This window comes from Gossypium hirsutum, chromosome D07 (genome assembly GCF_007990345.1).
Source record: "Gossypium hirsutum isolate 1008001.06 chromosome D07, Gossypium_hirsutum_v2.1, whole genome shotgun sequence".
Lineage (NCBI taxonomy): Eukaryota > Viridiplantae > Streptophyta > Magnoliopsida > Malvales > Malvaceae > Gossypium > Gossypium hirsutum.
Window position 1 is genome coordinate 1,816,309 of NC_053443.1, and position 224,346 is coordinate 2,040,654.

Below are 224,346 nucleotides of genomic sequence, written 5' to 3' on the forward strand. Positions count from 1 at the left end.
TTGATCTGCTTATTGCCGTAGATTCTTCATTATCAATTTATCATCCCATAACCTAACAACGTTGCCGTTAATCGCCGTTAAATCCTGATAACGGTACCAACCCCTTTCCCCTTTTCTCACTCTGAAGACTCTTTCCCAACTCTCCCACCACTCCCCGCCGCAACTCCGTCCCCTCACCGTCATTTCGCCGTCGACGTCGTTACTCTCTCCGTCACAGTAAACGCTCAACTTGAACTTCTCTCCTTTAGTTGTCGACACTCTAATATCATCGCAAACTGACGGCGAACCACTGATCGTTCCCGTAACTACTGCTGGAGCCGAAACCAGAGCTGATGGAAAAAGGGTCGGCTTTGGGTCATCTCCGGCACGATCGATTGTGGACGTAGACCACGGTTTCAGGTTGGGTTTGGTAAAGGAACGTGACGAGGAGGCGACGCCGGCGGCTCTGATCCTCCAAAAAGTAATGGCAGCGGTGATAGCGGCGACCCACGTCCATACATTGTTAACAATGGTGAAAACCCCGAAACTTATACAGTTGAATGCTAAAGCTTCGAACCCAGAATCCAACAGCTGTTCCATCTTTCTTGGTTCGGTCCTGTTTTTGTTTGTGGATTGTAATGGAAAATCAATGTCGGGTCTATACATATATAGTGTGTGTGTATATACGTGGTTAGAATATGCCGTTAGTACTTGTATAAAAATTGAGATTTTAAAATTTTCATATTAAATCCTTCTACTTTTTTAAATTTAAAAATTATACCTCACTTTTGTAGTTTCTGATAAAATTTGTCTACTTAGCATATTTATTTTTCGTCAATATATTAAATTCATAAATTTTGACGGAAAATCCTTACGAATTTAATTAATGGATAGGGATTTTTAAATAAAAAGAGATAAACTACACTCAATGTCACTAAATTATTCATAAGTTTACGCTTTATCACTCAACTTCAAAAAGTTATAGAATAATTATTGAACTATTCGAAAGTTTTTATTCAAGTAACTGAGTTATTGAGATTTTTTTAAAGTCCAACTAGTGAGCTTGAAGCGATGATTCTACTGTTGATACGATGGTATAAGGATTAAATCCCATGTTTTTTAAAAGTATATGGACTAACAACAAATTTTAACTTATATATGTCATACGACATGGGTGAGGGGGAGAGAGGGGGGACGTGGCTGTGGGGTGACGGTAAGAGACGTGGCAATAGATAAATGGTCTGTTAAAGAATTCACTGCGTTACGCTTACCTTGCGTGCTTAATTGTAGGATTGGGAGATTAGCTGAATTTCGTGGGTAACTAACTATTTTGTTTAATAGTTTATATTTATATTTTTGGGTTTCTAGAAGCATTTCATGTCTTTAAGTTTTCATGTTATTATTGCTGAAAAAGAAATGAAGGATAGGTAAAAAAAAGAATTAATTTTATTTTTAATTACATTATTCTCAATTAAATTTAAAATTGATCTCGATCGAATTCTTAAATGAAGGACAAAATTCTCTCAAGTATATTTTCTCTATCGACAAAGTTCGAATTTAAAGTCTTGCTTAATAAGCGTCAAATGCTTTATTGCTCGATTCAGTAGGTGCATATAAGTTGAAAAAAAAAAGATAAGCAAAATGAGTTCCATATGATTCCAAGCATGGTTTTTGGAATTGAATCAGTGGTTGAACTAATTAGGTTATCAATTTTCAATTCGATTTCAATTAAATACATTATTCAAAAGTTTCTAAGAAATATAAATAAAAATCATAAAATTTGGTTCAACCAATTCAGATCCAACTGATTCATATCAATTCGTGGGTTAACAAGTTCTCTCCCTTGCTCAAGACTGGTGTACCGTACAAACTAGCCCATCCGGTCCAGTTTCATTTGTTTTATGAAAATTATATAATCAATTAATTATATAAACAATTCTAATCAGAACCAATTATTACAAGCACTTAATTAAATAATTCAACTCAACACGGCGAGATCTCGTTGGCATAATGGTTGAAAGTTGAAAATACAAATGTGTAGAATACAATTACTTACATTCATTCCGTCAAATGGATTAGTATTTGTTACATGATATTTGAGTTTTAAAATTTCCCAAGAGGGTCGCATATTAATTTATTCAATTTTATTTTTTTTAATTTATGAATAAACTATCTAGTTGCTCATCCAACATTTACGGCGTTTTCATTTTGGTCATAAAAAATTTATTGTAATTTCGTTGTTAGAGAAATTTATCATTTTAATAAAAGAAAAATCCTTACAATTTCATCGCCGCCGGAGGAATTTATCATTTTAATCACCTAAACATTAAATATATAACAATTGTTCATTGTGTATGCCACGTCATCAATTTATTTATTTTTACCATTTTTTGATCCGCCACAAATGATCATCTTCTTCCTTAAGCCTTCGTTTTCCCGACCAAACATAAAGATCCACCCTTGCATACATAACCAACTTAATTGACTAACTTATAATAACAACCAATCGTTCGATTTTAATTTAATTAACCTAACCAAATCAACTTAAATTTGACTAATTAAATCGGTTAATCGAATTTCCCCTTTTATTTGAAATAAACTAAAATAATATATATCATAAAATATAATAGACTTGATAATCAGCCAATTTAATCATTTAACCCTACTTTTATCTAGTTAAACTAGTATAATTGATCTAACCAATATCGAATAAATCAAAATTTTCAATTAAATCGATTTTAATCGACTTTTACTCACTTAACGTATGCCACACTCTCAACTTTACTTATAAAATCTAAACCCACCAATATTGTACCCCAAATGTTATTTCTTTGTAAAATGACTTATTTTTGAGATTTTTAATTTAAATTAAATTCATTTCTGAATTTTAAAATTTGATTTTAGGCCTCAGTTCTACTTTAGGATTTAAAAAATATATTTTTATTTTCTCAAACTATCAAAACACATTTAGCAATACTAATTCTTAAAAAAATAAAGATTAAAATTTTGAAAACAATATTATTAAAAGGGATAATTACGAACCTTGAATATGAACTATAAAACAAAAAAATAAATAAATAAATAAAGAAGATAAATCTCCAACATGGTGGGACTATTATCATGATCATCGTCAAAGTATGCTGTTATTTTCTCAGAAAACTGCAACGATAACTGAACTTTTATCATCAACATTGTTCTCAACAAAAAATGAAAAAAAAATTAATAGAAAATGTTTATATCTCAATGCTATTAGATTTTATATTTACAGTTACTCAGAACTCAATTCGAATCTCTAAGTACATATAATATATTTATATTCAAATATATATTATATCTAAGGACACAAATATTTTAGAAAAAAAAACGAATTATCCTATTAACATAGAGTATAGTTATGAATACCATGTATGTGTGTATATATTTATTTATATATATCAGCTATATTTCTTTGAATATATATAGTTACAAAAAAACGAATAATAGGTTGACTGGCATCTATTTACTCCATTAATGGAATTAGATAACGCCTCAAAAATATTCCTTGTGGAATTCAAATCTCGTTGACGTCAGGTGACTCAATTCCACTGACAGTTTCTTCAATTCTTTTGCCAACACTGGCATTCCACAGTAGAACACACCTGTAGTTTTTAACCATTACAATTTTTGTTAATCACCCCATTTCTCGAAAATCCATTCCGATCGATTCAAAATCAAATTTTAATCATAAATAGTAAATAGTTTTCTAACATGTTCAACCCTAACTCGAAAGGACTACAAGTAAAAGGCTACAAGTAAATTGAAATTACTTATACTTGAAATCAGGGTGAAGCTAGAAAATTATTTTAAGGGCTAAAGATGAATCATAAATTCCGGTAGGTTAAAGAGTAATTTTATTATTATACTAACTTGTAATTTCATAAATTTTGAAGGGGTCAAAAGGAAAATTTATCATTTTTGTGGCCAAGTGCTAAGACCATTATTTGCCCTTGTCTACGTCCTAACTCGAAGTGATTAGAATTCGAAATGATCTAACCTAAAAGACTAACTCTCACCCCGGAGGGAATGAGTAGACGAGAGCCTTGGCCACTAAAATGAGAAATTGTTGCTTTAGACCCAAAATTCATAAAATTTTAAATTAATATATTGTATAATTATTATTAGGTCCCTAAAGTGTTAAAATTTCGATTTAATCCTTTTCAAAATCAATATGAGCCAATACAAAAGTGAAGTTGCTTTTTAACTCTCGTACAAACATATAGATTAGGTTGAACTCATTAAATTTTTTTTTAACTTTACCCCTATCTCAAGCTTGAATGACATAAACTTAAAATTACTCCAACCCAAATTAATCCATATCAAAAGCTAGTCATATAAGCATGTTCTTGATTGAAATCAAAAGTCTTCAATCTTCTTTTCTTTCTTTCTTTTGATTCTAAGCTATTAATTCGATTAAACATGACAGCTGTGAGTTAAGCTGAAAAGTCGTAAGCATATATATATTCTTCATAAATTGGTTGCGTACAGCCTTTTGATGGCTTTATTTTTTAATGTTCACGTAGTAGGTTGAAATGAATGGGAGCCAATTATGAGCAGTCTCGTTGGCAGAATCTAAATCTCATTTCTCACTTTCAGATCCTTTTTAAAATATATATATGCCTCTTTGATTAATAATTTAATACTTTTTTTTATTTGGTTAGAAATGTATTTACCTACTGTGGCATGAGGATGTTTTGAAGCTATTTTTCTGAAGACTTCTTTCCAGTTGGGCCTTGCAAAATGAGTCCTTACCTGTGAAGCAAATCATTAAATATCCAAAAGGGTTAGAAAAAAACAATACTAATGGGATTTTTAAATGGCTGTTTGGTAGGTGAGAAAAGGATATGCTAAGAAAATTTTTTATATAGATGTTGACAATGAAGAGAATGACATGCTCTGCACATTTTCAGTCATCTACTCTCTTAATTACTAAAATCCATATTATATGAAGATTTCACATGATCTAACAACTGATAACATTAAATAAATGGTAATGGAAAATGACTTTTTTGGGAGTATGTTTATGATGTTTATCATTTTTTTAAGTTATCTAGGTAATGAGAACAGAAAAATCTTACTCTGGTTCCTGATAAGATGTCAACACCATGTTTAGCATGATTTAAAGCTTGGACCATTGTTATCAAGGTTGATCTTGCATCTCCTTCTTCATAAACACTTGTAAGGTAGTTGTGCAGCTCAATTTGACCCTGTTTTTCAAAGATTAAAAATAACAAGGATTAGGTCATTTATTTACTATTGGAAGCTTATTCAAATAATGGCAGATTATTTACTTTGTGATCCATTTCTGCAACTTCATCCATTACTCCTTTAAACCATTCAAAGGAACCTGATTCCCTTGTGACCCAATAGAAGTAAGCATTTCGAGTCCTCGGAGGTGACTTCTTTTTTCCGCCGATAGTCAAACTTGAATTCGCGGTGTAATTCGAAGATGCAAGACTGTTCCAACTATCATCTGATCTACTCATTTCTGTGGCTAAATCCTATACCATCAAATTCCCATTATGAAATGAAAAGTAAATGATTATAAAATTTATGCTGAAAATCGTCTTTTAGCAAGTGGCTTGAATGTATATACCATTTGATCTTCTGGTCTTGAATTGTTTAATAGATCTCTAAGGATGCTTATAAAAGGGGTAGCTCCAATTCCTAGTCCCACAAGGAGTAGAACATCATAGTTCCTGTAGTCTTGTGCTGGAGCCCCATATGGACCGTCGACGAGTAACTTAGGTTGGCTGCACCGATGAAGCATATTGCGTTAAATACTTGCCGGTTCCGTAGTGTAATTTGAATATAAGAAGTATATATTCTTACCAGTTATTATCAATGTATCCAGGGCCACCGAATCTCGCTCGGCCTATAACGAACGGTGAGTCGTTAACTTCGGTGAAAACTCGTTTAAGTTCCTTAGTCCAGTCTCCAACTGTTCTGATATGAACACTAAGATACTCATCTCCTGGTGCTGAAGTTATAGAAAATGGGTGCCTGCAAAAAAAAAAAAAACAAATGATGTTCCAAAACACAAGACACCCTAAATCGTAAACCCTAAACCCCAAAATCATACTTACCATTCAAATGGGGAGATTGATGGGCACTGAAGAAATATGTACTGCCCACTTTTGTACTTGAATCCTTGCGGTTTCGACATAACCATGCTGAAGACATCTCCTGGTAGTACAGAGACCTGTGCATTGAGCTCAAATGATTAAGAGTTTAGCTAAACAATAGAAGAGTAAAGAGAAGAATTTGATAAAATTACCTTGAATATCTTTACTGAATAATGTTCTGCTCTACATGCTCTTACAGTACGTTCTCCCATGTAAAGCAGCAATGGAACAGCTATGTACATCCATGTCTGCAAACACAAACATAATTAGTACGTAGCAAGTTGGTATGTTACTCTTTGTCATTGTCTGAAAATTTGGAGTTCTTACCGATCTCTGGTACCACTGGTGAGACAAATACAAGAATGTTCCATGGATAACCAGCAAAATGTAGACAAGGCCAAGAAGATGATGAGAATACCAGAAAGCATTGAAGCCTGTCAATCTATTGAAGGGTGCAGGGAATCTCAAGATGTTTCTTCGGAAGTGACTTGTTGCTAATATAAACGCAATGGCCATGAAAACCACCATAGCTATCCCCGTAATGCCTAGAATACCGATCAAAAGTTCCAGATATGTCGGTCGTTTGCCGTGACTAAAATCAGATGCTATGAGAGCAAATTTCTCAGGTGGAGCATTAGTTAAACGGATGAAATCACATGCCAAATGACTTCCACCATGAACCAACACTCCAATAGCTATTGCACATGCAATTGTCTGTAAATTAAGGGAGTAAAATCATTGAGGTTTACATTTTTGCAAACTCCATTTAAATAAAAGCCCTTTGTTTTTTGTTCTTACCTTGTGAAAATTAATGCTGTCATCAAAAGGTACAAAGGATCTTGCTTTAGTGGAACGAAGCCAAGTCAATGTGTTGCGACAAACCGGTAAAAGAATCAAAGCCATGTTGAGCTTGAGTGTCTCGGCAGACCCTTTGGCAGTACATAAGCAATACCCCATAACTTGAAATGCTGCCATGTTTTTGTATTGAATGAATTTCCAAACAAAAAGGGTAGCCATTGCCATAATCCAAAGCAACAAAACCCATCCCCTTCGCCAGTTTTCTAGTAGCAAGCACCGGAGTTTAAAGCACATTCTTCGGAACATGCTTTTGGGTCTAACGGAACTTAAGTTTTGACTCCAACCAACACTTGCTGTGCTAAGTGGTCTACTGTAGTTCATGTATGTATCCCTTTGCAGGAGTAACGTTTCCAATTGCCATAACTGAAATCAACCCAAATTGACATACAACATCCTATTTAATTCCCCCAAATAATTTTTGGGTTAAAATTTGATTTTGGTCCCTTTACTATTCTCAAATTTAAGATTTAATTCTTATATTTTGATTTATCATAATTTAATCTCTCTAATTATATAATATAATTAGTTAATCCAGGTAGTTTAGACTGCAACTATTCCAGCTACAATGCTGGTATGAACTTTTTCATAAAAACATCTCTTTCAACTCATAAAAAAAAAATCTATCTCACTATTTTAACCGGAATAGTTAATGATGCTTAACTGTTTGGACTAACTAATAATATTATATAAAATAATGTCAAATTAAAATATAGGGATTAAATTCTAAATTTGAGCATATTAGAAGGACCAAAATCATAATTTGACTTTTTTTTTAAAACAAGCAAAGCAATTTACCTCAATGTACCCAAAATTCTCAGGATCCAATTCTTCCATGATTAGTGATGCATACTCTTCAGCTTGTTCTTTTAGCTTGGAAAGCTTGTTGGCTGAAGCACTAAGCATTATAAGCTGCATTTTAAATATATATATATATATATATATATAATTTAAAAAAATCAGCAACAATAAAAAAGATAAATGACATTGCAATATTTAAGCCAAACTTGAAAGTAATTGCATTTTGGGCATTTTTACACAACTCCTAATTATTTGGTATATTTTTTATAATTCTACAATGGATAAAAATTACCATAAATATTGACTAATATTTAAAGAATAGAAAAAATAAATAAATGAGCAGACAATCATCTATAACTAATAATCATTTTATTACCTCTTGTACTTCTTCCCTTGTGACTCTTCCATCTTCATTGCTATCAGCCCTGCAAATTTATTTTCATCAAAATATAATTATGAAAGAGCAAAGTAAAAAAAAAAAAAAAATTAAAATAAACGCAGCATTTTAACTCTTGTCGAGTTCCCACAAAACATAGACCATAAAGCAACCTCGTCCAACTGGGCCATAAGCCGTCAGCTTTTTTATTCAGTGGGCAAGAAATCAAGTGCTTCACGTAACAACTTAAAATTACTGCTCTCAACCAATCAATTCAAAGATCAAAATCGTTTTTTGCCGATCAAAACTTTCGATCATCAGCGTTGTTTTTAGCGGCAAAAGATCGTTTAAAAAAAAGATAAAATAAAGAGAGAAAAAAAAACTAACATGTCGAAGAAAATCTGAAGACGCGCGTCGAAACTCTGATCTGAAATCTGTAACCAGAAATCATGAAGCTCCTCTTTTGTTATTTTCTCGATTCTTTGTCGTCTTCGTCTTGCTAATGCATCGAATATGCCTACTGCGAATTCCTTTGAATCCACCATACCTATGAAAAAAGAAAAAGAATTATTTTCTTCGTTGTCAAACAGAGTATTGGATGACAGAAGAAAATGAAGATTTTCTTAGTTGCCAAACAGAGTATCGGGGACTTGATAGTACGGACCTATACATTCTCCGAAATCTTCTCTAGCAAGCAAACCGTCTTTGGCTAACGACTCGAACCTCGACTCAACTCGTTTCCACATCTCCACCGCGTCATTTTCGCCGGTGTTTTTACTGATGAACCTCAGCCCTTTCAAAGCTCGTTCGGCGCTGGATTTCGTTCGTTGAAGCTTGGCTTTGATTCTCCTCTCATCGCGAGCCGTAATCCGACGGTCTTGAATCTGATCAACCTCCGCCGCCGAAGATGAAGCTCTCGATGACGATCCCGATTTCAACCACGCGAACTTCCTCCGGATCCTCGACGTCGCCGATAAGCTTCTCGCTAAAATCCCCGACGAACCGTTAACGGAACCACCTTCCTTTTCTTCTGCACCAACCTGTTGTGGAGTCGTACTCGGCGTTACGCTGCAAAACACAATGGAATCATTCTCGAGCTCAAGCGTAACTTCAACTAAGTCTTGCTGGTTATTCCTCTGTAAACCGCTGAGAAAAATAGGCAACATTGCTCCACCAACTCCATATTCATCTCCTGCAAGATCATCAAAGTCTTCCGGCAATTCAAATGAACGGCTATAATTAGAAAGCTTGGAACTACTCCCTCCGAACGAATGAAACGACGCCGGCGACTTCATTAATCAAAGGTACGTTCTCTTTCTTCTGAATTAAATTAAAATTGCTTTATTTTTTTTCTTCTGATTTTCTTTTATGGAGAAAAAAAAATTATTAATACAAAACAACAACAACAACAACAGAAACACTTCTCAACCGATCAGTTAACACGATTTCAACGCTTTTGGGGAGATTAATCGTGTGCTTATTGCAGAGTAGTTGAGGTTTTGCCAAACAAATTTTTTGAACAAAAAGTTATTCCCTCATTAATATGACAAATAATTAAAAAAAATTTAATTATATTTACTAGTCGGGTAGTGAGGAAGGAGAAGAAAAGAGACTTGGGTATATAATAACAAAGCGAAACGTAAACAAATAAAAATGAGTTCTATTTTTTATATTTAATTTTAATTTTAATTTTCTTTTCTTTTAAGGTGATGAGAGGTCAATGTGGAAGGTGAGAGTTTGGAATATATTTGGCTATTATTTTATGATCCAATTCTACCCTGTTTTTAGGAAGCGGCGGTCTGGGTTTTTTAAATGTTTTTCTGGTTACTATTATTTTAGTTTATGGGTTTGTGATTTTGGTTTCGCTTAATTATATTGGATTAAATTTAAATCGAGTCGGACATATAACGATTTGTAGAATTTTTTGAATTATTATTGTTTAAATTGGATTAGATTGATCAGTTGGATTAAGATACTATTTTAAATAGAAGGATTAAATTGATTGATTTGTAAATCGCTTTTAAAGTTTTATGAATTTTTAATACTTTATTTAATTAAACAAAACAAAATTGACTAGACCAGTTGAATCAATTTTGACCACCAGTTCGGTTTTGAAAACCTTGCTCCTAATGTAATTTTTTTTCATTTATAAGATCTGAATCCGAGATCTTACCTAGAAAAATCGAAATCATACCATTCAATCCAATAAATGTTAGTTGTCTTTATTTTATTTATTAAGGAAGAAAAAAAGTTTTATGAGTTAAAAAAAACATTTTTTGAATGTTATGGTTTAGATCACCATTTGGTTATTGGTGAAATGATTTTTTTTCATGGGGAGTAAATTGATAAACAAAGTAATATATAATTTTGTACAATGTCAATGGCGTGGGTGAAGTCAAAAAATCTTTTAGATGTTCAGGATTGAGTTATAAATTTTTTAAAAGGTTAAAATGTAATTTTATCATATATTACTTTATAATTCATAATTTTTAAGGGACTAAATAGAGTTTTCTTTTAATATTTCAGAGGATTAAAATACAATTTTACCATAAAAAAAAACTCATTTTGGCCTCTCGACGTAACCTTTGGTAAGTGAATTAGAGGATGACATTAATTTCTTTTAAAAACATCAGATACTATTAATATAAATATAATAATGGTAGAGAATTTTAGAAAAGTGAAAAATCATGTGAATATCTTTTTAGTTGTTCTAATTTAGATGCTCTTTGTAGAGAAATCATGCAAACTGGTATTATTATTATTATTATTATTATTATTATTAATGCATAAGTCAATGTTAATTATTAACGTATTATAATAACATTATAAATTATTAGATGGTTCAACTTATCTTAATCCATAATCATAGTAATATTGCAATCATTAACATTATCCCATGCTAATTAATCAAATAACTCTTTATATATATTTTCATATCTGGTTAAATCTTAGCTCGATTGATATGAATATTGTCGTCAATACAAAAAGATGTGAGTTTGAGTACGCTGAAGCGCATTATCCTCCTATCTATAGGTTAAGGAAGGAGGCTATAGGTAGTTTTTGGTATTATGTCAAAAAAATATAATAAGATTATTAAAAAGAATAATATGTTAAATCTATATATTTTTAAAAAATATATAAATACCAATTATTAGATCTTAAGGAAAAAAAACTAAAAGAATTTCTGTAAACCTAAAGTGAGAGCATACTGCTTTTTGGGTCTGCATGATGAAAAAACCAAACCATATAAACTATATAATTACAGCTGTTGATATAAAGGGAACAAATAAGATTTTAATAAATATAAAATAATCATAATCGATACAATAGTTGTCATGTTCGTGTTTCCCACTTTCTCAACTACATCAATCTAGAAAGAAAAAAAACAACTGCTTTTTAGTCTTTAATTTCTCCTTATTTTATCATCCATTTAATAATAAATAATGAAATATACGATCGGAAACTAACGATAATATCAATATCAATACTAGTTCAATCAGGGTTTAAAGTTAGTAGAGATTACAATATCTAAAACTACTCATAACCTTTAAATAGGAGGATAATGCGTTTGAGCGTATTCAAACCCACGTTCTCCTGTATTGGTATACCGATCGAACTAAGACTCGATCGGTAACAAAATTAGAAATTTAAATTCCCTACAAGCTTGAAAAACATAAAAGAATACACGGCATTGGCTATAAGTAGGTTTTGGTTTACCCCAAGGTAATTCCATTGTCAACTTTTTTTCCTTTTTGTTCTTCGTCTAATTCATAATTTAGAAAGAATAAAGTTGATAGAATTCTGCTCAACATCTCTGTTAAAAGACAAAAGGTAATTTTACTTGTTTCATTTTGACACTCCATTGTACATAAGTTTGACTTTTTCACCAAATTTCTTATATTTTTAGTATTGAGTTAGGCTCACCAAAAACACATCATCTACAAGAATATAAAATACAAAATAATTTATGGTAAATTTACATTTTAACTCTTCTAATATAAAAAAAATTCAATTTAATCCTTTCTGAAGTTTCTAACATGGCTTAGACTCGTTGGTTGAGTATTCATTAACACCTTTATAAGTACCAAACTTTAAGTATCACCAATAGTTTTATTTGATAACCGATAACGAGGGAACTGGCAAGAGCTTTAACCCCTTAAAGAAATTTTAATTTAGTCCCTTTAAAAATAATAAAATTATAAATTAATCTATGATAAAATTGTACTTAATCCTGTGTGAAAAAAATCAATTTAAACCCTTTAAAAATAATAAAATTACATTTTAATATTTCATAAATTTTATAATTCAATTATGATATCCTAAAAAGAAGTTGACTTCCCCCTCAATCTCACAACAATATTACATTCAAATCTATATAATATTTGTATAATAGCATTGGATTTTGTCATGAAGGGCATGAAGTATTGGGAAAAAATATTAACAAGTTTTGTCAGAAATTTGTAAATAAAAAAAAATTAGCATCAGCTTAGATTTATACATCTATATATACCATATTGATGTCTTTGTCTAAATTTGGTGTAACAAATAAAAATAAAAATAAAAATATATAATAAATAATATGCATTTCAAAATTATATTGGTAACTTTTTTTAAAATATATCTATTTAAAAATGGTCTAAATTTTTTTTCATTTCAATTTTTTCAATTATCCTATTTTTAAGGGATAAAACAACAATCAATCTATGAAATTGCTATTTTTTTTTCAATTTTGTCCCTAATTTGTTGTCCATATTAATCATGATATTTGACAACTTTTTCTTGATGGCGTGATGACTTGGCACACTGAGATTGTGCCGTATCATCACTTGAAAATTTAAAAAGCACATAAAAATTCTAATTTTTAAAAAATAATATTTTAGTTGATGACGTAGCATAATCTTAGAGTGCCAAGTCAACATTTATTAACAGAACCCAAATTCAAGGACCAAATTGATAAAAAAAATTTGACAAATCCCGAAACTAATGTAGACCCAAAAAAGTTCAATGACCAAAATGAAAAAAGTTATCAAATTCAGGGACTAAATGCCAATTTATCCGTTTTTATTTATTAAGAAATTGTTAATTTCATCCTCATTAAAAATGATGGCAGCCATCATTCTACTAACTATATAGATTTAAAAAGTTCGGATGAAGATGATGTAATAATATGTTTTTTCCTTCTTTAAAATAAAAACTATTGGATTGGAAGTTGGCAAAGAGCTGTCAACTTTTGTAAGCCATTTCTAGAAGGCAGGGATCATGCAAACATTTTGTAGTACATATTGAAAGTATAGGCATGTATGATTCGTGTACTTTTTAATGGCTACAACACAATTTGCTTGCTGCACCCACAATTCATATATTACACCAACTTTGCTTTCACTAAAGCATCATTCTTTCTTTTTCAAATTTGTAATCTTTTTCTTGAATTAATGGGTTGTTGTATTATGAGCATTCAATCAACCTTCTAACATGTAGTTGTTGCATATATATATATATATATATATTGGAACTTGATAGTATCGGATTTGAACATATATTATACACGGATTTAGGAATTGGATGTGGTCTTGGCCTTTCAGAAATAAGAAATTATCTATGTTTATGAAATCGCAAGTCTGTATAATGATAAAATTGTAATTTAATCTCTCAATATTTTATTATTTATTTATGATTCCCTAAAATAATTTTCTGACGTGACATTTACGTGAATATAAAAATATATATACACATTCATTTAAATGATGTGTTGGAAGTATAAGACATGATAATTCAAATAATATAAAAATAAGGTTAATTGTAGCATGCATTCTTAGATCATGGTTAAATTTTAATTTGGGTCTTAAGCTTCAAGACGTTTTAATTGATTCTTTAAAGTATAAATATTGTATCAGTCAATATTAGATTTAACATTTTGTATATCTAAAACACATGGATAGAATTTTAAACACGTATAACTCGGATCCGACATGTTAAAGATGTTCTATTTTATTTCACACGTTAGATTCAAATTGTCCATGCAATATATACAATATATATATTTAAAGCTTGGTCTACATATTTTTAAATATGCTCAATAACATATCTAAGCCAACATTTAACACCCAAACTGACGATTAAATTCACAAAAGGATCTAATTGATATAATATTAATACTTCAAAGATTCAATTAAAATATTTATTTATTCACTTTTTTTTTATATTTCATTTAGAATTGTTATGGTTTTCACTTTTACAAACCGTTACCCAACTACCCGACTAAGACCGACCCGATCCTCTTTACTCAAACAGTGACAGTCTGTATAGTTCACTTACGTGGGTCCGCGTGTGGAGGGTTTGCACATGGGGTGTTCGCATCATCATGCAAACGAACTCATTTCTAAAAATTACGTGTTAATCTTAGAATAGAGTACGTGTTGGTATGCATAGGGGCCTACCTAGAACGTCACGTTGAAGGGACCGTATCATATAAATAGAAAAATCAACCTCTTTGATACACAAACACACAAAAACAAGGTTTTTTTAGCATCTATAACTCCCATATATAGAATAAATAAATAGGGAGTTAAGTGGATTTTTTTTTTGTTCTAAAGGAGTTAAGTGAAAGGGAAATTAGATGTTGTCCACGTTCCAATCTATGTATAGTTAAATTTAAGAAAAAAAAAGGTCCAAAAACTTAAAATGTAGGTTAAGTTTAATTTCAATCTAGTACAAAAGGGTTTTCATGCAATTTAATTTGCTTTTATCATACATTAGTTGAGATGTAAAATTCATGTTTTCTCTCCTCCAAACCCTAAGAAAACTTTATAAATTAAATACAAAAATACTGCTACTATTTGAAGGGGGGAAGTCCCTATATTTTTGGGGGTGTGACAGAGACACAACATGCATTAATTGTGAATTTTGATGCATTAATTAGTAATTAATATTATGCAAATATACTAGCCTAAGTATTGATAATTAGTGTTGGTTTAAGAGGAGCAATCATTTACATTATTGCAGTATTTGCATGGATCAACATTAAACTATTTGTTTTAAAATTACAATAATAGGGTAAAACCCAAACAACAAACGTGACTAGCGCAATTCAAACTCAAGCCGCACTTGAGACGATGAAATGAGCATTTAAACTTTAATTAACATAGCTTTTGTTTACTTATTTATTTTCTTTGTACATTTAATGATTTGAGGGTGGGACATATGGATGTTAAGTTTTAAACTCAAATTACATTTAAGGTCATTAAATTATTAGTAAGTTTATGTTTTGGTTATTTAACTTTAAAAGTTATAAAATAGTCACTGAAGTATTTAAAATTTTTCATTTAACTCACTGGACTGTTAAAATCGTTGTGTGTGACATTCTCTGTTTATATAACCTACATTGAAAGCTCTCATTCTTGTTCTCTTCTATAGTTCAATTTTTTCATGAAACAACTTTGAATGCCACAAATCTGTGAACCAAATTCTAAATAGCTTTCTTCTCCAATCTCTGACACTGACCGTCAGATCAACTTGGATCTAAGGTATGTTCTTCTATTTATCAATGAATACTGATTCATTGTACCGATAGTCCAATCGTCGCTTGGAGCTTACTAGCCAAACTTTAAAAAAAAAACTTAACAATCCAATAACTTAAATAAAAACTTTCGAATAATTTAGTGACTTAAATGAGAATTTTAGAATAACTTAGTGACCATTTTGTAACCTTTTAAAGTTGAATGACCAGAACATAAATCTACTAATAGTTTAGTGACTTGGGTTAAGTTTGCCCTGTATATTAGTCGGCAAAAAAAAAGTAAGAATAATATTAAAAATAAAATTTTAACTAATATATTTTTGAAAAACAATAAGAAATTAATAATAAAGTAATAAAAAATTAGAAAGTTATTGATAAAATATACATGATAAAAATTATGCACAATGGGTTGGTGGAGAAAATTGTAAAGGAAGTGTGGGTAAACTATACTTAAGGTCACTAAACTACTACTAAGTTTATGGTTTGGTCACTCAATTTCAAAACATTACAAAATGTGAATGATTCGAAAGTTTTTATTTATGTCACTGGGCTATTAAGCTTTTCTTTTAATTGCCCGGCTAGCAAGCTCTAAACGGCGATCTGGCAATTGGTACGGTGGATCAATACCTATCAACGAGTAAAAGAAAATACCTTAGACCCAAGTCGATTTGATCATCGGTGTTAGAGATAAAAAAAAAGTTGTTTGCATCTTAGTTCGCAAATTCATGACGTTCAAAGTTGTTTCGTGAAAAAAATGAACTGTAGAAGAGAAGTGGAAAGAGAGTTTCCGATTGATGCTGGCGTTGTGAAAGAGAAGGCTATACGATATCAATTTTAACAACACAACGACTTAAATGAAAACTTTTGAATAATCCGGCAATCATTTCATAATTTTCTGAAGTTCAGTAACCAAAACAAAAACTTACTAATAGTTTAGCAATACAATTTACCCAAATTTATTTAGTTACAAATCAAAGATAGAAAATACAAGAACTTAGTTAAAAGAATAATTGGAGATATGTTTTAAGCATTTTAACTTAAATGTTAATATTGCACCTCATCGTTATAATGAATAATTGCGTGTCACATCCCTGTTTTGAATTGAAAATTACAGCCAAGTCAATATAAGCAACAAGTTGATTATCTTATCATTATAGCATTCCCTTTATTATGTAAAGGTGATATACATTATGTGAATAAATCCCCAATAGATTATCGCTTCAATTTTAGTTTTAATTTAATTGATACGGTTACTAATAATTAAAAAAACGTAAATTCGATCATCGAATTTTAATTTTTTTTTATATTTTCATTAACATTATTGATTTATTATATTATAGCCACTTAGTCAGTAACCTTAATCCCTTCCATGTAGATTAAATCGATATTTATAAATATTTTTCTCACATTTAGTTTCTTAATAAATTGTATATTAAATATACACCCAGATAAATATATTTTTATGTAAATATAAATTTAAAAACTATATTTTAATTTTAAATGGAATTATAGATAAAAATACGTTTAAGGAAAAAAAAATGATTAAGATACAAAAAAATTAAAAGGTGGCTTAAAATATCAAAATTTTGTATTAATCAATATAGTCCGAGAAAAGTCAATACTGGTTTAAATGAGCTAAAACACACCAGAACTATTAAGAGGTGCTAAAATTTTAATAGGAACTAAATTTAATTTGCTTAGAAAGAATTTAGAATCAAAACGATATCGGTACCAATACCAACTACCATGCATAGCACACATGTACTTTGTCGTTTAATATGGGGGAGAAAGAGCCTAGCAAGTTCCATACTGAAAGGTAAAACTCAACCAACTCCCATTGACTTTGTTCCCCATCCTGTATATATATTAAGAAAGTAAACAAAATTAAGTAGTTGTCTAAAGATAATTCTAGCTTCTCCACGAGCTGGAATATCTTTTTTATTAGGGATTAAGGTGTGTACAGGCCAATTTTGGGCCACCCCCAAAACCCAATAAACCAAATAAATAAAGTCCAAAGTACAAAACTAAAAGACTAACCCAACAGGCCCAAATCAACCTAGCCCACTAAACATTTTCCAAAAAAAAAGAGGAAACCCTAGCAGCTCCCCAAGTCTCCAGCCGTCGCACGCTAGGCCAACCATGGGCCACCTTGCGCACCACCACCACACCCCGCGCATGCCCTTCTCCTCCATGCGTCTGACACCACCCACACCTGACACACCTGTAATAGAGACAAAAACAACAGCATGCGAGGGATGGGGGAAAGAATAAACAGAAGAAGACAGGAAATGAATGGAGAAACATGCAAAACAAAAGCAAAACAAGCAGAGAGCAGTGAAAATCACATGTAATCGGCTATAAAAGCCGAAAGAGAATCAATGTAACAGGGGGGTTGGCTTCTTTTTTCGTTTTTGATATTCATTCAAATATATTCAAAGGGGGTCTTTTTTTCTTTTTTTTTCTTTTTCTTATTTTCGGCAGTTTAAAAACAAAGAAGCAGAGAATACAGATTAGTTTTCAGGAGCAACAATAGATCAGTATTGAATATTATCAAAACACCAAGATCAAAGGATTAAAAGCTTAAGAAACCTTAAGGTGATTTCTTTTTTTTTCTTTCTATTTTAAATTCGGTTTTAAGTTTTTTTAACCTATACATATATTAAAACATAAAAGAAAATACAAAAAATAAAAAATAAAAAAATATAAATTTTTACCTTTTCAGCCACCGCGTGCGGTGGCCGGCGCCGGCGAGCCTCCGGTGGCCGTCCGGTGACTGACCTCCTGGCCGTATTCCCCTTCCCCCTCCCTTCTCTCTCCCTTCTCTCTTCCCTCTCTTTTTTTTCTTTCCCTCTCCCCAAATGATTTTTTTGGTTAGTTTAGGCCTTATATAGCCTTCCAAAACGACGTCGTTTTGGGGGCTACACTTAAGCCCCAAAACGACGTCGTTTTGACCATGCCCGACCCATCCGACCCGACCCGCCAGGAGGATCAGCGTGTTTTGTTTGAATGGGTTATTTATGTGCGCGGTCCTTCCACTTTTTCAGGGTTTTGCAATTAAGTCATTTTTCTTATTTCCAATTTGGCCCCATAATTTCTCGCGCTTTTCGATTTAGTCCCCGCTAATGTGCTGCGTTTTAATGGAAAGGAATAATTGTTGTTTCGGTCCCCCTATGTTTTGTGCGCGCTCAAATGAGCCCTTTTCTCTTTATTTCCTTTCACATTTGCCCCAAAACTTTGTTATTAGTTCAATTTTAGTCCTTTTTTATTTGTTTTGTTTCTTTATTAAATATTACATTTTTTGTATTTCAATATTATTATTATTATTATTATTATTATTGTACATTAGTGTATATCTTCATGTATGTATATATATATGTAGTAATGTTTTATTACTTTATTTTAATATTTTTTATTATAATAGCTTTTGTATTTCAATATTATTATTATTTTATTATTATCATTAACATTACTATATATTCTTATTAGATGTATATATACATATATTACTGTTTTTAATGACTTTATTTTAATATCATTTTATTATATTTACTTTTTGTATTGTATTACATGGTTATTATTATATTTATTAGTGTATGCCTCTTACCTCCGTATATATTTTTAGTACGTATTAATAGTCAATTTTTTTATATATTATATGGATAGTTTATATGTAATATCATGTATATATTTTAATATTATCAGTTATATATCTTTATACTATATGATTTCTAATACTATTATTTATATATATATGTATAAGTATGTGTGTAGTGTACGAAATAGTTTTCTTATTATTATTATCATTTCTAAGGTATGTACGTATTGTATATGTTCTATATATGTTCTATATATTTTTAATATTACTAGTTATATATAGTTCTTATACATTTCCATGTACATATTTTTATACCATCTTATGTATATATTCATTGTTTCTATTTCGTGTTTAATTCTAGTATTGCGCTAAATGCCGTATAGATCTTTATCATTTTAATATTATTGTCACATTGGTTATTTGTTTCAATATATGCCTAGCCCTATCATTTATTTATTTTTATTTCATATCAATTTACTTTGCATTATTTCGAAAATCATATACTTGTTTTGCTAATTAATTTCAATAAACAAGGAAATGTACCGATTTAACATTAAGTCATCGAGTTCATCGCTATGTTGGGTGAACGTCAATTGACTCGTGTTAAAACGGCATACCCTTCTCAAAAACCGGAATAAACTAAAATTTCTCGTTTTTTTCGGATCATAACTAAACTTTACATTGAATTCACATTTTTGAAAATTAAGACAACATGTGTTTATGAGATACCAATTTTTGGGCATCGCGAGGGTGCTAATACCTTCCTCGCGCGTAACCGACTCCCGAACCCTAATTTTCCTCTAGCTTTTAACGTAGACCTAAATCCAGCCTTTCTTTTGTTTTAAAAAAAATGAATCTAATAGGTGTCCGATCACACCTAGGAAAAGGATCGGTGGCGACTCCCTCTTTATTTTAAAATCAAACTTCAGTTTCCAAACTTTTTCACTAGATCGCCACATTTAGCGACCCGAAACCAATTTTTACGTCGCTACAGCTGGCGACTCCGCTGGGGACCCTTTTTGAGAGACGAGTCGAATTAAACTCGCGTTGTCAAAATTTTCAAAGTTTCTTGTTCAAATTAACATTTAGTCGTGATCCTTAAATTTTTTGTTTTCAAAAAAATCATGCATTTGCATCGTGTTGTATATATTCTAACTTGTTTTATCAGGTTGTTTTTCAGCTTTAAATTTTTGCGATTTTAGTTTTGGTTTAGTTTTTCTAAATAAAACGTAAAGGTTTACAAGTTTCTCCCCACACACCGTGCACGTGCATTTTTGTTGCATAACATGAGCTCTATACCCGGGCTCCGTCCCTGTTAAGAGAAAGTAAACACTACGCCTTCGTGAGTTAACTCGTTCCTCCGCACAGGCTAGTGAATACTTTCGGGTTACATATGACTTATGCTTTCGTGAGTTAACTTGTCCCTCCGCATAGGCATAAGTAAATGTAATCCCTCGAATTGATCTCGTAAGCCTATGATGGGCCATGACCGAGGCTCTGTACTAATCTTAGTAGATGACAGTGCAGACGATTCGAGTACCCATCTAGAACCAAAACCGCATATAGTGAACCATACGAGCCATCCAACTAGAGCCATGCCGAACCTCCGCTCGTTTAGTAGTCACCAAAATAAGTACACGGGAAAAACACATTTTACCTTCTATTTCTTTTACATTTGTGCTTTCTAAACAAGGGAATCGAGTCCACTGGACCAAGTAGCTTAATTTGTTAGATTTTCCACAGTTTTTCTCTGTTCATATGTGTTATGCTAACCAAAGTTGTTTGTCTGTATTTCTATTTTTCATCATGCATCATAGGCATCATATTAGGAAGGTGTTGATTAGATATTGGTTGCCAAAAATGGGTTTCTGATGGAGGAGTCAATTATACGAATGGCCGAAATGTTGTGTAATAGACTCTTTTAATTAAGGAAATGCCTAAATAGGGGCTATCTTGAAATTAACACCAAATTTTTGCATATTCATGACTGACATTCATCTGCCATTTATTCATTCATCCATTCATTGCATGTACATGTCCCTTAATCATTCACTGAGGCTGAAACCGTATGATCTACAGTTGTAACGCTACGAGTCTGGAATCACGCCATTCGTATAAGACGCGACTAAGAGCTAGAACTATAGAGGCTGAATTCAATGAGAGAATTGAAAGAATGGAAAAGGCCCAAAGAGAATTGCAAGAATAGTTGGCTAAATCACAACAGGAAACGAGAGATCTGATGGTAAGGTCTCGAGAGGAATCACTCAAGCAAAGGGATCAAATGGCCAAAATGATGGAGATGATGTCAGCTTTTGTTAAAGGGAATGGACTTATGCAGAGTCCTGACGTTATAGAACCTCAGTCAAGAGTTAACCATGATCAGGATCCGTTTTATCCCCCAAGATTCACCCCGCCTCACGTTCATGTAACGCAAAGAGGATGTCCTCAAAAGGAGCCTGTAGGCTTGGAGCAACGACCTGTACCACCTACTCATTTAGGGCAAGGTATATCTGTATCAAACCCCGGAGGTAATCCCGTTGATCCCAATATTCCAGATCGGGATGACCCAGTAGAGATAGCCATGTTGAAATTAGACGATCATGATGTTTAGGGCAAGTATAGGAGTTTTGAAGAAAGGCTCAAGGCAATCGAAGGCGCTAAAGTCTTCTCTGCATTAAGTGCCAAGGAGCTCAGTCTGGTGCCTGATCTGGTTCTACCTCCGAAGTTTAAAGCACCAGATTTTGAAAAATACGACGGAACGAGATGTCCAAGAACGCATCTTGTCATGTTTTGCCAAAAAATGACGAGTCACATGAATAAAGATAAGTTGCTAATACACTGTTTCCAAGACAGCTTAGTCGGATTGGCTCTTCGATGGTATAATCAACTTAGTAAAGAAAGGATCCGATCATGGAAAGACTTAGCATCAGCATTTTGTGAACAGTACAAGCATGTGTCTGACATGGTGCTTGATCGAATGACTCTACAAAGGATGGAAAAGAAACCAGCAGAAACCTTTAGGCAATATGCTCAAAGGTGGAGAGATATATCGGCTCAAGTGGAACCACCATTGACTAAGACTGAGATAACAGTCCTTTTCATCAATACTCTGAGAGCACCATTCTATGACAAGTTGGTAGGAAGTGCTACGAAAGACTTTGCGAACATTGTGATATCCGGGGAACTTATAGAGAATGCCATCAAAAATGGAAGGATGGAATGCCCTGAGAGCTCAAAAGGGCAGCACCCATGAAGAAAAAAGAGCCAGAAACCCATGTGGTGGGAATAGGAAGCCACTATGCTTCTAATTCGTACCCAACTCAACCATGACCTCGATATCACCCACCTCCGAATTTCACATACTTGGGAGTGTCTTGAACAATGGGACAGTGGAAAAGATCCGTGTACTTTTAAAGCTAATCTAGAGTAATATTCAAAACATACTTATTGCCTTAAGACCTAGAGGTGATAAGATTTCTTTTGAGAAATAGGTTTCGGTCCAAGATTTTTATTTCAATGAAATGCATCTTTTTGAGTAAATTTTCTTCTATTTATAGATTCTTTTATTATTTGGACTTTCATTCTTTTATTTTACATTCATGATCATCCTATACAAATAATCATCCTTAGAATCATTTATTCTCTAGAATTTTCCTTCATACCCACAGTGGGTCCCCAGATATCAATGTCACGAGCGACACTGTTACTAACTCCCTTTGGAGCAAGATGTGTGTCTAGAGGAATCTCAGGACTTTGAAGATGACAGAGACTGTGTCCATCTTCTGATTCGTGAAGGATAACAGAATGAGATGAAAAACAAACCCTAACTTACAAAGGGTCAGCTGACATTGTGAGCTTGGGAAAGTGATGAAGATCGAAACCTAGCTCACCGCAAAAATAAGGCAAGACTATTGAGTTATTTCTAAGAATTTAAGGATGTTTTTGCACGATCATATTAAGACGCACTTAGGAACATCTGGAAAGAGGTCCATAAGGGTGTCTAGAGAACACATGACAATGGTTCTGCAATAGCCAAGCTAATCAATGAGGATCAGATGTTGTTGGTCCACCATGGGAAGGGAATAGCATCAGTTATGACATCAAGACTCACGTGCTTCTTTCATCTCTTCACAAACTTTTCAATACGTGGGGCATAGATATTCTAGGGATGATCTCGTCAAAAGCTTCCAGTCGACATCATCGTCGTGGCCGTCAATTGCTTCACCAAGAAGATGAATGTAGCTTCATATGCCAATATTATAAGGTCAACAGTCATGAAAAGAAAAAAAACAAAACAAAAAAAAAACAAAACGAAAAAAAGGACAAGAAAAAAACAAAAAAAAATCAAATGCCAGAAAGAATCATGTTTTAATGCGTAACTATACAATGTCATATCACAATGCAACAAAGGCTGCCAAAAGAAAGATACAAAAATCAAGAAAAGTTATAGAAGGTGACCGAGACTTGTAAATATTGACATAAGAAGCTACCTTTTACTCTTTGTGCTCATTAAAGTTGACCAGGACCTTCACTGGGGCATTAGAGGTGATTCTGTCCATGGAAATTAAGATTCTTTTTCTCCAAGCTTTGATTGAATCAAGGATTGGATGAAGTAAAATGTCTTCATTAAACTTGACTGCAGAAAAGGGTTTGAAGGTCAAACGCCTATGATGCTGAGTTATGGCGGAAATGGTTCACCTAAAGGAATTTCATAGTAGGAACTTGGTATTGCAGAAGATCCTTGCTATACAAAAGGATTTCAAAGGGAAATGGATGCTTAAGAACTTTATGCGGTAAAGGAGGCTTTCCCCGAAAGAACACTAATCCAATCCTAAATTCGGATTCAGTCCAGAAATACTTGAAAAGGAGTGGCCAAGGTGAAAACCTGCAAAGGGCGCCTTGTGACCTTCATTCATTCAAAAGCAAAAAAAAGAAAAAAGAAAAGAAAATGGAGAGGTCAAGGTGAAAACCCGTAAAGGGCACCTTGAGACCAAAGGGGTTTTGAGTTGAAAACCTGAAAAAGGCATCTCAAATCTTGTTCAAAGGTGGGGCATATGGTAGTCTTGCTATACTTAAATTGACAGTGAAGAAGTATGCTACGTCTTGGAGCATTGACAAAGTACTCTGAATCCCCTAAACACATGTGGAACTCAAAATATTCTCAAAAGGAGTTTGTACAGAGAAGCTCAGGCGGCGATATTTGGGGCACTTAGCTTTCCATTTTACCCATTTCTGAATTTATCTTTGATTATCTTATTCTTTTCAAAATAAGCTTCCAATAAACATGCATTTACTCTCATTGTTCAACTTGTTTGTTTCAAGCTATGCTCTTAACCGATTTTCTTCTTGTCCATCAGTTTGATCCTTTTCAAGCATTTCGCATTGAAATAATGATTAATGGACTAATCATACTTTTACAAAAGGAATTTTGCATATTACTCTAAAGCTTCTAAATAGTACAGGAACCTGAAACCAGTCGGTTGTTCAAGAGCTTACCAAGTGTAAGGGTTGGAAATATTTGAGCTCAAATTGAGTTTATCTCCTCAGATTTTCTGTCAAAAATATCAGTCGATGGAACAAATTACAGATCATACACCCTTGAGTTACAGTAGTATACAGATCCTATAGCCATGAATTGCAGTGGAATGGTTTAAGGATAGTGCCAACCTTGTATCCCAAATTACAGTGGAATGGACCCTAAAATTACAGTGGGGCTGAGCAAAACACGATTATTTCTTCAGATTTTGGGTCAAAATACCAACCGAGTATTAGGGCAGCGTACTACGTCCGTAATAGAGCCCTGATGGGCAATGAGTGATAACGCCTTAAAAAAAAAAGAAGAAGATCGAGATGAAAACCTGAAAAGGGTGTCTTGATAAACAAAAATTAGGATGAAAACCCGAAAGGACGTCCTAATGAAGCAGGTTTGGGCCCAATAAGTAAAAAGATTCAAGAAGTGAGTCAAGCAGCAAGACTACAGTATTTGAAAGATTTTTAGCAGCTCGAAAATTTATACGCAAGAAGACATACTTAAAAAGATTCTTGATTAAGAAATGTGGAAGAGTTCATGCGTTGAAGATCTAGAGTATTTTGAAATGACATGCTCTAAACAAAAGAAATGTTGAGCATTACCCGGATGAGAATTTGATAAGTACAAGAGCCTCAACGCAAGGACAAAGTTCAACCAGGGGCAAGAGAGCGATAACTGAGAAACGCAGATTACTCGTGAAGCCAGAGGACGGGTACAGGGCCTGAAGAGAAAGTCAAGAGTCAAAGCAATGAACACAGATCATCAAAAATCATGACGGAAAGGGACATACGACAAACATGCCTAAGGCGCATAGCATAATCATGTAGGCATAAAGGCATTTAAGACAAACATGTGCATATCATGATAACATCACGCATGACATGTACAGGTACTCCAGTAGAATAAGAAGATGTGATGATAGTTGTATTGAATTAAAGGAAAAGACATCTGAGTTCCACCAGATAACATGTTTTGGTATTCTGATGCTTTTATTTCTGTTTCAAAAATTCAACTCATATTGCGAGAAATGAGTTGAGCCTCAAGACACGTTGAGGTAATTTCAATTTCTGCTTTTCAAAATTCAACTCATATTGCGAGAAATGAGTTGAGCCTCAAGACACATTGAGGTATTTTCAATTTTTGCTTTTCAAAATTCAACTCATATTGCGAGAAATGAGTTGAGCCTCAAGACACGTTGAGGTAATTTCAATTTCTGTTTTCAAAATTCAACTCATTTTGCGAGAAATGAGTTGAGCCTCAAGACACATTGAGGTATTTTCAAAATCTGCTTTTCAAATTAAGTTTCAAAAATCAACTCATATTGCGAGAAGTGGGTTGAACCTTTTAATTTCTGTTTTTCAAAATCAACTCATATTGCGAGAAGTGAGTTGAGCCTCAGGGCACGCCGAGGTATTTTTAGTTTATGTTTTAAATTGACTCATATTGCGAGAGGTGAGTTGAACCTTTTAATTTCTGGTTTTCAAAAATCAACTCATATTGCGAGAGGTGGGTTGAACCTTTTAATTTCTGTTTTTCAAAATCAACTCATATTGCGAGAAGTGAGTTGAGCCTCGGGGCACGCCGAGGTATTTTTAGTTTATGTTTTAAATTGACTCATATTACGAGAGGCGAGTTGAACCTTTTAATTTCTGGTTTTCAAAAATCAACTCATATTGCGAGAGGTGAGTTGAACCTTTTAATTTCTGGTTTTCAAAAATCAACTCATATTGCGAGAGGTGGGTTGAACCTTTTAATTTCTGTTTTTCAAAATCAACTCATATTGCGAGAAGTGAGTTGAGCCTCGGGGCGCGCCGAGGTATTTTTAGTTTATGTTTTAAATTGACTCATATTGCGAGAGGTGAGTTGAGCCTAGCCTCAGGACACGATGAGGTAATTTCAATTTCTGTTTGTCAAGAATCAACTCATATTGCGAGAGGTGGGTTGAACCTTTTAATTTCTACTTTTTCAAAATCAACTCATATTGCTAGAGGTGAGTTGAGCCTCAGGACACGCTGAGGTAATTTCAATTTCTGTTGTTAAAAAAAATAAAAAAAAATCAACTCATATTGCGAGAAATGAGTTGAGCCTCAGGACACGCTGAGGTATTTTCAATTCCTGTTCAATTTATATTTTTCAAAAATCAACTCATATTGCGAGAGGTGAGTTGAGCCTCGGGGCACGCCGAGGTATTTTCAAATTCTACTTCCAAAAAAATCAACTCATATTGCGAGAGGTAGGTTGAACCTTTTAATTTCTACTTTTTCAAAATCAGCTCATATTGCTAGAGGTGAGTTGAGCCTCGGGGCACGCTGAGGTATTTTCAATTTTTTGTGTGTTTTAATTTCAACTCATATTGCGAGAGGTGAGTTGAGCCTCGGGTCACATGCCGAGGAATTTTCAAAATCTGTTTGGCAAATTCTGTTTTCAAAAATCAACTCATATTGCGAGAGGTGGGTTGAACCTTTTAATTTCTACTTTTTCAAAATCAACTCATATTGCGAGAGGTGAGTTGAACCTCAGAACACGCTGAGGTAATTTCAATTTCTGTTCTAAAAAAAAATCAACTCATATTGCGAAAAGTGAGTTGAGCCTCAGTTCACATGTTGAGATATCTTTAGTTTTTGTTTTTAATGTCTGTTTTTAAAGAGTCAATTCATATTGCGAGAAATGAGTTGGGCTCAAGATCACATGCCAAGTAAGAATAAAGATTGAAGTTGATGAAAGACACCAAATGTGGCCTCCCTGAAGTTGCAATGGAGCAGGTCAAAGTTGCAAGTCTTGACTCCCTGAAGTTGCAGTGGAGCTGATCGAGAATATCAGATCTTGCCTTGCTAGAGTTACTGAAGAGAAGATCGCAAATTTCATCTCACAGAAGCGATAGAAGAGCAGATTAAAGCTGTAGACCTCATCTTTATGAAGCTACATGGAAGCAGATCAAAGCCACAAATCTCATATCCTTGAAGTTACATTGGAGTAGATCGAAGCTACAAGGCATATGTCAGAAGATGTAGTGGATTGCATCTAAAGCTACAAGATGCAGTGGACTGGAAGAAGATTATCCGAACTAGAAGAGCACCAATGAAGTCAAGACCCAGCAAGACCAGGCAAAATTGGCCTTTCATTATGTCTTTGCTCCATTCCCGTTACACGACAATGAGCAAAGAGGGGCAGCTGTACAGGCCAATTTTGGGCCACCCCCAAAACCCAATAACAAAACCCAATAAACCAAATAAATAAAGTCCAAAGTACAAAACTAAAAGACTAGCCCAACAGGCCCAAATCAACCTAGCCCACTAAACATTTTCCAAAAAAAAGAGGAAACCCTAGCAGCTCCCCAAGCCTCCAGCCGCCGCATGCTAGGCCAACCATGGGCCACCTTGCGCACCACCACCACACCCCGCGCATGCCCTTCTCCTCCATGCGTCTGACACCACCCACACCTGACACACCTGTAATAGAGACAAAAACAACAGCATGCGAGGGATGGGGGAAAGAATAAACAGAAGAAGACAGGAAATGAATGGAGAAACATGCAAAACAAAAGCAAAACAAGCAGAGAGCAGTGAAAATCACATGTAATCGGCTATAAAAGCCGAAAGAGAATCAATGTAACAGGGGGGTTGGCTTCTTTTTTCGTTTTTGATATTCATTCAAATATATTCAAAGGGGGTCTTTTTTTTCTGTTTTTTCTTTTTCTTATTTTCGGCAGTTTAAAAACAAAGAAGCAGAGAATACAGATTAGTTTTCAGGAGCAACAATAGATCAGTATTGAATATTATCAAAACACCAAGATCAAAGGATTAAAAGCTTAAGAAACCTTAAGGTGATTTCTTTTTTTTTCTTTCTATTTTAAATTCGGTTTTAAGTTTTTTTAACCTATACATATATTAAAACATAAAAGAAAATACAAAAAAATAAAAAATAAAAAAATATAAATTTTTACCTTTTCAGCCACCGCGTGCGGTGGCCGGCGCCGGCGCTGGCGAGCCTCCGGTGGCCGTCCGGTGACTGACCTCCTGGCCGGATTCCCCTTCCCCCCTCCCTTCTCTCTCCCTTCTCTCTTCCCTCTTTTTTTTTCTTTCCCTCTCCCCAAATGATTTTTTTGGTTAGTTTATGCCTTATATAGCCCTCCAAAACGACGTCGTTTTGAGGGCTACACTTAAGCCCCAAAACGACGTCGTTTTGACCATGCCCGACCCATCCGACCCGACCCTCCAAGAGGATCCGCGTGTTTTGTTTGAATGGGTTATTTATGTGCGCGGTCCTTCCGCTTTTTCAGGGTTTTGCAATTAAGTTATTTTTCTTATTTCCAATTTGGCCCCATAATTTCTCGCGCTTTTCGATTTAGTCCCCGCTAATGTGCTGCGTTTTAATGGAAAGGAATAATTGTTGTTTCGGTCCCCCTATGTTTTGTGCACGCTCAAATAAGCCCTTTTCTCTTTATTTCCTTTCACATTTGCCCCAAAACTTTGTTATTAGTTCAATTTTAGTCCTTTTTTATTTGTTTTTGTTTCTTTATTAAATATTACATTTTTTGTATTTCAATATTATTATTATTATTATTATTATTATTATTATTATTGTACATTAGTGTATATCTTCATGTATGTATATATATATGTAGTAATGTTTTTATTACTTTATTTTAATATTTTTTATTATAATAGCTTTTGTATTTCAATATTATTATTATTTTTATTATTATCATTAACATTACTATATATTCTTATTAGATGTATATATACATATATTACTGTTTTTAATGACTTTATTTTAATATCATTTTATTATATTTACTTTTTTGTATTGTATTACATGGTTATTATTATTATATTTATTAGTGTATGCCTCTTACCTCCGTATATATTTTTAGTACGTATTAATAGTCAATTTTTTTATATATTATATGGATAGTTTATATGTAATATCATGTATATATTTTAATATTATCAGTTATATATCTTTATACTATATGATTTCTAATACTATTATTTATATATATATGTATAAGTATGTGTGTAGTGTACGAAATAGTTTTCTTATTATTATTATCATTTCTAAGGTATGTACGTATTGTATATGTTCTATATATGTTCTATATATTTTTAATATTACTAGTTATATATAGTTCTTATACATTTTCATGTACATATTTTTATACCATCTTATGTATATATTCATTGTTTCTATTTCGTGTTTAATTCTAGTATTGCGCTAAATGTCGTATAGATCTTTATCATTTTAATATTATTGTCACATTGGTTATTTGTTTCAATATATGCCTAGCCCTATCATTTATTTATTTTTATTTCATATCAATTTACTTTGCATTATTTCGAAAATCATATACTTGTTTTGCTAATTAATTTCAATAAACAAGGAAATGTACCGATTTAACATTAAGTCATCGAGTTCATCGCTATATTGGGTGAACGTCAATTGACTCGTGTTAAAACGGCATACCCTTCTCAAAAACCGGAATAAACTAAAATTTCTCGTTTTTTTTGGATCATAACTAAACTTTACATTGAATTCGCATTTTTGAAAATTAAGACAACATGTGTTTATGAGATACCAATTTTTGGGCATCGCGAGGGTGCTAATACCTTCCTCGCGCGTAACCGACTCCCGAACCCTAATTTTCCTCTGGCTTTTAACGTAGACCTAAATTCAGCCTTCCTTTTGTTTTAAAAAAAATGAATCTAATAGGTGTCCGATCACACCTAGGAAAAGGATCGGTGGCGACTCCCTCTTTATTTTAAAATCAAACTTCAGTTTCCAAACTTTTTCACTAGATCGCCACATTTAGCGACCCGAAACCAATTTTTACGTCTCTACAAGGTGCAATTTTATTATTTATTAATTTTTAATTTAATCATTGAAAAGAAGATTGAATTACAATTTTCCTATTTTGAGGGATCAAAAACTCTTGCCCGTGTCCCTAAATTCGCCTTAAAATGCTAATAAGCCGTGTTCTTAAAACCCTCTTTGGTCTTAAATATGCAGGCTAATCTGAGATGTAATCAACAGTGAAAAGAGTAAAAGATTTTGTCATATGAGAAAGGAACAATAGGGTTTGTAGTTTAGGTAACGAGGGGAAACAAGTATTTACAATTACGTCCCTTTTGTTTTTGTACTGTTTCGTACCAACTGCTACTAAATAACAAAAGCCATATAGGATTTCTTTAGGTGCAATCAGACCTCATTTAGGTGGAACCTATCAATCAATATGTCTATCACCCTCTCAGTCCATCAGTAATTCATATGATATGAGTACGGAGTTGTGATCCTTTGAATTCAAGTATTAGCATCGTGCCAATCAAACGCTCACATAGATTTTAAGTTGGTTTTAAATTTTATAACGTTCTCGAGCCTTTAAATTATCGTGTTAATCAAATATTTCCATTAATCTAATCACTAGCTTAAATATTAAATGTCAACTCAAATTTAATTTAGAACATATGTAAAACACGTATATTTGCCGTATGGCCAGCTTGGGTTTTATTGAAATGAATTAGAGCTGCTCAAGGAGCCAATCCTTGGTGCATGGAATTTGCATATGAATGATGTCATGAGCATTAGAATTTGAAACATTGTAATTTCTAGGCTTTTGGTGCCTACTTTACTCTCCAAAAAAAAGTATGAACACTTCTTTATATTAGGTACACAATCAGGGGTGCAGCTAACAATTTTGTTATTGAGAGAGGAGGGCAGAATAAAATTTTAGAAGTTTGAGGGGCTAAAAGTAAAAAAAAAACTTGTTTAGAAAGGAGCTGAAATTGATATTATACCTCTTAGCTTGGGGGCAAGGCCAATACCTACCCCTAGATGCGCTCATGTACACTATGTTTAAAATTTGACCCATTTTTTTAAAAAATATGCTTCAACTCAATTCAAACTAGAATTAATGCCTAAATTGACTGCTAGGACTTGATTGATACAATCTTGATAGCTCGAGGATTCTATTAAAATATTTTAAAGTTTAGGGACTAATTTAAAAACTAAACGATAGTTTAAGATATTTGATTGAATTAACCCATTCACAAATGGGGCCCAACAAAGGATCCAAAGCAGGCAATCACATTGACAGCAACACAGAATCTGTCCAGCATTTGGAGACTATGCTTTTGTCTCACACCTCCGATTAACAAATTCTTCACAATGAAGTAAATTTGGCTGAGTGGTTCATGCATTTGACTCACAGTGTGCTTCATTTGCTTCTATGTTTCGTTCTCAAACTTACCATAGAATTAAGCAATATATAATTAGCTACCATTTATTCATCACCACAAGCTTAAACCTTCTAGAGGCCTAATCCCCTAAATCTCTACCAACCTAAACATCAGTTTGGGGCAAGAGATTAAATAGATTCCATGTTGTTATGCCTTCGATAATCGGTAATCAAATTAGATCTTAATTAAATTTAAAACCCAGATCAAATTCTTAAACAAAAGGCAAAAATTCTTCTAACATTGTTTTTTTCATCTACAATATTTAAACCCGAACTTTTACTTAAGAAACAATTAACTCTTTACTCAAAAGCGAAGTTAAAATATTACTTTAAAGGAGTCTATAACAAATTTACTATTTTTAAATACTCATATCTGTCGCTGATATTAACTTATAATTTCATAAATTTCCAACCTACTATATATAATTATTTTCACCACCATTAATTCAATAATTCCTTATAGGGTCATGCATGTCATAAGTGATAGATTTAACTTGGAAAGTTGTCAACAACAACAACCACTAATTCTTAGGGTTAACCATGGGTCATGTCCTAGGCTGCTTTCTTTCAATGACTTCATATAGACAGACAGATAATGCATGTCAAATTAACTAAACCTTTCTTTTATTGGGACATAGCTAAGAGAGTACTTACATAAATTGCCCACAAGTCCTTTGTGGTCAATACATTGTAGTAGATGAAAAATATATTCTAGCAATTTATTTGAATCCACCTTGAAATTAAAAATAACTGTAAGGTGGTATTAATTACTGTAGTGATGTTATAAATGAAAAATTGGTTTCTTCTAAGGGTTTATTTGGATGAATAGTAAGATTGATTCATAAGAAATTAAAAATTAAAGTAGGAATATAAAGAAATATTAATTACTATAACGGTGAGGTGTGTGCAAAGATATTCATTTATTGATATTTTCTTGAAGGTTCGTTTAGATGGATAGTGAAATTGGTTCTGATAAAATTAAAAATAATGGTGAAGTGTGATGAATTAAAAAGATGTCATTTTTCTTAATAAATAACAATTTCCATAGAATCAAAGCATAGGAAATGAACCCATATTGCAAATAAGAAGCAGACCTCTTGGTAGTTCTTTGGCAATCCAAAATCCCACTAGAAAGCCCAAAAAAAGTAACAACCAAAATTTAAGGTTAAATTCTATTGTTAGTACCTGTACTATGTAAAATTGTGGATTAATCCTTATATTTTAAATTTGGTGATTTTCAGTCCATGTGCTTTTAGAATTTTAAAATTTTAGTCTTGACCATATTATCAAATGTGTAATGACATATATTAACTTACTATTTTTACATATTACTACAAAAATCTAGTTAATAGATTTAACAACTATCGTTTTTATTAAGATAAAAAATTCAAAATTTGAAAACATAGCTACTAAAATCATGGATTTAGCTACTACCGTTTGGTCAGGACTAAAATTGACCAATTCAAAAAAGTAAAATGATTAAAATTGATCAAATTAAAGTATAGGTGCCAAATCCATAATTTAGGCAAAGTATAGGGTCTAATAAAAAAATTTGACCAAAATTTAAAGTAGAATCAAAATATAAAATGACATGGAGATGCGGGGGATCGAACCCCGTGCCTCTCGCATGCAAAGCGAGCGCTCTACCATTTGAGCTACATCCCCCTTTATGGTCATCTGTCTCCAGACAAAACATGTTACTGATGAAAGTAGCCAGCTAAATCTCGAATGTATTATTCATTGAATATTTTGAATAAATTTATTATTTTTATTTTTATCATTATAAGTATATTATGAACCGAACCATCATAAGTCCTAATTAGTATCGGTTGGTATATAAAGAGAAAAAACTACAACAAAGCAAGAGTTATTAAGGTGGTCCCCTTTTGTTACATTAATCAAAATAAAATTTATAAGGTTTGTATTTACGGTAAAAATACATCTCCAGTCTTTTTTAATTTTGATGTCGGGTAAATTGTTCTCTTTAAAAAGTGGAGCAATTTAATCTACGGCAATTTCAAAAGTGAGCAACTAATCGTAATCAATCACAACGACTGTTCTCTTTCAATTGTACATAATTTTGATTCGTATAATAACAAGTTTAGATCTTGATATTTATATATTACGTGTAAATATCGACAGAATGTATAAATGTTGTGACCTAAATTTATTAAATCAAGATCAATTTGATTGACAGAATGTGTAAATGTTGATTGACAAAATATGTAAACTTTAAGGGCTAAATTTGTTACTTTACCATTGACGAAAACTATTACCATTGTCTTTTGTTGTTCACTTTTGAAATTGAGAGAACTAAATTTCTCTAATAATAATATATCATCAAATAATATAATATTACCATTATTGATAACCATGTATGAGTTATCCCATATTTATTGTGATTTATGTCCCACCATATTTAAGTCCTGAGTAGTTTTATTCTGGTCTAGGTCTAAATATGTTCTGGCTATTGACCTTATCGTACCTGATATACCTGTTTATAGTTATTTGTATGTATTGTTTTTTTATATTTTCAATGTATTTATACTTAAAACTTCAAAAAGGAATTGTATATATTAATTGAAAATTACATTATATTGAAAATTATAATTTAATTTCATAATAACTAAAATATTTTATATTTATTTAGATGATAAATTATAATAAATAAATTAATCTTTTAATTTTTCGTAAAATAAAAAAGATGAAGTTCATAATTAAATATATGATTAACAAATCTGATCCTTTTCAAACCCCTATATATATATGAGAATTAAGAATAATATAAACTAATAACATAATATATATATATGAAGTATCACATAATGTGATTTAAGCGACGATAAACTTGAGAGTAAATCAATCGTGATGCTAAAGTGGGAATCAAACTTAAAAGATTAGGGGTGCAAATACGATATTGGTATTGATAAGTTGTTCGAGTTCAACTAAAAATAACTCAAATTTAATTTGGTAACTATTGAATATAGTTAAAGTTTGTGCTATCAGTCAAGCCGAATTCAAACTTAGTAATACTCGTTTTATCGGCTTGCGAGCCTTATCAAATTTTTTATTTTAAATAGTTTTATATTATTACATTACATTATTTCCTTTAATATATGTTATAAACCTTAAGCTTAATTATTGAGTCGGGTTTGAGCTTGAATACGTATGAGCTGAATTGAGCTCAAGTGCAAGCTTGACCGGAGGTTAATCTAAGGGAGGCAGGCAGGGCCTTGCCCCATCCCCCAAAAAAAAAATTTCAATTCAATCCCCTTATAAACAGAGAAACTATAATTTAATATATAGGGACATTGCACTTTAGCTCCAAAATGAAAAATTTTCAATTCAATCCTCTTATATATAAATTATAGATTAATATATAATAAAAATTACACTTTAGCCCTCTAAAAATAGAAAAAAATATATATTTAATCGCTTCAAAAATGATAAAATTATAAATTAATACATAATAAATTTATATTTGCTCCATGACAAAATTATAATTAAAATTCAACTTCTACTAAAAAAAATTTGGATTCGCTCTTGAGCTTGAATATGAAAATTGATAAGCAAACTTAATTGAACTTGAGCTCGAATTTGAACAACTCAATCATGTCTCTAACCGAGCTCAAACTTAAAAATAGAATTTTGATATAACTCAAATTGAGTATCCATCTTAGCCTTTGTTAGCACTAATCTGTATAAGAACCGAAAAAGTAAGCACAAAACTCCAATCTCCGATACACTCGCTTTAGCCATTGAGTCATCAACTTTTATTAATAATCCTCCAAATTTAAAACAACCCCAACTTTGATTTTCCTAACCATTATTTATTTTCAATTTAAAAAAACCCAATATTTATGTTCTAATCTTTTTTAAAATTTTCCTTTTTATTCTTTCAATTTCTCTAATTGGAGAGTTTTTGCTTAACCATTCTCATAAAGCCTCTTCTTTTCCTCCTCTGCAATGGCTTTTCTTCATTGGGTTCTTTGCTAATTCCTCCCCCATATTCAGGTATTAATAAAGTTTGTATTTTTCCTTCCTATTTGACTTTTTTTGAGTAATAAAATCTGGGTCAGGTTGATATGACAAGGAAAAAGAAGAAGAATTTATGTGAAAGGGACAGTTTTGTCTTGTTGTTTTGTCGATAATGTTTTTTTTTTCTTAGCATGGTTTAAGGTTTCAATTGAATTGTTGGTCAGAAATATCAGAATTTGGATTACACTTTTTAAAAAGGGTTCAATTTACATTGATTTTTCATTGTTGGAGGATGATCATGATTAGGTTATTGAAAATTAGGCTAGCCTTAGTTTTTCTGCAGATCTAATGTATGTTTTGTTATTCTGGTTTAGATTGGTTCGGTTTATGTTTTGTAATGTACTAATTCGGATGTTTATTAATGTATGAACATGATGTAGTGCAATACCCAAAAAACGCTACAAAATTCCAATCCTGGATTTCATTTTTCACTGTTGTGGTGTCAAGTTTTAATGATGAATGATCATGGTGGTAGCAAGTTGACCAAAATCCGGCAAATTGTTAAACTAAAAGAAATCCTTCATAAGTGGCAAACTGTGACATTAGGCTCGAGGCCAAACGCCCTGCATCCGGAAGAAAACCGGCGAGTGATTAACCGAAGGTTAACGAATGTTATGGCATGCGATTCCGATGAGGAAAGCTGCCCTAGTCCTGAACCGCCTCCTGATGTTCCAAAAGGGTACTTGGCAGTTTATGTTGGGCCAGAGCTTCGGAGGTTTATCATCCCCACGACGTACCTCACTCATCCCGTCTTTAAGGTTTTGTTGGAAAAAGCGAAGGATGAATTCGGGTACGATCATAATGGCGGCCTTACTCTCCCGTGTGAGATCGAGATCTTCAAGTATCTCTTGCAGTGTATAGAGAACCATCCTAAAGGTTACCCTATAGTTGATAACTCGATTTCCGAAGAGGTAATGCCTGCCTCAAATGATTTATTGTTCATAAACTGTGCCCCAATATGAAGTTCCTATATGTTTTCATTTGCAGGTGGAGATTCATTGAACATCAGGCCGAACGAGTAATCGTGCCAAGAACTTCGAGGTTAAAGCAAGATCTCTTTTGTATGCAAAACTTTTCCTTTCCTTCTTCTGTTCTTGTTAATTTGCAATCAGTAGGAAGCTTTTTAGATAGAAAAATTCAGGTTTTATGGAATGAATGTACTGAGGGGGGCAAATGGTGAAACCTTTGTGTCCTTTACTTGAATGTGATTGCCATATAATGTTTGATTGGTAATGGAACACTTTTATTGTTCATAAAACCATAACGAATCAGTCCCCGATTAGGAAATCCAATGTCGAACCGCAAGATGGTTAAGCTTTTACGGATTTAGTACCCGGTTTTAGGCTTGTAATTCGCATAGTTGAGTCAATTACCCTGTTAGATCACCTCCCTTCGTTCATCAGTTTCGAGTCTTGTCTCGAATGAGATAAACCACATTCCGATCGTCGTTTTGTTGGTTTGCTGTTCAGTTGAATTGAATATTAGGAACCTTTAGCACATGGTATTATAGTGTAGTTGGATGAAAAATACTCAGTTTTGGTTAAAATATGCTGTTAGTTCCTGTACTTGTATATAATTTGAGGTTCATCGTCATTGGTAGTTTCTGTACAGTCTAATCAAAATTCCAAGTTAGCAAAAATGACAGAAAATACCTATGATTTTAATGATTGGACTAAGATTTTTCAATCAATAAAGTAGGAGGACTTCAACGTTTAAAGTACAGGGACTAAAAGCATATTTTAACCCTCAATTTTTATTTTGGTTGGGAGGTGCAATGCAAGTGATTATATATTATTTGTACTGTCATGTGCTTTTGGAAAGTATGCTCCAACCAAATCTTATGAATGAGTTGTCCCATTTCTGCCTAATCATTAAACCCTAAAACAATTTGGTACTAGAACAACACCCACAGTTCTCAATTTGTTTATTCACCAACATGTCGGTGAGAGAAATGATATTAGGTAACAATTTATGGTCAAAAAGTCAGGTTTTTGGCCCCCTACTATACATAATTTGGGGATATAGTCCCTATAACTTAGTACAAGTTCTCTTTACTATTATTAATGTTATGCCTTGATCCAAATCATTAACCCCGTTGATAGGTACGAGTTTATGGTCATTGTCTCTGTACTCCACGCAAATTTGAGATTTATTTCATGTATTTTATTTTGGCATAGGTCCTATTATTATTAGTGCTATGTCATAGTCCAAAATGAGTTCATGGTCAAATTATGGTATGCGCTTGTATTATAATAAATTCGGGCATTTAGTCCCTATACTTTAATTTGACATGGGTATTTTTATTATAATTAAAGTTATGTCTTAGGCTAAATTACTAACATCATTAAAAGGTACGAATTAATGGTCAAAATTTTTGTCCATATACTATACTTATTAGAAATTTAATCTTTATACTTTAATTGGCATACGTCTTCTTCTCCTACTATTATTAATACTTATTCTTTAGTTCTAATCACTAAATGAAGAATGAATTTATTATTAAGTTATGGTTTTCATCCTATATTATAAAATTGAGTTTGGAATTTCTTTTCAACTCATATATCTATTTTAATAATTATAATTGAAATATGAAAATCTGGGATTTCGGTTTTATGTTTTTAAAAAAATTATATATGTGGACTAACTAAATTATACTGAATTAAAGTATAAAAACAATTTTTTATTTTAGAATAATCTCATTATAGGTTCTGATCATATTTGTTCTTTTTTATACAATACTTAGAACTATCCATAGCCCCTCCACAACCCATAATAAGAGAATAATGCACTCGAACCCATGTCGTCTTGCATTGACAACAATACCCATGCCAACCGAACTAAAACTCAATCCAACAAAATTTTTAAATTGAGTATAATACAATGAAGAAAATCATAATTAGGCCGAAGTTTGTGGTCTGTTCATATGACAACTTGCCATAGTTGGCAAATAGCAGTGACTAGGCTCTTTGGAAACATGGGCTTGGGCCAATGATATGTAGATTTGGTAAATCCTTGTCCATGGGCCATATTTGGTATTGAAGGGTGTGATGGGCTTTTTTTCTTTATTTCTTTTGCTAAGATGAGCTTCACAAAAGTTTTCTCAATACAATTAGTTAGATTTGTTAAAATGCTTCTAACTTTAATTAAATTTCAAGTTTTTTACTTGAAAATTCACAAAACTATCATTTTAGTATAAGCGTATGGTGTCCAATAAAATCGTGACACATATTATCTTAGTATCGCTTAGCATTGTTTTTGGGTAAATTAAGACAAAGTTGATAGTTTAAGTACCAAATCTAACCCAAAAGAATTTAAGTGTCAAACTGGAAATTGGGTATAATTTAGAGGTTAATTTGCTAATAAACCCTAAGTTATACCTTTTTTTTCATTAAACTATATTATAAGTTGAAGAGTAAATTAGTTTAGCCAATGATTTTTTAACTTAGTGACAAGAGAAGGTTTTGAGAACTTTTCATTATGTGATTCGAGTTTTATCTTATATAAATAATGTGTAACTTCGTAATTCATACTTGTAACTTAAAAAGAAAAACTAAATTAATTCATTTACCATAAAAATTAGCAATTTAATCCTCCACGCAATTGAAAGCATTTTCAAAACTTGAAGCAATCATTTTCTTTTGAATTTTTCAAAAATTAGCAATTTAATGGGAGGCTTCATTAATCCCCCAAGACTAAATTTCCAACTCTTTTGGGCTCCAATAATTCAATCTATTTCAAACCAATGATTATACCAAAATTCATAAGAAACAATAAAAGGAAAATGACTTTTTTAATCCTTTAATTTCATAAAAAAATTCATTTTAGCCCTTCATTTAAAATTTCACCTCTTTCAGCTTTTGAATTTATATTGATTATCAAATCACCCCAAAACAGATGGAAAAGTTAATATTTGTTATTTTTTTTGATATGGCATCCACGTGAAAGTCCATGAGTATGCCACCTCAGCAATTAATTTTTAAAAATTAAAAATATTTTATGTTTTTATTTTTTTATTTTTTATATTTAAAAAAATTAATTGATTACTAATGTAGCATTCACGTGCATGCTATGTCAGTAAAATGAATACATGTTACAAATAACGTAAGTTTGTCTTTTTAGGTCTAAACTGATATGATGTGAAATATATTTTATTGTTATTTGACTACACAATCAGTATCATATAAAAATTCAATCAAGCATTTTTAACCAATAATACATTTAAATGTCAATTGAATGCTTAAGCTTGCTTTCAGAAAAGAAGAAAGTTTCACAAATCACAACCAAGTTGAAATTAACACCATTATCAATTTAGGTCTATGAATAACTTTCCAAAAATAACTACACCAAATTATGTCAATTAAAATAGAAAGATAGAATCTCAAGTTGTAGTATAGTCAAAGGGCTAAAACCACAATTAGACCTTCCTTTCTCTTAAAATTGTAAAAAAAATAAATTATCATTACTTCTCTAAGATTGAAAAAAGAAGGATTCAAATTTCAAACTTATTTGATGGATTATCTTTAACAATAATTGCATAAATAAACTAAATTAAAATAAATTGAACTTGGGATCCTACTAACTCATTATTGAATCAAAAGGAAAATAATCTCATTATTCCTCTTTTTTCCCCCTCATGCACATATTCAAAATTTCATGTTAAGCTTTTGACTACCCACGAAAGATGCTAAGTTTGGGAGGACCTACTTAAATTTTTTAAAAATTTCATGAGATTTAATTAAAATTTTTAAATACTTTAAAGGGTTCTAATTATAATTTTTAAAAATTTTAAAGAGCATAATGAATATTTTCCAAATATTTGAAGAGTCAAGGTCCCCTCTAACTCCAACAAGGTTCCGCCCTTGCTTTTGACAGAGATCTTTTTGGCCATATTTTGATTTTCTTCTATTCTAGTCCTACACATGTAGAAGAACACGAGCATTCAATATGTTCATTATCATTATCCACGTTGAGGTGGTCCTCTTTTTCCTTGTTGCACATGCATGGCTACTTGCGTGCTGTTCTTTTCTTTTTGACCTGAAATTTTGTTCACCATAGGAGCCCCTGTATTATACTTCGAATTTCATTTCAGTCCTTTTAATTGAAACAAAAAAATATGCAAAAATGCATTATAAAAAGGAGAAAAAATATCACCCAAAGGAGTAATTTTAATGTACTTTATTGGATTCAATGACTTGGACAATTATAAGGCAACAGTACAGTATATCACAAATTGCATTTTAGTCCCTTTACTCAAGTCTAGATATGGTTTTTTTTTTTTGAGAGGATGAATAGAACCCATAGTTATAGCTTGGTGGGAACGTGGGACTTTAGACTTTGAGAACATCACATGTGATGTCGTTTAAATATGGTTTTGAATATTTGGATTGTAGTGATAACAACGATACTATTGAGAGTAAAAATACAGTAATGTCTGAAAGATACCTATGCTTGTAATAGTTGAATGCAATGCTTTAGCCCCTCCCCCCCTTCCAAACAAATTTATTTCTTGAGCCACGCATGAAAATGATAGCAATATATATATATATGAAAAAAGCGACAATGTTTCCATTGAACATGGTGTATTTTATTACTCAAATGCAAGAAGAATACAAAAAAAGTTATGTCAACCAAGCTTAGGTTTATGGATAGGATTGAAGTCTTAAAAATTTCGAGATTTTAAGTTTTAATTTTGCCCTGTATAAAATATGTATGGGTTTTCTTTAGATTTTAATCTTGTAAGTCCACTCATGTTTGGGTTGGTTCAAATTTGTTTCTAACTAGGTCTATAGATATATTCAAATTATCAGGATTAACTTGGATAAAAAAAGTTTAGGCAATTGTTCCCATATTAGACTTGAACTTTAGGGTTTTTAAGGACTAATTTGGACAAAAAAAAGTTTAAGCCTCAATATGAGAACAATTATCAAGTTCAAGTTCTAACTTGAACAAAAAAAAGCTTAAGCCCCAATGTAAGAATAATTCCAAGCTTAGGGCGTAACTTAGACCAAACAAAGTTCAAGCCCTATTTTAGGAAAAGTTGCCAAGTTAAGGCCCAAAAAATGATTTAACCCTTAAAAAATACAAAAAATCATAAATATCTATATGTCAAAACAAGTTGATAAAATCTCCTTGTATGCCCTAAGTCCTTCCCTGTCGCGACTTAGGGGTGTAAAAAGGAAAGGGAAGGATGAGACCTCTTTTGCTTTTGGCATAGCAAAACCCTAGTGGGAGGCCCTCACAACAAGCTATTAACTCAATGGTAGAGTGCACTCCTAATAATTAGTTGTTGTGCCTAGGCTACGAGGGTTTTGACCACATGGATAGTTCAATGTGTTCATCGATGTTTAACCGTAAAATATGGATCATTTGAGGCATATTAGCAAGGAATATTTCTTTTCTTCGAACCAGAGTTTGAAATCAAATTTCTCTTTCAAAAAATAAATGAGGCGATTCAAGTAAAATTTAATATAGACTTAACTTTTTATTCACTCATGGGATTTGAGAGGCCTATATAATTTTGGCCTCAATGTGAAATATAAAAATGGAGCACCCTTTTTATTCTGGGGTGAGAGAGGGATTGTACTATTCTAACTTTTTTTATTAATAATTTTATGAGCTATTTTCATGTATTGAAAATTTCTAATTAGGATCAAAATTCTCAGGTGTGTGATTAGGATATATATATATGCATGCCTTTAACATGCAAATTGGTATACAACTCATGAGTTTGCGTTGAATTGAATGGCCCCCACCCCCTCTATACCATTATCACCATTACTGGCTGTTTCATGTCAACCAGAGATTTCATGTTTTCATGATTTCTCCTTTTAGGTTTTATTCACTATTTGACCCTTAAGAAATGCCTATTTTATTACTTTAGTACTTAAACTTTTCTTTTATTCCATTTTTGATATTTAAATTTTATTTTCGTTGAAAAAACTTTAGTCCAATAAAACTATGCAATTGTCAGAATTTTTCCATGTCATTTAATTATAAAGAAAAGCTCTTTCTTTTCATGCAAACCACATGGGAAAATTAAGACAGATAGTATGATTTTATTGGACAAAGTTTTTCTTTAACACGTTACAATTTTGAACTAAAATCTATAACCAAAAGATAACTTAAGTGTTAAAATGAGAAAAAAAATACCAAAATAAAAAAAACAACCATAGTTTAAGGATCGTGAATAAAGTTTATATAAATATATATATTCGAGTTTTTTATTGCAAAAACAGGCTTGAAGGAGACTCATCAATGGCAGCTTCTTGGGCCCCTCATGCTCTCCTACGCATGTCTATATCTGTAATATATATACGTTGGACATATTAATTACATCATTATATTAATAATCTATTACTAAGAATCTCAAGTGATGGATTGATGGTAAAATGGGTTCATCGTCTCAGGTGTAGTCTGGGTTCAAATCGTATTTGTTGTTCAAGTTTTGCCCATGTTAGCAAAGGTTGAGATATTGAGATAGTAATGCCTTAAGTTCGACTCTCACTTTACTTAAATTTTACCGTGCATGGGTTGTCTCCAAAACTATTCTAATTTCGTTTCGGATATTAATTTGACTGTACTTCACTATACTTGATTTTGATTATAATTGATTTTGATATTATTTATTTGTATTTATAAACTTAAAAAATATATTATATTTACACAATTCTAATATAATAATTAAAAAGTTGAACTTGGTTCATGACCCATGGTTTAACCATATGAGTTAATATTTAAAATATCTTTAAAATGCGACATTTAATAAATCTTATATTCCAATCATAATATATACTATTTTTTATTACTTTCACATCGCATTCTCGTTTAGCTCAATAAACACAAAACGTACTGATTATACTATTATAAATCAAATCGAATCGAATTCAAACTTAAATATAAAAAAATATTTTAAACCCAAATCATATTCATAAATTTAGTTAATTATTCATAGTAATAATTAGTTGAAACTTTAAAAGTAAATCATGTGAGGCATGGAGCATGATTTTGGAAATGATCTGTAACATGGAGTTGTAGGTTTGGTGTTGAGCAGATCAAGTCATGTCATATCTTCTTAAAGTGAAAAATCTTATTGGATGATATCAATATCAAAGAGGATGTGTAGGAATAATAATAAGGTGCAATGTACATAATATAATGTTTGTGAAAATGAGATTTTAAGGGTTCCAACTAATACCTAATTTATCAAACAATCCCATCTTTTCATGTAAATCATTGTTGAGAATTTACCAAAATATTTTCATCCAAATCTTTGTTGTATGTGTGAGGGTAAAGATTTTTATTTTGATTCTCGAATTCTGAGATTGTGTTATATTATCACTTGAAAATTAAAAAAAAATTATATAAACTTTTAAGTGATGTCTGTGATATAATTTTAGAGTGTCATATATAGTGTTCTAATAACTGAACTGGTGGTTGAACCAATCAGACCACTGGTTCTCGATTCAATTATCAGTTCAGCTACTAGACCAACGTACTGGTCAATTCTTAGTCCAATATTCAGTCTGACTGACCAATCCAATCATATTCCAAGAACACTAATCACATAATTAAATCTTGACGGAATTAAGTTTTGTGACCAAAATGGATCTAGTTTTCAAGTTCATATACCAAAGTGAACCAAGAAAAACCACAAGTACTAAAGTGGACTTAATTGCCAAGTTCAATGGTAGAAAATTATATCATCTATTCTATAAACCCCGAACATTGTTAGAAAGAACAGCTACAAACTTAAAACATAAACTATAAAATGAACATGAAAAATACAAAAAGAATCTTATGGTGGAAAGTTAATCATAATTATAGTAATTTCTTAAAAATCATGTTACTATATTTTTAAAAAATTTAATAACAATAATGATGTAAAATTAATGAAAAAAAGTTCCTCATCCTTCACCCCAAAATCCCATTTCCACCACACAATCCCACGTGGGCTCTCTCATTCTTTTTCCATTTATATATAAGATTTAAATTAATATCATGAATGCATCTTTGTTCTTATCTCCTTTATTATACTTATATTAAGTAATTTTCCAGTTTGTACAACTTCAATTCAATTAATAAATTATTAAAAAAATTTACAAAGTAAAAAAAAAGTTATTTATGTCTTTATGTATTTTTATAAGTTTTAAAAAAATAAATGCATATAATGAAAATAATAATATTTGAACCTGCATTATTATACTTTTCGTTAATTTTTCTATACAATATTGGAGGTGGAGATGGAGGTAATACTGTTTGAATTTGTGCTAAACGAGCATCTAACAAGAATGTGCGTCAAAATCTAGTATATATTAAATGGTGGGTTGAATTGATTTCACTCATCAACCAATTCCCATTTCAATTAAAAAAATACCAAATATCTAAATGTTTTACAAAATAATAAATATGTTTTGAGGGTATTTTTATCATTTTATTTTTTATATAAAATCTATAAAAATACGACCTCATTTTTTAGTGAACTTTTTTATAAATATATGTATTATATAATTTTATTTTCACTCACATATTTTTTTTAATATATATGTGTAAATAATTTGTATTTGAAGTTAATTATAAGTATGTAAATATTAATATAAAATAATATATTTTTAAACAATAATATCGGCTTTGGGCAACCGGGTTAGGCTTAAATTTTTTTAAAATCTAGTTTCGATCTCGCCCATATGGACATCTCTGGTTATTATAACGTAAATTTTTGCTAATTTGATATAATATCATCACAGATATTGTATAACGTAATATTACTTAAAAAACATGTGATATTATTAACAAGCGTTGGAAATAGTGGTAAATGTTGATTTGATTCAAATTTTACAAATCACTAACATGACACATATACAAATAATTATATTTATTCGATATAAAAATAAACCGATGTATTTATTTCTTTAAATATATATAATTGAACTAAAATCAAATTTTCATGTACATATTTGAACTACAATAAAAGATTCATTTGTATAATTGCACCAAATTAAAATTCTTGTATCAAATTGCGTATTAAACCAAAATTCATGTATAATTTTTACTATGTTATAATACTATGTTGGATTCATTTAGTTAGATTTATTATTTAGTTAACGAAAAATAAGACTACTTAAAATTACTTTTTTTACTAATTAATTATACTACATTGGGCTCTAAAACTTTATATTGCGGTTTTCGTTATAAAATCTTATTAATATAAGGGTGAGTATATAATATACTGTTAGTATATTTTTTTTATTAATCCACAAGCTCTTAATTCCGTTTGTGAAATTTAAAAACTTCACTCGTAATGCACTAAATAATTTCTCATAATTTTTAATATTTTACTATATTTAAGCATCGAGACTCTTAATTATGTAGTCGAGTATTTGATATCTGTTCATACAATTTTAAATAGAGCACTTTTATGACTAATCATACGGAGAGACAGTTACCGATAATGGATACCCTAATTTTAAAAAGAAAAAAAAAGAGTTGGAAAGATTAGGAGAGGAGTGAGTGAGGGAGTGGCTGAGAATGAAAAGACAAATATTCCTCACATAGACATAGCAGCTGTTATTTACAGAAAAGGACAAGCAGAGAGATGGACAGCATCTTGCCCTAAAAAGCCGCAAATGCCGCTTGTCTTTTTTTTTAAAAAAAATCATTTTAATTATATTTTATTTATGGAAGGTAGCTCCCCTAGCTTTGTCTTCATCTATTTGCTGTCACTCCATCCCTTAATTTCAGTTTCTTTTTTTTTTTCAATTCCTAAATTTTAATTACCAATTTACCATTATACATTCACCAACAAATTTATTGTTTTGGTGTTTTTTTACAAATGAAATTAAAAATCAAAATAAATATATTTAAAATATAAATTAATAAATAAAAGATACGACAGCTTATTAAATTCACTTACAAATTTTTAAAAAAATATATTTTTTCCAACTTACAGCAAAAGATATAAAAAGAATTTTGTCGTAAAAATATAGTTTAGAATATGTGATTTTATGTATTTATTTAATTAATATAAAAATATTATTCAAATTATTGAAAATGATTAAACTATCAAAATATATTAGTTGTTTTGATAATTAAAATATTGTAAGCTAGAAAGAAAATAAAAAGGAAATTCAAACTTTTTTTATGTTTTATTGAAAAGAAAAACTAAATGTTGAATATTAATACGTATAATGGATAAATTATTTTGTGAACTCTTCTCACCACATCATTTATGGTCCCTTTTCAATTATTTAATGACATTTCAGTAAAATTTTCCTTATCATTGACACACAATTTTGGTAATTTTTCTACCTTGAACTATGAACTTGAATCTAACCCCTAAACCTTGAAACCTAAACTCGCGTTCAAAATTCGTGTTCGAGTTTGAGTTCGGGGTTCAAGGTAAAAAAATGTTGAAATGCCATAAAATAATTGAAAAATGACCATAAATAATTTGGTGAGGCGAGTCCATAAAATAATTTATCCGTACAGTGTCTTAGTTTTATATTAATAAAATACTGATAAAAGCGTAACTCAAAAACTAAATAATTTAAATTATAAAAAAATTGTAATATAATATAAATAGAAGGTATAATTTTCAAATTTAATAAAATATTTTTAACATTCAAAATTCAAGAATAAAACTAAAATATTATTTTAAAGCCAATATAAAAATATAATAAATAATATAAATTGCTACCGTCTAGTTGAAATATTATTTTTATATAAGTAATTAAAATTGTTTATTATCTCGTCCACGAAAAAGAAAAAAGAATGTCAAAACAATTATCACTTTAATTAGCTGTCATGACTCTAATTTTAATTTTCAAATTTTTTATGCTTTCAATTTGACTTTTGTTCATTTTTTTATGCTTCAATTATTCTCTTTATTATATTTTAAAAAATAATTAAACTTTGAGATTATTTTTAAGAATCATTATTTAATTTCTAACCTTTAATAAAATAATCTCAAAGTTTAATCAATCTAAAGTCACCACCGCCAATTTATTTAAACATTATTTTAAACTATCCAATCTCCTAACTTCATAGACTTTAATGTATCAACGTGTCTCCTTCCTTTTTTTTTCACATAAAAAATTGTTTTTAATAGTTTAATATACCATTTGGTACCTGAGTTTGGGTTCAACATTTAATTTCGTACTTAATTTAATTTTATCCCAATTTGTTACTTATACCAAACGACATCATGTGGCTCAATGGATATTTAAACATGTGACATTTTAATTTAACAAAAGTCGTTTTAGATCAAGCATATAAAAGGATTCAATTGTTAGAAATAAACAAGCTTGAAGAATCCAAGGACTAGGCACATAATTAGACATTTTTAGTATGGTGTCAATTAAAAAAAGGGGGGGGGGGTGTAACCAACAAAAGGCAACAAAGCTAGCCGAGCGTGTGGGTATATCTAAAATAAATAAATAAACAAATAAAGCATCTCAAACAAATAAATAACAACAGCCCAATCATTAGCAATTTGAACCATACATTTCTTAATACAGATTGAGAATATTATTAAATTAAATTATTTTTTCTTTATATTATTTATAGTTTAAGACATTAAACAAAAGCAGATGGTAATATTTCTGTAGAGATCCTTTTACTAGGAGTCGAATTAGTCATTATAACTATTGGTTTTTTAGTATTGGAAATGAATGAAAAGTTAACTGAACTAACCTGTTTGCTTTTTGATCTAACGTGCAAATATTAATTTATTTATTTTATGAGAAAAAAGTAAAATATAATATAATTTTTAATGCAAGGACCTTCATGGAAATTTTACCAAAGAGTTTTGTTTGGTGTTGATGTTCTTAATCCACAAAATTGTCGGTACTTGCTGGCCTGAGCCGCCGGCTTGTTGTTTGGTAATTAAAAAAAAATAGAGTTAAATACACTCTGTTTTTAGCTGCTTAAATAATAAATTTGGTGGTGCATATTTTTTTTCATGTAATGGGAAAAGGTGACATTTTAGGGATTTGATTTGCTTATTTGGGGCAATTTTCCAGCAAGGCAGAGGGGCATGTGCCAGCAAGTTTACTTCACTAACACACTAAATTTAATAAATGATTAATTGCATCATAAGGACTCTAGATTTCAGAATGTTTTAATTAAGTTTCTTTAAATACTATCATTATATAGCTCTTTAATCTAACGTACATGAATTAATCTGTTCATTTTTTAGTAGAGAGGTAAAATGCAACCTATCTCTTAATACCGGAAGCATTAGAGAAATTTGATTTTGAACATATTGAAAACATACAGATCAATCTGTAAGCATACGTGTATATACAACGGTTAAGAAAAAGAAACAGTCATTGTAAATTTTATTGACCGTGTTTGTTGTTGTTCTTCTTCTTTTTTTAACATGACAAATCTAAGTTGTTAATGCAGTAAATACATATGTTCTTATAATTTGATTTATGTGTAGCATCGTTAATATTATTTTATTAAATTTAGGTCTATTATAACGCTATTTTTTTATTACATGACCTTCGAATGAATGTTTTTAATTTTCAAATATTATATATAAATTAAAATTTTAAAAATAAAATAAGAAATTAAATTCTAAATATATATAAAAAAACTTAAAACATATTTTAATTAATAAAATAAAAATAATATTGCCTATGTAAAAGGAAGACAAAACATAAAAGTTGGAGCCCAAAAACTTGCTGTACTGTACTTTTCTTCAAGCATTATGAATGTTTGAGATAAAGATTTTCCTCTCTTCTTTTTGGTCATGTTCGAGATAAAGATTGAATGATGTCCATGATTTCAACATCACACCCATATCTTCTCCGTTTCTTATCCTCTAGTTTTCGATAATTATATTAAATTTCGATCAAATTTAAAATCGAATAACCCCTCAATCAAATAATATAATTACTATTTTAGAATTTTTAAAAATACTTAAAATTTTATAATTTTATCTCGAATCGATCAAAATAAAACCTCCCCTGCACTAAATGGTAAGTAATTCATAAAATTTAAGATCGAGATTTTACTTTGAAAGTTTTTTTATCAGTGGAACCCAACACATTTGAAAAATTAATGAACATTCATTAATCTCTTAAAAATTTTTTTAAGAAAAATGACAAAGAACAACGACATACACAAATATAAATCTCTTCACCGGGGCATGAACTCGGTTAAATCCTCGCCATTGAAATCGACTTTCTCTCGTTAACTATCTGATCATCCTCCAAATTTTCATCGCCGTTCTCAACATTATCACATAATGTACAACTTTGGTACCATGCGAACGACCACACGGGAGCATTTCTTCTGATTTTCAAAAATAAAAAAAGAAAAAAAAAATCAACAAGCGTAAAACTCGACGAGCTCCTCCAATGACTCAGGTTGAGGATCGGCGTTTTCGAGCATCCAAAGCAAGTGTTCGAACAACACAACCTCGCACGGCACGTTGATGACGGCGTCGTTTTGATCTCCGGATCGTTCCGCCAGTTCACGGAACAACGGGTTCTCGACAATGTCTGAGCTGATAAGGTACCTCCGCCGTGATTTTCCGACGTAGACGGTATGGAGATTGGCCGATGAGAATTCGTCCATGTCGGAAGCCGCCACGGCGGAGCTCGACGTTGTCGGCCGGCTTTGATGCTTGTTGTTGTTGAATGAGTTTAGCTTCTTCAAAACGGACTTCAGCTTCGTCAGCTTATTGCCGCCTTTAGCCATTGTTGAGGTTTGAAGGAATTCTTGAAAAGTAAATGACTAAAGAGAGTGATTTTGATTTATGAAATGGGCACGAAGGTTCGTTTATAAAGGAGTTAGGAAAGGGTGAAATTGTAATTTCGGTTCAAATAGTTACGCAATGGATTCGGGTATTGTGAAACGATGGACCTGTGATTTCCGGGTCGGGCTGTGGACTATGAATTTAGACTTTTGTAATTGGTCCCTTAATTTTGGAAATTTGACATATAATGCCCTTTGTCTCTTGTTTAGTGTAAGTACCACAATGGATAGTGCGGATTTAGATATTTGCAAATATTCTAATTACTATTGACAATTGAATATGCTTTATTTTTGTACAGAACAGATTGGGATTTAGATATCTGAATCTCTTATTCTCTATATCCGTTTTACGATTCATATTTCGAATTCATGACTGTCCTTTTTAATAATATTATTTTCGTGAACAATATTTTTCAACATAGAAATTGGCAAAGCAAATTTTAATACAATATATTAGATATAAAAAAAATTAAGTGGAAGATTCAAATTCAACTCTTTAAATAATGAAATACATGCATACAACATAAAAGGTCATGTACCCAAAAAAAAACACACACACATAAAGGGTCAGCTTTTGATTATATATATACATATATATATATACATATACTTCAATCACTTATATTGGCACCATTAGCATATTTTAACCAAAGTTTAATAGAAGGACAAATTGCTTAAAGAGAAGCTATTGATTAGTGAGGGTGTTTTGTATGTATTGGCCCTAAAATATTTGCTTAACAACTAAATAAATACAATTAGGAATAAAATTCATATTTAATGTAAGTTACAAAATGGTCACCAAACTATTAATTTTGTCTTTTTTAGTCACCAACTGTTGAAGGTAAAAATAGAAACACCCAGAAATCTAATAGAGTTGAGTGACAAAATGGACATAATTGAGCAGTTGAGTTATTATTTTGTAATTTTTCATAGTTGGGTGACCAAAAATAAAATTTACTAATAATTGGATGATCATTTTGTAATTTTTCACAATTGTGTGACCAAAAAAGAAAAAAAAGAGTTAAGTGACTACTAAATGTAGTTTGCCCCTTCTTTTTTAACAATTGCAATTTAATTACTCTCAAATATTAATAATTCAATTTGATTTTTTTAGTTTTTTTAATAAAAGATTTTATTTTTGACCTCTCTTAAATTCAATTTAAGTGGTTTTAATATAAATTTTTTTAACTTTTAAACTAAAAATTTTTAATCTTCAGACCATCACATTCTGTCTTTGTTTATATAATTTATTTTATTTCTATTCGTAATTCTTCTTCAATTTTTTAATGAATTACAAGAAAAGGGTAAAGTTCTAACAACAACGTGACTAGTACGACTTGAACCCAAATTACACCTGAGACGATAAACACCTTGACTATCAGACCAACACACGAGATTCAACTCTTCTTCAACTTTTAATTAAAAAGAAACATATTTAAATACTCTACATACTCTTAATTGTTACCGTAATAACGATGTTAGGTAAACTAAAATTCAATGTAGGAAATTTTGTTTTATTATTATTATTAAACTTATATAGGTGTCAATTAATGAACAATTAATATTTGGTTCAAAGACTTTAAAGTTTATACCTTAGTCATGTAAGTCGATGTCAGATGATGTCATATGGGAACAATATTTATGTGGTGAATGTAACAATTTCGGCGGTCAATGAGCAATGGTATGTGAACAACACATGGTATCAAATTAATGTCCCAAAAATGTGAACCATCAACATATTAAATTACCCTCTATCACACACGTACCCTCCATGTGAATTCAATTACTCTACAATTTTAAAAGTTAGTATTTGCTACATCGTACTATTTTAATTTTATAAGTCACAATTTTATTGTATAAATGCTGGGTAAGTAGTAAAGTACATTGCACTTTTGGAGAAAAAAAGTTAAGTTTAAATTTTAGAGACAATGTTGTCGAATGAAAAAGTCACAAACCTTAAAAAGTTAAGTCTTCAAAAACTATTTTGAGGGGGTCGACTCATTTGGAGAAGTCTTTGACATGTCGTTTGTCGGGCAACAGACCAATCCCCCAACACGCCCAAGTGACTACCTCTAGTTTTGTGAACCAATTCTATCAGACAACTGCTCACGATACGTTAAATCTCGACTAATTACATGAGATAAAATATTCACCGGGAACAATAATATTATCAATTCCTTTATATGTATATGTGATTGATAATCAAATTAATGGGATTTTGTCACTATTAAACGCATGATTTAGTACTCTTTGTTTTTTCCCCCACTCAATTAATTAATTTTAAGATTTGAAAAAAATCAAGTAAGTATTATTTATGGTTTCTCTAATTTGATATGATCACGTTATGTTGTTTCAATTTCAATGAACAGAATCTAGATAAGTGGATAAGATTGAAGATAATTAGTGAAAACACAATGTTTATGAAATAAAATATATATTATATTATCTTATTGTTAGATCTGCTCATGAGTCGAGTCACTTGTTCAAACTTGAAGGTCCATTTGAAAAATGAGAAAGTTTAGGAAAAAAAATATGAGATTCAAAAAATAGATTTGGGTAAAAATTAAGATCTGCTTTCTATGGGCCTTGGGCAATATTTCTTAGCCCAAGCCCGAATTGAATATATTATGTAATAAAAATAATTATATTAATTATATATGTTAAATAATAATTATATATATTTATATTAAATCACTAACCCAATAACAATTAAACTCATTACCCATAATTAAAAAAAAAAACTTATCCAACTAAATAACTCAACCCAAAATATAAAATATAAAAATTATATTTAATACAATAAAACATTTATTATATTTATTTGTTTTTTAATATAATAAAACATTTATTTTATTTATGGTATTTTTTTAATATAAATATTTTTTAATGTGTTAGAAAACTTTTTATTTTAGCCTTTTTTTTAGCTCATTTATTGTATTATGGCTTTTAAAAGATATATTTTTAAATAAAAATTAATCTAAAAAATTAAATATGGGCGAGCTTGGATTTACCTTTCTTAAATTGGGTCAGGCTTAGGAAAAAAAGTAAGCTCATTTTTTGGGCTGAATCGAGCCCGGGCCTGGAAAATTAGTCTAAATACCTTTCATAGACAATTATTAAATATGAGTTATTTTAGTTGATTTTAATTTGGTAACATAAAGTAAAATTTTAAAATTTAAAAGAAGATTAAATTAATTAATTTCAATATTATAGTAACAGATTGATCGACACTATCAAGGGATAAAATACTTTCAATAATTTATTTAATTGATTTTAATGTTAAAAAAATAGAACTTTTAGCAAGGGTGTAAACAAGTACAATTTGGTAATTTTTTAAAGCATTATTCTAGTTTCTACAACTTTTTCACTTTAATCATAAATGTTTTTTTACCCCCAACCAATACTTAAAAAAGTTTTTTTATGACCAAAATGAAAGTGTAAACATGATATGACGTGTGCAATCAACCGCGTTAGAGATTTAACGGTTGAGTGACTAAAATGAAAACACGGCCCTTAGAGTTGAGTGATGAAATTGCAAGGATTCCATTTTGAGTGACCAAAATAAAAGCATTGTAAAAGTTAAATGATCAACTAGGGAGTTTACCCATAAAATTATATTAATAGTATGGTTACATTATTTTATAAAATATGACATCATTAATTCACAAATGATCTATAAAATTATACATTTTTAATATAGAATATAAAATCATAGATAAAAAATTATTTGATTGGAGGCAAAGGAATTGCTATGTGTATTTAAATAATATTAAAAGCCAAATGGAAATTCCAGAAAACAGCAATATTTTTATTATTATTCTCAGACAATGACTTCTCATTTAATATTTCACTCCTCACCTGTTAGAGGAACTGATTCAACCTGAAATAAATTACAAAAAAGAAAAAATCCCATTAACAATAGCTTTTCATATAGAAACCATATAAAATGAAAAATTATAATTTTCGTCCTTATACTATATTTAATTTGGAGATTTAGTTTTTATATACTTTAAATTAGCACAATTTGATCCTACCATTATTATTGTTGTTATGATTTAGTCCAAATCACTAACACCAAGAAGAAATTTTGTTAGTCAGCTAATGTGATTTCTCTAATGACAAATTAATAAGACAATAAGTATTTTAATAACCATAATTTCAACTCTTAAATTATATAAAAAAATTCAGATTTTGAATTTTTTTTAATTTCAAGTCAATTTTATTTGACATAATTTGATTCTTCTCCTATTATTAATCTGGGTAAACTACAATAAAGGTTACACAATTAGGATTTTTTCTTTTTTGGTCATTTAACCATAAAAAGTTATAAAATGATCATCCAACTATTCAATTTTGTCTTTTTACCACTCTCAGGCTAATGTAAAGCTGGAAACACCCCAAAATCCAAGGTAGTTGGGTGACTTAAAAAGATAAAATTAAATAATTTAGTGACTATTTTATAACTTTTCATAATTGAGTGACTGAAAAAGAAAAATGCCCACTACTATTGACGTAGTTTACCCTATTAATATTATATCTTGTTGAAATCACTAAAACTATTAAAAGAATTCCTTCAGTCGGCTAAAATTTTTTTTAATAAATAAGTATTTTTTATAACCATAATTTTAGCCTTTTAAATGGCATAAAAAATCTATTTTCAAATTTAAATTTTCTCTTTTAGAAAAAGCCACATCAGCTTACTAACAAAATCTTTTCCAAGTGTTAGTGATTTAAGACTAAATAATAATATTAAATTATGTGAAATTAAAAGTATAAGGATTAAATTTTGAAATTGAGTATAGTAGAAGGACTTAAACTAGAATTTGACTCTTGAAAAAAAAAAAAGGAAATGGACGTGAGAAATACCAGCTTCCGGTACTCTAGTGCGTAAAACATCTCCAGATAACGACGGCTCTTGTGGCGGTCAAGCTTGGAAACGTGCTTCCAAAAGCTATAAACTCCGGTCAGGGTCAATAATCTCTCGGAGTAAATCTTCCATGTGTATCTAAATTTTAAAAAATGTAAAAAAAAAAAAGAAGGAAAAAGAATTACCACAAAGATTATATAGTTAACGTAGGTAACAAGTAACAACACAAAAGAGCTTACTTCTCTTGGATACGTTTCAATCCACCATCGGAGATTTCATTCCAATGAGACGGGTCTTTCTTACATTTCTCGAAGAAACTGACGATGATCTCGGCGGCTTTGTCGCCCTGGTATGGATCAATGTTGAACCCGGATTTCCCATGGACGATAATCTCGGCAGGTCCGCCGTTGCAGGTGGCGAATGTAGGCAAACCACAAGTCATTGCCTCAACGACTGTCAATCCAAAGGCTTCGTATAATGCTGGTTGTACGAAGGCTCCTTTTGTGTCGCAAATGTAACGGTAAAGTTCACCATTCCGAATACGGTTCATTTGGGACGATATCCATCGAAATTGACCGTTTAATTTGTATTTTTCTATGAGTTCAAACATCTTCTTCATTTCAGCTTTCTCTTCCAAATCCTTTGATTCTTTTCTCCGGTCGCCGGCTACAACGACAAGGTTAACCAGCTCGCGTAACTTCGGGTTCTTCCCATACCACTCAACAAGGCCAGTTAAGTTCTTGACACGGTCCAGCCTTGCCATCGTGAACAGGACCGGTTTATTACGATCGTTTAGCACACATCTGTTGGAAAAATGATAGCTAGATATGTAAGTAAAGTCATTTTTGAATTAGGGTTTTTGCTAAGATATGACGAACACTTACATGTATTCTTCATTCTCGACTTTGCCATAAAGAAGGTCTTCGATTTCAGGATGGAAATGTTTCAACCGCCGTTTCTCGTCGGTGTAAGGGAAGAATGTGCTCATGTCAGCCCCGGGGGAGACGATATTGAATTTGGGATCGAACACATTGATGCCGTGTACGACACGGTAAAGACCAGGAAGAGTGAAAGCCGCGTGACTCTCATATTGTCCAACACTGTCCTTGCTGAAATCATACACATATATTGAAAAACATATCAAATCGTGTACTTACGAAGCACATCGTATATATATACGTACATAAATACATCATATATATACATGTATGTATGTATGTATGTATGTATGTATGTATGTATGTATACCTTCCTGCAATTTCTTGGAAAGTACTTGTGATGATGAAATCAGTATGGTTCATTGCAATGAGATCAGCTGTAAATTGGCAAGAGAAATGGTATTTATCCTCAAGCTCCTTCCAGTATAAATCCGAATTCGGATACTTCGTCTTCTCCAAAGCGTGGGCGATCGTACACTATATAGGAGATTAGAAAAATGAGTCAATCAATCTGAAATACGACCGAAGATGAATTGACAAAAGATCGTTTATCACGAACCTGTGTAACTCCCAACTTATGCGCCAGCAATGAGGCAACGATGTTGCCGTCACTATAGTTTCCGATGATTAAATCAGGTTTGCATCGCATCTCTTTCGTGATTTCATTAGCAACATCCTTAAAACAAACATAATGTAATGACATGTAAGAAAAATATCCGAAGGAGACAAAGTGAAATCAACGTTACGTATATGGTTCACCTCAGTGTAGGTTTCTAAGTAGGGCCAAACTTCGAATCTAGAGATCCATTGACGTACGATTCCGTTTTCTGTTCTAAAGGGTACTCGAAGAATATCCGAATACTCTGTTCCGTGTACTTTCTCAACTCGTTCACTGCACGTTGTTCCGACAGCATCGGGGAGAAGCCTAGTGATCTGATAAAACAATGCATGGTTAAAAAAGTTCATAAACAACACTAGTAATCAATAACACGTACGATTAGGATACGAGGTGTAATGTCGAGTCCTTGTTGTTTGATACGCTGGATCATCTCGTTCTCCAAGGCTCGAACTTGATCCAAGATGTAAACGACTTGGCCACCTGTGTCGGGGTACCCCAAAACATTGTCTTGAGCAAAGTATCCATGTGGGGAAAGTATGACAACATTGAATACCATAGGCACTCTCCCAAGGAACTTCTCTAGGTTGTAAGCGTTAGGTGCCTCGAGAAGGTCCGAAAGGATTCGGATCATCTCAAGCACATGCTCGGCTGTATCACCCCAACCTGGCTCCAAACCGATTTCCCGAAACTCATGTTCGAATTCGGCATACAGTGTCTCGGAAGGCAACGTGTCAAGATACTCCTCGGCCTTTCTCAAAGCATGTCGGAGTGCATTCAAGTTTTGGATTTTATCATTCAACATCATCATGTTCAGATTCGGCATTCGTTGTCTCGGTAGGCAATGGAGTTTGAGGAATTCAAGCAAAGGGTGCATGTTCTCGTTGTCGTCATGGAACAATGTTGCTGAAAAGTGACGGTTGAGGAACTCGGCGCCGTTACCGATTGAGTTGGAAAGAGTCGGGCGAGGGAAAGAGGCATTGAAGGGCTCAAAATCCAATTCCAAAACAAAGTTACCATTTGCACTGCAAAAGCAAAAGAAATTAAGACAAAGATTTACGGTAAGAAAGCAAGATTAAAATAAAACAAGTTACCTTCCATCAACAAGCTGTTCTTTGAAATGAAGATATTTAGAAACAGTGAGGTCCTCAACAACAAAAGTGTGGACATTCACTTTAATGTATTGCCAAACCCCAGGCCTTGGCCTAATAGCTAATGCCACCCATGGAGGTAACACTATTGCTTCCTATAACACAAATATGACCAAAATCAACAAAATGAAAATTACGGTTTTGGTCCCTTTACCATACTAAAATTTAGGATTTAGTCCTTATGCTTTAATTTTGCCAAGGGGGACGCACAGACTCTGCCCCTTAAAAATGAAAAAAAAATTGTGCTTTTTTCCTTTTAAAATTTGTAAATTTAGAAGTTAATACATGATAAAATTGCATTTTTGCTCTCCCAAAATGATAAATTATGATCTAGTCCTTCTAATTGTAAAGTTATAAGCTAGTGGTAAAATTGTAGTTTGGCTCACTAAAATGATAAAATTATGATTTAGTTCTTTTAAAAAATTTAAAGTTATAATAAGCTAATACAAGGTAAAATTGTACTTAGACTCTTACAAGAATTTCTAATTCAATTTCGGCATCTCCAAAAAAAAAAAATTCTTACGTTGCCTTTAATATTGAGTAAAATTTTTTAGGGTGGATTTAAGTTATATTTTTTAATATGATTTAAAATGCAATTTTATCAATGTATTAGCTAATATCTTTACAATTTTTGAGGGAGTAAATAAAAAACTTATCATTTTTCGGGAATAAAGTACAATTTTACTATTACTATTACTAACTAATAATTTTATACAGTTAGAGGGTAAATACCAAATTTGAGCATATTTGAAACTTGAGAGACCAAAAGCAGAATTTGACCTTATTATTATTATTATTACCTGAATAGCCCTCAAAATTTCATAAAATGCCCCATCAGCAAGCTTCTTTCTATAATCTTCAATGAGGAGGGCAATTTGATGGTGTTGCAGTATTCCTTTCCCTTTGCCCTCAATCCTACAATAAAAACCAAAGGCATTACAACTTTTAATGCGAATTTTAAGAGCAATCTTTTGGGTTTGAAAGATGTAATTCAAATTACCTTAAAAGAAAGGGCAAAATCTCGTTCCTGTGGGGAGTGAGGGTCTCATCGAAACGCTCAGCCATTTCTTCCAACTCAAAACAGATGTTTGAAGTGTAATAAGATGTAGAGGGGAAGGAGACATTATCCAAAACTATCATATATATAGGAGATGGATACGAACCAAACTGTTCAAACAGACATACATCATTCATACTCTTCTAGAAGGCTAAATGAATTTTCCTATCCTACCACCTTAAAGTCTCCAATTCAATTGAAAACTTTTCAACGTTAAGCAAAGTCTATTTTCTTGTTCAACCAAGCTTTGGCGGCATCAGGTCCTTTATATTCATATTAAATATTTAATTTAATCCCCATTAATGAAAATAAAACTAACCTTTTTTTAAAAGTGATCATCATTTGTTAAATGAAATTGTTGGTGTTTATCAAAGTATCTGAACCAATCCATGTTTGTACCTAAAAACGTTTAATGATGTATGTATGCATGTGTATATATAATATACATCATATGTGGCACTGTTTTCCTACAGAAATTTGAGCAGGAAAACCCCATGAAAACAGGGTTTTTGACTGGAAAGATTTGTTTCTCCAAGATTGAAAATTTGAAAACAAAGAATTCCAAAATAACAGGCTACCAGAAGGTCAAAATAAGAACAGCAACCTTGGAATAACATAAACCATCATCTAAGGAAGACATTGCAGGTTTAAGATATAAGGTTTAAGGTTTAAAGCTTATGTTTGTTACATCTTAGTCGTTGGGATCGATAATGAACTTACAAGTAATCTAAATAAATCCTTCGAAGATATCTTTCAACTCAGCACTCAATAGGCGTCACTTTTTAGCTCCAACCACTATATCCCTAACCAAAAGTACCTTTTATCGCCACCTTACTTAGATCTATAATGACAGATTATTTAACCACTTATCTCTGACCTTCCTATGAAAACTCATGTGACACCTCAAGACTGAAGCTAAGGGTATATGAGACCCAAAGCTTGGAGCCTCTTTCTCCCTCTCTCTCATATCCTCTCCCATTATCTCCCCTCTTCCAACGCCTTGATCCACAGCTCTTCACTTTGTAGTAAACAATATAAACCGTGCATCCCTACTGCCATCTTCGTCTTATTTGATTAACCCAGGCTGAAGAAAACTGCTGCTCGTAGTATTCCGTTAGCGCATATCACCCGGATTTTCCTCATTCATATAGGATTAGGACCATTTTTGAAGGTATCTACCTATGTTTTAATGACGCTGGCATACTTACTACCATATCTTTGTTTTTGGTCTTAGATTATGATAATAGTTGGATTCGGATTTTCCAACTACATATATAATAAATTTATAGTTGATACATTGATGTTATGTATAATTGTATGTATTATCAACAAATTAAAGGAAGACAGTTCATCTTAAATATTAACTAGACTTGTGAATCTGGCTAAAACAGGGTGCCTTTGTAATTTTGTTTTTACCAAAACATTTTAAAATTATTAAATTGTCTTGCCAAATAAAAAAATTAGTTGGGTATCAGCTGGTAGCTCTCAAACTATGATATGGTCTTAAATTTTATAATTACAAATTATTCGAAGTGGCGTTTGGTCTAGTCGTATGATTCTTGCTTTGGGTGCGAGAGGTCCCGAGTTCGATTCTCGGAACGCCCCTTTTTCAGTCACTTGCGAATTCTTGTTTGTTTTTAGCAAATAGAGTTAAAAGACTGAAAGTTATGAGACTTTTTCTTGTCCTATTTGTTTTGCTTGGACAAAATAAAAAAGTAGTCATAAAAAAAAAGTAGTCATAAAAATTGAATCACTGGACTGTCTGCTTATATATATAGTAAGATGTTTTTGAGTGCTAAAACCCCCTCACAATGGATTCTCATATTTGATCCGGAGATTAAAGGTTGTTTATCTATAAAATTGATTTAAATTTGAATTTTCAAGAAAGTAAATAACAAACTTTATTTGAGCAGTTTTATTTAAATATAGTATGTGCATATGTGTGTGATAAAAATATGTTGCTATTATATATGTGTTAATATTTATATATATATAAATATATAAAACATGATACCACTCGTAATACCTTTTTCAGCTCACAATACTACGTCGAACTAGCAAGCCAAAGTTGTCACTAAAAAGTATCTCACCCCTAACTCCGTTATTCTAGAGTGATGTTATTATTCACTGATGATACATGAAGCTTATGTACCGACAGTGCATCAAATATTTTCTTATTTTCTTTCCGAGAACTGTCAAATATTTAATTGTTTTTATACCTGTCAAAAATCCAATCGGTTCCAATTTTATCATAAAAAATTTGAAAATAACCGATTCAACTTCCAAGCCGGAACAACTTGAACAAGCAAGTCGTAATGACCTAAAATAACCCAAATTGAGTCTCTATAACTTTGACTGAAGCCTAAAGGCAAAAAGCAAATATTGGTCTTATAAATGATCTTTCATCCAAATAAATTAGTTTCATTTAACTTACAATGTCAGTTTCATGTCTGCCTATGGATAAAACTTGAAACCAATAAATAATCAATGACATGAAATCCTAGAAAGTTGGAGCTCATTCCAAACACAGATGGTTCATAAAAATATATATATTTACAAACACTGATGCCCTATTACGTTCATTTTTAACCAAAGGAATTACAAATAAATAAATGAACTCCGAAAAGAATTTTTTTTTTCTTTTTTAAACTGTTGACTATTTACTCGTTCGGGATAATCTTTACATAAAAGAGAGTACCGGTAGAACTGCTTCCGCTTCTCGGTTTTTGTTATTGGTTTCCTTGGATGGTTTGTAACGGTGCCGCAGCTTGAATCCGTGGGGTCATTGACGACTGACTTGAGGAGAATGAGACCAAAAGTTTAATAGCAAAGCATCTCTCCGGAGTTCACCCACTGCACAAAACTATCTGAGAATTCCTCGAGAACGTTGGACTGTTGTGAATTACCAAAAGATAGCTCAGTTCCGGTTTGCTGCCTTCCCTGCATGATATGTAACAAAGGGTTAGCTATTTATATTTTGCATAAAATAAACTCAGAGCTCGACTTTCTAGTTTTCAAAGAGTTACATATCTGGAGTAAACTATTTTCCAATAAAATTCAATGTCTTGACGTGTTTTTCGTTTATTTTTGACTATCGAGTGATTTCTAGTTAGTAATCATCTATGTTACAAATAGTAAACAGAAATCGAGAACTTTCTACCAACAGTATGAATACAGACCTTCATACTCGATCCACATTCGCTACTGGATGGAGTTGCTTCCCCGATTACACCGTTAACAACATTCTCCAATGAAAGACCAGCGAACGAAGAGCTTGTAAGAACTGATGACCTGCAGATATTCAAGAAAATGACTGAAACATATTTTGCTCACACAATTCGTACGCAGCATTTATTCCAAGATTTTATTTTATAGTAATTATAAGAAATCGAGAAGACTGAGCCTAAACTTGCATGCATGCTAATTATGGACTATTACATTGTAACTCGTTTTGATAATAACTACTATGCTGAGGTATTGGGAAGAAAAAGTTTGATTGAATCCATTCTAAAGAATAACATAAAAAACATCCATTTTTGGGTTAGCGGCTCCTTTAAAGTTTAAACGACACTACAGGCAACAAGCATTTCTTACAGAGGTACCATGTAGATAAAATGTATACAAACAATAGAAATTAAAAATATATTATATTATGTGTCATGCAGTTTTAAAGTTTGAGATTTAAAAACATCCATGAACTACAGAAAAGGAAGTACCCATCAAATGGTTCATCCTCGCAAGAATTTCCGGACGATGAAATACAGTCCAGGTCGACAAAGTTAGAGTAATTGAAGCCATCCCCACGTTCAGAGAAGAAAATTCGACCGGTTTCAAGACAGCGGTCTCTTTGCATGTCCCCGAAGAGCTGTCTTCGAGGCATTGAGGGAGTATACCTACACAAAAAAAATGGAAAATAGCCCTTATCAATTATAAGACTTAATGAGACTACTATAATATGCTGCGCAAAATCCATTAATTTGGTAAACTATGAAACATGTGATTCCAACGGCTGATTCACGAAGCAATGTATAAACAAAAATTAAATATGATACCGTTGATACAAAACAATGGTTTGGCCAAACATGCAGATTATAGACATTATATGATCCATGCAAATGAAGATGCAAATTCCATCTCATCGGCCAACACGATAGCCCTAGCTTAGGACAAGTAATAATGAGAATGGAAAGCAAAGAACCTTGAATATGTTATATCACTTTCACAAGTTGATATCTCAGGTGATGACTCTGAAAGGCCAGGCAAAGTTGAATTCAATGATTTCTCTTGCTTGCCGTTTTTGGCCATCACAGGTGACTCACTTTGCCAAAGAATGTTTCCATCAGAAAAGGATCTTTTGAAAAGTGACCTGAAAATCAGGCGTTACAAAGTAAAGAGACAAGCAGCTGTGAGATTTTCCTCTCAATCGACAAGAAAAAATTGTAAGCAAAATAATCAGATGACTAACAATTAAATCAAAAGCCAGCGGACGAAAATAAAATGCTAATGAAAAGCATCATATCCACATACAAGTTACAACCTATTATCCCATTATGTCATAATAAGAGAGTGAAAGTCAACTGTGAACACCAGTCACAGACTTATTTTTTGAATTGAAAACACAAGTGACAGAATGCATGCAGTGGACGCAGCAGCATCAACCCATCCCAGTGCTACCAAGACTATTGTTTTGATAAATTAAAACTTCAATGACATAGATTAGTAGCCATGTAAAACCAATTAAACACGACCGCACATCTAACAAATCAATTCTGATAAGATTTGATCAAGAAAAAGCTACCTTCCATCTTCGTCCATTATTGTTTCCCCATTTCTTCCCCTATAATGCTGGTAGGAACCCAACTCCCAAAGTGCAGGTTTACCAGGCTGAGGCTGGAAATGCCCGAGGAATCTGCATAGAGAAATATTAAAAAGAATCAACAATATTTAATAAATGAAATCAAGAAGCTTACAAAAGAAAGGTAAAACTAACTCCGAAGGAGATAAGGCCAGCCTTTTATTACCCCCCAAAAGACCAAATTTATATATACTTCAAACTGGTAGAGAGGCAGCCATCAATTTTCACCCTAAAGAGTAATACAAATAAAAGACTGAAACCTACATATTAATTGCATTTTGTTTCTCCGCATCTATGTATGCATTGCTATAATAACGTTGAAGAGTCCTAAAAAATTCTTGGGACTGGGTCGCTGCTCTCCATTGACCCCTTCTCTGAGAAAATATCTGCATAGATATAAAAGATATGAAGGAACAGAAAGTTAACAGCTGCAGATTGCATTTAGGACTAAATTTTGACAGGCAACACAACACTAGTATAAGAATGTGTGTCTTAAGTAACAATTCAGTTACTGTGTTGCCCTTCTAATCCATTGACCATCGCTTCTCAAACTACAAATATTACAATCACATAAAAATACACAAAAAGGTTATTTGATTCTTTTTATTTCTTGTTTAAATTATGTTAACTCAGATAATGACTACTGACAAGCAAAATTCTCACTCTCAAATCAAAAAGAGAAAAAGCATGAAGCATAGAATGCATTTAAGATAGATTAACTTTCCAAAAGATCGGGAGCATTAACCTTTTCAAAAAGGGACAACATATTTCTATCAAAATTTGTCAACAATATGGTTTTTGACCAAACTTTAGAGAAAAACCCAACTGTAGACATAAATAACATAAATTTCCAAATTCACTGCTACTTAATATTAACCATATATTTGGCATTGGCAGCTTCAAGGAAAAAAACAACTAAAAGAGACAGAATTTAGAGAAGCAAATTCTATTCAAGCTTTGCAAATCAAATATGGTTACAAGTAAGATCAGAAAAGTTGGATTACCTTATTGTGAGCTGCAGAGCCACCATATTGATGCGCAAGTGTGTCGCCCATTCTCTCATAGAGACTCATTAATTCATCTGCCAAAGGATCATCGAGGTCTATTTTTGGGGAATCTTTAATCCCTAAAGCATGAAGCTGGCTTCCAAGAGCAGCCAATCCATATGCATACTGTGCAACATTCGTACGATCCAAGCAATCTATACAATTGGTCCTAAGCACACCTCTTTGGAATGTGGGAGGCTTGACAGAATGATTTCCATTAGCAACATTATTTTCTCCAGAATAATTTCTCTCTGATCTGTAAATATCCTCAGTATCATTGGAATATTTCAGGGGCAACATGTCACCATCATCAATATTCCTGCACCAAAATTTCAGAACCAAAATGCCATTTTCAACTCATAGTAGATAGCACAGCAGAAATGATCATTGTTCAATATTTTTGATGGCATTATAAATTCCCAGTATCCCACCATAATTAAATAAAAAGTCAAGTATTTATCTAATGCAAGAATCTAGCACACTGCAAATTTGAAAACCTAATTTATGAAAGGGTTACAAAAGAGAACTGAGGGAGAAAGGGGGCTCATTCTAGAAAAGCTAACTGCAAACATCTTTGCAAACGTTTCACACATGAAACTTAAAGTTAATGAAATATGATAAACTTACTCAGAAGAAGGCCATGACATACACTCCTCAGGTCTCAAGGCTGATGTCACCCGACAATAAAAGAAACCTGTTAGCGTTAATGCATAATTGGCCACTTTACCCAAAAGTAGCAAAACATTTGTCGATTTGCTGGAAGGGAAAAAATGGAGTTTTTCTGTTGGTTAGGAATCAAACTCTAGCAAAGAGGAAGGATAGAATGGGGAGAAAGGAAAACAAGTGTCAGTTAGGAGAAAAAATAACAAGCTTAGAAAGTATACCTCCGAGAATGTTTGTGTAGATCCCAGTGAAGGAATCTCAAACGGTTCTCTTCTGACAAATCTTTATTAATAAAATCAATAGCATTTGCAAACTCTTGACGGAGAATTGATTCTCGAGGCTTCTTCTCTTGCGTCTGTTCATCACACAAAAGCAATTGTGCTCAGAATCCGATTATCAAATAAGTCATATACTTAAGCTACATATATAAACTCCCCAATTCCGCTACCCTCTTTGACCCCATAGAAATGGTACTTTATGAAAATTTTCTACCACATGTAATATCTTTATGGGATATAGCAGGTTATGATGAAAGCATAAGCAGAATAATCTTCTTACCTTAATCAAATTCAAAATAATTATAGGGTTGCCATATCTCTCGACAAGATTTTCAAAATGAAGTCTGGTTGCTTCATAACTTTGGTCCTTCTTAGACACTGGAAAAAATAAAAAAGGATAAGGCTTTCCTTTTTTCTGAACATAAAAAAACGGTTGCAGCAACACCTAGAGTACTCTCATACATTACAAGCACATACGTATGATATCTGGTTTTAGATTCAATCGCGAGGTTTCTTGAGACCAAAAGAGTGGGATTGAGCCTCGGTTCTGGACTATGGAAGTTATTTGTGTGGGAAACCCGTCAGATACATCCTCAAAGACAATTTGCTCTGTCTCAACATCATTAGCTACACTGCCTTTTTCATTTACTCCTCGTTTCAAATACCTAAACGCAAAATCAGATGCACATGATGACAAAGAGTTTAAGCCCTTAACGTAAGCTTGATTCCATTTCACAGGAAGTTCAAGAACAATAAACTAAGCTTTTTACCGCCAATGTTGGACAACTTTCTTACCTGGTACCTGCATAGTGACGGGATCGTCTTGCAATGAGCATAAGTTTGAAACTCCTTCCAGATACAGAAAAGGATGCCTACATTCACAGACCCTAATGTCAAACTATTAAGCTTAGAAAGAAATTATAACCATCCATCCATTAAGCACAACAAAAATGAATAAAAAAATTAGCCAAGTATCCATCCTTAACCTGCTTAAAGAAGCCATACACCAAGGCAACTGTCCATAGAGTATTCTTGAGGTGATTGCGGATTCCTCGGGTCAGGAACTCATTCCAAACAAACATGGTCTCATAAAGAACCTCACCTGGTTCATTATTATACAAGTTCTTTTGAAGACTACACATGACATTGTATGAATAGCTGAAGAAGAAGTCCTTTGTAAGATCCACTGAGCTTAGGAGCTTCTTGTACCTAAACAAAAATGAAACAACAAATATCAAATTACAAACCATATCTGTAACATGCATAGCAGAATAAAAGCACTTGGGTTAAAAACAAACACAAACGAGACTCTATCACATACAGACAATTTTCTACTTTTCACACAACAGAACATAATAGAATAGAGCATCTTTCTGCAAAACAATGACTCTCTAGCAGTAGACAAAGTTCTTTAACAGAATAGAAGAAGACCTGTTCTCTTTCCTAAAGTCCGCAATGCTTGGGTTAACAGATGAATTTGGGAGGGGAATCATCTCACTTTTCGAAACTGCATATACATTGTGTCCGAAAATTGCTCCAATCCGTCTTCGTTTTGTAATAAGCAGCATATAGTAAGGCCCCAGGAATTTAACAAACCCTAAAACATTACCCAAAAAAAAGTATTGGATAATAATTTGCATAACATTAACAGTCCCTAAAGTCATATTACAAATTTCAACATCCATACCAACAATGCCATAACAAGCGGTAACAAATTTCAATCCACCGGTGGATTTATTTCCTTCATGTATTCGCCTCAACAACTCAGAGCATTCAAACTCTGTATACGTGGTAGAATCTTCACGAATATTTAGCTCAAAAGGATCAAGCCGATCAATCTTTAATACTCTCCAATAAATTCTACTCTTATTCCTTCCAATCATATAAAAATTCTGAGACACAAAACATTAACAATGCAAATTAATCAAAAATAAAATTCAACCACTTGATTTAACGTTTCAAACTTAAATCAATGCTATTTTAACTAAAATTAAATATCAAGTTATTAACAAATAAAATTAAACAGATCATAAAAAGGGATCAAAGCGAACCAAAAACAAATTTAATAAAAATGAAAAGACATATAAATCAAAGAAAAAAATTACCGATTGAGTTTCGTAGAGTCTGAATTTCTGCATACAGGTAGAAGTTTGAGATTGCGAAGACGAGCTTCCATTATTGTTAACATTATTATAATATTCTGCTACGGAAGATTCCATGATAAGCTTCCTTTTCTTTTCTTTTTTCCTCCGTATTTCAAATTTCCAGCTTTCAGATCTTCCCCCCCGAGCCTCAGGCTCAGGGAATTCGACAAAAAAAAATGCACTAAAGCAGAAAAACGTTTCTTAATTTCTATTTTTTTAGCTTCAAATGACAGAAGACACCTTATTCTTGCCTAAACATTGATCCACCTTTGCATATAATTGAACTCGGCTGCTTCAAATACATCATCTTCTAAAAAAAAAAACAGAGCAATGAAATGAAAACTCAAAACACCGTATTCCGGCTCCGCCAACTCTCTCTTTCTCCGTTAACAACTTGCCGGAAAAATCTCTCAAAATTCGTCAAAATTTTATGATAATACTTCAATCACGGTAAGTAAATCTTCGCAAAAATGGAAGATAATATCGAGCTGGGAAGAGAAAAAAATATTTTATAATAGTAATAATAATAATAAAATAGATTTTTCGCAGATTCGAGAAATTTTCAAAAAATAAATAAATAAAAAAGTAAGCTGCTAGGCTAATATTAGTGATGATAATATTACTGTTATTGTTGTTTTTAGCCTATTTTTTGTTTGTTTTTGTTGCTGTCGTTGGTGAAATGTGAAATGTTTTGATTGATGATGATGTTGTGTATTCAAGATATGAAAACAAACTTAAAATTAATATTTTATATAGTAACGGATAAAATATGTCTTTAGTCCCTATACTTCAAAAATTTGTGATTTAATCCCTTTAGTTGAAAAATTGAAGATTAAATCCTCTTATTTTGTTTATTTAAAAATCTTAGTCCAATGGTTCAAACTCTTCGTATATATTTCAACTTAGAAATTTTTTAGATTTGGTTCAATTATGGTTTAAGTCACTTTCTTATGTTGAAATTTGGATATTTAATCCCATTAATTTAGTATAATTTGATTCTTGTACTTTTATTTTATGGTGTTATTAGTAGGCCCAAATTGATAATATCAATAGTTGCTTCTTTTTATTTATTAATAAGTCATATAGTTAGGATCGCGTGAAAATTTTATAAACTATTATTAAAATAATAAATTTACATTCCAACCGAATGCAATTAAGCCCTAAATTTTAGAATTTTAGAAGGACTAAAACCAAAATTAAACCTTTGAAATTTAGCGAGATATTAATAACCATACCAAACTGACAAAATTGATGGAAAACATTTAATAAAAAAAGTATAGAAGGATTTAATTTTGAATTTTTCAAATATAAATACTAAATCTCAAAATTTTACTAAAATAGAGGGACTAACAAATAGATTTTGACCTAGAGTAATTAATTAACCTTTTCTTTCTTCAGATCCAAAAAGTATTACAAAATGAAAACCACAACTTTGCCCTAGTTGACCGTACATCCACGTAATAACATTAAATTTATTAAACTTAATTAACTTATGTTTTACGATTATTATTATTTCTTAAATTATGATTATTATATGTTGGAAAATCATAAGATTGAGATTTGAGTTGATTTTTCTCCGTTGACCTTAATTAATTCATTAAGATTTTTTATTTGGCTTAATATATAATTTAGTACCCGAGTTCGACATTTCTTTTTAATGTGGTACTTATGTTAGTTTTTTTTTTATCTAATCTGATATTTATATTTAATAAAATTTATATATTTTAGTACCCAAAGGTAATTATAATAAATTTTTAGTATTTAATTTGTGTTTATTGATTTGATGAAAGTTAATTGTTAATATTATTATGTTTTAATTTTTCATGATTTTGTAAATATAATAATTTTAGTGTCAATTGTGAATTTGTTTAATTTTGCGTTTAATTTGTCAAATACAATCTGATGGATGTGACATAATTTGGGTTAATTTGATGTAAGTTAATTGCTAATATTATTAGCTAAAAATGAATTTCATCAAATCAACTCTAAAATCCGAATTAAACACTAAAAAGTTAACATCGTTATCTTCGGGTACCATAATGTATAACTTTTGTCAAATATATGTACTATATTAGACCAAAAAATAACACAAGTACCACGTTAGAAAAAAAAAATCAAATTCAAGAACCAATTTATGCATTAAACCTTTCTATTTACATAACAACGGAAAATAGGTTAACAAAAATGTTGTTTGAACCGAACCAGTTGGATCAGAAATCGGTCAAGGTATTGGTCCAGTGGGAGGTAAAAATCAGTTTACTTACAAACTAGTACGGATCAATTGAACCATATTAAAAAACTGATTGAACTAGCAGGTAAAATTTTTTTATATTTTTTAAATAATTATTAGTTTTAAATTTTTTAATAATTTATTTACTTTAAATCGATCGAATAAAAAATTAATGATTTGACTTATTTAACCACCGATCCGATTCTAAAAACTTCTATAAGAATAAATTGTATATAATTGTTAATAAATATTCACGACTCAATGTTTGCAAAATTAATGTTTATTAATCTTTTCATTTATTTTGGCTAATTTTTTCATCCATTTGACATTGGCATTGTTGCCAATGCAATAAGACGTAAGTTCGAGTGCGCTAAAGCGCATTATCCTCCTATTTATGGGTTGGGGAGGGCAATGGGTAGTTTTAGATATTATGTTAAAAAGAGCAGATATGATCAGAATCTATAATGAAATTGTTTAAAAAAATACAAAGACTAAAATGACTTTTTTTATAAAGTTGAAAAAGCTAAATAAATCATTATGCCTTTATTTTTTGTATATTAATTATGTTTTGTTAACTAAAGTAGTTTAGTTATAGGATAATTATTTAGTACACTTTTTAATTTCATAAACAGAGTTAAGATTTTGTTATATGTTCTTAAGTTATATTTAAAAATTTTCAAAAATAAATAAATAGAACATATGGCAAAATCTCAACCTCGTTTGTGGAGTGAAAAATTTTCACCACATTTATATCAAATAGATAGGACAATCGGATCACAACAGTTAAAATTATATGTTTCGAGCAATTACAACATAAAATTATACCGATACAAAGCACAAACAATGAAGAATCATAAAAAATCTAAACAAAACACATACACGATTGATTAGTGACCCACCCGTTATAATTGTACATAATAAAACCCGGACTTAGATATTCAAAAACTGGAAATCTCGATTTTAACCAACAAAAACATGATGTGATTATCACTTATAACATTTTATTTTAATGTTGATATGTATGGTCAAGAATGATTTAATAATATCCAAGAGGTTCTTTAGTCTCATATAACTGTCAATTTAATATAGTGGGAGGAGAGAGTTGTGCAAATTGCACGTAGCCCACGTTTCAGCATCACTTGATTAAGTTACCGCACAAGATTCAGAGGACCATGTAGCCTACACAGCACGAGATCGAAAATGTAGCCTTAGCTTTGATGATTAAAGCAACAATATATACTATACGTATATATAAACTTTTTTTTTCTTACATATCTTAGGGTTAATTTCATCAAACATCCTTGAAGTATGATCAAATTGAAAATTCATCCTTAAATTTTAAAACAGTTTAATTAAATTCTTAAACTGATTAAAATATTGTTCCAATCAAGTCATTCTGTTAGGCTAGTCGTTAGGTTTGGCATTAAATATCATTTTTATTATACAAAGTCAAGCTATGAATTAAGGGAAGGAGAATTGCTATCATTGGGGTGCCATTATAGAGCTATTTAAGGGACGAGGGGTGGTAAGCTAGAGCCCTGGCACCCAAAATTGAAAAATTGATTTTTCAGTTCCTTGAGTATTTCCAAAGTTTAAAGTTAATTTAATAGTAAAATTGTATTACAGCCCCTATTAAATTTTAAAATTTAATTATGCTCTCTCCAAAAACAAAAAGTTTGTTGTTTAATCCTTTGAAAATTGTAAAATCTTACATTAATACAATGACAAATTTACATTTTTTGTTCTCTCGAAAATTTATAATTCAAATTCTGTCCCTCTAAAAGAATTTTAGCTTTGCCCCTAAAGGGACGGGTTATGCTCCCAAGCTCAAAAGGCGTACTCAATGTTTAAGAGGGTTTGGAAAAAATATTAGGCCTAAAAATTGGGTTTAGGCAATAAAAATAAGGCTCGTTTAAATTATGAGTTAGACTCAGACTCAAGCATTCAATGTTAGAACCAACTTGGTTCAACCTATTTTCTAAGTTTGTAATATATTATATTATGTAATTTATAACACACAAAAAATAAATATATAGTGATATATAATACTAATGTGTAAACATATTTTTAAAAAATGTAAGTTGCTTATATATAATATTTTGATAAATAAAAATATTAAATTAAAAATAATATAAATATTTTTTAAAAAATAATACATTTGGACTTGAATTAGTCATTTACAAATATGGGTGAGTTTAGGCAAAAGTTTAAGCTCATATATTAAGGCGGACTGAATTTGGACAAGCATAAAATGCATTAATATTATACTTAAGTTCGGCTCAACCCCAGCCCAACTCATAATCACGCTTAGGCCTTAAAGTCCCCAAGACCAGATGTATTTCCATTTTTTTTTTTAGGAATGTTTGGGATCTAATTAAAACAAATGTTGATAGTGTGACATGGGAGTTCTTTGAGAGAGAGAAAATGGTTAAGGATGTGAACAGCTCCTTTATTATCCTCATACCAAAGAAAGATTATTCGGAAATGGCTAATGATTTTACATCTATTAGTCTTTGCTCTACCATGTATAAGATTTTTACTCAAATCTTAGTAAACAAGTTAATCAATCTTTGAAAGATCTAATTTCTCTTTTTTAGAACGTCTTCATTAGAAAGAGACAATTACAAGACAATGTCATTTTTGAAAGGACATTTTTGGAGGTCTGAAATTAGACATGAGCAAAAGATACGACGGATATAATTAGAATTTCTTAAAGAAAATGCTTACTTTTTTTTCAATTAACACAATTCAAGCCGATACATTAATTTGAAGATTTGATTCAACGTGTTATTTCAATCTAATTTAAAATTTAGCTCATATTTATGGGCATTTGGTGAAATTAACCCAATATCCTAACATCATCGGGATTAACCTAAAACAATGAACAAAATCAAGTTGAGGGTGTTTTCCCATGAATTAGTAGATGTGTCTAATTATTTTTGCAGTTTGTGAAATCCAAGCAATGTGTCAAAATTATTGTTAAATTTTGCTTCAAAATGTAATAGTAAACCTACAATCTTAGATTAGACATGAAATTCAGTGTCGTACAAAGAATTAGGTTCATTTGTCACATAAAACAATGATGTCTTTTGGCTGGTATTAATAATAACCTTTCCTCTTAGTAACATAATTAGGCTTTTTATATTGGTCGTGAATAAAATAATTATTTTCACAAAATCTCAGTGTGATACATGGGTCAAGTTTTTGTTTTATATATAGGAATAATATTTGATGCGCCATTACATGATCAGTGAATAATAATAAAATATCTCACCATTAAATAAAAAAATACAAAATACATTATAAATAAATGTTAATAACTTTATTTAAACATTAATTAATTATAACTATTATAAATAAATATTCATAATTCTGAAGTTTAAAGTTTAGGATTAGAGTTTAGATTTTAATATTTATTTAACGATAATTTATTATAATAGCGCATAAAATTAATTATAAAATATTTTATATGTAACATAATTTTATTAGTCGAAAGAAACCCTTTATCTTATAAGGCTAAAAGGCTAAAACCTTTTTCTATCAATGTTATATCGTCGCATAAGGACATGCTTGGGTTCAAAGCAATGTGGACTGTCGCTGTTGAATCATGAATGTACTCAGTTTCTGGTGGGCCAAATTCCTGTTTTGGTCCTTATGTTATTTTTAAATTTAGAATTTAGTCATTCTATTTTAATGTAATATTATTTTACCTCTTTATTTATATTAGTATCATTGACCAGTCCAAATATGTGATTTTTTTAAATCCTCTAACAAAGAAAAAAATTCATATCAACATGATGAACTAAAACAGGGGCTTTTAAAAAAAAAATTCCACATCATTATTTTAACCAAGCTATTTAAACTAACAAATTACATTATAAAATTAGAGAATCAAGTTATACTAAATTAAAGTACATAGACTAAAATTTGAATTTTAAATATAGTATAGGGACCAAAACCAAAATTTGACATTTCTATTATAAATAATTTTCAACTGCTGCTTGAAAACTTGGTAATATCATAATATGGTGCCATGTGCTCAATTATTGACGTAGTGGCCTCATTGAAACTCAAATCAAACAAAGGGCTAAACGCCAAGAATTTGAGTGTCGGCAACGTAGTTTAAGGGACCTAAAAAAAGGGGATTAAAATGAATACAGTTTTGATTTGTGTCCCAAAATGTTGTTCCTAAAAGTTTGGAATTAGGGTTCCTAAATGTTTCCTATAGAGCATTATTGTCAACGAACTTTACTACAATTTTCTCACGTTGAAGATAGCATGAAAAAAAAAACTTTCACTTGAGAGAAAAGAATAGAAAAAGAGGTAAAAGCTTTTTTTTTAAATAAATATTTTTATGTTCGATAATCACGAAAAAGATTTTAAAAAAACTTACGTGTTTGACAAAATAACTAAACAGAGATACATGGTGTGTTGTGTGTACCACACATTGACATACAGGAACCAAATTTTAACAATATAAGTGGGTGAAATATTTAGTAGAAGAACCAGTTTGCTCTTTGATCTAATGTACGAAGTTTAATTTGCTCATTTTTCGACCCCTAATACAAGGGCCTCTATGATACTTTTATCACATTCTATTTCTATTTTGAGTTGATATGTCTATATATATCTACGTTTTTACATGTTTCTTATTGCAACTTTATTTTATCCAAATTTGTTAATTTGAACTTTATTTTACAATATAAGAGATTATGAAAAAAGTTTTCCAAATTTTTGTTACAACTCCATTTTGAACCATATTTCTCAAAGAAAAGCAAAATCCCAAATATTCAAGCTGTAATTCAAGGCAACCTTAAGCTAGCTCTAATTCTAGCCCAAAGAGTCATTTCTCAAATTTCCCTTTGATTTCCTGTCCCTTTTTTTTTTTTTTTTGTAAAAGTAAATTTCTTTATGTCTGTCTGGTAGTTGGGTTGATGAGTTTTTTGGGCCTGCAAGAAAGTGGGAAAACCATGAGAAGACGAGAATTTTAGAGTTTGTGCTCTTCGATGCTTATGTCTGTGTTGGGAACTTGAGAAATCTTTTAGTAGAGTAATGATAATATGAGTGAGTATAGTCTCTAAAATGAGTATATCGGAGTTTTATGCTTGAGTCCTTGGTTATCTTTTAAGGTTGTTGTCCACGAGGACATGTGGGGATCAGCATGCGATTGGTTGGACCATATGTCTTCAACCAAGTGTTGAAGTCCTTAGCTATCTTTGATGTTGTTCTCTTGTTTAAATCAGATCAAATCCGTCGTTGAAGTTAAAAATTGATTAAGATATCGATTCGAGAAGAAAAATTAGATCTGTTAAATTATAAACTATTTTAAACTAAGTTGATAAAACAAGTTCCTAATGTTTTGGAGTCAAAATTTTTTACCTAAATTAAAGAAAAAACCCCAATCTAGCCCAAATCTAAAAATAATTGAAAATAAAATAAAAAGGGCTAAATGAATAAAAACTCAACCCCAAGCCCATTAATCAATTAGCCCAAATCCAACTCAAACTCAAAAAAAATTAATAGAAACATTATTGTTATTTAATTATGTTTATAATGTTTTAAAATATTTTTTTTCTGATTTATTTTTATTTTCTTTTCTTTTCAAAAATTTTAGTTTATTTTATACTAAACCGATTAAATATGTGAATCATTTAAACTAAAAATCAATAATTTAATCGATTTAACGTCTAATTTAATTATAAAAATCATAATTATCCGGAGCGTATGTCCTTGCCGCATCCCTCAACCTAAAATCTTTACAATAAATTTCATAGCACTTTTTGGATTTAGTATATTTGTTAACGCTATTTAAATTTTATTTTAAAGTTAAATCTATTACAATTTTCTTTTTTTATATTACATACTTGTAAAATGAATTTTTTTATTTCGAAATATTAAATTAATAAATTTAACGGAATAATTTTAAAAATATTATTAATTATGCTTAAATTTTAAATCCCAAAATATGTAGGACTAAATGATAAATGTAAAACAGTACAGGGAGTTATTAACCTTCAATAAAATATCGTACTCCAGTTCACAAACCTTATTATACTATAACCATTATTCGCGTTAGCTTAATTTCAAGCACTCAAAGACTTTTTTATGGAAAAAGCAAAGAAACCCTTCACTGATAACTCCATAACTGAGCTTAGAGAATCATCAAACACCAAAACCAACAAAGACCCATCATTTATCTCCAGAATCTGCGTCGAACCGAAGCAACAAAAACAGGTCGTTCAACATCAAAGGTTGCTCTCACGTTCACTGTACTCACTGCATTCCCATGGTCAAATATGTAGCTTTCTAAACTTCAAGGAACACCGAGTAAGGTATATTTACGACCACTGCACTCTCGCAACATACTTCAAATCGAAGGTTTTGATAGGTGGGGGGGGGGGAGATGCTTTTATGTGAGGCAATGATTTTATTGTCGTTTTTAAAGATTGTTCCATTGCTTTTTTTGATTGGTGATGGAGAACAGGTTGTAAAAAGAATCGGAATGTCCAACTTGTAGGAAACTGTTTACTGGGATTTTTTTTTTCAATGTGGGGAATTTAAAGATGAAAGGGAAGATATGATGTTTGATGAAAGGTTGCTAAGGACAAGAAGTACCAAAGAAATGTGAGTTGGGTTTACTTTTTCAGTTTTTTTTTTCCAAATGGATTAATCTATGAATTTTTTGTGGTATATATTTGGTTTACTTTGCTGCTGGCTGGCATATGTTATGTATGTGTTTGATTTTGAGTTTCATACGTTTTTTGTTTGTGATTCTGCATTGCTTTGCCATTTTTCAACTAAAGAATCTGTTCTTTGGTGCCTCTTGAATCCCACTATGCATGATTGTTCAACATCATTCCTTGTTTTTCTTTTTTTTTTTTTTGTGAACTGTGACTTGACTTGTTCAGCAATGAAGAATTTCTTGACTAGCTTAGTATGACCTCTTCATCTATGAACTTGTAGGACTCTCAATAGAGCTAGCTCAAGTGATAACATATGCCATAGGTCATGGGTAGAGTTAAATCATGTGCAAACTCTTCACTTTGCCATGGTTTCACTCATTTATGCATTTCAATATGTTTTTATTTTTTGAATCTTTTGAAACTCTCGACAAAATTAAGAGGTCAAATTCTAACTAAAGACTATACTAAATTTGTCGAGAGCTAAAGCCATGAACATAGACTAGGAGTCTATACCAACTAATAAAGGCAATTTAACATAGAATTTCAAAAGCAGAGTACTTCAGTGTAAGGCATAGCTCAAGCTCAATTACTTGTTTTTAAGTGGTTATTTGTGCTTGAGCTTAAATTGACATGTTTGTTAATTAAGCTTGAACATAATGATGGAATTAATTTCGAAATTTTTTTAGTTGCATCCGAATAGTTTATGAATATAGTTGTCTCATTTCTATCTGCCTAAGCTTGTTAGTCTTTCAACACAATACATCTTATGATGGATCTCGTCAGTCATGGAGCAACCCGAGTGGATGGTCACCATTTTTGCCGTACTTGTAAACGTTAACCTTCCTTAGATGCATTTGCATGCATCCATGTATCCTTGTTATAGCATTCTCTTAGTTATTAATCATGCAAATGAAAAACAAAAGTACATTGACTCTTGACATAAAATGCATAGGTAATTTGTTTTATACATACACCTTGCCTTTAAGATCTCGTCAAGACAACCATTTTGACCAGAGAAACTCGTCTATTAAAAATATCTCTTTTTATATGTTATCAACAACCGTCTCTTTTATGCTCATAGATCTTATCCAGTCACATCAAGATCTACTCAAGATAATCTGTGAAGACAAAACTCTCCATAACTTTCAAACACACGCATCAAAAGCTCGCTATAACTCAATAAATCTCTTATTTTAGTGGGATTGTTAGCTTCATGGGACCCACATGAAAAATCTACAAGTACCTTCCATCAAACACTCACAAAATACCATATTGTTTTTATGTTAAAAGAATTTCTTAGTCAATCTTACAACTCTCCGCACATTCACTGTGTGAATTGTTTTCAACCATTCAAACCACTTCTTTGTATCAACACGATTAAAATATAATGTACTTTAACATATCATCAAATTTTTGACAGAAAGTTGTTGAATAAGAGAATGAATATGTCAATGAAATGGCCATTTAGTCAAGCATAATGTTTAGTAAGCTTTTCAGCTGTGTTTATCAAGTGAGGATGATTGAGACTCTCTCTATGCACAGATCAAAAAAGAGGGTTAGCTTTTTTTCAAGTTTCAAAGAGAAAAAGAATGGTAGAATCTACTACACCCAATTTGATACGATGGGATTGAGATTGTAAAATTCTTGTGAATTCCTACACAATTTTATCTTAGGACATGTTTCCGTACTTATGTCCTGTTTAAAATTATCATGTAATATTTCTTCTTCCTTTTTATTTGATAATCTCCAATATTCAATAGTCATACTATAATATTCTATCCACAATATTTAATTTCGAGACTTTACTTAAAAAACATTTAGCTTTGTAAGAACTTTATTTTCTTAACAAAACTTACTTTTCTCGGGAAGAAAATACTTCATTTTTTATCTGAATAAAAGATACGATATAAATACACAAATTGTCAATTTTGATGAAGAAACTTACGCCCTTTTGAAATTATATCATTTTCAATAAAATTAGCTTTATACAAATTGTTGGATTAGTATGCAACTCCATCACTTAGATGCTTTAAAAAACTGTTCATGATACCCTCTATTAGACTTGCGTAAGAGTCGGGTAGTCTACTTGGCTTGGTAAACTTGACCCAATTTGAGCCGATTTGAATAAAAATTTTTACACTTTGAATCAGTTTGGTCCAAATTCAATTTAAAGAATAAAAAAATATTTTAAAATTAAAATTTAATTATAAAAATATATAAAATAACAACTAAAAACATATTTATAATATTTTATTAATTTTTGAACAGTAAAACGATCTTTTTGAGCTTGGCCCAAAAATGAATCTAGACTTGAAAAGTATTTTGGAATCGGACCTCGACCCGGCTCATGAACACCTCTACCCTCAACCCCAGAACTTCAAATGTAAAATATCTATGGTTTTTTTTTTAACATTAATCTCAAGTTCTTATTATATCTATACTCTTTTTGATACAAAGTCTAAAACTACTCATATCCCCTCTATAACTTTTAAAAAGGAGGAAAATACGCTTCAGCACACTCGAACCCATTTCCTCCTATACTGGCAGCAATGTCGATGCCAATCGAGTTAAGACTCAATTGTCAAATATTTATTGTTCTTTAAGCATTGGATTATTAAAAATTTAAAATCCCAAAGCTTTCTTTTTCTAATAAAAGAATAGCTTAAATATTTAAAATTTTTAGAAATTATTTTTTTGCTTTTTCGATTTAAAAATTTACTCAACCATGTCCTTGTTTATAATTAGGGGCAAAGCTAGAAAATCTTTTAGGGGTCGGATTTAAAATTATAATTTTTAGAAGGAAAAAGTGTAACTTTATCATATATATATTTATGATTTCATCATTCTTTTTAAGGGACTAATTTTTTTTTTTCATTTTGAGGAGCAAAATATAAAATTATCATATATTAACTTCTAATCTTAAAATTTTTGAAGGGATTAAAAGAAAAGAGAATTTATTTTGAGAAGAGCCCTTACCTGATCCCTATTTGTAATAGCAAAGGACTTGATTGAAATGAAGTCATGATGGATATCATACCTTAGGTTTTAATATTTCAAATAAAGATTTGCTATAATTCACTTATGTAAATTATTCCGAATTACACACAAAATTAAAATCCCAAATTCAGCAAATTCACTTTGGTTGTTCCTCCATTTATGCCTTAGTATGACCATTCATTCTTATTTTCTATATTTTACATAAAATGTAATAAATTAATAATTTGTATTATATAAACTTTAATATAAATATATAGTCGTATGGTAATATTATCTTATAATGATAAACTTAATTAATTTTATAGAACCTTTCAAAAGAAATTAATTTAAAATTATTTATATAAATTATTATTTGATACACTGTCAATAACTTTTTGTTATTTATTATTATTTTTAACGATTCTTAATATTGTTTATATATATATGTGATAATTGTTTGATTCAGTGATGTTGAAGTTTTTTAATTTCATATGCGGAATTAAGAAATTGCAATGAGTTCAATTTATTTAGTTTTATATTTCTTAAATATAATGTAAGGGGACACATGGCAATATCTTAACCATGTCCTCAACCAATGTATTCAATACTTATCATATATATAATTATTTGATATATTGTCGGTAGAGTTTTTTAACTCTATAAGTAGGAGTTATCCTCTCTCTCTCTCTATATATAATTATCTGATACATTGTTAATAAAATTTTTAGACTTAATAAGCAAAAACGAAACCAGAAAATTGATCAGGAGACCAAAGATGGATCATAAATCTTTGGGGCTTACCATTATACTAATTTATATTTTCTTTTTAAATTTTGAAGGGGTTATAAGGCAAATTTACCAATTTATTGGACAAGCATTTTCATGTCCCAGTTTGTTTTGACTTAAATTTGATTTAAATAACTTAAAGAAAAACAAATTTCTTAAAATTTTAAACTTAATTATAAAATATAAATATTCATATAAAATTTATTTTTAATACTATTTCAATATTTAAACAGTAAAATAGTTCAGTGGGTGTGACTTGATCGATTTGATCGGTTCAATTATTAAATTAACAATTATTAAATAAAAGCAGACCGGGCTGTGTCAAAGGGGCGTGAGGCAAAGTTAGAGCTAATAAAAAAAGGAGCGGTTTTTTTCTACGTCAAAAGCTAGACATCTTTTCTTTCACTTGTTGTAGTACAGCTGCTACACTCTCTCTTTCTGGATTCTAACAAAATAAATTAGAAATTAATAATATCGTCTTCTACAGTTTCCTACTGCTGACACTCATTCACTCTCTTTGTAAGTAGTTTTATAATTTAATCTTCATTTTTTCTTCTGAGTATAAAAACTTAGTATTTGGTCATATGTTTTGTGTCTTTTTCTTTTCTTTTCTTTTTTTTATGTTCTGTCTGTTTTAAGGTTGTTACCTGCAGGTTTGGGGGTTTTTGTTAGAAACCCAGTTTGCATGTTGCTGTACTGGGTGTCTGAAAAAATGTGCTCAATATGGTATAAATTATTAACTGATGCAAAATTGTTTTGATCTTGTATAAGGGTTTTTGGGTATGGTTTTGAGTGTTTTTGCTGTAAAAAGGGTATAATAATGAAACTGTTGCAGTATTTTTGTTTTAAAATGATATTTTTTTTCATGTTTATTGATGGAAAGTTTTTAACTTTAGTACTTTTTTATTATACTTTTAATATTTTTATATATATTCACCATAAAGAAAAACACAGATTTAGCATCTTAAACTTTCTTCTTTAAGAAGGTACATATATCCCATTCCCACCACTTGATTTGCTTCATGTTATATATATATATATATATATGTATAGCTTATTGTCAATTAATCACATGGTCAGGTCATGATTCTTTGGTTGTAACAGAGAATTCTTTCTATAATTTTATATATTTCTATGGCATGTGCTATGTATGTGTACATGTCTATATTTTTCTACTGGTTCCTTAAACAGCAATTCATGCTATAGAGCTTTCATCATGGATTAATGGTGTTTCTTATTATGGTATACTGCAGGTCAAATCCTGAAGTATTTGGAGATTGTGAACAGTGAGCTTTGTATATAAAACAATGGATGATTATCTCGATCAGTATTTCTCTTCTTTGTCTTGGTCGGATGTGAATTTTAAGGAAAGATCACCTTGGGTTCTTAGTGAAGCTGATCAGCCAAATGCACTGCTGCCTAGTTCACCTATAAGCATGATCGGTTCGAACCACGGGATGGAGTGCTTAACTACACAGAGTACTCCTCTAGGTGTTGGACCGCAAACAAATGGCGAAAGTTTGGGACTGCAGTTTAATGCAGGTGTCCATTCCTCTGGTTCATTAAAGGGTCTTCAAGTTGTCGGTGATATGACCACCCTGTCTCAATCATTTAACGAGGGAGGGAATGTAATATGCAATGGAGGTGAATCTTCTGAATTTCAGAGATCACTTACAGGCTTAGAAACCCTTTGTTCGATACCGCAATTGTGGCATCCACAACCTTATGATGGTCTAATTTCTTCCCTTCCTATGGGACAAACCCGAATGCAAAGCTCTAGTCTTCAAGGAGATAATGGAAATGTTGATGATGGCAATATTAACAGATTTGTTGAAATCGATAAATTTCTGCAACTCGAGAACTTATCCGCATCGATCAATGCAAAGGTATTACTGTCTCTTGCTCAACCAGCATTGTTTTAGTTTGGTTGTTGCTTATATAATGTGTATCAGGAAAAACAAGATATGCAAAATTCTTGTTACTCGTCTTTTCCTGCCGACCGTCCAATGACAGATATGATGATAGACTTACCATCTCTGCTGCAGGTATTTGTAATAGTAATTCTCATTGTTTTGTCTAGCATTTCAGCTAAGCTTACTAGTTTTGTACTTTTAATATAGAGTTCATCACCTGCACCGAACAAAGGTTGCAATGGAACTGGGAAGCCTCAAGTTAGAGCACGTCGAGGTCAGGCTACTGATCCACACAGCATCGCAGAGAGGGTCAGTCACTCGATTGTAATACTTCCTGTCATCAAAGTTAATACTCTTGAGTTGGTTTTTTGAAATCAGCCTTTGTTCTATTATTCGATCAATTGCAGCTTCGAAGGGAGAAGATTGCTGAAAGGATGAAGAATCTGCAAGAACTTGTACCGAACTCCAATAAGGTATCATCTTCTTTATGTATTTTTCTTTGGTCATTAAAGCCTAATTCGAGCACATTTGTTGTTTTACTTAGACTTGGGTGGGTGTGTTAGATACAGGTATATATCTGACGAATATATGCAAATTTTCTATATGTTTTTGAGGGTCCTAGAAGGGTCATACCCCCATACTCATGTCCAAATATACATTGGACACGAGTACTTAAAGAAAAATTACACTGAATTGTTCACTTAAGAATTAATGTTGATGAACTTTGCAGACTGACAAGGCCTCTATGCTTGACTCAATCATCGAGTACGTCAAGTTCCTTCAACTCCAAGTCAAGGTAAGACTAAATTCTTGTTAATATCACAACATACAAGCCAAGCTTCAAAAGAAATAACTTGAAACCGTTAAAAATGTTTAATGGCGTTTTAGTTACCATAAGTAAACATGGTGATTATGAAAACTATTTGCAGGTACTAAGCATGAGTAGGCTAGGAGCAGCAGGGGCAGTAGTTCCTCTCATAACTGATGGCCAAGCTGAGGTGTCAAATTCTCATCTAACATCGAAATTCCCAGGATTTTGTTAAGATTTTAGTGCTAAACTACAAATTTTCTTATGTCTGTTCTGTCAGGGATCTAATGGCTTGACACTAACACCCTTGGCAATGGGAAGTGATGGAGTTGATTGTTCACCGTCTCCCGAACAAGTTGTTTTTGAACAAGAAGTGGTGAAACTCATGGAATCCAATGTGACAATAGCCATGCAATATCTGCAAAGTAAAGGTCTATGCATTATGCCGGTCGCTCTTGCCGCTGCCATATCCAACGGGAAGGCATCGTCCTCGTCATCATCAGGTCCTGTTTCCGAGGAAAGGAAGAAATTCGGTTTCACCAACAGTGTTATAAGCAATGATGATAGAGTTCACAACACCACCACCTGCAGCAGCAGCAGTGACAGTGGTGTTCGGAATTCCAACAGTAGTAACAGCAGTGGCACTGGCAACTTGTCTGGTGTTGGGATTCATCAATCAACCTCTGATGGTAATTTCATGATTGAAAAGATCAATGGTTGCAATGGTACCTTTAAACAAGAAGTCAACACTTTGTGTACTGCCAAATGACTGAAAATCCCAAACCATGGATGCTGGACTTACATTTAACAAAGTAGTTATAGGACTTCCATTGTCTTCTTTGTTCTCTATGTTTTGCTTTTTCCTTCCAGGAAAGTGTATGCTAATATATGAACATATAATGCTGGTTTATATATTTACTCTTCAACCATGACCCAGATTTTAAATTGGTCTCGAACTTAAAATTCGACATAAAACATGTTACATAGACTATGGTTAAAGTTTACCATATAAGCCCCTGGATCATATTATGGAGTTCATTTTAATCTCTCTACTTAAAAGGAATATTATAATTCATGTACACTTAAAAGACTTGACATTTTAATCCCTCCATGGCAAGACTTATGTGGTATTAAATCAAATTAAAAAGCTTACTGATGTTGAAAATAAATGGAATGGCTCGATTTAACGATTTAATGACTAAAACGAATCAAATTACAAAATTTAAACACAACAATTATGTCATGTACACAAAAAGATATCATTAAACAAAATTAACATGTAAAGACTAAAATTTGTAAATTTTACCCGATCTAATATATTGAAAGAAAAGAACAATATCATTAAAATTTAAAATATATATCCGTACAATAAGCCGTCCAAACTAATAACTAAATTGATGAAAAAACAACGTGAAATAATTGTTTAACAAAAAACTACCTCATTAAATCTAATCGAGTAAAATAGGGAAATGTTATTTTTTCTACAATTACTCATCTCTGTTTACCAGATTACAAAATATTGGTGGAATTGAGGGTTGAGGGGGAACTTCGTTAATGGCGTGATCTATATATGAGAACAACAATGGGGGATTACAAGACAATAATTACATTTCCTAATATCGTGCCTTATCTCATGCGTTATAGTGAGTAAAGAAAAATGAAAATGACAAAAAAAAAGGGACAAAATGAGACAAATTTCTAAGTTGGGGGATCTAAAGTGTGTGTCAAAGTTTCGTCAATAACCATTCATAGTTTTCGCTGCTTTCTTCTTAAAACTCGAGATGCTGCAGTGCGGACAAACGTACTCCAGCCCGTCTGTTTTCGCATAATCCTGTAGTTCACAAGTGTCAAGTTAATCACAGTCGTTTAAGGTCGGGAAACAAAATCAACCTGACATTGCAAACAATGAAACTGTTATTGTATTCGATCCTGAAGATGGTGAATGATATACCTTAAAGGCTCCAAGCCCCTGCCGCCTATCACAGCCGAAGTGAGCCCATTCGTCACAAACTCCACAGTTTACCCAGTCACCTGCTGCGCTACTGTTTTAACACACAAACTAACCACTGTCAGTACTGCAAACAATTTGGCTTATGTGTGAGCGAACAAGAGAGAGAGAGACCTGTGACATAACAAGCAGCATTCTCCGTCCACATCGTCGTGAGCCAATTCATACTCTAAAAGGTAAGTCTCGTAATGTCTTTTCAGAGTGTTGCCCACTCCCTAAGGTAAAATTAGAGGAAAAGGCAACGGTTATTGTCCCAAAATTTGAAAGCCTATAAAGCCGACAAGTTAAAACTTGATAGAATGAACCATACAACAAAAGTACGAGAATTCGAAGAACTTATGGATAAAAAAGAAACAAAATTTGAAACGACTGTTATGCGTTTCACATGGAACGGAAGTACTATGACAAAGTAAAACTAATAAGGCGAACAATTTCAAAACATACAGTCATTCTATTCGTCAATGTGTGATTGCGCATCTTCGAAAATACTTGTCCTTTCCAATTTATGCCATTCCCGACATTAAAGCCTCCTCTTGACACCACCTGTTAGGTCCAATCTTTCAGTACGATTTTTTTGCCAGACTTCAATCATATTTAGCACAAGCAGTAACTTACCTCTCTATACAAGTTAAAAAGGTCAAGACGCTTCGCATTCAGAATGGCATCAGGAAACTCAGCTAACCCACCTTGAGGAACAAGCCGAGTATGTCCTCGAAAAATCAGAAACTGCATTACATCTCTCAAAAATTCTTCCTGCCAGAAAATAAACCAACAGGAGAAAAAAGTATATGTATTAGGAGAAAATTACAGATATACTACTCTAATATAAAGGAAAAGTTTAAATATAATGCAAAGAAATGCATGATTTTCCTAAATCTTCTGCAACAACTAGAACACATAATACATGTGGATAATATTTTCAAATTCTTAACTCGAAATTCAAAGAAGATGACCAACCTCTGAGCAAACCTGTATTGGGGCTCTACCACAACCATGTTTCTTAAGAGGTAATGGATTTAAAGAAATAATCTGCTGGGCTTGAAAAGAACTCGACAATGCTTTCCGATGTGTAACAGGAGCAGGTTGCTTCACAGGAGCTACTGGCAAGTTAACCTTTCCTTGGTCACCATCATATCTCTCAGCCTCGGAAAATCCAGAAAAGGGAAGCATCTTATGACGATGGGTGTGAGGAATTGGCCTCATAGCAGCAACATTGATTTTTGGTCTTGTCAAACCATTTACACCTTCCATGATGGTACAGTTTAGAGATTTAGTGTCTTTATATGGCTCTGGTCTTTTACGACTAGGTGCCGGCGGCACCAACCAGCTGGGAGTTCTGGCAATTAGAGAACTACCCAAGAGGGGATCTTTGCTCAGCTTTTTGCAAAAGAAAAGAAGACGTTCAGCATCATCTTTTTCAAAAGATGCAACCGACAAACCTTGAATGCTAGCAATCCCCAGCATAACTAGGCTGCGGTATGACACATCTGGTGCAAGTTGCCGCAGAACCTGTCAAAAGTCATCCCAACAAACACATCATGATTTCAAAATAAAAATCAAGCTAACTCGAAAATGATTAAATTACCATTATGGCAAAGGCTTCATAAGTATACCTCAAAGCATAATTCAAAGTTTTTGGTTCAAATGTTTTAACCTCTAATGAAGTTCATGGTTAAAAAAAAAAAAGTTGACAAGGACCAATCATCGCACATGCAAAATTCACGAATGGAACACACAATTAATCCACAGAGAGATGGAAAAGCTCTCGAGAAGCCCATGGAAAGAGAAATATGGTTAAAGAGTAAATCAGACCTGCGAAGCCCATGTGGGAACCTTCATGCACACTTCAAACACACTTGCTCCACAGGCAATTGAGGTTGATCTACGAGGCTCGAATGAAGGCAATTTGCTCTCCTCAGAACTTGATTGTGCATGGACTAGTTGACTCTTCTCAATAAGCTCATTTTTTATATGATTTTCCAAAAGCTGAGGAAACAACACAAAAGAACAAAAGAGTTTCAGGCATGAACTTAAAGTAAACAGCACTTGCAATTAACCCAATCACAATTACTTGCCTGATCATTAAAACAAGTTTGTGCGCTACCAGACACTAAAAGTGATATGTGAGCCGAACTGCAAGTTGAAAAGTCGCAACGCATGGTGACTACACCACGAGAAAATGTCCCCGCCTGAAGAGGTGGTGGTGGAGCACTATAAGAATGGAACCCCATAAGTATATTGATGATAATGCACAAAATTAACTTCGAGGATGCATTAGTATGGGGAACGGAAACTCCATACAACAAAATATCAAAGTCACAAACATTCAACTCAAAACCCGAAAGCTCTTTCTTTCCCCCCCCCCAAAATAAAAAAATCCAAGACCAATACAAAGCCAAAAATCCCCATCCCAAAAGAAACTATAACTAAGCTCAAATTTGTCAAGTACCTTGCTCGGTTATGGAGTTTGCTCCCTCGTATCTGAAACAAATGACAATGGAATATAGTTAATAAGTGGATAAAAGAGAATCAAAGTACTAGAACAGATTATGCTCTCACACATGCACACAACAATGGCACACTACAAATATATAATCATGGGAATAATACATGATGCTCTTCTCCCAAGTATGAACATCAAGCCAATTGAATGTATGCACGGATCATGTAACTATATTAGACACAGACATGACAAATAATCTCTTAGATAATGGTGTTCAAAAGAAGGTAAAACAAACTAATATTTAATAGAAATTCAAAAAAAAAAAAAAAACCTTATACGAACTTACTTCAATGCTTAAGAGGGCATTAAGGCCATCCTCCAAAGATCCCAAAAGGACAGCATCCTGCAAGACATATAGTTAGTAACCAATATAAACCAGGATGAAAAAAGTATTAGTACATGATTATTGTTTCAAGAACAGAACAATTAAAACTCAAACCTACCAATGTACATGGAGATCCACAAACAAGAAACCTCATAGTCACATCATCATCATATATCTTAACAGCAGGAAGATTTTCAGGAGAGCCTTCTTCCTCTTGCATATCTACCTCTGGCTGAGAAACATCAATCTTGGGAGGCTCCCCAAGTAGATGCGGTCCTGGCTTAATACTTTGCTTTTGACTATTAGAAGAGAAAATATTGTTGTTCCGCACACAGTACAGTCTAAAAGAAGCACGGGCAAATTGGAATGCATCCCATGTATGGCTACATGAACTGCAATAGACCAAAACTAAAACTTTAGAATGGTCTCCCAGTAAAATTTATTACAGTTTATAGACAATATCTCAATAAGTCTTAAAATAGGTTAAGTCATCTAAAGCGAAGTACAAAAATTTGTGTTATCAGAGTTAACAGCACTATCAGCAACTGCTCTTGAAAACAAGCACAAGCAGAAGATTTGTACCTTTGAATCACTGATAACAGTGCTTGACGAAAATGGCAAGCAGCATAACGAGAGAATGTATTTTTCCAATATATAACATAAGGTACTCCCTGTAATGACAAATGAATGTCAACAACTTCTATTTAAACATAATATAAAATAAAAAAAAATTAGAATCGTTTGTTCATGATCATGATCAATAATTTACCTTGGAGTGAAGTCCCTCTGCCAATTTGACACCATTGGGGATCTCTAAGTAAACCTACATAAACATTCGACATTTACAATCAATTTCAAATAAGCAATGAACCTAGCAAAACTTGTAAAAGGAAATCATAGAACAAAACAAAACAACATATGTAAAAGGAACTTAAAAGGAGAAAGATTTAAAAAGTAATAATAAGAAAAAAAAAAAAACAATCCTATCCTATATCTCTAGCACCTTATCCCTTTATCGTATAATTCCAAAAATCACAACTATCTAAATCGTAACCGAGTCGAGCATCATCACTCACAGTGGTAGGAAATGTAGAACCAAAGACTCCACATAAAGCTTCTGGAGTAGACAAGTCAACATCTCCCAAAACCAGGGAGCCAATTTCTTCACCATCAACAATCTGCTCTCCTTGTAAGTAAACAATATTAGGCTCAAATGATTCAAGAACCCGCCGGAACTCATCAATACTAGGATTATTCAGAAGCTGAACCTGTACTCACACGCATAAAAATGTCATCACATTATAACAAAACTTGTACTAAAATGATACTTAAAAATAAATGTAGAACTATTGGCATTATATATTTATATATATACATACCTCAAGGCGCCCTGAAGAAGAAAGCTCTGGAAATGGGTATCTGGGCTTATAATCAGAAACAGGCTGCTTTTGCTTATTATCAGAAACTTTACCGCCACAAAGAACTGCAAGGAGACTGCAATGGTTCCTTGAAGACCCTTGAGCACTAAACATCATGCAAACATGCCAGACCCAACAAAACTCAAGCTTGCCACTAAGTTACCAATGCCTCTTCTTCCCAAAAACTTAAAAAGAATACTAACTGTGAAATCAAATCAAAACCCTAAAAAGCCTACAGTGAATCTGAAAACTCAAAAACCTCCGGAATTTTTTCAAAATTCCACCAGAGAGGTAATAAGATACTAAAAGGAAGTTCCATTTGTATTTGCAGGGACTTGAAATCAAAATCCCTAAAACACCCAAAGTTGAGAGAGTTCAAAAATTGAAGAAAACTCACCCACCCAAATGAGATTAGTAAGAGAATCGAAGACCCAAATGAGCAAAATTCCTTATAAACAGAAGGAAGCAAACAACAATCGAAAAAGTAAAGAAGAAAAAAAGGAACCCTAAGTTTATGAAGACTCACTCTAATAATAAAGAAAACTCTAATAAAAAACCCCGAAAGGACACATCTATGCTTTCACCTAATAAAAATTCCCCCTCACACACACACCCCTTTGATAAATAAAAGGAATAAAAAAAAACCCAAAATCAAAATCCGATAAAAAGCAAAGTCACGCAATAAATAATTGCAACTAAAATTAAAACCTTTTTATTTTGGATTGTTTAATTAAAAATCAAACAGCCTCAAAATCCCCTTTTTTTTCTCTTTGTTGTCAGTATGTATTTTAATAACTACAGTTTCCTTTTTCCCCAATCACATTCTTGTATATCTAAAATCAAATCCAAAAACACCCACAAAAAATGGGAAAAAAGAAAACCAATTTGTTAAATTAAATTTCTTAATTGACTTTTTTTATATTTTAATCTGTTTCTTTCACGTTTGTTTGATAGTAAAAGCCTAACAATTAACATCATGTTACCGTAATTGAAAAGATATTATTTTTCAACTACATTATTACTTGTTCACAAACTTTGAGAATCCCCAAAAATAAAAAGAAATTTCTTTTATCATCTCTGCTCTCTGCATTTCTTTTTTCTGTGTTCTTCGTTAAAAACAGAAAATTAATAATATTAAAAAAAATCCCATTTTACTAGTTCTACAAAAGATTCCCATAAGAAAGTGTATTTTACTTCTTCTTTTTCCATATGATCATGCTCATGAACTCATCATCAATTTTGGGCGTTGGGTTTTTTTTTATTAAATGACCATTTTTTTAAAAAGTTTTATCATTTAATTAACTTATTAACAGAATTTAAAAACCCAAACAGGAAAAAAGAAAGAAGATCATTAATAGATGTTGGGTTTTTAAGTAAATGTTCTTGTTTGGTTTCATGGAAGAACACTGCTGCTCACTTTATAAAGAACTGGGACCCATTTGCCAGGATTTGACTAGTGCTGCTTTTCTTTTCTTCCACACTTTATCTTAATTTCTGCTAAAAACAATTGGTCTTTGTCTTCCTAGTTCATGTGTTATGTTTTTGCCGGTTAAAAATCGCTTTTGATTCTTTTTTGTTTCATAACAAACCTTAGGATTTTTTTTTATCATCTTCTTCATTCTGGTGATTTGACCTTCTTTGCCTCCCAGAAAACATATAACTTAAAAAGTATGGAAATAGGAAAGTCATGAACAGTGTCTAATTTAAGTAATTCACTAACATATCGTAAAGGTCTCAAAATCATGGTTTAAATTTTAATTTAGTCCCCCAAATTACTAAATAATATAATAAAATCATCATAGTATTAATATCATATTAATCAAGTCTTCTAATCATCTGAAAAATTATTTTATAGACCATTTTCAATTATTTAATAATATTTTAATAAATTTTTCATATCATCAACACATAATTTAGATCATTTTTTTACCTCAAACCTTAAACTAAAACTCCGAACTTAGAACTACAATTACTGTTCCTATTAGCTAATCAATGATTGGTTGATGTGGCATACATCATTTGTTACCAACATTAGCAACTCATACTTTATACATGATTTAAGATTTTATTATAATGAGAAATTTCTTCCATACACCATGTGGTGTTATTGTTCTTGTGAAATGGGCCATAAAATTAACACAAGTCCATCCCAAGTTGGACTTAAGAAAAAAGTCCTTTTATTGAACACCTTTTACTCTAGCCCCTTGTCACTATTCTTAGTTAAATTCGAGTTGCATTAAATGTTCAAGCAAATGGTTAGATTGAAAGAGAGTTTGATTGGATAATTTCTTTTGTATTTGTTTTTTTAATACTATATTTTTTTTTGTATTTAAGGTTTAACGGATCATTTTATTCGTGAAAATTTTAACTTGATTTAAAAAATTTTTTTTTACTAAATTTGTAATAATTATAATAGAATCAATCATTAAGAACACTAAATTGAACAAATAATTAAACAACTAATTCAATTCAAATTAACTACCTTACGAAAATTAATTTGAGGAGCATCTAAATATTTACACAACGTGAGACTTGGACATAGAATCTCAAAATTTTCTAAGTCTCAACTTTGCTATTGAACCAATACCTCATAAGTAAGCAAAACTATTTTTAAGTTTTAATAATAAATGTGAAGTTTCTTCTTATTAAATGGCATAAATAAGCCGATAAAATGAATAAATAGCTACATCATTCGAGTTATTGCACCACAAAATCGATATAGAAAATATCAACGACTGCATATACAACACTTTAATACTCGACTTTAGGAGTGGATTGAGAAACCACTTTTTGTTTCTTTGAGTGTCAGGAAATAGAATTACCACCCAAGAAAATACAATAATCGATTATTGATCTTCGACCATCCAAATCTAAACCACAGTTTGCATAGACAATTCCCATGATAAATAACCTTGAAGTTGGCTTTAAATGAATACCATGATCAATGGTCTACTTAAGATAGTGCAATATCCATACACTTCATCGCTTTAAAATGTACATCTAAAGAATTATGCATAATGCCACATACTATGGAATTCCAAAAAATTTACAAAATGAGTTAGAAAGAGATATTTATGGAAGTAAATGGATATTGTAGATGAAAAATTAACGAGTAGAATTGTGGATGTGAGAATTTAGAAAAAAAAAGGATCAAATTGTAAAATTTAAAAAGTTGGAGGTCTAAAATGTAAATTGACTAAAGAAAGAGAAACACGAGATATTAGTAATTAATTGACATGAGAATAAATTGGAATATGTATTGGTGCGATGAAAATCACTCCTGGACTAAATTGAGAAAGATTTGAAAGTATAAAAACTAAATTGTAATTTTCTCATTTTAATTTAGAGGTTTTTACCATACAGTGACTATTATTATTAAGAGTTAAATTTGAATTTGATAAATAGCTTATTGTTGTAAAGGAATTGAAATAAGAAGTAAAATGATAAATTTGCCATATAAAGGCATTTTAATCATTTCTTAATAATTTTATAATGAGAATATTATTTCGCAATAGAGCCTGGATCAAAGCTTTATCCTTATTTTGGGCTGCATTCCCTCTAGTTGTCAGTGGAAAAAAAAAATCAAATACAGACTTAGGTGGCATATCGGTAAAAGTGTTGCAATAGATATAAGGGTTAAGGTGTGTGCAGGCTTGTCAGAGGAACGAGCTGGGTAAAATTGGCTCGATACTTGCAATATTCATCATCAATGTCCTAAGTGGTGAATGAGTGACATTCAATTGACTTAATCCCTCGGCAAAAATGATATGAGGACATGCTCGGATGGTACACTGCAAAGGCATGCAAGATGAATCTAATCAAGATGATGGCTTGGATAGGTGGCTCCAACACATGCTGGATAGGCGGCTGCAGTCTAGAAGCTCCACAAGTTCGACGGCCCAAGCTTTAATACGAGGATATCCCTTTTCGCATGTAAATACACTTGACCCATTTGCCTAAACCACTATATATACTCGTCTGACGCTAAAAAATCATTATGTAGGATCTAATCCCCTCGAATGCCATACTAAGCATGGTGCTCCCAAATATCTATATAATCTTCATGCACTTGGGGCCAATACTTATTATTGTGATATCTTAAATCACCATTACAAAGTTTATCAATGTTCTCCAAGTCAATTGAAATAGCTTGCACCAGTTTGAACTTTTGTTCACCTGGTTAAAGTGTTGCCACTAAACGATGTGGAAGGCACCTACGCCCTCTACACATAATCATGTTGGTATGTTTTCATCGATGAAACAACAACAACAATGTTATGTAGACAGGGCTTCCGCACAAATTACAAATATTTTAAAAGTAAATACAATTATATTAATTACACACAACCATGTCAACAACATACCACCTTCACTAGTTTATCGACTAATTTTCATCTGATCAAAGTAAGGTTTATTAGATAACTAGTATGATTTAAGTGACTTTTGAATCTGTTCAAATATTAAATGCAAGAGACATGATAAATATTCATAATTTAATACCTAATGAGATATTAAACATTTTTTTTTTACCTTCGAATAAGTGAGAACTTGTATGATTTAGAAGGGACGAACCATAATTGTGACATTTGTATCCATGCATATACTTGCAAAAGCTGACAATAAATGTTTATTTCATTAATATTACGTCGAGATGCCTTGCAAAATGTCGTGTAAATGAATGTTGGAGTCGTTGCTCCTAGTTGAATGTATCAACAAAATCAATTTTGCCAATTTTGTCTGAAAATAGTATTCCTCCTATCAAGTGTAACATATGAGCTTTGATATATCAATCTAGCTATTCGCCAGTTACATCGACAATAATATAGCACAAAATGTGGAATAACATAACTTGAATAGGTCAATCGAACTCTTTTTAATTATTAAGTCCATTGATTGTAAGGTTAATTATTAAAGGTACATCTTCTAGATTTATAGCAGTTTTTTTCCATGAAAAATGAAAATTATGTGTTTTTTACCTAACTAATGTGGCAAGCAAATCTAGAATAATTTTAAAGCGAGTTATTTTAGATGCCCACCATAAATCGACCCTTACTAAGTATCTTTTGATATATTCATTTGACTTGCCAAAAATAAGATTATATTGGGCTCAAATTGATTGGTCTTCGCCCAAATACAAATTTCATAAAAACAAATTAATATTTAATTTATAAAAACATAAAAAATAATTTCATAATATTAATTAAATTTAATTATAAAAAAACATAATAATAACAAAATTAAAATTTTGTCTAAATAATTTTACTATATTTACGATTCAGTGAACTATGTGTTCATCTCAAAACCTCAATACAGCCATTAGAATTTAACAAGTTCAATATATATATATATTCAAAGTTAAAGTAAGAGTGAAAAATATATATTTTTTGGAATATATAAAATTTTAACACAATTCCAATACATTAGAAATTAAGCTCAATGAAATACGAATTAAAGAAAAATTTTAAAATATATCAAAAAAAATATCCTAAAAAAAGGCAATCGTCACGAATACAAGTCTCATAATGAGCTCCTACTTATCGTCCTTCGTCAAACATCTCTCACCACAACAAAAAACATAATTTTATATTTTACAATTAAACTGTAATTTTTTTAAATGTTGAATTATTCAAATATATTATTTTTAATTTAAAATTAAAGTTCCTAAAAATATAAAATCTATATATTTTATTTTTTACAGAATGAATTCATTTATATTATAATAAAAAAATTAGTTTTATTCTTCATCACACAAATATACCCAGTGAAAGATGTTAATTTAGTGAAAGATTTTAAATTAAATTAGTTTAATTTTTTTATATTGTGCAATTGTATTTATATGTACAAGCTCGAATAATATATATTTAAATAATTATAATGATAATTAAACCAACACAAAACATCGTAATATATTTATACTTAAACATGTGATTTGATATAGTGAAAGATTTTAAAATGAATTAAAGAAATGTCAATTACAATTTAAGTACGAAAATAATAAAAGCGAATAATTATTAATGGAATTAAACCAGTATAAAATATAGGTATATGTCAAATTTAGTCCTTAATGTTTATACTTTTTTAAATTTGACTCTTATTCTTTTTTTAGCTAAATTTAACTGCTAATCTTTTAAAAATAATCAAATCACCTATATTTCACACTGACATGATACTATTTGATTTATATGTTATATCAACAAATAATTTAAAAATATAAAAATATCCAAAAAATAAAAAGTAAAAAAATTATAAAAGTTCATAAAAATTAAAAAATTCGAAAATGAAGTCTACATATGTGGATTACTACGTGAACAAAACTAAAATATATTCAGGTTAAACACGGGAAGATCTTTTTAAAAATTAATTCAGCGAAAGGATTTACATTAAATTAAATATTTAAATAAATACACAATTATAATTACAAATATAAAATCAATAATACATTTTAAAATAATTACAATTAAAATTAAATTAGAACATAGAGCATAATTATATTCATGTTATATATAAAAAAAGAGACCACCCTCGGCTAAAAAATAATAGGCCACATTTATTATTAAATTAAAGGCTTAAGGGTGTAAAAAGTTTTTAAATTTTTTTAAAAGAATAATCAAGTTTTTGAATTTTTTTTACTTAATTGGGTACTTGAACCTTTAAAATGTATTAAAAAAAACTTTCAAACTTAAAAAAAAAACAATTAACCCCGATACTTGAACTACCAAAATGAATCAAAAAAGCCTTTCGACAGTTAACTTTAACAAAATTGACCGTTAAAGTTAACCACCAATAATTTTTTAATTAAAGCCACCACTTGTCCCAACCACTGCTTCACATGTGGCAAAAAAAATAAAAAATAAATTTATTAAAAAATAAAAATACTTAAAATTTATTAAAAACTATTTTTTTATAAAAATCGTAAAAAAATATAAAAAATGGTAAAATTTTATAAAAATCAAACAAAATATATAGAAACATAGAAAAAATATAAAATTTCATAAAGTCGTAAGAAAATTATAAAAAATGTAAAAAAATATAAATTCGTAAAAAAATTATCGTACCAAAAAAATATTTTATAATTTTTCTAAAACTTTTGTTGATTTTTATTTTTATCATTTTTCGCCACATGTCACACTGCGTTGTGATATGTGATGGCTTTAACTAAAAAAAAGAGTTTATTAACTTTAACAGTCAATGATGTTAAAGTTAATAGTTAAATGGCATTTTTGATACATTTTATATTTTCTATAATTTTTATAAAAAATTACCATTTTTCTATATTTTTACGATTTTTTATAATTTTTAAATATTTTATTAAAATATAATAATTTTTATAATTTCTATTTTTTATAATTTTTGTCACATGTCACGCGTTTGTGACACAATGTGATTTTAACAGTCCACTGTTAAAATTAACGGCTAAAGGATATTTTTGATTTATTTCGACAAAAATACTCAACTAAGTGAAAAAAAGTGGGACTTAGTTGTTCTTTTTAAAAAGTTTAAGGGGCTTTTTTTACCTAAATTAAATAATTTTTTAATAATAAAACAATAGTATAAAATTTAATATAATATTATTTGAAAACATTTTCTACATTTTTCCAGATTTCGTGGTAATATTATTTAAATTAATTTATAATAATTTGACGAAAATTTATTACACGAATTATAATAAGAAAAAGAACAAAAATCTAAAACATCTTGTAAGAAAAAAAAATATATAATAAAATGTAATACCATTCAACTAAAAAGAAAAGGACAGTTTGTATTTATGAAAATTGATCAAGAAAAAAGTTAAAATCTAAAAATACTTAAAAAAACATCAAATAAACGAGGAGATGGACACAACAAAAAGCAGACTTTCAGAGAAAAGAAAAAAAAAACGTTAATCGAAGAAGAAAATAAGAAGGTATATTCAAATATTATGAATCTTTTTGTTTAAAATTCATATTATTTTGTTTATTTTTGGAAAATTAAATCGTGTATATTTCAGTTTAATTTCATCAGCGCCGTCATATTTTTCAGCGAAATTTAAGTCTGGCGGCGAACCATTTTTTATTTCGATTCTTCTCTTTCTGCAGTTCCAATGTAAGTTCCCTTGTTATACAAGTACTTGACGTGTTAATTGAGCTTTGAACAATTAAACGAGCAATTTAGTTTTATTGATGGGATTTTTCGGTGCTAGAAGATCCAATTGGAGTTTTAATCCGATTATATGGTTCTTTTTTTTCCCCTTTTTTAAATCGGTCTCACTGAGAGGTAGCTGATTAATTTGTATTTTAGGGTTTATAAGTGCCAGTTCATTGATTGTTGGATTTCTTTGTTTATTGGATCGAGCAGTGAAGAGAAGTTGTCGGTATAACTGACGAAGGGGGAAAAAAGGAGCAAGAGGTTGTATTAGGGCTTTCGGATGTTGGAATTTGAACTTTGAAGTGCTAGTATTTCAGGTAATTTGATTTTCTTTTGAAAACGTATAATTAGTGTAACGCTTTTGATGTAATTGCAAATTAGTTGATCAAGTGGTTCCCCCATTTTTGTTTAGATTTATAAGTTTCAGAGTTGTGGTTACGGTTAGAACTTTAGAACTTGTTTAATCTTTCTAATTTGTTTGAGGTTTTAATATGGCCAGGTATTGGGGGTAGTCAACTCCTGTGGTTGTGGTTGTGAGTGTGGAAAATGAATGGAGTATGATGACTGGGATCAGATGGAATAGTTGTCGATGGGCTCCCCTGACAACAAACTATCTGACCTGGTTGATATAGTTAAGTCGTGGATACCTTGGAGGACTGAGCCACCGAATGTGTCAAAGGATTTTTGGATGCCTGATCATAGTTGTAGGGTATGCTACGAGTGTGATTCCCAATTTACAGTATTTAATCGTAGGCATCATTGTCGAATTTGTGGCCGAGTTTTTTGTGCGAAGTGTACAGCAAACTCAGTTCCTGCCCCATCTGTTGAGCCAAGGACTGGTCGGGAAGATTGGGAAAGGATTAGAGTATGCAATTATTGCTTCAAGCAATGGGAGCAGGGCATAGCAGCTGTTGATAACGAGACCAAGGCACCTAGTCCTGGTCTCAGTCCATCACCATCTGCAACAAGCTTGGTCAGTACCAAGTCCAGCTGCACCTGTAATAGTGGTAGCAGCACTGTTGGTTCTACTCTGTATTCAACTGGGCCATACCACCGTGTGAACTATAATTCTGGTCTTAGTCCTTGTGAATCTGCCCAGATGAATGCGCCCACTGAACAAAACAATGAGACATCTGGGATGAGCACAAATCCAAGTTCAGCCATGGTGGATTCTTCAGACCATTTTGGTCTTTGTAGTTACAGGTACCTTCCCCCCTGCTAACATATTTTTGAGTCACCATAAAGTGTTTTTTTATCTATCTCACCCTTTAATTTGACATGCCTTTGCATATGTTTTTACCCAATGCTTGTTGAGAGGGGTGAGGGTTTGAGCAATGCATTCTTCACGATTTAGATTGTGCCTACACGAACCATTGCTTATTTGCTCCATGCTTTTGTGTTACCTTTTCAATTCATGTTCGAATAACACAGCCTGCCTTGACTGGAATACATAATCTTGAGTTCTTGTGCTTTTATTTCATGATGATTTTGAGCTATTGCTCAATACTTATTACTTTCTTTACTGCTGGTTTCAGGAGTGATGACGAAGATGGTGGTTATGGTGCATATCGTTCAAATTCAGAATGTAGGCGTTATGCTCATGCTGAGGAGTATTCTAGTGCTATCAATATCGACAAAATTGGCTGTGTTTATGAATCAGATAAAGTGCATCCTGATGGCGAGGACATTGACTCAAAACATTTGAGTGGTTCACCATTAGCTGAGAATTTCGATACACAAATTGTGGACGGAATCAAGAAATTTGAAGAAGTAAATGAGCAAGAAAACACTGATCAGGATGAAGTTCTTGCTTATTATGTGGATGGTACAGATGCTGAGCCTGTTGATTTTGAGAACAATGGGCTACTGTGGCTCCTTCCAGAACCTGAAGATGAAGAGGACGAGAGAGAAGCTGCTCTATTTGATGATGAAGACGATGATGAGGGTGCTACAGGGGAGTGGGGATATTTACGCCCTTCAAATAGCTTTGGAAGTGGGGAGTACCGTAGTAGGGTTAAGTCTGGTGAGGAGCATAGACAAGCCATGAAAAATGTGGTGGAAGGGCATTTTAGGGCTTTGGTATCTCAGCTTTTGCAGGTTGAAAACGTCCATGTGGGTGACGAGGATGGTGGAGAGAGTTGGTTGGATATAATCACATCTTTGTCATGGGAAGCCGCAACACTTCTGAAGCCAGATACAAGTAAGGGAGGAGGAATGGATCCAGGAGGATATGTGAAAGTTAAATGCATAGCTTCTGGGCGTCGCTGTGAAAGGTAATATCACTGAACTCAATTTGAAAATTTGTTAATTGTTCTGTGAAAACGATGCAACTTCACCTGTTTGAGCACCTTTAGAAAGTTTTTTGTTAGTAATAGATTCAAAATTGATTTCAGAGAGTTAACTGTGCTTCATGGCATGAGCTGACTCATTAGGTCATGAAGATATTTATTATATTGTTTGAATATACTTCCAGTATCTATATAATATATGTGTTAAAGTTTGATTATTTTCCAAAATATTACATGGTTCATATGTTTTTCCTCCTGTGATGAGCACTGATCCTAGTTCTTTGACTTTATTGTGGCACACAAGTCTAGAGTTCTTTGGCAATCATATCCCTCACATAGCTGATCAGACATCATTTGTGAATTTCTCTCATCTGTAGCCGAGTATTCAGAACGCTTTTGCAATTATTCTTAATGTTTATCTGAGGCAACTGATTGATAATGATCTTAGAGTGGTTGTGTATTTCTTTCGCGTGGTAGTTATATATATTGGCCTTAATAGAAAAGAAAGTACAGTTAATTATTAATGCAAATGTTGCCAAAAGAAGGCTTTTCTAGGTTCTGTGGCTCTTCTTTTCTTCTTTCTATCTACCATTTAGTTATGCAGATGAGTTTCTGATTTTTTTAAACAACTGTTTTAGTGCTGTGGTTAAAGGAGTTGTCTGTAAGAAAAATGTGGCCCATCGTCGAATGTCATCAAAAAAAGATAAACCTCGTTTTCTAATCCTTGGAGGTGCTCTGGAATATCAGCGTATTTCTAACCACTTGTCAAGTTTTGATACATTGCTGCAGCAGGTTTGTATTTTTGGCTCTTTCCTTCAATTTTGGTTTGTTTATTAACCCTAGGTTCCTAATAAGGGTCAAAGCCAGGAAATATTTCTTTGGTCCCACCTGCTAGAACATGAAGCAGTTTACGAGCTTACCCTCTTTTTCAGGAAATGGACCATTTGAAGATGGCAGTTGCTAAAATCGATGCACATCATCCTAATGTTCTCTTGGTGGAAAAATCTGTGTCACGGTATGCTCAAGAGTACCTTCTTTCCAACGACATATCACTTGTTCTCAATATTAAGAGGCCACTCTTAGAGCGTATAGCCCGCTGCACTGGTGCTCAGATAGTTCCATCCATTGATCATCTAACATCACCGAAGCTGGGGTACTGCGATGTGTTCCATGTGGAGAAACTTCTTGAGGAGCATGGAAGTGCTGGTCAAGGTGGGAAGAAATTGACAAAGACTCTAATGTTTTTTGAGGGTTGCCCAAAGCCTCTAGGTTACACTGTAAGTCCTTTCAGTTTACCTGGCACAAATATCTGCCCTAGTGCTGAGATACGAAATCTGTTTGTGTTTTGGAAAATCTTTCCTGTATAACTTGTGATTATACTAACATTTTAGTCATCTAGACTTTTGCATGAAAGTAGGGCTATTGTTTATATATTTTACCTAGGCTATATTTTATTTATGATGTTCTTGGTAATTGAAGATGCATTAAAGACACAACATGCTCTGCAACGCAAACACCTTAATCGAAACTCAAAAAATTCTAAAACAATCTTCAGGCCAAACTTAAGAAAGGGGTAAAGAGGCCAGGTTTTGTAAAAATAGTGAGCAATCATGGAAGTATACTCGACATTCATTTGCCACCTAACCCCCAAGTCCACTATTTTATCGTCTTTTAAGTGCATGTGAATACCTGCAATTCTTTTAGTTAACATTTCAGAGCACTCATTTTGCACTTTGATGAACACTGGTGTTCCTTTCCATCCATGTTGTACACAGCTGTAGCCGAAGTAGTTCTTACTGTATATGGAGCTTTACAATCATATTATGAATTTCAATCTTCTAATTAACTACCATTTTCTAGCTTTAGACTTGCCTACTACTGTGTCTTTTTCGTAGAATACTTGGCCAAATCTACCTGGAGTAACTGCAATCTGAGAAAGAGCTGATGCAGTTAGCTTCATCTGATCGATAACTTACATTTCTTCTCCCTATGATGCGTTTATTTTATATTATCTTAGTTTGCACTCCACACTTCAGAGCAAGCAACACTTCTTGGGGGACAACCTGCTTTTCATCTAAAAGTTTTGTACCAAGAAACGGCTTCACTACTTATTTTAACCACCCTCAAGCTCTTCCAATAGAGCAATTCCCTTTATCATAGATGACTAATTACCTTCCTCTGTTAATAAGAAAAAGGGATGCTCTGGCCATCTGGAATCATTTTTGTCTGTCCTATAGCTTTCAGGTGGGAGAACCCATCTGCTATTTCTCCATAATTCTGCCACCTCACCTCAACATGCCTTTTAATATTCACATCCTCCAGACCATTTTTTGCAACTCTCAATTAGAGCACCATGTAATAGCCCACTTAGGTGCTCTTTGTGATGCACAATTTCAGGATTAAATTTATTGTTGTTCACAATCAGGTTGGTTTGCAACTTAGGATGCTTAGATACATATAGTGTGACTGCATAAAGCTATAGTGGGTCACGTCATGCCGCTTATATGGCAAGTACATTTCTTGATCTTTGTAATATATTTTCCAAGGTAAAGATGTTTGGTGCTAAGGTCGGTCCAATGCTCACTTTTGTTTCAGATTTTGCTCAAGGGTGCCAATGGAGATGAACTGAAAAAGGTAAAACATGTGGTCCAATATGGAGTTTTTGCAGCTTATCACTTGGCTCTCGAAACATCATTTCTTGCTGATGAAGGTGCTACACTTCCGGAGCTCCCTTTAAAGTCCCCTATAAATGTTGCCTTACCCAATAAACCATCAAGTATTGACAGGTCTATTTCCACCATACCTGGTTTTGCCGTCCCATCCTCTGGGAAGCCTGTGGCTTCTCAACCTATAAATAATTTTCAGAAATCCAACGAAGTTGTCATCTCAGATAGCTCATCATCTGCCAACATTGACCCCTCTTGCCAATCTGTAGGGGTCAGTTCATCTAGCTTGTCAAAAGGTCCTCACACTACGTCCAAGGAATCTGCCTCGGACTCTGATGAGGCTATTGCTTCCTTGAATTCACTCTCTGCTTTGAGGGATGCTATCTCTTATAACAGTGTTTCCTCCATAAGTCATGCATTTTGTAAGGACAATGGAGTGGATCCTAAAGAATCTCTTCGAACTAAAACAACTAACAATGGAGAAGCTATAATGAGTGACCCTTTTATTTCTCTTTGTCAAAGATTATCAGAAGCAGCAGAGCAATGTGATGATCCTGGTGGCAGTAATCATGCTGATGGCAGCAGCGTGATGGCTGCCAATCATCTGGGCAGCACAGAGTTGCAATCCTCAAAGCAAGAGATTAGCAACAAATCTGAAGAGGTGGGGTCCTCAAAGGAAGAGTTTCCTCTTTCACCTTCAGACCACCAGAGCATTTTGGTGTCTTTATCAACACGTTGTGTGTGGAAGGGATCTGTGTGTGAACGATCCCTTCTCTTTCGAATCAAGTACTATGGGAGCTTTGATAAGCCTTTGGGGCGATTTTTACGAGATAATCTGTTTGATCAGGTAATTGTTATCGCTGTTATTTCATGTATAGAACTTATCCTACTCTTTTCTTCTCATTACTACAACTTTATTATTCTTCTTATCAGAGCTTCCATTGTCGTTCTTGTGAGATGCCGTCTGAGGCACATGTTCATTGTTATACTCATCGGCAAGGTAGCCTGACAATATCTGTTAAGAAGCTGTCAGAGCCTCCCTTACCCGGAGAGCGGGAAGGCAAGATTTGGATGTGGCATAGGTGCTTAAAATGCCCTCGGACCAATGGGTTCCCTCCAGCCACTCGAAGAGTTGTAATGTCTGATGCTGCTTGGGGTTTATCCTTTGGGAAATTTTTGGAGCTGAGCTTTTCTAACCATGCAGCTGCTAGCAGAGTTGCAAGCTGTGGTCATTCCCTTCACAGAGATTGTCTTCGATTCTATGGGTAAGTTTTTACTTAAGAAATAAGAAGTATTGCGTATATTAAAGAGTAAATATTACTGATTTGAATAGAGTGATCACTAGCAAAGATGGTGCTTCTGGAAGAGTGGTCTTTTTCTTCTATTTAGTCTGTTCATATGATTTCTATCTAATCTATAAGCAATCAATTTGCTTTCTCTGTGAACCATTGATTGACTGTTATTTATTTGTGTCATTTTGGTGGTTCCGGGTTAACTATGTATTTCTGAAGCACATGGTCAAAAAGCATGAGCTATGCTTTAATCAGAGGGGAAGGTGGCTGATTTATTTGATTCTCTTGTGGTTTATGTTTAGTATAAAAGTCCTAGGGATAGTGCAACACAAGTCACCCAACTCCAGATGTGTGTTCATCTACATGTATTTTATTTTTGCAAAACAGAAAATGCATTGACTTATTTCCCCAAAAAATATATACTCTGAATTGCATGATTGTGCTCTGTTTGGGAGTTTGGAATATAGATTGTTGGCATAAGTTGGTTTCTGAAATTTGTTACTCATCAGTGGATTCATCCAGGTAGTCTGGCTACATTCTTATGCCCGTATTAGTTCTTGAGTCTCCTTGTTGCTATAATGCTGTTCTTACACAGTATAGTTTATTGGTCAGAAAGTGATCAGGAAAACAAGTTCATTATGTAGTTTGAGCACTGGTAAGGGCATATACCTTTGTACACGTGTGACCTGAACTTGGCCTAGTGGTTTTTGCCTCAAGATAAGCCTAATGGTTTGATGTCCTAAGGTAAACTCCCTGCATCAGCTAGTACCTTCTGGATAAGGAGAGTTTTTGGCCATTAAGGGGATGCAAAGGGTAGTTTCATTAGTGGTATGGAATATAAATTAGAAAATGGAAAAGATGTTTTGATATGATCAAGTGAAGTGTCCTCTTATTGTACTGTTTTACCATGTGCAGTTTCGGGAGAATGGTTGCTTGTTTTCGATATGCCTCCATTGATGTTCATTCCGTATATCTTCCACCTTCAAAACTGGAATTTAATTATGATAATCAGGAGTGGATACAATGTGAAGCAAATGAGGTTTGAATATCATAAATCCCTGTTCAAGTTCTTAAATTTTTTTTTGAATAAGATAATACCTACAATACCATTAATTTTGGTTTGCAGGTGAGTAACAGGGCAGAATTTCTATTTACTGAAATGTACAAGGCTCTTCGAAAGATCTCAGAGAAACTATCAGGCCCAGGGTCTCAAGATTGTGGCATTAAGGCACCTGAAAGAAGCATCTGTATCGAGGAATTGGAAGCAATGCTCCAAAAGGATGGAGAAGAACTTCAGGTAGTTGCTTTTATATGCACCATTTGCCCACTCTCCCCTTCCCTTATGAGCAGCAGTTGCTGTCAGATTTTACCAGTTACCTGTTCAGAAGTTTAATCCTGTGTTATTTCCTCTTTCTTTTATGCATAAATCGGTCTGACATGCTGTCTGGTTTTTAATCTGTTTACTGTTCCCTTAGGAATCTTTACAGGAGGCAGTTTGTAAGGAGCTTAAAGCTGGCCAACCTGTTATTGACATTCTTGAGATAAATAAGTTACGGAGGCAAATACTCTTTCTGTCTTATGTTTGGGACCAACGACTGATACATGTATGCGGTTCAATTAACAATAATATCCAGGAAGTTATGAGCAGCCCCATCCCTAAACTTGGGTTGAAGCCTGTAAATTCTATGGAAAAGCTTCTTGAGATGAATGTCAGTCCCAAACCAAGTAAATCCTTCAATAGTTGCGAATCTGCCCTAGTTGAGACCAAGCCTAACATAAAAATGAATCAAGGAGGCAATGCTGTTGTAATTGACAAATCAGGTGGAGATCACCCAGAAAAGGGCGGCGAGGATTTTAATAACAGGAAGGAGGCTGAACCTTCTGTTTCTTCTAGTATAAATACCAGTGAGAAATCTTATTCTCCTGAATCTGGAGGAGTAGTACAAAGGGCCCAGTCAGAAGGAGAATTGCCAATTATGGCAAATTTATCTGACACCCTTGAGGCAGCATGGACTGGTAAAAGTCACCCAGCTAGCATGAATGCTAAGGAGAATGGTTACTCTGCTCCTGATTCAGTTGCAGTGGATGTGTCAGGTGCAGTAAATTTGGATCTGGGAGTTCTTGCTAGTGATCGTGGTGAAGGGGAGGTGACTCGTTCTCCTCAGCCTGCTTTGCCTGCTAAGAAACTTGAAAGCCTGGAGAAGTCAATGAGCTGGGCAAGCATGCCATTTCCAAATTTCTACAGCTCATTTAACAAGAACTCTTCATTCAATCCTCGAAAGCTCAGTATCAACGAGCATAGTCCAGTTTATATATCTTCATTTATGGAGTTGGAAAGGCAAAGTGGTGCCAGGTTGTTGCTTCCTCTTGGTGTTAATGATACAGTAGTGCCTGTTTATGATGATGAGCCCACTAGTATTATAGCGTATGCACTTGTCTCATCAGATTATCATTCACAGATGTCTGAGGTGGAGAGACCAAAAGATGCTGCAGATTCTGCAGTTTCACCGTCGCTTTTTGATTCAGTAAATCTACTCTCACTTAATTCTTTTAGTGACGTATCATCTGAGGCTTACAGAAGTTTTGGATCTTTTGATGATAGTATCTTGTCTTTGTCTGGGTCAGGCTCCCTGGTTTCTGACCCTCTCTTGTATACAAAAGATCTGCATGCTAGGGTTTCTTTTACAGATGATGGTCCCCTTGGGAAGGTGAAGTATTCCGTAACTTGTTATTATGCAAAGCGGTTTGAGAGCTTGAGGAGGACTTGCTGCCCTTCTGAGCTAGATTTTGTACGGTCTCTCAGTCGTTGTAAGAAGTGGGGTGCCCAAGGTGGCAAGAGCAATGTCTTCTTTGCAAAAACTTTAGATGATCGGTTTATCATCAAACAAGTTACAAAGACAGAATTAGAATCATTTGTTAAGTTTGGACCAGCTTATTTCAAATATTTGTCTGAGTCAATCAATACAAGAAGCCCAACTTGCCTGGCCAAGATATTGGGCATATACCAGGTATTATTTTTTTTAGTATTACTGTTGTAATTTTTTGTGTCAAAATATGCTATGTTATCACTTGAAATCTTGGAAAGGAGTAGCTTGAGTGCATCAGGACGAGAAGATTTTCAATTTTGCATGCTTTGTTCTGTTTTAGTTTTTACTGAATATTACACTTTTCTTATTTTGTGATACCTTGATTTTTGAGTTTAAATTTTCTTCTGGGGTCATTGTTTTTAAGGTTTCATCAAAGCACCTTAAAGGAGGGAGGGAGTCCAAAATGGACATGTTGGTGATGGAAAATCTTCTCTTCAGGCGTAATGTTACAAGGCTTTATGACCTTAAAGGATCATCTCGGTCTAGGTATAATCCTGATACAAGTGGCAGCAACAAAGTTCTTCTGGATCAGAATTTGATTGAAGCAATGCCGACTTCTCCAATTTTTGTTGGAAGCAAGGCAAAACGGTTGTTGGAGAGGGCTGTCTGGAATGACACTTCCTTTCTTGCAGTAAGTTTCAATCCCTTTTTGAAGAATTTCCTTTTATTTTAAAATTTTAGTTCTTTCAAGCTCCTGGTAAGGAAAATTTTTGTTCCGGTGGTGTAGCATATATTTTAGCGGGCTGTCTGAAAGTGTAGGTTTGAGTTTTCTCGCTTGTGCTGTTTTTATTTACAATTAAACATCGATGAAACTCTTCACATTTTTTCTATTTCTGGAACTCGCTTTCATTGTTAGGCATAGCAGGTATGATGGTAGGAGACCCTCCTACTTTGGATAGCCATTTCCATTCATCCAGTTTCCTTTTTTGAGGTTCATTGTTAGGGCTTGAATCCGAGTTCTAGTTGCGTTCCATGCATAGAATGTTACACATTATGGGTTTCAATGCATTGCCGGTGGCATACAAGCTAATTAAATTGATCCAATGGTCACATTTGCTATTTAGAGTTGCATGCTTATTTTTCTAACGATTATATTCACATTTCACAGTTAATCGACGTAATGGACTACTCATTACTTGTTGGTGTGGATGAGGAAAAACACGAGCTTATTCTTGGAATAATCGATTTCATGAGGCAATACACATGGGACAAACACCTTGAAACATGGGTGAAGACCTCAGGCATCCTCGGAGGGCAAAACACCTCACCGACAGTGATATCACCCCAACAATACAAGAAACGATTCAGAAAAGCCATGACAGCTTATTTTCTCATGGTGCCAGATCAGTGGTCTCCTCCAACGATTGTTCCAAGCGGATCACAGACAGACCTTTGTGAAGAAAATAATAACAGTACACAAAGTGGTCTCCTTCAACAATGATGTGCAATCCTTCTGCCTGTGTGTCAAGACTCGATATGTAAGTTCAATACCTTTCTTTTCACCTTCTTTTATTTTTTAAAAGAAAATATATTTTTTGCCTCTTCTTTTTTTTTTTTTCCTTCCATCCAATTGTAATTTCTAAATGGCTGCCACTTTGTATCATCATCATCAATGTATGCATCTGTTATTTTTTTAGTTATAAGCAGGATGTTTAATTCAAGTGAGACATATCCAGTCAAATAAGTTAATCCAAATATTCATGTTACGCTCGTGTTTACTATAAACACTTGTTATAATCGTGTTTAACAAGTTTTACAGTTTTACAGATTATATGTATGTGTGTATATATATATTATAAAATAAGGTTTTCCTTTTGGATAATATTACATTTGGTACTTTTATTTTCTAAAAATGTCTAATGCGGTGTTTATATTTTGGAAATTTTCGATGAGGTATTTGAACTATCAATATATACTTTTACAATTCAGGTACCATATTGGACTTTTTCAAAGTAGTACCACTATTTTTTTTTTTAAATGTACGAGTACCATATTTGACAATTTATGAAAGTACAAGTATTATAATAGAACAAGCATTGATAGTTTAGGTATTGGACATTTTCGGAGATTTTCAAAGTACAGGTATTGTGATATTATTCTTAAAAAAACACAGTTCTGTTGGCATGGTTAAAATATTTATAGAAGATAGGCGGAATGGTTATTTGTAACATAAATTATTTTTGCATTGTTATAAGGTTTTCTATTTACTAATTTAGTCCTTACAGTTTGGATGAAATAAAATAAAGGAAAATAAGTTCTCTACTAGAAATGGGATAGTTGTTTGTATTTGAATTTACTTGTGGGATTAGAGTTTTTCACTAACTGTATATAAAGCTAACCCTTAAATTCTAGTAAATTATATCAAACGTTTTCAACTATGTTTCATATTTTAAATTGGTCCTTAAATTTTAAAATATTCTAATTATATCCTTAAATTTTATTGATCATATTAATCAAGTCTTTTCGGAACTAGATCGTTAATTTCATCATTGACACGTAAGATCCTATGTGGATAATTTAAAATTAAAAAATTAAACCTTAACAAAAAAAATTAAAAGAAAAAAGGCAAAATGACAAAACCTTCCACATCTCTTTTAAAAATAGTTTTAAAAATAAAAAAAAAACTTGATTAATATAATCTCCAGAATTTGAGATGTAATTAGAATGTTTTAAAATTTGAAGGTAAATTTTATAATATGAGTCATAATTTCAGAAAGCAATTGGTTTCGAAAATTTTAAAGAGAAAATCGACCTCTTTGAGACTAACCTAATGGTGGTCCACTGTCATTATTTTGGAACGTTTGGTATGATATTAAAGACTAATCTCGCCCTCCTTATCCCATTTGAGAGCTTTCTCGTGTGATTAGATAGTGAAAAGTAGGATTTAGTTGTTGAATAAGCTAAGATCAAATCAAAATTAATTATATGTTTGGTTTTTAAAATAACTTGAAATAATTAAAACAAACGTGGGTAAGCATTCCTCTCAAGAAACACTTTTTCCAAGTCGGAAATAGACTAATCTCCTTCAATTCTTAGCAATCCATATCTCACCATTATTGCTAAATTCCAATTTAACTTAATTGCCTTCGAAAAAAGGTCTACAATTGTACATTTGATGGAAAATTATGTTTCCATGGTGGACCAAAAAGCAAAAAGCAAAAAGCAAAAAGCAAAATTGAAATTTTGAGAAGAAAAAAAGGAGGTGACTTCCAACCACAAAAACAACCAAACATTTATAGAGTGAGAGTACCTATGAGATCCCTGTATCATATGGTGAGACTACCTATGAGATCAAGTCGTATCAAATTAGTCCCTTTATTATTAAATTGATCAATTTAATCCCTGTACTATTAAAAAACATTAAATAGGGCCAAGTTGACAGAGCCAACATTTACTGTTTAATAAAGTTCATATTTTCAAAGTTTTTATGGTTTTGTAAATGAAGTCTTTTGTGTAGAATTGAAAAAAAAAATTCAAGATATTTTTTATACAGCTTGATTCTTTTTAATAGTATAGGGGCTAAATTGATCTATTAATAATATAGAGACTAATTTAATACAATCCCTACAATATAGGGATCTCCCAAATATTTTAACCCATATATATTGTTTCATATTATTTGATTCCCATCATTTTTTATTTTGGTCTAACTGTGGTTTTGTCCCAATACTATGATGAAAGTTAGAATTGATCCCATCTCTTTTAACATGACATAATATGATCTCTTTATTTTTGTAATGTTATTAATAGGACCAAAATAATAACACTACAAGTTATTACTGTTAAATTGATGAAATGGATTTTTTTTTAAAACGATCTTAAGTATCGGTCGACAAGTATATAAATGTTTATTATTGGTTGAACATGATTGATTGGATTTTCACGATATTGATCGTGCGACCAGATAAAGTTAAAGAAATTCATGTCATTATTTTAATGATAGCAATTGATAGTGTTATCAATTTGGACTTGCTAATAATATTATAAAGGTAGAGATTAAATTATGCCAAAAGATAAAATATCAAAATTCAAATAATATTGTAAAAAGTAATTTTTTTTTCAATTAATGATAATTTTTTTAAAAAGGTAATGGTAGTTTTTAAAAGAAAATTGTATTTTTGAGAGGAGGTCGGTCTCACCCTTAACAGTGGAACTATTGTTCCCGAGATGTCTATGCTCGATTTTAGCTAAGGATTTTTGTCTCCCAATTCTGATGAGAGCCCAAAGAAATTCACAAAATTTATCAGAAGTGCATAAGGTCGACCAAAATTTTTTATTTATTTATTTTTTTCCAATATAATTGATTTATACTTTTATTGAGGCAGGAATAAAATCACCACCCATCTTCTTTGGTTTATGCTCATTTAGTATTGGTATAAAAATTTGTGGTGTGTATTGCATATATTTAGATATCACATTGGTGTTAGATATTGACCATATCTTCTCTTTTTACCACAATGCCTAGACCTACCTATAACCTCTCTCCAACTTATAAATAGGAGAGTAATGCATGTTTCAGCGCACTCGAACTCACGTCTTCTTACATTATTCATAATATCTATATCAATCGAGTTAAGACTCAATTGACGATTCAATATTTTCTTTTGAATTTATATACCGATATATTCCTAGTCTAATTAATTCAGTTCCAACCACATTAGATGCAACCATTTATTTTCCTCCAAAACCTTTTCGATGATTTGTGTGGCAAAGGAGAGCTTGCTTTTTAGCTTTTATTTTTGGGGGCACTAGTTAATCACTTTAGGGCCTACGGGATTTCAAGCATTAAGACTCTAATGGTCAATGGATATTTTTCAAGTCTAATCCGAAATTAAAAATTCAAATTAAATTTAATTTGATTTGATGATAAAAGGTTGTATAATTTGAATCAACTTCATATTATTTCGAAATAATTTTTATTCGCACAAACTTTTATTAAGACTCTTATAGAAATAAAAAAATGTCAAATTTCGTTATTAGATCCTATCCTCTGTGTAAGTTGTGGATTTAGTACTTGTATTTTAATTTAACGCAACAAATTTAACTGTTATTATTGGGTCAAGATTAAATTTTCAAAATTTGAAAAATACAGGAACTAAAATTGACCAAATTAAAGATTTGGTTAAAGTGTTACCGTTAATTTTTTTTATAAATGCTGGTGCCATTAGTTCTAAACTCAAATTATGCAAATTTTATACCCTTTTTCTAAATGTAAAAAGAAAAAAATATCCTTATAAAAGTACAACTTATTTCAGCTATTTAAGGGTAGTTTAATAATTTCTCAATCAAATTGATATTCGATTGACTCGTAATACTATCTCAATAAAAGAATTGAATAATAGTATAGATATATAGCAGTGGAAATGACACCACACATAATATGTGAAATAAAATATTATTTAAAACCCAAATTATGATCTATATCCCTAACCACCCAAGATATATACATGCATTTATTAATGTCTAATAAGAGGGTGGAATTTGTTTAAAAGCTACAATCATTTTGAATGCATACATGACCCCATTCTCACAAAAAGGTATTCCACAAAAGCAAAAGGTGCAACCTTTTATCATAACAAAACTCATCATCATAATCCACTTCTTCGTTTAACTTATAGGTTTTGTTAAGGTTATCGAAATCGGATTCGTAGTCAAATCGATTGAATTTTTAATTTTTAATTTAATTGGACTAGCTTCTTATTAATTTTATTGGTTTTAGATTCAATCGGTTGGTTTGATTTTAAAAACAATAAAATTGATTAAATTAGTGTCATTCATCAACCGAATCTCAGTTCAGTTAAAAAATTATTAAATATCCTTTTATTTTATAAAATAATAAATATCAATTTGGAGGTATTTATGCTTTTCTTTTTATAGATAAAAACACAACATAAAGCGATTATATCAATCCGTTCATATTAAACTGAACTAGAACCATCACAATCAACAATCAACACAACTTTTATCGAATCCAACGGAGCTTCAAACAACTGGAGCATGAGATTTCCTATTGCAGCATGTTTAGCTGTAAGTGAACACACAAAATTAAACATTCACCTCATCATTGCATGCATCTTCAACGACCATAACCTCCTCAATAGATGATGTATCATCCTCCATAGGAGCTTTCTCAATGACCCGTTCAAACTTGCAAACCAAGCCCTCCATAGCCTAGGTATTTATGCTTTTTATATTTTGATAAATTTAAAAATATGCATATAATTATAAATTATAAAATTTAAATTCAAAACATCAAAATCTTAATTATCTCAATTTTATCATTTCAATCAAAATCAAATTAAATTTTATTTTTTATATCAATTACTTTTATAATTTTTTATATAAAATGTTTTCACCCACAATTTAATTTAACTTTTTTTTTACATTATCACAACATAAGATCCACAATAAATTATATGTGGAAATCTTGTTAAATTTTTCGAAAAAATATAAATAATTAAATTTTATTATTTCAATAATGAATTAAAATTAATAACAATGACATCACATAATTCATCATTATGTGTAAATTTATACACCATAAATACATTGAAATATTTGTGTTTCAAATGTAGAAAAATATATTTGAATATAAGCATGAGATATAACCTTCGATTCAACTAATTCGATCACTATTTCAATAATAGTTAAATAAGTAATTAAAAATCGATTTAACTATCGCTTTTTGTTCTGAATTCCAATTCTAAACAATTCATTTCGAGACTGATTTAATTTATTTATTCAAATCAATATGTTAATCAATTTTTAATTTAATCAATCTGATCACCTAATCCGATCCGACAGTAACATCAAAATTGAAATGAATATATAACCCAAAAGAATTGTAATAAATAGAGGTGGACAGCTTGTATTGGGCACATGTGAGTTGAGTCCATCAAGATGGAACTGTTACCACATTAATTAAGCACTGTATATGGCCTTTCTTTCTTCATCCATCCAAAACCATTATTTTAAGTCAAAATCAGTCAAAAAGATTTTTACTTAAATTATAAAAATATTATTTAATATATTAATTATTTAATGTATTATTATATTAAATTATTTAAAAATATAATTATATTGAATTATTTAAATATAGTTAACATTATATTTATTTTTTTGTAATATTTTATGTATAATTAATTATTTAAAATTTATATTTCGTATATCATAATTTAAAATTATTTAATATCATTTAAATTAACTATATATTTTAATTTTTTATTATAATACCAAATATACAATGAATTATTATTTAGTTAAAGAATTAAATTTATCATATAATAAATATACAACTAACATTTGTAACCCCATTTGGGTTTTTCTTTTTGATAAGTATAACCCTTTTGGGTTGTTTTTTATTTTATTTTATAACTCTTTTGGATTATTATTCAAGTAATTGGATTTATTATAAAATAATTTTCCTTAATAATTTAATAAATATGTAAAAATAAAAAATTATAGTATTATTTAAATAAGCAAATGACCTTTACATAAATAATAAAAATATTGTACATATTATTTTATTAATGAAATTATAAATTAATATCTTTTCAATAATTTTATAAATATCAAATAACTCAAAATTTTAATTATAATATGGAATAACATAATATTTAATGAAGAATTATTTTGTTCATTAAAATAAAAACAAATACAAACGAGTCTAAAATGAGTCAATTTTTTTTTATTTATTTCAATAATGATTGACCGAATAATAATTCACACTTTATATGTATATATATATCTTTATCTTATATTTACACCTTGTACAATAATAACTATGTAATTTGTGTATGTAGGGGATATTAATTAATCCATGCCCTTATATTTATTTTTCTACATAAATTACTGGAGGCCTGAGATGAAAGTTACTCCAGTTGAAGGCAGCCAAAAATTTCCGGCAATGAACCTATCAACTGTAAATTTGGCAGCTTCGTCACGTCCGATAACATGGAATCCTGGCCAGGTTACCCTCCCGGCAGTACCAGCTCCGGGTCCGACATTTGCATACTCGGCAAAATACAACGATTTCGAGTAACCCCCTTCTCCGGGCCATTCGACCCAACCTCTTGAAGCGATGGCATTTTCTATTGTTGATTCCATCACTACTGCTCGCGAATATTGCTTCCAGGGCCTACCAAGATATGATTCAAAGCTATGTTTAACGGGAGAAAAATCCGAGCTTGGCACGATCCGACAATTCTGAACCGAGAAGCCGGTGTTTTGTCCGGGATCCGACCGTCCACTCGCAAGGATCACATTGTAGCCGGAAGGGCGACGAAGTGCCAATGTGCAACTTTGGAAAACTGCGGCCGCGTTACCGAATATGAAATCGACCGTGCCGTAAATATCGCATTCTCTATAGAATTGACGCAGGGAAAGTGCGTACAGTGTGTCCTGGTACCCTGCAATGCTGCACCTATAGAAAACCGAATGATCGGAGGCAACGTAAAGAGCTAAGGCTTGTTCTCCTTGAGGACCGGCTGTATTTTGAAATCCGATATCTCGAGCCATAAATCCATCACCGGTAACAGCTAAGAATCACAAGAAAAGTTGAAGGAAACAATTAGAATTGATGACATTCTTTAATGACTACAATTAAATATGTTATTGATTTGGGCTAATTAATAACATTATAAAAATAGAGCAATCATATTTTGTTAAATTAAATTATAAAGATTAAATATCAAATTTCAACATAATAAAGGGACTAAATTCACAATTAGACCTTAAAATATAGAACAGGATTATAAGAGATAAAAAAAACACTTACTAAATGTGGCGGAACCGGGCATGGAAGAGCCACCATTTACACTGTCACTACCGACGATGATAGTACTATATTTACCATCTCCAACCATAGTAATACCATCTTTATTAGTACGAATTTTTTCTTTATAAACTCCAGCTTTCACGTAAATTACAAATCGTCCCCCAGAAGCAGCATTAATAGCTTCCGAGATTGTTTTATAATTTCCCGATCCATCTTTTGCCACTACAGCATTGGCTTTTACTGTCGGCACTTGAAGTAGTTTCCGATCTTTCGCGGATAACCATTCGGGGAAAACCCGATCAGCCTCGGCTAGCCGGCGGGACTTGGTGAAATGGGTTAACTCACCAGGTATCCTATTGGCAAGGGCTAAAGTGTTGCTGCCCAATTGAGACAAGTAATCCATTTTTTGAGATATTTGTCCCATCAAGTCACCATTGGAGAAATTATGACTGTCCGCAGAGTCTTTACAAGCTTGTTGGTATGTCAAGGCAGCACTTATCCATGTCTGGATATCGTGTTTGTTTTTGTTAGGAGAATTCTTAAGAGCTAATAATGACTGATCGAGCCGCTTTAAAGACATGCTCAATAGCTCTTCACAATATCCTGCATGAGAAACGTTGTGCTTTTTAGCTAGAAAAGAAAGGAAAAACAGAAAGGATTCTTCAAGGATTGAATCCTAAATTAATGTCAATTGAACATGTGATATAAAGTTCTTTGTATTTATCGACTCGAATTTATGAATTTATATTTGTTATATAATAATTTTTACCTAATGTGTCACAATCTAGTTAAATTAATATAATTAATGTCACTGATCAAGTCACACTAAAAATTTTGTAATAGTAAAAACTAAATTACCACATAATATAATATAATACAATCAAATTATATAAAAACTAAATTACCACATCATACACATTAGCCAAAAAAGTGTTGAGTTTTGTCGGCAAACCTGTGATGGAATTGACATGTTGGGCTTCATCGACATGGAGAGCAGTAGTGAATTTGGTGAAGTAGGAAGTAGGAAGCTGGGTCTCTAAGATGGTTTTGTTTATAAGAGCTGACAAAATGTCAGGCTTTTGATTTTCAGACCCCAACCCTGTCATTGTGTCAACACAAAGGGTAGAGTATCTAGTAAACCTGCATTGCTCATCAACATGTTTTTGGTTGGCGGCTAAACAACCTTGGGTCACCATTAGGACAAGACCCATTACCCTAAACATAGTGATGAACTCCAGCATTGTCGTGTCCGAGAAATTTATCATAGAAGCAGCAGCTATGCCGAATTTAGACAAGTAATGTAGCTTGTATGAATGTGTTGTGAGTTGTAGGAAGGTATGGGGTGTCGATATTTATAGGGAGGGATGCCTGGTTTTGGACCTAAATGATTCGTGGCATACAACATGTTAGTGTTAGTTTAAGTGTCTATTTTTTCTACAACCGTACATGACATGGCAATGTTGCTAAGATCGATGTCCATGTCTCTATCTACTTCGTAAAATTTCACTCTTAAGTCATATATAATAACAATATGTACATGGTATATATTTAATAGTTTTAATGATGTATTTCATCACTCTACTTTATTAAAATTGTGATATAGTAATTTTACTTTAATTTGTTGAAATTCGATATTTGTATTTTACGAAAATTGAGAAGTTAATTGAATCTTAACACAATTAGCATGAATATTGTTGTCAATGCAAGAGAATGTAGATTCGAGTGAGCTGAAGCACGTTATCCTCTTATATATTTATGGGTTGGATAGGGGCTATTAGTAGTTCTAGACATTGTGTAAAAAAAATAAATATGATCAAAATCTATAATAAAATTGCTTAAATTTTTTTTTTGTGAAGTTAATTTGATTGGGTAATATTGTTAAGCATTGCTATAGTAATTCAACAATTTATATGCAAGGGAAAGTAGTAAACTTAGGGTAGGTTTGGATAGGTAATTAGGTGCGGTGCGGTGCGTTTAGCTTACTTTTTGTCTCACGCTACAGTATCGCTACAGTATTTAATCTCACTGCCACCGCTGTTTTTACAATAACCGCAGACAAACACACCGCCCATCCAAACTCACCCTTAGAAATTGTGTATCTATATCTCTTTTAGCAACAGAAACATCATGTTTTGATTTTTTTTTCTTTTTTTAGAATATCTATATGCAAGAAGTATTTGATACTAGTGGAGCTTTTAGAGTTTGCAAGTATGGTTAAGGATTGATAAGTACCCTACAAGAGTATAGTGAAATATTAAAAAAATTAATATTTTCTTTAAAAAAGATACATGACAATTTTTTAATGCTGTTTGTGGAATAAAAAAAATACACTACCAATGTACCAAATACTAACCCATATATATATGATATGTATTACATATATATAATATTATTTTAATATAACATAAAAATATAATGTTTTAAATATATAGAAGTTATATATTAAACCATATATTAATACCCTATATTTACCTTGACTCTAAATAATGTCAGTGAAAAACATATGGTTATAACTAGAGGTGTTTATGGGTCGAGCTGAGTTTAAGTATGATATTAACATATTTTATATTTATTCAAACCTGGCTCCGCCCAAAATATGGGTTTAAAATTTTGCCCAAACCCACCTATATTTGTAAATGGCTAACTCAAGCTTATTTTTAGACTCGTCCATTTTTTTTATATTTTTTTAACAATATTTATATTATTTTAAATTTAATATTTAATAATCTTATATATTTCTTCATTTATTAAAATTTTATTCTTTTGGTACTTTTCATATCTGTTTTACGGTTCATGTTTAGGGTTCATGGTTACCCCTCCCAACAATGTTGTCTCCAAGGTTTGAACATTGTTTTTCCCTTGGAAGTGCAATGTGCCTTAACACTGCACCTAACACTTGTTGGCATTTATTAAAATTATATAAATAGGCATTTTAACATTTTTTAGTGTTTACATTATAATATTATATATTACTATAGATTTAATTTTTATGTTTTATAAATTATTATTTATATATAAATACCATAATATAATATATTATAAACATAGAAAATAATTTGGGCTGAGTTCAGGCCTTGAATGTTTGAGCCCAAGCCTAGTCTATATTTTAAATGGGCCTAATTTTTTTGCCTAAGTCCATTTTTTGAGTCTAATATTTTTGTCTAAACCCTCCCAAAAATTGATTGGGTCTTAAGGCTTGGACAACTAACCTTTCAAAATAGTCAAATAAGGGCTAAGCCTTTTCGAAAATGCTCAAATAAAGGCCAACTTTTTTAAATGTGCTAAAATAAGGGCTTCTCAAGCATCGTATATCAAGTTTTAAATTATGTTTTTATTATTTTCTTTTCTTTTAAACAGTATTTGATTCAACTATTATGTCTTTTATGCTAAACATGTTAACATTCAGCTACTTTTTTTTACAAACTGGGTTAAAGCGCGTGAAAAATCTTTATTTAAATACTTTTATAAATATTAGACTCTTATAGGATCATTTTGAAATATTTAACTCTTATGCGAGCAACTCTAAAAAAATTCAACCTAATTTAAGCATTCAACCCTTTATGTAAATATATAAATTTTTCTCTTAAATTTATTGTGATTAGTATGAAAAAGAATAGCATCACAGTGTGAACCAAGGGCAACTTCCATGGTCAAATCTCTCGCAAACAAAAATAAAGTCACACGTTGCCGAAGGAAATGGAAAACCATGGTACCTAATACATCTTTAAATGAATTATTGGGTATTTTGTGCATAAAATTGTGAAGCCTAGTATTTGGATTTGGAAGCTTTTAGAAAGCATATTTGCCATCTGCTAATCCAATAATAATCACATCAATTTAGAGCACAAAAATTAATGTAAGATGGGCCCTTTTTTCCCACTCAAGTTGTCTAGGGAAATTTCTTACAACTTCTATTATGTGTAAATGACCTCACATGCATTGATGTTGATGACAAACATCATTTTGAAAATGAAAAAAAGTGCCTTTAAAATGGTTTGTGATGAAAAAATTGTGGTGAGACAATGAAATATTTAGAAATATATTATCTTTAAAATTATACTAGTATTTTTTTTTGTATTAGATTAATTATTTGTTTATATTAATTTATAAAATAAAAAAATTTGAAGGTTAAAATATGCTCTATGTTTCTATATATCTCGTGTATTTGAAATTTAGTCTTTTTATTTTTTATTTTTTAATAATTTAATCCCTTTACTTTTTAAATTTAAAAATTCAGGTTCAGTTGTTATCATTGTTAAAATTCTTTTATTAAGTTTACTAGTGTGACATTTTAAAATTAAAAAAAAATATCCTTTGATAGTGATGTAATAAAAAAAACGTTGAAAATATTAATATGGACTTAAAAGCACTCATTCAAACTCGTCATGATAAAATATCTTTTTTGTTGGAATAGTGCTCTTAAAAAAATGTCATCAGCATTGTAGTTAAAATAGTTAGCAATATTAATTATTTAGATTAACTAATGATATTATAAAAATAAAGGGACTAAATTATGCTAAAAATTAAAATATAATGATTAAAACTAAGTTTTAGCATAGTATAGGGGCCAAAAATGAAATTTAACTATTGTCTTATAATGCTAAGGCAAATAAAAAAAAATCGGTCTCTAAGACCTTTACAGCATCCAAATTATATATAATCACGTAACATTTTAATCGAAAAATTAATGATATTAATTGTGAATTAACTAATAATATTATAAAAATATAAGAACTAAATTAGGTTAAAAATTAAAAATCAAATTTAAACAGTAAAACATTTTCATGTAAGGAAAAGAAATCATATGTGGAACTTTTTTTAACATAAAGATATATAGATTATTAAATTATTTATAATGATAACTAAATAAATTAATAGTATAAAAGACATAAATATGTTATTTAAATATTATTTCATCTTAATAATATTTTCTTTTAATAATTTTAGAATTTATGAATATATCTATTATATCAAGAGGAGATAATGCTAATCCTCAAACATTAATGATAGCAACCAAACATAACACAAAATGAAACCACTATATCAACCTATTGCAGACTAAGAATAAAGAAGGGGCAACCTTTCACTAGCCATTATCCTCTCATGCGAGTTTGTCTCCTTAATCACATATGTTATTTCCATTACAAGGACCTGTATTGATTTAAGCAGCGAAGAGCATCCCTTCGAATTTGGCATTGTTTATTGAAATCTGAGAGTATTTAAGCTTGTTTTACTTTTCTATAGGTCCATTTTCAAGTTCAACCAAACATGCGTAAACAATATTATAAGTGAATAATAGTTAAACTAACTTATAATACACTTACGATATAAGTAAAAAAAATTATATGTCAAAGCTGAGGTTTTTGGTAAAATGGTAAAGTTGAGGAGAAAAGTATTTTAAGGTATTAGGTTTAAATCCCATCGTGCACATGTACTTTTGTAAATTGTATGTAAAAAAAAAGATAAAAATGCTCTCAAAATTATATTTGTTGCTTTATAAAAATATTAAGCTCTTGGTAGTTTCATAATTGAGTTGGGGCCTGATTGAGAATAATATCAACTCAGTCAAAACTTTAAATAATAGGGTAAGCTATACTATTAGTCACTAAACTATAGGTAAGTTTTCGTTTTGGCCACTTAACTTAAAAAAGTTACAATATGGTCTGTTAGAAAGTTTTCATTTAAGTTACTGAACTATTCAAAAGTTTTTATTTAAGTCACTGGGCTGTTAAGGTTTTTTTTTTTAAAAACAAAGGTTTTGCCAACGAGTTCCAAGTGACAATTCGACAATTGATATAGTGGATCAATACCCATCGACATGTAAAAGAACATACCTTAGATAAGTCAATCTGATGGTTAGTGTTGGAGATTGAAAAAAAAAATTTGTTTGAATTTTGATTCGTAGATTCGTGATGTCCAAAGTTGTTTGAAGAAAAAAAAAATGAATTGTAGAAGAGAAAGGGAAAGAGAGCTTTCAATTGGAATAAACAGAGAAAGCCATATAGCATCGGCTTTAACAATCCAATAACTTAAATGAAAACTTTTAAATAGTTAACTGACCAAATCACAATTTTTTTAATTAAATGACCAAAACATAACTTTACCCATAATTTAGTGATTAATAGTGCAATTTACCCTAAATAACAAGAAAGATATTTTAAATAAAACATAAAATATAATTATACATATTATATAAACTATAAATATGTGATTATTTATTGGATATAAACGTAATTATATACTCAAAAGTGCTTTTTCCAAATTTTTGTTCAAAAATCACTTTATAAAAGCACTTTGGATGGCAAAAACACATTGTTTAGCAAATTTTTGGCCAACAAAAAGTACTTTTAATTAGACAAAACGTACCAACCCATGTATGAATTCATCATTCAGAATTTATTTTAATTACGTAGGACTCTTACCTATTTAAAATTTCCGTTAGGTAGTCACATGCACAGGGCGAAACCAGAAAATTTTTTAAGGGCCGAAATGAAATTTAATTTTTAATAGTTTATATCTTTATAACTTTTAAAGGATTAAATTAAATTTTTATAATTTTAGGAGTGGCCAAAGTACAATTTTACCTTTATTAATTTAAAGTTCTAAAATTTTCTAAATGGCCAAAACAACAATTTTCTATTTTAAGGGGGCCGGGCCTGCCAACCCCTGGATTTGCCTCTGGACATGCAGAAATATATCATTATTGAATAGTATTTTAATTTCGGTTTAATGACCCCCCCAAAAAAAAAGAAAGGCATTCCCCAACAGCCGGATAAGATGTTTGTAGAGCTTGCTGCGGTTGTTGGTGAGCAAAGCAAAGAATGAGGCTGAAAATGGCACCACCACACCATGTAATGGGAACTTATGTTTCTTAAGGGAGACAATAGCACATGTATTTGATAAGAGACAAGTGAGCGACCAAGGGGATGATATGGCTAAAACAACCATTAGAATTTGCCATTTCATTGTTTTGTTTTGAGTGGGACTAGGGAATTTTAACACACTTCTGGGTTTCTAAATTTATGTAGACTGCACGCCTGGCTTAGCTGCCTTGTTTTTTAGCCGAAGTAGTGTATGTTTTTTTAGCTTTCGACTTGAAATTTCATGAAACTGAAAATGCAACATTTGGACTATTTTAAAAGTTTCTTTAGGAAATGATATTTTGAACTAGATTTCAAATTTTTGCTCATATGTGTATATAATTAACAAATATTGAATTAGAAACTTGAAATATATTTATACAAAAGGTAATCTATTGTCAAGATCATTCAACTATATTTTTTTTATCATTTAATTATGAAAAATTACAAAATGCTCATTAAACTATTCGATTTTGTCTCTTTTCTTTTTCACCAACAAATTCAATATAATTGGGTGACAAAAAAGACAAAATTGAATAGTTAAGTGATCATTTTATAACTTTTAATAGTTGAATGACCAATATATATATATATAGTTGAATGATTACTAATATAATTTACCCATATACTTTACGAGTTTTGAGTTAATACACAAAAAGGGAGATGAAAAAAATTATAAATAGAAAAATTATAATTAAGTTTAATTAAAATTTTAAGTATTTATTAAATTTTTTTAATTTTTTTCTTATTTACTTATTAACGATGAATTGTGATACGTTAATAATATAATTTATACATGACAATGCATCAAATATAATCATATATATATATTAGATTATTTTTAATATTTTGACAATGTATATCATAAGTTAATCATAACATGATGGCTATGTAATGTTAATTTTTTAAATTTCCTCTTTTAACTCTAAACAAAATTATTCGTATTTACATAACATTTTTGTTCTTAAGTGATAGTTTGTAATTCTTATACTGTGTCAGCATATTAAATATTGATAATTATATATGAGAAGAAATCAATATAATGTAAAAGGTTAAATTTTGCTATTAGTCCCTGTACTTAGCTAAAGTTGTGAATTAATCTCTATATTTTTATTTGGTCATTTTTAGCGTCTGTATGCGCCAAATGTATTATCATATGTGTAATGTCATGCCAACTTATTATTTTCACATATTACTCACTAAAAATCCATTGAATTTTTTAATGTCATTTGCAGTAAGGCTGAAGTTTCAAAATTTTAAAAATATAGGGACTTGGAATGATCCAATTGGAGAAAATAGACTAAATCTATAACAATATGCATAGTATAAGATTAGTAATTGAATTTAACCAAACGAATTTAACTGCTATTATCTAGGCTGGGACTAACTTTTCAAAATTGGAAAAGTACAGAAACTAAAAATTACCAATTTTAAAAATATAAATACTAAAATTGATCAAATAAAAATACAAAGACTAAATTCACAACTTTTATAAAATATAGAGACTAATAACAAAATTTAACCAATATAAAACTAACATAATTTTCCATTATTTCATAATTATCTATTTAAGATAATTTTATTTATTAACTAAACTAAAATCTGAATTCCTTCAGCCTTAACACTTATTTATATAATCTCATTTATTACTTACACCTATAAAGATTCGATTTTAATATTACGGAGTAGATGTTTGGTAGGTTGTATCTTACATTACATCTCGTAATGTAACATTTTAGAATAAAATTATGATGTTTGGTAGCTTGAAAACCATCTATTTAACAGCATGAGATCCTCCTAAAACAACAAACTTATATGGGTCACATATTGTAAAACCAAAAGCACAATGTATCACTAAAGAAGATAAGATTGCAAACTTGACATTCATGCTATTTTTAGTTCGAAACGCTAAGATAATACTTGATACAACTTAAGAAATGACACAGAGTGAACATGTCAAAACTACATATGCTAACTACTAAGTTCAAAACTATTAAAATGGCTAAAAAAGGGAACTATATCACAATTTTATGCAATATTATATGATATCAATAATGAGACTTCTTGCTCTAGGTGAATAATATTGAAATGAGAAGTTAGTGGCGTAAAACTCACGTCCTAGTTGTTGCAATAGCAATAATATAAATTGAACTAAAACTCAATTAGTTCGAAGAAAAACTTTTATGTGTGTGTGTGTGTTTTTTTTTTTGGTTCAAGCGAACATAAATTTATTGAAAAACGTAAAACGACATGAGTTTATTAGCTCGGATTAGATTAAATAAAATTCTTAGCAATGTTATTTTATAAATACATATATACATACTACATGCATATATGCATCCCTTCAATTCAAGCTCAACTTGGTCTCGTTTTAGACATTGTTTTCATCTTTCTCAATCTAATCTTGGTTCAGGCATCATTTTAGCAGCCATAGGCTTCCTTGAATAAATCTTCATTCATTGCTGATATTGGGCTTAACACCGGGCCAATTTATGAAATTTTAGCATCATTATTTGATAATATTGAATGCATAAGGGTGCACAACATTCTCTATTTTTATTTTTCGTTTCATTTTCAAAAAATATTTTTTATTTTTTCTTGGAAATTGAAAAATATTTTTGGTAAATGAAAATAAAAAATTATTTTCAATAAAAAAATAGTAAAAATGTGTTTATATATTTTTCAAAATAGAAATGGAAAAATAATTAAAAAATTAAACTAAAGTATAATTTATTAAAAATGTATTATAATATTAAAATAAAATGTAATTAAATAAAAAATATTTAAAGGTTTTAAAAATAAAGTTGCTTCTAAAATGATTTGGCTATGGTAAATTTAATGCGTAAAATGAAACTTAAAATAATTCTTTATTTTCAATTTTTTTTCAATTTTTCCAAAATAATATTATTAAAAACAATAAAAATAAGTTTTTCTATTCTCTAATTTTCACTTTTTTTTCATTTTCCAAAAATTAATTTAAAAAATTTTAACCAAACATGTCTTCTACACTATTTTTTATTTTTTTAAAAATGAAAACAACCTTATTTCTTAAAACCAAATGCAACCTAAATTTAAAAAATGAAATACAGCGTAATACAAAAAAATGTATAATAAAAATTAATGAAATAATACGTGGAAATCAATATACTATAAATGATTAATATGCTCGGTGGCAGAGTCAAGGGGCCTAGCAGGCCCGGCCCCTTAAAATAAAAATTTTTCTATTTAAACCATTTATAATTTATAAAATTTTAAATTGGTAATAATAAAATTGCACTTTGTCCTCCCAAAATATAAATATTTGATTTAATCTTTTAAAAGTTATAAAGATATAGACTATTAAAATAGTGAAATTACATTTTTACTATCATAAAAATATATAATTTAATTCCGGTCTCCCAACAAAATTTTCTGACTCCGCCACTGAATATGCCAAAGATTATATAAATATACGAATATGATACCAACACATAACTTAATAACATGATTCATTTATAAAACTTGTTGATCATTTAAATTTTTTCGTTTGATAATTTTCAAAAGGAATTTCGATTATTTCAATTTTTATTAATTGGTGATTAATTTACGTCAATAATTTTATTAATAAAATATTGAGAAAATTAAAAAGATAAATAAATGTTAATTGAACCATTGTTATTTAATGATTTAATCCATTAGAATTGTTTTTGCAGCATTTTGCTTTGCCTGCTGATTTTGTATATCCACTGAATAGTTCTCTTTATTTATTTAATAAAATAATCGTATAAAAAATATATTAAAATTTATCGTAGGTGAATTTTATAGGAAAATGTTTCTAATTGGATGTGTTTTTAATTTTAGTTAAATAGTTAAATGTTAGTATTTTAATTTTTAACTGTAGAAATGAATGGAATTTTTAATAAAAATGACCAGTTTATTATTTTACATAAACTACAGGAATTAATTTATTCATTTATTAAGTAGAAAGAACAAAATACAATTTGATACTTAATATTTTTACTTATTACAAATTTTTATAACATGGGAAAAAGTATTTTTTGAAATTTTTGGCAAGAACCGAAAATGATGGCTGCTGAATTTTTTACTTTGGGTTATGGTGCCCGTTTGATTCTCATGGCCATGGTGGGTAGTGAGCAGTGGACATTGGGCTGTAGAATTTAGATGGCACATGGCAGGATTTTTTAAATTTTAAGTTTATGGCTATATGGATAATTACGAAAATTGAATTGTATCAAAATTTAATATATAAAATTACATAATATTAAAATTTATATATAATATTACACATTAAAACAAAATTTATGTATGTATAAAATTAAAAATCTAACAATTTAAATTTTATTTTTTTACACTAAATAAAGTGATCCTTGGCAGTGAAGTTCGGCATTTGGTTTCTATAACATTCCAAGCATAATTGCAATGAAGTGCCTAACATTTCTCATATGATACAAACTACAAATGAAATATTCATGGGTAAAGCATTATGGGAGAATATGACATTGTCTCTCCTACATAAAGTGTATATAAACTCTATCTTATGCAATGCAAAATAATTATCTACAAATCTAATATATTTTGTTAGTGCAGAGAGAATGGGAATTAAAGATATATATATATTGCACGGGACTTGCTTTGGTACCTACATAGCCAAAGGATCCTCGTCTGAAAATTGCATTAAAGACTGCGTGATACCGGAATCAGTGGTGGAGACTGTCAAAGACACCCACCACACCAGCAGCTCCAGATTTTGCAAGCTTGTATGTACTACCATTTTATGTTCAAAGCTTAGCACCAAAGAAAATAAGGAAAAAAGAAAAAAGATACCGGGGTTTTCTTTGGTGCTAAGCTTTGAACACAAAGTGGTAGCACATTTGCAGAAGGTGGAGCTGCTGCTGTGGTGGGCGTCTTTGACAGTCTCCACCATTGATTCCGGTATCACGCAGTCTTTATTGTAGTCTCCAGCCGAGGATCCTTTGGCCATGCAGGTACCAAAGCAAGTCCCGTACGATATATATATCTTTAATTCCCTTTCTCTTTGCAGTAACAAGATATATTAGATTGCAGAAGGTATTTAACACCGGTTGACGGAAAATACATAAATAAAGTTATATTTATATATTTATACCCCAAATCCTGAAGTGTATTTAACACCAGTTGACGGCAACCACAAGTCTCCTTCAATGAATTGAGCTACTGTAAAATTAACAGCTTGAGCTGAGTTATTTAAAACATGGTAACCAGGCCACTTAACTCGCTCACTAAGGCTAGCCCCTGGCCCATTATTCATGTACTCGGCATAGTATAATGTATCCAAGGCAAAATCTTGGTTCCATTCAAGCCACCCTTGTGGCCTTATGGCATCACTAATGTAGGATTGCATGATAATGGTCCTTGAATATAGTTTCCATGGTCTTCCCAAGTATGTAGGAGTGGAGTTAACTGAAGGTAATAAGTCTGTATCGGCCGAGATGTTGCAGAACTGGATGGAGAAGCCAGTTGGTTGGTTCGGGTCTTTGCGACCTTGCGCGGTGATGGTATTTTTCTGGTTTGGTAAGCCTTGCTTGGCTAAGATTTGGCAATTTTGGAACAAAACGGCGCCGTCGCCGAATATGAAGTCTACAGTGCCGGTGATCTTACATTCCCGGTAGAATTGACGCATCGTGTGGGTGTAGAGCGAGTCTTGGTATCCCTTGATTGCACATCGGAAGAAAACTGAGAGGTCCGAGTCGGACCGTAACGCTACCGCTTGGTGCTTTTGGGGACCTGCTGTGTTCTCGAATGTTATGTCTCTTGCTATGAACCCTCTTCCACTTACAGCTGCAGGTTTCAGAACATAACAATGATGACAATATGGAAAAGAACTATGCATGATGCACCATAACAATGTCATGATTATCATAAAGAAACCTTTTCATCATATATATTATGGTGAAAACTGAAAAACAAATAAAGTTTTAGAGACAACATCATAGTTCCCATATGATTAAATCATGCAGGGTAAGGCTCCTTGGGTGTCTAAAAGTTTACAAGCCCAATTAGGCCAGGATAGATTTATCAATTGGGCGGGACAGGTTAACTTTAAATACATAAATTTGAATAAAGTGAATTTGGGTTCTAAAATTTTCTGAGTCATTTTTAGTTCTCTTCTTGTTTTACGGTTAATTTGGGTTTTTTAAGTTTAAGTTAATTTTAGGTTGATTATATTAAATTGAGTTTTAAAATTTTCAACTCCATTTTAGGTTCGAGTCAATTTTGAGTTCAGGTTATTTCGAACTCCGATCACTAAGTCCTAATTGTTTTGGGTTCATGTCGTTTCAAGTTTTAAAAGTTTCATGTTATTATGAGTTTGGGTCATTTCACATTTTTATTATTTTGAGTTCGGGTCATTTTTTTCTTCGGGTTTAGGTCAACTATTAGTTAATGGCATTTCGACCTCAAGTCATTTCATGATTTATGATCAAATTGGGTTGATTAAAAAAATTTATTAATTTTTCGAGTTTGTATTAAATGAAATAAACCTAAGCAATCTATATGCAATAAATAATGACCCCAAACTCAAGCTACGCCCTAAAAGATGTTGATTGGTAGATCCATTGGGGGAAATAGGAACAGCCCCTGCATTGAAGTTCCATTAAGGGATTTCATGATTATGCATTTAAAACTATAGCAAAACGCAACCAATTAAACCAAGTCCAGTGCTAAATGATTCACAGTACTTGACTTACCAAATGTTGCAGATCGAAATGTGGTCCATCCATCAATGAAGCTACGATTCCCAGATATTACAGTGACATCCATTCCATCACCAATCATCATAAGGTTCCATTTCTTCTTCTTGATCTCCACATTCTCTTTATATAAACCCTTCTTAATGTAAATAACATATCTGTTCAAACTCTTATCTGGTGCTGTCTCCACAGCATCCATTATGCGTGTGAAATTCCCACTCCCATCTGCTGCCACCACAACATTTGCTGTTACCCCATTTATTTGCAACAATCTCCGATCCTCCCTTTTGAACCATACCGGAAACCGGTTCTGGCCTGGATGACCCCCACCACCACCACCTTTTTGGCTGCCATTACGGGTACCGTTGGACTTGGAATTAGGACCAGGGTGCACCATGATGAGAAGATTACGAACCAGTGAAGTGATTTGGTTCAAGCTACCGGATACTACAGTTTTGACCATGCTATTTGTACCTTCAAACCCATCAATGCATGTCTGTTGGTTAACCATTGCAGCACTTAACCATGTTCTTAAATCAGAACTTAGATCACCAGTACTGTTATCTTTAGCTGCAAAAACACAGTTGAGACTGAATGATATTACACAGAAAAGTTGCATGTAATCACAAAAAAGTTAAAAAGTACTACCATTAGGATTCTGGGAAGCAGACATGGTCCAACTTAGTTCATCAGCAGAAGAGTCAAGCAGATCAAGACAATCAGAAATGGCATTAGAGAGACGAAAATCATGAAAAAAGCCGCCAAATTGAGAAACAACGGAGGTAGCTTTTCGAATAGCATCAATGGTGGTTTTCAAAGAACCTATAAACTCAGTTGCTGGTACTTTCAAGCACTCAGTTTCTAGGAACTCATTGGTAGTACTGCTGGCATTTGAACTGGTGCATAGACAAAGAGCAACAAGGAAGAAGACCAACAAATGGAATGGCTTTGGCATGGTAATTTTGGGAAACAAAGATTGAAGATGTTACATATATGTATCGGTAAACTCTTAGAGGTGAAGAAATGAGATTACTATATAGTGAAGAAGATTTAAAGGCAAATATATATATGGGGAGGGTTAGAGAGTTAGATGGGAAGGTGAAGGAATTAAATAGGGGATGTTGAATCGTGGAGATGAGGCTAATGGAAAAAGGCGGGGGGGGGGGGTTGGCTTAAGTCATGGTTTCGTTCTCACTGACAGTATTGGGTGGTCTATTTATGCTTGGTGTCGGTGGTGAAGGAAAAAATAATAATAAAGCATTTTTACTTTAAAATAATAATAATAAGCATTTTTTATAATTATTTTATTGCTTAAATATCCGAACGAGGGGCATCGAGTCCTGTGTGCGCGTGCCCAATTTAGCTATAAATGTTTATATTTTTTATCAATTTACTATCCATTCTTTTTTTAGTTAAATTTTGGTCTTTAACCTTTTAAAAAAGAGTTGAATTTGATCATTCACCTTTGCAAAATAATTTATTTTACCTTTTAAGTATAGAATAAAGAAAAAAACTTAATGTATCATTTAGCGCTTGATTTTAACACTTTTTTTTAACGTGGTACTTGTGCTTGTCAAAAGTTATACATTTTTATACATTTTTTAATACTTAATTCAGTTTTATAGCTGATTTGGTGAAAATTAATTAACCAACATATTAGCGATTAGCTTTAATCAAATCAACCGTAAAAGTTGAAAAAATCAGTCATTAAGTTGTATTAACAAATTAAATAAGTTTAAAATTAACATTTAATTTAGTCCATTAATAAAATAATAAAAATTCAAATCTAATTATATTAATAATTAATTTTCATCAAATCAACTTTAAAACTTTAATTAAATTTTAAAAAATTAATATTTATAATTTTTACTAAAAATAAATGCCACATTAGACCAAAAATAATATAAGAAAAAAATTGAATTCAACAAAGGATTCCATCATAATTCCCAATAATTAAAAGACAAGCACAATCAAACAGTAATATAGAGAGAGAAAAATGTTATGACCCATGCCTAACTATTGCATTCTGAAGAAGACCCATTAAAAACGACATTAATTGCATTTCAGTATACACTTTTCAGCCTTTTTCATGTATTAAATTAAAAATTAAAAAATAGTATTAACTGTTGTAACAATTTGAAGGAATTGAAAGGTTATTGATAATTTAGGCACTGTATAATAAAAAGAATTGGGAGGGATTCATTATACTGATGTAAAACTTAAGTAATTTCGCGTACTTTTATAATTTTTGTATGATTAATATTTTAATAAATCTTTAACTGTTAGATTTATCAATATAAATTGTACTTGTCATGCATGCAAGTTTCTAATTTATTCGACATTTCTATCATATCAAACCAAAATACTATTTTTGTTCACATATATATTTAATGGTTAATTTTTTTTATGTACAATAGGTAGTTAAATATTTTTAATTTACTCAAACTTTGACATGTATTACCTATATGAATGGAACATCAAATATGAAAAAGTATATATTAATTATTAAAATATATATAAACATAAAACATGAAGTTTTACTGAAAAAATATAAATGCTGAATTGTTAAAATATTAATTATAAAAAAATTATAAAAGTGTATAAACTACTTAAATTTTACATTTTTTTATTAGCATTGGTTGAATTTCTTAAGTAAAAAAGGGTGTTTTATTTGTTTGCAAGATTTAGGTCTTGGGACTTTGATATTCTATGTTTAAGTCCCGTTCTATGTAAATTACGTGTGTATTCTTTTGATATTTAGTATAGTTTAAAGCATATCATATGTGAATCTTGTTCAAGTTTATCCTAGTCAATCCATCGTGCTTTGTAATACTTGATTTTGGTTATATTTATTTGGACTTATCTATACTGTATTTAAGGTCTTGACTAAGTTAATGTCACGAGTCTAAAACCATTAATTCAATTAGAAATTGACTAAAATACTCTAAAAGTTATCCATATTGTATTTAATCTTATGTCTAAAATACATTTCTATTTACAAAATTAGTTATATTATTATTAGAGAGTTTTTGTTTTTGTTTTTATATATTTTTTATTCGAGAGCATTGATCTAATGTGCAATTTGATATATGAATTTTAATTTTATACAATTATACACATGAAACTTTGATCATGGTTCAAGTGTACACATGAAATTTTGATTATGATTCAATTATACACATTTAAATAAATACATAACTTTCTTTTCATTTTAAATAAATATAATTATTTGTGTATGCAATACGTAAATACAAAATAATACTATATTGATAATATTACACATTTGACCAAAGTTCATGTATAGTTTTAAAATTTATTCCGGTCGTTCTAACCAAATCTTTATTTGATTTTTATGCCTTTTACTAAATATAATTATTATATAAAAAAAATTCACCCATATCATAAATATGGCATAAAGTGATACTATTTATGTAAGATTGAGGTTTTGTCATGTGTCTTTAGATCGTATTTAAAAATTAAAAATTAAAAATTAAAAATTAAATAAATAATACATATTATTTACATTGTGTTCGTAGCTTATTATTGTAACTTATAAAAGAAAAGGGTTAATTATGGAATATCTAAAAAAGAGAAAACATGAAGTGTAACGTGGAATGGCTTCTTTTTCAAAGGCAATAAATAAAGGCCTAAATTAAAGAGAGAGTACATCTATCTATCCATCCATCCATCCATCCATCCATCCATCCTGCTTGCTTTAAATGGATAGGCGCGAAAACGCGTTTTACAGCTTTCCTTCATTTCCTAATCTTTCCTTTTTGTGATATTTTATTTTTAATAGAAATGGCACACGCGGGGTGTCTCCCTTATTTGCATTAACTATTCTTAATTTGGTTTTACAATTTATGTTCGGGTTTGTGATAGGGCGACCTCGCTCGAAATGTAAATTTTTGAAAATTACAAAAAAGTAAAATTTTAATTTATTCTTTTAAAAAATTAAAAATATATAAATTATTAAAATGATGAAATTACATTTTAATTCTTGTAAGAAAATATTTTTCTAACTTCATCCTTAATGGCTACTTTACTTAATAATTTCGTTTTTAAGGTTTGAATCTATATTTTAATCTATATTTATAGGTATAAAAGTGTTTTGAAGTATAATTGGAAATATAAATCGAAGTTTGAATATTTTTTTTAGAAAGGATATGTTTGAATAATAAATTTTTTTAGAGAATTAAAATATAATTTTAGTACAGTAAAATTTTATAATTTCTCAAGAGATTAAATTATAATTTTTTTTTGTTTTTGAAAAGACTAAAAATTAAATTTAAAATTTAGGAGGCAAAAATGAATTTTACCATTAAATTATTTGAAATTTTATTATTTTTAAAAATATAAAGTAAAAAAATAAAGATTTAAGGAAAATACATTTTTAAAAAAATTAAAGGCGAAAATGAACTAAAATTTTTGGAGTAGTTTTTAATTGGTTTTATAATTCAACCGTTAAACCGATTAATTCTATATTCAACAAATTAAATCGATTAATCAAATTTGATCACATCACAATTTTTTTAAGATGTACTCGGATATTTAAACGTTCATTTATTCAAATTATTGTTTATCGAGTATTTAAGAGTTTGAAAGAGTTGTAAACCAAATTTCTACTTGGTCTATAGTCATTAGACATTAGTTAACTATAAATGTGAATGATGTTTTATGTGTAAAGATTCAAATAAGTGGAATCTTGTGTGGTTATATTATTATTTTTAAATAATCTCATTATAGGTTCTGATCATATCTGGCTATTTTTAAGATAATGCTTATAATTACTCATAGCCCATCTCTAACCCATAAATAGAAAGATAATGTGTTACAGAGTACTCGAACTCACGTCCTCCTACATTTACAATAATGCTCATGTCAATCGAGTTAGGACTCAATCAGCTTATGTAGGTATATTATTAAGCATATAATAATATTAATTTATAATTGGTTGAAAATAATAATAATAATAATAATGATTTGATTTGCTTTATTGTGAAAACATAATCTTGATTTGGGACAAAGGATTAGTGATTTCGTTAAGCAAAGTATCTTGATCCACAGCTTTCATGTTTCTCATGTGCTTGTGGATCTATCTTTTTTGAGCTTTTTGAAAGGTCTTTTGATTCTAATATTCATTATAATATTCCCCCTTTTCAATTATTCTTATGTATTGGGGGTTAACATTAAATTTATAAAAGTTAGGGGTTAAAGGTGAAAATTTTGCTTTTAAAAGGTTTAAATTTTAAACTATTTTTTATTGAGAGGGATTGAAGTTATTATCCGGGCGAATTACTGAACAAAAAATAGTTCCTTAGATAATGTGTGGGAAATTATACTTTGACCCCAAAAATGAAAAAAAAAATTCTATTTAGTTCCATTAAAAATGATGAAATCATAAGTTCATATATGATAAAATTACACTTTGACTTCTTCAAAATTTATAATTTAATTCTGACTCTCTCAAAAGGGGCTGTCTTGATTTAATATTACTATCTATTGAATCAAATGATAAAAAATCAATATTTTTTAAATTTGAGTATCGTGAATAAAGAAAATAACATCGAAAAAGCTTTACCCTATATTTAAAGGTTGGATTCGATTTAATCAAGATGTAATGCAGATGTAGATACCCAATACAAGAGGTTGTGCAGCCACCAAAGGCACCGACTTGGGGAAGTGTCAAATTCACTTTGGGTACAACGAATCTTTTTAGCTTTGCATCTTGGCCAATATTTTCAATGGGTGTTTTACGTAGACATGACTTACATTCTGATTTGCATGACAGTGAGAAAAATTCCCACAAGAATCACAGCCAAACATGGTTAGGCAGCCGCCTTTTTATTGTTTTATAAAATTCTTGTTGCGTCCCTTGGAAACCTTTACTAATGAGATTTGTTTTACCTATAAATCGTATCCTCCTATTTATGGGTTAGGTAAGGGCTATAGGTAGTTTTAAGCATTGTGTCAAAAAGAGCAGATATGATCAAAACTTATAATAAGATTGTTTTAAGAATAAATAAATCTTTTATGTCTGATTTACGATCCAAAATAATTAATCTTTCCGAGGTTTACAGTTTCTCTTCCAACATTCAAATTTAAAATTTCACTTTCAAAATGCAACATAATTTACGACTGCACTCGATATTTAAACACTAAACAATTCTTTTTCTTCCCTCTTAAGTATAAAATTCTTATTTAAATTCTCTCTTGTACTTTATTTAACAAACATTAAATTGAAATATCAATTTGAAAGGAATAGTATGTAAGGTAGAAAGTGGGTGAAGATTTTAATGTATACAACATCTAATAATGGATTTCTTGCTGATTAGTCTTACAAATTATTAGATCCAAAACACCCAATTTTACAACCAAATCATAATGAATTAAATTAATATAATTTTCAAATTTCCAACTAATTAAGGGTCCAAAATGCATGCATGTGCTGATCCCCCTTAAAGCTATTGCTATCTTTACAATTATGAATGAAATTGAGAAAAGAAAATAATATAAATTTGGTTAAATTTTATAAAAGGTCACTATACTATGCATTTTTTATAGATTTAGTCCTTTTACTATAATTTAATCATTTTTTGTTTTTGTTTTTGAAATTTGTATTTTAATCCTATTCTTAACTTTTTTTTGTTGTTGCCAATTTCGTCAAATAATTTGATTTTACTTATTTTTTAAAACATATAATGATGTGACATATATACATTGACTTTTTTGTTAAGTTGAACAAAGATTATATATTTTTCTCCTTTTCTATCTTTTAATTTGTAAAAAAAAAAATCACGTCAATTTATTTGATGGAATTAGCGAAAAATAATTCTTGTAAATACAATTTTTTTTAAGCAGAAAGACTAGAAGAAATAATCACTATATCTACCAAAAACATATAGAATAGGGACTTTTTATAAAATTTGACCCAGTGGCAGAGCGGAGGGTAATTTTTTTCTTTTCTCAAAAACAAAAAATAATGGTAAATTTTTTTATTTAGGTCCTTTATAATTTATAAAATTTTAAATTAGTAATGGTAAAATTACACTTTGACCCCCAAAAAATAATAATTTGATTTAATCCTTTAAAAATTGTAAAGATATAGACCATTAAAATGGTGAAATTACATTTTTACTATAGTAAGAATATACAATTTAATTCCGATCCCTAAATTTTTTTTTGACTCCGCCACTGTTTGTAATGACCCAATTCACGGGCATTAGAAAAGCGTAGTATCGGGCCTCCGTCTTAGAAAATTGAACCTGTAGATAATTATTAGAAATACCTGTGAGTTTAGTAGTGTGTTTAATTAGGTTTTAATTAGGTGAATTTAGCTTAATTTAGGGTAATTAGCAAAAATGACTAAATTGAGTAAAGGGTAAAAGTTTAATTATAGACTAAAAGAAAGTATAAAGGATCAAAATGGGAATTAAGCCAATTCACAAGTATGAGGCGGCATAAGTTGGGTAAGATTGAAGATTTTTGTGTGATAAATAAAATAAATGATGACAAATGTATGGCATAGATGATGTACAAATGTAATTAATTACGTGTGTACAAATGTGTATATGTGATTAATTATACAATAGATATTTATTAATTATTATTATTAAATAAAAGATGTTTAGTAGATAATTAATTGAATTATAAGATTTTTATGAGGTATACAAATTAAATAGAGACAAGTGTAAAATATAATATAAGTATTTGTTATTAGATAGATTTTTATAATAATAATTATTGTAAACTAATATATATATGTTATAAAGAAACAAAAGAAAAAGAGAAAGAGTTACAGAGAACCATACGAAAATAAGAAGAAAGAAAAGAAAAAGGAGAAACTAAGGATTAAAAGCTTGAAGTTTTAATTGGTAAGTCAATTAAGTCATTTTTATTTAATTTTGATATTTTAGAAGCTTTAGAATAAGGTTTTGATGAAACTAAGTTGATATATTGAAAGTTCATAAGTTTTTGAGTATAGTTCATGTTAAACAAATTGTGAAATTATGGATTTAATTAAATGAATTTTAAGTTAGAATTGACAAAGGGATTAAATTGTAAAAGAAGATATAAGTTTTGTGTTATAGGGATTAAATTGTAAGAAGTTTTAAATTAGGGTTTTATTATGAATATTGAATAGTTGAGTTAAATATGGCAAGAAATTAAGTAGAAAAGAAGTATGAATTAAGTTAGAAAAGTAAGTAAACCTAGTTAGGATTAAATTGAGAATAAGTAGGAATTGAATAAAATTCAATTATTTATTATAATTTAATGCTGTAATTAATACTGGAAATTATTATTATTTTCGTAGCTAGCAAAGAACCCGAGACATCGGTACTGAAAGGAAAGGAAAAAGTTGTTGAGGAGTAATCGAACAAATCCGAGGTTGTATTACTATAATTCAAATTACTTATTATTAAATGTTATATTTAAATTTATATGTATGGTAAGTGAAATATAATGTAAGTATTATTATTAAGTTGAAAGAAATTCAATTGAACGATGAATATATGTGTGAAATTGAAATGAATATTGACTTGAAAATGGAAAAGTGAATTTTGAATTGAATTGTGATTGAAAATGAAAAAGTGAAATTGAATTGAAATGTGAATTTGGAGACCCTATTAACTAATTGGGCTGAGTCGGATATAGTTGGCATGCCATAGGATTGGAAGAGATTAGGGATACTTCAACCTCGAGTCGATGAGACACTGGGTGTCACTATATTTCTTCGGATAGATTCGATGAGGTACTAGGTACCAACTTTCTTCAGCTTTGCCGATGACACACTGGGTGTCAACTATTGCTTCGAACTATCCGATGAGACACTGAGTGCCATACTGGAGTATTTGGTTAGATCCGTGTATCTGCCAAGGTCCGAATTTTGTCAATAGGGGTAAATAATGAAATGATAAATTGAATGAGTTGATAAATCGAGCTACTGAAATGAGATGAAAAAGTTGAATTGAGAATTGAAATGTTATATGAGATTGAGGAATGAACCTAAAGTTCATGATGTGTCCAAGTTCAAGTTGTGGATATATGAAATCAATTGAAGAATTGTTATTGTCGAAATATGAAATTTGAGTTTAAATTTGTATGTATGATTTATGCATTACATGCTTATTATTGTTATAATTTGAATTATGGTCATACCACTGAGTATGAAATACTCAGTGTACGGTTGTTTCTGTGTGCAAATCAATAGAAGTCAAAGGTCCTGGTTTAGCATCCAGATCAATCCCGACTACAACATAACTTCGGTGATGTATTTTTCCTTTGGTAAATGTGGCATGTACTTCGGTCTTATTAAAGAGTCTTGTAAGTTTTGGTTGTAAAAAACTAGTCTCGAATCACTCCTAACTCATATTTTGGGCCTCGAGAGTCCATCTAAGGGACTTAAAGATTACTTTATATTATGTTTGATAATTAATTGTATATTAATTGTAAATTGTCTGATAGGTCCAGTAATACCTTGTAACCCTGTTCCGGCGACGGTTTAGGATTAAGAGGTGTTACACTGTTTTGACCTATATCTTTTAATTGCTCCGAAACTTCATTTTTTACTTTGGTGAAAATTTTTTCTATGGGAATATACAATTGGTTTAACACATTGGTAATTTAGAGATAATGTGCTATTGCTAATTAAATTCTGTCAAAATTGAATTTTTTTTCTATCTATAATGCATTAAATATAATAATGAGTCTTTTATTTATATTTTTTTATTTATGTAAAATACATATTCATATATTTTTTAGTTAAAACTAGAAGGGTTTATGGACTAGACTAGACCTATGCCTAATTTCAAAAGAATTTTCAAGTCTGAGCTGACATAACCCAATATGCTCAAACGATCTCTTTCATAGTTTAAATAATAATAAATATTTTTATTTAAAGTTAATTATAAAACATATATAAAGTTAATTTTACATGTTTTTAATTTTTAATAGTGAATTGGGCTGGGACAAGATAAAAAATTAAACCCCACTTCAAAGTAGAGCGGATCACCTGGCACATGAACACATCTAATTAAAATTTGAGTTTAATTGGACAGAAATTATTGAAAACTAATAGTTTAAATATATTAGAGGTCTTTGTACTCTTTTGAAATTTAAACTTTAGTCCCTACATTTTAATTTTAAGACATTGAGTCTATCTACTTTTTTTTATTTAAAAATCTTGGTCCCTCCTTCCACTTTCTTCGTTAACACTGTTGACATGAAAAATAGAAAAATAGGTAGAATACCATTTTAGCCTCAATATTTATAATTTTTTTTAATTTGATTCTTATTCTTTACAAGTACATAAAATTATAAAAAATATTTTGTATTTTCAATAAAAAATATTTAAAAATTTAAAAATTGTGGTTTTTAAAAAAATTCACAAAACTATGAAAAATGTAAACGTTTAAATTTTAAAAAATAAAATATTAAAATTAAATTCAAAAAAATAAAAAATATATATAAAGGTTCAAAAATTTAAAAAAAAAACTTTATATTATTTACTCCTTAAATGGTACAAACTTTAAATCATTCAAGTAAAAAAATACTTGTTCAAATATGATTTAATACAAACTAAACAAATAACTCAAACTTTGAAAAAAATTTTATTACCATCACCAGGGTAATTATCATTTTTTATTCTAGAACTTTTAATAATTTTAAAATGATTTTTTTAATTTAAAAGAGTTCCTCCCATATTTTTGGACTTTTAAAAAAAGGACAATTAAAAATTTTAAAATTTTAGGATCATATTAAAAAATATACATTTTTAAGGAATTTTTTGTACTTCTGAAAGAGTAAAATCACATTGACAGGAAAACATGAGAAAAATTATAAAGTTATTCTACATTTTCTTAGTTGTCATTTCAATAACATTAATGGAAAAATTGGATAAAGGGACCAAAATTTTTAAATAATGAAGTACAGGGACACAATGTTACAAAATTAAAGTGTAAGAACCAAATTTAAATTTAAAAAAAAAATAAAAAAGCCTTTGACATATTTAAACCAAAACTAACATTCAAAATTGATGGCAAGAAATGGTGGGGAAAAGTAGTCTTAAATGCCAAAGAAGCTCTAGTGAAATAATTTTAAAAAAATTATTAATCAAATCTATGATTAATTGAGCCCTTAATCAAAAGTTAGTAGTCAATTGAGTCGTTAAATATAGGTTTCCCTCAATGCTTTTGACCAACAATTAAGTAATAATATGACATCTGACATGAAAAAACGATGATGTAAAAAACTTAACTGCTTAAAGAGAGGAGGGTTATAATCTTCCATATTTATAAAGTTCATTAATTAATTGTGAAAATCATATTTTTAAATAATAATTTGATTTAGTTGTTATTTTCTTTAAATTTTGAAATTTCAATACAGACCTCAATAACAGTAGTTAAATAAGACAAATTCTACTACTAATCGTGTATTGTGCGTAACTTATGAATTTAATTTGTGTTATCCCATTTGATTAGTTTTAATCATATATTTTTTGAATTTTGACTTAACTCAAATGATCACTATTAAATCTATCAATCAAAGTGGTGCGACTTTTTTTGTGAGTATTGTATGAAAATATCACTAACATACTATTATACATATGATAATATATTTACCGTACAAAATATTAGAAATTATACAACTATTTTTAAATTAGGATTGAAATTTTAAAACTCCAAAAAAAAAAAAGAGAGTTCACAATTAAAAGATAAAAAACTTAGTTTGAAAAGTAATTGAGGGAGCAAACTCTTCTGATGGCATTGCAGCAAATTTAGGTTTAAGTGGACCCAAAAATAAATGCAAAATATCAATACTGTTCTTCCTTTTTAAGGAGAGGCAACATCTTTATGAACCTTGCCCTAAACTACACAAAGGAAATCTACAAAGAGTGAAAGTACACTAAAGCATGACATTCCATCAAAGTTGCCAAGCATGCATCTGTCACAACATTTTTCTAATTTTTTAAATTGAAAAGATAAATTATGAAAATATAGAAACAAAACAATTATTAAAAATAATAATTATCACTGATATAACAGAATTAATATAAATACACAAGCGATCAAATAAAAAAAACATTTATAGTTAATAAAAAACCAAATATAACCATTTTTATTATTAAAAGAGCTTCAAATCAAAATAAAAAATATCCTCCGCTGAATATAAAAGAGATAATCATTTGATGCACAATTTATAAAATTTTTAAGACTTCACAAACAGGTTGAGGGTACGATAAATATCACATTTATTTATATAATTAATTTTTTTACTACATCCTATAATACACTTTTCAAACCCTCAACTTGCTCGTATAGGATAATTTTCTATATAAAAATTAAATTTATGTTTACAAAAACTTGAAAACAATGAAAACCTTCTTTTTACTTTTTACATACTCCCATTTTGCATTTTGTCCCTTCTACTAAGAACTATGAACAAATTAGTTGTTACATGTTAAATCAAAATAGTAAATTAGTCATTTCTACTAAAAACTGGTCTGGCTGGTGAAATAATCAAACAGTAATGTACCTTTTTTAACAGTAAAAATGGATAAAATTTTTAACAGAAAGACCAATTTATTTTTTGATCTAATGTATAGGAACTAATTTGCCTATTTTAAAAATAGAGGAAGTAAAATATAATCCAACTTCTAAGATAGGGACCTCTATGATACTTTTACCCTCACAATACTTATCAAAGCTAATACCAACACTAAAATATCGACTCAATTGATCAAGTGGGATAATGTCTTCACTTTTTCATTGATAAGATGAGATGTCACATGCCTAAAATCAAATACTTGTTCATAAATAAGATGAGGTATCACAAGTCTGAATTCAAATCCCAACATATGCAAAGAGTCCTATGGATTTGGAACCACTTGAACAAATCGATAATCTGTAAACCTATCTACCTAATTTGGATTTTCCTATTGTTTTCCCAACTCAAAATGAACAAAGCAATGCTAAAAACGAAAAATTCGGGTTATCTCCAAAGACATGAACTTCAAATTGATCATTGTATTCATAGTCAAAGATGAAATATAAGTAATGGCTTATTATTTAACCAACATACCTTACAGTTTTGTCCTCAGTCAACCAACATAGCATGACGCCGTTTGGCTGGTCTCCTTATGGTTTGATTCACCCAATAAGCCAACATTTTTGGCCTATCGAATGTTTCGGGTATAAGAAACAATGCACAATAATATGCAGTGGAAGGCTCTATAGAGCCCTTCCTATGGGATAGTAGAACTAAAAATCCAAGCAGCTATTTGTTGCTCTGCTTCTTCCCAGTTATTTACCCTAGTCACCAAAGGATGTTTATCAATTGACTCTGTCTTGCACCATGGATACGAGTTCTTGTAATCAAAAAGCAGAACTCTGATTCCAACTTGAGCACACTCAACAGCATATCTGGGATTATCATCAATTAGAATCTTGGCTCCTAACAAACTGCAAGACTCCAAGGAATAGCTCATCAAGGCAATATTTCAACAAGATATTTGCACTTTTAAGCAATGTTTAAGGCCTAAGGGCTTAATGGCATACCGGCATATTTCTGACTTAGGTCTAGACTTGCCGTGTAGAGCAAAATGGTTGCCAAAGTGCATCTCTTGGAACAGTCCAGGGTAGTACTTCTCTAACCACTCGATCGTATCGTCCTTAATGACATTTTGCCGTGACCTACTCATATACATATATAACATACGAAATAACAGATTAGGACACAAGTCAGAAGGCATTATTGAGGAAAGAAAAACAGCATGCATACATACGTTACAACAGACAGGTCACAAAATCTTGATAACCTATGAAGCGCCCTCTGAGCACCTGGGATCGGGTGGATGCCTTTCTTGAAATATGACGACTTGAAGAACTCATGGACACGGATATCAGCTGTCAAAACAAGAAAACAGGAAATGCTCCAAAGTCGGAGAAGATTTAACAATTTTGATACATATTAAGGTAAGGAAAAGAGTTATTCCAGAAATCCACTTTGTCAACTTATTAAAAGTTGAAATAGACCAAAGATTCCACTAAAATTGATTAATTAATGAACCTTTTCATTTCCATCCACAACAAACAGCCAAACTTAGCTTCACTTTTATTGTAAGAATTTTATTATGTTATATTAATATATAAGATGAGCATATTAGCACTAAATGCATCATCGTCAAATGAATAGAACAAATTATCCCAAAAGGAATTAATCTATATATCTAATGATACCTTCTTGACGAGAACAGTTCCATATCTGTAACCAAGAGTTAAAAGGTATCATCAGATTGTTGCAAAAAATAAAAATAAAAATGGAAACAACAGTGTAAAAGTGAAAGTATTAAAGAGGTAGTTGACTTTAAAAAACTGCTTAAAAACAGATTCAAGTCAAAATACACTGTTCACTTGTGAAAACAGAAAAGAAATATGTCAAATGCCAATTAAACTTCACTTTTACTTTTCTGTATGTGTGTGTAATCTGGTAGCTATATTGGATTCCAACCAAGGTTCCGTTTAACATCAAAGTTTAAAAGTACTCTTCAACTCAATCCATGATTTTAATCCAAACCAAAAAATTAAAATTTTTAGCTTTCGGGCTTTGGTTCGAGTGAAATTACTTTCTTATCCTTGCTAAAATCCATGATTTCAAGCCAGATGCACAACGGGATTTTAACCCAAGCCAAAAAGTCAAAACCTTCAACTTTTGCAAAAGTACTTTTTGGCTAAAATTACCTTTTTATCATTGTTAAAAAAGTCCCAACACATATTTTAGTTTCCATATCATATCTAAAATGGATATTTAACTTTTTTAATTTTTAATATCATATCAATTTCCGATATCATATCTAAAATAGATATTTAGATCTTTTAATTTTCAATATCATATCTAAAATGAATATTTAACGCTTTTCAAACTCAACGATAATACGAGTCAAGCTGAGTCAAACCCTCTAAACAGGGCAAAACTCTCCCGCTCTGCTCGAACTTGACATCGAGCTCCTTCACACTGGAGCAACAGACTATGGATGAGTTTAGATGATGCGTTTACCTGTGGTTAATAGAAAAAACACAAAAAATAACCTAAACGTACCGCACCGTACCCAATCTTTCATCCAAAGACACCCTATAATTCATTACTACCTAGTTTCTACTATCTTGGCAACAAAAAAGTTTTTTTTTTTAAATTACCTTGAAGAACTCGTAAACATGGTATTCGGAGACTGAACGTTTCAACGAATAGCGATCGGCTATAAATTTGTTCAAAGCCGAAACGAAGTTTCCTAGTACTGCTTATATCAGAAAACAATAAAAAATAGTAATTATTAAATTGAAAAAAATTACATTAAAATTTTCAAAAAGGAGCAAAGAATTGGTTTGATTTTAGTTGTATACCTTCGTCGACATCGACGGCAACCGTGATTTTATTACGCAAGGCGTAGTCGGAAAAGTCAAGAGGGTTCCTACTTCGATACGCGCCGCGAGTGTCAGTTGTCGGCTCCGCTACTTTTTGGGGTTCGTTATAGCTAATGATTTCTAAATCACGCGCCAACCGGGGAGCAAAGGCGCGTGCTTTTTTATCCCAGGTTCTACGCGAATCCTCAAAGCAACTTTTAATACTCAAATTTAAGCCGGCAGCGGGTTCTTTACAGTTTCCACCGGCACCGACGCCGGCATTGTAGTTTCCGAGCGCGTCTAATTTACCGATGGACTGAAAGCAACGGCGTTGGTCGCCGGGAAAAGCGTGGAGTTGCATGGAAAATGGATCATTACGGGCTGAAAACGCCGTAGCCGAAAACTGTCGTTATGGTAAAAGTCTTTGTTGAAGAAGAAACGAACAGTGGTGCTTTGCTTCTTTAACATAACGAAGATTCATACCATTCCAACATTCCCCAATAAATCGATTAATGAATTTGCCGAGAAAACGAACCCTAAGAAAATTGGGAAAAATTACAGAAGAGGGTTCGCGGTAAACCGCCTTATGGTAATGGAATGGAACAATGAGATTGAAGAGAACGTATAATTTTATATAGTATTTATTTTAAACGGTTTAAAATTAAAGGAATTTTGAAGAATATATGAAAAATTAAGAGGACAGTATGAATAGAACAAAATTTGTGCTTTATATTTCTTTTGTCTTTTTTTTTTGCCTGAATACGAAATATTTTAGGATTATTGTAAAAAGAAATAAATAAAAAATTGGTTAAAATAATATATTGATCATAAAAACACATATGGGAGGGAATGATGATTAAATCCGAATGGTTAATCGAATCAATTGGATTAAAAATTAATTGGAGGTATCAATTTGAATAATGGTGTTAGATTGATTAAATTTCGAATCAGTATGAAATGGTTAATCACATTTAAATTTATTTTTTTTATTTTTTAATATCTTTTATTTTTACGAGTTTTTTAATTAAATTGAACAAGTCAATTCAACCACCCGTCTGATCTTAAAAGCATCGATGTAAGAGTTAGGTAAAATTAATCTAACATAAAATAGTAATAAATCATATGTGAAATATTAATATATTAATATATTAACAATATGATAAATTATAGTTTTCACATATTGTTTAAAAAAATTACTAACTCTTTTAATTTGTTTCTCGCATTATACTGGTTTTTATAGTACGTTATTGTAAAAAAAAATTCTTAAAATAAGTTTCATTGAAATTTAATTTTCCCAATAAGACTTTTAACGATATCTCGATATTTATGGGTGTTGAGGCTTTTTATTGTTTATTATAATTATTGCAAAATTTATTGTTTAATCATTTGATAACTATAAAATGACCTTATATGACCTTGACATCTATGGGAGTTAAACTTACATATATTTTTTACACATTGACCTCAAGACTTGTCGGCTCCACGAATCTCAGATATTACAAAAACTTCAAAAGACCCTATAATGCTAAAATCTCCAAGAAACAAAAATGGACAAAAATAAAAATAAATAAAAACATGAGAAATTTGATTTATGGATTCTTACTTAGGAAAGAGACATGACCTTTTGCTCAATTCCCATATATGTCATCAATTATTGAAATGCAAAAGGTAGGGGGTGATTTATTGTGGCGGTTCACACCTGTTTAATTCAAAAAAAAATCATTGAAAATGGTGATTTTTAAAGGTCTCATAAGCATGGAGAGTTTTTTTCTAGAGAGATTTGAAAATGCCGAACATTTATCTTGAATCATTTCCTTTTCTTATGATGACGAGAACTTCTACAAAAAATGAGAAACTTTGACATAGGTCCTACTTAAATAATGTCATGTGAAGACATGGATATTTCATTAAGATAAGATGAGTAAGCGCAAAGCCAAGGGGATTGGCAGGGCTCCAGCCCTCTATTTTCCATTTAGATCCTCTATAATTTATAAAATTTTAAATTAGTAATAATAAAATTACATATTGGCTCTAAAAAAAATGATAAAATTTTAATTTAATTCTCTAAAAATTATAAAAAATTTTATACTTCGCCCGTGAAGATGATATTAGTATCCGAAAATAGTTATAAGAATGAGTCACTTTTTGGTGGATGGCCATTTCCTACCATTCTTTTATATTATTTGAAATGATTACATTGGTGAAAAGCATATAAAGAAAGCCGAAAGTGCTGAACTTCGCCTCCCTCGTTTTCTTTTAGAATTTATTCAAACAAAAAAGTTAATTCCTTGCCCCTCCCGTTTATTTAAGGAATCTTTGTGTTTACGATATTTGTTAAAGAACATATATTTTATTATTACAAATATGTTATTTTTATTAATCTAAAAAATTAATGCCATAATTATATTATTTTGGTTTATACATCAAACATTAAAAAAAAAAGAACTCCAAACCTCATGTGTTAACCTGGTGGTCAATATGTTATTGCTTTAGGTATAGTTTGGATTCGAGTCATGTTAGTCGCGATGCTGTTTGAACTTTGCCCTCTTCTTATAATTCACCAAAAAAAAAAGAATTTAATCCCAGATTTTAATTGATATCCAAAATTTTAATTCTCCTTAAACTATTAACATTATATTAAATATTATCGGTTTAATAGTCAATTTCAAGTATTAAATATTAACTTGAATATTGCGTTTAGCATATATTTAAAATACATAGATTAATTTATAAATACATGCCTATCTATTTTATAGGTAACTTATATATGATATATTAAATGATATATAGCAATTCTACATTTTAATGTTGTTGTCTCTTTAGCATGTATGATACATAAACAAATGATATAATGATTTATTTGGTCCTCTAATTTTACAAAAAAATATTATTTTAGTCTTTCATTTAATTTTTCGCCTCTTTTAGCCCTTGAATGTAGCAGCATGTCACGTTAGCAATTTTTTTTAAATTAAAAAATATTTAATTCCTTTTATACTTTTTAAATATTTTTATGAATTTTAAAAATTTAGTTACTTATTGGCGTGACATCTACATGACAACCTATGTGTATGTCACATCAACAAAGGGCTAAAAGAGATGAAAAATTAAATTAAAAAACTAAAATAATTTTTTATAAAGCTTAAGGATCAAATAAATCAATATGCCTAAACAAATTGTCCATACAATAGACATAGATATACTCTATGTCAACTAGTTGGCTAACAAAAGGAATTCATTGATACATTATTGAATCTTGAGAAAATAGAACATTTTGAAATTTGGATCAATTTATAATTTGGGTCATAGTTTCTGGACTTCTAATGAATTAACTTATGTGTTTGCTGTGCCAGACGAGGACCTGATCTAAGCTAAGCTAAAGCCAAATTTAGGCCAACTTATAGGGCTATGTTGGTCCCATTTAACATGAAGACAATTCCAAAACAAAATAACTAAGTTGAATTAAGTTTAGAGACTAGCAAAATACAACTGCTTCCCAAAATTACATGTCTGAAGCCCTGCAACTATAGCATGGGCTTCCGCCTAAGTGGGATCAACCACTCCTCCAATCTGTTGTGCAATCAGCTTCAAGGCGTGACCTTGCGGGGGTCGCCATTGCATCGTTTGCAGCACCCTTAGAACCATAGGCCTATGGATCTGAAAGTCTCGACACATAGTCCCGTGCCACTGACCCTTTAAGACCGCACATTCCATAGATACCAAACCAAGACTAGCAACCTCGTGAAGACATTCTTCTCAAGCAACCTCATAGCATATTCGAGCCAGTCAATGCAGCTCACAACATCAACAGACAGCATATTATCGTTAATACCAACTAATAGCAAAATTTACGCCATGTAAAATAGTGAGCCTCTCTGATGCATATGTTTAAACTAAGCACATAATAATATATTTTATTAAGACCCTCAAAAGGGTTACAAAATCAAATACAACCAAATATAACAACCCAAAACAGAACACACTTAAAGAAAAAACACACAAAAGGAACCATAACCAGCTTGGATGTTCACCTTAAAAACACATAAAGTTAAAGACTGGATAAAACATACACACAAATCCAAACCAGAAAAGAAACAGACAAGAAGTAGCAGCATATAAGAACCTCAACACTCAGGAAACTTAACATCCTCACAGAGCTACCACCATGATTTGAAAAAAGAATCACGTTTCAACCCACCCTAAGCCAATTCCTTATCAAATTTAACAAAATACACATCTCAGATCTCCATAGTTCTCTTGTATATTAAAATTAAAATATACAAATAATTTGTACCATCCGCATAAATGTATTTAATATATCATAATATTATCAAAATATTGTAATTTATTTATTATATTTATTTATAATCAAAATAAAATATGATTTATTTATTCAAATTAGATTTTACAAACAACTTATATTAATTAAGTAAAAAGTATTTAACATTGATATTTCATATGCATAATCTGAACCTGAAGCAACTTAAACATGAAATTACCCAAACTCAAAAAAATCCCAACCCATTGTCGAACAAATGTCATGTCATAAATAAATAAAAATAGGTGGAAGAAACAAAGGCATCATCTTCATTTTCAAATTAAGAGGCACTAAAAATGAATATCAGATTCTAAGCCGGTGTATAAGATTCAGTCTATCCTCCTAGTTCTGCATTTAAGATGATAAATGCCACACCAACATACAATATAGCATTAGGAAAGCTAGAGTAAAACAAATCCCCAAACAGCATCTTGTTTTGGCCATTGATTGAAAGAACAACATAATATGGTTCCAGCTACAAAAACATTTCTTGAAACAATGTTGAATCTTTTAAAAGCTGTAACAAATTGAAACTAAAAACCAGAAGTTCTAAACTAAAATTTTAAGACAATTGAAATAAGAAAATGTAAGGCCATTCTTACAACTTTGTACAAATTAGGTCTTTAACCTACAATCTGAAAATAAGCAAAAAGGGTTAAAATGCAAGATTCAAACTTCACATTTATTGAATATCCCAAACCGTCCAGGGTCTTTTAGATTTGTCAATAGTCCACAACAAAGCAATTGCAAAATCAGATTCAATAGTTAAAAGAAACCTTGTGCATCCATTCTGAAGCAGCAATTTAAGCATACCATCACCCTATCAGCATACCCCTGACTTTGATGCACTCAACAGCAGCTTGATGGAGGTACCTCCAAGGGCTCGTAAGGCAGCTATGTAGCAGCAATTTAAGCATACCATCACCGGGTGCGGAATAGCCTTTCTCAAGGTAGTAATCAAACTGGTTTTCAGGCTTCCAATTTGCCTTTGAATGTTAATGGGGTTAAATCAAACCAGCACCAGTTAATTCAGCAGCAAACTCAACATAACCACCAGCACCACTTTACCTGCTGTAGGATTTGGATGTCAGATGCCTTTACAAAGTGGTGGTCAGTCGGGGAGTCCTGGAAGTAGAGGGGGAATTAGTGAGATGGGGGGCCAGGGACTAAGTAATGGTCTTATTCAGGGTGGAAAGACGGGGATGGTTGATTTAGGAGGGCCTGTCAGCATTGCAGCTGGATCACCTGCTAACCACTTCTCATTAGATGGGATAGGGAAGAGTAGTGCAGACACTTCCTCAGTCTCGCCAGTTCCTTATGTGTTCAAGGAATTTCGAGGGGTAGGAAATGCACTGCTGTGGAGAAGGTTGCCGAGAGGCAGCAAAGGAGAATGATAAAGAACAGAGAATCAGCAGCAAGATATCAAGCTCGAAAGCAGGTGTATACACGTCTTATTTACTTCATTCTAGTGTAAAGAAAGACGATTAAGGATATGCATTGTTATCATCATTAAACTCAATAATATCAATCTGCTCATTTGATAATGTCTCACGGCTATGCCGACTCCAGAATGAGGATTTGGTTCAACTTTTGACAACCACCATACCCTACCAGTCCTGTCAATTTTGATACCAACCAAAAACGAAAACAAATCCAGCAATCCACCAACATAGTCACCCTAGTCCTTTTACACCAAGTGACAACCAATGTCATCGCCAGACAAGATCCCCATTACAGCAAGGAAAACTTTAGTATAGAAAAAAAAATTGGATAAGGGAAGGACAACCAAGGCTTGGCCATACAAGACCAATACCGAATTATGGTTTGTCTTGCATATTAAGGTATGCCCCTATTTCTAGCTCTCCTATCAATCCTTCAACACTAAATAACAGAAGATGGAAAGCAAATCTAAACATCCCCCTGCAGTAGTCATTACTGAGTTAAGGAATGAAAATGGCTCATGTTGGATAAACATGCACTCAGTGCACATGAAATTCCTGCAGCAGTACAAAGCTAACCAGTGCTTGTGAGCCTGATGAAATTTTCAACATATAAAAATGTCGTCAAAACATGCTTAAGTTGAAAGATGATGGGACCAAGAAAAGCATATATACTTAAACCACAAATTTCTTAGGGATAATCAATGTAAAAAAAAATTCATAAAATTAATAATGCCGGCGAATTTTGCATATGAAAAGTGCATCGACTAACAAGTAGAAATTGATTCATTTTTATTCTCAATTTATACACATTAGAAATCACCCCATCAAAACATTCATCCTCCCCTTCTAAATCCACCAATTTTCCTACCTTCCAAGCTACTTTACATAATAAAAATCATCAATTCTATACAAATATTTTTTAAAAAATCAGGATAATTTGAGCATATACAAAATTAAACCGAGATTGAATATGACAAATCATGTGAAAGTAAATATGCATGAAATTAAAATGAAAATTAAGGTTCTTACAAATAAAATAATTTGATGACAGTTTTCAATTCCGTAACCCTGGAAACAAATGATCAAGGTGCCTTCAATCGGTTCTGTTACAAGGTGGGTCTCGGTTCTTGGGCCTTCGTAATCGCTTGCCGCCTGCCAAGGCTTCGATTGCGGCGATATCATCTTCAATCTCTTCCCTCGTAAGTACAACCGAGAACCGCCGCTTCTTTTGTTTGTTCTTTGCTGGCCGATCTGTGGGTGCTCAAGGTGGTTGTTGAGTATCGCTTTCATCATCCTTTCCGGTGACAGAGGGATTATCCGGAAACTTGGTATTGTTCTTGACATCAAACTTTGAGGGATTAACTAGGGGCGATTTCTGATTTGAAGGGTACTCGGTAATGGGATTGAGATCCTCTTTTGCGGCAACGGAAAGATGATGGAGAATCTTGATACGAAGTTTCAACACATTTTTAGTTGAATTTTGAATTGAAAACGATTATAAGTGGCAGTAACAAAAACAGAGTTGGGAACGACGGGATTTTGAGAAGGTACCGAGAAATTGGGAGAAGGGTGAGAGAGGGGAATGAGTGAAGCCATGTTTCTTTCAATTTCAAAAACCTTTTTTTTTAAAACCCTAAAAATATGGTGAATTTAATTTTTTTTTTAAACTCGACCAATAGAAGTAAAATAAAAAATATATTTAAACTCTTTTAAAAAATAAAAATTATTTAAAAAATCATAAAAATATAAAAAAAGTTATAAAACTTTTATTTAATTTTTATTAAAAAATAATATTGACCCAATAGGTACGTTCAATTTCTTTTAAGAAAAATCTTGTATGAATCATTGTTGTTGTTTTTTAATAAAAAATTATAATTTTAAATTTTTATAACTTTTTTTTATGTTGTTTATAATTTTTATGATTTTTTTAATATTTTTAAAATTTAAAAAAGACAATTGTTTTTTTAATTTGTTACTAAGGTCTTTTTGATCTTTTAGCTTTAATAGTTTCAAAAAATTTTAATTCAATTCCAATAAAAAAAGAGTAGGGATCAAATTGAATAAATGTGTAAATATTGAGTGCTAAAATTGTTATTATACATTATACATAAACTGATGGACTATTTTGCTTACTCATATATAGATAGGCTAATTTGTTTTTCAATAGATAGGTTAAAAAGCAATTTAGGATATAGCGCAAAAGGTATACTATCTAATCTTATTTCTCAAACCTAATATTTTTATTCAAATTCTTTTAAATTTAAGATGTACCGTTAAACTTAAATAAGCAATCCAACTCTAAATAAATCTATTTAACCAATTTAAATAAAAATCTAAGTTAACATTTCTAAACCTGGTTTGTTCAACTCTACTTTAAAATCTTTCTCACAAGCCAATAACATAAAGTAGTGGTTGAAGTCCCTTGTTGATATTCTAATAATGGGTTCAAAATTATTTTAAGATTATAAAAATCTTTTGGGTAAACTACACAGCTAGTTACTTTAAGTAGGGATTGTTCTTATTTTAGTCACTCAAAAAAAAACTGATTAAATTGCCCATTATAACGTTAAATGGTAACAGAAAACTAATGGTGCATTTATACGAAAAAATTTTGAGGTGCCCAAAATAGAAACACCCTTATTTAGAGTGATTGATGAATAGTTTATCCTAATTTTAGAGTGACTAATGTGAAAATGCAATTTTAATCTCTTGTTACCATTTAACAATGGAGTGATAAATTGATCAATTTCTATTTTGAGTGACCAAATAACAAAAAAAAAGGGTATGACCAAAATAAGAACAACTCATATTTAGAGTGACTAATAGGGTAATTTACCAAATCTATTTTTTCAAATTAGGTAAGCAAACACATAAGAAGGGAAACGACACCGTTTTATTGCTCAAAAAAGGTGGAAAGTAAGGTGAAAAAACAATACCATGAAAGTGAACTGAAAAGAGAAAAAAATGAAGGCATGTGAGTGTTGTCGGTGAATGAAGAGTGGCGCTGGAAAAACAGAGTATGACATATGATAGATCCATATTTGCCTCAACTGGGGAAATGGGGTCTCTTTCTTCCTTACTATTAATACTTACACAACTCATAATTTTATAGTATTACACCCCCAAATCCACTCCTTTATAGGCCCCTTCTATATACCCCACTTCCCTCTTCATTTTTTGTCCCTTTGCTTCACACCCTCTTTGCAGCAGTTGAAAAAAATAATTTCCATGCTAATTTTCTTTTCCTTTTTTTTTGTCTTGAAAGGGTAGTCTTTAGTTGGTGGAGTCATTAGATTCCTATGTGTTCAACAGGTGCAAGAAGAAGAAAAAAAATATGAACCACTGGTTGTGAAAAATTCAACTAAAATTGCAATCTTGGGGTGTTCATTAGATTTTTCATTTTTTTTGTGGTTCTTGGAATGATGCTTTGTTTGAAGCCTGAAGCTTTGGATGAAGACCATCATCCTCAAAGTCCTAATAGTAATACCATTAATGGGAATGGGGATTGCAATGGTGGTAATAATGGGGGTTTTATTCTACCAATCAGTTGGTGGGTCTTTTTTTTTTTTTCCTTTTTCATTTTCTGTGTTTTTTTTCTGGTTTTGTAATGGTGAATGCAGTATGGTTGATGGTTTTGCAGGGGAAGTTCTATTAATAGGTATTTACAATGGAAGAGTGGTAAGGTTTGGAGCAAGTCATTTTCAGCTGGGGATGATTCTTGTAATTCTTGTTCTGAATTGGAGGTAATTTGCAATAGCTAATTTTATTATGTTCCTTAAAATTTCCAGAATCCAAATTATTATGAGGGGAAATTGTTAGTTTTACTGAGAAAGCAAGGGTTTTTGTTATGAATTTATGATATATTTGTTTAGGTTTGTTGAAAAGATTTTTAGATTCTGAAATCATGTTGTTATACCAGGATGGTAAGTCCCATGAAAGGAGTGGACAAGAGACAAATCAACAGATGTGTAATTATAAATACCAGCTTGAGCAAGAAGTAAGAGGATTCTAATTCTATTTCATTATTTGTTTTTGCATATTTGTTCGAAAATCGGTTTCTCTAGAAAATTTTCCCTTTCTTATGTTTTTGTCCCCCCAAAACGATGGAGATTGCAAGAAGTACGGGTTTTTGAACTCGTTTTTAGTCTACGAGTCTACATCACTCTCGCTTCTCATCTTTATAAATCTTAAGCTTATCGAGGGTTGATTTGATGTATTCTACTAGGAAGCAAAGAAGCATCAGCATAACAATAGACTTTTAAGGGGAGACATATGAAAACATGAAACACATTGTTTACTCATTGAGAATTAACGGTTTTGCTAATGAATGACATGCTGTTATCTTGATATACATGTTTTGATCTTCTTCTTTTTCTTACCGATAACAGCCAGCTCTGTGCAGGATTTATATCTCATTCTCATGCAACATGCTACCACTTGGGTGATACAGGTTAAAAAGTTGCAGCAGCAGTTGCAGGAAGAGACTGATTTGCACTTAGCTCTAGCAAGTGCTGTTGAACATTGTGGTTCACCTTCTTCTAGTTCTCCAGGCAAGCTTCCAGATAAGGTCAGTCTCCTTCTGTGGGATTTCTGTTCTTTTTTTATATTCTTTTCTCAATTTCCGAAACCTGGATTTCAGGCCCAGGAGCTTTTAGATAGCATAGCTGTTCTCGAGATTACCGTAGCAAAGTTAGAGCAGGAATTTGTTTCTTTACAATGTCAGATTAGTCAAGAAAGGAACGAGCGACTTCTTGCTGAGTATCATTTAAAGCATTTGCCATTTCCTTCAACGTCACTTTTCGATAGCTCTTTGGCTTACTTAACCGAACCGGTAATGTCATCAATATCCTTAAAAGTGTTCAGAATAATGCATCTGTTGACCATCTAATTTATGTTTTAGATTGCAAGGCTTTGCAATGAAGAGGAAGCTGAACAAAACACGGATTATATGCATCTGCCAGAGGCTTTTATTGATAACAATTATATCGTGGATAACCTTTGGCATCATCCCAATCGACTATCTGAAGAAATGGTCTTACGCATGAGAGATATTTTCATTTTCTTAGCAGATTCATCCAAGCTTTCTTCTTCATCGTCGTCTTCTTCGGTGTCACCCGCTTCACCTCACTGCCCCCTTGCCAATTTTTTGGCATCATCCTCAGACTCAACCGTTGTAACTTCCTTTGTAAGTAGTCCCTCAGGAGGTGGTGCATATGACCCTTATGGAGTCTCCGACAAAGTCGACTGGACATTTAGTATTGGGACTTATAGTAAAGCGATTGAAGTCTCGTGGTTGTCTGTTGGGAAGAAAGAACTTGAATATGCCGCTATGGCTCTAAAAAGATTCAGGTAAACTATTTATTCCGTTTTTAGACTTGATTTTATACCCTTATTTCACTGCCTTACTAGAAACGCTTAAAGCAACGATCCTGACAGTATTGCTTTTACTGCTCCTCTTTGTTTCCGTACAGATTGCTTGTTGAGCAGCTGTTGAGGGTGGATCCTTCTCAAATGAGTTCCAATGAGAGACTGGCATTTTGGGTTAACCTGTATAATGCTTTGATTATGCATGTAATACACTTTCTACCTTTCCAATCCATGCGTTCCGTTACCTGAAATGATTTATACGTGCACTCTTTAGATAAGTTGGGATTCTATAAATAGATAGCGAGTCTTGTCTAGAAGAAGTGTTGACATGGTCTAAGACTTCAGTTTCTGATCATCTTGTCTGATTTTCTTTTTTCCCCTTTCATATCTATTTTGCAGGCATATTTAGCATATGGAGTTCCAAGAAACGATATCAAACTATTTTCCTTAATGCAGAAGGTTTGATGCCATAACTTTTCATCTTATCCCTCCACACCTCCCTCCTCTCCCTCCCTCCCTCCGGCATGCTGCTTTGGGTAAATGCTAACAGTACCGTATGATAACATGCAGGCTGCGTACACCATTGGAGGACTCTCCGTGAGTGCAGCTGACATAGAATGCACCGTTCTAAAGATGAATCCTGCTACTTATCGACCTCAAATTGTATGTATAATTACTCCATTTTTAAACAGTTACTAGCTCCTTGCAATAGTAGCCACATTTATCCAAAATTTGAAACATGCACTCTGCAATGGGATATCATGCAAAAAAAGACAGGAAAGATATCGGTACTTGGAAGCACCGGCATCTCCGGAAGGGGTATATTAGCTTAGTGATGAATGCTCTATAATAACTTTTGTGGGGCTTCCTTCGTTGAGTATTTTCAAGTTTCTCCACAAGTGGAATCCATCTTTCCCCATTCCCATTTCTCTTTTTCGGGCTACTTTCTTCTCCGTTTTCCTAGTTATTTTTAATTTTTGTATTGCATTCTTCCTTGTATTCTATTTGAAATCATTTCTAGGCTGCGGTTTTCGCACTTCAGAAATTCAAGGCTTCTGCTGAACTGCAGAAGTATACGATTGATCATCCTGAGCCTCTACTTCATTTTGCCTTAAGTTGCGGGTTGCATTCTTCACCTGCGGTAAGATCTCATTTGACATCCTATATCCGCTTTCCAATTGATATGATCGAGTAGCATTCTACTTTTACCGACACCTCCCATCACAGGTGAGGATTTTCAGGCCTGAAAATATGAACGAGTCGCTAAAAAGATCAATGCAAGACTACATTCAAGCATCTGTCGGAATAAGTAACAAAGGGAAGCTATTAGTGCCTAAATTGTTGCATTGTTTTGCCAAAGGAATGGTGGAGGACTCGGTTTTACCCGATTGGATTTGTCAATTCTTATCGCCGCAACAAGCTTCCATGGTTAAGAACTGTTTATCACGTAATAAGTGGAGGATCCTAGGTGCTCGAGTATTTTCCATCATACCTTTCGATTCGAGGTTCCGGTTTCTCTTCCTATTGGATGATAAGAGCAGCCAGCTTTCGAAATCTAAAGTTTGAGCAGAGCAGGCATTTCTCCATATCACATTGTATAGTAGTGGTTGCCGATGATAAAAGATTTTCTTACATAACAAAACTCAATGCATGGTTACCCAAATTATAAAGTAACTGTTTAAGTATTTGAAAAATTGTTTTTGCTGTTAATTTACGGTCTGATTTGATAATATGAGCATATACAAAATTAAAACAAAAATAATGTGAAATTAAATATGGATGAAATTGGAATAAAGATTAGGGTTCTTATAAATAAAATAATTTCATGGTAGTTTTTCAATTCCCTACCCCTGGAAACAAAAGATCAATGCGTCTTCGATCAGTTCTGTTATAAGGTGGGTCTCGGATTTTGGGCCTTCGTAATCGTTTGCCGCCCGCCAAGGCTTCGATTGCGACGATATCCTCTTCAATCTCTTCCCTCGTAAGTACAACTGAGAACTGTCGCTTCTTTTGTTTGTGCTTTTTGAGTGGAACAGTGGTTGCTCGAGGTGGTGATTGAGTATCGATCACAGGCAAAGATTTTACTTTCAAAACAACAGCAATGGATTCACTTTCATCATCCTTTCCGACAACAGAGGGATCATCCACAATCTTGCTATTGTTCTTTATAAACTTTGAGGTATCATCTATGAGTGGTTCGGTAATGGGATTCGGATTCTCTTTTGTAGCAATGAAAAGATGGCGGGGAATCTTGATACGAAATTTTGACATATTTTTAGGCGAATTTTGAATCGGAGAACTATTATTAGTAGCAGAAACGAAATCAGAATTGGGAAGAACGGGATTTTGAGAAGATACAGAGAAATTGGAAGAAGGGTCAGAAAGGGGAATGAGTGAGGCCATGTTTGTTTTGTTTTCAGAAACCATTTTTTTCAACCCTAAAATATGGTCAACTTTTTTTTTTGTGAATCCCTATATAATCGGTGTTTAAAAGTAAAGTTAAATTCTATATGAGTTTTTATTTTTATTTTTGGGTGTGAATTAATCTTCTACCGTAGTAGATATGCATGCCCAAACCATAATTATCCAAAGTGACCACAATTAATCATCCAAACTGACCAAAAATTGAAATAAACAAAAAAACTTAGTAGAACAGTAATTTTTTTCCAAAATCGATCCAAACCGAACCGTTTTCACCGACAATACGAACGAACCGTTTTTTAACGTTCGTAATAGCTAATAAAAAGGAACACAGAATCAATCAGATAAGTGAAATTCAAATATATTCATTCTATAACACAGAAAATTTCGCTAGTTGTAACTCAGGTATAAATGTAAGTAATCACTGAAACAACCTTTACCTCAATATATTCAAATTCTATGCTACCCGTAAAATAACAAGCGATTGCAAGGGAAAAAAATAGAATGTCAATTTTAAACCTCTAATTTCTTTTTTCTCGCTCGGTAAACAATAATACAACATGGCCATGATCCGATGGAATTTTGCAACAATGCCGAAACCCCAATCCTCCAAAAACAGCTCAAAAATAGACATCATAACTCATGGTAGGAGAGCTTTCAATTGTATCCTGAAAAGATCACCCAGTGCTCCACGAACACCCAACTGAATAAATAAAAATGCAATCGGTTACGACAAACTCAAAAACAAACAAAAAAAAGATTAGTTCGACTTCAGGACTGATTGTATTCTTTTTCATGCTTAATTGCAAATAAGTGGAGACCAAACCATATGCGGGAAACTGGTGGTTAAGGAGTGTAAAAATTGTGCCTAGTCTGCAGTGGCCATGGTGATGGGAACAAAGAAATCTAAATGGGAAACCATTTCGAAACTTAATACGATTCTTATATCGCATACGGACGTATGACTAGAAATCTATTAGGAGATTATATGGTACAGGCAAAGAAAAAGGGAGATTTACCTGGTCACAACAGACAAGTTTTGTAAGCAAAGGATAAAATTCTCTGAGGTGTTTCCTGAAAATCTTATTGTTCATGAAGCACATGCCTCTAAGCACCTGCAAGAGTAAAACCAACACAGATCATATGATCACAGAAAATATATTATGTAACGTGAGCCCTGAAACAATAACGATGAGGAGATATTCACTTCAAAGCACTAAAATAGTTCAATTCCTTTATTTCTGATATAGTACCTTAATGATGATTGGAGACCGCAATTCCAAAACTCGATGCATATCCACATTGGTAGTTTCCCCTATTGTAGACTGGAGATCAGTGGCATCCCTTAGTACCTGTTCACAGAAAGAAATCAGCCTCTCTTCTGCTATTCCTTCCAGTTTCGTATCTTCAGTGTCCTGAGAACCATTAGATTCTAGGTTTTGTCTATTATTGTCATTAAATCCTGATGTGACTTTTTGCAAGACATCCAGATAAATGGAAGTTCCTGCTAACTCTTGACGGAGAAGATTTAGAGGGGGCCTGCCAAGGTAAGAAGTTATTAGAAGCCTACACGTTCTGCAGGTAAGAAGATTTATAGGCAAGATGATTACTGAAAGATGAAATGAGAAAACACTGATTTTCTTACCTTTCTGCAGGAGTATGGTGCATACGTGTTCTGAGGTTAGAATACGAATTATATGAAGCAGCAAACTCTAGTAAGGATAACAAAATGTCCATTATGGCAATCTTCTGAGTTGCTTTCAAATTATCCCAGTATTTTTTCTGCCAATTTTGACCACAATTTAATTGGTAAAAGAATTATAAAATCATACGTCCCAATTCCCAAAGTCCAAAGACACAAACCTGAATGCTATCAACAGCACCAAGAAGTAATAACTGAGTGATGCACTTGCCCCTAACTGTTTCCATCAGTGGACTTTCCTCCTCATCTCTGGCATCAGGCTCCAGAGACTCGGGAAGCTAGAGAACCGTCGGATAAAAAAAGAGGGGTAAGTGAAAAAGGGAGAATGCATATAGTTTCACTAATGCTTTACATCCATACTTTTTACATTTTAGCCTTAAATAGAAACATCAGCAAGATTGAAATGACAAAAACTAGCTTCTTAATACTTATAAGCAAATATTTGCATAATAATAACAATTGCGTGCAATAAGGAAGTCTCCTTTTCTTTTTTTTTTTGAGTATTAAGTACAATAAATAAGCAGTGGAGACATGGAGACATGCTTACCTTGAGAGGTGAAGATGGAACTGGAGTCTCTGATGTAGGACTCTTTGGTTTTGAGGTAAAACCTCTAAGAAATATGTTATCTATGATTCTTTGACCTATAGTTTGACTTCGTTGGAGACTCCCAGCTTCAGCAGACTTCTGAGCTCTACCTGACGGTGAGGGAACACCTACAGGAATGACAATGTATATATTTATCAGGTTTGGTTTGTCAATGGACAAATTCAAATGTCCAGATTGGGTGGTATGAGCAGTAGTACATAGGTCAGCCCTTCGCTTCTAGTATTAAGGAAAACTCGACATCAGCATATGATCAGAGGGTATTTAAACTTTGTACATAGCTAGGCAGACAAATCTGCAACGTACAACTAATTCTGATATGTTAAATATATTAACTGATGAAGATGCAAATTCTGTGCTGTCGAAATTTTAAGGGGAAAGATTCTCAACAGCTAACCTTCAGATCCATCTGGAATAGGCTGTAATGCAGAATCTTGATTGTGATCTTGTGAAACAGATGCATTAGTATTCCTTGTGCTGCTACTCAGGGATGCAAGTGGTGAAATGTTCCCATTATCCGTAGAACTAAATTGATAAACATCTGTATGAACCTTTAAATCTCTTAAAATAGAGGGGTTCATTGGATTCTCTAGTCCCAATGCATTAAGTAGCTCAAGCGGTTGTGTTGTGTATGATGCATCTCTGGTGATAAGAATAAAGTAACAAAATACATATGACTTGCAAATAAAAATTCAAATCGTCAAAAAATTGCGTATTCTCAAATCTTAAGGCATGCATACCTTATGCTCTTCAACAACATGTCCCAGTCACTCTCACTGAACTGGTGTCCTCCAACCTCTATGAGATGGACCAACGCCCCAAGAGAAATTGAAACAACCGTCTGATCTGACTTTTTAGCACAGTCCAGCAGCAAACTCAAGAGTGGGGGTAGCATAAAGCATACCTCCTGTAAGAGAAACAAAATAGACAAGAAAGTTCAAGCAACCAGTAATTGTCAGGAAGCATGGTCCAATCACAAGATTATATGGACCACAGGAAATTTAGATGATGTATGGTTTCCAGACAGAGTCTAAACCCCACCACCCGCATTTTATATGTCGTGTGAATAATATTGTTAAGAGGACAACTAAACTCATATACCTTGTAAAAAGTGTTGAAAAGGTTGCACAGCAACTGAAGTGAATGAATGCTGCTTTCACGAAACAACTCATCTCCGGAGGAAATTAAGCTCTCCTTTCCAGCATGTCTCACATGATCAAACATGGGAAACAAGACACGATGGAAAATGCCCTCCCAAAATGATGTTGAGAACTTGCTACCTCTTTCATTCAGCAAATCAAACAAAACTTCAAGTGCACAACTCCTAACCTCTGGTCTTGAATCTGATGTCAGATCAGACAACCCAGCAAGCATTGGGAACCAATAATGCTCGGTTACGTCAAATGCTGAGTCAGCATCAACACTAATTGGTTTAAGAGCTCCACCAGGTATACGTCCCTGTAATTGAAACACAAATGGAAATACTTACACAAAACATCCTTTAGAAAGAAAAGAATGCAGAACTTAAGCAAATTCACAAACATGTTAGAAATAATCAATGAGATGAAACAGCTAATATAAACTTTGCTTTTCCCTGATAAGAGAAAAAGAGTACATATAAATGTTCGAAGTTTAATAAAAAATTACAGCATCTTATCATAAGAAAGACAATGAACAAAGTCCTCTTGGTAGAAGGGTTGGTGATCATTGCTAGTTTTAGACCATACTGTGACTATTTTACTCCTACAGAGGAAGAGATCGAGAGGGTAGAACAACATGCCCAACTAACAAATCAAGCTTAAGTATGGAAACCAAACCTCTGCTAGACGGTCTTCACATATACGGAGAAGGGCCACAGCCTTCAAACTTATACGGTGGGAAGTTTTATTGTTGGCGAACCTAATAAGACAGTTGACACAGTCCATAAAACAGTCTCCAACAACTTGATCAAAGTGTTCCAGTACAACTGCAAAGAACCTGCTGTTAAATTAATTGGACAATGAAAACAAGAATCAGTCAGGAAAAAGGAAAAAGGCAGTTTCTTACCCTGTTCCACATTCTCAAATGCACTTTCAACAATTGATTCCATATCATCATCAGCGGCAGCAGTGAAAATCATGAAAACACTTCTCCATCCAGATTTTATGCTTCCAACCTTTGATTTTATCATCTGCAATAACATCATGGTAAGTCTGAGTGTCACACAGGATGCCCACGGGAATAAGAAAAAACTGACAGCAAAGGCTTAAAATTAAAAATGTATTAACTACAAAATATATGATAGAGGGAAAAACAACAACCAGCAGGAGAGTTAGATGTTCAAGAAATCTGAGCAAGCAGACATACCTGCACAATGCAGTCAACAATAAGGCTCCTTATGGTTCCACTTCGACTATTCCGCATGAGGATGACAAAAGGTTTAAGAATATCATTTTGAAAAGTAAAATTGGTCAATTCAGCACGCTCCAAATACTTCATACCAAGCTGCCTCAAAGAATCTATAGCATACATAGCAATTTTCTCATCTGCATGGCTGCCAGCAGAAATGAAATGATCTGCAAGGACAGTCCATATTCTAGCCCAGACCTGATAGACATATCATTAATACTTTTAGAATATAAGAATACATGTACTGTGGGAGGAAATTACTGAATAATTTTCGATATATAAATCAATTTATAAACCATAATTAGATCTCACTATGTCAAAGTAACAGCTCATGTCTGGAAATTACACATCTGAATAAAATTATCCTATAAAAGTGCTCATATGTGCTAAAAGAAAGAAAGTGTAATATAAAATGCCCTATTCTTGTAAATTAGAGTAACTTTACATGTAAAGTTGATTCAATTGCATTATTTAAACTTCTTTCAGAATATTCTCTGCAGTTTTACCAAGAGAACATGGTACAGATATATCATGTACTTTATGAACTTCTTTTCCCTAAAAGAACAGGACTTCAAGAAGGAACGAAAAGCTTTGAGCTAAAAAGTTGGGTGAAATTCAAAGATGGTCAGAGCATTTTAAGGAGTACTCTCTGGTATTCCTACATGTTCTCAATATTTCAATATGCCTGTTGAAGTAATGCATATCCTAATCTACACAATAAGGTTCAGAATAAGACTAGCCATAAAATCTTGGATAAGTAATTGGAAACACGAACAAGGGAGTGTTGGAAGTCAGTCAAGGAAATACCATGCGTATACGAGCAATATTGTAATAACTGATCTCGACAAGCTTCTGCAAGCTGAAAACACGGGCTGGGATTTGTCTCAGTTCTTCTGCTGATACACCACAGAGAGCAGTGAAGAACTCCACAACAGAATCACTAGGCAATTTTTCACTATTTGTAAAAACCTGTTCAGCAGGTTTCCCAGCCAACTCTTTCAGTGACTGCACAACAGCATCCCTGGAGATCTGATTTGATCCATGCATGACACTTGCAGCAATGACAGGAGTTGTCGTTATAAATTCAAGCCGAGAAACACATTCAAGAACAGCATTCCACGTGTCTTGAAGAGAATCTGGTTCTGAGTCACATAAACCCAATAGAGTCCGCAATGCTTCCACATTTTTACTACGCATATCCTTTGGGGCATGCAAGAAAGTAAACCTAACATCCAAAAATTCACAGACTAAGCATTACAGCTAAACTACTGCCTGAGGCATTACAATGACGTGAATTGCTCAATTAAACAATTATAATAGTGATTGATGTAGGGGCTGCCCAACATGAGACAAGGTAAGAACAACAGAATAAATACAATGGCAAAGTAGAACAAATGCAACGTTTACAAATGGGAAGGGTGGAGGAAAGGAACTTTTCCAAGTAGAAAAAGATAGCTTTACCTGACTAGAGATGTTAAAAAGGCATAGCGCATTGTATCCATTCCAAGGACATATGTGATATGTATCCCAGCTTTAAATCCTTCCATACAAAGAGCAACCCTCGGCCTATTTTCACCTTCCTCCATTGTAACAGAGAAGGTAGCCAGCAATGACCATCCTACAGCTTCAACCATGGGTTTAACAAGTTCAATCTCTTGTGCAGTGTAAAAAACTCTTTTTGCTCCTTGGTTTCGGATGATAGCCTGTGTCTGCTTAATTATTGCTTCACTTTCAGACTTAGCATCAACTGCTGATTTTTGTTTAGGTAGAGCCAGATTAAGAATACTAACAAGGCGGCCTCTCTCTTCACCCTCTGGCTTTTGCCTGACACCTTTCCCAATTCCAGTTGCATCATCTTTCATTTTTATCTCGTCCTTAACAATAGAATCATAGATCTCTTCCAGAAGCTCAGTAGGGGCAGACTCTTCTGGATCATTTGTTGCATTCATGCGTATAAAATCTGACTTTGACATTTTCGGCCAGACCATTGGGTTATGGGCATCAGTGTTCAGCATTATAACTGCATATGCAAGAACATATGCAGTGTCTGCATTCTTGAAAAGACCAGGATTATCAGCACAATACCTGCCAAACGCAAAATGAGACAACTAAGCACCACAGATCCTGCAGAGAAGCACGTAGTCTACATAATAAGTGGACACCAAGAATTGTATTAAAAAAATCAACAAATATATAGTAAAATGGTTCATAGAAAATAAATTATTATACAACAAAGGCATGCAACTCTTAATTAAATTTCCTACAAGCCTCGCTATGGAATGAATCTCAAACGTGTTTAAAGAAAAGGTTTGGCATGATGTAGCAGAAATTGAGATTTGAGGACAGAAGTTGTACTGACTTTTAATCTAGGCTAATAAAACAAACAACAGAAGGAAGATAGAAGGCTGCCCAAGATATATTAGGGAAATGTTCTCAAGACAATAAGATATATCTCCAATGACAATAACCTACCTGGAATGGCTAAAGAACCATCAGTAAACTAAAGAACACTTAAGTCTGTTTCAATAATTAAATTAAGTCATGCATATGTTCACGATTTATAAAAATGACTGTATCATGCACACAGCATAGATACCCCTATACCTTTCTGCAAACTTTTCCATAATGCGATCTATCTTTTGAGCCTCCCCAGGAAGACGAAATCCTTTAAGAAATTCTCGTATTGCAGTATGAAATTTCATCCCTGAAAATGTCATCGAATCTACGTAAGCATGCATGACAGCAAGGGGAAACTCCTCATGTTGACCCAAATAATCACCGATCATTGCCTGTAAGAATGCTAAGAATTAGACCGCTTCTACAAGAATTAAGCAAAAGTCGAATTTATAAAGACTCTACCTTGTCCAGACTGAGAGTATTTCTTAGAAATTGGGCAACTGCGGCAGGATTATTTTCCACTAATTTATTTGATATCAGATACCCAATACCCTTCACTGGTTGCCTGTTGAACTGCCATGTAATTAAAACCATCTTTTAGAACCTAATTACAATCCAAGAAATTGAGGATTGTTGAATTGCCACATATTTGCATTGCAGAAAACTTCCGGTCTCAAAACCTTGAGCAAAAAACCCAATCAATTACCTCAGAGATGGCAGCTTCCATGGTAGATTTATGAGCTTTTGCCTTCTCAAAGTTACTGGTAACATCTTCCCTGCTTTTTAACTCAACAGATTCTCCAGCCGAATCTTCTTCGGGAGACCTACTACCTCCCCTCTTCCTTTCTGATTGTCTTCGAGATTTCTCCCAGTCAACCAGTGATTTTAGTAAATTGACAAGGCACTGAAGAGTTTAGGAAGTACAGCTTTATCAAACAACTTTGGTGGACATGGAAGCATAGAAATACAAACGAGTAACGGTCTTAATGCTTGGCAAGCTAATTTAGTGGAGCTTGTTAATAGATTAACCTACCTGGAGCGCAGAACCCTTAATTGATGTAGTCTGGTTGGCAACAACAGAATTTGGGTCTGCACTTTGTGCCCCTTGAGCTATTTTAGACAGAGTTGTGACCTAGAGGGTCATAAGGCAAGAACAATATATAAACATGAAAAGGCCAAGAACAATATATAAACATATAAACAAATGACAGGTAAATGGTGACTGAGTTCATACCAAGCGTTCAAATAAGTTCGGTGCCTCAAGATCACAGTCGTAATTCACATAAACATCAACAAGCATCTGGGGATCTTTGCAAACTTTCTCAAGCATCCTAGAAAATATAATTAGAGATTAGATTATATAAAGAAATAGCAAATTACATTGCTCATGGTGAAAGCTGAACAATGAACAACACAATTTAACTAAAATCAATTAGCACCAGCAATTGCAACATCCAATCAATTAGGAAGGGCACTGTACCGAAGAACACTTGTTTTTTGGTTAATGGGGAAGTCTGAACCATCCAATGATCGCAAAACAATCAAGGGGAAAAAAACACCAATTTCACCCTGCAAGAGATAAGAAAAAGATACTCAGGCATCAAGCAAAACTGGTGTATATCACAGCACTAATGCGATGTTCGAAAGAACTAGATTTAACAATCTGTCAAAATAGTAATCATACTTTAAGACACTCTCGGAATCGCAACAAAAGCACAGCAAATATCCCAGTAGCATACTGCCACAAAGAAATAAACAGTCAGACAAATTCTCGTAGCAGATTCTTCCCACAAATAGAGTACATAAATGCAAGATAACCTGAAAAATGACAGGGGACTGCGAAACTGAAGCCCTCAACAAAGCATATGAGAGATATGCTTTCACTGAATCAATGAAATGAAAGTTCTTTGTAAATGAATGGCTAACCCCTTCCAACAAACCCTGAAATAACATAGGCCAGCAAACATGATGAATTACATAAGCAATCACTCCTTTATTACCTTTAGAAAGTAAACAAATTTTGGCATTTTAAAACGTTGTTTGTGCTGATAAGATTCTTTTAGAGATACAAATGAAAGTCTACTCTACAATGTCAAAGGCTTTCTATCTATTCAAATTCAAATACAAAGATGCTACATAGATGCCTTTTCCCCAGAGAAAGAAAATAGCAAAAATATCATATTAACAGAGAATTAAAAAAAAAAAGCATTTGTAAATATGACCCCATTTAGTTGGGCAAACACTGTATTCTTTTATGAAAAGACAACAAACCAGCGTTCTTACAAAGCTTAAAATAAAGTCATAAAACTAACCTGCAGAAGTTCAAGAGAGAGAATGCGTGTCTTGGTTGTGACCTCATCAGTATCTTCCTTCATACCCATCTGCAAGATAAAACATTTCATGAAGGGAATGCAAGCAGAGACTTCAAAATGGCAAGAATAATTAGTGATAAAAGAACCAACCTTGCAAAGGGTGCGGAACACTAGTAGTGCATCACGTTTACCAATACTCATGCTCTCAAGGTCAATCCCTCTAAAGAAGAGTTTCAAGAATCATGAAAAGAAGCAACAATATACAAAGGAAGGAAAGAAAATCAAGACAGAAAATTTAGGCAAAATATTTTAGTCCATACCTTGTGATCTTTTTACCATCTTCAACATGCACAACTTTGTCAAGAGCAGCCTCTAAGCCCTATAAAACATGCAGGTACCGTTGTAAGAACCACAAATAAAATACAATAAAAATAAACTTCACCAATGCAAACACCCACGGAATGATATAAAAACTGAGTTCTGAAAACCAAATTAATCAAAACAACTAATAGCAAAGAAGAGGATGCACCTTAATATCAGCCCCACCAGCAAGGTTTTGAAGTTCCTCAACAGATGCAAGTGTGGTATCCTTGGCCTGATTAAGTGCATCCCCTAGAGTCATTTCATCGTCATTTTGGTCATTTGAGGAAGCTTCTTCAGCTTTTGAAGTAGAATTCTCCACGGAAGCAGCTTTGGTAAGATCAGAAGAATTAGATGAAGTAGAGACCTGAATTCCATGTAAAAGATATTAAGACTATCGATTTTCTTCCTGATATAAAAAGGAAGAAAAAACAGTTAAAAGGTTAGAATTATAAATTCCATACTGGATCAGCCTCCATTCTCCTAAAGATGATGCTAATCATCTGTGTCAACATTGCCTTTGATGTCGCTTGGTTTACCGGGCTCTTGCTACACATCCAATCCACAAATTATGAAAACTATTAAGTTGGACTATCACTATCTTCAACAAATAGAAACAGTACCTGTGAAGAGCAATATTGTAGCAGACTCTGATAACTCCAAGCAAAGGTTCCCCATGGACTGCAATTTTAATAAGCAAATTGCAGCAAGACTCAATTCAGATGGTATACAACAAAATAGATGAGAATCCCACTAGGTCCTGCACTATTTACCTCGGAACTTTGCGGATGCTACAGCAGTAAGAAGTACCTTCAACACTTGCAGAATTGTACTGCAAATTGATTTCTAGAATTAAAATACTTAACCAGTGCCATATGCTAAAACTAAGGTTAACATACACAAGACCACATACCTGTCAGGAGAAGAATTATCAACACAACTGCAAACCATATTCAGAATGTCAGTAAACAGAGGTACATTTTTACCACCATCCAAACCAGGATCTCCCTCCAGATGATCGTAGGCAATTAGTTTCTGTGCTTATGAAATTAAAACAGACCATAAGTAATCAACTATATAAAAAACAAAGGCATTATATCCCAAAATCAAAGAACAAAAATAAGGAGCTCTTAAGAATATATAACAGGTATTCAGATGGATGTGGAATTCCCTTTGAGTTATATAAGAATAAAAAACCATAGACAAGAAGTAGAAAATAAACATTTAAAAATAATAGATCAAGAGAGAAAATAACTACATACATGAAGACAATCCAAAGCAGGTTCAAGGATTTTTAAGTTCTTTGACTCAAATGCAAGTCGAAGAGGATTTAGAACAAGCTCCACCTCAGCCCCTTCCAAGGTGTATCCAGCATTTGCTAAGGCAGTTATGATAGTTGTTCCACTCACACCAGTTGGCTTACTGACATGTTCAGTATCCCCAGCACTTTGTGGAACTGAGCTTGATCCATCAGGTTCTGTTCCAGTTTGTCCGGCTACAGTTTCAGTTTCACCAGAACTACAAGACAAAAATAGAAAATAGAGGTCATCAATAATTGTTATAACTTCAGCCACGATCACATTACTGCAAGTAATATCATTTTCATATAATTTTTTACAACGCCACCTAGGCTGAATCTGAAAAAGGTTATAGTGGTGGGCGAAAACTTCAGTTGTTAACTCTTTGGAGAGCAAACAACAGTGTAAAGTAATAGACTAAAGAACTATACATAAAAAGGCTATTCCATAGGGTTTATATCTTGGGTAAGAAACTGGAAATGAATCAAGTTGGAACCAATTTTTTTTTTTTAAAAAAATCAGATTGTAAGATTGTAAACAGGAATAAACCTTCCATCTCCAGCAGAAGGCTCTGCTGCTTGATTTTGCTCACTGGATGAGGAGTGCTGATTTGTTTGCTTAGGACTATCTGAAGAAATGAAAAAGAAATATAATGAAAAAGTAAATAGATGAAAGCTATGACCAATCAGCAGCAAATTAAATAAGAAATTACAGGAAGAGATAAGTTCACATATTGAAGAAAACAGGTGAATACGTCATCTACTTAATCCATGGAAAACAGTGCACAGTAAGAAGTGAAGCGCCGAAATCTTTACTCTGCCATCCTCTTTTTTTTCCTCTTAATGACATACTCTAATTTTCTGATGGAAAGAAGAAAAGACCAGCTCCTATAACAAGCCATTATAACAAGAAATAGAACAGTAACCATTATCAAGTTATCTTGGCATTATTCTTTTGCACTTTCCCTTTTGACTAAAAACAATCACTTACAACATCCCTTCTAAAATCCATCCATGAAACAAATCTCTCCCATTTTCTGATTAAAATTGTAAATGCAAATACTAAAATAAAATAGGCATCATTTACTCCATAGAGAGTAAAGTTTATTAACCTAATTCCAGAAAGCGCTACAACTCCTACACTTCATATCCCTAAACACCATTCTGACTGAACCACAAGTAATACTACAGTAGAATGCAGGTGAATATTAAATGCAAAACTCAAATAACTAAACAACGGCTGATGCAGTAGGAAACTCAATAGAGCATAATCCGAAATTAGAACTTCTTTAACTCTCACAAAGTTAAATAGAAGAAGAAGAAGAAGAAACACTAAAATGAAAACAGATTAAAAACAAAGAAAGCATAATTCCAAGCACAATTACGGATAAAAGATGACCAAAAGAATTTCAAAAGAAACAATAAAAGAACGAAGATCGACAAAATAAAGTTCAAATAAATTAAGTGTAGATCTAACCTAAATAAGCTTGAATAGCCTTTTGAAGATCGGGATACTTCTTTCCGGCACATTCCTTGAGCATCGACTCGAAAGCCCGGCTCACAAATCCACCAGCCGCCATTTCGATCTAAGCCGGTGCTTCGAACACGATAATTCCGGAGGTCCCTTCTCTCTCACCCTACTAAATAAAAAAAACAATGCCGAAATGAAGGAATTAAGCAATGATTTTTAAAAAAATTGAAGCAGATCGTTGAAGAAGATAGTTAGGATCTACGAGTGTATGATAGCAGAAATAATATAAACAACATACAAAAATGAATGTTACCGCGCTTTGTTCTAAGAGGGACTAAATTTGGAGAAGAAATTAGAAAAAGAAAAGATATTGAAGATCTGGATACAAAAGAGCAGAGCAGAGCAGATCAGATGAGATCTGTTGAAAATTGAATTGATGATGATATTCTTTTACGAATATGAGCGATTACTGGGCTTTTAGTTGTGATGAGCCCAGACGATGCTCGGTTTTGGCGTCCAAAACAGAACTAATAACGAGCAGATGATTTGGAGAATCTTTGGATTAATTTTTGTTTTATTCAAGATTTGACCTAAACTTTTCTTACTTTTTCATTTTCATTAAGCTAGATTTTGTTTTTAACATCTTTAGTATTAAATAAGGTTTTGATTATTCTCAACTTAAATATTTAACTTATTTTTTATATTACACCTTACAATATACTCGTTATACTCACAATATTGTTGCGAAGTTAAAAAAAAAAATCAATTTTTTTTTATTTTTTCATTTTCTCTTGTATATATCTCTTAGTTGATTGTTGTTAAACTTTTTTTTTATTATTTTCATTTCAATTATTTGAGAGAGAGAGAAAGAGAGCACTTAAGATTTTTTAGATTTTTTAGATAACTTCTTTTCTTTATTGGTTACTTCTTTTCTTTGTATTGTAAAAGCTATTTGAGATTTTTTAGATAACTTCAAGGGCAAAATTAAAAATTTTTTGCAGGGGTCAAAATTAAATTGTAATTTTTACGATAGTAAAAATACATATTTTTAAATGATTAAATCAAAATTTTATCATTTTTAGAGGAATCAATATATAATTTTATCTTAATTAATTTAAAATTTAAAAATTTTAAATAGACAGAATAGAAAATTTTTCATATTAGGGGAGGCATGGGCCTTACCATCCCCCTTAGACTTGCCCCTAGATAGAATCTAGTTAAGCCATAAAAATTTGGGAAAGGTTTTACCTTAGCATCATGAAAAAAATACAAATTATAAATGTTATATATTCTCCTTGAAATGTATCGATTCAAATATAATCAATTGGGAATTCTTTAGTTAAGGTATATTAAAGTGAATGTAGGTAATTGGGGTAGAATAATTATAAATCGAAAGGTTCAAGTTTTTCATTTGTTTACTCATTCTTTAGAAAATTTTATAAAGAATTTTAAAATATCAATTCACCCCTCTTGATATTTTCGAGTGTAACAATTGTTATTCTAATACCATATCAAAATTTTACAGAGTACTAATATTTTAGATTATCAAAACAAAGACACCATTAGTTTATCAAACCATGTCTAAAACACAAATCAATAATAAAAAGATTAAAACTAATAATAAGATTGACACAAAATTTAAAGACTTAATATTCTAATAGAAAATATTATACAAACTATAAACAGTCACCCTTGTAATTATAACTCATTGTGTGAGTTTTTGGCATGATAATCTAAATCGGACCAAATCGATCCATTAGATTGAGAATTAATTAAAATATCGATACGGAAAAAAGCTTTAGACTAACTGAATTGTGAATTAGTACAAATAGATTGAATTAACAATGGAATAAATTGAGGTAATTTTTAATATTTTTATTTTTATAAATTTATAATAAATTATTTAATTAAACCGTAACCTTATAAATTCGACCATCAATCCAGGGTAAAAAAAGAGTCCAGGGTCCTGAATGATTGACACGTTCCAATCATCAAAACAACCACGACCCTTGGATTGGTTCACGTGCTTTCACTTTCACGTACTTTTTTATTAATATATTTTATTCTTTTAAAATTCCAAACAAATAATGTACCTTTTTTTTAATTGATTTCATTTCCATATATCTTTAAAACCAAATTTTGGTCTGCCTATAGCAAGAGTGAAAAAAAATTTAAAATTTATCAACGAAAAGAAAGGTCAAAAGTCTGGTTTCCATGGAAGAAGAAGCTGAATCACGCGAGGAAGTCAAGCCTAACGTCGTCGTTAAAGAGACTAATGGAGATATTGTCGGCGATAACGATGCAGGAAAATTGGGTACCATTGAAACCCCTGATTTTCTTTCCCAGAAAATATCCCATAACTGGTAAGCTTTAATTGTATTCATTCCGTAAAAAAAAGGAGACAAATGTTTCTTTCCGGATCTGGGTCTTGATATATAGCTGTTTAATTATACTCGATTTGATGTTTTAAAATGGAAGTCTTGATACATAGTGAAATTTAGTGCTTAATTCATTACCCTAATCTCATCTGTAGAGGACAAATTGAACATGGTTTTAAAATGTACTACTAGTAGTTTTTTTTATTGATGTTAAATGGTTTGGGCTGGATTTAGTTAGTGTTAATCACTTGGAAGCTTTGAATTCCCATTGTATAAAAAACGGCGACCTGATTTCTTTTTATGGTAGTATTTAAAAAAAACAAAAAAAAAGGGTTTGTTTGGTTATATTTTAGGTTCGCATGGTTACTTACTTTAGAGGGCTTCCAATTCTCTCTCTCTCTATATGTGTGTGTGTGTGTGTATTCCCTTTTGATGAAACCTAGAAGATGTTCATATGTCATATTGAAATTTATACTTATCGGTGACTGACTCAGTTGAGCATATGGTATTCGATTGTATTGAAGTTATAGATTCCATAAGAAAAATATATATTAGGAAGTGCACATGCTTGTTCTATGTTGTGTTTCCTCTTCTTTTCTTTTCTTTTTTTTCATTTAAAACCATTTTGTTATAGCGAAAAATTGTAAAGTATTCAAGTGTCACCGTCTTGACCTGACCCAACTTGCAGGGCATCAGGTGTGTTGCGATAGTATAATCCTTTTTGGGCACCCACAGGTCCCTCAAGGTTTTGCTACCTTCATATGTGACTAGCCCTCAAGGTCCCGCAGGACAGGGCCGTATCATGATAGCCTAAACCTCCTGTTCGCATATCATTCTTTGAAGCAAAAATTGTTATTTTTTTCTCTATTGCATCGCATGTAGACTTTACCCCTAAAGTAAATTGTGCCCAGTAGATCTTTCTCATTCATGAGTGAAGCAAAAGGGCACATTAGTCATATTTCTGCACACTTCTATAATGTTGTAAGATTTTATTCTGCTGTTGTACTAGTTCCCTACCGATTCTGGCATCTGGAGTAAATACCACAAGCCTTGCTCAATCCCAACTCACCATCTTCTATGGCGGAAAAGTTTCTGTATTTGATGCAATTTCCGCTGAAAAGGTTGGCCTTTACTTAACATTTTAGAATGTTACTATGTTTTGGTAGGATGAGATTTTTATTCCAAAGTTAACCATCGATCCATGTCTGTCAGATTCAAGAAATTATGCTTATTGCTGCTGCTGTGGCTGCTGCTGATGTTGGCTCTGTTGACATGAAGAATGCTGCAACCGATTATGCCACCATTTCACCTGCTCTTACAAGGTGTCCTTCACTTCAAAGTACTGCAACTGCTTTGGCTTCGCCACAGGCACAGTTGTATCCTTTCCCCAGGACATCTTTTAGCAAACTGCAAGCTGGTAATTCAAATAATTACGAGGTTCAAATGCAAAATATTCTATGATTTTCATTTTTGGTGCATGTAAGCTAATAATGTGGCATCATGATTATGTGAATATCAATTGGATCAGAACTACCAATTGCAAGGAGACACTCACTTCAGCGTTTTCTTGAGAAGCGGCGGGACAGGTACTCCTCCGATCGTACTCCATCATTTTACTGTTTACTTTATACCCCTAAGCTATGGCAAGTGTAGTTATGTGTCTGTTCCCTTTTGTAGGCTGGTGAACAAGAACCCATATCCTGGTCCATCAACACCAAAAATGGTTGATGGCGCCAAAGCTGACGTGAGTGCCACAACTTCACCAGAGTCTGGCTGCTTCAAGGCATCACCCATTCGTCAAGAAGATATCCAACCAAAAGCTCCAGCTCATGTTGCGTAAAGCTAAGCATATAGGATTCCTTATATATATATATTTGATAAAAACTGAATCTAGCTCTGTTATTGTAAGTTACAAAGTGCAGAGGAATACATCTGATCTGCCACTGGAGTTAGGTGTGGATAGCAAGTGTACAATTAAACAGGTCTCATGGTAGGATCTGTCCACTTGTTTCCCTATTGCCTTCTTGGGCAGCAGTTTTGATGTTTCCTAAACCTGGACACCCTCTCTCTGATCTGCCTGACAAATAACATTTGCCATGTATGTATGATTCTCTCTGTTCTATGGGTATGCAAAGACTGCTAATTTGTGTGTAACGTGTTCCAACTTTGTACATTACATTTCTTTTCTATGGATGCTTGGTGGTTTTAAATTACTCAAACTCGAATGCGAGTATCCCGATACAACTATGGTTAATATTTTCTAAATTTTTTCATGTGTTACGAAAATCTTCGAAAGTTGCATCTCTGTGTTGGTCACAAATGTTGAAAACCAATACTTCGGTAACATAGCTTAGTGGTAATTTGCATGCATTTTATTATCATTCTTTGGCGTCAAGGTACGGTACAGACAGAAACATGCCAGATGGTTAATGATAAACCGCGGCTTACTTCATCAAACCCTCCGTCATAAAACTCAACAGTTATACCTATTTATAGACACGATGCTTTGATTCTGTCCCCTTCTCGACGCAATTACGTTCCCTATACTAAAACAACCAGAAACGTTTCGAAAAGTAGCATACATCGTACATAAAGTTTCAAACAAGTCTGATATACTCCTCTTGCTTCCTAATTTCCTGATATAACGAAAAAAATGAGATTTTATGACTGATCAAGGTCGCATTCTATGACCAAAGATTAAAGGGTTCTAACTTCTTCTAAATGAGGCATTCTTGTAATACTAACTTTTCAGTTGAAATGATCCGGAATACCTTTAGATAATATTAAGCATGATTTTCCCAAGTCTCAAAATTTCAAAACCGAAAACGCATACAATATTTCTTATTGGCTAACCTCATCCTCAATAATTCGCATCACATAAACAAAGAGGAAAAGGCATTTGGATACAAAAGTAACCTTCTGTCCAAACACATCACTCGATGCCGATAGTCTAAAAAGGTTCACAATTAAAAAGTTTGACATGGCAAAGCATTAAATATAGCTGTATACCTAAACACCAAGTTCTCTAAACATAACAAGCTCGTAATTCAATTAACATTGCCATCACCACTGCATTTCACTAGTGCATACTCCGCATGATGCCATGCAGGTAGCCCCCTGTCATCACAAGTGATACGAGTGATACAACCCCAGCGGGAAAGACTTTTCCCGACCTCTTGAAACGGGAACCCATCACTCCCAAAAGTGCAGCAGATATACCTTCAAATCAGATATCATTAATGCGAAATAGGGTTAAAATTTATGGAGCTAAAACAAAAAATGAAACGAGAAGATAAAACGCTAAACTCTATTTATGGTAATTAACATTCAAATGAAAACTTAAAAGGTTATCGAAGTCAACAACTAGAAGCACCTTTAGAATTTGAGCTGCTATCTCAAGGTAGTAGTTGGTACTTTCAGTTAACTACTACCTTAGAATGCATTGCGAAAAGAACTTCAGAGGCATGTCTCTTTCTGTTTCTTACCCCCAATAAAACCGAATACCAACCCTTCCTCTCACTCTCTCTCCCGTTTTCCTTTCCCAAACCGAAAATTTATTCTTATCGGCACTCTACAGAATAACAAAAGGGCTAATTGGAATTCAACATTTATAGCAAGTTCAACACTAATTGGCAGACCATATCTCTTCTAAAATCATCACTTGATGTGTAAACTTGAACTTTGAAGGTATCTCCCTTTCTTTCTTCTCCCAATAAACCCGAACTCTCTCCCCTTTCCTTTCCACAAAAGCAAAAATCAATCTTACCCTCATCTCTTCTAACCTCATTATTTCAAATGTAAACTAATCAACTTTAGCAACATAAACACCCAACACAAAAATGCCAATAGCAGGGAAAATAAAAAGAGAGTGACTTACCAAGCCCAACGGATGAGGCAAAAACTGGATTTGTGGGAAGCTGAGTATAAACATAATAGAGCACTGCAGCTGACAATCCTCCTGCCGCAAGTGATTTCTGGCTGCGACTCTTCACATAGCCCATAACACCACCCACTATACATATACACATTAACAAAAATAAGAAATACCCCTCATCGAAAAAGAAATATCTGCACATTACAATTCTAAAGTCCACAGCAAATTATCAAAGACTGATATACAAAAGGATATCAGAGTTTCAATCAGTGTTGTCAAGGTGAGCACCTAGGCATGCCTGCACTTTAGCACTTGAACTCTAAGGAAATCATGTATATTGACCAATAAAAATTACATGCTTTGTAGATATAGATACAGACTTTAATGTTTATTATATATATATCTTATGCTATATATATGTATAGTCCATAGACACAGCAAAACCCACACATATACAAATTGCGCTTTACTTCACTTAGGCTAGCACATTTTTGTGCCTTGCATTGAAGCAATACTAGGGTTCTAATGCTTAGAGCCCTAGACAAGACCGGGTACTTTACATTGCAAGAACAACAAAGCAACAAAAGAAAACAAAAGGGTCAACCCCAGACAACAATGTCAGACCCCACGGTCACCTTGAATCGATAGTAGGTGTCACCTTTCATTGCAAAACCAAACCAAGCCAACATACAAACCTTATGACTGGCTTCAACCACCAGTAACTACCCTTTGGTGAATTGGCAATGGCAACGGTAGAACACTGGATGAGGACTAGGAAACACACAATAAGGATTCTTACACGGTCCAGTTCACTAAACAAGAGTTATACACACACACACACAAACATACACTAAGTCGGACCGTTATGGAGGCCTGGGGACCCTAATTTTCGGAAATTTTCATTTCAAATTTTTAGAAAATTTTAATTAGGCCTCTCAAATTTTGAAAATTCTCATTAATCTCACAAAAAATTTAAAAATTTTAATTAGTCCCCCAATTTTTTTTAAAAAAAATTCCCATTGAACTCCTAAATTACCCTGACTGGACATATATAAAACAGCACTAGGACACAGCCATAGCTCCTAATACAGCAGTCAAGGTGATGTCCTATTCCCTTGACTGGACTCCAATCCAAATTTCTGCCTAAATTACCCTGAAAAATCCAATCAAATATCAGCACTAAGAACCAAGAACTGAAAGCATAAGGCAAAAGAAAAGGTGAAGAATTTTTACCTCCAACAAGTGCAGCATATCCAAGGGTCAACTTCTGAGACATAGACAAAGCCATCTTTTTCTTACCACCGTCGTCCGAAAACTCCCCTTCTCCTTTACTCTCACTATCGCCTCCGCCGCCGCTGTTATCCCCACCGTCTCCTCCGCCGCCGCTTCTGTCGTCAAATTTATCTCCTCCGCCGTTTCCTGTGTCTACTTCGATGTCTATTCCTCCTTTTTCAGAACCCACAGTGCTGGTAACAGTCGTGGGTGCTTTGGAATCAGAAGATACGACCCCAGTTACAGTCAACCGTCTGAAATGAAGCTGACGGTTGCTAGCTACGGCAAATCTTGGGCCACCGGTAAGCCTTTGAAAACTTGCAAGCTTTGGTTGAAGATGAAGAAGAGACGACTGTGAAACGCCTATAAACAAATCAGCCATTGTTTGTTTTGCGTTTGCTTCTTTGACCCTTTACCTTTCCAATTTCCTTTTTTCCCATTCTTGGACTTTCTAGAAGAGTGATCTGGTGGCAGCCATTGTAGACACATGAAAATGGGTCTATGAAATTGGAACCCAAAGGGCCTGAACCAGGCCGGGTTGAGAAGTTCGGGCCTACACAATTTTAAAGCAAAGGGGCTCGTAATAGCCTGTCACCATGGCAAAATAATCCAAGAATTTTGTGTTGTTAAATCAAGTAAAAGAAATTTGATGGAATATACTATAAACATTTTAATTATTTTGGGTTGTTGCTATTTTTTTTAATTTTATAACTATTTTTATAATGTTATGAACATTTTATTATTAAGTGAATCTCCGTCAAAATTAAGATAAATTTGATTTACTTTAAAATTCTAATAGTCTTTAGAAGTAGAGTTTTATTTTATTTATATTTCTTATGTCTATAAATATAGACTTTGGAGGGTCATTGTAAACATCACTATTGAAAGACTTTAAAATTATGAGTTAGCATAACTCTACAATATTTATAATAAATTCTTAATTAAAATTATGTGGGAGAATATTACTAATGAGACTTTATTAAATAAATTTTTTTCAAATTTTTGTGCTTCAAATGTGCTCTTACAATTTCAATACTATGAAAAAGATTCCAAGATATATTATGAGTTAATGTCATGTTTGGTTATGGTTGAATTAAATAATGAGCTATTAAATGAATCTTTTTGTATTATTAGATTTTTTAAAGGACTGGAGATACAAATATGACATGATTTGTACTTTAATTTGATAGTTTTTTCAACACCGGGGGAGAGAAATAATAGCTAGATGAGATAATTATTTAGGTAAATTATCATTATCTAGATCCTTATAGAAAATAATTTGAATAAGAAGTTTAAAAGATAATTCATTTTATTGTAAATTAACTGCCAAATGTATTTACTAACCTTATAGGAATAACCAAGTTTTATATGCTACCTGATGTGTTAAAGTCCTAGTAGGACAATCTATTATAATAAATAAAAGTAATGCATTTCTGAAGCATGGAAGAATTGGTTCCAAAGATGAAAATTTTTGTAAAATATAATAATAAATTTAGATGGTCATATAATAGAGACTAGACATGATCATGAGTTGAGCCACCTGACTCAACTTGAAGGCCCGCCTAAAAAGTGGAAGGGTTTGGAAAAAAATATAGGTTCGAAAATTGGACTTGGGCAAAAATGAGCGTTGAGTAAGCTTTTTTTGGCCCGGGTTTACCTGAACCAATTTTGCAAAAAAAAAAAGTATTGTTGTTTTTCCACTGTTTTGCTATTATTTCAATATTATAATGCTACTATTTTAGAAGCATTTGCTTCAAGTTGCACCTATCTTAGTGCTAAGTATAAAAATCTTTTTAATATATTTTCAATTTGTTAAGAAAGACTTATTTTAATATTTTTAGTGTATTTGATGTATTATATTGTTAAAATTTATTTTCATATAAAAAAATTTACTACGGCTGGGGTGGGCTCAAGTTTTAATTTTTTTATTCGGGTCAAGCTTGGGTAAAATTTTAGACTCATTTTTTGGGTTGAGTCGAACGCCTATAAAATGGGCCTAAAATTTTGTTATGGTCCGGCCCACCCATGATCACCTTTAGTAGAGCCAGATGCTCTTAAGAGACCCAATACTTATTTGATTATTAAAACTCAGGAAGATATTTAGGTACTTGAGATTGAAGATGAAAATGATGAAAATAAAGAGATATCAATTAGTTATGTCAATATGAGAAATATGAAACCACAATAATGAAAAGTTATCGACAACAGTTTTGTGCAATTTTATTAGTAAGTTAATAAAAGAAAATTAAAATATTGAATAAATTTGTCAAGAAATATATATATGGAATAAATTGGTCAAAATAGAAATATGTAATTCAATTAAAATTAAATTCATAAATTTATTGAATTAGTAGTCCAAATATCTAAATGTATAAAGCTAGTGAGGGTACAATGATTAGTTTTGCGAAAATGAAATAAGAAAAATAAAGTTTTTCGCTAAGTCCTCACAATGGTTATGAAAAAATATTCTCTTGTGGTGCATGCAATAACCTTTAGATATTTTATTAACGTGATAATTTATGAAAGATTTGACATTGAAGGATTTAGAATGCTAGAAGCATATAGTAATTCTCGAGAAATTGTTCAATACGTTTTAGTAAATACTTATATGAATTAAATTGATTTGAACATATGTGGTAAATTCGACTCAGTGAATAATAATTAAAAGAAGATTATAAAATGATCCAAAATATATGTATGCATTTTTATAGAAGTATTATGATCAATGTTTGTTATGATTATTATTGGAATTCAATACATAAAATTTGAGATATTACATGATATTATCATGAGGAGGAGTAAATACACGATTACTCGTTTTCCCTTAACCGAGGTTTTATCCCACTAATTTTTTCTGGTAAGGTTTTTAATGAAGCAGCATGTTTTGCATATTATAGATATGTGTTCTTTTTCCTTTATCAATTTTTTTTTCCACGCTTAGTAAAATTTTAATAAATGAATTTAAAAAATAAATAAATTGGGCCACCCAAAACAAATTGCATAAAGTTCATAATAATATTTTAAAAATCAAAATACTTATAAAAAAAATTTAAAATTACTAAATCAAGATTATGATATTAATTATCTCCTTTCTTTTTGTCTTATTTTGTTTTAAAAGATATGTCTCAAATTTATGTAATCATATTAATAATAATATTTTAATTTGATCTTTTAATATATTTTTTAATTCGACTCAAACAAATTCATTTAATTAAATTCTACTTAACAACTTGATTAATTCAAAATATTAAAATTAAATTTATTAACTCGACTAAAAATTCTAGTAGCTTAAAATAGATTTATTGAAAGTTACTTGATTGAGCCTTTTAAGGCCAAGGAAAGGATTTTTATTAAATATCATTTCCATATAAGATGACATTTGATCACTGGTTTACCCAGTGATTTAAACACAGACTCTTTTTGATAAAATCGATCGAATTCAGTAAATAAACTTAAATTTTAAATAATTAAAAAACTAATATATTTATTATATATACTCTAAATATTTTTATATTTTAAATTATTAAAAAATAATAGAATGTAAAGTCAGTTTTCGATTTGTTCGAGCCCAAAATTCAAAAACTCGAACAACCAAATTATCTAAGCCGATGACGAAACTAACAAAACTGCCCCAACTGACTAAATCAAAACCGAAAAAAACCGATTTTTTACTCTCCCCTATATTTGGTGTGGTGCTAAACAAGTATAACAATTGCAGCCATTGGAGTATAATATACATATTTACAACTTAAAACTTTGACAATCATCTGGTTATTTTATTATTTTAACTGAAAGAACAAAGAGACAAGTGAGGCTACAATTTAAGACCCACATCTACAACAAACAAATTGCCCTCTTGTCCAAATGAAAAATGCCACCTTGTTGTAAAAATTTTATCACTCTTATTTTTGTGGGGTTTGTATTTTAAGTGTGACCTATGCAGCAGCAACCTTCACTTTCTCGATCAAGCCCGTGGCGTCTTGGACGGTCACGATGTTCTCAGCACCACCTTCTTCGAGCGAAACTCCGAATTGTTCCTCTAATGCCATCATGATCTCCACCTGAAATGATTTCATTTCAAAAATATTATTAGTAAATGTTGAGATTCAAACTTTAAATTTATTAAGTGTTTGGTAGTTTCAAAAAGAAAATATAGGTTCTTTTACCTAAATAGCTCAAAAAATATTATATTTACAAAAATAACTCAAGTTTAAAAACAATCACCAAAATAACCTAAAATGAACAGTATCCACTCTTTTTTTGTACCAATGATTGCCTAATCATTGTGTCAAACTTAAATTTTTTTTTTTGGGTTTTGGCCTGTCAATGACTGAAACCCATTTATTTATTTTTTAAAACATTATATAATACTGATATACGAAAAAGAAAAAAAAAATTGGGTGCTGGCCTGTTAATGGCCGGCACCCAGTAAACATTAATTTTTTTTTTCTTTTTTTTCGTGTCAGAGTCAGATATAAAAATACGAAAAAAATTTAAAATTTTTTTTGGGTGCTGGCCTGTCAATGGTCGGCACCCAGTGAACAGTAATTTTTTTTTCGTGTCAGAATCAGATATAAAAATAGGAAAAAAATAAAATAAAAAATTTTTGGGTGCTGGCCTATCAATGGCCGGCACCCAGTGAACAGTAAATTTTTTTTCGTGTCAGAATTAGATATAAAAATAAAAAAAATTTCTATTTCCTCCTATTTACTATTACAAAATTAAAATCCCCCAAGTCCTATATATTTTTTTTGTAAATTTAGAATTTAGTTTATATATTAAAATCCCCCAAGTCCTATAAATTTTTTTTTTATTTTTTTCGTATTTTTATATCTGATTCTGACACGAAAAAAAAGAATTTTTTTTACTGTGTACTGGGTGCCGACCATTGACAGGCCAGCACCCAAATTTTTTTTTTCGTATTTTTATATCTGATTCTTACACGAAAAAAAAGAAAAAAAATTTTACTGTTCACTGGGTGCCGGCCATTGACAGGCCTGCACCAATTTGTTTTATTTTTTTCGTATTTTTATATCTGATTCTGACACGAAAAAAAAAGAAAAAAATTCATTGTTCACTGGGTGCCGGCCATTGACAGGCCAGCACCCAAAATTTTTTTTTGTATTTTTATATCTGACTCTGACACGAAAAAAAAGAAAAAAAAATTTTACTGTTTACTGGGTGCCGGCCATTGACAGGCCAGCACCCAAATTTTTTTTTCTTTTTCGTATATCAGTATTATATAATTTTTTTAAAAAAATAAATGGGTTCCGGCCATTGACAAGCCAAAATCCAAAAAAAATAATTTTTTTAAGTCTGCACAATGATTAGGCAATCATTTGTGTAAAAAAGAGTGTTTACTGTTAATTTTAAGTTATTTTGATGATTATTTTTAAACTTGAGTTATTTTTGTAAATATAATATTTTTTTAGACTATTTGGGTAAAAGAGCGGAAAATAATATACCGTGTAGAGGGAATCCGCACCAAGATCAGCAAACTTGGTTTCAGGACTCTCTGTGCTCACATCAATTCAAATTGCCTGGCACTGGTGTCTTGCACTGTTTTTAGTGTCTCAGGTTGGACCTAGCCAAGACCATAATTTTAAGATAATGAGCTTAGTCACAGATTTCATGTACCAAATAAAATGGTCTAATTATAATTTTAGTTTTTTTATTGTATTGAAATTTAAGATTTAATCTTTCTAATTTGACATAATTTGATTCATTACTTTTCACGATGTTTTTAGTAAATTTAAATTGATAACAGTGTTAACGGTTACCATTAAATTGATTTATAGATTCTTGAAAATCCATGCCATCACTTTAATAACATTTTTTATTATTTGAACCTACTAATAATCGTATAGAAAGATCAAATTATGCTAAATTAAATTTGAGGGATTAAACTTTAAATTTCAGCTTAATAAAGGGATTAATATCACAATTAGACCCAAAAAGCATATGATGATTTAATTGTATAAAAAAATGAAAATGTGTTGAGAAGACTCCTCCAGGAAAAATCTTCGAAGTATCGTTTTCGAGGACACCGATCCGATCCCTCAACAACAGAAGGTTTTGCCCCCGGAAGAGGGTTTTGTCTCCCACTTTGCGAAGAGCCATGTATGGTTCACGGAGGGGAGTGCCTCAACCGTACATGGGCATATGGTCACTCACCAAGAGGTCACGTGAGTGTCTCACCCTTGGTGGGATTCAAATCCGTGAACCGTACACAGCTTTTCGCGGAGTGGGAGACGAAACCCTTTCCAAGAAACAATACTTCCCATTGTTGAGGGATCCAATCGGCATTCTTGAGTATGACACTTCGAATACTTCTTTCGAAAGAGTCGATCCCGCTCAACAAAATGAAATTAATTTCCTTACAAGAGAGCATGAAATTAAGTAGCTATGCTGAGTAGAGAACTTGTTTATCTCCTTTGAGAATTGAATCTTCTAAAGAAGCTTTAACCCATTAAACATAGGACCTCCCTGTAATAATACAACTTTGGGTCAATTGTCTTAAAACCCTACACATCATGTCAATTTAAAAAGGGTTAACGTTCGTAGGATCGAATGGTAATTCCTTAAGTAATATCTCAAGTTTAAATCTTTGGATAAACAAATCAGCATTTGCAGAATTTTGTAACCATTTAAGGATCTGATTCAACTCAAATCCAAATTTAATCAAAATCTGCTGTGATTATCGAAAATCAGAAATTAAAATAAAAAAGGGTAAATTCTTACAATGGAAGTGAAGCTTTTGCGGTGAGAAATAGCTCCCCTAGCTCTAGGAATTGTAGAAAATGACATTGCTTGAATTCGGACATGTTCAAACCATGGAAACCAAACCAACCACGTACAGTAACAGCTATTCTAAACACACTGTTAAAAGTAAACTCAAAGATTACCCGTCTGACTTTGCAAACGCGTAAAATAGAGTTTGGCAAATCACTACATTTGCAGTGTAGAAAGCGATGGTATTTTCAATCTTGAAATGTCTCTTAATAGTGTCTTTGAAAAATGAAAAATCTATTGCAGCTTGGTTTGTTTGAATATTCATTTGTTGATATTTATTTTGAATTTAAAATAATATTTCTATAAATTCATATATAAAAAGCTTCGATTTGCATCCGTTCAAAAATTTGGGACATAATCATACAAAAAAAAAAATTAAAGATAAAAAGAAGCAATATATAAAGTAAGAAGAGATAACAGACAATATTTGTTAACATAATTCCACTCTAGACAGAGTTTTTCTTAAAAATGATTTTATTCTACAATTTGTTTGGATCAACCATTGGCTAAAACTCGAATTACTCTTACACTAATATAAATTTATAATCCCAATATTAAACCCAAATTATTACAAATCACTCTCTCCAAAATATCTTACAATACATTCAATAAAACTCTCCAAAGACATTTAAAAAAATGTTCACCAATATTGCCATTAAGTTGCCAATATATAGGCCATGAATAGCACAATCTTCTGTCACAAGATAAAGCTTTATCACTTGAATTAAATGTTGAAATTATCTGCACAAAATTCTCTGATAAATAATCTCAATAATCCCACCATTAGCAGGTTTTACAACAACCTCAAATCACTTGGAGAGACAAAGATAAAAATAAGCAACTTCTAACACTTTAAACTTTTCCCTTCCCCTCCAAGTTACATGAGCAAACAATGATAATTATTTTAAAATGTTGGTCATGGAATATCTCTACGTTTACTTCTTTAATGAGATTTAATCAAAAGTTAAACATGTTAAAATGGGAAAAGGCTGTCAAAATTTCGAATCATCGTACTATTAACTGTAAGTACCATATCATCACATTATAACAGCTTTGTATCATCCAAAATGTGACAAATTTTAAATTCAAAATACCAACTAAATATGATGGGCAAAATTCAGTGACAAAGTATACATTAACCCAAAAAAAATCAATTATTCTAATTATTTTGGACGGTTTGGCATTTCCTTTCCTTCCCTTTCTATTAATATTATGTGAGTTGTAAAATGTGAAGCACTTACCAATAAGTTTTTTATTAAAGGGTTATAAACATAAGATTATGAATTTAAACCTTAAGGGAAAAAAGTTAATTGGTTGTTTCGAAATAATCACAGTGCTTAATTAAATTAGGACACGACTTCACCGAGGAAACTGAATCAAGCCATTCGTGGTCATTGTTTTGTCATTAAAAGACAGTAATAAGAGTACCTGGTCTGACTTTGCAAGCGCGTAACTAGCCACCGCAGTATCTCACCAATTTAGAAAATTCCTTCTTTTTTCTTCAATATTTCATTTTCATTCGCTTTCAAGCAAATTTACTTTTTTCACTTTTTGGATTACTAGTCAACTATCTGTCTTCCACAAGGCATTTCAAAATCATTCTCATATATTTTAAAAAATTCCAAGATTATTCCACAACAAGATTGTACTGGTTAAATCACTATTTGAGATATTAACTTAACAATTCTTTTCATATTATAGCTTGGTTTTTTTTTCAAGTCAAGTTCTAAACTTGACAATTGTTCTTACATTGAGTTTTGAACATTTAGGCCTTAAATTTAGCAATTATTCTCGTATTGAGACTTGAACTTTAGAGTTTTCAAATACTAATTTAGATAATAATAATAAAAAGGGTTCAAACTGTTGTTCCAATAGGGTCGGAAGCGTGTAAATTATTGTACTAAAAAATCACACAAAGTTCAATTCCTAGGGAAGAGAGGTGGATCACATGGATCTCTTAAATACCAAGTCTTTCCTTAGACAGAATATCCCTTCTATAGTAATTTAATAGCACAATTAAATACTACTATTATACCCTCAAATATTGAAAGAAAAATAGGACCAGAAAGAACACAAGAGATTTAACGAGGTTCGGTAAATTATACCTACGCCCTCGGGCACTAACACCAGATGATAACTTTACTATCTCCAAAGTATTACAAACAAATAGAATTCCTTAAGAATTCTCAAATGGGAGAAGAGAGAAAACTAAGAGAGAAAGATTGGTTGGGATGAATTGAAATGAGAAATGAGAAGGCCTATTTATAGTTGAGGTTTAACGACCAAACAATAAATAGCCCATTATCTCAAGGACCAAAAAAAATTATCCCATGCCACTTTTTCAAAGTCAACTTTAGGGTGCTAAACTTGCACCAATTTGTATTGTTTGCCATTAATGTTGTCTCCCATTAATGTTAACACAAACCCTAATATGGTAAAAACTGCTAAATTCAAGACTTAACTTGGATAATAAAAAAGTTCAAACCCCAATTTGAGAACATTTTCACGTTCAAGGCTTAACTTAGACAAAAAAATTTAGACCCTAATTTTTAAAAGTTGTCAAGTCTAGACTCCAAATAATGATTTAACTCATACTAAACATTTAAATTTTAAACAAACATTTTAAAGAACCCTTTTGAGCGTCACTCTTGAAAAGTAATGTTAAACTAGCACTACTTATTAAAAGATGTGTTTAGGAACACAAATCCCAATCCTCCCCCAATTTACTTTTTATTTTATAAAAGCTTTACTAATAAATTGTTCCTTGAATTATACTCAAATTCTTAAAGATTTTTTTTATCATAAGTGGTATATAAACTATTAATTTTATTCTAATTTACCCAAAAAATACGGACAAACAAAAACATAACATTGCTTGTATTTAATAATTTAAGTACCACTATAAGGACCAATCTGAGAACTAAAGTATATAAATTTGTACTTAACTATACAATACCATTTAAATGTAGCACACTGGTTCCCCTTTTTGACTGCTAAACTTTTTGAAGCCATGTAGGACATTCCTAGTTTAGCTGAACCCTAAATTGGGACCAGTGGGTCAAATGAGTATCAAAATAGAATAAAACTTGTTATTATAAGTAAATACACACAATAAAGATGGAGACATTGCTTGTGTCAATGAAATTATGTAATTCTAGAATAAGTGAGACTATTCAAATAAATAAAACACCATTTCCATTAATGAAAACAAAGGCAACATGCCTCATTTGACTCCCTTCTGTTTTTGTTTCAAGGCAAAAAAAAAAAAGAGAATTTTTGTCACTAGCCATACGGGAAGATGACAAAATCATTTTTAAAATTGGTATAATAATAACTTTAACTCTTAACATTTATACAATGTGTCAATTTAATTTTACAGATTACGTAATGTGGTCTTTCTTTTTCAGTTTTACTTTTCTTTATAACCCTTTCAGCTAAAAAGTTAAAAAATAAATAAATCTATCAACTAAATTTGATTGGAAATATACTAGAAAAGGAAACACTCAAAAATCCAAGTTAATGATTTTCATCTTTTCTCATTTTTTTTAAAATTAACCCTTAATGTCACAAATAAAAGTAGAACTGCAAAAAGACAAAAACACCAAATTACAAAATGCGTAAATGTTGAAGGTTGATTTTTTGAAACCAAGACTAAATTGACACAATGTATAAATTTCAAGGGTTAAAGTTGTTATAATTCCATTAACGAGGGTGACCAGAAAAAGAAAAATTCAAATAGTTGGATGACAAAAGAAAAAGTCAACTAAATGGATAATCATTTTGTAACTTTTCATTATTTAGTGATAAAAAAAATACTAATAACTAGGTGACTAGTAGTACAATTTACCCATTTTTGGTTTTCACTATAATCGGTACAAACTTAGACAACGACAATAAAGACTACACTTATAATGTGAACTCAGGGGGCAGGGACCCTTATGTTCTTTTTCAGTTTTAGGGTCTGTTTGATTGCCAGTAAAATATTTTCCGTAAAATGATTTCGGGAAAATGTTTTACTTTTCTGTAAAATGATTTACTGGAAAATATTTTCTGGTGTTTGATTGAATCTGTGTAAAATATTTTCGGCTGTTTAGCAGATTTCCTTGAAATATTTTTCGAAAAAATTGTTTTTACATATATTGATATGTATTAATAAATTTTTATATTTTAAATTATTTTTACATATATTGCAATGATTTATTTATAATAATACTCAATTATTAAGCTACAATATTAATCGTTATAAATTGAAAAAAATTAATATCAAATAAATTATTTGTAATTGTGTTAAAAAAACAAGTTACTGGAAAATCGATAAACAGAAGCAATTTTCTACCGAAAATGAAGGAAGGAATGAAGGAGGCGATAGAGAGGAGAGCACGGAAAATGTCTTACGAAAATTGAAAGGGTAAGACATTTTCCCTAAAATGTAACCTATTTTCCCTTGTTTTAGAGTTCATTTTCCAAATGAAAAATGTTTTCCGCCAATCAAACGCTGAAAAAGTTGGAAATGATTTTCCGGAAAATCAATTCCTTCAATCAAACAGACCCTTAGAATCCCCACCCTACTTCTTAGCATGCGTTTCGACCATTATTATCACAATCAGATTTTATTTTTTCAATTTTAAAAATCTGTATAGATTATAAAATTTAAGAAAACCCAGTTTTATATTTTAATCAGAAAATTAATTAGTTGTCTTATTTACTCAAATTAATTCATGACGGTTGAATTATGTCAAATGAAAGTCTTTTGACATAATGATTCTTTTGACCATTCAATTTTATAAAAAAATTATTTTAGTTCTCTATTTAATTTTTTATTTTTTAATATTTAAACTTGCATTTTTTGTTAAATCATCTCAAAACGAGTGAAAATCTCAACGTTTGTTACGTGGATGACACATCATCATTTAATTGTTTTTTAAAAATTAAAAAATATTTTTATTTTTTAATTTTATGTTTTTCAATAATTTTAATGATTTTAAAAATATTTTTATTTTTTTTAATTTTTAAAAAATTTAAAATAATTAATTATTAACACGTCATCCACGTGTATGTCACATCAACAAAGTTAAAAATATTAACTTTTCCGTCCATTTTAAGATAATTTGATAAAAACACAAATTTTAAATTCTAAAAAGACAAATAATTTTTTTAAAATTTAAAAACCAGATAAATCTCTCTCGTGGTTTATACCTACGAATCATAATTTAATGGTGAAGAGTGAAGACTTGTTTATATTGCTTAAAAAATTATTTATGTTGTTTTCATACTATAATGGTATCATATATAACCTTTATATATCATTAACTTATATAGAAAAGAAAGGCCTTTACTTGATATGTGTTAGAATCATTTTTTTACTTTTTTTTTTTGCATTTTATAGGAAAATAATCAAATATTATTTTTATCTCTCTACCATGTTTACCATGAGATAATATATTGTAGGATCAGTTGAACTTGAGTCTTAATGTTAAAAACAAAAAATAATAATATTTTTTAAATATAAGTTATAATTTAAAGAAAATTATTTTAATATTTTAATCAACAGAAATTAGGGTTAAAATTAATTATTAATGTGACATCAAAAAATAAATAGTATCATGCAAATAAGAAGTTCTCATAAACTGACAACAGACCAATATTATTAAAAAATAATATTTTAATTAATATTTTTATTAAAAATTATTTGACTTTTTTTAAAAGATTCATAATTAAATTTATCATTATATATATTTTTTATTCTTTTACTTCTCTCCCACGCGCCTTCCAATAGACTGCAAATAGCATCCTGATTTCTATCACATGAGGGGGGATCTCCTGGTGACCGACCCATCACGGATAACTTACATTTCCCACTTCCTCTTAGACTATTATTATTATTATTATTATTAGTAAGTTTTCTTAAAATATTTTTATTCATTTGTAAATTTTTTATTTAATTATCGGTTTTTAATTTTTAAACAATTAATATATAAAAAATACGACATCATTAATTTTTGTTATGAAAAGATTATATGACAATAATGTTATGAAAAAAGTTCACAAGCGAATGCAAGGTCCAAAATTAAATTATACAATTTTGGTATATACTAATGCATGAGTTTATATATATATTTAAAAGATTTACAAAGTAAGTTTGCCGTTAAGCCAATAGGAGAATGTGATTGATAAGTTGAGGACTCAATTAAAATTTTTTAAAGTTTGAGGATGTATAATGAAATTATTCCAATTGACAGATAAATAAACTCACTGCATTATATATGCACGTGGTTTTCGCTTGCGGTCCCTACCGCGTTTCTTCATAATTTTTGGCCTTCCAAAAACTTGCCACGGATCGGCGCGCTCTTTACTCCTCTTCAACACGCTTAAATCCCCCCTTCAACAAAAAACTCCCCCCATCTCCGATCCCTATATATAACTCGCACAGAGCCGCCATTTTTCATTATCCCCAAGCTCACTCTCACCATCCATTTCTCAACTCACAAAGCTCAGGGATCTTTTAAACAGTTTAACCCCCCTCCAAAAAGAAAAAATACATGGTGAAGCCAACACAGACTGAGGCAACCACGAACCATGGCTCGGACCCGACCGGTAATGGTTCAAAGTACAAGGGTGTAAGGAAGAGGAAATGGGGGAAATGGGTATCCGAAATCCGACTTCCCAACAGCCGTGAACGTATTTGGTTAGGTTCTTACGACTCGCCGGAAAAAGCCGCTCGGGCATTCGACGCCGCTCAGTATTGTTTACGTGGCAATGGAGCAAAGTTTAACTTCCCCGATAACCCACCGGATATAGCCGGTGCAACGTCACTTGGCCCACATGAGATCCAAGCGGTGGCGTCTAGGTTTGCCAACGAGTCGGTTAATAACAACAATGCGATGACGGACCGGACTGTAGAACAATACACGACGTCTTCGTCGGTTTCGGTGTCGGACGGTGGAGTTGCGACGCAAGTAGAAAGCCATGAAACGAGGACGGATTGGTCCTCGTTTTTGAGCATGTTGGATTCCAATGAAGGGATGTCGTCCGATTATGGGTTTTATCCAGGGCTGGGTCATTTACCCGGCGATCAATTCTATCCTCCTCCTCCACCGCCGCCGGTTGATGACGACATGGACGATGATCAAAACTACGCCGGCGACGGTTTTTCCCAGCACTCATCATTTCTTTGGAACTTCTAAACCAAAATTTTCAGAATTACAATACTTTGTAAGTGTAATATCAGTGTTTTTTAATCACCCTTTTTATCGGAAAACTACAGAAATTTAGCTGGATAATCAGGAATTTGGTGAATTTTAGCTGCCGGAATCACTGATTTTTTCCCAGTTATATACTGCAGGTTTGATAGGTTTTGACTCTTTATAATTTTTTAAATATATAGGCTTGTTTGTCTGTTGTTACTTATAAATTTTTTTTTCGATAATAAATCAATAATTGTTTCAAGTGTAATTGTACGATAATGTTTTAAACAATTGATATTTTAAAACTAAAAACAAAAAAACTGAAAATTTCGTGATGGTGATGTATTTATTAAATAATAATTTATTTTTATTTTTCAAGAAAAAAATCAGGGGTAGAATTCTATTTCCACTTTAGCATTTAAATATTTTATAAAAACAATAATAATATTTTTTGTCAACGGGATAGGATAAAAGTTCATAAAGTATTTACCATAAATAAATTTATAAAAATTCAAAATATAATTCTTAAATATAACTTCTTAAGAGTTTTGATTGAATTTTCTAAATTAAAATTTTGGAAATTTCGGAGTTACGACGTATTGATATATTTGTTAGCTCATTTTTTTTATAAAACTTGCAATGTATCATGAAAAAATAATAACACAAAACCTAGTAATATAAATTGAACAAAAATTATCAAATATTTACTTCTAATAATTATTTTTTCTTAACCTTATGTAATAAATGAAAAGAAGCCCTTTTTTAAAATTTATATATTATTCATTTCCTTGATTCGGAAATTAAATTTGTGATTGAATCGATTTTTAGTTCATTCTATACAAATTAAATAAATTATTTAGAAATTTTAAAAATAAATAAATTAATTAACTAATGTGAAAATCTAATAGTCTTTTAAGTGCCCCACTACTTATGTGGGACCAACCCAAAAAGGCCAATATAAACAAAAGTCAAACCCTAATAAAATTAGTAACCGCAAACCTCTTCTTTTTCCTTTTAAAAAATAAAAATCAACGATTATCCTGTAGTAGTAGAAGATGAAGAACGTGCCACAATCGTGAATCAAATCTTATACAGAAATTTTATTGAAATATTGATTTAAAAAGAGAAAAAAAACAATTAATTTATAAATTGATACAAGATGGTTAAAATTGATTTTTTTTAATTTTTAATAATTTTATTTACTTTAAATAAATAAACTGATGAAATAAAATATTTATAATTTAATCTATTTAATCACTCATCTAATCATGAAAATATCGAAAAAATTGGAAGGAATTTGCGAATAGGAGGGTAAGTGAAAAAAAAAGCAAAAGGAGAAAAAGGACACCGCCACCTGAACTGACCTCACTCGCGAGTCACGCGTCGAATCATACAAAAATTGTAGCAATTAATAAGGTTGCAAAATAAAAATTAATATTTTGAAGTCAAAGCACATAATCATTGCTCACGTTGAAAACCAATCGTCAGCGTTTGTTGCATCATACGTGACATCTTCATAATTGGTTAAATTGTGATTTTGGTCTCTCTTAGACCTTTATAATTTAATTTAATATGTTCGTCATCTATTTTATAGTCTCACTAGTTAGTTCAAATAATCAATAATAAGATGATTATTTTCTCTAAATTCATAATGCTGATTTTTTGTATGCGTTAAAAATAAATTTTTTAATTATGTATGCATTTTAATTGAAATTTTTAATTAGATTAACTAATAATGTTATAAAAGGAAAAAGATGAAGTATAAAAACTAGAGGGATCAAAATTAAAATTTTTCCAATTAAAACACTCCAGTTTTGAATCTCTTTTCCTTCGTAAAATAAAAGACAAAATAGTTTACCATTAAAAGATTCCCTTAAGCTTCACTCTCATCAACTCCGATTCCGCGATCCTTCCTAGTCTTGTTCTTTTCTTAGCTCGTCTCCGATTCGTTTTATGTCGTTGTTGCCGGCGATTAGGTAAAACGTCGGGAGAGGAGAAATGGTGCGTTGTAACGGGCGGTAAAGGCTTCGGCGCCGGCCGTCATTTGGTTGTTGTTCGAATCGCTGATTTGATTTATAGCATTGATCTCGAATCCTACGAGGAGAACCGAGTCCTCGGCGAAGGTTTAAGGTCCGGTCGTGCTCACTACGTTTCTACTGATCTTCGCCGCGAAGCTCAAATATTCGGAGGTCTCCGATTATTTCGAAAATCGTATTTATTTCTATATTATTTATCAGTAATATTCTTGTTGTAATTGTTTTTAATTCTGGTTGTAGGCTTATAGTAGCTTTGAAAGGAGTTGAGGTAGGTTTTCACATGGCGTTTCATCAGTTTGTTAATCTTCAAGGTAAAGTATATATAGTTTATGAGATTTAGAATTTATTCAAATTTGTTGTTGTTAAATAATTTTGCAGCAATCTAAAATTGTTACTATGGCTTGCATTCAACTTCTCAATGAGATTTTGGCTTAAAATTGTGATTTTGATTTATTTTGATTTATTTATGGGTAAACTACCAAAATAGTCATTTTTGTTTGGCTCAGGTTACATTTTAGTCACTTATGTTTGAAATGTTACGTTTTAGTCACTTATGTTATCACGTTGTAACATTTTAGTCACTGAGCCGTTAGTTTCTGTTAACGGTGTAACAGTAAATTGATGTGGCACGTTAAATCATCATTTCAAACAAAAATTCTAGGTTAATTTATACAATCGGTCCCCATATTTTTTCGTTTGGAGCAATTTAATTTTTTTCTTTTATGTTTTTTTAACTTTCTTTCTTTTCCATTCTCTTATGCTTCTCCCTTTGTTTTCCTCCCTTCTCCATTTCTTTCAACGTAGTTTTTCTATGTTTTATTTTTTTGAACAATTTAATTTTTTTCGAGTGAGGCGAGCTTGTGGACTAGTTACAAATGGAAAGCATATAAAAACTATGTTAAAAGAAATGAAGAAGGGAGGAAAATAGAGGGAGAAGCATAAGAGAATGGAAAAAAAAATAGAAGAACATAAAAGAAAATTTTTAAATTGTTGAAAATGAAAAAATATAGGGACCAATTGTAGAATTTAACCTAAAATTTTCATTTGAAATGATGATTTAACGTGCCACATCAACTTACCGTTACACCATTGTCGACAATTAACGACTCAGTGACTAAAATGTTACAATACGATAACGTAAGTGACTAAAACGTAACATTTCAAACATAAGTGACTAAAATGTAACCTAAGACAAACAAAAGTGACTATTTTGATAGTTTACCCTTTCTTTATTTATCTAGAAATGTTTTGGTTTGTAAATTTAAATTTAATTAGTTGTTTAGTACCGTATGAATATAATGATTATTACCGATGTATCTTATTTCAATTTTTCGTTTAATTATAATCTGTAACTCTTAAAAAAAAAAAAGGCATTCAACTTAAAAGTGAGTAGCTTATTTGGCAGAATGATTTGTTCATATATAAATTTTGTTCATTGTGGACACTATTAACAAAATTATGGTGGCCGTAATTATTTGCCATTACTTTTGCTCTGTCAATGAAACAGAGTGTTTTCTCTCTACTGCTCCTTGGCTTCCTTGGAGCCATATTATCACTTGGGACTATGTTATAGCTACAGGTGAATTTAGTTTAGAGGTTTTTTATAGAGACTTGATTATATTAATTTCTTTATTATTAAATAGATCAATTTAGTCTTTATATTATTAACTAGAACCAATAAGTTTAAATTAAAATAGAATTAACATTTACTATTTAGAGTTAATATTTTTAAAGTTTTTATGGTTCTGTAAATTAAATATTTTATTTGAAATTGAACTGCAATTGAAAAAAAATAAAGGGATTAATTTGATCTAGCCCCTATAATACAGGGACTTCTTAAATACTTTAACCTATAGGTATGTCTCAAGACGATTGATGCTTTAACTCTTTGGATTAATATGAAGGGGTTTGGGCTTTACTTACCCATTGCATTTGTGTTCGTAGTTAATTTTGGGTTTTAATTGCATGAAGGTTGGAACACTGAAACTTATATCAAGGAGTTATTTCTCAAAGTTGGGTTAATGGAGTGAGCAAGAGGCATGGTTGTCATTACAAAGTTGATTCTTAATTATACATAACATTATGCCATTCTTGTCATGATTATCTTGATTTTGTTATTTCCAAGTTTATTGAAGAGATAACAAACATGAATTGTAACTGTTTCTTTAGTACATATTATAAATTGAGAGAAAAGATAACAACAACAAATTTTAATTTTTGATTTTTGATTTTTGAGATGCCAATAAAAAACTTTAATTATTGTCACATCAAAGCTTAATGAGCATTGATACTATAAACACATGTTTGCTCTTAATGTCTCCATGAAGCTAATTGCCACGAAACATTAACATATAAATATTAATAACGTGGCCTTAACTCAGTTGATGGAGGTCTTCGTCCACGTTATACATATAAAATACTAATGATTATAACATTTTCATCTACTTTTTCTCAAAATTATATGATTTTTCACGGTAAAAATATTATGGAGGTTTTTGTATTAAGAGTTAGATTAAATTTTACCCCTTCTACTAAAAAATGGACAAATTAATCATTATACATTACATCAAAGAACAAATTGATACTTTTGTTAAAAATTTCATCAATTCCTACTATTTAAAACTGGTCCTTGTATGTCAGTCTGAGATACACGTGGCACACCGCATACCGTTATTTGGTTATTTTGTCAGCTATGCCCGTGTTTAATAGCAAAAATGGATGTAAAATACGTTTTCCATATGTAAGTTTGACGTGTTAAACATTTTCAGAGCACTGCAAAAGTTACAAGAAGGGTGATATCTTTCTCAGCTTACACTTGTGGAAACAGAGCTCAGATCTCAACCAGCCCCTCCTTTAGTACTTAACCAGCTTTGTCAACTGACTCTCTTAATCACTCAACTTGCTAATAATATTCTAAACGTGGAATCTCCTCAGCCCTTGAACCAACCTGTAGTAGGCATTTGGTCACTAGCATAGACAGATCAAATTCATACTATTATCTAATCTACAAGTAGTATTAAAATTTAAAAGTCTACATAAAAAAGAGGAGATTATAACAAAAGATTCAACCACAGCCAGGGAAGGTTTCTTTTATTTCACCGGAAAATGACAGCTCCATTGACACCTTCTTTGTCTTTTTTAACCTTCCACTAACTTGATGATCTCTCGAAATGCTTGGGCGTTTGACTTATCTTAAACAACACAACCTTCATAATATATCGGGGGTCTAGTTCGCCACAAACGTCATACATTAAGGCTACATAATTGGATAGGGGTAAAGTTAAGAATTTTATTTAAGGGGTTAGAGATAAAATTATAAAATTTTAGAATTAAAATTAAGATTTTATATAACTTAAATTTAATTATTAAATTTTAAAAATTTTAAAATAGATATTTTTTTTTCATTTAATTAAAAGCTAAAGAAACTTTAAATTGATTGTTTGAAATTTTTGGAGGGGCACAAAAATATTATTTTTCCTTTATTAAAGAGGTTTCTTAGTCCCAGTTAGTCTCTACTTGTATCGAATTGAACCGAATAAAATGAAAAAACTTCGTATTAATTGAGTTGGGGAATTCTATTTCATCATTCTAACTTAATTAAAACTTCTTCTTTTTTTGAAATTGTCAGAAACTTAAAAGATATTTTACACTTGTTTATTATTTGAGTCATTCATAAAGATCAAATAATTCAATTAAATTCAATTTTTAATTAAATCAAGTTTTGCTTAATCCTGAAAGTGTTGAAAATATGTAAATTTTTTTTATTTTTCTCTAAATATTTTATTTGTTTGGAGAGATATATAGCTTCAAACAAGAAGATATGACACGAGTTATGTTCATTGGCCCACATCACTCCATAAGCACTAAATAATTGGACAGCTTCAGCATTTTCTGGGTGGTCTGGTCTGATATAAGTAATCGGTTGATTAAATTTAAAAAATAAAAAATTAATTTTATCGATTTTTATTTTTATTTTTAAATTTGAAATTAAACTAGTTACACCGAGTGGACTTTCCTGCATTGATTTAGACGAAGAATCAATTTAACCGAAAATTTATGTATTTTTTAAAGATTATATAAAATTAAATTAAATTAAATTAAAAACACTACTAATTACAATAAAGGCAAATTCGATTAACAAAAGCTATATAAATATGAGAGCAGGGTTTAAATTTTAGTTTGTATAATTGATAGGTTTAAATTTTTAGTATTTTGGGTTTATTTTTGGTTTGAGTTTGAGCATGGATTTGGGTTTAAGTATTATAAAAAATATAAATATAATATGTATTTTTTAGACTTTATAAGAGGGTTAAACGGTTGATAAAATGTGTTAGAGTTGTGTGACCCAAATTCTAAGAGATTGCTTGCAAGTCAAGTTAAACAAAATATATCTTCTTTCTAGAATATTTAGTATTTATGAGAATAATATATTTAACATTTATTAGCATAATATACTTGACTTTGATTAGAATTAGGTTTTTTCCAACCTATAAATAGATCTAGTTGGAACTCCTCTTGTAATCATTCGAATTTGATGTTGTGAATTTTTAACTTATACGGGTTAATATATATTAATTTTGCCTATACAAGTGAAATGGGGTAGGAGTTATAATTTTCATTAAAATTAAAAGTTCCGATTTATTATCAAAATAAGACATAGTGATGGATACGATTCTTAATAGGTACATAATTTAACTATTATGTGTATGTTATGATGTTCTTAGTATAAAAGAATTTTTTAAACTACATAAACAATCTATGAGCATAGGTGTATCAAATACAAGTATAATTTTACAGAAAACAGAGTCAACAATGCTAAAATATATATAATTATTGGTAGATGATGTAGTTGCTTGGTGCATGCTTCTTATTTTATATAACCCAGATTTAATAATACTTTTGACCTTGGAAAATGACTTATAACTGTGAACAAATAGAAGCTCCAAATGACCCCCTCCCCCCGTTTTGTTACTTTCACATTACGTAAACCCAAAACCCAATATTGCAAAAGCAAAGACAAGCAATCATGCATGTATACAAGATGAAGAAGAAGAGACAAACAGGTGTCCCTAGTTCCTGCTTCTCTTGCAATAAATGCAGAAAAATATGATTTTGGATTAAGTTTTGGAGGACTTAAATAAAAATTTTAAATTTTTTAGAGTTTAGTGAATTTCTTTTGGAAAATTGACGGTCTAGTTAAAATTTAAGATATTTTCAAAAATCGAGGGCCTAATTTGTACCTAATTTTTGTGAGAGTAGTGAGATTTAATTTTATTTAAAATTTGATATCTGATAGTTACTAATATATTTGTTATGTTTTACTTTTAGATTTTGGTTTCTTTTGATATTTTGATAGGGTATATGAAATTATCTATTCAAATTTGACCCTTAATATTTTGAAATTTTCGATTAGGTATATCCAATAAATCAAGTAAATATTTAAATATCAAATTTCGATTAATTTTATTAAATTGATTAATTTTACTGATAAGTGTTAGGTATAGTGATAAGACACATCGTACTCTAAAAAATAGAGGCAAGTTCGAACATTTGAAACGATATTGTTGAGATGAACAATCATGAACTTCGAACATGAACCATAAAACAGATATCAATAATACCAAAAAAAAAATTACGAATTAACTAATAATCAAAATTTTAAAAAGTGTTAACAATGAACAACCCTAATCTAAACTGTGGCCAGAAATCTGTCTCGTTTAATAATCAATATTTGAAGGGAAATTTGCATGTGAAAAGAACAGGCATGCTGAAATTAATGTGATAATGATATTCACAAACTCAGTAAGTTCACCACTCACCATCACAACAATAACAAATGCTATAGATGGGAGGAAGTGGAACCCCCCTAAGCCTTGGTTTGGTTGGGTATGGTACATTAGTAAATTCAATGAAATAACAAGCCCATTCTGGAGAAGGAAATATGGATCCAACTTTCGAAAGCACTAGAGATTTAAAGAAAAAAAAGGACGAATTCTGTTTTTAGTCCCTATTTTCTTAAATCGTTCTATTTTTACTTTTAGGAATTTACTTTTTTAACTCTTTCTATTTAATAATTGATGTTGAATTGATTTTACCATCAAGGAGTAATTAAAATAGATTATGAGTCAATTTAAAAAAAAAACTCAATGGTTAATTTGAAACGTGTAAGCAAAATAAAGGTAACAATTTTCTCTTATCTTCTGAAATAATGTTACAGAATCTTACATCCCGTTTCCAAAATCAAAACCTTACAATCTTAAATTCATTTTTATTTTTTCCTATTTAGGTAGTTCATGTGTGTAATATTGATCACGTGGACAAATTTTTTATTATTAAAATATTGCATAATTCATTTTTTGGAGGCTAAGGCCTTTGGAAAGACTTTTTTGGTGTTATTACTTGGACCTCAAAAGAATAAAGGAATTCAATGCTTAAAATTAATAAGAAAAAGACTAAATTTAAAATGTAAGAATTATATAAGGACTGGGAGTAGAAATAGACAAAAAATGGCTGCTTTTTTCTGCTCTGCAAATTTTAAAATGGAGCGTTCAAAAGAACACTCCATCAAAAAAAAAAAAAAATCCACCCAAAGTTTCTCTCTGTACTCTGTGACTCTATAGCAGGGCACAAAGACACCGAATTTCCTTCAAAAACAATTCACTTTTCTTTTTCCATACCTTTTTTTTTCATTAAGTTAACATTAAAATAGTAGTAATTAATAAAAATACTCATTTTGGCTCCAATCTCTAAAAATCCCATTTCCCTCCACACTCTCCTCTACCCTTTTTTATTTGATTCCTCTTTTTTCTCATTCCAGATTCTTTTGACTTCATCATTTCAAGTTTTCTTTCTTTGGGTTCATTTAAAATTCATTCACTTATTTTGGGTTTTTTCTGTTTATATTTTTAAATAACGTTTGAATCTGAGCCTGAAAATACGAGATGAGTGAAAGAAAAACATGGGTGGTCTCAACAACAATAGGGTGGAAGTGGTGAACAGAAAAGGTTGTTCAAAGCTGTTTATTGGGTCCTCACCTTCGTTTGAACCAATGCCCCTTTCCCCTGTTGCTTCTTCACTGGGCTCTGAACCGGTTACGGTTCGATCCACCGGTCCGTTTTCTGGTTTGGTCATTTGTGTTACTGGCTTATCTAAAGGTTGGGTAATTTTGTTAAACTCGTATGATTTTGAATTTGGGTACTTGAAGTTTGATTGAATTCTGCATGTGTTGAGAATTTTATTTTTTTTAAAAAGAAATTAATGTTTGTTATTGTTGGTTTTTTTTTTCAGAAGCAAGGAAACAAGTTATGGAAGCAACTGAGAGATTAGGTGGTCAATATAGTCCAAGCTTGCATCCTCAATGTACCCATCTGGTGGTTCAGATATCCTTTCTCATTATCATTGCCTTTTTGAAAATTACTTTAAATTTTGGCACCTTTTGAAACTTGGCTAAAGAACTATAGTTTTCTGAATGTGGTTGAAAAGTTATATGTATGTATGTGGTTGAAAAGTTATATGTATGTGTTTAAATAATAAGTTTTAGAAGGTGCCGTCGGCCGAGTAGTTGATCAGTCGCCCAACAACTGAAGTATTGTCTCCCGGTGGGGGTTTTATCTCTTGTACTCTTCTGAGAGTCGGCGTGCTGTAAGTGGCTCCCTGAAGGGCTTGGTTCACAAAGCCCGTGCCTCGATTGGTGGACTTGCAAAGCTCAAGGGATAGGTGTCAGTATAGTACGGGTGAATAATTATGAAGTTACTTGAGCATGGGGATAGCTCACGGCATGCTAGCTCTTGGCAGTGTACCGGAGACAAAACCCTTACTGGGACAATACCTTCGGTTCTTGGGGGATCTGTCCACTGTTTGGTGGACGACACTTTGAAGATTTCTCCTGAAGGAGTCAATCCCCAGTATATATGTATATATATTACTGTGTCTATTTCTTTCATTTTGCTAGAATTGGATTTTAAATCTTTATACATGCATCTCTAAATTGCTGATACTGTAGTGGACGGAGTAGTTTACATGACATCCATGCATCTTTGTCATTAATTTTTTTTTTTGGATAAAAACTGTTAATGTGATTAGATTTGGTATTGTTAACAAAATACATTAATCTTATGAATATAAATTAAATTTTAATGACCTACATTGGGTTTTTGTTGAAATGCGATACTCAAAGGTGGAATTTACTTGAAGAAAAGGGTACCAATATGGTTAAAATTTTATGATACTATTGTAATTTCCAGATGGATGTCATGATGATGATGATTACATTTCCTATCACTCAGTCTATGTATTATTTCTACTGGTACCATAGTTCTGTTGACCTTAATCTTGGATACAGCATAAGCGGACGTAAGTTTGAGCATGCTCTAAAACATGGATCAAGAAATGGCCTGTTCATCGTTACACTTGGATGGTTTGTGGATAGTGTCAAGAGGAATGGTATACGTTGCTGTCATGATATGTTTTCTATTTAGGGATATGCTCTTTTCAAACTGTTACAAGAAATATGTTTCAGAATTTAGATAAGACATAAGAGTTAGAAAACTGAATAGGATGATACCTTATGCTACCAGCTACTGAACTAAATTGCAGCTTATATATATGTTTTACTGATATGGTCATTTATGAATCGTCTGGCTATTGTTTAGTGGCTGTTTTTGAACTCTTAATTGCAATCTCCAAATGCCTTTTTTTATTTTAATTTCAAATTCTATCATTGAATTTTATTATTTTGATTCTAGGGTGCAGTTCTTTGTCTACCTACACCTAAGTTTTACAGGAAGTGGAAGTTGAGTTCTTTCCGGAAGTGAAGGCCGTTTGAGTGCCTTTTTATTTTATTTTATTTTATTTCATCAAATTCATTTTTTTTCCATTTATTTCAGTTAGGTTAAGTGAATCACTCTACACCGTGAAGGGTGTTGGTGAAAACGGCTCACGAGTAGATGAGTTGAAGCGGCTCGTGTCTACTGCTTCAGAAAGTTCATGTCTTCCTGCCAGTTTTCATGATACCAAGAAAATTGACATGGTTGAAAAACCACATGTAAGATATTCTAGAAGTGACCCGAAAAATAGTTTGAGTTCAATGCTGTCTGGTCATACCTTGTATATAGATTCCGATATTTCAGATGAGCTACGGAATAAGGTAACATTTAAATATCCTGATTAAAATTAATTTTTCCTCTTTGAAATGCCGGTTTTGAATACATTGCATCTTCTATATGTCAATGCATCGCTAGTAAATTACTCTCTATTTTAGTTACGTTTGGACTTGTATGTTGCTTTTAGCAATTCCTCAAGACATTTAACATGTTGATAGGTTCTCGAGGCAGCATCTAAAGAAGGTGCCCTGGTTGTAGATCGATGGTTTGTTGGTTGTAATGCTAGTTATGTAGTGTGTGAAGGAAATTCTGTCCATCGGTATGTCGGCCACTCTAACAACATTGTAACGGTGAGTGCTTCTGCATTGCATCATGCAAACAGTTCATTTTGTGCATCATCATCATAATGAGTTTGATTCTAATGTCATCATTATTTTGCCCCAGTTTTCCCATGATGTCATCACTGGCAATATACATAACAACTTATAAGAATAATCAATGCTTCATTATACTTAAACTGACTTGACATTTAATGTCTCAGCCGTTGTGGATCCTAAAAACAGCTAAGGATAGGTATCTGCAGAGACTTGTTCACATGTCTGCTGATTTGGCTCGGCAGATTGGAACAGTGCTTGAAAATTCTCAGAATGGCATTGAAGGAGAGGTACTGATGAATATTTTGATTCTTATGATATTGGCACTTGAAAACTCATTTAAGGATATAGATTTCACATCTTTTGCTTCTATGATATCAAGCCTCCATGTTATTATTCCTTTCCTGTGATGAATAATTAGATATGAAAAATGGGAATGGATCCAATCATTAGAAACAGTTTTGTATAGATGAATCGTCAAATATAATTTAGCAATAATTGATGATGTATATAGATTACTTCTCCGATTCTTAAGCTAATGCTTGCACTGGTTCAGAAACTGAAGTTTTTCTTAAGCAATTGAGTGTTGACCTTTCAAATTCTGTGTCTCTGTGTCTAGTCACCGGTTTCTGCTAACTAGGTTCTGGTTGGGTTATGCTTATCTGTTGATCTCCTTTTGAGCTTCTCGGAACAGATATGCTAATGTCAAGTTTTAATAGGTAAACAATGCGGGTAACTTCTCTCAAGATACTCCGAGCTTCAGAAGCAATGCTAGTTATGAAGAAAGGCAACAGATTGTTCATTCAGCCAAAACCGGGGTTAGAAATCGTCGTGGTCGTCGAATGCAGGTAAGTGATTAATCATGCGTATGCCCTTGGATTTTGTAATACTGTGGGCTTAAATTGTGATGAAAGAACTGCGGTGATTTGACTTGGGTGTTAGATACCACTGTTTTTCTAGTTAAAGTTAATATTTGAATTATATGTATATATAAACCCAAGAGACTATGGTAAGTCATCTTAATTGTAAGATTTGTTGCATGGAAGAAATTAACTGGATGAACCTTGGGATTTGGGTGGTAGACATTGAACGGTTCGAGAGTTGACCACACCATGGTTTCTTATTCACCAAAATGCATATTAGAAAGCACCCTCCCGACATGATATTAGCTATCAGATCGATTGACTTCTAAGTAGGTGGAGGCAAACTAGAAGGTAGTAACAGGCTGGCTCAAAATGGATTACGATTAACTTATCCCTTTTTGACAATCGATGGTTCCTATATTTCATATTATATCATGTAAGCTATGGAGGGGTCCTTATCCTACTGCATGCATGCATGCAACGCAAGTTGTAAAAATCAGGCTTACTATTACCATGTCATCGTAGGCATGTGTGCGAACACCATCGTGTGTGTTCACCTTAATGCGGTTATTTCTCTTTAAAGATTACTTTAGTGGAATGATTATAATTTATTATTATTGCATTTCCTTGAACATTTGTTTCCTTTTCAGACTTGCCAAACCCCAATTCGTCCAATAAGTCCGAGCAGTCTTCTCGATTCAATTTGCTGGACGATATCTGAGCCAACTTCAACTGCTTCAGTTTTCACCGACTCTTGTAGTGTTGAAGATGTTAATGAGCACCAATCCATATTCTTTGATGCAAATGGTGATGGACAGGATTCCAGGGCCTCATTTACGAACTCCACCCGGTCTCTTACAGAAAGGTCTTCGTTCTTTCTGCTATATAGATGCCTCATCTATTTTTGTTCGTTTTCATGTTTTAATTTAATTAGCCATTGTCTTACAATTTATCTGCTCCACAACTTGTCTGCAGTGAGAGAAACGAGTTGATATTCAAAAACCACTTTCTAACCATACTATTCCCAGTTGACCGGTTTTCCGAGATGGGTCCTTCTTCACGAACATATTTCAGCAATAACGGCTTTACGTGTCTGCAGATTTTGGATTATATCTATTCCTTTTATCAGGTACTAGAGTTATCGATGTTAATGCAACATGTTCAAACATGACATATGGATTGAATTCTTTGCTTGCATTGCTGCTGTTTTGTAGGAGAACATGTCGAGTCATGAAATAGAAGCTGCTATCCACACGGACTCGAGGCATGCTGACCGGCTTCGAGCATTGTACTCTAGCAAAGAGACAGTTGAATGCGGTGGAAACATGATTTTCAAACGAATCGATTTCTTAGGAAGTCGTAGAAGCTTCGAAATGTTAAAGCGTGTTAGTGGGGATAATAACAGTAATGTATATGAGCTCTTGATTAGAGCCTAAAATATCATCATATATAGCATTACTGGTAAAGGATTGAATCTTCAGTCACAGCATCAATACTCAGGTCGACCGCGGAATAATATGACGCCGTTTTCCATATATTGAATGTGAAAGCTGGTAGACTTGTTAGGATATTAGGGTAAAAAAGACCCCGAACTTGTCGAGTTCCGATCTGTCCCGACCCTATAGGGTAAGGTGTTTTGGGCAGGTGTAGGTAAAATTCAACTTGCCTTAATATATTTACTAACGTTAATTTTAGGGTTAATATGCAAGTTTGTCACTGTGTTACTATAGTCCATTATGATTGGTAATAAATTTATCACTATAGTTCTATATTGAATTCTGTTGCTTTCTGTTTGGTTGAATTTTGCCACAAAAGTTAAATTTTTGATTAATTTTTGCCATTAAATTTTAATTTAAAATAAATTGAAGACAGAGTTTAATAATATTTTTTATAGTTTAATATTTAACAATAATAAGTTAATTAATATATTATTAAAATTAAACAAAACTGGTTATTTTATAAAAAAAATAAATTAATTTGTTATGATATATGTATTTTTATTTTTCAAGTTTTTATTTCATTGAATAGAAATTCTAATTTAATTTATTAAGTTTTACTATGTTACATTATTGTTAATTATTAAAGTAAAATATTTGAAACAAGTTATCAAAATTAATATTAAGTAGTAAATTTTAATTAAAAATTTTAAAATTAGTGACAATATTTAATAAAATCAATGCTTTACAAATGTAAAGAGTTGAATGATAGATTTATTTATATTTTCAAAATATAATGATAAACATTAATGAAAATAAAATATAGTGGCAAATTTCAATGCTGACCTGTAATATGAAGGCAAATCTGTACTTTAACTCTTAATTTTATAGCATATGTATTTTAATTCTATGAACATTTTTTTTATTATAATTTCTTTTAAGTTCATAAGAGTTCATACATATATTTTGTTTATTTTTCTTAGATTAGTATAACATAATATTATTTGAAATTTCGGAAGATAGTGGAATTCATACGGGGATTTGAGTTGGGATTCAAATATTAAATAAAATTTAGGATAAGATTGCATCCATCAATTGAGTTGAAAATTGATCGGGATACTGATCTACAAATCCAAACAAAATAAATTGTTTTATAATTTTATGAATTTTTAATAATAAACAAGAGAGAGGAAATTTTCTCTCAAGTTCTCCCATTGTCAAACCTCCATCAAAGAAAATTGTAAGTTTTTTCTTTTTAATTTTAATAGAATTTCGATCATAGATGATAGATTTTGAGGACCCATGATAGATTTTGAGGACCCATTGGTTCAATTAGGTGAATTAGTGAGGTTTGGTGTAAAGTTTCATTGATGGAAATCTTAGGAAATTTTAGGTTAAAAGTTTTAGTTCTTACATGAATGATGTTGAGCTAGGTGATGGAAAAACATGTTAAAAATGAAATAGGAAGTTACACTAAGTTTAGATCATTTGATAAATTATGTATTACTAAGGATTAAATTATAAGAGATAAAAACTTTGGGGTTTGATAATAAATAATGATTATAGGAGGCCTCCGTACTATATTTATAAAGTCGAATTTAATTTCGAATGGGTAAATTGAGAGAAATGAGCATTTCAGATATTAGGGTGTATAATAACTAAATTGAATAAAATGCATTCATGTATATAATGTGTTGATTTGTGTTTGAAAAGATGACGCAAGACCATCCCAGGACAAAGGGAAATCCAAAGTTGTTGAAGAATAGATATTTTGATTTGTGCTCTCATAACTCAAACTCATTAAATAATTAAATATATATGTTTGAACCAATTTTATGTTTGGGAATGGTTAACTATAAATAAGAATATGTTCGACAGGTACGTATATACTTGATTGGATGATTTGTGATCAATTGGTTGAGTGAATATAATTATATATGCTTGATGCTATTATACGATTAATAATGACGATGTTTGTCTGTTAATATTGTCAGATAGAGCCACAGATATAGTTGGCATGCCATAGAGTCCATATTGATAGGCGGAAGATTCAGCGCTATACGCGTACATATTGTGAAAGTTCTCTAATACCTTGGGGATTGAGAATGTATCACTAGTTCAAATACCCTGGAGGTACGAGCGTATTCTGGCGTGGTTGGTGGGATCAATGTCCTTGTGCTTGATTAGCACTTCGGTGAGTATTTGGTATGATGGTGGATTGATCCGAGTATTCATGCTTATGTCTGATTTGCTTAATTGGGATTATAATGTAAAAAATGATATATTGAATATCTATTGAATCAAAATGAGATATTGATGTTAACATGAGACATAATTTGATATGTTAAATTAGATGCAAATACCTTGAGGGTGCATCAGAAGTTATTTCGAGAAGTTGGGTAAAGCATTTATGAGAATAATATGAAATGATAAATACACTATTGGTACATACGTATTTTTTATATTAACGTGAAATGATTAGTTGGTTAACTTGAGTTATTATGTTACTTTTGTTATTAAAATTTTGTTATGTTTATAATTGAATTTGAGTTATATTAGCACCACTGAGTAACCATTACTCAGCGTACACGGACATATTTGTTTTCAAGTACTGGTCTCGAATAAAAGTTTAAAGAAATTTCATGTTCAACCATCCAACTCTCCAACTTGGCACAAAGCCATTACTATATTTTGTATGTTTATATATATATATATTTAAAGTCTTATAATGTACCTAGGATGGTTGACTTATTGTCTAAGTTAGCTTTTGGCACTTTTAGTAAGTAACCTATAATGTTTTGTTGGTTGAATTTTAACTTTTGATTACTAGTTAATTATACTTGAATATGTGAGTTCAAATGTGTAAATTGGTTGGTTTAGTAATGATCTATTGAAGGATATGGTTTGGTAATGTTTAAACACATTAGATAGGTTAATTGGATGAATAGGTTTTGTGGTAAGTTTTAGATAGGTGTAAGTTCATTTGGTTAAGGCATTGAACATTTAGAGGTACAAATTTTGACTATTTGATCACTGAGTGTTGAGACAGGAAAAACAAGCCTCGAGATCGTTAGAACAAATTTCATCTAAACTTTACATTCAAGAGCATAAGGTCTCAAGACATTTTTGTATAGTTTCGTGACAAGTAGCCTTTGTCTCAAGACAAAGGAACATTGGATTAAACAGATTTTGTCCTGCTCCAGGACTCGAGATAGGAGCCCCTTATCTCAAGACATTCAAACATTGAAGCAAAAATAGGAAAACACATGAGGTTGGTCTCGAGACTACGAGGACCTTGCCTTGAGATACAACATGTAGTGTCTCCAAACATAAATTTGAAATTTGACTTTTGACTTTTGAGTTAGGATTTGAGTCTTAACTCTAAAATTAACCCTTATAACCCCATAAATTGATAAAATGAAATCAATGAATGTATAAATACATGTATATGAATTATTTTGATGATTGAATTGAATGCATTTGTGTTATGGTAATTTGAGTTGCTTTGACAACATAATGTAACATCACCCATTTGGATTCGACGATCGAGTCAAGTGTGAGATGTCACATGTAGTCTCTTCATTATTTTTTTTAATATTCCATATCTATTTTACAACTTATATTTATAATTTGTGGTTAATCCTCTCAACAAAGTGATCTCCACATGTTTAAATATACATTTCCTCTCAATAATACAATGTGTTTCATCATTGTATCTTATACTTATCGGTAAATTATTATTAAACAATCAAAGGTGGCGCGCCTGATTAAGGACAAAATACTTGCAAAGAAGTAGAACGCGCATGTCAGATTTTGTGGCGGTACGTTCTTGTGAGGGACCAAACCTGTTTTAAACACACACTGCCGTCTTCAAGTACAGCTACAAATGTTTTACATGTTCCTTTCTTATATAAGAACCAACTATATTCCCATTTTTTATATCTTTTAAAATTACTGGAAATGTGTTTTTCACGTTATAAAAAATTTATTAATTTTGAAGGTAAACTACATTGGTAGTTAGTAGTTTTTTTTGGTTATCTAACTATAAAATGTTATAAAATGGTCACTCAATTATTCAACAATATGACAAAAAAATTGGCATAATAATAAATTTAATCCTTAATGTTTACACGTTGTGTCAATTTAGTTTTTTTTTAAATTAGCCCTAGATTTTTACAATTCCCTAATTTTATTGTATTTTTTACATGAAAATATAATTCAATACACAATGTGTAAATTAGAAATAAAAACAAATATATATATTTAAAAATTATGTTTATAATTAAACTATATAATCCCCAAATATATTTCTTTCCTTATACTTCAAATCACCGAAGAGTGAATTGGAGGAGATTGAGTCATCTCAGTCTCTAGTATTCAATCCAACGGTGGAGAACCGAAGTATCAAGAGAAAAGAATGAGAAAAGGTGAAAATTAAGATATTAGATTTTTCGGTGTTTTCATTTTTGGTATATTTTTTTATCAAATTTAGTTGATAATTTTTTTTAGCTTTTTAGGTAAAGGGGCACAAAGAAAAGTAAAACAACAAAAAAAAAAGAGATCAAATTACAAAATGTGCAAACGTTGAGAGTTAATATTTTTAGAATCAATGCTAAATTGGCATGATGTATAAATGTTGAGGGTTAAATTTACTATTATGTTAGTTTTAAAAGCAACTGGTGATCAAGAAACTTACTAATAGTTAGGTGACTACTAATATAGTTTGTCCTAATTTTTATAGGAGCATGTGATATTATTTTAAAATATAACATGGCCTTTTTAAATAATATATTATGTACATTCAATTTATTGTAACTTCAAACAATTAAATCATTTTACTGAAAAATGTTGGGTGTATGTGGTAGGACACGTTGCACTAATAAAGAGAGAACACATATTTGAACATTAGAAATGACATTGTTGAGAGAATTAAACATAAATCTTAAACATGTACCGTAAAACAGAAATGGAGAATACAAAAAAATTAAATCGTTTTTGTTCATTAAACGTAACATTTCAAATTTTCAAGCTATAATGGTTCAAATCAACATAACACTTCATTTTATAAATAAATAAACAAAAGCCAAATAACGGGATGATAACTTGTTAGCTTTTAAAATTGGCATAATAACAACTTTAACCTTCAACATTTATACATTGTGTCAATTTAGTCTTGATTCTAAAAAAACTAACCCTCAACATTTACATATTGTGTTATTTGGCCTTGTTCTTCTTTTTTATAGTTTTAATTTTATTGTGACATTGAGGGTTAATTTTAAAAGAATGAGAAAATATGAAAATTATTATCTTAGATTTTTTGTTGTTTCCATTTTTGATATATTTTCGACCAAATTTAGTTGATAAATTTGTGTTTTTAGCTATTTAAATGAAAGAGCCACAAAGAAAAGCAAAATTGAAAGAAAAAAAAAGACCAAATTACATAATGGGTAAATATTTAGAGTTGAGTTTTTTAGAATTAATACTAATTGACGTAATGCATAAATATTTAGTGTTAAAATTGCTATTATGTTAATTTAAAAACTGCCACGTTATCTTTCCATCAAACATTTAATGGTTGGTGACAAAAAAAGAAATGAAGAAAAAATTGAATAGTTGGGTGACCACAATGTAATCTACCCACTATTTAATTAAATTAATCCCATAAAATTAATATTATTTTAATGGTTACAAAATAATTTTTTTATACAATGCCTAAAACTATCCACAATCCCTTTTTAATCCTTAAATAGGAGAATAAAATGCGAATAAGCGTGATTTAACCCACTCGAACCCATCAGTTGTATGTATCAATAATGTTGTTAATTGAGTCGGTGTCACAAGTCGACACCAACTCACGATTGATGATAACACCATAATAGACAATTGCAGTACATTTAGTATTGTTAATATGATGTGTTTATATATTAAATTTCGTTATACTCACAATTTAATCTAATATTTTATTTTAATATCGTACATATATATTTTATTTATTATTATAATTAATTAAATTTAAATTATAAATTTTATTATTTATTGTATATTATTTTTAAATATATATCTATATTTTAAATTATCACAAATCAGGATAGGATTTCTAATTTTTATGCTGCACCTCGGACTGACTATATGGTAAGACCGTAAAAGAACGTGGACAATGCTTTTACTTCTTTTAACCAAACAGTAGTAGACGACACGCGCTTCTGACAGGTCGTGGGGAAGGTTAATATAGCGGAAAGAAATAAATCGCTAAATAAGTACATAGCACGTTTTTGTATTTTCCGTTTGGACAACATATGAGATCGGTAACTGTCTTGACAGCTGGCAGCTTTTGTCCTTATCCAGGCCGCATTTCTCCACTAAATTCCCCTACTACACGAATCATCGCATTGTATAACCCTCACCAATTAGAATTTCACACGTGGGATAGCAATGATCATATTGGATGTAACGTCTAAGTCATTGTGGAAACTAGTTTCATACTCTCAAATAAAGAAGGTAAATTATACCAAAAGTCACTTAATTATTAGTAAATTTATATTTTGATCACTAAATTATTTGAAAGTTTTTATTTAAGTCATCGAGTATCACTTGCATCAACCGAAAGTTCTTCTTTTTTTTTTCTCTTTTACAATTCAATTTTTTATAAAATAACTTTAAAAGTCACGAATCTATGAATCAAAATTCAAACACTTTTCTTCTTCAATCTCAGACACTGACTATCAAATCGACTTGGATCTAATGTATGTTCTTTTACTCATCACTATGTACTGATCCACTCAAATTGTCTTTTAGAATTCGTTAGTCAAACTTTTTTTAAAAAAAACTTTAAAACATAATAACTTAAATAAAAAAATTTGAACATTTCAATAATTTCAATGAAAATTTTTTATTAGTACTTCAATGACAATCTTGTAGCTTTCTAAAATTTAGTAACTTAGGATGTAGTTTACCCAAAAAAAATCGTTGAGAGAGCTTACTTTTAGGTTTGATTCGACTTGATTCTAAATTTAGTTGGACTTTAATGTAACTATTGAACATTGGAAAGTTAAAAAAAACATGGGGGGTTAAAGAAAAGTACCATAGAGAGTTTTACATTAGTGACTATAAAAATCAATGTTTGTTGAGTCAAATAATAAAGAAGCTCGGTATCCCTTATATAAGGTTTCAAGTTTGATTATTGTAACCGATGAAATCAACATTAGAAGATTTTGTTGTTGTGTAAGAGTTTAATTTGATTCGATTTGTATTTAATTGGAGTTCAATATGATCGTAACGAGTTAGAAAATTTTAAAAGAAAGAAAAATTAAAATATACCATAAGTTTTTGTACTCTTCGAATATTTAGAATTTTGTTCTTTGTACTTTTATGTTTTGGAAATTAGTTCCTCTACTTTTTAATTTTAAAATTCGGGTCTAACTCTCAATATTGTTAAATTCAAGTTCATTATGTCTTTTTTTAGTTACATGGATACCAAGTGAGGTTTTTTTATTTATTTTAAAATGTCACACCAATATATTTAACAAATAAAAATTTAAGTGTTAATTATTGGACCTGAATTTTGAAATCTAAAAAGTAGAGGGACTGAAATACAAATTTTTATAAAGTACAAGGATTTATCGAAAAATATAACCAAAAAATGACCGTGGGGTTAAAAAAACGGTGCCGTGGAGAGCCAATGGCTTTCAATCGCCCAATGATTGGGGGCTTTATCTCTTTCTCTCGACTATTCTTCCTAATCTTCTATTTATATGATATGAATCAGAATTTTCTTTCATATAGAAAACATATCAGAGAGAAAAAAAAGAGGCAGAAATAAGTATCAAATGCAATTGAGATTCATACCTGTGTTTTTCTTCCATCTTTTCACTTAAATTTTGCTTTTAGAAGAGAAAAAAAGAGAGCCAATTTAGGCTCTGAGATGTATATGAAATTCATTGTTCTTCCTCTGATGCTTGTTGCTGAAAATCAAGTTAAATTCCAAGAAAGGGAGTGGGAAAAAGAGAGATAAACAAAGTTCCTCATCTAGGTTCGAAACGAAATTAAAAAAATAAACTGCTCCTTTTCTTCTTCTTATTTTTTTTTTTGAAATATTTTGAGCTGAATTTAAGGTTTTTTGCAGGTGGACTCCAATGGCGGCATCGGTTATGAAAGAAGGTAAAAAAACGGAGCCCGTTGTTATTGTGAAGCTTGCGGAGTGCGATTGTTGCGGTTTAACGGAGGAGTGTACGCAAGCTTACATTGCTAGCGTAAGAGAAAAATTCGAAGGGCGGTGGCTTTGCGGGCTTTGTTCGGAGGCCGTTAACGACGAGACGGTTAGATCGGAGGAAGATATCACGACTAACGAAGCAATGGATCGGCACATGAAGTTTTGTGGGCAGTTTAAATCGTCGAGTCCACCGGCGAATCCCGCCGAGGATTTGATCTCTGCGATGAGACATTTGTTTCGGAGGAGTTTGGAATCGCCGAGGAAGAACAAGTCATCGCCGTCGACGTCGTTTTCTCGATCCGAGAACTGTTTCTCAACTCTGTCGAATGAAGAAGTTAGGACTTAAAAGAGAATGAGGTTTTATGATGCTATATTTATCATCCAATCTATTTTGAGCATTTGGAATATTTTCGAATAAAGACAGTAATTAGTTATGCTTTTAGGTTTATTTATGATCAAATTAATTACAAATTTGCTTCAAATATTTCATGTTTTAATTGAGAATTTCATCTTTTTATTTTATCAAAAAAGTTAATCAAGTTATTAATAAATACATAAAATTTTTTAATTTAAATATAAATTGTTTAACAGTTATTTTTTCTTAATTTATTAATTTTTAATATAAAAATTAAATTCTGAAAAATGGAAAATAAAAGGATGAACTTGAAAACCATTGAAAGTTTCGTAAAAAAAGGGAATTTCCTTTTACTAGTGTTGTAGTTGTATACAACTGTTTGATCGGTAGCCCCTTCACTACTTTGTTGGATGAATGTTCTTATAAAACAAAAATCTAAATTTAATTATAAGTTTATTATGTATTAATTCATAATTTTATGATTTTTGAAAATATTAAATAATTTTTGTTATTTTTAAAGTAACGAAAGTGTAATTTTAATATATATTAATTTAATATTTATAAAAAGACTAAATTAAAAAAAATCATTTTGAGAGAGGGTAGCCTCTACTTGTCCAACTCAAATTCACCTTTGTGCATAAAAGTAAGAGTCGGATGTAATGACGAGGCATGCTGCACGTTCAAGAAAATTTAAGTTTGAACATTGAATATGACACTATTGAGAAGGATAATTACAAACTTTAAAAATATTAGATTTCGTGAATCATTGATTATAGGGGTGAGCATTCGATCGAATCGAATCGAATCGAAAATTTTCGAGTTAATCGAGTTTTTGAATCTCATTTTATCATCCTAACTTTATTTGAAGTTTTCTCGAATCGAGTCGAGTGAGATGAAATTCGAATCGAATCGAATCGAATATATTTGTTCGAGTTAAATTTTAAAAAATAATTTTGGGTCCTTGTAACCATTGTCACCCATCGTAATAAAATTTGTCCACCTTAATCAAAATTTTTATTAACTTTCATCACTTCATAATTTATTTATTAATTTTTTATATATTGGTTAGCTTCTTTGCTTGCTTAGTTGTTTCAATTATCTTCAGATTCTTGTCACTATGTATTTTAGAATTAAAAAATATATTAAATTTAAAAATATGATTTTTTTAATAAAAGTTATTTTAAAAATAAAATGTGAAATTGATACCAATATAAAATTTTAACACGAATATTTTATGGCATAATTAATAATTCAATTTTAATATAAATATTCAATATGACTAAACAATTCAATAATATAAATAATATAAAATGTGAAATTTAATAATATAATATAAATAGTAGATATAAATAAAATTATTACTATTTATGTTTAGTGATTTTTTTTGGATAATTTTGATTTTTTATTTGAGAGTAAAGGGTGAGAAGTAAAAGTTTAGGGGGAAAATAAAAAGTTTTGGGGAATAAAAGTTTGAGGGAAAGTAAATAGGGGGAGTAAAATTTTGGAGGGAAAATATTAAAAAAAATTGGAGGGGGAGGGTTTGGGATAGATGGGAGGTGGGATTGGAAGGGAATAAAAGTTTTAAGGGAAAAGTGGGAGGGAGTAAAAATTTTGGGGGAAAATAAAAGGTTTTGAGGGTTTTTGGGAGTAAAATTTTGAGAAAAAATAAATGGGAGAGTAAAATTTTGGTGGGAAATAGATTTTGGGTAGATTGGGGGGTTGGGAGGGGAGGGGAGTAAAAGTTTTGGGGGGAAAGTGGGAAGGAGTAAAAGTTTTGAGGGAAAAGTAAAAAGGTTTGGGAGTTTGGGGTAAAAATGTAAAATATTATACTTTGATATTCGAATTATTCGAGTTATTCGAATTCGAAAACTCAACTCTATTCGAACTCGAAATTTGAAAAAAATATTCGAGTTGATTCGAATAACTCGATTAACTCGAATAACTCGATTCGTTTAACTCGAAATTTGAAATTTTTTTCAATTTTTTCGAGTCGAATCGAGTTTTGCTCACCCCTAATTGATTATACCAAATGAATAAAAAAGAGGAATAAATGTGTTTTCTTGATGAACATGAAATATTTGTGAAGACATTGATTCAACTCAATTATAACCAGTTTAAGTATTGTATAAAACTCCTAATCGAGCTGGTGTCGTGGGGTTAATTGAGAATCAACTCAATTTAGAAAAAAACTAATATATGATTTCTTTTAAGTGATAACTAATACTAATATGATGGCGCATTTGTCTTCCCATATTTTTATATAATCTCTAAAGAAAACAACTAAAAATCACGTATTCAAATATGTGTTTAAGAATATTTATATGCAAGTTATTTACCATTACACTTATAATCATTATTGAATAAAATTTAAAAGATTTTTTTTTACATTAAATGTTTTCTTTCTAATCAATAAAAATCTATGCAAAATTAATTAATTTTCCATGTTTTCATAATTTTATAAAATGATGATTTAATGATTTATATTATTATAAAGTTTTTAGATTATTTGATTTACTCATTTTCATAATTTTATGTACAGTTGATTTCAATAATCTATATTTATTATTACTAGATTTGATCACACTCACAATGTGGGTGCAAGAAAGTATTAAAATATTTTCCTTTAAAACTTATTAACCCTACGTCAAGTAGTAATGAACTTGTATTTTAATTATGCGGGTTCGATATTTAAATTTGTAATTGTTTTATTTAAAAATGATATAAAAGTATGAACGAAAGAGTAATGCCATAATAATATTAATTACAATTTAAAAGACGAGATTTTTTGTTATTGTAATTTCATAAATGAGTTTATGACTTATTTAAAGGTGATACCAACTTAATAAAAAGTTTAAATACTATGGTATAGATGTTTTGCTCTTATTGGACTAAGTGACACCAAAGTAGACCTGTCCATGGCCGCCCGGCCCGATAGCCCGCCCGAAATATGGGAGGGTTCGGGTAAAAATATAGCCCCGAAATATGGGCTTGGGCAAAAAAATGAGGCCCGTTTAAAAAACGGACCGGGCCTCGGGCACCACTTTTTTGGCCCGTGCCCGGCCCGAATATAATAAATATATATTTTTTATTTTTATTTTTTAATTTTAAAATACTTTTAAAATAATTTTTTTATTTTTTATTTTTAAAATATTTTTTTAATGTTTATTTTAAAAATGGGTCGGGCCAGGCTCGAGCTTATGATATTTTTCCCGGGCCGAACATGGGCAAAATTTTAGGCCCATATTTTGGGTCGGGCCAGGCCCGAGCCTAGGAGGCTGGCCGAAAATTTTTCCCGGCCCGACCCATGGACAGGTCTACACCAAAGTTAGCTATGAAATTAGTAAAACAAAAATAAAATTTTAATTATAATACCTTATAAGTATATTTCATAAAAAAATTACTCTGAAGATATTATCTATATTTATATTATGTCTTTTACTAATTTGGCTTTATAGGTAATATCAAGCGCTGATTTAGTTGTAAAATTATTAAAATATTCATATACAAATTAAATTATATTTTTATGAGGGTATTTTTGTCTTTTTACATAATAAATTAATTAAAATTTAATTATAATGAGATTTGAACTCAGAACACCGTGTATAAAAAACACTAACTTTATCATTGTAACCAAAGCATCAATTAATTTTTATATGAATTTTTAATAAATATATTTGGTACAAAATTTTTCCCTCACATAATGGGTGTACCGTAAATCTAATTCTTAAAAATAATCCACTTTTAAAAAAAAAGTTTATATATTTTGCTTTCAAAATGTAATTAAAAAAAAAATCCTTCTCTACACTTAAGTAAGCCTTTTCTTTTGATTGGTGAAAATACATGTACTATAAAAAATAATTAAATAATGTTAAATTTTGATAAAATTAAGGTTTATGTGATTACAAAATGACATGAAAATCATTATTTTTACATTTACAGTTAAACTCCGAACAAAATATTTCTTTTCTAAAATCATAAAAATTTTATAAATATTAACTCTACTAAGATTTAGTTTTGTTTCATTCTTGTAGTGACTCATTCGATCTAGTACCTAAGTTCTTATTTAAAGTAAAATGTTTGTTTTATGTGAAGGACACAATTAGTTGTAGAGTAAAAGTTCGGGCTTATTATAATACAAGTTAAAACAACTTATTAAATATATTAGTAGAGATTAAAGACTTTTTTAATGTTCTGATCTCTAAAAAGGGGTAAACTACTCTGTTAGTCACTTTAAAATTAAATTGTTCCTATTTTGGTCAGTTCAATTTTTTTTTTGTTAATTTGGTCACCGCCATTAAAGAAAATAACCAAATTTGTTATTCCATCGTTAAATTTAACGAAATGCTCTCAATTCATTTTTTATTTATTTATTATTTAATTTTGCTTTTTTCTTTCTTTCTTTTTCTTTTCATCTTCTCCCTTTCACCTGGAAATCCTAGACGACGCCTCCTTTAAAGATATTGCCACTTCCTTGATTGAATCATTGTCGACGTGCATTGTCACTCAAAAAGTTAAGTTTATTGTTGATGGGGGTTGAATCATTCGAAAGAAAGATTTAAAATAATGTTTGTCAGATAGATTAAACCCCAACAATGTCAAGGTATTGTCTCTCAATTTTGCAGAGAGCCAACATGCCTTAAAAGGTCTTATTCACAGAAACAATAGTGCATTGGTTGGCAAAGATATGACTTGCAAAAGCTCAAGGAAGAGGTGTCAATATAAGATGTAATAGTAACTATGTAAATAGCTTGACCTGTGCCAATGGGAAGGGGAGGGGGGCAAGGGACTTGAACCACCAACTTGAGACATATAGGCTACTTATCTAGAACCATGTTACCACCGAGTGGTACCATATTTGCAAGTATGTGGTTTTAAGTGTCTTATATTGGTGGTTTGAATCTCCCCACACACAAGTGGCCTCCATAATTAATTCTACACTTTATAATGCACCTCTCCTTCGAGGCACTTAAACCACACACTTGGAAAAGTCATAGGAGAGGAGTCAATATGGAGCGTAATAGTAATAGGGCACTTACCTGCAATCCTAGTACCAAGTGATAACATACTTGCTAGTATGTGGTTTAAGTGCCTTAGGTTGGTGGTTATAGTTTCCTCGCACGTAGGTGACTTTCATAATTAATTTTACGCACTATACTAAGACCTTTCTACTAAGTCTTGTAGATTATATCTCCACTGATCCAGATGCTTTAGACTTTGTGAACCAGACCTCTTAGGGCACATTGGCTATCGTCAGAGTACGAGGTGCAAAACCCCTCACCAAGAGATAATACCTGACATTATTTAAGGTCTAATTAACTACTTGACAAACAACATTTAAAATGATTCAGATAAACAAATTAGATATATGGAGCGAAAGTATATAAACAAGTATATAAATACTTTCAATATACTTAAAAATTTCAGGTAAACAAATAGATAATATTAAATAAATAAAAAGTTATGGAAATCTAGATATTTTTGCACACTAGGGGGACTGCATGTCTATAAAGAAAAATTGAGGATTTGCATTGAAGATTTGTACCTCAGAGTGCGACCTTACATAGCATTGACAATAGTTCAATGTGGTCAGTCTCTGGTCCCTCTGTCTTTATTTACACATGAACATCGTGGCTAAATTTTGAGAACTAAAATGGTTGGACCAAATTGGAAAACAACGTTGGAAAATAAAAACTAAAGGAAAAAGAACCTGATGGGACCATTGTTCATCGAAGTGAGAATAGTTTGGTTTTGGAAAAAAATAAATTAAAATTGAATTTTATCTGTTTAATTCAATCGATTTCTTTTTAAATAATTTTTATATAGTTGCTGAAGTCATTTTCATTCATTTAACTATAAAATTTTTACTTTTGTATTATAAAAATAAAAATAATTTTAAATTAAATAAAAATATAACTTTATTTTTCTAATAGTTGATTTTTAATTTATAAATAAAAAATTAAACTCAACCGATCTGGATATATTCAAGTAAGGTCAGGATTGTAAGAAACAGGAATGTCACCTCATCTTTTTCAATAGTTTAATATTACATCAGTATTTTTATCTTGAATTTCAATATTTTCATCCTAAAAAAAAATCAAATCCAAATAAAATTCTTGAAAATCAGGATAAAATTATTGATGTAGCATTAAACTATTAGAAAGAAATAATATTTGTATTTCATACAATCCTTTCTCTATTCAAATAATAAGTAATTATGGCATGTTGACAATTGGTTTTGTTACAACTCAATCACGACATATTTTGAGTGATTGTAAGAACTTAATACGATAAGGAAACCGACCTTGGATGGTCTAAAGTGGCAGACAAAAATCGGCAAAAGAACTGAGTATCTACGAAATTGGAGAGGACAACGAGAAAACCATCCCTAAAATCACTTGCAAAAGCAAGACTACATGCATAAGCAAGACTAAAAAACGTGATACAATAGTAGACAAAAACTTCTAAAAATGAATACTTATTAGATAATGAAAAACAAAACATATAAAACTTAAAAACAAGATAGGTCCAAACCGACTCGTGAAATCATTTATTATTCTGAAATACTCAAAAAAGAAAAAGAAAAAAGAAACATATTAAGAAGCCGACGAAGAGCCACTCACTTTTCAAGAGAAATTGTCGTTGGCTAGTGGAGTTTCAACGACAACAGATACAATCATTTGTCCATCACAACTTGTGAAGACAGTAAAGATATCCACAAAATAAATTTGTAAATTGAAAAGACACAAAACACATGGAGTGAATGAGAAAAAAGAAAAAAGAAAGAAAGAGAAGATTGGTGGGTGGGAGAAAAAGACAAACGGTAGCCAGTCCGAAAGTTGACACTGCCGTTGGGTAAAACATAAAAAAAGATGCAAACGATTTAGAGAAAAAAAAAGAGAAAAATATGTTTGATAAAAATGCGGCAAAAGAAAGTTGGAATTCTATAAAAATATGCTATTAGTCACTATACTAATTCAAAAATGGAGATTTGATCTATGTACGGTAAAAGGTTAAAAATTGAGTTCTCTTATTTTTTCAAATTAAAAAAATTTAATCCAATCATTATCATTGTTTGTAATTTCTGTAAAAATTTGTTTCAACATGTTTAATTTTCGTCAACCATATGCAACGTTATGTGAGGGTAATCTAATCATCATATCGTGTTGATAAATTTTGACGAAAAATACTAACAATGTTAATGATTGGATTAAAGTTTTTGAATAAAAAATAAGATGATTTAATTTTTAACTTTTTTTTTTAATTTAGAGAATAAATTTTAAATTGTCTAAATATACGACCTAATAACATAATTTAATTTTCTATAATTGATATTTAATTTAAGACGTATTTCTTCTTCTTTCTAAAATAGATACACGTGGAGTGCCTAATCATTATCATAGTCCTCTAAATGAATTTAGTGTTTTTTTCTTTTTTAGTGCTTTCTGAGTCATTGATCATCTCAAGTGAGATGTAAATGTTGAACATAATATGTTAAAAAGGGTAATTGATGTAACGTTTGTGGAGTGAAGTGGTAAAAAGTTTTAGTTGAGAAATAATGTTGTTAGAATTTATCTCTTATTTAGGGATTCGATTTAACTTTGATTTTGCATTTAATCCAATCCTAACATCATTATTAAACATTCAGAAATCTCATAAAAAAGAAAATTAAGGTTTTTGTACTTTGCAAAATTTGTAGATTTAGTCTCTGTGTTTTACTATAATCAATTTTAATCACTGTGTTCAGATTTTGAAATTTTAATTTTGATTCGGTTAAATCTATTTAGTTAAATTTAATTACTAACTCCGTATATTTTTCAAAAGTTGAAATTTTAATATTGATACACATAACCGTCGTTAATCTATTAATTATATTTTTAGTGAGTAATATGTGAAAATAACAATATTTCCGGCACAAACACACCCATTTAAACTACCACACAAGCATACTTTGTGAATCGATCCCACAACCTTAAAAATATGGTGAACGCCCTTAATCAATAAATCGAATTCACCAAAAGTTAATTGATATAAAAGAGTAAAACATTATTTTGCTAATACTGTAGTAACCAAATATTTATGTTGACCTTTCTTATTCTTTTATTAGAAAAGTTAAATAAATAAAAATTTCTTTCAAAAGCAACATTAAATAAGGTATTTGATAATGGATTCATCTCATAATACATAATTGTCTTCTGCTTTACATTTAACTCATTTTTAGTTATTTTATAAATAAAATTTTTGGGCTAGAATTAAATTGTATATTTTTATTAAATTAGAATTTTATAAATTATAGAGAATTTAAATAAAAAATTTTCTATTTTAGAGAGATCGAGCTCCTACCAGCCTCCCTAGCTCCACCATTGTACTAAGGTATCATTTAAATGGGATACACATTAAAGCTCCCTCTTCTCTATAAAATCCCACTCCATCACAAAAAGAGGAGAGGCTTACCAAAGTTTTACCTAATCTCTTCCAAGAAGTTGAGGCCCCCTAAAACCATAATTCTAAGTAGTTATTTACGTCGTAAGTTTAAAATTACTTATAATCTCTGCTCAACCTTTAAATAAAAAAAATAAATGTAATTTAGTGTGCCCAAACACATGTCCTCCTATATTAATAATAATTTTAATACTAACTAAGTTAAACCTCAATTCAGATGTGTAATATTTATTAAAAGCTAATTTAAATTTTATTTTATGATATTTTATATCAAGACATTAATTTTAATGTACCACAAATAATTACGATTTATATTCCGAGACAGCGATTAAGATTTCTCATCCAACTCTCTTGTTTCGTGCCTACAATTAATCATGAAATGTTTAATCCAAATTCCGACACTCTAATCCAGCTGGTCTCACCACATTTTTGTGAAATTCAATACTTTTATGCTCAATTTCGTCAGACCCCCTTCAAGTATAACTTAAATTTTAAATTAATCCTAAACTTCTAATAATTCTAATCAAGTCTTCAACAGATTCATATCATATCAATCAAATCTTTTATTAATTTAACCAAAGCTCAATTCTAAACAAATTACTGGCCCAATCGGCCAAAAAGCCCATACCATTGTTTAAAAATTAATAAAATTTTAAATATATATTTTTATATTAATATTTATACCTTTTAATAATTAAATTTAAATAAAAATTATTTAATTTAAATTCAGATTGACTTGAAAGACAAATTTTGTTTCAAGTTTGATACAAATTAAGTCGGGTCGACTAGACCAAGTGAGCCACCCAACCCATTGATAGTTCTACTCCATGTTAAGTCCAAGTTAGGGAATT

At 31.4% G+C, this 224,346-nt stretch overlaps 19 protein-coding genes, 1 long non-coding RNA gene, 1 other non-coding gene and 1 pseudogene across 36 annotated transcripts; 8 read left to right on the forward strand and 14 right to left on the reverse strand.

Moving 5' to 3' along the window:
* Positions 1-9: 9 nt before the first annotated feature.
* Positions 10-579, reverse strand: LOC121219471 (uncharacterized). The gene has a single exon (XM_041097719.1). The coding sequence runs from the start codon at positions 577-579 to the stop codon at positions 10-12; it is 570 nt and encodes a 189-aa protein (XP_040953653.1).
* A 2,608-nt stretch (positions 580-3,187) lies between these two features.
* LOC107942369 (respiratory burst oxidase homolog protein E) lies at positions 3,188-9,722 on the reverse strand. Its single transcript, XM_016876024.2, has 14 exons — positions 8,837-9,722; positions 8,560-8,719; positions 8,173-8,221; positions 7,794-7,907; positions 6,939-7,361; positions 6,468-6,854; positions 6,293-6,388; positions 6,102-6,217; positions 5,848-6,018; positions 5,612-5,768; positions 5,307-5,516; positions 5,094-5,222; positions 4,689-4,767; positions 3,188-3,617 (listed from the first exon to the last, which is right to left on the reverse strand). Exons 1-14 carry the CDS (start codon positions 9,465-9,467, stop codon positions 3,508-3,510), a joined length of 2,832 nt encoding a protein of 943 aa, XP_016731513.2. The 5' UTR covers positions 9,468-9,722; the 3' UTR covers positions 3,188-3,507.
* Positions 9,723-33,636: 23,914 nt separating this feature from the next.
* TRNAA-UGC (transfer RNA alanine (anticodon UGC)) lies at positions 33,637-33,709 on the reverse strand. The gene has a single exon. It is a non-coding gene; the product is annotated as a tRNA-Ala (tRNA).
* Positions 33,710-35,790: 2,081 nt separating this feature from the next.
* LOC107942370 (protein SMALL AUXIN UP-REGULATED RNA 10) lies at positions 35,791-37,340 on the forward strand. Its single transcript, XM_016876025.2, has 3 exons — positions 35,791-36,058; positions 36,463-36,993; positions 37,070-37,340. Exons 2-3 carry the CDS (start codon positions 36,535-36,537, stop codon positions 37,082-37,084), a joined length of 474 nt encoding a protein of 157 aa, XP_016731514.1. The 5' UTR covers positions 35,791-36,058; positions 36,463-36,534; the 3' UTR covers positions 37,085-37,340.
* A 12,791-nt stretch (positions 37,341-50,131) lies between these two features.
* LOC121219227 (auxin-responsive protein SAUR76) lies at positions 50,132-50,838 on the reverse strand. Its single transcript, XM_041097002.1, has one exon. It carries the CDS (start codon positions 50,783-50,785, stop codon positions 50,411-50,413), a length of 375 nt encoding a protein of 124 aa, XP_040952936.1. The 5' UTR covers positions 50,786-50,838; the 3' UTR covers positions 50,132-50,410.
* A 3,586-nt stretch (positions 50,839-54,424) lies between these two features.
* On the reverse strand, positions 54,425-60,102 carry LOC107942366 (sucrose synthase). The gene is made up of 11 exons (XM_016876019.2): positions 59,415-60,102; positions 59,215-59,329; positions 58,358-58,509; positions 57,643-58,288; positions 57,407-57,580; positions 57,207-57,323; positions 56,958-57,124; positions 56,594-56,818; positions 55,949-56,512; positions 55,709-55,847; positions 54,425-54,722 (listed from the first exon to the last, which is right to left on the reverse strand). The coding sequence occupies exons 1-11, from the start codon at positions 59,606-59,608 to the stop codon at positions 54,690-54,692; spliced, it is 2,526 nt and encodes an 841-aa protein (XP_016731508.2). The 5' UTR covers positions 59,609-60,102; the 3' UTR covers positions 54,425-54,689.
* Positions 60,103-61,859: 1,757 nt separating this feature from the next.
* On the reverse strand, positions 61,860-69,170 carry LOC107942372 (phosphoinositide phosphatase SAC3). The gene is made up of 16 exons (XM_016876028.2): positions 68,419-69,170; positions 68,001-68,205; positions 67,745-67,910; positions 67,300-67,522; positions 67,109-67,185; positions 66,791-66,978; positions 66,594-66,691; positions 66,257-66,390; positions 66,000-66,128; positions 65,331-65,691; positions 64,591-64,712; positions 64,270-64,380; positions 63,670-63,837; positions 63,188-63,364; positions 62,651-62,762; positions 61,860-62,411 (listed from the first exon to the last, which is right to left on the reverse strand). The coding sequence occupies exons 1-16, from the start codon at positions 68,530-68,532 to the stop codon at positions 62,292-62,294; spliced, it is 2,505 nt and encodes an 834-aa protein (XP_016731517.1). The 5' UTR covers positions 68,533-69,170; the 3' UTR covers positions 61,860-62,291.
* A 7,570-nt stretch (positions 69,171-76,740) lies between these two features.
* On the forward strand, positions 76,741-84,782 carry LOC107942368 (uncharacterized). Of its 4 annotated transcripts, XM_041097003.1 has the most exons (9): positions 76,741-77,019; positions 77,172-77,311; positions 82,386-83,018; positions 83,085-83,177; positions 83,253-83,354; positions 83,453-83,518; positions 83,776-83,841; positions 83,975-84,043; positions 84,134-84,782. In XM_041097003.1, exons 3-9 carry the CDS (start codon positions 82,440-82,442, stop codon positions 84,620-84,622), a joined length of 1,464 nt encoding a protein of 487 aa, XP_040952937.1. In that variant the 5' UTR covers positions 76,741-77,019; positions 77,172-77,311; positions 82,386-82,439; the 3' UTR covers positions 84,623-84,782. The 4 variants fall into 4 exon arrangements, with proteins under 4 accessions (XP_040952937.1, XP_016731509.1, XP_016731511.1 ...); XM_016876020.2 differs by lacking the exons at positions 76,741-77,019; positions 77,172-77,311 and adding an exon at positions 81,469-81,651; XM_041097004.1 differs by lacking the exons at positions 76,741-77,019; positions 77,172-77,311 and adding an exon at positions 81,728-81,858.
* Positions 84,783-85,170: 388 nt separating this feature from the next.
* Positions 85,171-91,251, reverse strand: LOC107942371 (AT-rich interactive domain-containing protein 4). Its single transcript, XM_016876026.2, has 15 exons — positions 90,069-91,251; positions 89,766-89,957; positions 89,459-89,512; positions 89,272-89,360; positions 88,808-89,081; positions 88,651-88,707; positions 88,311-88,342; positions 87,937-88,072; positions 87,674-87,847; positions 86,819-87,370; positions 86,477-86,614; positions 86,306-86,404; positions 85,976-86,076; positions 85,805-85,895; positions 85,171-85,684 (listed from the first exon to the last, which is right to left on the reverse strand). Exons 1-15 carry the CDS (start codon positions 90,222-90,224, stop codon positions 85,589-85,591), a joined length of 2,241 nt encoding a protein of 746 aa, XP_016731515.1. The 5' UTR covers positions 90,225-91,251; the 3' UTR covers positions 85,171-85,588.
* A 6,607-nt stretch (positions 91,252-97,858) lies between these two features.
* LOC121219228 (1-phosphatidylinositol-3-phosphate 5-kinase FAB1B) lies at positions 97,859-108,984 on the forward strand. 5 transcript variants are annotated; one of them, XM_041097005.1, is made up of 14 exons: positions 97,859-98,010; positions 98,095-98,189; positions 98,442-98,548; positions 98,731-99,434; positions 99,767-100,504; positions 101,158-101,311; positions 101,452-101,796; positions 103,115-104,032; positions 104,119-104,450; positions 105,393-105,516; positions 105,604-105,774; positions 105,953-107,485; positions 107,709-107,975; positions 108,453-108,984. In XM_041097005.1, exons 4-14 carry the CDS (start codon positions 98,821-98,823, stop codon positions 108,783-108,785), a joined length of 5,529 nt encoding a protein of 1,842 aa, XP_040952939.1. In that variant the 5' UTR covers positions 97,859-98,010; positions 98,095-98,189; positions 98,442-98,548; positions 98,731-98,820; the 3' UTR covers positions 108,786-108,984. The 5 variants fall into 5 exon arrangements, with proteins under 5 accessions (XP_040952939.1, XP_040952941.1, XP_040952942.1 ...); XM_041097007.1 differs by having other exon boundaries at positions 97,860-98,010; positions 98,385-98,548; XM_041097008.1 differs by having other exon boundaries at positions 97,871-98,010; positions 98,127-98,189; positions 98,385-98,548.
* Positions 108,985-115,016: 6,032 nt separating this feature from the next.
* LOC121219229 (pectinesterase) lies at positions 115,017-117,441 on the reverse strand. The gene is made up of 3 exons (XM_041097010.1): positions 117,073-117,441; positions 116,121-116,723; positions 115,017-115,881 (listed from the first exon to the last, which is right to left on the reverse strand). The coding sequence occupies exons 1-3, from the start codon at positions 117,383-117,385 to the stop codon at positions 115,193-115,195; spliced, it is 1,605 nt and encodes a 534-aa protein (XP_040952944.1). The 5' UTR covers positions 117,386-117,441; the 3' UTR covers positions 115,017-115,192.
* Positions 117,442-127,391: 9,950 nt separating this feature from the next.
* On the reverse strand, positions 127,392-130,894 carry LOC121202802 (pectinesterase/pectinesterase inhibitor PPE8B). Its single transcript, XM_041097011.1, has 3 exons — positions 130,357-130,894; positions 129,706-130,278; positions 127,392-128,797 (listed from the first exon to the last, which is right to left on the reverse strand). The coding sequence occupies exons 1-3, from the start codon at positions 130,661-130,663 to the stop codon at positions 128,100-128,102; spliced, it is 1,578 nt and encodes a 525-aa protein (XP_040952945.1). The 5' UTR covers positions 130,664-130,894; the 3' UTR covers positions 127,392-128,099.
* An 11,819-nt stretch (positions 130,895-142,713) lies between these two features.
* LOC107943949 (uncharacterized) lies at positions 142,714-145,869 on the reverse strand. Its single transcript, XM_016877765.2, has 6 exons — positions 145,107-145,869; positions 144,903-145,000; positions 143,946-143,970; positions 143,492-143,612; positions 143,265-143,399; positions 142,714-143,168 (listed from the first exon to the last, which is right to left on the reverse strand). The coding sequence occupies exons 1-6, from the start codon at positions 145,465-145,467 to the stop codon at positions 142,952-142,954; spliced, it is 957 nt and encodes a 318-aa protein (XP_016733254.1). The 5' UTR covers positions 145,468-145,869; the 3' UTR covers positions 142,714-142,951.
* Positions 145,870-149,828: 3,959 nt separating this feature from the next.
* On the reverse strand, positions 149,829-152,568 carry LOC107943950 (uncharacterized). Its single transcript, XR_001696108.2, has 2 exons — positions 151,893-152,568; positions 149,829-151,453 (listed from the first exon to the last, which is right to left on the reverse strand). It is a non-coding gene; the product is annotated as an uncharacterized lncRNA (long non-coding RNA).
* Positions 152,569-153,725: 1,157 nt separating this feature from the next.
* LOC107943954 (uncharacterized) lies at positions 153,726-157,915 on the forward strand. 5 transcript variants are annotated; one of them, XM_016877769.2, is made up of 11 exons: positions 153,735-154,413; positions 154,504-154,606; positions 154,783-154,860; positions 155,266-155,430; positions 155,503-155,694; positions 155,764-156,212; positions 156,335-156,434; positions 156,630-156,689; positions 156,801-156,893; positions 157,273-157,371; positions 157,458-157,915. In XM_016877769.2, the coding sequence occupies exons 1-11, from the start codon at positions 154,283-154,285 to the stop codon at positions 157,794-157,796; spliced, it is 1,809 nt and encodes a 602-aa protein (XP_016733258.1). In that variant the 5' UTR covers positions 153,735-154,282; the 3' UTR covers positions 157,797-157,915. The 5 variants fall into 5 exon arrangements, with proteins under 5 accessions (XP_040952951.1, XP_016733258.1, XP_016733257.1 ...); XM_016877768.2 differs by having other exon boundaries at positions 153,741-154,413; positions 157,252-157,371; XM_041097016.1 differs by having other exon boundaries at positions 153,764-154,413; positions 155,314-155,430.
* A 1,081-nt stretch (positions 157,916-158,996) lies between these two features.
* Positions 158,997-171,894, reverse strand: LOC107943952 (brefeldin A-inhibited guanine nucleotide-exchange protein 5). 4 transcript variants are annotated; one of them, XM_041097015.1, is made up of 34 exons: positions 171,496-171,894; positions 171,189-171,351; positions 170,262-170,340; positions 169,677-169,932; positions 169,328-169,449; positions 169,188-169,246; positions 169,038-169,095; positions 168,879-168,963; positions 168,584-168,781; positions 168,375-168,433; positions 168,205-168,274; positions 168,055-168,123; positions 167,561-167,683; positions 167,427-167,480; positions 167,223-167,311; positions 166,977-167,073; positions 166,776-166,874; positions 166,449-166,646; positions 166,205-166,315; positions 165,950-166,134; positions 164,807-165,430; positions 164,153-164,570; positions 163,304-163,543; positions 163,004-163,127; positions 162,775-162,923; positions 162,059-162,415; positions 161,698-161,864; positions 161,355-161,599; positions 160,901-161,067; positions 160,515-160,631; positions 160,297-160,433; positions 159,905-160,190; positions 159,671-159,766; positions 158,997-159,354 (listed from the first exon to the last, which is right to left on the reverse strand). In XM_041097015.1, exons 2-34 carry the CDS (start codon positions 171,289-171,291, stop codon positions 159,292-159,294), a joined length of 5,304 nt encoding a protein of 1,767 aa, XP_040952949.1. In that variant the 5' UTR covers positions 171,292-171,351; positions 171,496-171,894; the 3' UTR covers positions 158,997-159,291. The 4 variants fall into 4 exon arrangements, with proteins under 4 accessions (XP_040952949.1, XP_040952947.1, XP_040952946.1 ...); XM_041097013.1 differs by having other exon boundaries at positions 171,189-171,348; positions 171,496-171,721; XM_041097012.1 differs by having other exon boundaries at positions 171,481-171,702.
* Positions 171,895-173,263: 1,369 nt separating this feature from the next.
* Positions 173,264-175,773, forward strand: LOC107929923 (protein TIFY 3). Its single transcript, XM_016861461.2, has 5 exons — positions 173,264-173,545; positions 174,570-174,681; positions 174,773-174,977; positions 175,089-175,146; positions 175,238-175,773. The coding sequence occupies exons 1-5, from the start codon at positions 173,397-173,399 to the stop codon at positions 175,398-175,400; spliced, it is 687 nt and encodes a 228-aa protein (XP_016716950.2). The 5' UTR covers positions 173,264-173,396; the 3' UTR covers positions 175,401-175,773.
* Positions 175,774-176,371: 598 nt separating this feature from the next.
* Positions 176,372-179,236, reverse strand: LOC107929922 (protein FATTY ACID EXPORT 2, chloroplastic). The gene is made up of 3 exons (XM_016861460.2): positions 178,668-179,236; positions 177,438-177,572; positions 176,372-176,779 (listed from the first exon to the last, which is right to left on the reverse strand). The coding sequence occupies exons 1-3, from the start codon at positions 179,086-179,088 to the stop codon at positions 176,640-176,642; spliced, it is 696 nt and encodes a 231-aa protein (XP_016716949.2). The 5' UTR covers positions 179,089-179,236; the 3' UTR covers positions 176,372-176,639.
* Positions 179,237-182,641: 3,405 nt separating this feature from the next.
* LOC121219472 (acyl carrier protein-like) lies at positions 182,642-184,826 on the reverse strand (annotated as a pseudogene).
* Positions 184,827-191,929: 7,103 nt separating this feature from the next.
* Positions 191,930-192,940, forward strand: LOC121219230 (ethylene-responsive transcription factor ERF017). Its single transcript, XM_041097018.1, has one exon. It carries the CDS (start codon positions 192,038-192,040, stop codon positions 192,680-192,682), a length of 645 nt encoding a protein of 214 aa, XP_040952952.1. The 5' UTR covers positions 191,930-192,037; the 3' UTR covers positions 192,683-192,940.
* An 8,331-nt stretch (positions 192,941-201,271) lies between these two features.
* On the forward strand, positions 201,272-206,832 carry LOC107929943 (uncharacterized). 2 transcript variants are annotated; one of them, XM_016861493.2, is made up of 10 exons: positions 201,272-201,827; positions 202,006-202,097; positions 203,058-203,160; positions 203,604-203,863; positions 204,038-204,169; positions 204,361-204,483; positions 204,913-205,041; positions 205,707-205,921; positions 206,032-206,185; positions 206,271-206,832. In XM_016861493.2, exons 1-10 carry the CDS (start codon positions 201,677-201,679, stop codon positions 206,490-206,492), a joined length of 1,581 nt encoding a protein of 526 aa, XP_016716982.2. In that variant the 5' UTR covers positions 201,272-201,676; the 3' UTR covers positions 206,493-206,832. The 2 variants fall into 2 exon arrangements, with proteins under 2 accessions (XP_016716982.2, XP_016716980.2); XM_016861491.2 differs by having other exon boundaries at positions 201,273-201,872.
* Positions 206,833-214,172: 7,340 nt separating this feature from the next.
* Positions 214,173-215,135, forward strand: LOC121203101 (uncharacterized). The gene is made up of 2 exons (XM_041097019.1): positions 214,173-214,521; positions 214,615-215,135. Exon 2 carries the CDS (start codon positions 214,625-214,627, stop codon positions 215,045-215,047), a length of 423 nt encoding a protein of 140 aa, XP_040952953.1. The 5' UTR covers positions 214,173-214,521; positions 214,615-214,624; the 3' UTR covers positions 215,048-215,135.
* The last annotated feature ends 9,211 nt before the right edge of the window (positions 215,136-224,346 follow it).

What these genes read in the sequence shown, in the direction of transcription:
- LOC121219471 (XM_041097719.1), bottom strand. Translation starts at nt 579, where the DNA reads ATGGAACAGCTGTTGGATTCTGGGTTCGAAGCTTTAGCATTCAACTGT.
- LOC107942369 (XM_016876024.2), bottom strand. Translation starts at nt 9,467, where the DNA reads ATGAAGTCGCCGGCGTCGTTTCATTCGTTCGGAGGGAGTAGTTCCAAG. An exon ending in ACAGCATTAATTTTCACAAG is followed by an intron (nt 6,855 to 6,938) that starts GTAAGAACAAAA and finishes CTTAATTTACAG; the next exon opens with ACAATTGCATGTGCAATAGC. An exon ending in ACATCTTATCAGGAACCAGA is followed by an intron (nt 4,768 to 5,093) that starts GTAAGATTTTTC and finishes TTTGCTTCACAG; the next exon opens with GTAAGGACTCATTTTGCAAG.
- LOC107942370 (XM_016876025.2), top strand. Translation starts at nt 36,535, where the DNA reads ATGATGAATGATCATGGTGGTAGCAAGTTGACCAAAATCCGGCAAATT.
- LOC121219227 (XM_041097002.1), bottom strand. Translation starts at nt 50,785, where the DNA reads ATGGCTAAAGGCGGCAATAAGCTGACGAAGCTGAAGTCCGTTTTGAAG.
- LOC107942366 (XM_016876019.2), bottom strand. Translation starts at nt 59,608, where the DNA reads ATGAATGATGTATGTCTGTTTGAACAGTTTGGTTCGTATCCATCTCCT. An exon ending in AAATTTTGAGGGCTATTCAG is followed by an intron (nt 58,510 to 59,214) that starts GTAATAATAATA and finishes TTTGTGTTATAG; the next exon opens with GAAGCAATAGTGTTACCTCC. An exon ending in GTCGAGAATGAAGAATACAT is followed by an intron (nt 56,513 to 56,593) that starts GTAAGTGTTCGT and finishes TTTTTCCAACAG; the next exon opens with ATGTGTGCTAAACGATCGTA.
- LOC107942372 (XM_016876028.2), bottom strand. Translation starts at nt 68,532, where the DNA reads ATGGAATCTTCCGTAGCAGAATATTATAATAATGTTAACAATAATGGA. An exon ending in CGCTTGTTATGGCATTGTTG is followed by an intron (nt 67,911 to 68,000) that starts GTATGGATGTTG and finishes GTAATGTTTTAG; the next exon opens with GGTTTGTTAAATTCCTGGGG. An exon ending in ATGTCATGGCCTTCTTCTGA is followed by an intron (nt 65,692 to 65,999) that starts GTAAGTTTATCA and finishes ATTTTGGTGCAG; the next exon opens with GAATATTGATGATGGTGACA.
- LOC107942368 (XM_041097003.1), top strand. Translation starts at nt 82,440, where the DNA reads ATGGATGATTATCTCGATCAGTATTTCTCTTCTTTGTCTTGGTCGGAT. An exon ending in ACTTACCATCTCTGCTGCAG is followed by an intron (nt 83,178 to 83,252) that starts GTATTTGTAATA and finishes CTTTTAATATAG; the next exon opens with AGTTCATCACCTGCACCGAA. An exon ending in TTGTACCGAACTCCAATAAG is followed by an intron (nt 83,519 to 83,775) that starts GTATCATCTTCT and finishes TGAACTTTGCAG; the next exon opens with ACTGACAAGGCCTCTATGCT.
- LOC107942371 (XM_016876026.2), bottom strand. Translation starts at nt 90,224, where the DNA reads ATGATGTTTAGTGCTCAAGGGTCTTCAAGGAACCATTGCAGTCTCCTT. An exon ending in AAACTCCATAACCGAGCAAG is followed by an intron (nt 88,073 to 88,310) that starts GTACTTGACAAA and finishes CCATTCTTATAG; the next exon opens with TGCTCCACCACCACCTCTTC. An exon ending in TTCCCACATGGGCTTCGCAG is followed by an intron (nt 87,371 to 87,673) that starts GTCTGATTTACT and finishes GACTTTTGACAG; the next exon opens with GTTCTGCGGCAACTTGCACC.
- LOC121219228 (XM_041097005.1), top strand. Translation starts at nt 98,821, where the DNA reads ATGGGCTCCCCTGACAACAAACTATCTGACCTGGTTGATATAGTTAAG. An exon ending in TCTGGGCGTCGCTGTGAAAG is followed by an intron (nt 100,505 to 101,157) that starts GTAATATCACTG and finishes CAACTGTTTTAG; the next exon opens with TGCTGTGGTTAAAGGAGTTG. An exon ending in TTGATACATTGCTGCAGCAG is followed by an intron (nt 101,312 to 101,451) that starts GTTTGTATTTTT and finishes CCTCTTTTTCAG; the next exon opens with GAAATGGACCATTTGAAGAT.
- LOC121219229 (XM_041097010.1), bottom strand. Translation starts at nt 117,385, where the DNA reads ATGATAAATTTCTCGGACACGACAATGCTGGAGTTCATCACTATGTTT. An exon ending in ACATGTCAATTCCATCACAG is followed by an intron (nt 116,724 to 117,072) that starts GTTTGCCGACAA and finishes TTTCTCATGCAG; the next exon opens with GATATTGTGAAGAGCTATTG. An exon ending in GCCCGGTTCCGCCACATTTA is followed by an intron (nt 115,882 to 116,120) that starts GTAAGTGTTTTT and finishes TGTGATTCTTAG; the next exon opens with CTGTTACCGGTGATGGATTT.
- LOC121202802 (XM_041097011.1), bottom strand. Translation starts at nt 130,663, where the DNA reads ATGCCAAAGCCATTCCATTTGTTGGTCTTCTTCCTTGTTGCTCTTTGT. An exon ending in TGCTTCCCAGAATCCTAATG is followed by an intron (nt 130,279 to 130,356) that starts GTAGTACTTTTT and finishes GTGTTTTTGCAG; the next exon opens with CTAAAGATAACAGTACTGGT. An exon ending in ATTTCGATCTGCAACATTTG is followed by an intron (nt 128,798 to 129,705) that starts GTAAGTCAAGTA and finishes TGAAACCTGCAG; the next exon opens with CTGTAAGTGGAAGAGGGTTC.
- LOC107943949 (XM_016877765.2), bottom strand. Translation starts at nt 145,467, where the DNA reads ATGCAACTCCACGCTTTTCCCGGCGACCAACGCCGTTGCTTTCAGTCC. An exon ending in ATGTTTACGAGTTCTTCAAG is followed by an intron (nt 143,971 to 144,902) that starts GTAATTTAAAAA and finishes TCTTGGTTACAG; the next exon opens with ATATGGAACTGTTCTCGTCA. An exon ending in GAACTGTTCTCGTCAAGAAG is followed by an intron (nt 143,613 to 143,945) that starts GTATCATTAGAT and finishes TTGTTTTGACAG; the next exon opens with CTGATATCCGTGTCCATGAG.
- LOC107943954 (XM_016877768.2), top strand. Translation starts at nt 154,283, where the DNA reads ATGATGCTTTGTTTGAAGCCTGAAGCTTTGGATGAAGACCATCATCCT. An exon ending in TTTATTCTACCAATCAGTTG is followed by an intron (nt 154,414 to 154,503) that starts GTGGGTCTTTTT and finishes ATGGTTTTGCAG; the next exon opens with GGGAAGTTCTATTAATAGGT. An exon ending in AATACCAGCTTGAGCAAGAA is followed by an intron (nt 154,861 to 155,265) that starts GTAAGAGGATTC and finishes AGCTCTGTGCAG; the next exon opens with GATTTATATCTCATTCTCAT.
- LOC107943952 (XM_041097015.1), bottom strand. Translation starts at nt 171,291, where the DNA reads ATGGCGGCTGGTGGATTTGTGAGCCGGGCTTTCGAGTCGATGCTCAAG. An exon ending in GGAGAATGGAGGCTGATCCA is followed by an intron (nt 168,782 to 168,878) that starts GTATGGAATTTA and finishes CATGGAATTCAG; the next exon opens with GTCTCTACTTCATCTAATTC. An exon ending in TGGAAGCTGCCATCTCTGAG is followed by an intron (nt 166,316 to 166,448) that starts GTAATTGATTGG and finishes ATTACATGGCAG; the next exon opens with TTCAACAGGCAACCAGTGAA.
- LOC107929923 (XM_016861461.2), top strand. Translation starts at nt 173,397, where the DNA reads ATGGAAGAAGAAGCTGAATCACGCGAGGAAGTCAAGCCTAACGTCGTC. An exon ending in CAGAAAATATCCCATAACTG is followed by an intron (nt 173,546 to 174,569) that starts GTAAGCTTTAAT and finishes CTGTTGTACTAG; the next exon opens with TTCCCTACCGATTCTGGCAT. An exon ending in TTTTAGCAAACTGCAAGCTG is followed by an intron (nt 174,978 to 175,088) that starts GTAATTCAAATA and finishes CAATTGGATCAG; the next exon opens with AACTACCAATTGCAAGGAGA.
- LOC107929922 (XM_016861460.2), bottom strand. Translation starts at nt 179,088, where the DNA reads ATGGCTGATTTGTTTATAGGCGTTTCACAGTCGTCTCTTCTTCATCTT. An exon ending in ATATGCTGCACTTGTTGGAG is followed by an intron (nt 177,573 to 178,667) that starts GTAAAAATTCTT and finishes GTATATGTATAG; the next exon opens with TGGGTGGTGTTATGGGCTAT. An exon ending in TGCCTCATCCGTTGGGCTTG is followed by an intron (nt 176,780 to 177,437) that starts GTAAGTCACTCT and finishes TCTGATTTGAAG; the next exon opens with GTATATCTGCTGCACTTTTG.
- LOC121219230 (XM_041097018.1), top strand. Translation starts at nt 192,038, where the DNA reads ATGGTGAAGCCAACACAGACTGAGGCAACCACGAACCATGGCTCGGAC.
- LOC107929943 (XM_016861491.2), top strand. Translation starts at nt 201,677, where the DNA reads ATGGGTGGTCTCAACAACAATAGGGTGGAAGTGGTGAACAGAAAAGGT. An exon ending in GTCGTGGTCGTCGAATGCAG is followed by an intron (nt 205,042 to 205,706) that starts GTAAGTGATTAA and finishes TTTCCTTTTCAG; the next exon opens with ACTTGCCAAACCCCAATTCG. An exon ending in ATATCTATTCCTTTTATCAG is followed by an intron (nt 206,186 to 206,270) that starts GTACTAGAGTTA and finishes GCTGTTTTGTAG; the next exon opens with GAGAACATGTCGAGTCATGA.
- LOC121203101 (XM_041097019.1), top strand. Translation starts at nt 214,625, where the DNA reads ATGGCGGCATCGGTTATGAAAGAAGGTAAAAAAACGGAGCCCGTTGTT.